Source organism: Staurois parvus, unplaced genomic scaffold, assembly GCF_062004578.1.
Source record: "Staurois parvus isolate SC_StPar_1 unplaced genomic scaffold, SC_StPar_1.0 ptg000748l, whole genome shotgun sequence".
Lineage (NCBI taxonomy): Eukaryota > Metazoa > Chordata > Amphibia > Anura > Ranidae > Staurois > Staurois parvus.
Genome location: NW_028318544.1, coordinates 160,334 through 448,691, shown reverse-complemented (window position 1 = coordinate 448,691; position 288,358 = coordinate 160,334). Strand labels below are relative to the sequence as shown.

At 41.0% G+C, this 288,358-nt stretch overlaps 2 protein-coding genes and 1 pseudogene across 4 annotated transcripts; 1 reads left to right on the top strand and 2 right to left on the bottom strand.

Annotated features, from left to right (window-relative positions):
- Window positions 1–48,360: 48,360 nt before the first annotated feature.
- Window positions 48,361–48,970, bottom strand: LOC149445034 (ATP synthase F(1) complex subunit gamma, mitochondrial pseudogene; annotated as a pseudogene).
- Window positions 48,971–70,810: 21,840 nt separating this feature from the next.
- On the top strand, window positions 70,811–74,590 carry CRH (corticotropin releasing hormone). Of its 2 annotated transcripts, none has more exons than XM_089654261.1 (2): window positions 70,811–71,096; window positions 73,411–74,590. In XM_089654261.1, the coding sequence occupies exon 2, from the start codon at window positions 73,482–73,484 to the stop codon at window positions 73,983–73,985; it is 504 nt and encodes a 167-aa protein (XP_089510387.1). In that variant the 5' UTR covers window positions 70,811–71,096; window positions 73,411–73,481; the 3' UTR covers window positions 73,986–74,590. The 2 variants fall into 2 exon arrangements, with proteins under 2 accessions (XP_089510387.1, XP_089510386.1); XM_089654260.1 differs by having other exon boundaries at window positions 70,812–71,096; window positions 73,446–74,590.
- Window positions 74,460–258,162, bottom strand: TRIM55 (tripartite motif containing 55). Of its 2 annotated transcripts, XM_089654258.1 has the most exons (10): window positions 257,737–258,162; window positions 253,068–253,249; window positions 204,901–205,066; window positions 183,310–183,405; window positions 136,071–136,304; window positions 135,423–135,445; window positions 135,207–135,331; window positions 131,295–131,503; window positions 125,825–126,103; window positions 74,460–80,670 (listed from the first exon to the last, which is right to left on the bottom strand). In XM_089654258.1, the coding sequence occupies exons 1-10, from the start codon at window positions 257,902–257,904 to the stop codon at window positions 80,545–80,547; spliced, it is 1,608 nt and encodes a 535-aa protein (XP_089510384.1). In that variant the 5' UTR covers window positions 257,905–258,162; the 3' UTR covers window positions 74,460–80,544. The 2 variants fall into 2 exon arrangements, with proteins under 2 accessions (XP_089510384.1, XP_089510385.1); XM_089654259.1 differs by lacking the exon at window positions 125,825–126,103 and having other exon boundaries at window positions 257,737–258,154.
- Between the last annotated feature and the right edge of the window lie 30,196 nt (window positions 258,163–288,358).

Sequence of the window (288,358 nt, the reverse complement as noted above, 5' to 3'; positions counted from 1 at the left end):
TTTATATAAATAAATACAGTTTTATTTTGTGTGTATGATTATTATGCACAAAATTATATTCTGCATATGACATATAGTATAAATATTAATACTACACATATATTGTAGGGGGGCAAGTTCAACTGGTATTGGCAGTGGTAATCCTTGCACAAGACAAGGACACGCCCAGGAACAGTCTAAGCATGTTGGTCCTGCACTTTTATTGAGCAAAGCTGCAAACAATCACATTTTAAATGCAGGAGGTTTTTATAGAGCAAGTCCATAGTATGAAACAAACAAAACATCTGCTCATCCAAACAACTAACTAAACCCAGCCAGTTCCTGACTAACATGGCGCATGTAATAGGTTCCCCAAAACAAACAGCACATGTACTCTGCCCTCGAGCCCCAAGTATCAGTCACCTCACATACTGTACAAAGGTCTATGCACAGCTGAGGATAATAACAGCTGGCTGACAGGTAGGATGAGAATTTAGGAATGGAGATATTTGCATCCAATGCTGGACATAAGACTTTGAGCTCCAGGACCCAGAACAGGACTCTCTTCGCACTATAGAATAGTTCCTCTCTGCAAGGGTTAGTTCGGGCTCAGGTAAAGTATGCACTGGATGTTCGTCCAGAATAATTTCCTAGGACAAGACTGCTCCGAGGCCAACATCAGAGTCATCTGGGTGCAGCACAGGCTGGCACTCTCTCTGCGTGGGACGTCACCACATCCAGAATGATCCTTTAGCTGAGGGGAGGGGTGGCAGAGGGGGAGGAAGAAAGAACAGAGTAAGATGCTGGGTGTCTGGGGCAAGTGTAGCAGCTGAGCTGCCCCTCCTTCCAGTGTTCCTCTCAGACTCAGTGCCTTACTGCAAGCCGGCTGGCAGCTGCTGATTACTGTGGCGTTCCAGCCCTTCTCTTCCCATTCATCAGTGGAAGCAGAGCTGCGGAAGGTAATGTCTGACTCTGATGTCTCGTGTCTGTGTGAGTGTGACCCGGCTGGTCAGCCAGTCATCAGATGTGCAATGTGTCAGTGAGTGATGACATCCTCAGAATCCCACAGCCTGCTCTTCTAGTGCCTGCTGGGCCTGCTGATCTGTGTCAATGTTAGATGGGGTTTATTGTTTTGTGTCGGATCTGTCACTGTGTGGGATCACTCATTTCAGGTGTTCTCTGTGTGCGTGCCAGCTGGCTGCTTGCTGTCACAGCGTTTTATCTCCCCCCATTGCTTGGGGAATTCCAGCCAGGGATCTGTCAGAGCTAACTTATGGCACTTATTTTTGAAAATTAAAAGAAATTTAGCAGTTTCATGTTTTCTTGATTTAATATTTTTTACTGTTTTTAAAATTGGTTATTTTTGTTTGTTATTTTGGGGGGGGGGGGGGGCACAGGTAGCTGGTCTTGCCTAGGGTGCAAAATAGTCTAGCACTGGCCCTGTGCACACGTTATCCTTTCATTAGTCATGCTGGGGAGAAGCAGATCCTGGCGATTTGATGAAGACAGAAAGATATCTCATTGCTTTTAATATAAAATGGCAGAAAGCAAAAAACGAAAGGAAGCTAAGAAAGAAACAACACAGTGTCATCCACCGTTGTATTATGGAAAATTTGATAATTTTTATCCAATTTACAAAAAGTATTTTGTTATTCATGAATCTTGCTTTTTAACATTTTTAAAGTGCCTTTGGAATTAAGGGTTAAATCTTACTTGAAACAACATAGAAGCATAATAGTCACAAAGACCAAGCACAAGATGATGACTCAAAGTTCTAGGTGTGATTACAGAATTGGGAGGCACGTATTTCTATTACCTTATGTCAGTTATGAATATATTATCGGCTTGGAGGTTTAGTGACGGGTGAAGTGCTCTGTGGGAATCGCATCTTCAGACTATAGCAATGAGTCTAGCGTGGTGCAGCTGTCATGCTAGGCTGAGGGCAAATGAATCATTTCACAAACGGGACATGATAAAATATATATAAATGCGATAAGCCGTTTAAATCCAACTCCAGCCAAATTTATTTTTGAAAAGAGTAAGAGGGGTTAGAACTTCTACTTATTTCTATGACTTCCTAGCACTTTTTTCCTTGTAGCATCAAGATAAGTAATGGGGGGATGGGTTTAATAATGTGTTTATAGGCTTTATGTAACCTGTATACTAGCCATAATTCCCCCATAAAAAACTTCTGACATGTTAAAAATGGACATAATTATGGACGTCATCATTTGTCTATGTTCCCTGAAATAACAGATAGTAGACAATACACTGTCTTTTGTATCATTTGTTATAATAGTATCATTTGTTATAATACTTCAGCACGTTTATATAAGTAAGTAATTTATATTGAAGACTGGTAATTATTTTGTATTTTTTTTTGCAGGATAATATAATATATTATATTATATATACAGTATAATATAATGCAAAGGGAAATATGCAAAGCGTGACTACCCACAGGGGCCAATCAGAATTCAGTTTGCACTCTCATATTGTTACTACAGTAACCTAAAATACTGATTGCTATAGTTTACTATATACGTACCATCACTATCATGCACAATGCCTAAATAAAGGAAAAGCGTAGGGTGTTTTCAGTGAGGACATAGTTTGATTTGTTATTGTAATATATTGCAATAAAGTCAGCGCTTAAAATGAATATGAAAATGTGCCACATTTTAAACAAATACATTCTAAAATTCATATACTGTACATAAAACCTATACAATATAAAAATGTTTACAGTTCTCATATATAAATACGTTATTACAATACCAAATGTATCCTCCGTTGAAGTGTTGATTATTCCCTAAGCGTGCATTCATAATGGGGGAGATTTACTAAAATTTATGTACTCAGAATCTAGTGTAGCTGTGCATGGTAGCCAGTCAGCTTCTGACTTCAGCTTATTCAATTCAGTTTTGACAATAAAACCTGAAAGCTGATTGGTTTCAATGCAGATCTGCACCAGATTTTGCACCATGCAGTTTTAGTAAATAACCCCCAATGTGTCCACATGCTGCTAGTGCAGCCCTCCAGGGAAAAGCACTCACCAGAAGACTTGACCTTCAATTGTAGGTAGGTCTTATAGAACTTCATAAACCATACAAACAAGTGAATCCTCCAGATTAGTGATGAGCTGAATGTACCTAGATTCAGTTTAGGATATGTTTGGCGAACTTTATGTAGGTTCCGAAGCTGAATTCAAAACGCATTGAAATCAATGGGAGCTGAATCTTGGAAAACAGTAATGGCTATTTTCCAGGCTTATAGGTAAGGGATTGCCAAAAAGGCATGGGGAACAGGGCAGTGTACCAAAGAAAAAAAATCATTTTGACAGGGAGCATTAATTTTATTAATGCTTAAAGTGAAACATGAAAAATGCAAAATCCCTTCAAATAACATACTCGGGGAATGCCTTGTACCTGCGTGCAAAGTGGCACATTTGGTTTATGCAACCTACTATAGAATAACTGACATTAGAAAAACTTAAAAATACAGTTTAAATTGTCAGTAAATGACAGTTCTGGGCAGCTTCATTTCATTGGTACAAATGGCCAGGGATCCCCTTCATCTATACCATATCTCTATACTTAACTCCTTATCCTTGATGAGGGCCTGGTAAAAATGTAAATGCAGACCTCATGCAAAAAAAACAAAAAAAAGAAACAAAAATTACATGGGCCTCTCTTACATTCTAAGCATGAGCGTACGGTTAGGTCCAAGCTTGTGTTCTTAGCTGTTCAGGCATTCAGACAAATATATTTACTCTTTCATCTGGAAAATCTATTACTATCAATGTTATACATGACAGCTTTCTGCCGCCAATGGTTGAAGTGTCACTAAACCCAGAACCCTGCATTCACTATCTGGTTTCCCACAGTACACACAACATGGAAATACAATGTCCCCGAGTGTCCCTGAGGCATTGGTCTCTCAGATTAAATGGGGAACATGGAAAAAGGGGAGGTTTCAGAGAAGACAGAATAAAACATCCTTTTTACACAATGCGGAGGATTAACCCTAAGTTCCACAGTGAGTATAACATGCATGCTTTACTGCATATACAGACTGATTTTACTGTTGTGGGTTTAGTAACACTTTAAGGATGTTGGCAGGTGCAGGCACTGCTCAGTCCTTGACAACCAGTGATGTCACTGGCTGTCAGGGAGCGAGGAGCCAGACACACAAAGAGGTGCAATTAAAGGTAGGTTTATTAATATAAAAATAAGACAAGAGTCTATGCAAGTCCAACAGCAGAAATCGTAGCCAAAGCCGGGGTCAAGAGCCAGGAAGAATCGTCGCCAGAGCCGGGATCAGGAGCCAGGAAGAATCGTCGCCAGAGCCGGGATCAGGAGCCAGGAAGAATGGTCGCCAGAGCCAGGGTCAGAAGCCAGGAGGAGTCTTAGCCAAAGCCGAGTCGGTATCCAGGAAAGCAATGAGTAGCTAAACAGGAGCTTGCTGTTGTGCAACAGACAGGACACGAATGCAATGGACAGCCACAAACAGCAGACATATGTGATAAGCCGCCACCTCCTGGGGGAGGAGCCATAGAGGGCTGAAAGCATACAGGATCCCACAATGCTTTGCAGACACCTAAGATGGATGCCAGTACATGGAGCAGCACAAGGTCTGAGGAAAGGTAGGACCTTGACACTGGCCCCGTTATATGTCTGGGAATCTCTGGCTATGTGCAATAATGAAACATGCCATAGGATCCCCTCAATTAATATTAGAATCTTAATTCCTGGTATGAATTTAAGGGGGGAACACCACACAAAAAATCCCAAAAATAATTATATGAGGTCCCCTCAAATTCTAAGAGTCAGGCTTTCAAATCAAAAATCAAGAAAAAAAGATGAGCTCCCCTGAAAAATCCATTACAGACACTTAGCTTATCCTCAACACAGGCGTGCAGCCCCCGCTCCTTAACCAAAAATATCCCATGATGTACATCCATCATCAATAACATAGTTCAGTGTAAATTATGATGCCCAGTTCCCGCTGATTCATTGAGAAAACAAAAAAAAACACCTGCTGACAAATGTTAGTTTCCACCATGACCATATATGATCAATGATGTCACTATGACTTTCTGGGGGGAACTCATGCTTTTTTTTCTTGTTTTTTTTGTTTAGGGCTTCCCCTTTAAATACATACCAGCCCTGAATGGATGGAAGTATAGTTGATGTGATTTACCACTCAAGTACTAAGCACTGTGCTTTGAGAGGTCAGGGGAGCATGCACGTTCCCCATATTCAGAAGTAATGGGATTTGCAAGGGTAGTGTGGCAAAGATTGGGGCTAAAGATAGGAATGATGGCTGTAATTAAAAGCACCAGAATGCCCACTGTACAGAGAGAAATAGGTACATTGTTATGTGTTATTAATCAGGTGTGCTTTAAATTTAATAAGCTTAAAAGATAAATAAGGGAACACAAAATAGGATGTAAAGGAAAAAAAGAAAAGGAAATGTTGCTTCATTCTGTACAGAACAAAGTATGAGCTCAGGGGTAGTAGGAGTTACACTGGGGACCACGACATCATGGGCACAGGATATTACATAAGTTACATACATTACCTACATTAAAAACACACATTTATTACATGCTGTGAAGTATCACTTGTTGTAAAGCTATACATTCTAACATTGTTATGATGTACACCTTCACTTACGAAATACCTAATAAAGAAAAAGGTCATTGAATTTATTCTTCTCTATGTATAAGTCAAGTGATGTCAACCAGAAATATATGTTACAAAAGTCACACAATGCCTTTCCGGGAACTGTGAAAGGTCATTATATGTGCACATGTTCAGAAATGACATAAAATTTCATGTCCATCTTCTTAATATCAATCTTTTTTTTATAATGTCTATGCTTTCAAAATCATGGCCAATTCAAGAAACAACAAAATAATATCCAATGTTCTTTTAACTCAGTTTATACAGTAGTTCCTACTATTCTTTGGCAAAGATAATTAAAGACAGCTTTTTCCCTTCTTGATGAGTCTAAAACAAATCTTAATGCCTGAACACAGTTTTGCAACTCTGTAAAACTGTACATATCACCGCAACTACTTAGTGTTTCCAGGTGAATTATCCTTAATTGTTTTCAGAAAAAATCAGGCATTCATTTGATGGTTATTAGTAATGGATAGCTGCTGATTTTTTAAATTTATTTACATAGAATAACAAATATGTGAAAATTATGTGTTGTTTGTGCCCATAGTAGGGCCCAGAAACAATAGCGCACATTTTATTTTTTTTTTATCAAACCTGAAACATACTGACACTAGCTAACACTTACAAAATTAATGCTTTTTTTTAATCCCATCTAAAATACACTGATCCAGACCTTTGGCCCCAATGTTTGACCCTGACTTTGACACTGAGCATGACCTTTGTCCCTAACCTTGACCCTAACCCTGACACTGACCTAGATCAAACACTGATCCAGCTATTTTACCTTAATTTTTTAGTTATTAATTTTTTTGAACACACACTTTTTTGTTTACATTTTTCTCCTTTAGCAAGAAGAAAAAGATACAATCTATCTTTTTTCTCCATTCAAGAGGAGAAAAAACCAGGAGCGGGCTCTACAGTGACTAATCACTATGATAGTCAATTATAAACTATCACAATCAGGTTATCCGGAACCTGTCTTAATCAGTAGTATGAGACCTGGAGCTGTCATTAGCTATCCTGTAGATATAATAGTGCATATACTGTATGCCTCAGAGATAAAGACCCGCTTCTGTGATGCCACCAATATGCATAAGCTCATTGGGAAGTGGTTAAAGCTTAAGGTTAGTTAAATTTTTTTTTTTTAAATCGACACCAAGGATGGAACTTACTTTGACTGTAAATTGTGCTGGTAGCTGCAAGGTTTGTTTAATCAATATTCATCTGTTCCACTTTGGAATTTAGTTATCAGAAAATTTCACATTTTGGGTAACATCAAATTATGACACATGACACAAGAAAAATAATAATAAAAGTGTATTTCTTGCAAAAATATATCTTTTTTTTGTTTTGGATAAATATAGGAAAGATTAGAACCCTTGTCAACTTTTGATTGCTATCTGTGTCCCCATTGCAGAGATTCACTCTTCTACTTGTAGTGGTGACTATTGTCACCAAGAAAGTGAGGTTAATTCCAAGATTTTACAGATGTCCCTAACACAAGGTAAGGATAAATCTTCCAAATGGGACAAATTTTCCAGGGACAAGTGTCACAAGTGTGGAAGATTTCCTCTATCTTCATTTGGCTTTTCTGGGACAGGAAGTGGACGGCAAATTCCACAGTGGTACAGAGACAGCAAAAAGTAGCCTGGGAGGAATTTTAACTCCCTACTGTATCCAAAGCTAAAAAAAATGGTATACATACTCTTTAAGAGACATTAAATTGCCAAATCTACAAACAGCTTCAAATGATCTGAATCTAAAATGTAATGTTTTACAATTAGCATGCTCTGATTACTCTGTACCCACAACAAAAATAATTTTAAGGTGTATACATAATATAATTTTTGTGGTTATAGGAAAGATACTTTATTCTAAGCATTACATCATTCACAATTTTGTACGTTCGAAGATGGCATCAAGTTTTACATTTTAATTAGGTCTCAAAAATGAAGTCCATATCCTGACGCATTTAAAGAAGCGGTGGCATTTGTTAAACTAAACGGTAAATTACACCTCATTATAAATCACTTGTACGTTGTATTTTCAGCAACACCTTGAGACGCTGTTTAATACCATCTAAAAATAAAGTGAGCTTTGCGCACAATTCTCTATCAGAATGCTGCATAAGTCTTTTTTTCTTGATTGATGATGGCTAAAATGCTGATCGATCTGATGAACAGTGTCAGCCTAGAAGGAATGGCCTGATAATACTGACATCCTTGAGTAATAGATTCCCCTTTAAATGTCAAGCTGCCATCTTTACATGGTCCATGGAGCAAGGCCCAAAAATATTCATCTTTATTACACTTCAATTATGATAATACTTCAGTTTTGGTGTTACTACTAACACAATATTTTATGGAAAATTTTCAATTGTAATCTAGAGCTCCAAAAATTAAGTAATTAATATAAGACTAATATAATATCTAGTAAATGAAACATCCATTGGTAAAACGAGCAATGATTTTCAGAACTGAAGATGAAAGTGGTGTTGTTGGGGGAGATATTAACACACACAATTGACTTCCTAGTAAAATATAAACTTCACACTAGTTGTGAATGACAAAGGTAACTAGGTTATAGACATTAGGCTGCTTCTCCAACCAGGCAATGCATTACCTGAACTACACTTTGCACAAACTGGGAAAAGTTACAAACAATTAACAGTGTGCACAGCTCACAGTTTAACATACTGCTAAGAAATAGTAGATACATGTAATGGTCATTTAGGTCAAATTACCTAACAAGCAAAACTCTTTTTTTTTAAGCTGGAGTTCTGATTCAAAGTAAATATGTACTGTACATTTCGAAGTAAGCATATGATAAAAAAAGCATGACGAGGTTACTTAAAAAATTTCAAAAATATCAGTAGATCAGGAAATATAGACAGCTGAAGGTATTTTCAAACCCTGGAAAAGCCAAACTTGACATTGAAGTCACAAAGAATAACTGAAAACCAATATGGAAGCCCAAGTAGGGAGAAGGGTTGAAGCCAAGCATTACGGAAAAGGTGAGATTTGCATATAATATTAACTGCCCATACTTCTGGATTTAATGGTCATTTTGAAATGTTTTCACTGTAGGTACCCTTCAAATATTATGTGTCAATATTTTAAGAAGCATGCTTCCTGATTACCTTTGATTTCACATGTCATGACAATTGGGTTAAAACAAGCTTACATGTACATGTGGTTCATTTAAAACAATTCAGCTGGCATTGTAAACATTGTAAGAGTGATTTAGGCAGCTAAAAATCCCATCATTTTAAAGTGGTACCCCTTTGTTGTGTGAATAAAAATAGTTGTAGTATGTTCTTATACAAACAATAGCAATGAGAAATATTTGCACAATGGCAGCAGCAAACTAAAGAATATTATAATTTAATTGTGTAGGTCATTTGATTTAATAAACTATATGATTTGGCCATTTTTTTTTAGTGAATTTCCAATACCAAAATGTGCAATTAGGCTGATGTTACAATTTGTTATGACCTAATCTACCTAACAACCTAATGACCTAAAACCTATGACAATGGCCTATCTTGGCCATTGTCAGTCATAGTTTGAGGTGTAAGTGAGGTGGCATAATCAACTCATACTGATGTTCCTTGTGTGCCCACCACTGAAGCCTTTACAGGGCTTTCAAATTGGTAGGAAGTCTAGAGACATAAGAAAAAAAGCGGTTGTAAAGGTGCAACTTTTTTTTTACCTTTTACTTTTATCCATTGGTTTCCACTGCTGTCAATCATTGACAGTGAGCCAATGAGGAAAGAGAGGGGGTGGGGTAAAGTTGCAGCTCTGTGTGTAAATGGACACAGAGCAATGGCTTGAAAGCAGTGGTGAGGGACCCGAGAAGAGGAGAATCATGGCTGCTCTGTGCAAAACCATTGCACAGAGCAGGTAAGCATGACATGTTTGTTATTTTATTTAAAGAAAAAAAACCCCAAAGCTTTACAATGCTTTAACTTGTATCAGCCACTGTGCGCAGCAAGACAGTGGATTGCCTGGCACTGCTTGGAGAAAAGGACAGCCTGCCATACTTTTTTCACCACACACCGCACCACAGCAACACGATAGAGAGAACCAGATACATAGGAAACAAGGCAGTGGGACTTTGCTGGAATAGCCAACTAACACAACTAGAGATGAGCGAATTTCTCAAAAATTCGATTCGGCTGATTCGGCGAATTCCAGTGTGAAATTCGATTCGATGCGAATTTCTTCGCTACGAAGATGACTTATAAAAAGGGTTTCTAGGCTTCAGAGAGCCTTTAAATTAGTGCAGAACACTGTACCTTTAATTTAAATGCCCTTGGAGATGAGGAAAGAGAAGGAGAAGGAGAAGGATGAGAAGAAGGAGAAGGATGAGAAGAAGGAGAAGGAGAAGGATGAGAAGAAGGAGAAGGAGAAGGATGAGAAGAAGGAGAAGGAGAAGGATGAGAAGAAGGAGAAGGAGAAGGATGAGGAGAAGGAGAAGGATGAGAAGAAGGAGAAGGATGAGAAGAAGGAGAAGGAGAAGGATGAGAAGAAGGAGAAGGATGAGAAGAAGGAGAAGGAGAAGGATGAGAAGATGGAGAAGGAGAAGGATGAGAAGAAGGAGAAGGAGAAGGATGAGAAGAAGGAGAAGGAGAAGCAGAAGGAGAAGGATGAGAAGAAGGAAAAGGAGAAGGATGAGAAGATGGAGAAGGATGAGAAGAAGGAGAAGGAGAAGGATGAGAAGAAGGAGAAGGAGAAGGATGAGAAGATGGAGAAGGAGAAGGATGAGAAGAAGGAGAAGGAGAAGGATGAGAAGAAGGAGAAGGAGAAGGATGAGAAGAAGGAGAAGGATGAGAAGAAGGAGAAGGAGAAGGATGAGAAGAAGGAGAAGGAGAAGGATGAGAAGAAGGAGAAGGATGAGAAGAAGGAGAAGGAGAAGGATGAGAAGAAGGAGAAGGAGAAGGATGAGAAGAAGGAGAAGGATGAGAAGAAGGAGAAGGATGAGAAGAAGGATGAGAAGAAGGATGAGAAGAAGGATGAGAAGAAGGAGAAGGATGAGAAGAAGGACAGTTCTGTGACAGTTTCTGTCTATTTCTGACAGTTCTGGGACATTCACTCCATACAGCTGTTTCAACCGCTGTATGGAGGGAATGTCATGGAACTGTCAGAAATAGACTATTAATGACAGTTCTGGGACTGTCCTTCCATGCAGCGGTTGAAACATTGTATGTATTTGTTTCCATAAATGGATCCATTTATGGAAACAAATACATACAATGTTTCAACCGCTGTATGGAAGGACAGTCCCAGAACTGTCATTAATAGTCTATTTCTGACAGTTCTATGACATTCCCTCCATACAGCGGTTGAAACAGCTGTATGGAGTGAATGTCCCAGAACTGTCAGAAATAGACTATTTATGACAGTTCTGGGACTGTCCTTCCATACAGCGGTTGAAACATTGTATGTATTTGTTTCCATAAATGGATCCATTTATGGAAACAAATACATACAATGTTTCAACCGCTGTATGGAAGGACAGTCCCAGAACTGTCATTAATAGTCTATTTCTGACAGTTCCATGACATTCCCTCCATACAGCGGTTGAAACAGCTGTATGGAGTGATTGTCCCAGAACTGTCAGAAATAGTCTATTTCTGACAGTTCTGGGACATTCACTCCATACAGCTGTTTCAACCGCTGTATGGAGGGAATGTCATGGAACTGTCAGAGTCCCAGAACTGTCATTAATAGTCTATTTCTGACAGTTCCATGACATTCCCTCCATACAGCGGTTGAAACAGCTGTATGGAGTGAATGTCCCAGAACTGTCAGAAATAGACTATTTATGACAGTTCTGGGACATTCACTCCATACAGCGGTTGAAACATTGTATCTATTTTTTTCCATAAATGACATTCTGCAGATACACTTAGAGGAGCGCTGCAGATACACTTTTTGCCGGCTTGGAATTATTCTTATTTTCATCCTACTTCTTCTTTTTCTTCTTATGAGGATGAGGATGAGGATGAAGAAGAAGAAGTAGGATGAAAATAAGATTAATTCCAAGCCGGCAAAAAGTGTATCTGCAGCGCTCCTCTAAGTGTATTTGCAGAATGTCATTTATGGAAAAAAATAGATACAATGTTTCAACCGCTGTATGGAGTGAATGTCCCAGAACTGCCATAAATAGTCTATTTCTGACAGTTCTGGGACATTCACTCCATACAGCTGTTTCAACCGCTGTATGGAGGGAATGTCATAGAACTGTCAGAAATAGACTATTAATGACAGTTCTGGGACTGTCCTTCCATACAGCGGTTGAAACATTGTATCTATTTGTTTCCATAAATGGATCCATTTATGGAAACAAATAGATACAATGTTTCAACCGCTGTATGGAAGGACAGTCCCAGAACTGTCATTAATAGTCTATTTCTGACAGTTCTATGACATTCCCTCCATACAGCGGTTGAAACAGCTGTATGGAGTGAATGTCCCAGAACTGTCAGAAATAGACTATTTCTGACAGTTCTGGGACTGTCCTTCCATACAGCGGTTGAAACATTGTATGTATTTGTTTCCATAAATGGATCCATTTATGGAAACAAATACATACAATGTTTCAACCGCTGTATGGAAGGACAGTCCCAGAACTGTCATTAATAGTCTATTTCTGACAGTTCCATGACATTCCCTCCATACAGCGGTTGAAACAGCTGTATGGAGTGATTGTCCCAGAACTGTCAGAAATAGTCTATTTCTGACAGTTCTGGGACATTCACTCCATACAGCTGTTTCAACCGCTGTATGGAGGGAATGTCATGGAACTGTCAGAAATAGACTATTAATGACAGTTCTGGGACTGTCCTTCCATACAGCGGTTGAAACATTGTATGTATTTGTTTCCATAAATGGATCCATTTATGGAAACAAATACATACAATGTTTCAACCGCTGTATGGAAGGACAGTCCCAGAACTGTCATTAATAGTCTATTTCTGACAGTTCTATGACATTCCCTCCATACAGCGGTTGAAACAGCTGTATGGAGTGAATGTCCCAGAACTGTCAGAAATAGACTATTTATGACAGTTCTGGGACTGTCCTTCCATACAGCGGTTGAAACATTGTATCTATTTTTTTCCATAAATGACATTCTGCAAATACACTTAGAGGAGCGCTGCAGATACACTTTTTGCCGGCTTGGAATTAATCTTATTTTCATCCTACTTCTTCTTCTTCATCCTCATCCTCATAAGAAGAAAAAGAAGAAGTAGGATGAAAATAAGAATAATTCCAAGCCGGCAAAAAGTGTATCTGCAGCGCTCCTCTAAGTGTATCTGCAGAATGTCATTTATAGAAAAAAATAGATACAATGTTTCAACCGCTGTATGGAGTGAATGTCCCAGAACTGTCATAAATAGTCTATTTCTGACAGTTCTGGGACATTCACTCCATACAGCTGTTTCAACCGCTGTATGGAGGGAATGTCATAGAACTGTCAGAAATAGACTATTAATGACAGTTCTGGGACTGTCCTTCCATACAGCGGTTGAAACATTGTATCTATTTGTTTCCATAAATGGATCCATTTATGGAAACAAATAGATACAATGTTTCAACCGCTGTATGGAAGGACAGTCCCAGAACTGTCATTAATAGTCTATTTCTGACAGTTCTATGACATTCCTTCCATACAGCGGTTGAAACAGCTGTATGGAGTGAATGTCCCAGAACTGTCAGAAATAGACTATTTCTGACAGTTCTGGGACATTCCCTCCATACAGCGGTTTCCGGCAAAAAGTGTATGTGCAGAGTTCCTCTATTCTGCAGATACACTTAGAGGAGCTCTGCAGATACACTTAGAGGAGCTCTGCACATACACTTTTTGCCGGCTTGGAATTATTCTTATTTTCATCCTACTTCTTCTTCTTCTTCTTCTTCTTCTTCATCCTCATCCTCATCCTCTTCTTCTTCTGAGGATGAGGATGAAGAAGAAGAAGAAGAAGAAGAAGAAGAAGTAGGATGAAAATAAGATTAATTCCAAGCCGGCAAAAAGTGTATGTGCAGAGCTCCTCTAAGTGTATCTGCAGAATAGAGGAACTCTGCACATACACTTTTTGCCGGCTTGCAATTATTCTTATTTTCATCCTACTTCTTCTTCTTCTTCTTCTTCTTCTTCTTCATCCTCTTCTTCTTCTTCTGAGGATGAGGATAAAGAAGAAGAAGAAGAAGAAGAAGTAGGATGAAAATAAGATTAATTCCAAACAGGCAAAAAGTGTATGTGCAGAGCTCCTCTAAGTGTATCTGCAGAATAGAGGAACTCTGCACATACACTTTTTGCCGGCTTGGAATTATTCTTATTTTCATCCTACTGCTTCTTCTTCTTCTTCATCCTCATCCTCATCCTCAGAAGAAGAGGATGAGGATGAGGATGAAGAAGAAGAAGAAGAAGTAGGATGAAAAGAAGAATAATTCCAAGCCGGCAAAAAGTGTATGTGCAGAGTTCCTCTATTTCTGACAGTTCTCTCACAGCTTCTTCACATGTACAGCGGTTGAAACATCTGTATCCTAAATGGAAACTAATAGATACAAATTGTATCTATTAGTTTCCATTTAGGATACAGATGTTTCAACCGCTGTACATGTGAAGAAGCTGTGAGAGAACTGTCAGAAATAGAGGAACTCTGCACATACACTTTTTGCCGGCTTGGAATTATTCTTCTTTTCATCCTACTTCTTCTTCTTCTTCTTCATCCTCATCCTCATCCTCTTCTTCTGAGGATGAAGATGAAGAAGAAGAAGAAGTAGGATGAAAAGAAGAATAATTCCAAGCCGGCAAAAAGTGTATGTGCAGAGTTCCTCTATTTCTGACAGTTCTCTCACAGCTTCTTCACATGAACAGTGGTTGAAACATCTGTATCCTAAATGTAAACTAATAGATACAATGTTTCAACCGCTAAACATGTGTTCCTTCTGTCAGAGAACTGTCAGAAATAGCGGAGCTCACTGCAGGGGCACTTTTGCCGGCTGATCGGGAAATGTTCGATTCGCGCACCCGAAGTAGGCAAAATTTCGGTTTCGCCGCGAATCGAATATTTCCTGAAATTCGACTCGAATTCCGGTTCGCCTGGTTCGATTCGCTCATCTCTAAACACAACCTATTTTTTTTAATTGCCTTTAATATCACTTTAAAGAGTAACTCCAGACAAAACCTATCTAAGCTTAAATCTACTCCCACCCCCATTCTGAGCCTATTCTATCTACCCTGTAAAAGAAGAGACTTATATATTTACCTATTATGAAGTCACTTCAGTCCAGTCATTTGATTGGGTCCCAGTGCTGGTTTCAGTGTAGAGGAGGGAAAGCTGACAATGACTGCCCCATTGTAAGCCTATGGGTGATGTCATCACCAGGCTCTGCAGCCATTGTCGCTGATCTCAACTCTAAGTTGAAGCCACCACTTTAGAGAACATGTGACCAGACTGGAGCGACTTCAGAATAGGTAAGTATACACATCTTTCCTTTAACCAGGGTAGATAGAATAAGCTTAGAATGAGGGTGGGAGTAGATTTATGCTTAGTTAGGTTTTGACTGGAAATACACTTTAAAGCATATCTGAAACCAAAACCTTTTTTTAGTTTTGAGTAGAATAGGGTAGTTAAAACCCCTAGCATTTTTTTTATTTTTCTCTCTGTGTCTCATTGGGGAGATTTTCCTTTACTTCATGTCTCAAGACACAACAGAATGTAGAAGAAGATTTCCTCTTTGTTTCTGACATATGGAAGGTATGGCTGACCTGCTTAGCTTGATGTCCCAGTACACGCACTAGGAAAAGCAGTCTGTGAATAAATGAAAGAAAATTATATTTCTTTGTGTCACTTGAGCCACTGCATAGAAATGGTTTCAGGCATAAGGGCACTTACATCACTGCCCCAATCCATCAAATTATGATTAGGTTTGTTTTGGACTAAATTGTCCATTCTTTTGTTTTATCTTATTGTTACAACATATGCATGGACAGAAAGGCATTAAGCCTTTGAATTTCCCAGAGGCCTCCTTGTAGACTTGTAGGATTATTGTCATTTGCATCCCTTACAGACCTCAATGAAATTATAAAAACAGGCTGAAAACTTAATAGTAGAAATTATATTGCTAAGAGAACTTCTGCTTTTTGGCAGGAGGAAATACCAGATTGCTAGGAGCAAATGACGTAGATTTTAATTATGTGTTATTAATAAGATGTTCACAACAGCCCGGTATCTCTTGGGGTAGGGGGGAGGGCAGCAAATTAGTGGAAATTTTCAATGTATGTAAAAGACCCGTGAATACTTAAAATGAACACTCAAACATCAATAACATATTAAAATGTAGATCATTCTTGTTTCTTTACAGCTATATTAAAAGTAGTGATTCTACTCGCATACAAAATCACTGTAGCAAAGGAAAGTAAATACTAATTATATTAAGCTGGTGAACTATACTTTTGCATGTTAATGATATAATAAATATACACAAACTATAAAAAACAAATAATTAAGAAAAAAATTGTACATTCACTTTCCATGGAAACTTCAAGTTGATGCAGTTAAAATTGGTTAGATTTGATGGCAATCATCTAATTTTTGGATACTGAATCAACTGCACCTATGGCAGTCATGCAATATGTGGCCTTCAAAATGTAGTCCTTCTTTACACCACTTCAAGTCTGGACACACTCACCCCCTTCCAGTCCAGGCCAATTTTCAGCTTTCAGCGCTGTCACACTTTGAGTGACAATTACTTAGTCGTGCAACTCTGTACCCATATGAAATTGTTATCCTTTCTTTTGATGGTATTGATCACCACTGTGTTTTTAATTTTTTGCTGTATAAATGAAAAAATACTGACATCTTTGAAAAAAAAATTATTTTTCTTAGTTTTTAGCATGAGGTATGGCAGGGATAAGGATGCTGGTATGGCAGAAGTCAGGACACTGATATGGGGTATAAGGGTGAGCAGGATGCTGGTATGGGGTATGGTGGTGATCAGAATGCTGGTATCAGGTGTGGTGATCAGAATGCTGGTATGGGGTATGGTGATGGTGATCAGGACTCTGGTATGGCATATGGAGTGACCAGGGTGCTGGAATGGGGCATGGCGGTGATCAGGATACTGGTATGGGGTATGGTGGTGATCAGGGTGCTGGTATGGCATATGACAGTGATCAGGGTGTTGGTATGGGGTATGGTGGTGATCAGGGTGCTGGTTTGGGGTATAGCAGTGATGAGGACACTGGTGTGGTGGTGATCAGTACATTGGTATGGTGTATGGGGGTGTTTTTCTTCACACTGGGACAGGTGACAGGGGCAGGCTGCATTATTTATTATGAAAAAATACTGGGGCAGTGATCAGAGACATCAGTCTGTGAGTGTACAAGCAGCCTGACAGGCTGTTGTGCACTCACAGGCTCCAGGATCGCTTCTCTCTGCTCTCACACTGAGAGCAGCGATCTTTAGTTTCACTTTCCAGCGTTTACAATGAGAATGCTGTGATTTGTCACATGGTAGAACACCATGTCATCGCCCAGACACAGTGGTAATGTGATCTGGACGACACTCCAGTCTCCGGGCTCCTGGGTGTGCACTCTGTGAGCCGCACAGAAGCCTCCGATGCAGGCTGACATACAGGTACATTAGCCTGCATCAGCAAAGATTTCCAGCCGCTGTCTATATGCAATGTGTGGATGGGAAGAGGTTAACAGAAGGAATACTGTTTTTGTTTTAGGGTCCCCTTTCCACCCTGAGATTTTGTCAAAGATGTAGATGGAAAAAAGTCAGGCTAAATCACTGTAATCAAAGTACTGGAAATGCCTGTGATTTAAGAATGACCATTAGTCAAGTACAAGGTAATACTGAAAAAAGAGCATTTTCTGTATTTTTGATGATACAAGAGATCCATAAAATCTGTTTAAAGGGAAAGAGTATGTTTTTAAATTTTATTAGTAAAGTTGCTTTCTTGGTTTCTGGTGCAATTAAGGACAGGCAGATACAGTATGTCTCTGCCAGTTGGTTTTGAGGAATCATCTACCTGTCGATTATAGATATAAATGAGGTCTTACCTGTTCAATTTTGACTTTTCCCCAGGCTTCTCGATAGCATGAAACTCCACTCATTTTCTGCACATTACTTCCCGATTCCATCCAAATACTGCCGTTTTCACAATAAGCTTGTGATGGAGATGGAGCTGCCTCTCACTTTCTGAGTCTTGTCCTAAAAATTACTATTGGATAAACAAAACCTTAAGCCTAAAAAATTATATTAGCATACAGTAAGCATGGAAATAAATTTTTCAAAATAGACATCTATATCCTCCTCTTCAAAAAAAGATGCACAATTTAGTTTAATGACTGCAAAAAATGATGCACCCCCCCCCCATTCCCAGTAAGCTAGGCTTGCTGGGTTTATAGGTGACGCTACACTAAATTATATCACCTGGCGCCAGGGTTTGGCATGTGGTGGACCGGGTTGATAAATTACTGGAAGGGGCTTGGCATGACCCAGCTGTCTTGGTCCATGTTGGAATCAATGACAGAATACATGAAAGCTGGAGGTTCCTTAAGAATTAATTTAAAGATATAGGCTGCAAGTTGAATGGAAGGACCTCCAAGGTGATATTCTCTGAAATATTACCTGTGCCATGCGCAAATCAGGAAAGACAGGGAAAGATTAGAGAACTCAATGCATGACTTAAGACCTGGTGTAAGAGGGAAGGATTTAGGTTTCTAAAGCCCTGGGCTGACTTTTCATTGGGGTGCAACCTATATGCTAGAGATGGTTTGCTTCTAAATGGAAAGGGGCCAGCTGTGCTGGGGGAGAGGTTTATGGGGAGGCTGGAGGAGTATTTAAACTAGGATTGAGGAGGGAGGGAGAATTAGATTATAATGGGGTAGACAGATCAGACAGGGGTCAGTCCTTATTGATGGGTGGAATAGGGAAAGATGGTGGGAGGGATATGGCAGATGACAAGAAGGTTCCCATGTTACAAACAACCAGTGGAATTGGTACCATTTGTATGAAAATAAAAAATATTCAAAATACGTGTGCAAAACGTGTCAATTAAAAATGACAAAGAATATAACAGAATATGCAAAAAGGAAATAAAGGCCGCAAAAATTTAAAACAAATGACAGATTGCAAAAGGTAGTAGGATAAACCCCTTTTACAAAATAATCTAGAGTGGGTGACTGGGTACAAAGTGAAGGCAAATTTAATAAATACCTTCTTCAGCTCTGTGTATACAAAGGAGCATGGGGGAGCTCTTGTCCATAATGGGCATGGTATTGACACAGCTCCAGATGATCCACATTGGCTCACAATTGATATGATCCAGAAATATTTAGACAGAATAAAGGTGAATAAAGCACCTAAACTAGATGGCATACACCCACAGGTCCTTAAATAATTGAGCACTGTCATTTCAAAGCCATTGTTTCTAATTTTTAGGGACTCTTTAATGACTGGCATAGTACCACTGGATTGGTGTAAGGCCAATGTGGTGCCAATATTTAAAAAGGGGTCACAATCTTTACCAAGCAATTATAGACTTGATAGTTTAACATCTACAGTTGGGAAGATACTGGAGAACTTAATAAAAGACCACATAGATGAGTTCTTGCTGGAAAAAAAGAGTTTAAGCAACAGACAGCATGGATTCATGAAAGACAGAAGTTGTCAAACAAATCTGATTTCTTTTTATGAGGAGGTGAGCAAAACCTTGGACAGAGGGGTGGCAGTGGATGTGGTATACTTGGATTTTGCAAATGCATTTGACACAATTCCCCACACACGGCTAATGTGTAAAGTAAAGTCTACAGGCTTTGAAAAATCTGTATGTAAATGGATAGAAAACTGGCTAAAAGAACGTATTCAGAGAGTAGTGGTTAATGATTCATACTCTGAATGGTCTAGGGTTGTCAATGGTGTACCCCAAGGTTCAGTGTTGGGACCCTTACTTTTTAATATATTTATAAATGATATAGGGTCTGGGATTAAAAATCCCATGTCAGTCTTTGCAGATGACACCAAGCTGTGCAGTGGAATAACTTCCTTATAGGATGTCTCCAACTTACAAGCCGACCTCAATGCACTGTTTAATTGGGCAACTATGTGGCAAATGAGGTTTAATGTTGATAAATGTAAGGTTATGCACTTGGGGGCAAAGAATATGCATGCATCTTACATACTGGGGGGGGGGGGGGACGACAACTGGGGGAATCAATGGTGGAGAAGGATCTGGGGGTTCTGGTAGATCACAAGCTTAATAATGGAATGCAATGCCAAGCTGCGGTTTCTAAAGCGAGCCAAATCCTATCTTGTATTAAAAGAGGTATAGACTCCAGAGAGAGAGATATCATATTACCCCTCTACAAATCATTAGTAAGACCTCATCTGGAACATGCAGTTCAATTTTGGGCACCAATTCACAAAAAGAACATTGGGGAACTGGAGAAAGTACAGAGAAGGGCAACCAAACTGATAAAAGGCATGGAGGAGATCAGCTATGAGGAGAGATTGCAGCATCTGAATGTATTCTGTCTTTAGAAGAGGAGATTAAGGGGGGATATGATCAACATGTATAATTACATCAGTGAACTCGGTGTAGAGTTATTCACCTTGACGTCATCACAGTGGACAAGGGGGCGCTCTTTACGTCTGGAGGAAAATAAATTTAATCTCCAAATATGGAAAGGTTTCTTCACAGTAAGAGCTGTGAAAATGTGGAATAGACTCCCTCAAGAGTTGGTTATGGCCAGCTCAGTAGATTGCTTTAAAAAATGCCTGGATTCTTGCCAGGATACACAGAATATAACTGGTTACTAACATTTATAGGTAAAGTCGATCCACGGAATATCCGATTGCCTCTCGGGGGATCAGGAAGGAATGTTTTCCCCTACAGGAGCTTTGCTGGTTTTTTGTCTTCCTCTGGACCAACTGTAGGTATAGGATTATAACTTTTTTTTTTTGTTATGATTGAACTGGATAGACTTTTGTCTTTTTTCAGCCAAACTAACTATGTAACTTACAGAGCACTTTTTTTCTATACAGTGTTGGTTGATTTCTGTAATACACAAAATACAATGTCTGGTACATAATCAGTCCAAACACTGAAAAGTCTCACACATATGGAAAATCTATCACCATACTTGAGAGGAGTAGCAGAATCTGTTTTGGGGTGAAATTCTAAGTATGCCCATGCTGTGTTTGAGATATACCATAATAAATTGAGAATTTTGTGTAAAAAATTACAGTTGTGCTCAAAAGTTTGCAATTCTGTAGAGAATTGGTAATATAATTGGCAACCATTTTTAAAGAAAAAATGAGTGAACAGCCAAACACATTTCTTATAGTATTTCTTATGGGATTCATATTCAACTGTAGGTCATAACAGAATGACACAAGTATTAAACAAAACATGGCAACAAGTAAACAAATGAAATGACCCCTGTTCAAAAGTCTGCATTTCCTTAGTTCTTAATACTGTGTATTGCCCTCTTTAGCATCAATGTCAACGTGCAGTCTATTGTAATAATTGTCTATGAGGACCCAAGTTATTGCAGATGGTATAGCTGCCCATTCTTCTTGGAAAAATGCCTCCAGGTCATGAAAAGGTTTTGGTTGTCTTGCATGAACCGCATGTTTGAGATCTCCTCAGAGAGGCTCGATGATATTAAGGTCAGGAGACTGTGGTGGCCACTCCAGAACCTTCACCTTTTACTGCTGTAACCACTGGAAGGTCAGCTTGACCTTGTGCTTAAGGTCATTGTCGTGTTGGAAGGTCTAAGAGTGTCCCATGCACAGTTTTCGTACAGAAGAATGCAAGTGTGATATCTTTCTATATCCTTTTCCATCTTTTTAAAGTTCCATGACCTTGTTACGCAGGTATTTTGACAGTCCTTTTCTGCTCCCCATGGCTCAGTATCTAGTAACAAACTAATTAACTCTTTAAACACAGACACTAACTGCAATTTATAAAGCCACAGATGTGTGAAAGTAACCTTTAATGTTCCATTTTAACCCGTGCATGTCACCTTGTGTGTCTGTACCAAGGACAAACATTCCAGGGTATGTCAACTTATTATCAGGGCCATTTGGGTGATTTCTGTTATCATTATGATTTAAAAAGGAGTCAAACAACTATGTGATAATAAATGTCTTCATATTATCACTATCCTTAAATGAAATACAGTTTTGGCATGATCAGTCATATGTTCAATATCAATGCCAAACTTTCACAATTTCTGTCAAGGTTTGCAAAATTTTGAGCACAACTGTTTATTTTCATTTATTTATGCATTTTCCATAAACTAGTGGCAAAAAAATTAATTCTTCAAGAGACTCATTACACCTCTTTAAAAATACCTTGGGGTGTTTGCTTTTGAAAATCTCACACATGTGGTATCTCCATACTCGGGAGGTGTAGCAGAATGTGTTTTGAGGTTTAATTCTAAGTATGCCTATGCTGTGTGTTAGATATATCTTATGAATTGACAACTTTGTGTAAAAAAGTAAGTTTTTTTTTCCTTCCTGCATATTCCAAAAACTTGTGACAAAAAACATTTCCAACAGACTCAAAATGCCCTTTAGAAAATACCTTGGGTTGCTTGCTTTCCAAAATGTCATAATTTTGTGGGTGTTTCCCTCGTTCTGGCAAACAGCATGTCAGTGCAAGAAACTGCAGCTGCTCGGTCAAGCAGGAATTATGATGTTACCGTTAAGCTATGCCTGATGTGTTTCATCACAACAGCCGTCATCTGGGGCACCCATGAATGGCGTCTGTTCTGATGAAATGTGTTGGGCAGAACTCAGTGGTGACGTCATCATGCCTGTTAGTTCAAGCTGCGACCATTTTGTTACAGGTTGTTTTCTTATATTCTTAGGTGGGTATTTTTCTTTTACAGATAAATAGTGCATTTTATATACAACACTATGGAGTTCTTCTGCTCTACTCCCTCTGCTGGTAAACATCTTTTCTGAATCCTACAGAGGTATAACTAGCTGAGACATTGTGCACATTACTCCTGGAGAGCGCTGGGAGGATTAAGCCTCCTGTATCTTGAAGTCTCAGTATCTGGAAGGTGCTATTGTGTGTCTCTGGTGGTGACTACATGGAAGTGTGATATTGAAAATTCACATAGCATTTTGATGATTGAGCACTTATTTATGAATGGGTCCTGTTGATGCTCTGGATTTATACACGCTGGAACATTTCACACAATTGGTGTAGAATGGATATTTTGGATTTGGATTTGATTAACATGTTGTTTATTTATACTAGAATTTGATTATTGTGTTATTCTGTATTTAAAGAGACAGTGCAACATGTTTCCTTTTATTTATTGAGGTATTATTTTCTTCAAATACTAGCGAGTGATGCTACCTATAATTGTTTTGCACATATCATTTGTTCTTTGTTTCATATATTGTTCTTTTCACGTTTGCATCAATGGGCACAGAGCGCAAGTTTTTTAATTTGAATTTTTTAGTATTGTGCACTAATAGACATGGGGAGAGTAAAAGAATAACAGCTGAGCCAAAGAGAAAATGTATGTGTTGGCTAGAGTAGAAGTAAATGCAAACCCCAGGAAGGAAAATTAAGCAAAAGTGTTTTCTCAGTCCAGGGTCTTTTGATATTAATGTAATAGCAGATAGATGATTTTGTATCTTAAGTTTCACAGCATTTTCGTTAATTCAATTTATAGTTTTTTTCAAGCACAAGTGAGATCTTATTGAATAGTTGAATAGTTATAGATGAAATTACTAATTTTTATATACCTGGGTTTGTTCATGACTTTTTGTAATTTTAACCATGTATTTGTAAACTGTACATTAGCCACATGAATAGTTCCTTGATGATAGACTTACACAGCCATTTCAACAATTTCCTTAATATTATTGCTGTAGAGCATTTCTTGTAAATTTGGGGCTCTTTTTGCAATAATGGCTGGTCTGGGTGCATTGATATATATTTTTTTTATCTTTCCAATGGATTGGCCTTCGTTTTTTACACAATTCCATAATGATCACCCCACTGACTGTTGAATGTTGTTATTAAGTATGTCAGTTTGTGTTGTCGTTGAGGTTGAGGTACCAGTAAATGGATTGCCTTTGAACCTTTAGAAGAGAATAAATCCAAACAGGTATGTTTTACCCATAAAAACTTATTGCAATGACTGTTAAACTGTTGATTGTATGCAAGATGTCATATTTGCTTGACCAAAAAATATATATTTTCTTTACAACTCCACTAGTCCTAAGTTGTGATACTTCATTGTTTGTATGCGTGTCTGAGGTATTCGCCTAAGGAAATATATTGGATACGCATGAGCATATACACGCCGATGCTTCTTTGCTTACAAGAATTTGGCCATGTACAACCCTTTACTTGAATGGTAGACTATTAATAGCAAGTGTGGCTCCCAGGGTACAAGAAAGCACTGGAAATTTATGATTGGAATTAAAAAAAAAAAGGGGGGGGCGTGAGGAAGACTGGAAGGGAAAGACTTTGAAGGCCAGTTCACTCTACATGCGTTTTAGTGTGCTTTTTTTCTGCATCCAAAAAGCACAGAAAGTAGGTTATATGCTTGTTAATGTCATAGCTCACATCAGTGCTTGCAGTTCCAGTGCTTTCCTGTTGCAGAAAAAAAAGTAGAACACGCTGCACTTTTCCTGTACAGAACTGTACTGGAATGCGGTAAAACACATCAAAAACACATCGGAATGCACCAAAATCACACTAGACTGCACATGTCCTTATATAAATTGAAGAAAACAAGAGGAGAAAAAATGAACTGGAACACAGCAAAAACTCATCAAAAACACACTGGAACGAGCCAATAATGCATCCAGAACGTATCTGGACTGTGTTTCTATAGTGTGAACTGGCCCTAAAGGTAAATACTGGGTCGAGTCACATCAAAAGCAAGGTTCTGGAATTTAAACCTGGAGTTTCATTTCTCTTTTTTTTTTCCTTTTTGCCTTTTTCCCCTTCCCTCTTGTTTGGTGTTAAAAAGGGAAAAACTCTCTGAAGGCACAGTTAAGGCTGGTACACATGGGACAATTATCGGTCATTATCATCCAGTTCAACAGAAACCAGATGACATTTGGCCAGTGTGTACAGAAGCCTGTCCAACAGGAGCCAGTCTCCCTGTCAGAACACAATAGTTCAATGGGGAAATCGCCGCACTAACAGTCCCCCTGTCAGAACTCAATAGCTCCGTAAATAATACACGATTAGAGAGGATTATTTGGATACCACAAAAGTTTTTTTATTATGGATGAGACTAGTAGTACATTGACACAGGAAGTATTAACAGTATGGGATAGAATGCACAAGCAAATGGATTGGAAGTGCAATTCACTGTTGATTCCCCTGGTGGGTACTGAGTTTTTCCCGCCGGGAAGGATAATATTTTGGGGAAATGGTTTAAAGATGTAGATGCACGTTTGGGGGATATAGTAGTTAAAGGGAAGTTGGGCACTTTTCAAGATTTAAAGAGTAAAAAATAGTTATTTGTGACATTAGATGAACTGAGATATTATAAATTAAGACATTTTGTTGCAAAGTTGCCCCAACCACTGAGGATGACGGAAGACATGCTCCTATTTGAAAAGAGGTTGAGTTCCAATATGGCTCCAAAACATGTTACTTCTGGGATATATAAGATCCTCGTCAAATTGGGGGGGGGCGGGGGTAGGTCCTCCGCTGTCTTTAGAGAAATAGGAAAGGGAACTGGGAACAAAAATGAATGAATCACAGAAAAATAAAATGTTTAAATTAACACATGGGGTGATTAACATTAGCACAGTTGAAATGAATTATAAATGTTTAACGAGGTGGTATTTGACACCGAGTGTTGCACATAAACAAAGAGTAGAAGTCTCACAGTTATGTTGGAGGGAATGTGGAACCAAGGGAACAATGGCAAATATATGGTGGGACTGTCCAAAAATACAGGGACTTTGGCAAGACATAATCCAGTTTATACAAGAGATATTGGGGACAACTATACAGAAGGATCCATGGGTGTGTTTATTTCACAGGACAGAGGTACCAGTGAAGAAGTATAAAAATAGTGTATTATACCATCTAATTAGTGCTGCTAAAGGGCTTATTCCTAAATTTTGTCAGGTACAGGAGCCTCCAACAATGAGGGACTGGTTAGACAGGGTGGAATATATAAATAAGATGGAGGAGTTATAAATTTAGAAAGGAATGGGGAAGATGGTCTGACTTCAAGGCATCTGGAAAATATATGGAAGTAGTAGGAGGCCCAGGGATCTGATTTGAGGTAGGAGACTAAAGGGAATGTTTTGAAAGGCAATAGCAGGAACAGGAGAAAGAAAAAGAAAGGTTGGAGGGAAAGAAAGAATAGTAAGAAAAAGGAAGAGTCGGAAGTGAGGACTGAGGAGAAATGTTGCAGGTATAGATTGGAAAGAGAAGGGAAGAGTTATATGGACTGGGGTAAATTGTAAGAGGGTTTGGGCGAGGGGATGTGTGGGGAGGTTGGATCACAAAAGTTAGGGGGAAATGTTTGTATTTTGGATGAAAATGATATTTTGTTGTGTTTTTGTAATGGGAAAAAAAAAGTTTGATAAAAGGTTTAAATGACAAAAAAATAAAGCAATAGCTCAGCGGGGAAATCATCACACTAACAATGGAAGTTTTCGTTTTTTTTTTTCATTCATTCCGCTGGGTTGAATGGAAAAGAAAAAAAACTTCTCACCCACCATTACCCAGATGGAGACATGATATTTATGTAATGTAATCTGATGTTGATTCATAGTGAGACCAGCGCATCCAGGCTTTAGTATAATTACTTAGCCTATTGTGTGCGAAATGAATAAGTTCCTCCATGTCTGCTACTTTATCTAGCCTTGTAAACTACTTTCTTTAGAGGTGGTGTTAACATTGTTCTCCAATCTTTTGGAATGCACATTCTGACTGCAATAACCATGTGCACAGCCAAAGACTTCATGTAGTACTTTCTAGGTATAGTTACCTAACATAATTAATTTAGGGAAGGGGAAAATGTGTGGTTGAACTTGAAGGTGGTTACCTTTGTCATAATTTGGTGGACTTTTATCCAAGGCACTGCCTCCATACATGGAGAAGGGTTCTGAGTTACAGCTTCAGCAGTGATTTGGTATGGAGGGGTGACATTTGTGAATGAGAGAGGGTATTCTGTACTACTGTATACAGGACTTGTATTTATTTGCTTGGATGGTAACATTTAGGGAGTCCTTATGTATGGTGACTCTTATATGTTCCCAAATGTCTACTGATAAGTGGACCCCTCCATCTTTTTTCATTTTATAATTGTTTTACATATGCTAGACTTTACATTGCGAATGTATCAAAAAGACTCCGTTAGAAACTTGTGTTTGATCACTGGTGAATTACTGAAAAAAAAAACACATAAGTATTAAAATGTCCCAGTTAGACTGCAGTACTATTAACAAATAATTAGATAGCTTGATCCATTTTTTAACATATCATTCCCTGGTAGCTGTTCAGCAAAGAGGACAGGAGAAGCCTAAGTACGGCAGCAGATGGAAAAGCCCATGAGAATACACAGAGACTTAATCTATAGAGCAGACATAACTGATGATCCATTAATGAAGGCTGCATGTGAGAAAGTATACTGAACAGAAATTATACAAATAAATGGTGATCATTTTTATCACCATGGTGCCGGATGTAGCAATTTAAGAGCTTAGCCTAGTGAGATTAAGGAAAGATATATTGTAAAAGGCTGCTGTAAATTACTAATAACTAATGCTTGTTTCATCATTTTTTTTAAAGTAGACCTAATGTAACTTTTATTTTTATGCTAAATTCATGCTTGCCATTTACTTATTATCTCTCAAAGAAATCACAGTACTCCTTTTAAAAATCGCTCATCTGCTTTTCTCTCCAGAAGGACTGCACCTTCTATACTTAGGCATCATCCAGGGCCAACTCCTAGTTCCTGGACTGAGATACACAGAGATGACATATTCATGCAAATCACAATGTTTCTAGTGTTCTTGAATGTGTTTAGACATGTCTGAGACAGATCTGCTACTTATGCAGCCTCTCACATTGTGACATTCTACAAAGCTAAAATTTTACAGTCAAAGTGATCGATGGGAGATAAGTGATTGAGGAAATGCTTCCTCCTGCCTGTAGCAGACTGACAATGTCATTTTTCCAGACTGTACCTCCCACCCTTGGCACAGTCACTTGGCTGGAGCATAAATACCACTTTTTTAACCTCTTCATGATGTAGTTTAAAACAAATCTTGAAAGCCTGAACACAGTTGCAACAGTAATATGTGTTTGTGAAACTGTATATATCATCACAACTACTTATCTGGATAACTGTATCCAGGTGAATATTAATTTGCTTTTTTTAGGACAAATTGGGCTTTCCTTTGGTGATAAATTGTAATGGATATGTCCTGATTTTTTTTTAAAGGAGAGATACAGCCAAAGCTCATTTGGCTGTACTTCTCCTGTGGTTCACAGGAGTGCAATTCATTCTGCAGTCCCATGACCCATTTTCGTCTGACGTCACAGAGCCTGTCCAAGCTGGGGAAAGATAACAGCCATATGGTCGGGATCAATCCAGGAGCCTGGCTAAAACCTCTCAGCAAGCTGTTGAGAGCCTGAGCCAGCAGCTCCCGCCCTCTCCACAGCCCAGTGCTCCAGTGAGCACTGGGGGAGATGCAGAGCAGAGAGCGGTGACTGACAGTCACCACTCTCTACTCAGAGTGGAGAGGGTGGAGAGGAGAACTGCGTGATCAGTGGTGTCTGATCAGTCAGTTCTCACCCTTAGAGTCAGCAGGGGATAGATACAGCATTGAATTGATGCTGTATCCACCTAGGTAAGTATGATTTTAAAATAACAAAACAAAAATTATATATTACTTCTCTATAATAACAATGGAAAACTAACACAGAATAGTGAAAACAAAAAATTAAAATGTAGCTGTATATTTCTTGCTACTACCAAAACCTACTGCCATATAACAACATAAAATAAATTTTCCTGCTCCTATCGATCACATCGATACTACATGTGTGCATGTTATTTATTTTTTATATGCATAAGAGGGGTGTATTTGCTTTTTTATTCTACTTAAAACACACTGACACTTTCTGACACAGATAGTACATTTAAAACATGCATTTTTATCCAACCCAAAATGCCCTGACCTTTGACCCTGACCATGCCCTTTGATTCTAACCTTGACCCTAACTCTATCCCTGATTTGTTACTATTTTTTTACACATACTTTTTTTTTGTTTGTTTACACATTTCTCTTCTAGCAAGGAGAAAAAGATACAATGTATTATATAATGTATCTTGTATATCATGTTACACATGCAATGTTGTTTGTTTTGCTTTTAAATAATTTAGCCCCTTTCTCACTTCATAGCTAGGAAATGCTCTGTATAGGTAGTCCCACCCTCTTTTCATTGTGTCATTAGTATCTGTTGTGAGCACATGTAATTGCTGGAGCTAGACATTCTATGATTATTTGACCTATATGATGTTCATCTGATGTTCATCTGTGAAGATCCACACAAGAATAAAACTCTCTACGATCTGCAAGATGTCATTTGGATTGAGTCACTGTCTGCTAATTCTATTAGGACTGTAAACAGCTATCTTGCCACAACTGGATCAGCTACAGAAATAACACTTTCTGTGCTTAGTGCAGTTTGTTTCATTATGAATTGAAATTCGGATGAAATTTGCATCACAATTAGAGATGAGCGAATCGAACATGACGAAGTGGAATTCGTTTTGAAGATTAGGAAAAATTCGATTCGCGCCGAATCCGAAAATTAGCAAACTTCGGATGCACGAATCGAATTTTCCCAAAAATGGCGGCGACGTGTGGCGACGGAGCGGGGATCTCTGGGAAGGCGCGCAGACAAGGCGCGCTGACCCATAATGCATTCATTCATGACATGTGATCGCATTAGCCAATCAGCAGCCAGCCAGCCAGCACTGTGTAATGGTGGAGCTATAAATCGCGGCCATCTTAGAATTCTCCATTAGCCTCCGGTCATTCAAGAGAGACAGACCTGTCTGTATTAGGGACAGAGTTAGGGCCACAGAGACTTTAGGGCCACAGAATCGTTACTCAGGGACACAGAATCGTTACTCAGGGACACAGAATCGTTACTCAGGGACACAGAATTGTTACTCAGGGACACAGAATCGTTACTCAGGGACAGACACAGAATTGTTACTCAGGGACACAGAATCGTTACTCAGGGACACAGAATCGTTACTCAGGGACACAGAATCGTTACTCAGGGACACAGAATTGTTACTCAGGGACACAGAATCGTTACTGAGGGACACAGAATTGTTACTCAGGGACACAGAATTGTTACTGAGGGACACAGAATCGTTACTGAGGGACACAGAATTGTTACTCAGGGACACAGAATTGTTACTCAGGGACACAGAATCGTTACTCAGGGACACAGAATTGTTACTGAGGGACACAGAATTGTTACTCAGGGACACAGAATCGTTACTCAGGGACACAGAATCGTTACTCAGGGACACAGAATTGTTACTCAGGGACACAGAATCGTTACTCAGGGACACAGAATCGTTACTGAGGGACACAGAATTGTTACTCAGGGACACAGAATCGTTACTCAGGGACACAGAATCGTTACTCAGGGACACAGAATCGTTACTCAGGGACAAAGAATCGTTACTCAGGGACAGACACAGAATTGTTACTCAGGGACACAGAATCGTTACTCAGGGACACAGAATCGTTACTCAGGGACACAGAATCGTTACTCAGGGACACAGAATTGTTACTCAGGGACACAGAATCGTTACTCAGGGACACAGAATTGTTACTCAGGGACACAGAATTGTTACTCAGGGACACAGAATCGTTACTCAGGGACACAGAATTGTTACTCAGGGATACAGAATCGTTACTCAGGGACACAGAATCGTTACTCAGGGACAGAATTGTTACTCAGGGACACAGAATCGTTACTCAGGGACACAGAATTGTTACTCAGGGACACAGAATCATTACTTTCTGCTTCACAACCACTATTGTATGTTCAAAGAGTTAAATCCTGTTTTATGTTTGGGGTGCTTATTGAATTAAAGAGTATGTCAGACAACACGCAGAGGAGTGGCAGAGGAGGCAATGTTTCAGGAGCGAGCAGACGTGGCAGCAGAGGAAGGGGTCGAGGCAGCACTAGTCGCAGCCAGAGGCCAGTGCTCCCGGTGTCATCCAGCGGTCGTGTCTCCACCGACAACCCTGCCGTCATCGATTGGTTGACTCGGTCGTCTTCCTCTTCCCAGGTCACCTCTGACACCTACAGCCAACGGTCGGTGGGTACGTCAGACACAACCGTTAGTTGGCATGGCCCGGGTGCAAGCCCACTGAAATCACGTGTCCTCTACCTGCCCCTGTCCTTTGGTGTTCCCTCACCAAGCGAAGTATCGCATGCTGTGGGCTCAGCCCCACTGTACAGTGAGGAAGAGCTAACAGAGGGCGGTCAGGAACGGGGGGAGACATCCGCCTCTTCAGCAGCCAGGCGAAGAAGTACTGGCGAGGAGAGTGGCTCGGTAGCCGGTCTAGAGACAGGTCTGTCTCCTGACCCACATGCAGCCGAGGGGGCTAGTAGTGACGCGGAGACCCTAATTGATGATGATGAGGCTGATCGCACTTGGCAGCCTCGTCATCATCAGGCTATTGCTTCCGCATCATCAGGAGAAGAGGGTGCCAGCTTGGCAGCGAGCAAAACAGTCGGTGGGTTGCCCAGGAGGCAGCAGGGTCGCAGCAGTGTCAGTGGAGGCAAACGGCCACGGAGTAGAGCACCAGCTCCACTGCAGCCTACCACCACGGCCAGTAGTGGTGCCGGTGTGCACGGAGGAAGTAGCAGTCAGCCAGTGAGGAGTAGCGGGGGCAAAGTTTCCTACTCGGCGGTGTGGCAATTTTTCGTCAAGCCGCCCGAGGAAGTAAACGTAGCCGTATGTCGACTATGTGGCCAGAAAGTCAAGCATGGCCAGGAGGTCCATGTTGGGACTACAGCGTTGCGTCAGCATATGCTGCGTCGCCATTCGGTGGCCTGGGAAAACCGTGATAAAGATACGGCAGTTCTGCCTGCCCCAGCCCCCGTTCCATCACCCGCTCCGTTACTTGCTCCGTCACCCGATGTCAATCGCCCTCTATCAGCCAGTCAAGGCTCCAACACCTCTGCTGAGGGGAGTTGTCGCTCGTTGGCATCTTCCGCTCGTTCAGATGCTCCTTCTCCTGCTACTCCTCTTCACGGATTCCGTCAGCAGTCTTTCTTGGAATCCGTTTCCAAGAGACAACAGTTTGCGAGCACGCACCCAACGGTGCAGAAGCTGAACGTCCTCCTGTCCCATCCCACTGCAAGACATCCTTAAAATGTCACGTAAACTTTGCATGCATTTCAGCCATTCCTACACCGCAAAGCACACCCTCCTTGAGATGCAGCGGCAGAACGGAATTCCACAGCATCGCCTGATCTGCGACGTTGCAACAAGGTGGAATTCAACCCTACATATGTTAGACCGCCTTTACGAACAGCGAAAGGCCATCACCGATTTCCTGATGTTACAAGGGGATAAAGGTACTCCCCTGTGTAACTTCGATGTCAGCCATTGGCAGCTCATGCGTGACACCTGCCGCTTGCTCAGGCCCTTTGAGGAGGCCACGCTATTCGTGAGTCGGCAGGACTATGGGATGAACAACGTCATTCCTCTGTTGCACGTCCTGGAACAAATGCTGTTAACAATGGCTGGTCAGGGTGCGGTAGACGTGGCGCACAGATCTCAACGCCACATGACCCCTGTGGGGGCAGGACAGGAAGAAGAGGAGGAGGTAGAGGAGGTCATTGGTGCTCAGGAATTATTGAGTGAAATGGGTGGTTTTTCCACTCAGCGGACAGGAGTGGAGGAGCAGGAGCATCTGGTAGAGGAGGAGGAGGAGACAGAGGACCCAGACGCACCGTGGCAGTATGCTGTGGAGATGGAGGCAGGGAGTCCCTCGCATTCCTTGGCACAAATGGCCCATAGCATGCTCGGTTGCTTGCGTAGCGACAGCCGAATAATAACCATCAGACAGAGGGATGACTTTTGGCTGTCCACCTTGTTGGACCCTCGCTACCGTTCAAAAATGGTGGCCTTTTTCACACCTGCTGAGAGGGAGGCCAAAATAAAGTACTATAAAAACCACCTATGTAGTCAGTTGGTCTCTGCCTTTCTGCGCCAACGTCCATCCTCAGACACTGTGGGCCCTGTGCGCTCGCGTTCCGCTGCCATGGCAGCAGGGGAGGGGTGGGGTGGTAGGAGCAGTGGCAGCTCCACCAGCAGCGGCTGCCTCAGTCTGCAGTCGATGATGAGTAGCTTTCTTCACCAGCGCAGTGAGGAAACTACTAACCAGCCGCAGCAGCAGCAGCATCAGGTGGACCTGGAGCAGGACCTCAAACAACAGGCTCGGGCCTACTTGGACAGCACCCTGCCAACCGAGGTAGACAATCCCCTTGACTACTGGGCAACGAAACTTGACCTTTGGCCCCAACTAGCTGAATTTGCCCTTGAAAGGCTCTCATGCCCGGCCAGTAGCGTGGCATCGGAGCGCGTGTTTAGTGCGGCAGGAGGTATTGTAACTCTGCGGAGGACACGACTGTCCACCCAAAGTGTGGAGAGACTCACGTTTGTGAAAATGAATCAGGCGTGGATTAGTCTGGATTTCAAACCACCAGTTCCTGACACAACTGACTAAATCCGCCATGAATCATGCCCCAAACATGTTATTATTTTTAACATAGGCCTCTGTATGGCCTTCAATTTAAGCTGCTTACGCTTCGCCACTCTGCCATGGGCCCCTGTACCGCCTCCTCTTGCTGCTGCCAGGTCCAGAGTGTGTCATGGGTCCCTGTATGGCCTCCCATTGCTGCTGACTTCATCGCCAGACTCTGCCATGTGCCACTTTCAGGTCTCCTTACACTGTTGGTGGGTTCCATTTTGTGATAGGGTGCTGTATGGCCTTCCATTGCTGCTGCCTCCACCGCCACCCTGCGCCATGTGCCTCTGTCGTCTGCTCACGCTGCTGACGGCTTCCGCTTTTTAACCGAGGCCTGTGTTTGGCTTCCGAATACTGCTGCATCCACCGCCACCCTGCGCCATGTGTCTCTGTCGTCTGCTCACGCTGCTGACGGCTTCCGCTTTTTAACCTAGGCCTGTGTATGGCTTCAGAATAATGCTGCCTACACCGCCACCCTGCGCCATGTGCCTCTGTCGTCTGCTCACGCTGCTGCCAGGTCCATACTGATTCATGGCCCCCTGTACCGGCTCCTCATGAACGTGGTTCAGCGGGTTTGCATCACTTAACGGCAAATCGTTGACAAACGCTGGGACGTTCAGTGTTGTGCGCATTAAGCCAGACACCAAAGGGCAGCACAGACCTGTTATTACTCGCTCAAGCATGGCTGAACAAAACCAGTCTCTACCACAAATTGGACCCAGACCTGCCCAGGGTCTCGTAAGTAGATTGCACAGAGGAGTAGAGTTCGTTATTGGAATTAACTGTGAGGGACTTTTAAACCTAGGCCTGTGTATGGCCTTCAATTGAAGCTGCTTCTGCTCCGCCACTCTGCCATTGGACTCTTGATAGTCGACGAATTGGTCAGATCATAGTAATAATGGTGACAATAAAATTTGGTTTGTTTACTCTTATATATTGTTCAAAATTTTAAGGCTAATATAAATATTAAATCGCACTTTAGTGCACATACAGATAGTGGTTTGCCTGTTCTTTTATTTTCATCCTGAAAATTAGAGATTAGAATACCTCTAAGTTCAACCATACATGTTAAAATATGATTGTAAATTCAGAGTGATTCTGATTGGGCAGTGTCAGCAAGTTACTGCTTTGACCAGTCGCTCTGAGCCATTCCAAAAGCCATACGGAAAGAAGGGAAGCAAAGTGGGAATTTCAAATCCCCGGACCGCTACACTGGCTGCGTGGGCACTAACAGCTGATCACCCATGAAGGTAAATGAAGCAGGGACTGAAAGAGTGGGGAAAGTGTAGGGTGTTCATTCTCCTTTTAGTTCTTTTGTGAAAAGATTAACCTACACATTAAATTTAAAGCAGATTTTACAGAGGTGGTACAATCAGGTTACATGTTAAGCATAAAATTCAGACTGTTCATTCTGCTTCTATGATCACTTTCTCGGGTTCTTCCAATTTGCTACAAAAACACAATCTAAACAGTTCTAAAATGTGATGTAAACATTAAAGTATTCCATAGGGCCTTTTATATTAATTTTCTACCCAGCTGTTAATTTTTCAGATAAACAAACCAAAGGGTATTGGTGTTTAATATAAAGAAATATAATGCTGGGGGTCCCAGAGCTATAAAACACAATTACTTTCTATTGTCATTCATAATTGCTTTGTATAGAGTAAGTGATGTAATATTTTATGAATCCCAAAGGATATCCCATATTGTCATTCATAAACATATGCTAATGATGTCTTGTATGTCATGCCTTTCAAAAACGAAGACTAGGAATGAGTAAAAGCTGGCTATTGTCTCTCCCATTCAAAATGCTGGTTAGTACAAGTGTTTAAGTACTGTGCACAAGCTCTACATTATTTTGGTGTTCTTATTCTGTGAAATAAATACTGTACACCTTGATGCTGATTTTTTTTTTTAAGATGTATTATTGTTTCTCAAAATGTTCAAAATGTGGCTTACTAAAGATGCTTTAATACTTTGTAGGGAGTCTTTACAATGTATAGCTTTTTTATGTGAAAAAAATACTCAAATGTTGAATCTGTATTAAAGGATGACGTTTATCTCCTGTTCAAAATGTGGCCTTCTAAATGTATTTAAATACTTTCTATGCAGATAGTACAATATTTATTTTTTAATGTAAAATATTTGCACTTAATCATGAATTTCTGGGCTGAAAAATCTACATGTGGCATGTCATGTTTAAAGTATGTCTAACAACAAATTTCAAAATGCTGTTTATATAGTCTGTATGCACTTTATTGTGTATTTTATGTCTAAAAACAATATAAAATATGTGATTTTGCAAATGCAGCCTACTCAGATTGTTAAATAATGTTTACAAAACCTAAACAAAATTCTGGATTTTTCCAGTGAAAAATATATTTCCACTTTATTGTGGATCTAGGGTCTGAAAAGCTGTATGCAGTATGTCATTTTTAAAATGTGGCCTTTGCCAACTTTTGCAATGCTGTCTCTAGTATCTGTACAAAATTCCTTCCTTGTTTCTGTAAAATATATACACATTAATATGGATTTTGGGGGTGAAAAATTGCATGCTATATGTAATTTTTAAAGAACGACTTACCCCAACTGCCTAAAATCTGTTTATTGAATCTATACAATATTCCTTTGTTCTTCTTTTTTTTGGTGAAAATCTTATACTGTAGTGTAGATTGTTGGCCCTAAAACCTGCATGAGGTGTGCAATTTTGCAAATGTGGCTTACAACATATTGTTAAATAATGTTTATGGAGTCTGTATAGAACTCATTTATTTTTCCAGTGAAAAATATACATTATTGCAGATATGTGGTGTGAAAAGCTGTATGCATTTTATTGTGTATTTTTGTTCTAACCAAACTGTTTTAAGTTTGTGATTTTGTAAACACAGTCTACAGCAGATTGGTAAATAATGTTTATGACATCTGTACAAAATTCCTAATTTTTTCAGTGAAAAATATACATTTTATTGTGGATCTATGGTCTGAAAAGTTGCATTCTGTATGTCATTTTTAAAATGTGGCTTTTGGTGTGTTGTCTCTGATGTCTTTACAACATTCCTTCCTTTTTCCTGTGAAATATATATACGCCTTAATGTAAATTTTATTTGACATTTTATTGAATGTTTTAGACAATACACTGCGGTATTGCAAAAAAAGAATCACAAGCTATACAATAAAACTCAGAAGACAGAAGGTGGAAGTGTTACACACTGCAACTCAGCCAGTATACAGAAAGGTGAAGATAAGTCTTCAGCCTAAGTGCGTCCTGACTACACCTCTCTGATATGTTTTGCACCACCCATGGGTCTTCCAATTTGCTTCTGCTAGCTTGGATGAGCTTGTTTGCAATCTGTGCTTTGAACTGCAGATGGAGGCTTTGTTGTGTTTTGAGAGGTGATTCAAGTTCTTTGTATATAGGTAAATTCCACTGGCCAATTGAAACAAAGGTGGGGTGTCACAGACAAAGCCAACTAAACTAACTAAACCATAGAACAACTTTTTTTCAATTGGAAATTCATCAGATTGGGATGTTGCTGTTGAAATTAAGCCAAGCAAAATGTAAATGTAAAAAAAAATGAAATACACATGCAAATATGTGATGCTGAAATTTGTCAGAATATGTTGTAGCTGACTCTTTTCATGGGAATCGTACTGGTCTGTAACACCATATGCAGCTTAAAGGCATCCCAAAAGCATGTATTAGAAAAGAATGCTGAGTGTTATTTTATTTATTTATTTTTTTTGGCATTGGTGCATGTCTCTCAAGGCAGTTCCCCATACCCTTTGCCCTCTAACCATTGTGGTCAGTTAAGGGATCCACACAGAAAAATACAGAACAAATCTCCTTGGCCTCATGAAGCAAGTCAACCATTTATTTGGAAAGTAAAAAATAATACAGACTTTGGTAGATAAAAGCATCTGTAATATCCACACAACAGATCGATTACAGCATGATTTTGTCCCTCAGTACTGTGCTTATCAGTGGTGTCTGATAAGACTGACATTTTTGGGGGTCCCAACTCTCTTACTTACAACCTCAAGGAATATACACAGGAATACTTTTCTAAAATGCACTATTTGGACAGTTTGTTTGAAAATTAGTATTATATAGATTATAAAATATATACCTATATACAGTATTAGTCAATTTTGCGTTAAAGTTTAAAATGTTGTTTTATATTTTTTTTATTATTTGTTAAAAATCTTTATTTTACATATAAACATTTATTATAGTGTGCATGGACATGAATTGGCACTTCTGCCTATATGTTTGACAGATGAGGTTGATTTACTTATAGAGTTGGCTGCATTCAGCTTTTTGTTATATTCGAAGATTCTGTTTTTAAAACAAATGTAAAGGGAGACTTAACAAAACATGGAACTCTTGCATATATCTGCATCTAAAGGCTGCAGATGCAAATTATATGTGTTTTTTTGTAAGCATGAGCTATTGTATAACAATATCCATTAATGATATTCTGCTATTTCTATTTTTTTATATTTTTATTTATAAGGGAATAAAATAAAAGAACTACTTGTCAAATAATTATCCACAAAATGTGAGATAACCATGCATTCAATAATCTGATATGCAACTTTAACAAACCTTTTTATTGAATTGTGACTCATATCACAGTTATTACTTGTAGATTTTTTTTCATTAACAGCTGTAAAGCACTATTTAAAAATAGCAGTAGTTTTACAAATGATGGTTGTTTGTATATCTTAATTATGTTTTGCTTTCTTTTTATCTTGGTCTTTTCTCTTGTGGTATTATTTTAGCATATATTGTACTATATATTTAATTGCACCATTAAATTCTTTCTATGTGGGCTAGAGAATCTTTTTTTTGACCATCATAATAGCTGGTGGACTCACCACAGCAGCTAAAGATGCTTTTAAAGTCTGACAAAGCAGATTCAGCTACAAAAGGGAGAGTGTGTGATAGTTAAAAGAAATAGCATTACTGAGGGTCAGGTAAAGTTATATTTAAGCACTGAAAAAAGTACCATTCAAATATACCATATATTTTAGACATGTCTTAATATTTTCAACAGGCTGCTTATATCCTAAGGACAGGAGAAAAAAAGATTATTTGACTATTGAAATCCCATTACATCTATACAGAGATTTACTTAAAGAACGGTAGATGTGATAGCAGCAATTAAATGTCTACTCAAGTTATACATAACATATGCAGCAAAATACATAAGTCAACAGCCTTATTAGAGTGTTCCTGGGTAGTCTGCAGCCTCTGTCACATGATTCTGGGCAGTGTCCCATTCCTCTTATGCTTCAGTATGTGAGGTTGAGGCTATGGGGTGATCAAAGAGGGGTGGTGCTGGAACCATGGAACTGTAGTTTCATAATCCCTAATTCATGGTCCTTTGTAGTGTGGGGATATTTATCATGTTACACATGCATTGTTGTTTGTTTGCCTTCCTCATTCTGTAGCTCGGAGATGCTTTGTATAGATAGTCTTTTGAGTGTGTCTTTAATTTCTGTCCTGAGCAAATGTAATTGGAGCTACACATACTATGATTTCTGGACCTATCTGATGTTCATCTATAAAGTTCTGCACAAGTAAAGCTTTCTATGATCTGCAAGATGTCATTTGGATTGAGTCTGTTAGGACTGAGTTCACCTGCTGATGGCACTGTGGTTCTCTGGGCTGATAGCTGCAGTTCCGGTGACCACCAGCAGGTGTCTCACAGCAGCCAGCGGGTTCCTGTAATATGTTCCACCTGGCCCCAGCTGCTGGGAGGGTACTTAAAGTGTTACCAAACCCACAACAGTAAAATCAGTCTGTATATGCAGTAAAGCATGCTTGTTATACTCACTGTGGAACCTAAAAGGTTAATCCTCTGCATTGTGTAAAAAGGCTGTTTGATTCTTTATTCTTTGCCCCTCCTCTTGTTGAAATGACCACCTGATACAGACTGAATCTGTAGTCGCATACACATGCTCAGTTTGGTGTGTATTGCTAGAAAGGTTTTTTTTTTTTTTTTCTTGGGAGAGTGCATGTGATCAGCACAGGGTCAATCAGCACTGTCCAGATTAAGGGTCATAGGTTTCACATCCTCCTAGAGCAGAAAGAAAACTCCTCCTACAAGCTTTAACCAGTGCTCTGCTAACGTCACAAGACTGCTCTAACTTCTGATGAGAAAAAGTATTTAGCAGTTTATATTTACTAAAATAATTGAATTTCCATGTTCTGTGTACTGTGGGAGACCGGCTATAGTGAATGCAGGGTCCTGGGTTTAGTATCTCTTTAAGTTCCACCTCTGCAATTGTTCCTTGCATCAGTATTTTGATTGCCTTCCTTGCTGCCAGATCCTGCTCCTGAACTAGGCTTGCATTCTGTACCCTGCTGCATAATTTCTACTCTGATTCCCCTTTCCTTGCATCTCTAGGATTTCCCTGTTACCCATGCTTCCTGTCTTATATATGTTTTTTTTATATATTGTATATAGTTAGTTGGTTTGTTTTCTGTTACTTAGGCATTTCTGGTTGTGGTTCATTTTATGTTTGCAATTTGCTGGTGTGCGGTTATCTTTTTCACTGTGAATAAACCTCACTTTAAAGATATATTTATATGGACAGGTCCCTGTTTTCCTTGTGTAGCACACAGATCTGGTCATCCCAGCTGCTGACTCCTGACACAGGCATTGCCTGCTAATTCTATTAGGACTGTAAGTTACAGCTATCTTGCCACAACTAGATCAGTTATAGAAATCACACTTTTAGTGCTTAAATTGAAGAGGTAAAAATCATTTAGCTCCTCTGAATAAATCTTCTATAGCTCTGGAATATACTGTCAGATGCAAATTGGTCTCTGGATAAACAGCGGCTTAGGACAGTGCAGCCCCTGTTATGCAAACTTGTACCAAAAGATATTGTACTTGTGCAATAAGATATTGATAAGACAGAATGAGTCCAGATGCAAGTATTAAAAATGATGAAAGGTATGAGGGATAAAATATATCAGGAGAGACTTCAGGAACTTAATACGTATGTATAGTCTAGAGCAGGGGTGGGCAACTGTGGCCCTCCAGCTGTTGGTGAACTACAAGTCCCATCATGCCTCTGCCTTTGGGAGTCATGCTTGTAACTGTCAGTTTTGCAATGCCTCATGGGACATGTAGTTCTACAACAGCTGGAGGGCCACAGTTGCCCACCCCTGGTCTAGAGGAAAGAAGGGAAAGGGAGGACATGATTGAAACCTTTAAATACATGAGGGGGTGAATAGGGTTCAAGAGAGCGGTATTTTTCAATTTGAAACCAAGATCAAGTACAAGGGGACATGAACTCAAACTAACAGGAGGATAGTTCAAAACTAATCTTAGACAGTATTATTTTACTGAAACGGTAGTTGAGGGTTGGAATAGACTCCCAGCAGAGGTAGTGAGTCAGTCGACAGTAAGTGCCTCCAAACATGCTTGGGACAAACATAGATCTATCCAAAAACGTAAGAAAAAAACAAACAAACAAAAAAATGTATATAAAAAAAGGGCAAACTCAATGGACCACTTGGTCTTTTTTCTGCTGTCACTGTTACAGTCCCTAATGGGACTGTTGCACACGTCAGTAGTGCATTATACACGTACTGTGTATATAGTAGAAGCTGCCTGTATTACTATCATTCTCAATTCTGCTTATAATACCTGCTCAAACAAGGGAGACAGAAGGCCGCATGTGTTTAACAAAATCCTCCAGACACAGAGCTAAGCAAGGTAAATGCGTAGTTAAACCATCTTGGAATGTTCAACAGAATTATGAGGCTGATAAAGAAGAATTGTCGGTTAATGATAAACATTTAAAACAGCTGACTGCGTGGACTCCCTTTCTCAACCTTTTATATGAAGTACTGAACCAGAAGACCCTTTCAAACAATCCATTGCTATCTATGAAAGTTATCAAAGACTGTGCCTTAAATATACCAACCTCTTAAATTAGTACACGACGAAGAGTCACAGGGAGAATAAAAGGGATTTAATGGGCTTAATCTAGAGAGACAGTTTGGAACCACAAACAAAAACAAAGGCAGAAGTAAGAATCGCACAACTTCATGAACCTAAATCCCTTCACTCTACATCCTCGGGACACGCCTCAATATTTGACAAGTCTCTACAATCAAGATCTTCCACCTCCAGGCAACAATTTATTAAGGCCTGTGTCGACGCTGAAGCTTCTGGAATTCAGGCAGCCTTTGCCCAAAAGAAAGCAGAGATGTTAGCAGAAGCTGCATAAACTGCACACAAGAAAGTGCTGATGGAAGCAGAGATGGAAGCAGAAGCTGCACGCAAGAAAGCACAGATGGAAGCAGAGGTGAAAAAAGAAGCTGCACACAAGATAGCAGAGATAGAAGCTTTGAAGAAACATTGGGAGAAAACCACAACCATGGAAATGATAAACATTTTAAAGCAAGCTGTTAGTGAAAGTGAAGAATGTAACGGCAGCAGACACTCAGTTGAATCGTATGCACCATATTCCTCACACTTTCTTCAAAAGCTTCAGCTTCCAGACACAGCAGCTGTACCCAGGGGTGGACTGACAACTCATGGGGCCCCCGGGCAATAGGGGATCATGGGGCCCCTGTGTCCTTGCCCAAACTCAAAAAAGCCTATGAAAAAGGTACCAGGGGCATCTCATGGGGCCCCCTACTGACCCCTCAGCCAAGGTCAGTACACTGCACTTTCTACCTCTCAAGACAATCTGCCTACTCATCCCCGGGTACACCATGCTTTTGCACTGCAGCACTCTGTAGACACTGCTATGCAGATAACAGACAATCTTACCATGAGGTTAGCCAGATACTTCCTACCAAGTACACAGCTCCACAGCTACAACCTAACATGGCAATCAGCTTTGAGACAGTGTCAGGTATGAATGCCTTTGCACCACCATACCCCCCAAAGCTGTTCAATCTTAGCACACCAACTGTCAGGGATCCAGAGTTGCGCCGCGGTGCACAGGGCTGCGCATGTGCAGAATTCCAATGCGGACAAGTGTGCGGGCACTAGGACATAGGCGCCCGCGGCAACAACTGCAGCCGCGCATGCACACTTGCGCACGTGGACACGCACCTGGCACAAATGACAGCGCAGGGCGCACTATTTAAACCGGCTCTTGCAATGCTCAAATTGCCGTATGGTCTTGTTCCTTGTTGTTCCTGTGAGAGTATCCTGTTGTTGCCGAACCCTGCTTGATCCTGATTACCGCTGACCTTCTCCTGCCCTGACCTCTGGCTTGTTTGACCATTCTTCTGCCTGTTCCCGATTATCTGATCTCCTGCTGCTGAACCTGGTCTGTGACCCGATGACTCTGCGTGCTGCTCTGTACCGCTCTGCCTCCACTGTTACCGACCCGGCCTGTCTGACTTCGCTATTGTTCCAGTGTGTTCCATCCATCCATCCTGCTTGGATCCATCCATTGCAGTCTGGGCCTATTCTGCCTCTTCACATCACACTCTCATCCTGCTACGTGCCACTGGCGGTTCCCTCTACCACAGCTGGGTGTACCCAGAGGCCGCAACCGGGTCTCAGTCTGCTCCAAGTCCATCCCCACCATCAGGGGCTCTGGTGAACAAGCAGATTGCGGCTTAGACTCCACGCCCTGGGGAAATCCAGTCTGTGGAGCGCTAGAGCTACCGTTGGTAGGTACCTGACACCAACTAATGCAACTGACTTTGTTCCATGTGCAGTTTTGCTTCCAACATCTGAAAATTCAAACATGTCACAGTTTGCCAAATACTGTACATGCTTCACAATGAGCGTTCCGAGACAGGTATCACTAAGTTTGGTGAGAAATCTGAAAACTACAGAAGCTGGAAATCCACCTTCAAAGCCATGATCAGTGAACTAGCTATTACAACCACAGAAGAACTAGATCCGCTTCTCAGGTGGCTAGCTCCTCAATCTGCTAAAAGTATCAAAAGACTCACTTGTTCACATTGATAACTCTGCTGCAGGCTCTAATGTCGCTTGGGACAGACTTGAGCGTAGCTTCAGCAACCCAGATGCCATTGAGGATACTTTATTTAAAAGGTTTCAAAGCTTCCAAAAAATATCTGGCAGGGACAATCTAAAGTTTCAAAAGCTAATTGACCTTCCCTTGGAGCTTCAACCTGACAAAGTTGAAACCCACCTACCTGGCCTCAGTTACCTTGGTACCACTCATGTGGTTAACCCAATAGACTCCAAGTTACCTTATGGAATACAGAAAAAAATGGGCATCTTTTGGATCAAGGTATAAGGAAGAAAGTAAAGTTTCCTTTTCTTTCCTTTTCATACTTCTGTGAGTTCATTAGGATAATTACAGATACTAAGAATGAACCATGTTTCTCCTTTGGGGAGTCCAACCCTCTCAGTCTACCTTCGCCAAGGCTTGTGTTTGCAAGAATTCATGCTGAGCCTGCACCACATCTCAAGGAAGGAGAGGAATATTGGTATCTCCCATGCTTTGGCGTGTACCATCCTTGCAAGCCAGATCACATCAGGATGGTCTTCAACTCAAGTGCTTGATATGAAGGCATTTCCCCCAAAGCTGTCCTTCTCATAGGGTATGGTCAGGACAACAACCTTATAGTTTTGCTTTGCTTCAGACAAGAACCAGTTGCTTTGATGGCCAACATTCAGTAAGTGATGATAAATAGTAGAAACAAATGCACTGAATGCATGAAAAAGTGGTGAATACCACTATTGAACAAATAATACTGTAACTGTGTATAAACACATAAACAAAATGCTAGCACTCTGAAAATAAATGAATAAAACACATAAAAGAACACTTAACAAGTGATCAAGTAGCGCATAACCTCTTATCCGTGTGGAAAATGACAAATATATATGTAAACAGAAAAATGAATAAAATAAAAAATAAACAATAAATCAAAAATAGATGAAAAATAAATTAAATGTATCGTCCCCAAAAAAGTACAAATAATCTTAATTTATCCACCAAAAAGTTATTCAAAAACTTCTTAAAAGATGACCACCACGTGGAAAAATATATTGTAGAAAAGTATGGTGTTCCCCCCTCTCAGGTGTACACTCACCAGCAAGTGTTGCTTTCCACTCTCATGGTTGGCAAAACTGGCTTAATAGCCCTTCTTCAATGGAGAAAGGAGATTAACCATACCATTATATTCCAATCTCCTTCCCTTTCAAAACTACCAAGAACATGTATCAGGTGCTCATGAATTCCAATATTTCAACACTAGAAGTAATGGTCAGGGAATCCTCTTTCCTCCCAGTACTCCACACTCAAATAATGGCCATGTAAGAGAAAAGAAGAGAATACCCCAATGGTGCAGTACAAAACAAAGCTCCTTTATTGCCGCACAGCCACGCCCTGATGCGTTTGATCATATCCGACTTAGTCATAGGGATCATGCGCTACGTGATTACTTGTTAAGTGTTCTTTTATGTGTAACATTCAGTAAGTGTTCCACTGCTTTGTCATTTGAGAAGACAACAGACACTTCCTTAGATTCCAGTGGTATTACAACGACGTCAGTGGCAAAGTCATAGACTACTGAATGAAAGTACATGTTTTAAGTAGCCGTCCTTCTCCTGCTGTAGCAATTTATAAACTTAGAAGAACAATGCAAGAAGTTGGATCGTCATCTGGACGAGGGTGACCTGATGAAGGGGCATGTCCTGAAACATGTAGTCATAGCAATGAGCAATCCAGACTTAATTGTTTCACAGGCCGCTCCAGCAGCTCTTCAGTGACTCCCCTTTCCCTGACTGTGGAACCCCTTGAGGTTCTTCCGCCAGCACCATGAAATCATTTTTGGGTCTTCGAAGTGAGTCACTTTTGACCTGCAGGTACGCTGTCTCTGGGACCCTGGTGGCTGCTGGATACTCTGAATCTGTCCCTCTCCTTGGTGTCACCAGCCATACTACACCTTACGTTTCCGGGTGTGGGAGTTTGTGTCATCTACTGGTGCATGTTGATGGAACCTGTTGGCTTCGAGCAGACTATATGTAAGCTGCTTCCTATAATGCAAGGTTTTCAATGTTTCAAATAAACTGTGGTATGATTTTATTCCTTTACTACTGTGCTCTAACAGTGTAATTCCCCACCCAACACTGATAGAGCTTTTTTTGCTGGATTTGCAGCTGGTTCTCATATAGTTTATATGAATTGTTGGAGCAGCCATTACTGTGGTGTCTTTTTATCAAGTACTCCTTTTGATACCTCTCTGAGTGCCTGGCTTTTTGATTGTTTACACATTTTGGATTAAAGCTTTCTACAATCTTCAAGATGTCATTTGGATTGAGTCACTGTCTGCTAATTCTATCTGCACTGTAAATTACAGCTGTCTTGCTACTATTGGATCAGTTGTAGAGATCACACTTTCAGTGCTTAGATTGGAGAGGTAAAACAATTTTGGCAACCACAGAAATTTAGCAAGTAGTACATCCAGAGGCAGTAGTGCAGCCATAGGCCGAGGAGTGCTAAGATGGTAATTATAATTATTCTGTAGGCAACCTTAACAAGTAACTTCTCCTATTTGCTCCCTTTTGGTCTATGAGAAATTATTATTAAAATAATTTTGATATATCTGCCTCATAGTTGGAAAAAACCTGGTGATCCTGCCAGACATCTGGTGAGCTGATAACTTCTTGTGTGTGCCTCTGCTCCACTGTGCTCAACTCGCATTGTTACTTGGTGGACTACAGAATACCTCCCTTCATGTTTTAAGGATGAAAAAAAGGGGATATGTTCAGTAGCATCAAAGCACTGAAACCCAAACAAGCATAGAGTGCCGTTCAAAGCTCCACTGAATTTAATCTGGTGATTGACTCCCTGCTGGATGCAAGAGGGACGTGGCTTGGGAGGAGGCAAAGCTTAAGCATATTTAAAACTGGGTAGCTTTCCAGTCTGCGCTTTTATCCTTTTTCTTTCAGCTCCTTCTGAAATACAGTACACTGAGTCGTCAGTGTTGCCACCCTTGGACAGAAAGTGTATTACTGTCAGGATCACCAGTAAAAAATAACAATACAACAATTACATTTTTCTTCTTGGGTTTGGATACAATTTAGGTGCCATTCTGAGAAGATTGTACTTTTAAAACATGTCATAATAAATAGAGCTATAGGCAGTATTAGATTTCAGAAATTATTATTTTATGTGACAGATATTAACCTATAAAACTAAATTCAAGATAGTAATAACAAAACCAATATGTTAATCATCTTGTTTATTATGCTGTATACATTTTTTTTTAAACTCTAACTAAACTGCTGACTTAATCAAAAATACTTTTAGGGAGTATTATTCCACATACCACTATCACTCTTGCTTTTCTTTTTCCCTTTGTCCTTGGAAAACTTGTTAAACGTTCAGAACCATTTGATGGACAGGCCTTTAAATAATACAAGGTACAATGTTTGTACAAAATAGCAATGGCCAAGGGTGAAATAGAAACATGAGGTCTCAGCTACTATGACAACCTGAAGACCTTTTGACCAGTGATTGAAAGAAAACATATTGTACACCTGAACTTATGGCCATGGTATTTTTCTCTGCCCTTTGTGAATCAGAAGGACCAATTACCAGGGTGGCAGCCATGCTGAGACATTGTGCTCTGCTATGGTGGTTTTCAGTATGTCTCTTACAATAACCATGGTCTAGTGGCTTTATTGGTAGCTTAAGCTTACCTAAATGCCATATTTGTTAAATGTGCTTTTCAGTGTTTCCAAGATACTTATTCTGGCATTTATTTAATAAACATAGGTAAAGACAACAATCAAGAAAGCTATTCAAGTATACAAAAACAAATTAAACAATTAACCTAAATCTAAACCTACCCTAAAACCTTGTAAACAAATATCCTAAGTCTACAATGATTGATTGCTATTACTTTCATGTAGTACATGATCATATTATACCCCTGCTATACAGGCAGCACAAGCATATTGGCATTGGTGTTTGTCACCAGCGCAAGAGGCTGGTCTTGTATATAGAAGACTCTGAGGTAAGTTAAACTGTGCTTCTTGTGCTTAAAGTAGATGGATGCCATTTGCCATGCTGGATCACATTCCATCATAAAAAATGCCTTTTTTTCCTTTTACAAACTATTTTTTTTTTACTTTTTTTCATGCTTTTGTTGTTGCTGTTCTTCTGCAAGCACTTCTACCACTCCTGTCATCGCTCAAAACTGACATCTTGATAAAGACAACAGCATGCCTGCATAACAAGTGCCAGCACAACCAACTGCTTATGGTCTTTACTACTGTAGATGCACAGATTACAGGTTGACATGCAAGAAAACAATTAGGAACAGAGCTGCGTCACTCTATGACAGAAAGTGCCTGAACAAGGACCTACCTGCTAGGATCACCAGATGTTATTTTATTGAAAGCTGCAGATTCAAAAAGATAGAATGTACTTTTTAAACTGCAGTAACAAGGTAAACGTGGGTTTGATTTACTAAAACTGGAGAGTGCAAATTCTGGTGTAGCTGTGCCTGGTAGCCAATCAGCTTTTAACTTTAGCTTGTTCAATTAAGCTTTTTCAAAAATCCTGGAAACTGATTGGTTTCTATGCAGATCAACAGCAGATTTTGCACTCTCTAGTTTTAGTAAATCAACCCCTTTATGTTTGATTTTAGTGACACACACATTTAACCAACACAGATGTGATGTTTTAGGCAGAGCTATTCTGTAAACATGACAGGTTACAATTATTTTCCTTAATATCTACGTTAGTTGATTATTGCTGTATAATTTACAAATATTGGACTTCATTAAAAAATAAATCAACTCTTTTTCATATGTAAAGATCAACTAATATCTAGGTAAGCCTGATTACATTATCTGTTGGCAGCGATTCTTATTTTTGGTTGTTTCACCCCAGGACAGCAGCTCCAGAGATGACGTCAATAAGCTCCTTGGTTATGAAAGCTTGACGAGTTGAAAGTCAATGTCAATTTGTCAGTCATTTCAGAAGCAGGTTTGCTACCATTGTCCATACTGGTCATCCTAGCACTATGCTCTGTTGTAGAGAGCTCTTTCAGTGTGCAATAGATGATATTTCCCAAAGTAAACTTCTGGTGTATTTTTAGCATCTCCGCATCAAAGTTATCGTAAATACTAATACTTTCAGAGCTGGCAATCATGTATAGAGAAGAAAATGGCCTTTCTTCAGTCCTGTATAGGATTACAGACCTGAATCAACTGAACACCACAGATCCTTTCTCAAATTCATAACTAGAGTTTAGCTGTTCAGATGCAATAATTGAGGCATCACCAAAAGTAAGCGGTTTTCTAATCAATTTTTTTAAAGGCATCAAATGGTCAAATGGTCCTTTGCAGCAACCTCTCAACTTGTCCCCAGTAGCAACCATAACTTATTTTCCACTATGAGAAAGCACAGACTTGGCAATCTCTGGATGTTCTTGATGGAATTCAAAGACTTGTAATGTCTCAAAATTGCCATGTTCCTTTCTTGACCCCATTCTGGGTAAAATATGGGGATGCTGCTCCGGCACAACCAGGTGAATGCAGGTAAGCTCAGTGAGTGCATGAACACACACACGGCAACTTTTAATGATGTCTTTTTTAAGATTTTGATGAGATGACCTAGTTTACAATTGATAGGCCTATTTGTCCCAAAAGGTGTTCAGTAAGGTTGAGGTCAGGGTACTCTGCAAGATAATTGAATTTCTCCACACCAAACTTTTAAAACCATGTCTTCATGGACCTGGCTTTGTACACAGGGACAGAGACATGCTGGAACTAAAAGGGACTTTCCCCAAACTTTTCCACAAGGCTGGAAGCACAGTATTGCCCAAAATGTATATGTTTGCTGTAGAATTAACAATACCTTTCACTGGAAACACCTAGCTCACTGATTGGGAGGGATGTCCATATAGTTTCTAAAGTTTCAGAAAGACAGTAACCTTTTACAGATTTGCTTTAACCATGGACATTTTTTTTACTGGGGTATACCATTAGCTTCTTTAAGTAAGAAGATACGCCCTGGACCCAGAGTGGTTATCCATTCAAAACCCATGTAGGAATAACTCACAAACTCATACACAGAAAATTTGTTGTTTCATTGAGTCTAACCTGTTTTAGAATATAGTGACCAAGTTAGATAATATAAGATGCCTGTATTTCTACCAATGATAGACAACTATACAGGGGAATCATATAGTGTGAAAATACTGTGTGGAACTTTATAGGTATTCAAGATGTATATATACACAGAAATATAACAGCAAATATTTAACATATAAAGAACACCAAAAAATGATATGGGACTTTTCTGGTACAGTGTAGGACAGACACACGTCATACACTGGAAACTGGTGGTCACGTAGCGGCTAGCTGTATGTGGTGGGGAATGGCTGAATTAAAAAATATAGAGGTAGATTTGGAGGATTTAGACCACTTTGTTGGTGATATTTAAGCGCAATTTACATGTGTGTTTTCATAAATTTTTCAGGGAGATATATATTGGGGATTGTTTGGTCTTTTTCCTTTCCATCTTCTTATGTGGTTGATTATAAGGTGGAATAGGAGCTAATATAGATATGTAATTGGAAGCATTTCAGGAATGGGTTTAAAGTAGTATCCATAACCATTGAAGATGGTATCTGGCCAGGACAGAACTCTCCCTTTTTTCTTGTGGAATACCAGGTGTGCATTTAGGATGTCCTAATCGGTATAGAGATATTCTGTATCAGGTTGATTATATTAAAAAAACTTTTTGTTTTTTGTTCATCTGTGTGTAGATATGAACCTGGAATACTTTATGGAAGGACCTATGTGACATTTTTTTTAATGGACTGATTATTTATGAGTCTCCTGGCTTGGACCAAGTGAGTTTTTGAAGATATGCAGTAGGATTTGATATGTCCTTTAATTAGGCTCTGAGGATAATATGGGATATATTTGATTCCATTTTATTTTATATTTATCCTTATCTTTTCCTTTCTTGTTTCTTGGGTAGGATAAATTTACATTATCCTGAATATTGTGCTCAATAATAACTTATTGATGCCCACCCATAATTGGTTTGCTGAGCCCCTTTACTAGCTATTGACCTGCATCTAAGCGACATGTAAGTTTGCAGAAGGTAGTTTGTATGATTTAAATACATTGCCATATATGTGTCAAGATGTTTATACTTTGATTTTTTCTCTTGTCAGACTTTATTGTCCTCTGTCCCCAAGACTCAAGGTCCTGAACAAGCTGAGAATGTGGAACTCGTTGACCTCTTGGTCAAGCATGGATAATGTATAGAATGATGCTGTACAAGGGCTGTTTAGCCACCATATTGTTTTTAAAGAATATAAAATAATTTTTATGTATGATTTAATAACATTTGTAATTTTTTAGAGACGTGTGTCTGTCCTATACTGTACCAGAAAAGTCCCATATCATTTATTTGGTCTTCTTTATTTGTGTCTGTCTAGGGATGAGGTACACGAAGGGTTTAATTTTAATATATATAGCAAAATATTTTATTGGGTAGATAATTAAAAGATATCTTTTGTAGAGCTGACAAAATATACACTTAAAAATTGTTGCTATCCAATGTGTCTCTACAATCCCGACACATTTCAAAATGCTTCCATGAGATACTCTGTTTACACTATAAAAAGTACATGCCATATTAGAACCCACAATAAATAAAATACAATATAACAACATTATGTGAATAACACATTATAACTTACAACTTAGGAGCAACCGTATATATATTATAAAAAAACAAATTAGCATCCCAGGAAATTCAGCGCAATGCCATCAGTGGGCACCCCAGCCAGCACTGTTACAGGAACCTACAGCCACCAGACAAGCATGACATATGTATGCATATTAAAGGGACATGGAAAGTAAATTATAGAGTGTAATTCCCTAAAAGAAATTAAATGTATAACAACTCCTTCCACAATACGCACTCCAGCCTATGGCCAAAGGAAATCAAAGCATCATAAAGCAAGGTGTTAATAGACACTTACTACTGTGGTGGTGGGAACCTAATAGGTTTTCCATAGTACCTGCATTTCATGAAGCTGATTGTGCTATGTATTGATGCATGTCAGATATTGGGCTTCATGACTACACATTTGTTCTAAGAAAACAAAAAAAATAGAAGGCTATAAACATAACTGTAGCTAATTTCTACTGGGGATGAGATTATACTTTACTTTCCATGTCCCTTTACTATACATATGTATGTCATACTTGTTTGGTGCCCCTAGGTTCCTGTGACACTACTGGCTGGGGTGCTCACCAAGGAACTGCACCAAATGTCCTGGGATGCCACTTTGTTTTTATGGCTCACATAAGATATGGTTACTCCTAAGTTGTAAGTTAAAATGTGTTGTTCACATTATTTTGTTGTATTGTATTATATTTATTGTGGATTCTATGTGCCATGTACTTTTTGTAGTGTGAATAGAGTCTCTTCTTAAGAAGAATTTTGAAACACATTGGGATTGCAGAGATGCATAAGACAGTGACATTTTTGGTTATATATTGTCATCCTCTTAGTTTTATTTTATATGTACAAAGGACTTCTTTTAATTATTTACACAATAAAAATATTTACTTGTATATAGATTGTGTATATACAGTATACTGTGTATATATATATACAGTCAGGTCCATAAATATTGGGACATCGACACAATTCTAACATTTTTGGCTCTATACACCACCACAATGGATTTGAAATTAAACGAACAAGATGTGCTTTAACTGCAGACTGTCAGCTTTAATTTGAGGGTATTTACATCCAAATCAGGTGAACGGTGTAGGAATTACAACAGTTTGCATATGTGCCTCCCACTTGTTAGGGGACCAAAAGTAATGGGACAATTGGCTTCTCAGCTGTTCCATGGCCAGGTGTGTGTTATTCCCTCATTATCCCAATTGCAATGAGCAGATAAAAGGTCCAGAGTTCATTTCAAGTGTGCTATTTGCATTTGGAATCTGTTGCTGTCAACTCTCAAGATGAGATCCAAAGAGCTGTCACTATCAGTGAAGCAAGCCATCACTAGGCTGAAAAAACAAAACAAACCCATCAGAGAGATAGCAAAAACTTTAGTCGTGGCCAAAACAACTGTTTGGAACATTCTTAAAAAGAAGGAACGCAACGGTGAGCTCAGAAACACCAAAAGAATCGGAAGACCACGAAAAACAACTATGGTGGATGACTGAAGAATTCTTTCCCTGGTGAAGAAAACACCCTTCACAACAGTTGGTCAGATCAAGAACACTCTCCAGGAGGTAGGTGTATGTGTGTCAAAGTCAACAATCAAGAGAAGACTTAACCAGAGTGAATACAGAGGGTTCACCACAAGATGTAAACCATTGGTGAGCCTCAAAAACAGGAAGGCCAGCTTAGAGTTTGCCAAACGACATCTAAAAAAGCCTTCACAGTTCTGGAACAACATCCTATGGATAGATGAGACCAAGATCAACTTGTACCAGAGTGATGGGAAGAGAAGAGTATGGAGAAGGAAAGGAACTGCTCATGATCCTAAGCATACCACCTCATCAGTGAAGCATGGTGGTGGTAGTGTCATGGCGTGGGCATGTATGGCTGCCAATGGAACTGGTTCTCTTGTATTTATTGATGATGTGACTGCTGACAAAAGCAGCAGGATGAATTATGAAGTGTTTCGGGCAATATTATCTGCTCATATTCAGCCAAATGCTTCAGAACTCATTGGACGCCGCTTCACAGTGCAGATGGACAGTGACCCAAAGCATACTGCAAAAGCAACCAAAGAGTTTTTTTAAGGGAAAGAAGTGGAATGTTATGCAATGGCCAAGTCAATCACCTGACCTGAATCCGATTGAGCATGCATTTCACTTGCTGAAGACAAAACTGAAGGGAAAATGCCCCAAGAACAAGCAGGAACTGAAGACAGTTGCAGTAGAGGCCTGGCAGAGCATCACCAGGGATGAAACCCAGCGTCTGGTGATGTCTATGCATTCCAGACTTAAGGCTGTAATTGACTGCAAAGGATTTGCAACCAAGTATTAAAAAGTGAAAGTTTGATTTATGATTATTATTCTGTCCCATTACTTTTGGTTCCTTAACAAGTGGGAAGCACATATGCAAACTGTTGTAATTCCTACACCGTTCACCTGATTTGGATGTAAATACCCTCAAATTAAAGCTGACAGTCTGCAGTTAAAGCACATCTTGTTCGTTTAATTTCAAATCCATTGTGGTGGTGTATAGAGCCAAAAATGTTAGAATTGTGTCGATGTCCCAATATTTATGGACCTGACTGTATATATATATAGTATTTCCACAATATTTGGTTGCTGATTTGAGGGATGTTGGCATTCTCCTTTGGGTAAAATCACTTTCATGCAATTTCTGTTCAACTATACAGGGGAAGTCTCTTTCATCTATGAGACTATTGGGCCTTATGGTAAATCTAGCCCTACCTCAGCTGTAGTACACATATTTTACTGATGGCAGGTTCCCTTTTAGAATTATTGTATTTGTGCTAAAGGCTTAAAATAAATGTTGAATACAATCATAAAGTAATACTTAATTAAATAATATTATTAATTATAATAACTGTCACGTGGCATAATGTGAAATATATGGATTTTCACAACAATAAATGGTAATCAGGATGCAATATTGAGCAAGATTTATAAGTTTACCATTACTTCTTTTAACAGCTTTTATTGAATTATCAGATAAAGGCATACATTAAACTTATATATGATAAAGGCATACATTAAACTTATATATGATGCCTGTCACATCCCTTTTATTGTTGCTGATTTTAATTTTTTTTTCCTTATTTTAATGGAAGTTGTTCACAAGCATTAAGATGAGACTGTCTATATAAGACTGCCCAGTGTTTTACTAAGAATTCTGCTTTATAGAAGAAAAGTGAGGTGATCAAGGTCAATTTTAATTACTTTTGTTTAGGTTTAGGATTTTGTTTAGTTTTAAATTTTAAGGACTATACAAAGGTTCATTCAACGAACATTTCACAGGGGCACCACACTTTCACAAGGTGTCTGGATGCATGGAAAAAGCGTGGTGCTAATGCAAAAAGAATAAACTCTTCAGTCTACTACACCAATATCTACAGAACAGTAGCGGGCAATAATCAGAAAACATCAAAAACTAATGAGGCAATGTACAACCCAGTTTTACTTATTGCATTATTGTTTCTATTAGTGAGTAATCAATGATGGAAAATCAATAATGAAGGGGCTGTAATTTGATTTGCAACTCCAGAAGAGACAGCTGTTTGGATCAAGAAACTCTTCACACTGTAGAAATTATTGAAACTCCCAAATGACTCCTGGGGCTGAACTTTAATGAAAGGATCAGATTGGTTTCTGGGGGTAAACAGAAACTGGAAATCTAGCAACAGAAACTGGAAATCTGAATAACCTGTCCAACGAACATGCGTTTGTTTGCTAGTATTATGTAAAAATATTTTTTCATAAAACTTTTTATTTAACTCCTTATTTATTGTTTGGCAGCCCTAATTAATTTTTAACTGCTTCCTCTCTTTTCTCCCTTTAACTAATCTTAAAATGTTAACTTTAGGGCTGTTGCTAACTTTAGTGTCTTTATTTCTATGTTCTTCCTCAATAACCAAGTGAATACAAAAAGCTAATAAATAACAGATTTCTGTATCTATACAAGCCATAGTTTTAAAATAAACATTTTCTTATGAAAAGATAACTGAATTTAGGGCCAGTTAACACCATTAATCGCACAGGAATGAGCTGTGTGTTCCTGTGCGATTCAAATGCAATCAAGGTGCAGTGCAATTGCGCCAAACTGCACCATGAGTAGTGCATGCACTACTTTGCAAAATGCACAGCAACCTGCTCAAATTGTACTACCATGGCACTCGATCTGGTGCAGGCAGATGCACTCTGTATATGACCTGCATCTAGGATGTTGAATAGTTAACACTTACAAGTGTTACTGACAGCAAATACGGTACGTTTTAAATGCGGAGTGGGAAATGTGCACAGTACATGTTTTTTCTGCACCATGTTATTGTGTGAATTGTAAATAGCAGGGTGTAGCGCTAGAATAACTAGATCAAATGATACAAAGAAAACAGTGGAACTTTGAAGACAACAAAATCCAATAAATAAAAAAATGGCATGGATAGCATAAAACACATATGAAAATTACATGTAAAAAACTCCAAATAGATCAGTTATAGGATGGATAAAATTTAATCCTGCACATCAACATAAAAGGTGATGAAACAGTGCTCTTAACGTGTCACTAATCATTGACTACTGATGTGCAAAGTGTAAAATAAAAGTCCAACATTAAGGTGCATAAGAGATCATAATGATCTTCAGGATCCAGTGATCTGATCCAGATAGGGTAGTGATATATCCTGGGGTATAAAGATTGCGCACTCACCAGATACGCAATCAATATGCGCATTTAGAGATATCAATCTCAGAGAACTGGGGGTCCCTTCAAGGTCTGGTCAGGCCAGGTATCCTCACCCTCCGACATCAGCTATCAACATTGGTGTTTCCCCTCTGTGGATGGTAAAGCTCCCAGGGAGCCCCAAAAAGAGGAGGCCAATGGCGTGATATCATTTGAAAAGGGGTAATTTATTCAACCAACCCAAAATACAGTAAATCACACTGACCAGTGGTGGAATTCCAAGATGGCCGCCGAGACCAATGTGGTGCCAGCGGCATGGCGTCCAGATGCTGTAGCTCCTCCCTGACGCGTTTCATGCAATAGCACGTATTCATAGGGGGTGTGCGTGCAGCAATGGACGCTTCACAATGCTTATATAAGGTAAATGGCGCATGTGTATTCCGCGTGCGCCAATTCTCAATTGTTCAATGACCATGCGCCAGCGCCATTTTGGCGTAGTCAACATAATGGCGCATGCGCTTTCCGCACGCCAATTAACAATAGTGCATTGTCTATTCGCCAGCGCAATCTTGGCGTAGTCGGCATGACCGCGCATGCACGAGCGCCATGTCAGTGAAGAAGCGAACCATGTTTATTACACTAGGATCACCAGGGAACAAAGGAATGTGCTATAACTTGCCATACTAATGGCATAGAAACAGATTATGTTCTCTGACACATATTTTGTGAACTAGTGTTAGTATAGTGAATGATACGTATAAGCACAATCGCGCATATATTAATGCGTCCGAGAACAATAGCGGTAATACACAACCAGTATTCTCCGTTTCAGTATCAAAACTTGCACTAAACATAAGGTGCATAATAATATTCTAATGTGACAATTTTATGCCGATAAACATCACAGCTATTTGGTGATTGAAGTGATAAAAATAAGACATATGTACATATATGTAAAACAAATACCCAAAAATATAGAAGTATATAACAGTATAATCTGGTCAGTGAGATAAAAATGTTAAAATATACATAAATCATATATGTCTATATAAATACATAAAAAACTACACAAATACATTTTAATAAATACAATATAGAATAGAATGAATAGGAAATAGAATAAGATACACATAAAACTTAAAATTGTTGTTTTAAAATTCGCAATGACCATAAAATTCAGATAAAATCACGGATAAAAAAGGGCAGTGATTGCCCAGAAGATGTAAAAAGAGACGGTCGCTGAAATAACAACATATAATCAAATGAATCAAACTCAAAAAGAATCATTCATATAAAAATATAAAATTAGCCGTATTTGGTTATTTAAAATTGGTAATATAAAATGGGGAATTAACTATTGTCGATAAAACAATTAATGTTCATATCAATATTCAGCCCCCTAGGGTGCATGGACCCCATTTCGAAAATCCATTTGGATTCCATTTGTGCTACCGCCCTTCTTTTGTTGGTGCCTCTCCAATGAGCCTGCACTACATCAATTCAAATAAAAATTAAGGAGGATGGATCTCTGTTATGGTGCTGTCGATAATGTTTCGAGAGTGAATGCTCCTTATAGCCCCTCTTCACGTTATAAACATGCTCTCGTAAGCGATCTCATAATCTCCTTGTGGTACGACCATTATTGTATTGTTTCTTGCAAGGACATTGGAAAAGGTAGACTACATACCTACTGGTGTAAGATATAAAGTTCTTGATGTCATAAACTTTTCCAGTAGTGGAAGAGGTGAATTTCTCAACTTTTTTTTTTCTATGACCATTACAAGTGCAAATTACACATTTATTACACGGATAGAATCCTAGCATGTTGTTATAAAATGTTACATTACTAGGTGGATCAATGATATTAGGGGCTATTTTGTTCCTAAGAGGTCCAGCTCTGCTAAATGTAGCTTCTGGTTTATCAGGAAGGATTTTGGCCAAAACTGGGTTAGCCTTGAGAATCTTCCAATTATCATTAATAATCCTCGTAATGACCTTATGCTGCGTGGAAAAAGTAGTAACGAATGGGCAGACTCTGGATTGTTTTGCTCTCACGTTGTTATCTAACAATTGATTTCTGTCCATGTTTGCTACTGCTTGCATGGTACGTGTGAGGATGGACTAATTATAACCCTTCTCTATGAACCTGTCCTTCAGCACAGTGGCCTGTGAGAGATAGGTATCAAGAGAGGTGCAATTCCTCCTGATCCGTAGGAACTGTCCCTTCAGTATATTTGAAAGCCAACCTGGATGGTGACAACTGGTGACAAGGATATAACTGTTGCGATCCGTCTCCTTAAAAAAGGACGAAGTGACGATCGCTCCATCTGATTTTGTTAGTGTAAGGTCTAAAAATATTAACGCTAATTGTGCTATATTCATATGTGAGCTTGATATTCAAAGAATTATTATTCAGTGTCCCAAAAAAATTAATTAACGCCTGTTCTTCTCCTTTCCAGATTAGCAAAATGTCATCTATGTATCGTCTGTAAAAAATAATTCAGGCCAGTCTCGCGCATAAATAATATCTTACTCCCACCTGGCCATGAATAAGTTGGCCAGGCTTGGAGCAAACTTCGCTCCCATCGTAACTCCCTTGGTTTGTAGGTTATATTTACCGTCAAACCAAAATTAGTTATTGGTCATTGCGAAATCTTCACGTTATAAACATGCTCTCGTAAACGATCTTGTAATCTCCTTGTGGGTACGACTAATGTATTGTTTCTTGCAAGGACATGGCAAAAGGTAGACTACATACCTACTGGTGCAAGATATAAAGTTCTTGATGTCATAAACATTTCCAGTAGTGGAAGAGGTGAATTTCTCAACTTTCTTTTTTCTATGACCATTACAAGTGCAAATTACACATATATTACACGGATAGAATCCTAGCATGTTGTTAAAAAATGTTACATTACTAGGTGGATCAATGATATTAGGGGCTATTTTGTTCCTAAGAGGTCCAGCTCTCCTAAATGTAACTTCTGGTTTATCAGGAAGGATTTTGGCCAAAACTGGGTCAGCCTTGAGAATCTTCCAATTATTGTTAATAATCCTCGTAATGACCTTATGCTGCGTGGAAAAAGTAGTAACGAATGGGCAGACTCTGGATTGTTTTGGTCTCACGTTGTTATCTAACAATTGATTTCTGTCCATGTTTGCTACTGCTTGCATATTCAAAGAATTATTATTCAGTGTCCCAAAAAAATTAATTAACACCTGTTCTTCTCCTTTCCAGATTAGCAAAATGTCATCTATATATCTTCTGTAAAAAAATAATTCAGGCCAGTCTCGCACATAAATAATATCTTCCTCCCACCTGGCCATGAATAAGTTGGCCAGGCTGGGAGCAAACTTTGCTCCCATCGCAACTCCCTTGGTTTGTAGGTAAAATTTACCGTCAAACCAAAAGTAGTTATTGGTCATTGCGAAATCTAAAAGGGTTAAAATAAATGTTTTTTGTAAAATAGGCATGGTTGACTAAATTACCCCTTTTCAAACGATATCACAGCATTGGCCTCCTCTTTTTGGGGCTCCCTGGGAGCTTTACCATCCACAGAGCTGGAACACCAATGTTGACAGCTGATGTCGGAGGGTGAGGATACCTGGCCTGACCAGACCTTGAAGGGACCCCCGGTTCTCTGAGATTGATATTTCTAAATGCGCATATTGATTGCGTATCTGGTGAGTCTTTATACCCCGGGATATATCACTACCCTATCTGGATCAGATCACTGGATCCTGAAGATCATTATGATCTCTTACGCACCTTAATTTTGGACTTTTATTTTACGCTTTGCACATCAGTAGTCACTGATTAGTGACACATTAAGAGCACTGTTTCATCACCTTTTATGTTGATGTGCAGGATTAAATTATATCCATCCTATAATTGATCTATTTGGAGTTTTTTACATGTAATTATCATGTGTTTTATGCTATCCATGCCATTTTTTTATTTATTGGATTTGTTGTCTTCAAAGTTCCACTGTTTTCTTTGTATCATTTGATCTAGTTATTCTAGCGCTACACCCTGCTATTTATTATTGTTGTTTAGAGGTTATTGGTGCCTTTGGTGTTTAGCAGCTGACAGGCGTTTTTAGCGCTCGCTTATCCTTTTTCTTTTTATTATTGTGTGAATTGGCCCTCAAAGGAAATATATAACAGTTTTGCACAAATATTCCTTATTTATTAGGTTCAAGGCTGAAAACACAGTACAGGTCTTTACTTTCCTTACTTACTTACCTGTAAAAGTACAGGTATTTTTTCTTTTTCTTTTATTATGCATCTGAATATTGTGTAGTCTTTTATCTTACCAGCAGGTGAAAGTCTAGGCTCTCTTTCACATGCTGTACATTTACTTGGAGAATTAGTGTTGTAAAAACAAACTATACATTAACTGAGGTCTATAGCTCAAGCTAAAGTGAATCAACTCTATCATGTAGCTCAGTCCAAGGATTCAATCAGATGGGTCAAGCTTGAAAGCAGATAACTACCGCTGTTTTGTTTCTCTAGATAACCCATAATGCTCTGGCAATCCATTATGATGTAATAAATGTTTATTTGAAAAGTAAACAAAAAAAGAAGAAAGAGCAATAGCTGATGTGGAGGAATAAGAAGCTGATTTTGGGCAGTTGGGTAGAAAGAAGAGTGGCAACTTATTTTGGAAAAAGAGATAAAAAAGGGAAAAGGAACCTATTAAAGTGGAAATTCACTCTCTCAATTAACATTGCCTATTTGTAATCCTTTTGCTGCTAGCATTAGCAAATATATGTTATATAGGTATATCATATTTACTTGTTTTCAACTTCTTTTTTACATTTCTTCAGTTACTTCCTGATTTCTGACTTAGGCAAATGATACCATACATCCCAGGAGTCTTCAGGAGGGGAGAAGAGGCTTTCTCAACTAAGCACCCCATCCTGCCTGCATGCCTGAGCTAAGTGCAGATGGATTCCAGGAAGTAACTGTTACATGAATAATTTGCCCTTACTCAGGATGGCCATAGCCAGAAGTGCTAGGCAGCATTTTTCAAAGTGATTGCTCAGCAAAAAAAAAAAAGTTTGAAGACTTACATGGGTGTTGGAGTTTGCTTTGAATATTAAAAAATTAATTGAATAACGTTTTTGGTTTGTGGTGCTCAGATACAGTGTTCCGCTTTAAGGACAGGGAGTCTAAAGAGCAGAGTGGGAGGTGTTGATGGAATTTATAGAAGAGAGAGAAGGCAGAGATGGAGCAGATCATGGACCTAAAGGGAAGAGAGGATGCAGAGTGGGACCTGGTCATGAACCTGGGAAATGAAAAGGGAGACAGAGCGAGAGCTGATCATGGACAGGGTATAGCTTAGGTTAAGCAGGACATGATTAGGGACCTTTGAGACAATAAGCAGTATGGGGACTGATCAAGGCTAGAAGAGGCAGTGGGGAAGATGATCATGGCTGACGGGAGCAAGTTAGCAGCTAGAGAGGGGTCCAAATGTTGAGAAACTGTACAATGCTGCAGTTTGCATTTTATGGCGATAAAGGTTATAAGTTTGAAATTGGACTAGATTTCAGCAAGTATGCCCTCTCACAGTTCCTGCAATCAACATTTAGAAATCATAACTAATCATAAGCAATATACAGTATTAGCACCATTTGTTTTTATCTTCTCTCTTATTATTTAAAGTACTTTATGTATGTTATTTGCCTGTGTAGACATTGAAAAAGCCTGAGATTGCTGCTAGGCATCATCTTGGATGTGATGTTAGCAGCCCCAGAATACTCAAAGCTGCCACTCAAGTGACATCTACAGTAGGGATAGACAACCTTGGAGAACTGGAGAGCTACCTGAACAGCATTTAAAAAAATCAAAGGGCAACGGGATTACCTAGCAAGACCTCAATAAAAAGTAAGGAACGTCTGAAGAGTTCAGAGGTTAGCAGTAAGTAACACAGAGTTCAGGGGTTAGTAATAAGCAATAAGTGAGTTCAGGAGCCAATAGTATCGTAGAGCTTAGGAATCAGTGGTGAGTGAAGAAGAGTTCAGAAGTCATTACTAATGCAGAGTTTAGGAGTCAGTGGTAGGTAAAGCAGAGTTCAGAGGTCATTAGTACGTACTTCAGAGTTCAGGGGTCAGTATTGATACAGAGTTCATATCTCTGAAGTAAGTAACAGAGAGTTCAGGGATTAGTGGTAAATAATGCAAAGTTCAGGGGTCAGTAGCAATTACCGTAGATTTCAGAGGTCAGTAGTAAATAGCACAGATTCTAGAGGTCAGTGGCAAGAAATGCAGAGTTCAGGTGTCAGTAATTACCGAGTTCAGAGATCAGTAGTAAGTAATGCAGAGATCAGCGATCAATAGTAATACAGAGTTCAGGGGTCAGTAATAAGTAATACAGAGTTTAGGGATCAATGGTAAGTAATGTAAAGTTCAGGGGTCAGTATTAAGTAATACAAAGTTCAGAGGTCAGTAGTAAGTAAATCAGAGTTCAGAGATCAGTAGTAAATGATGCAGATCTGGGGCCATAAGTAATAATATAGAGTTCAGGGGTCATAAACGATTAATAAGAGATTCAGAGATCAGTAGTACATAATGCAGAGATCAATAGTAATACAGAGTTCAAAGGTCAGTATTAGGAAATACAGAGTTCAGAAGTCATTATTAAGTAACCCAAAATTCAGGGATCTGTAGTACGTAATGCAGAGTTCATTAATCAGGAGGAAGTAATGCAAAGGTCAGGAGTATGTAATACACAGTGCCACACAAATCATCCATGTGGAAGCAACATCATTAGACTGATGTCTGTGGTTAATCTGCATGCTACACAGGGCTCATTGGACTGTTTTTGGAGATTCAAAACCTTAAACAGGCTATCTCTGAATATTGCCCTGAGCGTCTCTCTTCCAGCTCTGGCCAGGTTAACAGCAGCGGCTCCTAATCAAGAGTCCTGTAAATGGGTGGAGGAGATACTATCATTCAACTCCTTCTCCTTTCACAGAACACAATGCATCATGGGAGTGTAGTAAGATGAGTTTTATGAATCGTGGAGGAGGCAGCGAGGGGCAGGCAAGTGGTAAAACAATCCTGATTTTGGAGCCGCTGCTGTTAACCTTCACAGTGCTAGAAGAAAGTCACTCAGGCAGCATCCAGCAGTTGTAAAGGGGACAGAGGACATTGGATTTTGAGAAAAAGAAGATGTCTGCAGGTAATGGTATACACACACCTACCTAATGTGTATGCTGTGTTTTCCTAAATATATGTTTTTAAAACAAAACTTCAGCTTAAATGAGAATTTAACCCTTGCTGTGTGGGGAGGAGGCACTGCAAGAGAAGATTTTGTCTAATTTCTGGAGTGGAGTTGGGGCTTAAAGTGGTTGTAACCCTCAGACATGAAATATGAACAAAGCATATCCATCTATAGTGTGTACTTGTCTCAATCCAGAGCACTAAGTGTCATTTCTGTCTGCTGCCTGTTTCCTCTGCTATCAGCATGAATCACTTCTAACATGTTTTCCTAACACCAAGAGAAAAATGGTGAAAGGGGAGGATCTCCAGCAGATTGAGAGCCTCCACTGTGTGCTGTGTGAAAGGGGGTGTGTCTCTTCCCTCCAATCAGCAATCAGAGCTCTCTTCACTGAGCTCTGCAGTGTGTAATTTCAGCTCTCCTCCACGTTTTTTCTGAGCTCTCAGGCATGCTTTATGAATTCTGGACTTTGAATGTCTGTAGAGAAGAGAAGATTGCAGAGGCTACAATTTATGTACAAGGATTTGATTAATCTCTGTGTATCAGCTAAGGCTAGTCACTTCATTGGGTATTTGTAAGAGTTTACAACTACTTTAATTTAGTAGGGTAGAACAACCTAATGTAAGTGAGTAGAACAGCAGACTATTGTTCCAAGTCATCCATGCTTCTAACAGTCAGGCTCATGTGTATGACCTCTCCTCCTCAATAGCAAAGAGCTATTTCTGGTCGGCAGGGGTTTGTCAAACTTCAAAAATGTTTTGATGCCGAACCCGCAGCCCACTGAAATCAATGACAGCTAAGTCTGTCAAATAAAAATGTCCATTTTCTGGACTAATATGCAAGGGTCAAAGGGTCTGCTGTGTATTTTGGGGGACATTTGAAGGGGGTCTGTGTGCTAAATGTCATCTGCTGGCAATTTAAACTTATTCTTTTTTGGCTTCGTAAATGTCCCCCAGAAATGCATACCAGGCCCTTTGAGTCTGGTATGGATTTTAAGGGGGTTTCCTGATTCAAAAAAGTCCCCCAGGAAATCCATACCTGATCCTTCCGGTCTGGTGTAGGTTTTAGGGGGACTCCAAGCCACAAAAAGTACTTATAAAAAAAAATGCATGAGGTCCCCATAAAAATCTATACCAGACGCTTAATCTGAATGTGCGGTCTGGCTGACCTGGAAAGGGGGGGATAAGCAGGTACCCTTCCAAACCATACCAGGTTACATGCCCTCAACATGGGGTGGTGACTTTTGCCAGGTGCCTCCCTGGCAAAGCATTTTGTCCACGTGTTTATGAGGACATAGGCCTCTTTTCCAAAACCCTTGACTGATGGTTGTAGGGTTCAGCAGACAGAGGGTGCTTATCGGAATCTGGAATCCCCTTTTAATAATATGGTGCCCTCAGATACCGGCCTCCCCCCTACCTGAATAAACATGGGGTACATGGCACCCCTACTCATTCACAAAAATAGGTGTAGCCTTGAATTAAAGACACCCAAACATTTGACCTTTATTTATTATTTATTATTACAAGTCCTTTATTTAAAAATTAAAAATCCCCCCAAAAGTCCCTTGCTGTAAATCCATTGTCAATCACGATGATCGCTGCTGCTTTCTTGGCCAAAAAAGAAAGCAATGCATATGACCAATGCCCAATGGTTACACTAGCTGAATGACAGCTCTCTGAATTGTCATCGGTTATATAAAGGAAGGGGCGGGGATAGTGGTGGCATCATTGCCCAAATATGGCCATGTGATCATATTTAGGAATTGCTGTAAGGCTCCTTTCCCCGCCCATTTTCTTACGTGGCCAGGAATTTCCCACCATGTAAGTGAATGGGCCAGGTTATGACAGTGGTTGGTAAGGATGCAGTGGTTGCCATCAGCCACTGCTTCCTTAACAACCATTGACAGCATATCCCAAATATGGATGTGTGACCAAATTTAGGGAATTATGTGATGCATACTGTCACATTATGCTGTTAACTTGCAGGGAGAAGAATTTTTTTTTTTTGCAGTTTACTACCGCTTTAATAGGGACACAGAAAGCAATAAAACCTGACAGATGTTCTAATCTCTCTCCATTCTGTCCAAAACGAAAAAAAAAAGGTTTTGCCTTTAGTTATACTTTACTTGGTTGTATTCAAAACAATATTCTTTTCTCTTTAACCTTATATTCATTTAACTGCAAATGTCCCTAATACGGTTCAGTATTGACTCAAATAATGGCCAGATAAATGAGAATCAGATATTGTGCAATGTAACAGTTAATTGCAGCATGCTATTAAGCAAATGCATTCAATAAAAAAAAGCCATTATCTGACTTATATTGCCACTTTTCCCATAAAAATGGGATTCCCTTTAGAATTCAAATCATTTATAGTGAATACTTGTGAGCTATTATGAATCGAGGTGTTCAATAAACAACATAGAATAAAATCTTAAAGTGTATGGGGTGCGCTGGCACTTACACTGACTCACTTGCTAGTGTGTATGAATGGTAAAGCATGGATTGCGCCGCGCTCCTATATATTTATATATTCAATTTATACTTCTAAAGAAAAGCTTTAGCAGAGAGGAGACATTGTTGGAAGTGGCAGCAGAGGAGCTGGCATAAGGAGGAGTGAACGAGGAAACAACTCCAGGAGGGCAATTGGGAGATCCCAAGAGAGCTGGTCGGTGTACTCATTGATACACAGGGAGACAAAGGAAATAACAGGAGGATCCATCTTTATGCATGTCCACCTTCTGGGACGGCTAGAGCAAGGGCATCATCCCATTTCATCTATCCTGGAAGGATAAAAAGCGTATTTGCCTGGATCTATTCAGGCAAATATAGAGGTGAGCATATAGGGAGACCATCTAGCACTCGGAAAGAAGGAACAGAAAATTCACTTGCACATTTATTTTGAAAGACTTTAATTTATATTTATTTGTTTACTATAAGCACGTGCACATCTGTATATGTCTTTGCACTATAAATATAGAGTGCACACAGCAATATAGAGGTGCATTATGGGTTTACACCATGGCACCTATTAAGGCACTATCACTTTAGGATTATCCACTATGCATGTCATCTATATGTATTTTTATATATGTGTAGTGTTATAATCACAATTCATTATTGTTGACATTGAAATTGATATTGATATTTTCTTTAGAAGTATAAATTGAATATATAAATATATAGGAGCGCGGCGCAATCCATCCTTTAGAATTCAAATCATACTCTCCCTAATTGTTAATTTTTGACACTATACTATTTCACACCTCAAAATATGCAGATGATGTGCATTTTCTAACTTTTTTATTCCATAAGTATTCCACTAGGTACTGACTAAATATGTAACATGTAATGAGTAATAAGAAATTAAACATTCAAGTTGGTTTATAAAAGTAGATGAAAGTAGATGCCTGTTTTGACCATAGCAGCCAATCAAATCCTAGCTGCTGTTTTTTCTTGTCAGAAAATAAAAGAAGATATCCTATTGGCTGCTATACTAAATGAATATAATGTATGTCTCCTTCCTTCATGTTTATATCATCCCTATTGAAGTTTCTGCTAATGCAAACTGATAGAAGTCTTTTTCAAGTTTTGTAACACTATTAAGAGCAATAATGCTTACTATCCAACAGCAACTGATTCAGAAAGGTTCCAGTAATCTGATTTCACTAAACTGCTAATAGCTGAAATCTGATTATTTCTTAAGAGTACACTAACTGCAACATCATAATGCTTATGATATAAAAATAGGATATGAAAAGGCAGTAGTCTATTAACAACATTTTAATTGTTTAATGAGTGTTGGTTTCTTGCTAGATGGATGGGCAGCACAGTGGCTCAGTGGTTAGCACTTCTGCCTTGCAGCAATGCGGTCATCAGTTTAAGGGCCCATTCACACTAAAATGCCATGCAGGAAACCTGCAGTCCGTACTAGTTGCTTGTAATACATTCAAATTACACTGCCCTTGTGATGTGCAATGGGGGGCAGTGCAATGTTACTGACACCCAAATGTAGATTGCAAATGCAGTGTGTTTGCCCACACTGGATTCCATAGTACAAAAGTACAATGCATTTCCAAAAGTAGTGTGTGCAATACTTTTTTCTGCAGTGCAGTTTCAGCATATTCAAAATGAATGGGTTGAAATCGCACCGGCCAGAACTGTGGTTCATATGCAGTTCCTAATGTGAATGAGCCCTAAATCCAAACCATGACTATGCAAATACAAACCATGCATGTTCTCCCTTCCATGTGTTTCCTCCTACACTCCAAGGGCATGCTGGTTGGTTAATTGGCCCTAGTATGTGTATGCATGTGAGCAAGAGACTTTAGATTGTAAGCTCTTTGAGGGCAGGGACTGATCTGAATGTACAATATATATGTAAAGCACAAATTTTGGCATACAATGTTTTTGCTTTATAAATACCTGTAATAAATAAATTTAACTAGGCGTATCTGGCAGTGATCCCTTCCCCACACATTGTACAGAGATCCATATTTGGATGGCCAATTCAAATGTATGGATTTATTGCCAGCCAGAAAGTCAGAGGGTCTATTCACATCAGGTGCAGTTGGGTGGTGTTGGATGGCTATTCCAGCAAAGTCCCATCACCTTGTTTCCTATGCCCCTGGTTCTCACCATCGGGTTGCTGTGGTGTGCAGACAGTGTGTGGTGAAAAACGTATGGCAGGCTGTACTTTTTTTCAATGAAGCAGAGTGCCAGGCAATCCACTGCCTTGTAGTGTGTGGTGGCTGACAAAACTTTAAGTGGCTGTAAAGCTTTATTTTTTAATTAAAATAATAAACATGTCATTCACTTGCCTACTGAGCACTTGTACCCCCTTTCTGCCCAGGCCAATTTTCAGCTTTCAGTGCTGTCGCACTTTGACAATTGCGTGGTCATGCAACACTGCACCCATATGACATTTTTATAAATTTTTCACACTAATAGAGCTTTCTTTTGATGGTACTTAATTGCCACTGGGTTTTTTTGCACTATAAATGGAAAAAAACCGAACATTTTGAAAAAAAGTTTTTCTTTGTTTCTATTATAATATTTTGCAAACAGGTAATTTTTCTCCTTCACTGATGTGCATTAATCATACCTGCACTGATAGGCAGCACTGATGGTCACTGATAGGCAGCACCAATGGGCACTCATGAGGTGGCACTGATAGGCAGTACTGATGGGCACTGATAGACTGCATTGATGAGGCAGCACTGATGAGGTGGCACTGGTGGGCATTGATGAGGAGGCACTGCTGAGGCTGCACTGATATGCAGCACTGATAGATGGCAATGATGGGTACTGATAGGCGGCACTGATGGGCACTAATAGGTAGTGCGACAGACCCAACCTGGACAGGGGCTTTTGGAGGGGACTAGGGGCTAGCCATCTGCCCACTGATTATGGCCCATGGAGAGAGCAGATCATTCTCTAATGATGGACAACAATGTGATGAACGCTGTGAGCGAGGCTTGGATTATTTCTCTGCATAAAAACAATAAATCTTCCCTTCTGGAGTGGATGGAAAGATATAATATTAATCTTGTACAGGTTAATGGTCAGAGGAAATATGGTAGCCGTCATGTGGACTGGGTTGGAAAAAATTCTCTATTTGGGACAGAAATATTTGTCAACAATCTCCCTCAAGAAATCTATGAAGATAAACTAATTCCACTTTTCAGACTGTTGGAATATTGTGTGAGTATTGTCTTATTATGAACAGATTATACAGGTGAAAGCAAACTCCGAAAAGGCAGCATGTGTAATGTATTTTGTGTATTCAGGGGTGGGTTTGTTGCCAGGCGGTCTGCGGTGAGCTCCCTGATTATTAAAAGCATTGTCTGAGTGCCTGGCTGTTGATTATTTTACTGTTAATTAGCTCACTGTTAGCTGTTGGCTGTACTGTTGTGATCAAGCTCTTACCTAATCAGTGTGGGATGTTTTATCTCAATGTGTAATATTTGATTTATTGGTCATGTGGGGGCGCTGTCCCTATTTCTGGATTGCAAAAACCTGTCTTTTCTGTTCAATAAAGAGTTCCAATTTGGCATTTAAGCTAGTCTCGTCCATTCTTGGGTGCAATGCCCAGCTATCCAACTTTGTCCTGTGTCCCAGTGCAAGGAAGCAGTTCTCTGATGGAATCACCCAATATAGGTGACAGGCGTTCCGTCACAGGCAGCACTGTAGGGCACTGATTGGTGGCACTGACTGATGGCACTGACTGGCAGCACTGATGAGCGCAGGTTGGGAGCACTGCTGGGCACAGATTGGCAGCATTGCTGGGCAGCACTGTTGGGCACTTATGGGCAGCACTGTTTGACACTGATGGGCAGCACTGTTGGGCAATTTTGGGGCTGCACTGATAATCAGAGCACTGATAATCAGTGCTCTGATTATCAGTGTAGATCTCTCCTTTCACAGTTGCCAGTTATCGAAAAGTACTTTCCTCACATGGTAAAAGGCTGCTGTGATTGGCCCTTTACCGTGTCATGTGATCAGCTGTGTCCAAAGGACACAGCAATCACAGAGAGCACCGGGTGTGTGCCACTGGCGGTGTGCGGGGGGGACGTGTTCTGGGAGGATGTCATATGACACCCTCCCAGAACTGGACAACTGCGCTGTAGCTGCCATTCGGCTATAGCACTGTCAGGAAGAAGTTAGCTGCTCTGGGCAATGATTTTGCACTGAGCAGCCCCAATCATCGTCTTCCAGAGTCCCCCGTAGGTGCTCCTGGCCCCTCCCCCTTGTTGAGTGCCCCCAGAGCAAGCTGCTGGCTCTGGAGGCACTTGTGTGTGCTTCCTCCCGAGCCAGCCCTGTATGCCCATAAGACATACAGAATGCGATTTGGCCCTACCCCAGATTCCTCCTCACTGGCTGTGATTGACAGCAGTAGGAGCCAATGGCTTCTGCTGCTGTGTTTCAGCCAATGAGGAGAGAGAGAGACCTGCAACCAGGCTGAGGTAAGTATTAGGTGTCTGACGGGGCTGCACACAGCTGCATAGTATGCATGAAGGTAAAAACAGCTTCAGCTTTTAGAACCACTTTAATGAAATGTATCTGATGATTTTTGGCACTGCAGATCATACTTGCAAGTTTGCACACCTTCCAATATCTATGGCCAACCTAAAAGGGTGGAAAACGCCATATGAAAGGTAACCTGCCCAAATCATTCTTTTGTTTATACCACTACAGTAAGCAAAAATCAAAATGGGTTATTGCAATGTCATCATCAGTGTTTCTGTACTGCCTTAGTTCAGTGCAGGGCACAGCCATGTTATCTCTGATATCCACCTTTCATTGTCTTGCTCTTTCACTGGATAGCTGCTTGGCTACATATAGTTTCTCTTTATCCAGTTATACATAAAACCTTAAATGCAAAAAAAAAAAAATTCACCTGCATAGTAAATCAGTGTTGAAATCCAACACTATAGTGACTGTGTGATTGATTATTTATGCTATTTGCAGATGTACTATGAGTAGATAGCATCAGCTGGGCTCATGGTAACTGATATCATAGGGGCGACTTTGCCCTCACTGGCTGTTGCTTAGCCCACTTGCAAAATTTCATTCAAGTTTTTTTGTCAATGGGAACCTCGTGAATATCACTCTAGGTGTCACTGACGTCACTAAAGAGGCGATAAATATCTGAGAAGATAATTGGATAAGAGATTCATTGTTGTGTTAGCAAAACTCTGCCCATTGCTCCAAGGAGCCATTATTTATTCAGTAGAGGATCAGCACGCAATAGTTGTCAAGAGAGCGTCAGCTTATTAGGCAAGAGCTGCGTGATTGTGGAAGAGAGTCTACCTATAAAATCCAGCATCCAGGCTTCCCTGTGTGAGAGAGCCCTGCTCCAACTTCCAGTTATGTCATCATAGGAGAGACACAGGGACACAGCTGCACACAGGGACATACAGATCACTCACCTTTCATGCTGTGATACTGTCTCTCTGGCACCATCCAGACAAGAGGACCCTCAGCCAGCAGGTAAGTGTTAACCGTGCAATGGAGGGTAGGAAACTCACTGTTAGAGTCAGGTAGAATGAAGTAAGCCTGCTATTATTGGGGGGTTGCCCTTTTCAGGCTTATTGAAAGAGGGAATCCCTTCTCTGCTGTAGGTGACAATTACTGATATGCCCTTATACCTACCCTAATATATACCCTAATCTGCCATCATCACACACACATATATAGATATATATAAATATATTCACTATTAATTACTATTAGAATAGAAGAGGTATGTGGTGTGTGTGTCATTATTGGAAAAGTATATGTATAACATATATATATATATATATATATGTAATCACCACCATCATATAAGTATAGTATTAGTTTACATTTACTTAGCAATGTTTGATTGATCAGCGCTGTCAGTATTGATAATATTATAGGTGGTGTACTACATGTAGGCATTTTGGTAATATAAATCAGCTATGGCCAGGTAAATTATATACTGCATTGTAGTTAAAGGACCGATGTCGATTGAAATATTGCCCCCAAATCTGTTGAATCGGCTCAGGCAGTTGCTGTGATGTCAGTTTAGATTCAGTTTGATAAAGTCGGAGAAGTTCTGAATGTATTAGCGGAGTTATTTTATTGGAATATATAATGTGATCTTCTGAGTCAGTGCTGACGAAGGCTGGATTCAGTGTTAACAGTGGATATATATAAATATCTGATATAGCTATATCACTGGTACCATTACACATTGAATTGCAGCATTTCCTATTAGCATAGGTTATTAGCATCCTGTAAATTGCAGTGGCTGATAGGATTAGTGTTTGCTTTAATATTAACTTATTAATATATGAAGACATACAATTGTTGGTAAATGGCAGTAACTTGCCAGCCATCCATGTATTACAAGTGATCAGGTAGGTATTGAGAGTAGGAGATGGAATCTTATGTGATCTGATCTGTAGATATAGCATGGATGTGAATGCATTTATTATAGCAGGTGACAAGACCTGTACATTCAATCAATAAATGACAGCAACATGCCAGCCGTCCATGTAGTACAAGTGATAAGGTAGGCATTGGCAGTAGAGTTGAGCTTATCTGATATGATGTTTAGATAAGGCAGAGAGATTTTTTTATAGCAGGTGACAAGACAAGCACATTTAATCAGTAAATGACAGTAACATGACAGACGTCTATGTAGTAGTGATTACGTAGGTATTGATAGTAGGAGATGTGATCGTATGTGATATGATCTTTAGATAAGGCATAGAGGAGATTTTGTTTATAGCAGGTGACAAGACAAGCGCATTAAATCAGTAAATGACAGTGACATGCCACCCATTCATGCTGTACAAGTGATTATGTAGGTAGGGATGGTAGGAGATGTGATTTTATGTGATATAACCTTTAGAGAAGGCAGGGATGTGAATTTTTTTTTTATTATAGCAGATGACAAGACCAATACATTAAATCAGTAAATTACAGTAACATGCCAGACATCCATGTAGTAATGATTAGGTAGGTAGGTATTGACAGCAAGATATGATCTTTAGATAAGGCAGGGATGTGAATGTATGTAGTGATTATGTAGGTAGGTACTGACAGTAGGATATGATCTTTAAATAAGGCAGGGATGTGAATGTAGCAGTGATTGGGTAGGTAGGTATTGACAGCAGGATATAATCTTTAGATAAGGCAGGGAGGAGATTTTTTCATAGCAGGTGATAAGACTACAAATCAGTAAATGACAGTAACATGTCAGATGTCCCTGTAGTACTGATTAGGTAGGTAGGTATTGTTAGCAGGATATGATCTTTGGATAAGGCAGGGAGGAGAATTGTTTTTATAGTAGGTGACAAGACTAGGATTCTGTAAATGACAGTAACAAGCCAGACATCCATGTAGTACACGTGATTAAGTAGGTATTGGTATTAGGACATTTGATCTTATGTGATATGATCTTCAGATAAAGCAGGGATGTGACAGTATCTTTAATAGGTGACAAGACTAGTACATTTTCCTGAGACGATATTTTGCAGCCATGTACAGATCAGTTCTAGTACTCTAAATCCCTCCAGTGTTCTGATCAGCAGCTAGAAGTCAATAGAAGGAGTGTGTAGAGTAGCGGATCGCTCCATGTCACGGTACAAGCAGATGTCAGGATAAAGTGTGTGCAGTATGACAGGTGATGATGTACGATGTGATGATTCGGTGTGAATGCTGATGGCCAGCTCGCAGTTGAGGTATTTCAGCACCAAGGAGAGCAGAGCCGACACCAACCAGTCTCTGTTTTCTCCCCTGATCCCTCGTCCCGTGTCCCTTGCGTCCCCTGCAGTCTCCCTGACTGTCCCCTTGTTCTTCCCCCTCCAGGTCTCCCCGTGTGTTCTGTTCTAGATCTCCTCCAGCATGAAGTTCCAAGTCTTAGTGTGTATGGGGATCCTCCTGGTGGCTCTCCTCCCCAGCCATGAGTGCAGAGCTTTCAGCAAATCTTCAGCCGCTTCTAATGGGGCTCCCCCGCCTCTGCTGGCCGAATACCATCCCTTTCTACTCCGTATGGGAGAAGAGTACTTCCTCCGCCTGGGGAACCTGCACAGCAAGTCCCCCCTGGGAGCCGGCCGGGTCGGGGACGCCTTGTCCAGTAACTTTGTGCGGGCGGTGCAGCAGCTGCAACCTCAGCAGTGGGGCGGCCAGCAGGAGCTCAGGGCTGGCAGCATCGTAGACGGAGCAGACTCCCCCCCATTCAGCGCTCAGGAGGAGCCCACGGAAAGAGGAAAACGTTCGGAGGAGCCCCCGATTTCCCTGGATCTCACTTTCCATCTGCTCCGGGAAGTCTTGGAAATGGCCAGAGCCGAGCAGATAGCCCAGCAAGCCCACAGCAATAGGAAACTGATGGACATCATTGGGAAATAAGAGCCCAGCTGTCATCTACCAAAGAGTTTCCTCCATCTAGCACAAACTATACAGTATGATGTACCATTGTGCTGCCCTGATACCATTTGTTTATTTTTCTATAGCTTCAGACATAGAGGATGCACTCAGCAACCCCTTGGGTGCCTATGGGGCCAGCATCACATTGCCAAGCAATGCCCTGCTGCTGGTCCCTGGGTCAGAGCCTATATCTGTTATTCAGCATGCACAGGGTGTATTTGACTGCAGTAAAAAACAAAACAAAAAAAAGGCAACAGATGTAATTTGTAACTTATTTTTCTTTTACACTCTCTGGGAGGGAGGGGTTACTTTTGTAATATATCTAACTATCCATAGGAATACCAGTTTAAGATTGAACCTGGACCAACTAGCTGAAAGAAATCCATTGGACCTGATGGGTTTCCTCTGAGAGGTGGAGAAAGAAAAAAAAACAAACAAAAAAAACCATAGCTGTAATTTATTTTGCATCAAAAGTTTATTGTATACATTTCCATAATAAAAAACATCTTTTCAGAGCTGGCACAACATTGGTGTGTAAACATAACGTTTAATATCTATCTATATTTTTAATAAAATCTGCAAAGCTACATCTGTCCATGTCCATTTGTTTTGGGCAAAAAAAAAAAAGCATGGTCTTGTATTTTCGTGCAAATGAAAAATACAGCAATTAGCTTTCACTGTACACCCACTTACATCCAACAGAAAGGAATGAGATTAACAGTCTGGGGTGGTTGGAACAAAATCATAAAACAAGACCCCCCTAGAGAGATAACAAGTGATAACTTACTCGGTGAAAATAATAATTATATAAAAAATGTTGTTGCAGTGGAATTGCTGCATGGCTGAGTCACAGAACCCTTATTAATTCAACTTTACGCTGCTCTGGATTGTCAGTAAAGACTCCCTTATGCAGAATGTAGTCTCAGATCTACACAGGCTTTCTGATGACAAGTTTCAGTCTCATCCACAAGCTACCAGATTTTCAAACACTATACACTAAAGCTGGCCACACATGAAACAATTTTATTGTACAATATTTCTTTAGATTTACCAAAACCAATATGAGGTCAAACCTAAACACTTTCAATTTGTATGCAATCAGTCAAGCCCTTGCACTACATAGCTGAAGGTAAATCCAAAGGAAATCGAATAAGAAGATTGTATAATGTATGGCCAGCTTGAGGAAGGTATAATGCAATAACCTATATGAATCTCTATCACAGGTCTGCTGATCGGAATTGTGATTTGATGACTGCAGGTTTAGGTCTTGAATCATGCAAGTAAACTGAATCTGTCTCAAAAAGGGCTAAGAATTCATGTTATTTATTTTGGCTCTTTGCACTTGAATTTTTTAAAAATATTTTTTTATTACAGAATTTGTATACCTTTATTGATAACATTACAAGATCAAGAAATACACAGACTCCCATTTCTGACCTACTTTTGAAAATGCTAGCTATCTGGCTGTCCTTGGTTTTAATACTATCTCAGTCTGTGACCTAGAACAAGCATGCAGTAAGTGAAAATAGAGAAAAGTAAGGATTTGCCTGAGTGTTCTGGATCAAAGAATCAAAAGGGTTGTTTTGTTAAAGGCAAATAGGCTGCTCATTTTACAAGGGAATTTTCAATTTTCAAGACAATTTTCCTTTAGCTAAGTGGATGTGGTGAAAATTCGCTTTACCCTAGGTTCACACCTAAGCACTTTCTGCCACATTTTGCATTTTACAGAAAAGCAATACAGGCCAGTTAACATGATTCTCTATGGGACAGGTTCACATCTCTGTGTTTTCACCTGGTGTGTTTTTTGGAAAGGGTCAGGGACTTTTTTGAATGCAAAACAGTGCATTTTTGGTACTATAGACTTCAATGGGAATGCTGTAGAGAAGCATGTATTGGATTTTCGCCGTGTTCTTGATGCATTTTTGCAGCGTTTTGCGTTTAAAATCTGCCTAACAACAAAAAAAAGAAAAAAAAACACAGCAAAACGCATCAAAAACGCAGCAAAACAGTGTAAAAAATGCAAGTGCAAAAACACAAAACGCAACGCAATGCAGAAACACCTCAAACACAGCCTGCATAGGTGTGAACCTAGACTTAAGTAAAGGATACCAAATCATGTGCAAGGAAAAAAAAACATTTCGCTTGTATAGGATTGTATCATGAAAGTCAAAAGAGCCTTGCCTCATTCACTAAGCTAATGGGAAATTCCTTTGCAAAGTGAAAAGTCTCTTTGCCTTTTCGTAAATCAAGCCCAAAGTATTGGGACCATTGGATCAGCATGACAGCCAGACATCTAGCACTTCCATAGGAAGAGATCAGTATGGGCACCATCCATAATACTCTCAGAACAGGTGTCCTTTGATCAGTTAATGCAATCTAAGAAGAATTTCCATTGGGTTTCTATTTACAGACATCACTATGGAAAATTAGAATCTTATTGATTGCTTTGTGTTGATACGGCTTGCCCTTTATCACGGCACATTGCATTGTTTTATTTAATAAGCCTGAGTGTGGTGCTGTATGCACTACAAGTCTCAGCACGGCCTAATAAAAGTGCTATAAAAGTACTTGTTGCTGGGCTGCTACTTGTGGTGTAAGTCTGAAGGAGGGATGAATATTCACATTTTTGGTTAACTATAAATGCTGTATAATAATAATATATCAGGAATATATATAGAATAGATGGATATATGTATTTTAATGTAGCAAGTTTGGGGTTTGTTCACACTAGTCATGCATTTCCCAGCACAGGTAAAATGAATGGACATAAGAACACCCATTGTTTTATAGGGTGCTTTCACACCAGTCCATTGGGTTGAGCTGCATTGCGTATTTTAGTGACTTGCGTATTCTATGACCAAACAGAATCATCCATCCTGCACAAAATACCATGGACTGATTGGAGTATGAAAGGATGCAACTGCAAATGGTGGCACAGTGGTCAAAATATAAAAATAGGCTACAGCACTGCGATAATGCAGGGTGAAACAGGACTCAGTATATACAACGTGCATACAATTAGCAATTTGAGGCCACAGAAGATATCTGAGAAGAGGTATAAGTGTACCTGCAGCTTTACAAAGGGCTCCTTAAGGGCCTCAAACCATGGTCAAGGCTAATTTACACTTTATTATTGGGGTGCTGGCACTATATTTATATGACAACACATGGCATGTGTTAATGCATGTATGGTACAGCCCATCTGGTGTGAACTAGCCCTATAGCTGGCTGCACATTGGAAGACCTCTTATCTGTTATAATGCTTGATGAGATGTCTCCTTTCTAAACTACTGGTCTTCCAAAACTGATTTTGCTTTTCCAACTTTGTTTTTTGCGCACAGGAAATGTAACAATAGTTCATTTTTTCTGCAAGGAAAAGAAAGATTACCTTTCATCAATGCCTGTAGATTTATTCTATTCATTTTTGAAACTCTTGATGATTAATAGCTCTACATCTGGCGGGTTTGATGAATTTTAGGCCGCTGCTCACTGTACTTTAGAACCCCCCTTGTGGTTACATGGTTCCTGCCTGTTGATAGCTGAGCAGGTGGCTCAGGCTGCAAATTATTTCTTCATACCCTTGGTTCACATCTGTAGTGCCGCTGTGGGTCCAGCACAAATGCCTGCAGCCGCACCACCCACATAGAGGAATGCAGGACCCGCGGACAGGTGCCATTAATTCTAAGCCACACTGGAAATCATTACCATTGTGGTAACCTCGGTTCCCGTGTGGGCTGCGATTTCCAAAGTAGTGCAGGGACTTCTTCCCTGAGTATCCCAGGGCATGGGAGTCCATTCAAAAGAATGGGCTCTCGTGTCCCTGCAAATCGCGGCCTGCACAACCGCATAGATGTGAACCAGGGCTTACTAATTTTCTGCCATCTTAGCAACAGACACATCTCACTGATCAAGATGGTATCTCTCATACACAGTCACTTGTGCTTCATTTCTATTACATCTCCTCAAAACTCCTTTATTCATTATAAAGTGTTAGCTTTTTATCTTTGGGATTGTTTGAAACAAGATTGGATAAGTGAAAACTCATCTTATCTGTCAAGTTATTTAAATGTACTTGAATTGATAAAACAGTTACGACATCTCTGCATCTCTGCACTATTTATTCCCCACATTACCCACTTATCATCCTACTTGGACTTGTTGAATTGCTAGCCAGAATTAGATAAATAATGATCAAAACCCTACAGGTTCCAAAATGGGGGACCACACTCTAAGAAAAGTAGAGCAGTTAATGAGTGGAGGGGAGGAGAACTATCACTCAATGGATGGATTTTAAATTTAAAACTGAAATTTTAAAACTGAAATACTTATTCTATGGCATTAGAGAAAATGTGTTATCATGCTAAGTACCTGTCCGAGAAGCCTCTGGTTGAAGCAGCTATCCTCTGATTCCCATAGCCCTCACATAATGTTGAGTGGATTTGAGCAGGTGTCTCATTGCCCTGAACTACCATCCTGCAACACACACAGCTCTCAGAGTGTTCTGTTTATTTGGTACATTTTTCTTAAGAATTCAGCTTGATGCATCTTTGGTATGGTTTCCAGCAATTAAATCTTCATATAAAATTATTATAAAACATACAGTAGCATTTTACATGTCTTGCATACAGAATGTGAAAGCCACATACAGAAAACACATGTAAAATGGTATTGAAATGCACTTAAAGCAGTTCTTCAGTCATATTTGAAAAAGTAAAAGTCAGCAGCTACAAAAACTGTACCTTCTGACTTTTAATAATAGGACACTCACCTGTACCAGGATCCAGAGCTGTCCCCATCTGGCCAGTTTCTTTACCAGGCTTCGGCCCCCAGCGATGGCATACTAACTGTGGGCAGCCACCTGTGACTGCTTGCAGCTTCATAGCCAGATGCTCACTGCACATGCTCAACCTGCACTATGCTATCTGAATGGTCCCACAGCTTTCTAGGACCTGTAATGTGTACCAAAAGGCATTGGGGAAGGAGGAGGGGTGAAATTTCACTAGGATCGCTATAGCGATCCGACCAGAAGTGAGGAGCTTGTACCTGTCAAAAGCTGGTACCTGTCTCCCCCCCCCTCCCCAGAAAAAAAGTGACAAATGTGAGGAGGAAGAGCAGAACATCCCTTTTGGGTGAGGTTCTGCTTTAAGGTAAAACTCTAGTTCCAACCCTTCTCCTTGAAGCACCTTTGTATGTTTCCTTTCTCACTAAATCCTTATATATACCTTTCTTCCCTGCATTTTGCAGGCTGGTCTGATGATGTAACTGGCCCTTTTTCTTCTTCTTCTGCAGTGGTGGTGGGTGGTCCTTCTACCTGGACTCACACAATGGTGTGTGAGCCCAAGTTGCATGTTGGTATTCCAGCAGGGGGTAGGTCTATGACAACCTAGTCTTGTAGGAATGAGTTGATTGAGGCTGGCTGCCATTCAACTCAGAAGACTGTGGACATCTAGAGGAGAAAAAGAAGTACTACCAAGGATAGCTGTGGTATGAAGGTTAGTAGTGCAGCAGAAACTGTTTCTTGTTGTAAAAGGTGAGGTGCAGCAAATTCAAAACAAACAAAAAAGTTGCTTTAAAAATGCATGTTAAAAATACATTTTTTTTTTTGCAACATGAGTGGGCCTCCCATCAAAGGCCTCTAAGACAAACTTTCAGCTTATAGCTCAACTCCGGGAATAGTAAAAGTCCTCCCTTGCAGTGGAGCTGCAACCACACTTCAAGTGTTAAATGCTTGTTTTACCATCCAGGGGACAATAAAAACACTTTTAATTATGTAGTCCTTTGCTTCCCTGAAAATGGCATTTCCTTGTGATTTGACAATGGACTTTCCTGTGGCGTCCTCATGTCCATTGCAGCGCTATGGTCCCTGAATCAGCCTTGATGATGTCAGGGGCAACTCACCTCCAAGGAGAAGAGGCTGCAGGACCCTATCTTACAGAGTGGAGGAGCCTGCGGGTGCAGAGGTTCAAGTAAGTAAAACTGCTTTTCCCGATCCCCTAGACATAAACGAGCAGTTAACCCATGCAGTGCAGGCATAGTCCTATTAGAAGGGAGAGCTATTGCTTTTTCAGGAAAGCAGCTTGTTTGACAGATTCACTTTAAAATGCTGTTTTGTTGTTTTTTTAAAGTGAACCTGTGAGGACAGAAATGTAGGGATTCCAAAGGCTTGCTTGCTTTTTAAAAGTGTGGAAATGAGGGCTGTCATCCTGACCACTAGCATGCAGCCAGTGAAGTCTGCACAAGATCAGAAACCCTGAAAACTGTACCTGGCAGCTGCCCTATTTCTGAGATCTCAGGTTCACTCTAATACCTTGCCTGGTTTACATTGTAAGCATTGTCAGTATTACCAATCACACCGTACAATGTTTCCCATCACTAAAAGGGGTGACATATAAAGTGTACAATAGCAGAGAGACATATAAAAGAATAAACAGTGGCGTTATTAAGAGATACAGTACTGTAGTAGCACTGTTGATGGTGGGTGTGGGGGCTGTATACTGACACAGTGGACAAGAGCAGTTTCTCAAAAAAAAAAAAAGGAATATTATTGTGGTAATGAATTGAGCCAGGAGAAGGAGAAGACGTGATGTGAAGAGTCTGTGTTTTCAGGCTGATTAGTTTCTGGAGTCCTCTGTGTATCTCCCAGGGCTGCTGCTGCCTCAGATCCAATCTGCAAGAAAAGCAGCTTTATGTGAGATACAAGACATTCACAGATTGGATGGAAACTGAAGGAGAGATCTACACAAATACAGTGTATGTGCCTATTGTGCATACTGTGACTCAGCAGAGCATTAAAGGATATCAATCACGAGCTGTCTCTGATCTCAATAATCACTGAATGGGTGCAAGCATGCAGCAAATGAAGTCAGAGAAAAATAAAAACTGACATCCATCATTGTTAAAAGAGCAGGTTGGCAAACTACACATCAGGGTTGATTTAATAAAGTAATAGAGCATGTTTACTTTGCAAGATAAATGTTCACTTAGCTAAGGCTGGCCATACACTATACAATTTTCTGTCCAAGTACCTTTAGATTTACCTTCAATTATGTAGTGCAAGGGCCTGCCTAATTGGATACAACTGAAACTGTTGTTTAGGTTTGACCTCATATTATATGGTTTTTGGTAAATCTAAAGCAAAATTCTCAAGAAATTGGTATAATGTATGGCCAGCCTTAGGCTTTCCCGGTTGGAATTCTGTTTTTTCAAAAGTTTTTTATGCACTACAAACAGCTGAACCTCATAGATCTTCATAGGTGTACATCACTCAACAAAGCATTATTCATTTTCCAGATGAAAAATAAATATCCCATTAAATAAAAAAGGTTATCTCAGCCCTTTAAATGACAGCAAACAACTGACTGTATTTCTCAGCAGACAGACTATCCAGATATAATAGTGGTTACATGGACATAGGATGTTTGTATGTCTAAACTGACATGCTTCAATGCTAGATTTACCTTGGGCAGAATATATAACTTCAATGGTCATAAAAACTCTGGGTGATACTGTATAATCATCTTTGATGTAGATATTCTAGGGAGTCACTTATCTTTATAAAGCACAGTTGCTAGTCAGATTTGCTTGTCCATTCTGGGTTAAATAGCATAAGTCCGCATTTAGTAACATGTATTATTCAAAAGGAAACACTGCTTACTTTACTAGCTACGCAATTGTTTATACGAAATATTCAATGTACATTCCCTGGATGCATTCATTTACACATGAGAAAGGCTGAACTAAGAAATTACAGACATTTTACAATTAAAATGAAGTGATTTTTCCATGGAAACTCACTCAAGTGACTGTGCAACTTGTCTCCATAAAGTCAGGCCACTTGTCCTTCAACAATAGGGGTGTGCATTGACATCGATCCCTTCCCAAGGTACCAGTACTTGGTGCAGATGGGCACTCTGCTCTTTAGCACCCAAAGCTGCACAGGAAGGGTTGTCATTATGGGGGAGAGGGATATGTGTAAGCTATCCCTGTATACTGTATATAGACAAAAGGGGCAGTTGTCCCAGAATCACTGATCTAGAAGACCCACCAAACCCAGGGCCATTTCTAGACCTCGACATGCTGCTACTAATGTAAGTGCACTAGGTTTGGAGGGTCAGTAAAACAATTTCTTTTATATATTGGTAGTCCATTGGTTTTAGAAGAATGTGTAACGATCTATCTAATCACCAGACCTCACACCTTGGTGACTGAGTCATACATACATAGTTCCTGTGTTCAGAATGACAAGTAAAGTAATTTACTTCTTCTTAGAGTAGCTGCCAGAGCTCCTTCATGTAAGTGTGTCTAATGTCATATTCAAGTCTGTATACCAGGTTACTGAGCTATGTCTCTGTACTGGATGTTGTCATACTTTTGAAACTGGGCATCACGCAAAAGTGTACTGTACTACTGTCTACTGTATGCCCACCAGTGTCTAAAACTGGCCCCGGACTCACTCTTTTTGTCTAAATTTGCATCAAACAGTAAAACATCACCTATACAACAGATATCATAACAATTACAGTTATCAGGGTATACAGTACATTATTTTTTATATAGCCACATGGCACAGCTGTGTTAGTTCATTCTCTGTTAGTGAAAGTTGCATGTTAATGTACAGAAACAAATATCGATGACTGAAGTATGAAACAGAAATCGTAACATTGTTAATAAAGCATGACTTATTGATTCATTCAAGGAAACAATATAGATACCAATACGTAAACAAACAGTAACTAATCTACAAATGATACAAAAGTCCAAAAGTTTCTAATAAACCTGTGTTGGCCAACACCTAAATATTTGTTTTTCCTCTGTACAGTTGGATATGGGATGATAATGCAGAATTAAGATCATCAAGAGTGATAAAGACTTGTTTAGTGTTGATAGAGTGGGTAAATTCCAACAAGGAAGTTTTACAGAAATCAGTTGATAGATCAACTTATGTACAACCTCCTGGCCCATACATGGATCAAAATTCGTCTGGTTCCTGCTGAACTGGCCAGATTTTGAATCATGCATTGCCAACTTTAGTCCTAGAGTAGACTACAGGGAGCATATAATTATTACAGGGAACCTAGTGCACATATGATAGTTAGAATTATATTTATTACCTCAGTAACTAATAATATTTTAGGTACCATTGGGTTGATTTACTAAAGGTAAATAGGCTGTTCACTTTTCAGGTAATTTGTTTCAGAGCTTGTGAATGAGATAATGTTCTGCTGAATTCCATCGTCCGGTCATGTACAAACAAAAATACTGTTTCCTTATTTTTCTTGTATGCGATCGAATATTCTTTGCAAAGTAAAACTTCTCATTTACTAATCCCTGGGTCAAATTACCTTGTAAAGCACAACTTCCTTTGCAAAGTGAAGTCTATTTGCCTTTAGTAAATCAACTTCTATATGTTCACACCTCAGTGTGTAGAAATTTGTTGTTTAGTCTGGTGGCTATACAGAGGGCTAGAGATGTCCTCTGCTGACTCCTTAAACTCCAACTTATCAACAGGAAGATGACACAATTCAATTAAATTTTTTATAACCTTCTACAATATCTTCCAGGTTTACATACAGTTGTGTACTACATAAAGTCTGTGATTAAATGGAAATTGTAGCATCATGCAGGTTTAGGCAATGGAGGGGGATGGAGATTTCCTCTGCTGACTCCTCCATCTTTATCTTATCAGTGGGAAGACTACATGGCTAAAACGTTTAGGCTCTTTCTAACCTTCTACATCATCAGGCAGCTTCATATAGGTGTGTACTTCATAAAGTCTGTGCTCAAATCGAAATAAACAGTACCCCATTATCAGTCATGTGGATTTTTTGTATTCAACACAATTCAATTGCTGCAGGAGATAGCCTTGTGGAAGGGTCTTCCAGTTATTGCAAAGGGTGGACCATTGACTGTTGACCTTCACTGTGGCAAGATACAACGATCTATACTCATAATGTGCCATGCAGTGCTAACTTTGTAGATGAAAATGTTTTTGCCATTGTTTTCGTCAGCTGCATGTTTTCAGTGACAAAAATGAAGTGAAAATAAAATTTAGTTTCAAATCAGATAACTAAAATACGGCAAGTACTAAAATGGCATTTTAGTCAAAAGACTATGACTAAAACTAAATTGAAATTTGATATCAAAATGAACATTGGTCAAAAAACAATATTCTTGTTTGTTTACAAAACTTGGTTTTAATTATAAAGATGTTACTTGATACTTGTTGTCATTATTAACAGAGAGCTGTTAAAGTTTTTAAATTCTGGCAATATGTACAATGGCATTGCAGCCAACAGAATTTACATTTTTTTTTTATAGTTCAAAGTTGCACTTCTGTTTGTCAAAAAGCAATGTTTTTTTGTTAGTTTATGATACTGGAGATTTTAGTTGACTAAAATGTACTGGAGATTTTTGTCAACTAAAAGACTATGTCTAAAACTACATCAAATTTTGATGTAAACATTAACACTGGTGCCGTGCAGCTCATATGTCTTTTCTAAGACCAGGAATCTGTTGCATTAATGTAAATATGCAAGGATGAGACTTCTGAAAAGCTAAGCTTAATAAATATTTTAGTCCCTAGTTCCATTACCTGAGTTGTTGCAAAGTTTTACAATTCATATCTTCCCAAGCTGTATGTACTGATTCATTTAAATGCCCGGAGGCTTCTAACTGGGTTGGGGATGACCTCTGAAACAGTCCAAGGCACTTACAGACAACTAAATTCAGGTCCCACCATTGCTGGCAGTATTCCTGTCCTCATTTGCCCTGTAATGTTTCCTGCACTGCATATTTTGTCAAAGCCAATGACAGATGCTGTAAAACATCTTTCTGATAATGTATTTTTCCTGTTTACAAAGGCAATGAAGTCTTTGCAAATGCAAGTTCAATAAATACCTATAGTATACTGTATATGAACTTTAATGGCATCCCAGTCTTAGTCCATAGGGTTCAGTATTGAGTTGGCCCACCCTTTGCATCTATAAAGGCTGTCCACAAGGTTTAGGAGTGTCTCTATGGGAATGTTTGACCATTCTTCCATTTTTGAGGTCAGGCACTGATATTGGACAAGAAAGCCTGGCTTGCAGTCTCCACTCTAATTCATCCCAAACTCGCTCATCCAAGTCTTTACGGACCTTGCTTTTTGCTCTGGTGTGCAGTCATGTTGGAACAGGAAAGGGCCATCCCCAAACTGTTCCCCTAAAGTTGGGAGCATGAAATTGTCCAAAATGTCTTGGTATGCGGACACCATAAGAGTTTCCTTCACTGCAACTAAGGGGCCAAGCCCAACCCCTGAAAAACAACCTCACACCTTAATCCCCCCTCCACCAAACTTTACATTTTGCACAATGCAGACAGTCAAGCACCATTCTCCTGGCAAGCGCCAAACCCAGTCACGTCCATCGGATTGCCAGACAGAGAAACATGATTCGTCACTCCAGAGAACACATCTCCACTACTCTAGAGTCCAATGTTGGCATGCTTTACACCACTGAATTCGATGCTTTGCATTGCACTTTGTAATGTAAGGCTTGGATGCAGCTGTTCAGCCATGGAAACCCATTCCATGAAGCTCTCTATGCACTGTTGTGCTAATCTTAAGGTCACCCGAAGTTTGGAGGTGTTTAGCTATTAATTCTGCAGACAGTTGCTGACTTCTGTGCACTGTGCGCTTCAGCATGCGCTGACTCCTCTCTCTTTTATGTGGTCTACCAATTTGTGGCTGAGTTGCTGTTGATCCCAGTTGCTTCAACTTTGTTATAATACCACTAACAGTTGACCGTGGAATATGGTACCATGCTTGAATTCACTGAGCTCCTGAGAGCGACCCATTCTTTTACAAATGTTTATAGAAGCAGTCTGCATGGATAGGTGTTTGATTTTATACACCTGTGACTATGGAGGGGATTGGAACACCTGAATCCAATACTTTTGGCAATATAGTATATAACTTTTTCTTTGTATAAATTGAATTAATGAAAGTTTGCCCTGCCTTTCACCCAAACTTTTCATTGTCAAAAAACATTTTAAAGGCATCGTTTTATCACTTTAGTTCAGTATTGTCACCTTTCACTAATGATTTCTTTGTAGAAACTGTAAAGTCGCATGTGGAGTCCAGAATGTAGATGGTGATTATCAGTTCATCATTCTTATTTTGAGTGGTTGAAGACAGTAAACCACAGCATTAGCAGGAGGTGACAATGGCAGATAGATTCAATAGAATTATACCTGGTAAATATAATTATTTATCATGTATATTGTATATGAAGATGACTGAGTCAAGTACTTTACAATATATTGTGGACGAAAGGATCTCTTGTTATATTTTGGTAACAATGGCATTTCTTCTATTGCAGCCACCTTCAACAATCCACTCTTTTGGTGACATCTTGAGTAGTGTATGAAAAAGCTGAAATATCCCATCTTTAACAAGTATGCTACTAAGGGAAAACATGGCAAGATTTGCTCCTCAAATTTACTGAGTAGTTGTATCCCTAATTGCAAATAAAGTACCAGTTCTTGAAAAAGGTGTTGAAGGAAAAAACCTTCAAATGTAACTAAAGGCAAAACTTTTTCTTTTGTTTTGGATAAAGTGAAGAGGGATTAGTGCACTTATTACATTGTTATTGCTGTCTGTGCCCCGTAAGGGAGATTCACCCTCTCTATATGTCCTGTTTACCATTATCATAAAAAGCGAAAATAAAAGAAAATCCCAAATTCTGGGTTGACAGCAGAACAGTAATAGAGGGAACATTTTCCATTAGGGACAATAGTTTGGGTGGCCCTGGTGACAGACTGGGACTCCCTCACTTTGGAGAGCTTTCTTCTCACTTCCTGTTTGGTCTATAGGACAAGAAGTGAAGGGAAATCTCCCCTATGGGACACAGATGGAAAATAAAACCCGACAGAGGTTACAACCCTCCCTTACTTTGTCCAAAATGTAAAAAAAAAAGTTTTGCATCTAGTGAAACATTAAAAAATGCAGCATTTGGTAATCTGGTCATTCAATAATTGTAAGCAATTCAAAAAAATGAATGCAAAGTATTTTACCAAAACGATTTGCCGCCTGCCTGCCTAACACACAGATACCTACTCCCTTCCCACAAAACACATAAAATGACATATCAGATTGGGCCTTTGCATAGAGGAACTTCTCATGCACTCCATGCCTGCTAGTTGTCTGCTCCAGAAGCAAGCAAACTGTTTCTTGAGTCAGAAAGAATTCTAAGGATTATGCATATTTGTGTATCCCTTGTTATAAACCAGTTGTTCTGGATGGATGATTAAGGGGGAAGAAAATCATTATTGCATAGCTTTACCCACCTTTTGCCTCTCAGGCTTGTTGGATGGGGAGGGTTGTTGTTGAAGCAGGTGTCTGGGGCCTGAAAGGCTCACACTGCCTTGCTTGAAGGTTTATACAGGAGGAATGAAGCAGAGCCTTGATGGAGCACCAAGAGAATGTTTCTTGCTAAAGAACATTATTTTTTTATGAAGTTGTTATGGGCAAATTTACACTTTAACACAACATTGGAAGCTACTGCTATGATCTGTATCTAATATGAATAGTTAACTGTCTCCTATCAGAATAAACTGCATGTTCCCCACATATTCTTTTTATATGGCCTCTCACTGACCCTTGGCACATGTCTAACAATGCTGATTTAAATGTTTCTGTAATAATATAATCATCGAATGTTATTGTTGTTAAAATGCTTCCCCAACCAGTATTCTCATAATGAATGTTATTGTCAAGTTACATTTTTTTTGCAATGTGAGTGATGTCCAATGCCAGTGCTTGATACCGGCCTTCGGGAAATACTCTGCTTATCAAGTTAGTGTGTAATTGGCTTTCCAAGACATAAATGAAAACGTTATGTCCCTATGTCAACCCTCACTGCTTGTGGAAGCTAAAGAGCAGTAGGAGAATAGATAGATTTAACTAACATGGGACTGGTTATATCATTAGGCATTTTCTTTCCAGGCTTTACCTTTGATAACTATTTTAAAGAGGCCATAAAGTTGAAACACAGTACCAGAATGCTGCCAAGTAAAACATATGCAGATAATTTCTATTCCATACTATGTTAAAACTAAAGGCCATTGTATGCAATGTGCACCTTTTTTGTATCAACATACAGTTGCTGGTAAGTCTCTGTAATGTATGCTTTGAAGCTTTTCTGTGGCTTGCAATGAATTTATTTCTGAAAAACAAGTGAACATGCTATCATTTTCTTCTTTAGTTCTTTTTACAGAATTCTCTTTATGAAGCTAAAAACGTTGAGACAGAGTGGATTTTTCCATTACATATTTTTATTGGATTGGTGTAGCTAGGTACCAGCTACATTAAAGTGTTACTAAACCCACAACAGTAAAATCAGTCTGTGTATGCAGTAAAACATGCTTGTTGTACTCACTGTGGAACCTAAGGGGTTAATCCTCTACATTGTGTAAAAAGGCTGTTTGATCCTGTCTTCTCTGATATTCCCCTTCTTCTGCTGTCCCCAATCCATCTACTGATGGTGCAGAGCTCTAGGAATCACTCTGCACATGCTCAGTTTAATGTGTATTGCTAGAGAGATTTTTTTTGTTGGGAAGGGTACATGTGATCAGGACAGGGCCAATCAGCACTGTCCAGACAGAGGGTCAGGGGTTATGCAGCCTCAAAGGACAGTCAGAGCAGAATGAAAACTCCTACAAGCTTTAACCAGTGCTCACCTGGACACTGATAGAAGTCACAAGAATGGTATTTAGCAGTTTATATTTACTAAAATAATTGCATTTCCATGTTCTGTGTACTGTGGGAGACAAGATTTAGTGAATGCAGGGTCCTGGGTTTTGTAACACATTAAAAAAAGAACAGTTGACCAGAGGTTAAGAACAGCCGGAGCCCTGTCATGCTGAGAGTGAGCCAGACCCCAACACCATATATTGGTTTGTAATTCTCTGACTCTCCATCTCCATCCCCCTTTCATGCCTGATGCTGCCCACATTGTGGGATTGATTATGCTAATGGTAAATGGCCTTTCCTTTGGAATAAATGCAGATTCAGAGCCCACCTAAGACACTTCTGCAGTAATGACTTTACAAAGGACCATAGATAGGTAAGTGTAACATTGGTGGTGGTGGAGGGGTGGGGGGTGCAGGTGGGAGGGTAGTGTGGGTCATTTAAAGAATAATTGTAGTAAAAGTGCCCATATCCTTTAATTAGCAGGGATGCCTGGTTTCTTCACTGAAATCACATTGTCCCATTACTTATATAATCACTGAGGTATGATTAAGTGCTGATGTTGAGTAAAACATGCTAAATATTTTATTCTCCCTAATTTACTGTCATCCCACCTATTAAAGTGTATCTTGGACATTCTTTGCCAAAGTGTAACTCAGCAGGGGGAATTTACTAAAACTGGTTCACTCATAGTCCAATCAGCTGCTAACTTCAGCTTGTTCAATTAAACTTTGGAAAACAACCTGGAAGCTGATTGGTTTCTATGCAGAGCTACAACCTCCAGCTTTAGAAAATAACCCCCAGTGTGTGCAACAATTTGTTATACTTAGTGAGCAAATTTATTGGCTCAGCGCTAGATGTTATAATAAGGCTTTTGCCTCCAAAAGTACAGTCCTGATGAAAAAAAATCGGCAGTACCATCTTGTATTTTACTTTATCGGGAACTGGATTCTTCCTCCTGTATCCTCTAACTGGCCCACTGATCATGCACCATGACAGATCACTCAGACAAAGAGCTATGGCAAGGTGTAGTACATGCTGCCATACAAGCTATAATAAAAGATCAGGTTTTGCTGCAATGTCTGCTTTAAATTATGAGCTATTCCACTGAATTGCATGTTTTCTTGATATAATCCACAGTTTGGAGGGAAAAATTGGCCATGCAAGCACTCTTAGATTTACAAGGTGCATATTATATTGCAAAGCACTGTGCAAACTGTTGGCTCTATATAAATACTGTATAATAATAATAATAATACTACTACTAATAATAATATTAATAATATTGTAATCATTTGGGGTGAAATAAAAAAATATACATATTGGTTTTTCCAGTTTACTTAAAGTGTTACTAAACCCACAATAGTAAAATCAGTCTGTATATGCAGTAAAGCATGCTTGTAATACTCACTGTGGAACCTAAGGGGTTAATCCTCTGCATTGTGTAAATAGGCCATTTGTTCCTGATTGCTCTGTTTCTCCCCTTGTTTAAGCGACCACCTCCTATCTCCTGATAAGACAGACTGAACGGTAGGCATTTTGCACATGCTCAGTTTGGTGTGTATTGCTAGAGAGGTGTTTCTTTTCTTGGGAGAGTGCATGTGATCAGCACAGGGAAATAAGCACTGGTCAGACAGAGGTAAGGGGTTTTTCATCCTCCTAGAGCAGAAAGAAGACTCCTCCTACAAGCTTTAGCTAGTGCTTGGCTGAAAACTGATAGAAGCCCAAGAGACTAATTGCTGTTGAGAAAAGGTATTTACCAGTTTATATTTATTAAAATAGTTGCACTTCCGTATTCTGTGTACTGTGGGAGACCAGATATAGTGAATTCAGGGTCCTGGATTTAGTGACACTTTAAGCTGGCCACAAATATTATAATGTAATGCGATCTTCTTTTGTTTTCTCAAAATCAACACAGTGTGATTATCAACATAGTAATCCCTGTAGTTTATTGAAAAGCTAAAGTAGATTGAACACACATGGCAGGCTTTAGAATTCTTGTTTAAAATGTATAATGTAAGGTGTATGTATAGCCAAAACATTTTTTCCCTATTTTGAATAGAATTAAAACCCCTGTTGGTTTATTTTTTACTGTCTGTAATACCTTGCGCAGATTTCCTTTTACTTGCTCTCCCGTAGAAATAACAGGTAGTGAGAAGAAATCACTCCAAAGTAATTTGAATTCTTCTCATAGACAGTTGTTGCTGGACGACATGTACCCTTTAGAAGATTTCCCTTTACCTTATGTTCTGATGAAAACTCTAACATTTTAGATTTCTTACCACTTTATGTCTCAGTGACAATGGTCATCTGGACAAATGTTGAGGTCTACCCACTGAGGACACAGACAGAAAAAACAAACTAACAGAGGTTCCAATGCTTTCCAATCCTACCCAATGCTAAAAATAAAGTTTTAGATATATCCTAAAATGTACCTTAAGGCAAATTCGCTTTGTTTTTAGTTCTGGGGAGACCCTTCGTCAAGTTTTTATTGCTATAAAATGGGGAAAATGCCTCTGTAGGAACTTTAAGAAATAGTTAATACTAATAGCCTGCAAACATATATAATTGATGACCCAAATAGTTCCTAAATCTAACCAGGGATAGAGAAAAAGGGCCTTAAACACAGTTAATAATGGGACACCAACAGGAAAAGAAAAACTACTAAGTCATCAACATATTGTGGCAGCCATGATGTAAATTCCAAGAAAAAACACAAGTCCTTCCAGCAATGCTATTTCTTAAGTCACTAGAATTAATACGCGTGCCCGGGATGAATTAGAGATATGGCACTATGCTTGAGCCAAGCATGCATAGATTGTGTATGTGTTCTAGAGACTTGAATGTATATCCATCAGGAGGCAGTATAGATCTATATTCACCACAAAGCAGAAAAGCCCATTTAGTTAGAATGAAATGGTATATGTAATGCAATCCATCATATTAATGAGATCGTCCATATGTCTATAAGTAACTATTCAAATAGGAATTTGTCAACATGTGAATAATAGGACAGTCATTTAAATGTGAAGCTGAAATAGTGTGATATTCATTGACTGGGTCCAGCAGATGAAAACTGCAATTGCATATGACAGAGCAGATATTCAAATGGATCAGATGCAGTAGATCCAGTTCTGAGCTATCCATACAATCAGATTAGTTTGCCTTAAAGAAGTGCAAAATGCAAACTTGTGTTTTTGAATATACCACCTAGAGAGGCGTCTATAGAATGTTATCAGTGAGTTTAACAGGAATCAATGCAGAAAAGCTACTGAGTTTCATGCTGAATACAGATCTATTTTGTCTACTGACAAACACTGGGTGTTTTGATAACGCTGGTAACGTTAGCTGTGTAAAGTCACGTTAAAAACGTGAATTTTTCAGCTTTTTTTTAGCATTTTTGCATTAGTGTTTAGCTGTGTTTTTATCTGCGTTTAGTGGCGTTTTCCCGCATTTGCGTTTTTTACCGTTCTTTAGCATTTTTTTTACCAAAAAAAAGAATTTTTTGGTCAAAAGAGTCCAAAAAAGCCGGTTTGCGGCATTGTACCGTGTTTTGCCATGTTTTTCAGCGTTAAAGCATTTTTACAGCTAAAAAAATCTATACCTGGGTTTTTTTCCAGCCAAAAAAAACGTTGATTACAGTCTAGCTGCAGAAAAAAATGTCAAAAGCCAAAAACAGCAGCTGTAAAAACGTCCAGTGTGCATGAGGTCTACAAAATATACACATGCTTGGTTCAAGCATAGTGCAATATCTCTTTTGTACCCTGGGCAAGCATGATAATTATAATGATCTGGAACCAACATTGCTGGAGTCCTAATAAGCTGTTTTTAATCCCTTGGAATTTACATTGTGGCTGCCACATTAAGCTGTTGTTATAAAGGTTTTTCATTTTCTGATGGGCCCCCACTACCACCCGCTATCTGTTTTGGGGTATTTGTTTGTGTATTGTGTTTCGATTTGATGAAATATATTTCTGCATTTATTACATTATATTCTTATTTATAATTATGGAAATATTTTATTTAACTGTGTTTAAGGCCCCTTTTCTCTATCCCTGGTTATATGTTTTTAATGCTGTCTGTGTCCCCAATGGAAATATTTACTCCGTTATTTGGACTGATGACCAAATAAGTAAGGGAAAGTTTAATATTTTATAGTTGTTCCCAAAATAGGAGGTAAGGGGAAATCTTTAAATGGGGACACATGTTTGGGGGACTGCTGTCTAAGAGAGAACTTTTCCTTCCTTTGGGTGATTTCCTCTCACTTCCTGCTGTGTCTCTGGGAGAGCCAGCAAAGGGAAATTTCTCCAAGGGTACACAGACATAGAAAAAAAACAGCAGGAATTTTAATCCACCCTTACTTTATCCAAAACTAAAAAAAACAACTTTTGACTACACTTTAAATTTACAGCCGACTTCCTGATTTATAAGATGGTTTTACATGCTGACATTTCTACTGGTTTACACTATATATACCATGTATAGTTTACATGTTTTAGTACTCCCTGTGCAATCTTGACTTATTTAATGACAAGATAATATTTACTTTTTTAGGTTGCCTTTTCATGCATATGGAGCACCATATTTCATTTTCTCCAAAGCCAATAAGCCTAATATTATTGGTACGTTTTAGAAGTGCTGAGTTAACGGAGAATGCAGCTTAGCTTCAGTTAAGCCATGAAAGATTAGATTGGTCTTAACCAGTCCTCTAGGAACACAGGTCATATTATTTTTATAATTAACTTGCAATCAATTAGCATCACTCGTATAGAAACCTATATTTCCATGAAAACGTGATTTGTCAATAATTATTGAACTTAGAGACCTGGCAAACCATGCTTGCATACAGTAGGTTTGACTATGCATGTGTATATTAGGACTTAGGTCTTAGGAGCTTAGTTTCTCACAATTATAATATTTCCAGGATCTGGTGTATGAATATATGTATTTTAATAAATATATTTTCAAAAAGTAACTTAAATGGAATAAGGGTGTAAAGGGAATAAAACACATGTATAAAAATGAAGGTGCAGCGTATTGAAAAAGTCCTGTTTGTTGCATCCTTGATGCAAACTCCAGAAAAATGTGTGAGTTTAATAGCAATGCATGCAAAAAAGCACTTAAAATACACATTGTGCCTACAATGCACTGTACCTGCAACACAACCATAACACAGAGATATGACCAGAGCTTTATGGAGGTTGAGACACATAAGAAAAGCAATTGGTTCTTGCATTTTGATACCTTGCAGCAGTCAAAATTACGGTTATTGTTAAATATACCAAAAGCCTGGGCTTTCTTTCCAGTGTGTGATGCTAATCAGTGGTGTATTTAGGTTTCATGCTGCCCTAGGCAACACAAAAATTGCCCCCCCCTTCCTTGGAGAGACCCTGACACTGACAAACACCCCCCTCCCCCCCACAATAAGATCCTGACATTGACCAACAACCCCCCCCCTCCACCCAAGAGAGCCTTCCACTACCACCACCCCCCATACACTGGCAACCCCCCACCCAAGCGAGACAGAAGACATACATCTTCACAGCTCCGGACATTACTGGGAACAAGAGTCAGACTCTGCATAGACAATCAAGCAGCCCACAGCCTCTCTCAGGTCCCATCTGGTCCCCATGGTGCTTGTGTCCTTTCCTCCATCCCTTCTTTTGGGGGGCAGAGCTGCCCCCCTGAAAAATGCTGCTACCCCCCCTTAAAAAATGCCGCCCTAGGCAAATGCCTTGTTTGCCTTGTGGTAAATATGCCCCTGATGCTAATACTTTTAAAGCAAAACTCTGGACAGATATACTAAACTGCTACTGTAGTTAGTAAATGTATTTTTATATAGAACAGCCCTAAGTACCTTAACCTGATGTTGATACCAGCCTGCTTTGATCTCCCCCATCCCCAGCAGTATATAAACTTCTTTCCTTTGGCTCCTTTCACTCTGCATAGACAACCATAGGAAATACCTAGCACTTTGGGGTATATTACTCCATGTGACAGCACTTTGCCAATCAGTGCTGTCACAGGGGATATTCATAGTCCTGTGTAAGCTCCAGCGACTCACAAATTTGCAGAACTTTCCTTTCACTCCTGGCATCTGAACATTGTGGCAATGAGGCAAAAGGGTGAAGTAAAAGCTGCTGAGAAGGATTAAAATGGAATTTTACCAATAACAAATTTAATAAATAACACTAATAAAAATAATCTTCTTTTGCAAGAAACATAAATTCCACATTAATAATTACGCTACCAGAATTAGCGTGTGCTGTAAATTGCCTTCAGCTTTTCTCATGTTTCTTCTTGCTGGAGGCTGCCATTTTGCTGAAGCCCAGAGCCCTGAGCAGCAATAAATCTTTACACTGTCAGCTGAATTCTGCACAGTGCCAAAAATTAGAGAGCAACTGAGCACGGCATAGCAGGGTGAGACAGCGTATTACTGGGTTTTAAATAGTTTAGGGACTTATCTTTAATGCTTTACATAGCTATACTTGCAAAAGGGGCCAGCCTGAAGCGGTCCAGTAGGACTTAATTTTCTGCCTAAGGTTGCACTTTATATTAAAGTGAACATCTTGCTTTGCTCTGCACTGGCAAAGCACTTAAACCATATACTGAGACATTAAAGGAGGGGTGCTCAGTCTTTTGACGAGTGAGGGCCACTTAGGTGATTTGGTACCTGGTTAGGGGCTACAATGAAATTAAATGGGTCGAGTTTCACTTTTTTTTTTAATAACATAATAAACATTTTTCTCCTGCAGATGCTGAATGCTGATGGGAAGGAGAGGAGGAGAAGCTTTCAGTGGTTGCAGGAGGAAACTAGAGAGGATTGGTTCCTTTTTAATGCTGCCCCACCTGCTCCTATCCAAGTGTAACATGGAATGTGACAGGGAGGCCGCATGATCCCCCTGGAGGGCAGGAAGGAGGTAAAAGTGCACGGTAATGAAGTTGTTAAAAAAAGGTCTCACTGGTAACCCAGCCACGGCGGGGTGGCCAGTGAGAGCCCTGATGCTACACCAGTGGAGGTAAAAACACATCTCAGCTATGTTTATGTTCCCCCAAATCGCAAATGTAAATAAGCCCTTACTGTTCTAAGCCCCCTATAAGGCTTCCTTCACTCTGAAGCAGTGCGCTAAAGCTGAGAAAATAAAGTTGCTAAATAACTCATTTGCGGCCTTTTTTTAACCACTTCAATGCTGGGCACTTTTACCCCCTTCCTACTCAGGCCAATTTTCAGGTTTCAGCACTCTCACATTTTGAATGACAATTGCACAGTCATGCAATGCTGTACCCAAACTAAATTTTTATCGTTTTGTTCACACAACTAGAGCTTTCTTTTGGTGGTATTTAATCAGTACTGGGCTTCTTATTTTTTGCTAAAATAATGAAAAAAGACCGTAAATTTTGAAAGAAAAACACATTTTTCTTTGTTTCTGTTATAAAATGTTGCAAATAAATAATTGTTCTTCATAAATTTAGGCCAAGATATATTCTGCTACATTTCTTTGGTGAAAATAACCCAAATCATTATTTATTATTTAGTCTGTAGGAAAGTTATGGAGTCCACAAACTATGAGATATATCTGAAAATGTATCAGTCCTTACATACTGACAGCCAATCTAATTTCTTGAGGCCCCAAAATGTCAGGACAGTACAGATATCCCCCAAATGACCCCTTTTTGCAAAGTAGGCAGTCTGAGGTATTTAGTAAGATTCATGGCGAGTTTTTTGAAGTAGTTTTTTTTAATAATTTTATGTAAAATGACGAAATTATAAAAAAAAGTTTTCACAAATTTTTTTTTCTTACATACTGTCACCAGTGCAGTACAGCGTCATCATATAACTGGTGTGGTGGTGATCAGGGACACTGTCTGGTGACAGTATGAAAAAAAAAAAAAATTTTGTATTACTTTTTTCTTTTTTAAGCTTTTTTTTCATAATACACTGTAACCAGAGTAGTATAATACTACCATAGTAACATTGTGCTACTTTGTAGAAGTGATCAGTTTTTTTTTTTACACATTATGATTGCTGAAAGCAAAGAATTTATTTTCTATAAGCAAGCATTTAACTAAATTAAATCAATTCATTCAGATTTTTTTTGTGATTAGCTGTGATTGGCCACGGCTAATCACATGACACAGGTGGGCAGTGATTGGCCCAGTCTGTACATGTGATCACTGTGACCAATCACAGCTAGTGACACAATTGCATACAATGGATGGCATGCAAGTAAGCTATCCATTGTTTACAATTGTCATGTGACCTGCTGTGACATGTGACATAGTACTTGCAACGGCCAGTACACAGATCTGCCATTGGCTGTGCCCAAGGTACACAGTCGGTGACAAATCTCACCACAGCATGGCCCCACGGGCATGAACAAAGAGCAATCAGGAAAGGACGTCATATGACGCCCACCCGGATCGACGAGAGTCCCTGCCCTCATTCTGCTAGTGGCCGGGTGGGAACTGGTTAAACAATTGCTGCAAAATGACAGGTGTGCTTTAACATGTACCATAATTGTAACTTATGAGAATAGGATGGGAAGGAAAAGCATAAATCCTAAATTCTATTGTGTCAGCTATCTTCAGGTGTGTGTCATATGTATCTATAGCTATATCATAAATAGCCAAACTTCTTTTATACTGTCAACGTATGTGCTGAAAATCTTCTTGCTGTCTCCCTTATCCATATTAACATGAACGATATTACAAGAAAATGTATACAGAAAAAACTGGTCTAATCTATTGTTGAATGGGAAAAGTATATGGGCTGCTCATCTCTGTTTCCCAAGAGACTTTGTCTTTAAACAAACATGAATACAAATGTAGAGGATAATCTTGTATTGCTGCATACAACCCTTTTCATGAATCTTGATATATGCTAAGCATTCATATTCCTGATGACATAAATACATATCAAAGTGTAAACACATATTTTAGAAGGAAACAAATTAATAACGTGATTTGTTTCTCAAATACAAATATCTAGCAAGTTGGAAGTCTATAATTCTAACTAATAATAGAAATCTGTCACTGAGCATAATATTCGTATGAGAGGAGTCAGCTGGGAGCTGCCAGTCTTGCGTCTGATGACGTAACCCGGGAACTAGAAAGCAGGCTAGATGTTATAGAATTGTAGCTGCTATGTGATTCCTTTGACATTGGTGATTTACTTTGTAGGTCATTAGGGAACAGAAATGTATCATAAAAAGTAAAACGTAATGCTATATACAGTAATTTGGAAACTAAATTATTTCTGAAGAATTTACACCAACACTGAGCAAGATTAGAAAAGTTTGGTATTCATATAATTATTTTGAGAGGCACTTACTGGAAATGTACAGCTAATTTGTTCACTTTCCAGCCTCCCATCCACACTGCTCCTGTTGTGTCTGTCAATGAGTCAGAAAGTTCTCACTTTAGGCCAAATAAATATTTAAGGTAGATATTTCTGGCAGGGAGAAGCAGTAAGAGTAGAATTGGTTGGAGGGGAAAATCACAGCTGCAGATCACAGTATGGTTCTGCAGCTAAATTTACCCTCAGGGATGCCTACGCATATCTCTCCAAGAAATGTACCAATCCTTTACATGGCCTTTGTTTTTTAATAAATAAATTGATTCGCCATATTTTGATGCACCTATCATTCGGCCATCCATGTTGTAGAAGATATGCTACCTTGATCCAGCACAGTACATTAGAAGGTATTGCTGGCATTGTTCTAAGTTATTCAAAACTCCAGTCCATCAGAATGGTGAGAATGGCAGATCTAGCAGTCACAAACCTTTAAAGAGGCAGCTCTGGTCCCCTTTGCAGGCTTGCTGCAGCACATTGTGGATAGAGCAGGAGGTGGTGTGCATGGGGATCCAACTAAAAAAAATCTCTTCTAAAATCCTTTCTAACAAATGTCTTGTATTGAGGATTGAAGTAACAATTAATGGAACTACAAATGTGAACATCCAGGTCATTATTGATGTGAGACTACAAAGCCTCATTAATACATTAATAAATTACTTCTTAGGCAGTATTCCGCCCTTGGTCATTGTACTTTAGAGATTGCTCAATCAGAAAGGTGGCCCTCCTTCCCCCTAAAAGTTAATATCTTTACTTATAATTGAAGCAGAATAGCTGATTATTAAAAGAAGACTGTAATAGAAATATGAGTCATTGAACTAAAATTAAGCATTACCTCCACAACTGTTCCTCACTATTAAATCTTTGTGATCTTTATTACAAACATTCAGTGTATTTGATTTAACAGTTCAATTTAAACATATAAACTTAATTTTAACATCTACGGTATAAAAAGTGAATACGTATTACTGTTCTATACAAGCTGCTTACATTCAAATATTCAAGTTAGCATTATTTGACAGTGGAATAAAGAGAAGGTATATTGTTATACATTTAGCAGGTCATTGGTTTTGTAAAATTTGTGGAGCGGAGATACATTTCTTTAAAAATATATTAAAATGGCTGCCCCCAACACTCTGCATTTTAATCATTGACCTGGAACAAGCAAATATAGATAACTGACTTTTCTCTGACTTTCCTAACTTAGATACTTGTTTAGGGTCAGTGACTGATAACTTATGCGGGACGGGGCAGACAACTAGCCAGCAAAAGGTCGACAGTGACATCTTTGTTATTTTTCTCTCATGACAGATTTACCTTAACACATGTATGTACATGTATGCATGTAATGCATGTACAAGCAAAACTTTTAAGTTTTGGATAAAGTGGGGAAGTGTCAGGCAATCTTCTAAGTATTTACTGTAATCTCTACTTCTAATGAGGAGTTTATTGGTCCTGGTGACTCTTGTTACCAAGAAAGAAAATGAATGAGTTGTCATGAGAGTAAGCGGCCAGTGGAAGTTTTCTAATAGGGATAGCTATCTAAGATGTAATTTCACCTTTCTTTGGCATGTTTTTCCTGTTGTGTCTCCAAAACAGGAAGTGAAGTAAAATTTTCATTGCAGGACACAAACATCAAAAAATATGCCCTGCTAGCGGTTTTGCCTCTTTCCTGCTCTATCCCAAACCAATAAACACATTTAAGCTTTACACAGACTTTAACTTTATCCTAATCTAAACATTTAAATTAATCTTGAAAATTAATAAATGACCTGAACCCTGATAGGTAGCATGGGGATTTTGTACAAGCTATACATTTATGGATATTTGCAAGGCTTTCTACCTTCAATAGAATATTTTTTCTAACCTAAATGATCGTAACATATTTTTTTATCTTTTCATCTGCTATACAATTGACTTTATAGTTTATATAAACTTCATTTGATGTGCTTGTAATGTCATTATCTGGTCATAAGTTAATTCATATCTTCTGCTTAACCACTTGGCAACCATGCTATAGCCGATTGACGGCTACAGTGCGGTTGTCCAGTTCTGGGAGGGCATCATATGACGTCCTCCCAGAACGCGCCCTCCTGCGCGCTCCCACTGGCGTGCACCCGGCAATCTCCATGATCGCTGTGTCCTATGGATGTGGTAAAAGGCCAATCACAGCGGCCTTTTACCACGTGATCAGCTGTCCAATGACACAGCAGATCATCGGGGAAATGCAGTTGCCGGTTATCGGCTGTCACAGCGTGAGGAAAGTACTGCAGATAACCGACAATTGTCAGAAAACAGATCAACACTGATCATCAGGGCATTGATGATCAGTGCCCAGCAGTGCCACCCACCAGTGCCCAGCAGTGCCACTTGTCAGTGCCCAGCAGTGCCGCCAGTCAGTGGCGTCAGTCAGTGCTACACATCAGTGCCGCCTATCAGTGCCCTTCATTGCTGCTTATCAGTGCAGCATCATCAGTGCCAGCTCAGCAGTGCAGCCTATCAGTGCTGCCTATCAGTGCCCATCAGTGCTGCCTATCCATGCCACCTCATCAGTGCCTCCTATCAGTGCCCATTACTGCCCATCAGTGCTGCCTATCAGTGCCCATCAGTGCTGCCTATTAGTGCAGCTGCATCAATGAAGGAGAAAAATTACCTGTTTGCAAAATTTTTTAATAGAAACAAAGAAAAACTTTTTTTTTTCAAATCTTTTGCTCTTTTTTTGTTTATAGCGCAAAAAATAAAACATCCAGTGGCTATTAAATAGCACCAAAAGAAAGCTCTATTTGTTTGAAATAAAGGATAAAAATTTCATATGGGTACAGTGTTGCATGACCGCGCAATTGTCATTCAAAATGTGACACCGCTGAAAGCTGAAAATTGGCCTGGGCAGGAAGGGGGTATAAGTGCCCAGTAGGCAAGTGGTTTAATCAGAACATTTGTCTAATCTGGCCTCCAACTGGTCATAAATTAGTGTATATCTATTGGTAGATAATAACAGTTGTGATATGTAACCTCCAGCCAGAAGGTAACAGGGGATTTGAACTTAAAAGAAAAAATTAAGTTAAAATATGTATATTTCACTGGCTCTGTAATATGTTACGTAATATCAGCTCATGTCTTTGTGAAGTAATCAATACATAAAAGCAGCAGTACAGCTGCCCCAGAATCATAACAATAACCTACTAGCCTACTGCTTTTATTGTTCTCCCACATGTGGTAAATAAACCTTCGCTTTGCATAGCAAGAAGTTTTCGTTCTTTAACAAGTGACAAGTCCAGCTCAGACAGTTCTTGGTGCCCTGTGTGAGAAGGACATACAGTCAGGGGCGGACTGACAACTCATGGGGCCCCCGGGCAATAGGGGATCATGGGGCCCGTGTCCTTGCCCAAACTCAAAAAAGCCTATGATAAAGGTACTAGGGGCATCTCATGGGGCCCCCTACTGACCCCGGGCTCTCGGGCAGTGCCCGAGTTTCAAAATGGTCAGTCCACCCCTGCATACAGTATATGTCAGATGACTGTAACTGGAAAAGGTCACGAGACTGGAGATTGGGTCAAATACAGCGTGTCCTGGTAAACATTTTTGTCTTATTTTCTTTTTCCTGTCGGCTGTGCTCTCTTGACCTCTTCACTCAGGCTGAGTCAGTAAGTCCTTACTCGAATGCACTTCTTGCTATTTACTAACCTTTTTGTATGTGTGATGAGACTGAAAGAGTTAATACACTTTTGCAGTTCAAGAGCACGCTTTATGTGAGTAAATATTTGCTGCAGTTTCTGGATCGATCTGACTATCTGGGATTGTCTTTTTCCTCTCAATCTTCTTCCAATCAGCACAAAGGCAACAGGCGACATAAATGTCGCTAACATGGTGATGGGTCAAATAATTTTCCCATTCTGGAATATTCTTCCTCTACACACTCAGGTAACCTGTGTATGGGATTGGAGCCCAGAGTAATGCATGTGGTGATATGGTAATTTCTCACAATCCTAGACCTGCAGATGAGGGCTCTTGTAACATAACCATATCTAACACTAAATTTGTGGTTATACACCCTTCCTCTCATGTACAAGCAGCCACGTTTTTTAGGACGGATGCGTGTCAATACAACAAAACATCAAGGAAACATGAAAATGTTTGCCAATAAGATGACAAAATACACGAACAAGCCTCATTGAATATTATTAATCTTTCTTCCCACATATTATCCCAAAATGAAATAAGTGTATTATCCAAGGGCCTCAAATTTTGCCCAGACCATCGCCTGGACAGGTTTGAGGTCACCAAAGATCTGCACTTGTTTGCTCGGTACTTGCTTCTTAAAAGTCTATATGCCACAAAGTGTTCCTCCCATGATTCTTACATTCTAGCAATGATCTTCAAACGTTGGATCATTTGATCTCACTGCTTGAGGAAAATGAACCATTCAATTTGATTGACACAATTGATATTGAAAAATTAATGGAAACACTGGACAGGCAATTGGGAGTCTATGCATTCAATATGACAACTGGTGCTCTCAAGAGTAAGTCCAATCTATTTCCCCCTCCTAGTTCCAGTCATAATGGGGTTTATTTACTAAAGCTGGAGAGTCCAAAATCAGACTCCCTTCTGCATAGAAACCAATCAGCTTCCAGGTTTCATTGCCAAAGCTTCATTGAACAAGCTGAGTGTCAGGGAATGGGAAGATCGCCTCGGCGATCGAATCTGCACATGCGTAGAATCCTGACAAGACATACAGGCAGGCAGGCAGTAGGACCCAGGGGCGCCTGTCACCAATGACGGCGCCGGGCAGGCACTAGAACCCAGGAGCGCCTGTCAGGAGTTGGGCAGCCTATTTAAACCCAGCTCGTGCAATGCTCAAGTGCCGTATGGTCTTACCTGTTTCCTGAAGTTCCTGTGAGTAGATTGTTTGTTGCCGACCCTGCCTGACCCTGATTTGCTGTCTGTCTCCTGTTCTGATCCCTGGCTTGTCTGACCATTCTCCTGCTTAACCCTGCATGTTCTGATCTCCTGTTAACGAACCCGGCTTGTGACCTGTTTATTCCTCTGCCTGCTGATTTTGTACCACGCTGCCACCACTGTTACCGACCCGGCCTGCCTGACGCTGCTCTTGTGACCTCCTCACATCAGACCCTCACCTGCTATACACCTCCAACGGTGCTTCTACCACAGCTGGGTGAACTCAGGAGCCGCGACCTGGTCTCGGCCTGCTCCAAGTCCATCCCCACCATCAGGGGCCCTGGTGAACAAGCAGGTAGGGACTTAGATTCCACGCCTTGGGGGAATCCGGTCTGTGGAGTGCTAGAGGCTACCGTTGTAGGATCCCTGACAGAACCATATGGCCATGACAGAGTCTGGAGGAGGACCTTCACCCTGGGAAGAGATGTGCTAACATCTGGCAGCACTCACACGAGTGGTGAAAACCCTGGAAGAGGGATACAAGCACATGGAGGGACAGGTTCAGAGCCTGGCCGCACCAACACCCACAACATTGGGCTCAGTGGGAACACCTCCCGCCATGGGTTCAGCAGGGCCTTCCACTGGAGCAGCATTTACAATTTCTCCGCCAGAACTAAGAGTACCGACCCCTGAGCGGTTCAGCGGGGATCGAGGGAAGTTCAGGGCCTTCCAGAACTCCTGCCAGCTGTACTTTGACCTGCAACCCCGGACCTTCTCTTCAGAATCGGTGAAGGTGGGATTTGTTATATCCCTGTTGCAGGGCGAACCTCAGGGATGGGCCCATCGCCTGATGGAGGTCCACCACCCACATTTGAACACTGTGGCCACCTTCTTTAAGGCAATGGCACAGCTGTACGACGACCCGCATCGAGCTGCCTCGGCTGAGGCAGCCCTCTATTCTCTACAACAGGGACGCCGGGCTGCAGAGGATTATGCTGCGGAGTTTAGGCGCTGGAGTGGAGATACACAATGGAACGACGCAGCCTTGCGCCCCCAATTCCGGTTGGGACTGTCGGAACCACTGAAGGACGAGTTGGCAAGAATAGGGGTTCCAGACTCCTTGGAAGGTCTAATAGATCGTGCGATCCAAATCGATCGCAGACTGCGGGAGAGGACACAGGAGAGGTCCAGCCAGGGGCAAAGAACCTCATGGATGCTGCCAAGAGTACTAGTCATGCCAAGGGTCAGTGTCGGCAATCGGAGCCCAGAGCCGTCAGAGGGAGCCAAACCTATGCAACTCGGCTTGATGCGGCCTTCCCTTTCTACTGAGGAATGACAGAGGCGTCGGGCAAACAACCTGTGTCTGTACTGCGGAGCAGCGGGTCATATGGTGTGCTCCTGTCCGGAGAAATACTGTAAGTCCTCTATTTTCTCTAATATATCTACTGTGTGCACAGGCAACCCCACTCACTTGGCTGTACCCGTGTCTTTTCAGCTCCCAGGAGGAAGCATACAGGTGACAGCTATTATTGACTCCGGGGCATGTAGCTGCTTTGTTGATCTCAGTTTTGCTACCCAGCATCAGATACCGTTACTCACCAAAGAACATGGGTTGAATATTTTCTTGGCAGATGGGTCTCAAATAAAATCGGGGACGGTAGATTGGGAGACCCCTCCCATACACACCACAGTGGCGGGACATCACCAGGAGTTCCTCCGTTTGGACGCCATCGCGTCCCCCCTATTTCCAGTTATTCTGGGGCTCCCCTGGCTACGAGCTCACGACCCCCAGATTGACTGGAAGACCGGGTCAGTCCAGTTTCCCTCACAATACTGTCAGGAACATTGTTTATCTAAGTTATCATTAAATACACAGGCCCTACTGGCTGTAAGCCCTGATGCCGAGTTAGCCCAAATTGTGCCTGCGGCCTACCACCAATTCTTGGATGTGTTTAGTCCACGGGGGGCAGAAGTTCTTCCCCCACATCGAGGATATGATTGCCCCATTGATCTGCTCCCAGGTTCAGAAATCCCTTTTGGCCGCATTTTTCCACTATCTGAACGAGGGGCACTAAAAGAATACATTGATGAGAGCCTCCGTAAGGGATTTATCCACCCTTCCACATCACCGGCCGGGGCAGGGATTTTCTTTGTCGAGAAAAAGGACGGATCCCTGAGACCTTGTGTTGACTACAGGGACCTCAACAAGATTACGGTCAAAAAACGCTACCCCCTTCCTTTGGTTCCAGAGTTGTTTCAGAGGTTAAAATCAGCATCCATTTTTTCTAAACTGGATCTCAGGGGTGCCTATAACTTGGTAAGGATACGTGAGGGGGATGAGTGGAAAATGGCGTTTTGCACTCGGTTCGGGCATTTTGAATGTCTAGTCATGCCTTTCGGGTTATGTAATGCACCAGCCACCTTCCAGCACTTTGTCAACGACATTTTCAGGGACTTCCTTGACATTTTTGTAATCGTCTACTTGGACGATATCTTGATATTCTCCTCGTCTTTGGAAGCACATCGGGGACATGTTAGGAGTGTGCTAGAACGTCTCCGTCAGCATGGACTCTACGCCAAAGCTGAGAAATGCTGTTTTGAGCAGAAAAGCATCTCATTTCTTGGTCTAATTATCTCCACCACGGGGATCGCTATGGACCCTCAAAAGATCTCGGCCATCCTGGAATGGCCTGCCCCCACGGATAAGAAGGGCTTCCAGAGGTTTATTGGGTTTGCCAATTTTTATAGAAAATTTATAAAGAACTTTTCAGGCCTGATAGCACCCATTACTCAGCTCACCAAAATAGGAGTACGTTTCCAATGGACCCCAGCAGCACAGGCAGCTTTTGAGGCATTGAAAAAGCTATTCACAACGGCTCCCATTCTGAACCATCCTGATGCATCATTGCCCTACATACTAGAGGTAGATGCATCGGAAGTGGCTGTAGGAGCAGTGTTATCACAGAGGGTAGGGGCCAAGGAGCTGATGCACCCAGTGGCTTTCTTTTCTAGGAAGCTCTCCCCTTCGGAAAGGAATTACGATATTGGGGATCGGGAATTACTGGCCATTAAGACCGCTCTGGAGGAATGGCGATATCTGCTAGAGGGGGCCCCACATCCCATTCTGGTCTATACCGACCACAAAAACCTCGAGTACTTGAAAACCGCTAAACGCCTCCGTCCACGCCAGGCCAGATGGGCATTGTTTTTTGCAAGGTTTAATCTCCACATAACATATCGTCCTGGGTCAAAAAACACTAAGCCAGATGCTCTTTCCCGGATGTTTGAGGACCCTGGAGAGACCCCCCAGCCAGACACCATCCTGCCAGCAGGTAGCTTCCTACTGCTTCAATCTGAGCTGTTGTCTAAATTGCAGGCTGCTTCCACCCAGGTCTCTGACCTGCCTGGAGTCTCCCTACTGAATAAGTAAGGGCTCTTTTGGAAGGGGGAACAGATCATGGTACCCAAGGAGGTCCAGTCCCTGGTGTTAGGTTACTGCCATGACCATCCCCTAGCGGGGCACTTTGGGATACATAAGACTATAGATCTGGCACGACGCACATTTTGGTGGCCAAACATGGCCAAGGATTGTGAAGCGTACGTGAGATCTTGCCCCATCTGCAACCGGAATAAACCTACCAGAGACAAGGCCTGGGGCCTATTGAGACCTTTACCAATACCTGACTGTCCCTGGAGTATGATCTCCTTAGATTTTATTGTAGAATTGCCACCCTCGCAAGATCACACCGTGATCTTTGTGGTAGTGGATCGCCTTTCTAAAATGGCCCATTTCCTTCCACTAGCCAAGACACCATCTGCCTCCGAAACAGCCCAAGTGTTCATTAGAGAGATTGTGAGGCTTCACAGAGTGCCAAGAGAGATTGTCTCAGACCAGGGGGTGCAATTTACATCCAAATTCTGGAAAGCGCTATGTGAGGGGCTGGAGATTAAGTTATCTTTCTCGTCAGCATATCACCCCCAGACAAACGGGCAGACAGAACGAACCAATCAGACGCTCGAGCAATATCTGAGATGCTACACATCATTCCTGCAGAATGACTGGCTGACACTTCTACCAATGGCAGAATTCGCATATAATAATGCGAATCATTCCGCCACCAACCAATCCCCATTCTTTGCCAATTATGGGTTCCATCCTACCTTCCTGCCAGACCTGGTTCCTGAGAACCCGACAGCCCAGGACACCTTAGAATTCTTTACTACCAATAACAAGGTATTACAGGAAACAATGGCTAAGGCCCAAGAAGACAGTAAGAGGTTCTGTGACAGGAGGAGGAAGGGAGAATTGGTCATACACCCTGGGGATCGGGTTTGGTTGTCAACAGCCAACCTAAAACTGACATGCCCATCCAGAAAATTGGCACCCAAATTTGTGGGACCTTTCCCAGTAGAACGCAAGGTTAATGAAGTGGCATTTAAACTGAATCTCCCCGAGTCCCTCAAAATACATCCAGTCTTCCACGTATCATTATTAAAACCTGCAGTTCCAGACCCCTTTTTAGACTGCAGGTCTAGACCTCCAGAAGCTATAGATATCAACGGGGAGGAGGAATTCGAGGTGGAGGCAATTTTGGATTGTAGGAAGAGGGGTGGTCAGGTACAATACCTGATGAAGTGGAAAGGCTTTGGGCCGGAGGAGAATTCGTGGGAACCAGCCCAGAATGTCCATGCCCCCAGATTAGTACGAGAAGTCCGTCATAGCCAGCCGCAAAGGAGGAATCGGGTGGGCATCCGGAGGCTGCCCGTAAGGGGGGGACAATGTCAGGGAATGGGAAGATCGCCTCGGCGATCGAATCTGCACATGCGTAGAATCCTGACAAGACACACAGGCAGGCAGGCACTAGGACCCAGGCGCCCCTGTCACCAATGACGGCGCCGGGCAGGCACTAGGACCCAGGAGCGCCTGTCAGGAGTTGGGCGGCCTATTTAAACCCAGCTCTTGCAATGCTCAAGTGCCGTATGGTCTTACCTGTTTCCTGAAGTTCCTGTGAGTAGATTGTTTGTTACCGACCCTGCCTGACCCTGATTTGCTGTCTGTCTCCTGTTCTGATCCCTGGCTTGTCTGACCATTCTCCTGCTTAACCCTGCATGTTCTTATCTCCTGTTAACGAACCCGGCTTGTGACCTGTTTATTCCTCTGCCTGCTGATTTTGTACCACGCTGCCACCACTGTTACCGACCCGGCCTGCCTGACGCTGCTCTTGTGACCTCCTCACATCAGACCCTCACCTGCTATACACCTCCAACGGTGCTTCTACCACAGCTGGGTGAACTCAGGAGCCGCGACCTGGTCTCGGCCTGCTCCAAGTCCATCCCCACCATCAGGGGCCCTGGTGAACAAGCAGGTAGGGACTTAGATTCCGCGCCTTGGGGGAATCCGGTCTGTGGAGTGCTAGAGGCTACCGCTGTAGGATCCCTGATACTGAGGTTAGAAGCTGATTGGTTTCTATGCAGAAGGGAGTCTGATTTTGGACGCTCCAGCTTTAGTAAATAAACCCCAATGTGTCAACTTTCTCAAACTGACTTAAAATTTGAGATCTTAGGATCCCTAAAACCCACACACAGTAATTTGTGCAAGGGAGAAGTCAGGACTAGAATCTCTGTCCACAAATCATACTATAATAATTAAGCCTTCAGACAAAGGGGGCAACGCTGTCATTATGGACAATGATAAATACGTCCACATGTGCAACAGGATCTTGGCCAATGATAACTTGTATCACCCGCTACCAAAATCATCAGTGGATACCTGGAATTGTATCTCGTGGTGGATCGAGCATACTACAATACGATCATTTCCAAAACCAATTTTCCAAAGGTTTCTACCTTCTATGCTCTCCCCAAAGTACATAAAAATACCTTGAACCCCCCAGGAAGACCCATAATATCAGGTAGAGGAACCCTCACTGAAAATATCAATCAGATTGTGGACAACCATCTTAGACCCTTTGTGACCAGTTTACCCTCTTTTGTTTATGACACCATTCACCTTTTGCAAGTCTTAGTTGGGATCCACGTAACTGATGACTCACTTCTTGTCACTATTGACGTGGAAGCCCTATATACAGTTCTATACCACATGAAAAGGGCTGATACAGAGATACATAGACATATATATATAGAGACCATATATAAGGTGCAGCGCTATAATAACATATAAATATACAGTATAAAAACACAAAAGTGCCAATATCAAATCACACTGCGGTGAAGTTAGATGAGATGAATAATAGTCTCAAAATTAATCAGAAGTGGGGATCCAAACGATCCTAGTAGGTGCGTGGGATAAGATTCTGTGCAGCACACGGTGAATCTGAGGTAAGAATTACGCACTCACCAGAAGTGTGTCAAAAAAAACGCATGAAGGTTTTATCCTGTAATATCAGAAAACGATCATCCGTTGCCAAGATAGGGATAGAATCCTACACCTTCCAGATCGCCCCTTGGGTATGTGCTTCAAGTTTCATAAGCGCATCTCAGGCATATCACCATCCGGGGTCCCCTTTTAAGGCAGATTCTGCAAGTGGGGACTGCTTTACCTCTCTATTGTCTGGGCTGAGGGCGTGAGCTGAGGACATCTTGATAGCTCCAACCAAAAAAAATTAAAAAATCACATCACATGTGAAATCCAGAATCCTCCGCACCCTAAATAAATAATTAGGTGCGAAGGATTCTGGATTTCACATGTGATGTGATTTTTTTATTTTTTTTGGTTGGAGCTATCAAGATGTCCTCAGCTCACGCCCTCAGCCCAGACAAAAGAGAGGTAAAGCAGTCCCCACTTGCAGAATCTGCCTTAAAAGGGGACCCCAGATGGTGATATGCCTGAGATGCGCTTATGAAACTTGAAGCACATACCCAAGGGGCGATCTGGAAGGTGTAGGATTCTACCCCTATCTTGGCAACGGATGATCGTTTTCTGATATTACAGGATAAAACCTACATGCGTTTTTTTTTGACGCACTTCTGGTGAGTGCGTAATTCTTACCTCAGATTCACCGTGTGCTGCACAGAATCTTATCCCACGCACCTACTAGGATCGTTTGGATCCCCACTTCTGATTAATTTTGAGACTATTATTCATCTCATCTAACTTCACCGCAGTGTGATTTGATATTGGCACTTTTGTGTTTTTATATATTTATATGTTATTATAGCGCTGCACCTTATATATGGTCTCTATATATATATATGTCTATGTACTTTATTTGAAGGTTTTCTCTTGGTTACCTTTTGGTGTTCTAGCCGCTTTCAGATTTCCGGATAGCGCTCGCTTTTTATTTATTTTGATACAGAGATACGTAATGTCTTGTCACAGAGAAGCCAACTTGAACAGCAGTTCAATGAGTTCATTTTTCTTTCTTTGGATTTCATCTTGAGGCATAATGTTTTCACATTTCATGGCTCCCATTTCCTCCAGGTACAGGGGGTAGCTATGGAGACTAGTTGCGCCCCCTGATATGCCAACCTGTACCTGGGGGAATGGGAGGGCATATTGCTAATGAATGATAACTTCTCGATATTTGCAGACCATATTTTGGCTTTGCACCGTTATATCGATGACGTTTTCATACTGTCGGATGGGTTGGAAGATCTATTGAGGGAGTGCTTAATATACATGAACAGGAATGACTTCAATCTTAAATTTACCATGTCCTTCAGCAAATCTGACATTACTCTCTTGGATGTCAATATCCAAAAAAGTATGGACAGCCAACTGTTTAGCAAACTTTTTCACAAACCCACAGCTGTCAATCCTATTTTGTATGCCTCTAGCTTTCATCCCAAGCCCCTTCTGGCCTCCATTCCCTATGGTATTTGACGGCCAGACAAAACTGTTCTAATGATGCACTTTTACAAAAAGAGGAGGATAAGCTTGGGGCACGCCTTTTAGAATGAGGGTTTACCAACACCTCCCCCAAAAAGGCATTCAGACCGGCCAGCAAAATATCATTCCATGACCTTCTGTTCACCCATAGACAGGTTAAAAAGGATGACACCCCCAGGATTATTACCAAATACTCTACACAAATTAAGCAAGTGAAGTGTATTATAAATAAGTGTTGGCATTGTTAACCATGGATCCCTTGATGGGCCCCTTTGTGATGGATTAGCCAACTATTACGTACAGAAGGGTTTCATCGGTAGGCAACAGGCTGTTTCATAGTGAGTTTCAGGAAATTAGGAAATTACATGCAAAAGATTTGATACTTTTGCATGTGGAGTGCGTGAATACTGAAAATATATGGAGATGCAATCCCATGTCAAATTACCCAATGGACACATTTTCTACCCTAAAATTTCTGTTAATTGCAAGACTCCTGGAATTATTTATTTACTTACCTGTGAATGTGTTTTTATGTTGGGAAAAGAAAACTTGAATTTTGGAGGCGTTTCTTGGCATGTTGTCAGCACACGTAAAAGAGATCCAAGATTACCAATGGGTCGACATATGGCCCTGATACATGGTGAATACATTCTCAATGTGCATTTTCTGGTGTTGGATCAGATCCACCCCAGCCCCAGAGGAGGGGATTTCAATAAAACCCTCCTGCAGCGTGAGCTGAGGTGGATCTTTGAACTCAACCCTACTCCTGCAGGGGTTCATGTTAGGGGGTTGTGAACTAGATATGTGATGTGTTTCATATTTTGGGGTTTTTCCCTTTTTTATTTTCTTGTCTTTTCCCCATTTCCTCTTTTTTCCTTTCTCCTTTTGCATTTGCAATATCTTGGAATTTTGTGTTATAATTATACTGTATATGCATACATGTGATGTAAAGATGGAACTTCCACTGGGGGGGGCGGTGGGCTTCACTTTGGGCCCACCAGTCACCTCCCGACATACAAGGGCCTCGCTTGCCCTTGTGCTGGTCGCAATCGTGGGCACGTCATGCGGGACCTTCCTTTGGGAGGGACCTGAAGGGCTAACATCCTTTGTCCATCCTTGCATCCATTCCCTTGGATGCAGCAACCTCCTCTTGCAGGTCGGTGGCATTGTGATGCGTGACGTCATCCCGCTGATGGATGGTGACACTCGAGGTCATTCTACGGGATGAGAGGGTGGCGGTGCATGCCGCATGCATCAGAGGACGTCCCCATGAGTGCATAAGGCTGCCATGAGGTGCTCGGCAGACCAGTCCACACTATTACCCAGCACTCTGAGCTGATTGGCCACATTTGGGGTGCTCCCTTTCAGGATACTATATTTATGTTACCCACCATACTAGCTCAGTCTTTCTGCTGGATCAAGCTAGCCTGACCATGATGTCTTTCCCACATCCAAGTTATTGGTGAGATTTGTTTGTTTTGTTTCTTAGCTAATTGGCTTTTATTATGGTCATTTTTAAACTGACCTTTATATATATCTACTACTTTTTGGAATTCCTATAGACCCACACCTGCCCATCCAGTGATCCTTTGAGAGGTCTTTGTGACTGCCTGCTGGGTTTGTGGGTGCCCCCTGGCCAACCCTTGTGGATGGCGGTGAACATCAGCTCCATTTAACTTATTGATGCTTTTAATGTAAAACTTCATACACATACCCAAATGTAAGTTTAAATGTATAACAGCCTATTTTGTCTTTGTACATACACATTCATATTTGATATATTACTGTCTTTTTTTAATTGTTATTAATTGTGATATATTGCATTGTAGAAATATCTATACCAGGGGTATTGAATTAAAATTCAAGGAGGTCCGGTCACAAAAATTTTCTTCTGGCTGAGGTCTGAATAGAGTGTGCCTATCAATGTGCCCCCTTACATTAGGTGTCCCGATCAGAGTGCTACTTTACATCATGTATTCCCATCACATCAGGTGTGCCCATCAGAGTGCTTCTTTACATTAGTTGTCTCCATCACAGTGCCACCTTACATCAGGTATTCCCATCAGAGTACCCCTTATATTCAAAGTACCCCTTTCCATCATATTTCCCCATCAGAGTGCCCCTTTCCATCACATGTGCCAATCATCAGGTCAGAGTGCCCCTTAACATGAAATAAGGGGCACTCTGATGGGCACATTTATATTAAGGGGCACTCTGATGAGCACATTTATATTAAGGGGCACTCTGATGGGTACATTTTATGTTAAGGGGCACTCGGAAGGGCACATTCTATGTTGTGCCCATGAGAGTGCACCTTAACATTAAATGTGCCCAACAGCATGATCCTATAACATTAGATATGCCTATCAGAGTGCCCCTGTAAGACTACACCCTACCTTGAGGGCAGACGGGAGCTGTGCTGGGATCCTTGCAGAAGGATGCTTGTGTACAGGCAGGGTGCGGGAGCTGGAAAGACAGTGAGCTGCAAGGGGCTGGGCGCACACATGATGTCATGTTACCATGACAACCGCCCTGCGCAGTGGCAGATCTGTCATTGCAGGCTGGCGGTCTAGAAGGGAGCATTACCGGGGCAGGTCTCGGATCTGCGGTCTGCCATTTAGTAACCGCCGATCTATACCCATATTCTCCTTCCGAAACATGTTGGGATCAGTCTGAGGTTTCAACCCAAGCTGACCTTGAGATACTATTGTAGACAGCTTTTGGGTGTAGCTCTGTATGACGGGGTATATATATTACTGTATGACATTGCGTTACATGTGTATGTTATCATCTTGAAAAGCAGTGACACTTTTTTTTTCACAAGACAATGAGGTCCTCTATTTTTATGTCTTATCTCCAAAATAAATATTGGCAATTTGCCATTTAGACAAATTATATGTGTGGTTCTGCCTTTAAAGTCCCGGGAAGGGGTCATTGTTGTATTCTGTATCATGTATATTTGGGATGTTGGCAGTGTTATGACCACTTTACTTGATTCTTTCCTATATGACTATCTGGGATAAGACGTTGTATCAGACGCTATCGCTAGGTCGATGTCTTTGAGATGGTCTGTTCTGATAAAGAGACTGTTTTCCATCAGTAGCATTCTCCCCTATGTGAAGTTTGGGTAGTCTCTCAGAAGGGCGGCTTTACATACAGAACGGCAAACTGTAGACGTGATTGACAGGGATCCGACTGCAAGCATCAGTCGACCCTTGAAAACTGATTCGGTCAAAACGCATCTGTACACACCTGCTGTGTGTTGAAAGCCAGTGTGCAGTGCTGCAATGAGTGAACTTGTTGCAAATGATCTATCTTTCTTTGTAATTCATAATGGGGGAATTGTATTTTTTATTTATGAGTAGTAACCACACAGCAAGTTGTTTGAGGATACCAGATTGTCAAGGGGGGGAACACTTGGGGTCCATTTCGACTACCCACAAGAGCTCCTGGTAGAGGGCAAGGTTTTCTCTTCAACAGGAGGTCCAAAGTTGGTGCTCTGACCCCCTCGAGAAGGGATAATATATAAATACGAGGTTTCTTCTTCAACAGGAGGTCTGAGGTTGGTGCCCTGACCCCTTTGAGTAGCTATGATATAGAAGCTGAGGAGCGGGTAGTTAGGTTTTTGAGTGACAGGGACCAGTGCATCTGTAGGAGGCATCTCAAATAAGATCTTTCAAGCCTGAGGTTTGGGAGACACATTGGAGGGAGTGGCAAGATAATGACTCACCTATATGGAATCAGAGTATTGAGCAGATGGATGAAACTCATACACAAATCAGATAGTGATCACATATTCACTTTAAACACTCATACGATGAGAACCAGGCTTAAAGCAAAAACTACAATGAAAAAGCAAAAAGACTGAAAAGAATAACAAGGATAATTGCTTAAAAGAAAACTGAGATTAGAAATGAGGATAGCCCTTTGGCTGTAAAACCTAAATATAAACCTCATCCCACAGCGAGTTCTGAATCACTCTCTTCTGACCTGAGAGAATTTAACCATCTCTCTACTGATCTGGAAAAGTCACAGGCAGATACAAAAAGCATACAGTCCATAAAACAGATTCAGGAAGTTGCAGAATTAGCTCAACAAGTGTTGAAGGAACAAATGTGCCTAAAAGAAAAACTGAAAGATACAGTACAATAATGAAAGAGATAGGGGAATCATTTGCCCGTTGTGCAGGATACTTTAACATATTAGAAGCCCTCACAACTACAAGTACTTATAAAAGTACCCCCTGTTTATACACCCATGACCCCAGGAATAGGGAGCTTTTTAGCCCCTTCACCAAATTTAGATAGCTGTGAGTCAGAGAATACTGTGTATGTCCTGTTTCATCCAAGAATGCCAGAAGCTGTTCCAAGAAACAGGCCATTTTATCCTACTTCAAATAGGATGTTGACCACAAATGTTAGTGTTCCTAAATATTACGGAACAATAAGTGCCACGCACCAAGGTTCTATGTTTCTTGATAGAGTGACCTATCCTGAAGGAAGTGGGCTTCTACGAGTTCCCCACAATGTAATGGATTGGGATTGCTCACATGTAGAGAAATATATAGATATCTGTCCATTACAGGACCAAGTAATACCGAACAACACATGGAGAAATACAGGGAGGGTGATGCACCATGATTGCTGGATTCCCTCAGAGATGAAGAAATTTCTACGTACTGTCCCCATCCAACAGGTGATTTAGTGAAAATGAATAAAGAGCCCCTGGATATTCAAGCACATTGCTACAGTTCCCTGGCTGAGGTTGGTTAAATTGCTAGAAGAAAAAAAAAGAAAAAAAGAACAGCTGGTGATATATTGGGAATCAGTTTTTTATTTTTGTTGCCATGAAGTACTTGCTGTCTAATACATCTCAGCGATAATACTAACTAAATATGAATTGGCACTCCTAACACTTGAGAATATTATATTGAAAAGATGTAGCAACTTACATCCAGCTAATCTTTTGATAAAAAAAAATAAATAAAAAAAATAAATAAATGGAAGTTGGGAAATAAAAAGTCATGATTATAGTGGGGAAATATGAGGTCAATATGAGGGACCTAACTTTTTATCTAGACGAGTCCCACTATCATCTTGAGGAGGGACACCCAGTTTAGGGTATGCTGTTGTTACTAAAGGTTAAATTTTGCTTCAAGGCAAGTTGCCTAGAAACCAATCAGCCCAAGTGGCAGATCTGATGGTTCTAATGCAGGCTTGCATAATAGGGAAAGGAATGAAAATCAATGTGTACACAGACTCATAGTATGCTTTTAGCATATTATATGATTTTGGCCAATTGTGGAAACTGGGAGGCTTCCTAACAACTAGTGGAAAAATAAATAAGTGGTGCTGGGAAAGTATATACATCAGGAGACACTCATGTAAGAGTGATCAATGTCATTAGGAAGTGTTGGAAGACTATGTAGGTAAGGGAATGACAAATGTCCATAGTCCTAACAAGACTGTAGGAAAAAAACACTCAGAATGATGCAGCCAGTCTTCAGAGCAGAAACTCCTCTGTAGTAAATACAAGAAGTGGAAAAAAACAGCGACGCTATCTGAGTGTACTGAATAAAGAGTAGTTGGTGCTGCGCTAATTCTAAGTATGTAAAAATACTTTTAAGAAATATTCTTCACAATATATCTTTCATAGTGAAAACATATAAACCAAATAAGAAATAAATTGTTGAATAGAATACACATGAAAACATCCAAAATGGTGGATAACAGTGAAGAACACCCAAACATACAAAAGGTGTAACCTAGGTACACCACTATTAATAAATAGGTGACTATGGGTGAAAATAATGCTACTTATTAACCATAAATAGTGACAACATAAACTGTGATATGATCTGTAAATAGGATCCCAAAAGGACAGTGCTTAATAAGCACTAAATAGTGCTGTGATGTGAAAAATATGCCGCAAAACTGCTGTGTTGCAACGAAACCGTTGCTATAGGACAGTGGTTCTCAACCTGTGGGTCGCGACCCCTTTGGGGGTCGAATGACCCTTTCACAGGGGTCGCCTAAGACCATCAGAAAACACATATTTCTGATGTGTAAAGAGCAGCTACTGTGTAGAAAGCAGCTGCTGTGTTGAAAGCAGCAGTGTTGGAGGTAAAACGACACTCATGAATTATAATTATTGGGTAAATAATTTTATGGTTGGGGGTCACCACAACATGAGGAACTGTATTAAAGGGTCACGACATTAGGAAGGTTGAGAACCACTGCTATAGGAGATAAAAATACATATGCATTCACAGTACACATAGTGAGAATCAATGAAAGTGAAAAACCAAAATACAGTATGAAACTGTATATGGTAAAAATAAGCCACAAGGCTTATGTAGCGCAACTCTGTTGCTAAAGAAAATGATCACACAGAACATACGGATAAAATGAAAATAGCGAAGAATAAATAAAAGTGAACCATATAACAGTGACCCCTAAATAGGGGATAAATGGATGAATAATTAAATAAGTAACACAAATAATATGGACCAAAAATAGTCCCAAAAAAAAAATATGAATGACCCAACATATAATGAATCACATAAACTCCATGTGATCCAACCAAAACCATAAAGTCCAAAGCTCCTCTAATTAGTGAAGGTGTTCTATAGTCCTTAAATTGTGCTGGTGTTTTGCACAAAAGGAGGAGATCCGACACTAAGCAAAATGCTCCCTCACCTCCATGGAGTGACCCTACAGGGCCAAAAAGCCTTTCTCAAAACATATTGCACCAACCAGGAACAAGGACCCATTTCAGAAGGTATAAGGTACGGCGATGGATCAATCCCCCTCACTGGTGCACAGGCAAAGCAGGAAACCTCTCCAGAGCAATAAATTTTGGATCAGCCAATCCTCATGCAGCCAGAAAAAATAGAAAAGAAGATGCTCCCATAGTGTGATAACGTCTTAATATAATTAAAATAAGTAAAAACGAATGCCCACTCACATGTATATAGCTTTTACATAAGCAATTGAGAACCACATGCTGTGGGTGTACTTGCATAGATGTGTATTGGAATACCAATATGGCTTCCACGTCCGGAAATTGCGTCACCACGTCCCACGTGTTACGTCACGCTAACACGTGACTTCCTCAGGGTAACGTGATTGATGACATCTACTGCAATTTATAGGGAGTCAATCTGTCACTCAAAAGGGGAAAAGCGGATTCCCGGTGGCCATTTTACTGAAGTACATACTAAAGGACATGTAGGGCACCATTCCTCTCATCATAAGGAGGAACTAAATTTTACATATATTAATAACATGCCCTGGATCCTGGAACATTACGATATACCAAAAGAGGGGGATGTTTGTAAATAGGTATACTCAGGATGATAAATCTATAAGTATCGTAGAGACTCAGCTTATGTTAATTTCTTACAGTGTAAACTATAAATATTCTTCAGTAACATGATATAATTAAAAAGACCTTTATTAAAATGGGTTTTAAAACTCAATTAATATTAAATATTTATTTGCATGTAAAAAACTAAATTAGTTAAAAAACAAATAAATATAAATATAAAAAAGATATAATCTAATGTATTAACTGTTCAGCTAATCCAAAATTAAAAATTACAAATTTCTATTTTAAGTAAATTAGGGGAATGGGGGTGGTAAAATTAAGTCAAATTATTCCATAGGTGCCTAAAATAAAATAAATAAAATATCTCATATGTCCAATTAAATTTGGAACTAGTGCCATTCATGCAAAAACACCCACACCTTGGGTTTACAAAATAAATCATAAATACATATTCAAAGTAAACATCCATATTACACATCCTATTCTATGTCTAAAATTAAATAAATGGACACTAGGTACACCCTAAAATAATTTGGACAGACATGCTAGACTTACATCATCAAGTTTACATTTATCCAGGGTACTAAAGCCAAGAGGAAATACCAGGACCTTAAACCTAAAAATCACTTATGAAACAATTTAAGTCAAATTCGACATTTAGGCCTTTTGGGACCTGCGTTTGCATGGAGAATATCCACTTTGCTTCAGCTTGACTCAAGACTTTGACTTTATTACTCCCTCTCCAATGTTTTCTGTACTTGTCTATACCTCAAAACTGGAGGGAAGATGGATCTTTATCATGAAATATGGAAAAGTGTTTGGACACACTATGCTTAGGGTAACCCTTACAGGTATTTTGAATGTGTTCTCGTACCCTTATCCATAATGGTATTTTTGTTCTCCCTACATATTGTAGGCCACAGGAGCACTGGAGAGCATATACGACTCCCTCTGTCCTACATGATATAAAGTCTTTAATTGGGAATTCTGTTCCATTACTATGGGATATGAACGAATTCCGTTTTTAAATATGACCTTTCGTGGTCTTACATGCACAACAAGTTTTATACCGAAGAAAAACCTTTAGCATCTAAAAAGGTGACTAGTTTATTTTTTCTTTGTGGATCAAGGACATTCTTCACTAGTTTTAATCATAAAGTGGGAGCTCGTCTGTAAACAAATTTCGGATAGGCAGGTAACAGATCTGTTAACACTCTATCTGCTTTAAGGAGGGGCCAATATTTTTTTAAAAATGCTCTCAACTTTCTTATAATGAACATTAAAATCTAAAATAATAGACAATTCCTCTTTAGATTTAACCTTTTTGCTCTTGTCATTTATTAGTGTGGAACGGTCCATATTGGCTACCTCCTGTATAGCTTCATTGATAGTCCTGTGGATACCCTTTGCTGATAAAACATTCTCCTGTTGTTTTAACTTGATCCCTATAATCATTTTCAGAGGTACGATTCCTTCTTAGGTGAACACATTGCCCCTTGGGGATATTCAGTAACCAGGGAGCATAGTGGCAACTATCTATAGGTATAAAACCATTCCTATCCACCCCCTTGAAAAAAGTTTTGGTCACTATTTCCTCCCCTTTGAGTATCAATACTAGATCCAAGAAGTTACTTTGTACATTGCTATGTTCCCAAGAAAATTTGATATTTTTAATGTTATTGTTAAGCTGATTTAAGAAGGCAAGAAGGTCACCCTTCCCCCTTCCCAAACTATGATCCAAGTGGGAGGAATAGTACCCTATCATTGGTGTCAGTGGGAGCAATAGTTCCCCTTCATTGGTATCAGTGGGAGGAATAGTGTCCCATCATTAGTGTCAGTGGGAGGAATAGTGCCCCATCATTGATGTCATTGTGGGAGGAATAGTGCCCCATCATTGGTGTCAGTGGAAGGAATAATGATGGGGCAATATTACTCCTACTGACACCAATGATGGGGCACTATTCCTCCCACTGACACCAATGATGGGGCACTATTCCTCCCACTGACACCAATGATGGGACACTATTCCTCCCACTGACACCAATGATGGGGCACTATTCCTCCCACACTGACACCAATGATGGGGCACTATCACTCCCACTGACACCAATGATGCTTACATTGCTGACCCCTGCTCCAGCCCAGGCTCCCTCCCTCTCCCGTTCCATCCAAAGCTAGCATACCTGGCTGCAGCAGCACCATCTGCTCTGCCCAGATCCCAGCCACACGGCACAGACACTTACCTTAGTAATCAGCAGTCTTCCTTCTCCGGCCGCTCTCCTCCTTTTTCCCGACCTCGGCCGCTCCCTCACTCCAATCAGCTTCCTCAATCCTTGTGCTGCCACTCGGTTCCTCCTCCCTGCCTGTGTGCTTTCCCTGAGCTACAGGTCTGGTGGCCAATCAGTGGCGAGGAGGCAGAGCTTGCAGAAGGAGGGACAGGCTGCCATAGGCCACCCTGTGATCCCGGGGGTGTGGCCAGATGAGGGGGCGGCATGTCATTCCACCTATATCGTGATCCAGGATCATCCACCAGGGAAATGAAGACACTGGACACCCTCTCTACATCTCCTTTGTGGACCAGATCAAAGTGCCTTTGTGGACCGGATCGAAGAGGGACACGGACACAGGTAAGACACATAACAGCAGCCCCCGTCCTAAGAGTCACTTTCGTAGGAAAGGGAGGGGGGCTGAGCCGTCACGCCGCCCCCCCCTGAAAAGTGCCGCCCTATACAAACGCCTTGTTTGCCTCGCGGAAAATACGCCCCTGCTCCTTATTCGAAAAGTGGAGGGGAGCAGTCTGGGGAAAGGCGAAAGAATAAACAAGATGAGGACAAAACTCAACTGACACACTTTAAAGAGCCTTTCTATAAAAGTGCTATCATGGCTATCACTTCACAAGTAGAACACAGAAAAAGGAATAGTTTTTCAAGTCTGCAGTATGTAGGTAAGATTTCAGCTAGGTAAGTGTATTCAGAGAACTGTGTAACATCTGCTTAATCTTTTACTATGAATAAAGCAATCTTAGTATTCTTGGGTAGAGAAACTATATCTAGGAGATTTATAGACTGAGTAACGCTAGTTAGTGCTATTTCAACAGTAGTGTCCACAATGACCTCCTGTGTTCTTCAGGCTAATGCCATTCCTCACAAAGATATCACAAACATGATAATATTTTACTCTACAAAATAAAATTAATAAATGGTAATGAATAAAGTCCCAGGTGGGCTCAATCGTCTTTTTTGAATATATACTGTATTTTGGGAATTTAAATGGAAAGGTATAACCACATAAGCTCACGTATCTGTACTCCACCACAGTTTCACTTATGCTACTGAATTTACTCTATAAAGGTACAAACAAAAAATCCAAAACAGACACTGAAGGTTTATAACAGAGAGCAGATACCACTATTTGCTCTTCCCAGGACATTTTAACAATTACTTCACATGATGCCTGCATTTAACATTTTAGTCATAAAATTCAGAGTGCTGTGTGAAGCCTGCAGTGTCCTTTGAGGCGTTCTCTGCTTTTAACAGTGAACACTCCAGAATATGAGTGTATTTAAAAAGAATATAAAAAAAAAGCAGTTGTATAGCTGCAATTAGGCCATACTGCTGATTTTTAAATTAAACCTATTACCCTCATAATAGTTATGGCAGGTAGTTGAGATTAGGAACTCAAGTGCAAAGATCTCTCTGACACACTCTTTGAGAGATATAAATCAGTGGCTAATTTCGTGGGTTAACTGACCCTTTAAAGACCAATTTATACATTCAGAATACTCCAACTACTTTTGACAAAAAAATGCATTAGCTTGCGTAATGTTTCATAAATATAAAAGTAGCTTTGAAATGTTGTAGTTAGAGGGATGATGATAATGATGATGATGATCATGTGTTAGTACTCAAAAAATAGAAATTTGTTCCTACCCATAATTGAAAAAACCATGTACTGAATTTGGTTCCAGAGGTGGTGAAGTATCATAAATAATGTCAGAATTGATAAGCAGAGAACTAAGCCCTGTGAGAAAATAAGAAAACACTCTTGAGCAAAGTTATACTATATAGGGCTGTAAATACTGGTATACTGTGCTTGGGTTCAAGATAATGAACAATTTAATGGATCAGCTCACCCAAAACGGAGAGTGAAATTGTGTGAGGATCAAAGTGGGTTCATTCACTAGCTTCCTATATATCTCTTGGTCTCATATATCTCAGCTCCTCCCAATATGGTGCCTGGTTGTGTCTGATGCAGCAAGACGAGTTTATTGCCTCCCACTGTGCTCTCCATAAGGGCATATTAATGTGCACTTCTGAGCAAGGGCCTGTGTCAATGGGTTTTGGACTTGTGTTGATGGCATCAGTTTAAAAACAGTTTGAGATGCTTCTGAGTCCATACAGAACTAATTTGCAGGTGCATCTGACTTTCAGCTGGCCTCCTTCTGAGTATTGTATAGACTTGTATGGGGATCAGGGGCGGACTGACAACTCATGGGGCCCCCAGGCAATAGGGGATCATGGGGCCCCTGTGTCCTCTCCCACACTCAAAGCACATCCAAAGAGCCTAAAAAAAAGGTGCCAGGGGCATTTCATGGGGTCCCCTACTGACCCCGGGCCCTCGGGCGGTGCCCGAGTGCTCGAATGGTCAGTCCGCCCCTGATGGGGATGCAAATTCATGATCTAAACAAAAGCCTGTCAACACAGATTCTAACTCCTTGTCATGGTTTTGGCACTTGAGTGAAGCTAGGGATCTGATTGCACATATATTCACAAGAATCTACAGAAGAAGAACAAAATTAGTAGCAGAATTTCAGTAATAGCCCTTTCAGAAACCTTTAATAAAGGTCCATTATCTTAAAGGGAAAACCAATAGATAATGTACAGACTGGTGCAATACCAGAAAATTATTGACTGGGTATCTGGGTATATCTGTAGTTTTCAATCACATTCATGTTAGCTTCCATAAAGTAACCTTAATCTATAGTAATAGAGTATTCTATCAAATACAAATGTGTAAATGACTCCTCCAAACATATAAGATATAGGATGTTACAAAGAAATCCATTAAAACCAGTGAACATTACGTATTTCTTACATTTAAAGAGTCAATCCACTCTTGTCAAGAAAAAAACAATCCTTTCTGGGTGATCTATGCACACTGCAAGGATTTCAACAAACTTTGTAGCAGATTTCTACCTTTTTGAAGAGATAGCTGTTTGTTTCACCAGACTGATTGATTACTGATTCTGAACAGGAGTGCCTGATTCAATATAATCAGCTGTTTTGTGTTCTAATGAGGACAGCTGCAGTGTCTGCATCCCTTTAGAAGTATTTAAGTCTTGTACAGCATCTCACCAAAACTTAAATTGCTTTTATGGAGGGAGCCTTAAATTCAACTTCTATTAGATTTCTGAGACAAGTAGTTAGTCAATCACAAAAGCAGAAAATTACATTTCTGGGGACATTCTCTACACCAGCAGTTTACAGAATGCCTCCAGGTTGCTATAGTGCTTTGGATTTTACAGAAAATGACAGGGCTGTAGACTGAAAAGGTGAGGTAAATTTTAATAACATTAAAGTGATTGTAAATTTTTTTAATAACAAAAATGTAATACTTACCTGCTCGTGCAATGATTTTGCACAAAGTAGCCCCAATCCTCCTCTTCTAGGGTCCTCCACTGGTGTTCTGGGCTTCTTCTCCTGCCAAGTGCCCCCATAGCAAGCATCTTGCTATAGGGGCACTTGTGTAGGCTTGGCCCTACCTCCCACTGTCTGCTCACTGGCTGTGACTGACAGCAACAGGAGATAATAGTTCCCACTGCTGCCTTCATGTCCAGTGAGGAGAGAGAGACAGGGAGAAAGCTACTGTTCTCTGGCACAATGCTGGAGCAACATTGGGCTCAGGTAAGTATAAGGTGAGGCTGGGAGGGAAGTTGCACACAGATGGTTTTTTACCTTGAGAATGTATTGAAGTAAAATACCTACTTTTAAAACCACTTTAAATTACAAAAATGATAATCTAGCAATTGATACAGTATTTGCTGTTTTATGTCTTTTTATTTTTTTATATTTTTTCCACAAGAATAGAGTTATCCCTTAAGTCACTCAAGGTAATATGAAGAGCAAAGATGCTTTGAATAGAATGGATGCTGACTACTAGCGGATTTATATGTGCGTCTTATATCTGATTACTTTCATATCTAAAGACATTTTTCTACCCATAATCTTTATATATTTTTAAAGATGTCTTTCAGTAATTATTTTCCTTTGGTTTGCAAACTTCATTTTTTTGCATTACTACTGCTGATATAATTTCCCTACTGAACAAAATTGAGTTTATATCAGTTGTTTTTGTAGTGCAAAGTTGTTTTATTTAACGTTGGTGATTGTTTAAAAAACATTTCTATCTAGCCATAAAGTGCTGGTAATAAATGTATCCATGTGGGAGTATATTAAGATAGTATAACATATACCAGGGAGTACTTGGAACTCTGGTTTATATAAAGCTATATATAATGGTAAATGTCTGCTGTACAGTGTTTGGAATATTGTTTACAATATTGTTTACTCTGTTGGTAGTGCTCCTAGCTGATCTATAGACAGACATGCTTTACCTATTATTGTAGAAAACCATTATATTGAATAAAGAGAAAATGAAAGGGTTAGATTAACTTTTAAAAAAAAATAAAGGTGAACTAACGCCCTACAGCCTCCCCCCCCCCCCAGTCTGCATATACCTCCGTGGGTGATGCAGTTTCACTGTCTATGCAGCCTGGCACAGTGATCCTGGGGTTTCAAGGGACTGCAGGACAGATCAGAGTGGTTCTGATTGGCCATGCGCTCATGCTGGCTAATCAGAACTGCTCTTATCTATCCCAGCGTCCCTAGTGAAAGAAATGGAAGAATAGCTTGGTGTTCGAACCCTCGGGTCTGCACCAGGCTGCGTAGACAGTGAAACTGTATCACGCATGAAGGTAAGTGCAGCGGGGACCAGGTGCATGGGGAAGGTGTAGGGTGTTTTCATCCTTTCATTTTTTTCTGTAAAGATGAACTAAGCCTGGCCATACATTATACAATTTTCTTGTACAATTTTCCTTTAGATTTACCAAAACCATATAATATGAGGTCAAACATAAAGTAACAAATAATTGAAGGTAAATCTAAATAAATTGAATAAGAAAATGTTATAATGTATGGCCAGCTTAACCCCTTAAGAACTGAAAGGGGAACATTTATGAAAGAAGGGTAAATATTTTACCTTTGGTATGTGCAGGTTGTTTGCTCTTCTATTTTGCTATTTGGAGAGATAAACAATTACTGGAATAGTTTGTTATTCCATAGAGCAATTTTTAGCCTTCATTTTATTAAAACTACCGATTGCTGGATAATAAATTTTAGTGCTAGTTGATTCTTTTTAAAAATAATTTAAATATTTTAGCAAATGTATATTCATTTCAGCTGATAACATAAGAATGCAAAAATGTAAAGAAATTTACAAAAAATAATAATAAAAATATTTTTAGAATGCAGCTTACAATATTTGGCTTCATTTCTTCACTTGGACATACGTAGTGATGAAGCAGCACAGATATAGCAAGGCATTCCTTATGGTTTTGCAAGCCTAGCAAGCTCATTGCTCACATATACAACATGGAGGGGTTCACTAACCTGTGGCATATTTGCAGATGAACTGGTGTCCTTACCAGCCCCTGCTATGCTCTCCTTAAAAGTTGTTGCTGATGGATCTACTTTCTTTACAGTCATTTCCTTTGGAATGGGAGAATTTACTGGACCCACAGCCTCAGTCACTGGGGCCTTGTTAAGGCTGGATTGTTGCCATGTCTGGTTCTTATACCAGCTAGGGTATAACAAGCGGTCTGAAGTTTCTGTTGCTGAGAGCACTTGAGCATTAGGCGTCTGTTGAATACCACTTGGCTCAACACTACCCTTTATCAGGACAGATAAAATAAAAAGAGACATTATCTTTTGGAATGCAGCTCAAACTGCTGTATATGGTGCATCTGAAATTCAGCTTATAAGGCAAAGCAATAACAGCACTAGAACCTCCCAAGATGAGAAAAAAAAAGTAATCAAGATTTTAATGTTCATTGCATGTGTTATTCCACAAAGGAAAGCCACAGATTATAGTGTTATTTTTCAAACCCTGGGTTAGTTGTAATGAAGAGATTCGAGTTCTAAACATTGCCATAAAAAAAGTCTGTGTTAGTACCAAATTGATGTTATAACACTCAATAATGAGAAAATATTTTGCATATATAGATAGATAGATAGATAGATAGATAGATAGATAGTAAATTGCTACAATTTTATGTGTAAATGTAATTTTCACTCAAATTTTTTTTTTAAATTCTGTATTTTCTATCCTTGCATATGCATTTGTCTATCCCAAATAATGGTGAAAGGAAGAGTACATCTTGCAAATCATTTTGTGATCTTTTGTTTAATTAGACTCAGTCATGGATGTGGTTACCGTGGAACAATCAATTTTTTAAATCTGAATATATTGGAGAAAATGCAGACCCAAAATGTAGATGCTTGCCAAATTTTATTTGGCAAGAGATATATTGCTGGAATATGTAATATTCACACAACAATGAAGGTAAATTTTAGACCTTTAAGTGGTATGCAGTTATTTTAATGTGTGATGTATTACAGTATAAGGCAGGGGTTTCCAACCCTATGACTTTCCTGGGCCACATTAGAAGAAGAGAAATTGTCATGGGCCACAGATAAAATACACTAACAATAAGGATAGCTGATGAGCAGAAAAAGTAAGGCAGATCACAAATGAATGATCAGTGATATAGATAATGTACCTATCTGAGTAATAAAACATAATTGTTTTTTGTAATATTTGTTATTATAAAAGTAACAGAGGGCAACATAAAACTAGTGCAAATTTTTACAGTTTTTGATAAACTATTGCATCAGTATCTGGTTGGATGGATGTAGTAGCAGTTCTCAATGAATTCTCAAGATGCTCATCAGATACTATGGTTCTAATTTTGCCCTTCGTATGCTTCATTCTTGAAAATAGTTGCTCACAAATAAAGACACCCACGAATTCGGATGATATGAATAAGATGTCATTGTGAAGAGTGGTAAATTTTCTTTGGGATAAAGATGTAACTTATAAAAGTCCAGTAAAGAGTCTGTCAAATTTTTCTTCGGCTGCATGTTTTCACCAAGTTTAAACGTATTTTTACAAAAAATAGTAACTTTACAATTTTGTGTTTGGCCACACTCATGGCCATCTTGGGTTGCATGGTTGGACACAAAACATAATTTACCTAATTTTTTCTAAATAAAATGTTGTGTTTAGTAATATGAAGAGGTAAATTTATGATATAGGGATGATTACTCTAACTTTTAAAGCTATGTTTGTATACTAGGGGATTACACACAGCTAAATTCATAACCAATAATCCCACAGATTTATAATAAAGTGGAACTGCACTGCATCTGAGCACCACAAACCAAAAACGCTATTTAATTTATTTTTAATATTCAAAGCAAACTCACCCATCCATCCATGTCTCCATGCTTTATTTTGCTGAGAAATCAATTTGAAAAACACCCCCCTAGTATTTCTGGCCATGGCCATCTTAATTGAGGGCAGAGGATTCATGGAGCATTTAATTCCTGGAATCCATTTGCCCTTAGCTCTGGCACGCAGGCATGAAGGATGTACTTAGCTGAGAAAACCCCTCCTCCCCTCCTGAAGACTCATGGGATGTCATCTGCCTAGTCAAAGAAAGTAGGAAGTAACTGAAGAAATGTAAAAAAAGTTTTAAAACAAGAAAATATAAAATGCTCTCCTATCTATTTACTAATGTTAGCAACTTAAGGATTAAAAATAGTCAATGTTGATTGACAGAGTGAAATTCCACTTTAACAACTGCATGTGATACCAGTTTTGTGGTGTGAACAGGGCACACAGAGAACAATTGATTTTGTTGTACCCTTGCAGAACACTTGCAGAAAAACTGACATCTCTGCACCATGGTGTGAAAAAGCTCTAATGGAAGGCTAATAACAAGACATATTTGAGTGCTTATGTTACTTATATGTAAAACTACAATAAATTATTTTTAAACATTAATACGTGATTAAGTTATATTTTGAAAAATCTGTTTGGAATTCAATTTTAACAAGGCTTCTGATTCACAAAGTTGTGCAAATGTCAGAAATGCCAATCTCTAGCACAGGTTTATTTACAAGCACTACTGTGAGGATTATTAACAGCCCAAATGCCTAAAGTAAATTTTTGTGTTATGTTATGCTATGTTATGTTATCTTATGTTATGTTATGTGTTTAGTAATCCTAAAATAAATTTAGAGGGATCACAGGACCTCAGTTGTTCATAAGAAAAGTGTTTGCCTTCATGTTGTATATATTTCACATTAAAAAAAGGCTAATATGAAGCTCTTATCCACAGATATTCTAAAGGGGTCTTTCAATGAAAGGATGGAGATGAAAGCTTTTCACAATAAATGATTATTTGCAAACTGAAAAAAGAGTCCAGAATAAACATGATTTAAATTATTCACAAATGATAATGATTCCTAATTAATACCAATTCAGTGTTTTTTCTTCTATAATTAATGTCATTCACACCATCAGCTATGAGCAGATGTTAATAATGTCTGTGTAGGAGAGAAGAGGAAAGTGAAAGAGGTAACAAATTGAATGACAATTTATAGACACACATGACAAAGAGTAAATTTGAAACTGACAAACTGAACCTACATAATCTTCATTCCTCTGTATCTTTACATGAATCTGACACCTACATAAAGGTGAGCTTATTTACACGTTTCTTACAAACTGGAACATTTCGGCATGATTCATTAAAATGTTATAGAATTTTAGTTTTACTTAAGCTGTGGGGATTCCTATGTCAAATTCAGTGCAAATCAATTTTTTTCCTGTACTTGTTAAAATGATTAGTGTGTTGAAAACAACACCTGCTCAGTGTTATACTTTGCAAATTTTGCTAACTTTTGCAAATGTTTATAATATATGTATATGTACTCCTTACCCATGCATTAACACACTTGGCTTTATTACTAAGTTTAGTTTTTTAGGTTATGCTAAACATCATGAGGCATTACAAACTCAGTAAATATAATTACTTAAACAGAACTAAATAATTTTACACAACAATGGATTTTTAATTCTGCACAATTTGTTTTGTGATTTACAATCATCTTCTCCACCTCACAGTCAGAAGTAGGCACTTTTTATTTCCTAATTCAGCAAATCAGCTGTCTGTATCACCATCCCATCTCTAGACTGCTTACTGAACAATCAGCATCATCACCTCTGTCCAATAAGCAGGAAGGTGATTTAGGACGCTGTAGAGCTGAACCTGAGAGTATTAAGGTGGTTTTCTTGGCAGACGTGTGCACAAAGCATGAATGGTTGGAAACAAATACACATGTTTTGGCAGGTAAAACAGTAAATATATGTACAGTATTATAGGGAACGTATGGCCAAAGCTATTTCCCTCTATCAGCTGATGAGGCAGAGCCACTCCAGTCTCTGGAAAGATGCTAACAATATTGTCGGGATCCATCCAGCTGCCTGATTGACATCTGGTTTCAGCTCTCAGCATGTGGCTGGGATCTGGACACAGCTGCGCTCAGCCCATCCTCTGTCTGGTAATCCAGTAAGCCCTGGAGGAACAGAGAGTGTTGACTGACGGTCACTGCTGTCTACTCTGAGCAGACCAAGAACTAAGTGATGGTAGCCGGGTGATCACTTCGTTCTCAGACTTAGAGCCAATGTGGGACAGCTGCAGCATTACACTGATGCTGCAGCATAGAGGTGAGTATGTAGGTTTGTTTTACAACAAACCCATACTTCATTAAGTTGTGCACTTGTCCCAATTGTAGATCTCTTAAAATAGTTTTTAAAATACCTATATGTGTTTTGCTTATGGTCAGCATGTGAGATCCTTTATGCTGATAATTTAATAATAGGTTAGTTCAGCTGATCTTGTGATCCACTCAACTTTGCCAGACGGCACTAGCAAACTACTACTGATCTGTTCTAGTGATCACTATAAGACACTTCATTACATGAGTCATAGATACCAGATAAAATAGAGATAAAAAACAGAAACTAAAGCTAAGGTTTATGTATGGCAATTTTTACATAGATATATTGGTCCAGCTTGGACCAATGTATGCATGTATGTACCATACCTATGGGATCCCCGTGGAAGCTGAAAATCACTGTTGCAGCCACCACCACTACAGTGATTGTCACTGGCTTCTGGGTCCTGTGCCGAGCAGCTGCCCTGCTGCCTACTGAACATAGGAGCATGCCCACTCGGCACAGGTGTCATTCAGAGAACAATTTGATTTTCCCTCAGTGAATGCAAAGTGTTATCTGATTGGATGAGGTGGAGACCATGACATTACTGCCTCTCCACCTCATGCATTCAAAGAATGCTTTGCATTCATTGAGAAAATGCAAAGTGTTCCCTGAATGCCATTCATGCTGAGTGAGCAACTTCCTTGGCTAGAAGCTGGAAGCTAGCGGAGATCACTAAAATAGTAGGGTCTACTTCAGTGATTTCCAACTTCCACAGGGATCCCATAGAAATGGCATATACATACTTACATTGGTCCAAGCTGAACCACTATAACTATGTAAAAACTTCCATGCCTAAACTTCAGCTTTAAAGATAAAAAAAACAGAAATTAATATTTGTAGATTTTGTAGATAATCAATACAATGTAATCATAAGAATGGTAAATATTTGATATTCTTTTTGATCTTGGCAACAAATTCCAAAATGCAAAGACTGCAAAGGCCGTTGTCAAATAGTTTAATGTCTGCACTTCACCTATGGCTTCTTCGTAAATACATTAATTCATATTTCCTTTATCTATTAAACCAATACATTTAATTGCTAATCAGTGTTAATGCACATCGCATACATCTTCTAAAAATAGCAGATTCTACTAGTAGGTTTTCATTAATCTGTAACAATCTGTAAAAGTGGTTCTATGTGTTTCAGTTACGTTAAACAAACGTTTAGAGAATTTGTGGGTTTAATCATGTAAACATTATTAATGTTAGTGTGAGTTATGATGTTCAAATTACTTGTGGGGCAGGGGGACTTGGATTCTGTTGATCTGTCTCCTGAGGGGAAGTCTGTTCTTGGCTGGTACTTGTGGAAGTGATGGTGGATTCTGGTGTGGGCTGAGAGCTCTGAGTCACTTGCTCTGCTGTTTCCTCTTCACCAGAAGATTCTGTGTGGACTTCTTCAGAATCTCCAGCTTCTCCTGCATCCTCTTCCTCCTCTTCATCTTCTATATCATTTGGAAGTAGAATATGGTAAGGCACAAGGAAGCACATTAGCACTGTCTTATATTGACTACTGAAGTCAGGTACGAATTTGAATACAGTGGGGCAAAAAAGTATTTAGTCAGCCACCAATTGTGCAAGGTCTCCCACTTAAAAAGATGAGAGACGCCTGTAATTGGCATCATAGGTAGACCTCAACTATGAGAGACAAAATGAGAAAAAAAATCCAGACAATCACATTGGCTGATTTGGAAAGAATTTATTTGCAAATTATGGTGGAAAATAAGTATTTGGTCAATATCAAAAGTTCATCTCAATACCTTGTTATATATCCTTTGTTGGCAATGACAGAGGTCAAACGTTTCCTGTAAGTCTTCACAAGGTTGGCACACACTGTTGCTGGTATGTTGTCCCATTCCTCCATGCAGATCTCCTCTAGAGCAGTGATGTTTTGGGGCTGTCGCTGGGCAACATGGACTTTCAACTCCCTCCAAAGGTTTTCTATGGGGTTGAGATCTGGAGACTGGCTAGGCCACTCCAGGACCTTGAAATGCTTCTTACGAAGCCACTCCTTCGTTGCCCGGGCGGTATGTTTGGGATCATTGTCATGTTGGAAGACCCAGCCACGTTTCATCTTCAATGCCCTTGCTGATGGAAGGAGGTTTGCACTCAAAATCTCACGATACATGGCCCCATTCATTCTGTCCTGTACATGGATCAGTCTTCCTGGTCCCTTTGTGGAGAAACAGCCCCAAAGCATGATGTTGCCACCCCCATGCTTCACAGTAGGTATGGTGTTCTTTGTATGCAACTCAGCATTCTCTCTCCTCCAAACATGACAAGTTGTGTTTCTACCAAACAGTTTTATTTTGGTTTCATCTGACCATATGACATTCTCCCAATCCTCTTCTGGATCATCCAAATGCTCTCTAGCAAACTTCAGACGGGCCCGGACATGTACTGGCTTAAGCAGGGGGACACGTCTGGCACTGCAGGATCTGAGTCCCTGGCGGCGTAGTGTGTTACTGATGGTAGCCTTTCTTACGTTGGTCCCAGCTCTCTGCAGGTCATTCACTAGGTCCCCCCGTGTGGTCCTGGGACTTTTGCTCACTGTTCTTGTGATCATTTTGACCCCACGGGGTGAGATCTTGCGTGGAGCCCCAGATCGAGGGAGATAATCAGTGGTCTTGTATGTCTTCCATTTTCTAATTATTGCTCCCACAGTTGATTTGTTCACACCAAGCTGCAGATTCAGTCTTCCCAGCCTGGTGCAGGTCTACAATTTTGTTTCTGGTGTCCTTCGACAGCTCTTTGCTCTTCACCATAGTGGAGTTTGGAGTGTGACTGTTTAAGGTTGTGGACAGGTGTCTTTTATACTGATAACAAGTTCAAACAGGTGCCATTGACCTGTAATGAGTGCAGGACAGAGGAGCCTCTTAAAGAAGAAGGTACAGCTCTGTGAGAGCCAGAAATCTTGCTTGTTTGTAGGTGACCAAATACTTATTTTCCACCATAATTTGCAAATAAATTCTTTCCAGATCAGCCAATGTGATTGTCTGGATTTTTTTTTCTCAGTTTGTCTCTCATAGTTGAGGTCTACCTATGATGTCAATTACAGGCCTCTCTCATCTTTTTAAGTGGGAGAACTTGCACAATTGGTGGCTGACTAAATACTTTTTCGCCCCACTGTATATATTAACATATAGAGCACTAGTGATATTTTTTTCAAACTCCTTGTTCCAAATCATACTAGTATGTACATTTTCTTCTTGTTTCTTTGAATTATCTCTTGTGTTTACATGAGGTTGTGAAAAGGAGAAGTATTATATTGTACGTTTCTTCAGAGGGAGAAACATTGATCAGACAGGTTACAAAATCTGGGTGACCACTATTGTTATCCCTTTAATAAATGCCAGTGTCATAATTTCCCTATTCTTCTTCTCTTTCCAATCACTTAATCAGGAATGTTCGGCAGAGTTACATAGTTATATAGTTACATAGTTAATCTGGTTGAAAAAATAAACAAGTCCATCCAGTTTAACCTCCCTAACGGTATTCCCGAGTGTAGCTCGGGGTAAAATGTCTGTACCAAAAGCGGTAACCCCGAGCTACACTCGGGCTTACCATGCAGCGCTGTATAGGGAGTCCCTGCAGCACTTACCTTGTCCTTCGCTCCAGCGATGTGTCCCCTGCAGCGTCCCCGGCCATCTACTCCGGCAGATGCCGGCATCCGGCTCCTGTGTTTCGGTCCCTGTGACGTCGGGACGTACGGGCGCCGCCACCGGCGGCGGGAAATTTGAAAATGTAAGAAAAGTCATTTTTTTTTCAAAACGATTTTACATAGTAAAACATTGCTGTTTCAACCCGTTTCACATACATTTTGTCCCTAGTGCTCTGTCCTGTCCCCTGTCTGCATTTTGAATGTTCTTTCTGCCTGGAAACTTAGAAAAGTCCACGGCGTCCAAAAAGTGTCCCTTTAGGTCAAAAGCGGGTTTAGATCAGCTAGAGAACAGCGATAGTAAATCAGAACCACTTGCAGAATTGAGTGATAATGATTCGTGGAGAAATTCGTCATCAGACACTGAAAACGATTTTGCGACTTTGCTCAGTGATGTGCGAACTTGGCGCTATATTTCAAATTTCAGTGTTTTTGGTTTTATTATATTATTGAATTAAATGTAATATTATTATTTTTTATGATTATTTATTAAATTATAATTTATGATTTTGTGTTTCAAATTTTATCATACCCGGGATGTTTAATAGATTCTTGTTCGGGCAGATTTCAGTGAGTTATTCCTAAATATTACAGCCTACAATAAAAAAACTACATATTTCCATGCAGAATAATGGTACCGCTTTCAGCACCAATAATCATACTGCTAGGGAGGTTAACCAACAGAGGATAAGAAAAAAGAAAACCTACACGCACAAAGTGAAAATATCCATATACACTATCCAATACCCACAGTTGATCCAAAGGAAGGCAAAAAACCCAAAAAGCATGATCCAATTTGCTCCACTGGGGAAAAATAAAATCCTTCCTGAACCCCCAAGAGGCAATCTGATATTTCCTGGATCAACTTTACCTATCAATATTAGTACCCAGTTATATTATGTTAATTTAGGAAAGAATTCAGGCCTTTCTTAAAACAATCTACTGAGCTGGCCAGAATCAGCTCTTGAGGGAGACTATTTCACATTTTCACAGCTCTTACTGTGAAGATGCCTTTCAGTATTTGGGAATTAAATCTCTTTTCTTCTAGATGTAAAGAGTGACCCCATGTTGATGGCTCCAATTTATGGAGCACTCTTACAGCAGAAGTACTGAAAAGCATTACTACACAACAAATACTTTCTCTGTATTTGGGCATCTTTCAACTGCTTCTGATCATGATTGTTTTGGTTGCTATTCTTTTGACCCTGCAACTGGCAAATTACCACCATCGATAGGAACACTAGTCTAACATGGACCATAGGGTTGATTATATGTGCCAAAGGTCACTAGCTCACCCACTAGATCATATCAATGCAGGTAAGGTTCTCAGACAGGTATGGTGGATTATATAAAATGACTACCTATGTGTTAAACTTTTTGATTTTGAATGTATTCAGACTACTTTAACCTGCATAAATAATTTCATTTATTTTGATGGCAAATATTATTTATACCTAATATGCAGTATAATTGCAGATCATGCTGCATACCTCTATAAAAATCTATCTCACGTAGTATTCTCTCTTCTCTGTTTAGGTCCACTGTAAAGTGATTCATGGTTTCATATCCTGGTTCAATTTTTTCCATTTGAAATCCTCTGGATGCTTCTGTTATTCTTAAATATTAAAGAGAATAAGATCAAATTTATAGTCCCAAGCTGAGCAATACAAGTTTACATATTAGTTTTAGTATAAAATGGCACTCACTTTTGTAGCAAAGCCTTGGAATTCTGTGAAGCATACAAACAAAATTAAAATTCAAGATACACATGTTAAACAAAATATCTGCATAGTGTTCCTTTTCATTTTCTCTTTTGTGGTGGTATTGTATCTCTGATATAGTATAACAACTATCTAGTAGCCTTCCCCTGAAAAATACATAGGTAAGCAAACGTTCCCAAATCAAACTTGAATTACCAAGCATTGTATCCCTATATTTATCAGAAGAGTTACAGGGGCTCACTAAACATTAGTTAAAAAAAATCTATAACAAATGCATCAGGATTGCAGTGTTAAGATTATGGTATCAGAAACTGTTAAATACATTCATGCTGCTACTGCCACAAAGTAATCAGCAGAAGGCATTTAGCAAGTTTAGTGCCTTCTGTTTAAATCCCCTAGTTAGTAGTAGAAATTTGTATTTGGTTGAGAGTGTCCATCACTGCATTGTGCCTGGACACTGCAGAACATCATTTACTTCAAAACCACATAACCACATTACTTCTAGACCACATAAATTATCAATGGTTGATAAAGCTTAAAACACTTCATATACTGTCCTAAATACACCCTAATCTCACATGCACAGCTGAGAATAAATACATACAACCTATAGATTATTCTTCGTGGATTTACCTGAAGGAACATTGCCATTTCTGGCTCATCCATGAACTGAATTCCTGATTCCACCAGTTTTGAAACGGTTTCCGTATGATCTGCATATTTCTTCATTAAAGACTTAACATGTTCAAGTTTTTCTTCTTGGTCTCTTGTGATTACTTGGGTTAGTTCACCTTTTCTTTCTTCAAGTATAGCATATAAATAATCAAACCTCTCAGACAGCTGGTCTTTTTGTCGTTTACAGTTTTCCTGAAAGACAAAAATTTTGACTAAGGGGTTTGTTTTATAAAGGTTCGAATCTCAGGTTTGCTGAGATTTACCATGATTCATAGGCATTTGCCTATGAATCATTCACCTAATATATAGCAAGAGTTCAGCTTTGTAATGCCCTAAAACATTCATCTATTCTCCAAAACATTCACCAAAAAGTTTAACCAACCTTAACCAACACTTGTTTTAGTTTCTTCAATGGAAAATGCTACTAGATGTAATGTCCCCTTTATTTGTAAAGCAGCAGCTGTTAACAATGCAGACATAGTAACATTTGCCACTCTGACCTTGATAAATCTACTGATTCCCTTTGGAGACAACCCACTGCTGCTCATCTGTCATCTTTTACCAGCATTATGGCATTTTTCCTCCCCATGACTACTGACAACAGAGCCTTTTCCCTCTCATTGACACTCAGGCATTTATTACTCCTACTGACCAGCAATGTAAGGGGCACAATGTTACATAATCCTACCTGCTGCACTTTGAAAATTGTTCTGTGCATTACGTACTCCTGACCCCTACACTTTAGCCCCATGTGGTAAGTTCACCTTTGAATTAAAATGTACTATGCAATTATTTGCATAGTGTTTAAAAAAGCATTAATCAGCCAAGCAGATTAAGTATATTTGAAATAATTGCACCTCAAGCATCTATGGGATGAGCTTTCTCCCTCTGTCTCAAAATTGTGCATGTGCAGTACAGTGTGATCTCCATCCACCGTCACAACAGCTCAGCTACTACTGACAGGGGGAGGAGGGAAAGCACACTGCGCATGCATCTTTGTGAGAAAGAGCCAGAGAGAGCAAGAGCGAGAGAGCGAGAAAGCAAGAGAGAGAGAGCATTCATTCTTGAGATGCTTATGGTGTGCCTAACAAATCTTGCATTCTAGATTTTGTGCAGGGTACAGCAGATCACACTAAATAGAAGTTTTTTTTAATAATTATTCTCTGTTTTGTTTCTTAAATCAACATTGATTTTTAACAGTGATTACAAGTCTGTTTCCTGCCTCTATTTGTTCCATCTTTACAAGTAATTTTGGAAAAGAAAAAGAAAAATGGCTGCGCCTACCAAATCTGTGCATAAGATCCATGCTTGGTGCTGGAAACTGATGCCAAAGCACTGTGAGTGATATCAGTGTGCAATATCTGTTGTTTTGGTTTTTTTTTTAATACACTCCAGGGAGCAGACAAACCAAGCTTTGCTCATATGCATAACTGAAATTGAGGACATTTCATGAATATAATGCACATGGCACAACAACTGAGAAAAGCACAACATTTTTTCCAGGTTCCTACAACATTAACAATAATGCTTACCTTAGGTTGAAAGTACCCTATAGACAATAATGTCTTCATTATTATGATAATGTTTTCATTACAAGGGTGGGAGAGAATACATTTTAATCAGTGTGAGAGTTCAGAATAGGCCTTTGCACTTCTGCTCAGCCATCTTTGGGTACTTCACTAGTCACTACGTTCAACAAATAAATTGTATAAGTACAGCCTCTCATTCTATATCTAACATTACATGTTGAGTAGACATAAAGATTTTATTTCACATACAGTGGATATAAAAAGTTTACACACCCCTGTTAAAATATCAGGTTTCTTTGATGTAAAGAATGAGACAAAGATAAATCATTTCAGAACGTTTTCCACTTTGTAATGTAACATATAAACTGTACAACTCAGTTGAACCTTTTAATTTTATCACAGCACTCAGTCTTTTTTGGTATGAGTCTATCAGCATGGCATGTCTTGACTTGGCAATATTTGCCCACTCTTCCTTGCAAAAACACTCCAAATCTGTCAGATTGTGAGGGCATCTCCCGTACACAACCCTCTTCAGATCACCCCAAAGATTTTTGATCGGATTCAGGTCTGGGCTGTGGCTGGGCCATTCTAAAACCTTAATCTTCTTCTGGAGAAGCCATTCCTTTGTTGATTTGGATGTATGCTTTAGATTGTTGTCATGCTGAAAGATGATGTTCCTCTTCATGTTCAGCTTTCTAGCAGAAGCCTGAAGGTTTTGTGCCAATATTGACTGGTATTTGGAACTGTTCATAATTCCCTCTACCTTGACTAGGACCCCAGTTCCAACTGAAGAAGAACAGCCCCAAAGCATGATACTGCCACCACCATGCTTCACCGTGGGTATGGTGTTCTTTTGGTGATGTGCAGTGTTGTTTTTGCACCAAACATATCTTTTGGAATGATGGCCAAAAAGTTAAGCTTTGGTTTCATCAGACCATAACACGTGTTCCCACGTGCTTTTGGGAGACTTCAGATGTGTTTTTGCAAAATGTAGCCAGGCTTGGATGTTTTTCTTCGCAAGAAAAGGCTTCCGTCTTGCCACTCTACCCCATAGCCCAGACATATGAAGAATACGGGAGATTGTTGTCACATGTACCACACAGCCAGTTCTTGCCAGATATTCCTGCAGCTCCTTTAATGTTGTTGTAGGCCTCTTGGCAGCCTCCCAGACCAGTTTTCTTCTCGTCTTTTCATCAATTTTGGAGGGACGTCCAGTTCTTGGTAATGTCACTCTTGCGCCATATTTTCTCCACTTGATGATGGCTGTCTTCACTGTGTTCCATGGTATATCTAATGCCTTGGAAATTCTTTTGTACCCTTCTCCTGACTGATACCCTTTAATAATGAGATCCCTCTGATGCTTTGGAAGCTCTCTGCGGACCATGGCTTTTGCTGTAGGATGCAACTAGGATGTCAGGAAAGACCTACTGGAACAGGCAAACTTTATTTGGGGTTAATCAGAGGCACTTTAAATTATGGCAGGTGTGTACTGACTCCTATGTAACATGATTTTGAATGTGATTGCTTAATTCTGAACACAGCTACATCCCCAGTTAAAAGAGGGTTGCACACTTATGCAACCACATTATTTTAGTTTTTTATGTTTACTTTTCCCCTTAAAAGATTTCAGTTTGTTTTTCAATTGAGTTGTATAGTTTATAGGTCACATTAAAAGTGGAAAAAGTTCTGAAATGATTTATCTTTGTTTCATTTTTTTACACCACAGAAACCTGACATCTTAACAAGGGTGTGTAGACTTTTTATATCCACTGTAGATTTAGGGAACATATTCTACTTCCTGAGTGGCTATAACATTCACCCTTTGCACCATTTGTGTTCAATAAATCCCTATTATTGCCAATATAATTCTGAATATTTTTACTACATCCAAGCAAGCAAGGTTGTTTTTCCCACCCTGACATTGAGCCCACTGTAGCATCAAAAACTCGCAGTAAAGCGTAAGGTTGTCTGGCAGAAATAAATAGCTTAGAGGCCTTTGCAAGAAGCCTGTTGAAACTAATTGGAAGGGATAATCAGAAGCCCAGACTAAAATATACAGAATGGGCTTGGCTTAGTGAAGTTAAAATGCTTTCCAAAGCTGGCCATACATGGATCGAATTTTGGCTGATACCTGATTAATTGTTTGAAATTCTTTCTATGGGTGGCACTTGTCCACACCACCCAGTTCTACAAAAGAATCCAAAAATGGACTTTTGATGTAGAAGCCTGGTGGAAAATTGTTGGTCTGATTGCATGCTGGCCGTGCTTTGGTATTCTGACAACTGTGGATGGTGGCTGTCAGAATACAATAGCTGGCACCATAGATTTGTCTATCCATGCTGTTTAGTTTGGATAGGGGAATCAAGCGATTTCTCTCTTTCAGCCTGCAGGGCTTAATAGGAAAAATCTTAATATGCATGACCAGCTTTGGTCTCCAAGTTTCAAATCAGCAGGGTGCTTGACTGATTTTACTTGTCATCCAATGTTGCTCTTTAACATAATCATGGGTGATTATCATATGATCCCCTTATGCATTTATTACATATGATAAAAATGTCTGTTTTAGGCATTCTTCTAAATAATGATTATTTTAGTATAGTTATCTCTGTGATAATAGCATCATTTTCTTACTACAACAGATGAGCTCATTGTGGACGTCGGTGGAATTAAAAGCCACAACCATTTACTATCACTGTTTGGAGATGCTGAAGGCATAAAAGTAATTTTGATCTTCATTTCTCTTTTTTTCTTGCATTGAAATTCTTCTTTGACCCTATCTCAAACCAATAAGCCTTCACATTTAAATCCAATAAACATTCACCTAGCTTTCATTACATCAAATAAAGCCAGCTCATGAGACAGTGAACCAGACTGAAATGTGACCAAGTCACTAACACCTTTCATTCTTAACCAGGATACACGTAGAAAGGTAAAATAAGGCACACGTGGAAGATGATTGTTCTTACGGCATAGTGCAATTAGAATGCTCTTTTCAAAGGACAATGCAGATATAATCAGTCACCCGAAGGGTCATTTACAATATTTCATCTGCAAATGTTATGACGCCACATTCTTACTGGGCACTGTCTGTGCTATTGAAACCTACAGTAAAAATGAGTAATTAAATAAAGTCTAAGTAAAAAAGATGCAACTTAAAGTGGAACTATGAGCAAAAAAACATTCAAATATGACAGCAGTTTATCTTAGCTCCTGTAACATAGTTTTATTACTTGTTGATTATAAAGATATATCTGTTATGGTTCTCCTTCACTCAAAGTGTATTTAAGCCCAACAACTAATTTCTTTATTGTCCATTAAGGGACATAGAAATGTAAACATTCTTGGATATTTGAATTATATGATGCTGACTACAGGTGGTTTGGACACTAGCAAACAGAAAAACCCTTAACTGCCAGTCCCTATATAACCCTCACCTAACTATCATGATTCAGTTTTTTTGCTAGGGTCTTAGGAGTTTGACTGCCTTTTCCTCAGAACCTTAGGATATTGTTCAAGCTGCACGGAAGCTATCTGGCTCAAGGTATCATCAGCATCAGCTTTGGGGGTTGTACCTGGACCCTGCTGAACTGGAAAATTGCAGGACCAGCCTAGAATGTGACCTTTGGGAACTGGGTTCTGCTTCTAATGCTTCAGAGGCCTTTGTGTACTGTGTTAAAGGATATGTTCACCTTTGGTAACATGTTACACCCATATTTAGAGGCCTTTACCTTTGTAACATGTTACCAAAGAGCACCTGCCTGTGCCCCTTTGATCCCATGCTGTAACAGCAGGCGAGGGATCTTCTTCCCACACCCACTGTTGTATTGTAGTTTAACCACTTGCCCTCCAGAGGATTTACCCCCCTTCCTGACCAGGTAATTTTTTGCAATATGGCAAATATTATCAAAAGAAAGCTCTATTTATGGGAAAAAAAAGACGTAAATTTCATTTTGGTGCAGCGTTGAATGAAGATGCAATTGTCAGTTAAAGTGACACATACTTTAACTAACAATTGCATCTTCATGCAACGCTGCACCAAAATGAAATTTATGTCCTTTTTTTTCCATAAATAGAGCTTTCTTTTGATGATATTTGATCACCTGTGCATTTTTAATTTTTTGTGCTATAAACCAAAAAGCCCGAAAATTTAGAAAAAAACCCCTATATTTTTGATTTTTTTGCTATTAAACATGTCCAGTAAAAAAACTGAAAAAATCTAATTTCATCATAAATTTAGGCCAAAATGTATTCTGCTAAATGTCTTTGCTAAAAAAAATTCCCAATATGTGTAAATTAATTGGTTTACATGAAAGTTATAGCATTTACAAATGGCGGTATATATCATATTTTTCGCTCCATAAGACGCACCTGACCATAAGACGCGCCAAGGTTTTAGAGGAGAAAAACAAGAAAAAAAATATTCTGAACCAATGGACTGCAGACACAGTACAGGAGATGACCAGAGACTGTAGACATAGTACAGGAGATGACCAGAGACTGCGGACACAGTACAGGGAATGACCAGAGACCACGGACACAGTACAGGGAATGAACAGAGACTGCAGACAGTACAGGAGATGACCAGAGACTGCGGACACAGTACAGGGGATGACCAGAGACTGCGGACACAGTACAGGGAATGACCAGAGACTGCGGACATAGTACAGATGACCAGAGACTGCAGACAGTAAAGGAGATTACCAGAGACTGCGGACCTTTGGAGAGGGAGGGGGAGCGGGTACCTGAATTTGACAGGTACCCACTCCCACTTCCGCGGAGTTGTCCTTCCTTCTTCCTGCGGCAGCTTCTGTGACAGCCGGGTTTCCACTGCGCATGCATGAGATGTGCTGCGCTTTGTGAATGGCCTGGAGCCTTCTGGGACCTGTCAGGTGTCCCAGAAGACGCAGGACCATTTACAAAGCGCAGCGCTTCTCGCACATGCGCAGTGGGCACCCGGCTGTCACAGAAGCCGCCGCGGGAAGACTGCAGCGCTGGAGCGAGGAACAGGTAAGGTCCTGCAGGAGAAAAGAGCTGAGTGGCCGGCCCGATATTCTGACATAGTGGCGGTGGAAATACCGGACCGGCCGCTTTATATTCGCTCCATTAGACGCACTGACATTTCCCCCCCTTTTTTTGGGGAAAAAAGTACGTCTTATGGAGCGCAAAATATGGTATACTGGAATTTAGAAAACATTTTTTTTTATTAGTAATGGCCATGATCAGCAACTTATAGAAGGACTGTGGGACTGTGATGGGCATTCTGACACTGGGGGGCACTGGCTTGGTGTCAGTGACATTCCCAGTTACACCAATACAGTGATCAGTGCTAATAAAAAGCTGATACTAATGGCACAGGAAGTGGTTAACGTGGGGTGAGCAATGGGTTAACTGTGTGCTGTGTTACTATGGGGGCAGTGTGTGTGTTTCACTGTAAGCACACTGCTTTGTATGGCTCAGCAGAGCCATACAAAGCCGTGTGCAGGAGCTGACAGGGGAGAGATCTGTATTGTTTACATACAGGTCTCTCTCCCATCGGAAATCCACTGAGATCACCAGGTTCCGGCAGGGAATCTCCAGCTGAGACCCAGTGACTGACAGCCAAGACAGTGAATGGCGGCGCAGGTAGGGCATGCTCATGCCCCCTACCCAACACTGCAAAATCACATATACTGTATATACCTGATTTTGTGCACCCGTGCCACCCTGTAGCAGTATTTCTTTTAAAGGGCAGTGTGGAAGCAGTTAAAAAGAGAGCAGTGGTGCATGGCTCCGCCTACACGGCAGTGTTATTCATTCACATCAGTTTGTGAATACATAAACTACAACTGCTGTCTGCCACCGCAGCAGACGGCTTGTAGTTCTCAATGAACTGTGAGGGAACTGGTGAGCACTTTTGTAGTTCATTGATTTTCCTGCTTTCCAGTAACTGTCTGCCTCTACAGGAGGTAGGGTTGACAGTTATAATGAAATGCTGCAGGAGACTGACATTCCATTGCTCCTGCGATCTGCTGATCATTAGTGCAAAACTCTGCAAGCACAAGAAAAAAATTAATAAATGCAATTTTTTTACCTGCAAAAATAGTTGCATACATTATTTTTTTTTAAAAAAAACTTAACTTAGCTTTTATGTAACTGCAGAGTGCTCTTATGGACCAGGCTGACCTAATCCTTTAAGACTCACTCTTTGGGTAGACCTCTGCACATTGTGAGGCTAGGCTGGAGTGTGACCTTTAGGCTCCATGTACACGAGACACTTCTGAATGATGGAAACTGACTGCTGAAAAACGTAGGTTAAAAAACGCTTGTTTAGCCGAGCTTGCATACAGCGTTTATGTGCGTTTGCGTTTAGAAGCGTTTTTTAAAGATAACCTCAGGAGACCTTCCAAAATGCCCCAAAACAGTAATTAACTATCTCAGACATTTTGAGAGAAATAAAGAGAGCAGAAGCAGAGAGAACAGTATTTGTTGAGATTAGCTGTCTTTTTTGTTGTTGTTGTTGTGTTCCAGCTCATTTCTGTGCAGAAATTATAGCAGCAGTGTCTAACATATTTTCTTTCATGCGAAACCTCAAAGTATGGTGTACGAGGTCCATTTTAGTACTGGGAAAAACGCTTTGAATGCATGATGAAAAAAGGCTCTGGACAGCATCTGGAAATGGAAGAGTTAAAAAAATGTTCTAAACGCAAACGCTTATAAATGCGGTTACCCACATTTACAAGTGTTTGGCATTTGAAACGTTGATAAAATCTACTCCTAAAGGCAAGTGTGGTGTGTTAAAAAAAACAACTGTAAACTCAACTGCCTGTAAACGACTGTAAATGACATAGTGTACATGGACACATAGGAAAACATCAGGGGCTGCTGAAAAAAAATGCAGAAAATCTCCTGAATGTTAGTTTATCAGCTGCAGTATACATGAGCCTTAGGCACAGGGCAATGCACTATGGTGCTTTCCAGATGTTTGTGTACTGTGAGTCACCATGCTAAGGATTACGGCTGATAGACTGACCTCTGTACCATCCACTAGGCTCTCTGCTCTCTTTTCCACCATTCAGCCTACAGCAAGCACTTTCCTTCTGCTGCTCCTGAAGCACCAAGTGGATCTCCTGTCTCCAGTTCTATTCCACTTTGCGCCTACCATGACCCAGTCACTTCTGGCTGCCTATAACCCCCATCAGCATCAGCTGCCTAGGTTTGTGAGTACTTGAGACCATGTCTCACTTTGGGTCTGGTTGCTTATTCTGGTGCAATATGTCTTATTAACCTCCCTGGCGGTCTTATTATTTCAGATTTTTGGTGCTGAAAGCGGTACCATTATTTTGCATGGAAATATGTAGTTTTTTTTATTGTAGGCTGTAATTTTTAGGAATAACTCACTGAAATCTGCCCGAACAAGAGTCTATTAAACATCCCGGGTATGATAAAATTTGAAACACGAAATCATAAATTATAATTTAATAAATAATCATAAAAAATAATAATATAATAATAATAAATTTAATTCAATAATATAATCAAACCAAAAACACTGAAATTTGAAATAGAGTGCCAAGTTCGCACATTGCTGAGCAAAGTCGCAAAATCGTTTTCAGTGTCTGATGACGAATTTCCCCACAAATCATTATCACTCAATTCTGCAAGTGGTTCTGATTTACTATCGCTGTTCTCTAGCTGATCTAAACCAGCTTTTGACCTAAAGGGACACTTTTTGGACGCCATGGACTTTTCTCAGTTTCCAGGCAGAAAGAACAGACAAAATGCAGGCAGAGCACAGGACAAAGCACTAGGGACAAAATGTATGTGAAATGGGTTGAAACAGCAATGTTTTGCTATGTAAAATTTGTTTTGAAATAAATGACATTTTTAAAAAATTTTCAAATTTCCCGCCGCCAGCGGCGCCCGTACGTCCCGACGTCACAGGGACCAGAACACAGAAGCCGGATGCTGGCATCGGCCGGAGGAGATGGCCGGGGACGCTGCAGAGGACACAACGCGGGAGCGAAGGACAAGGTAAGTGCTGCAGGGACTCCCTATGCAGCTCTGCATGGTAAGCCCGAATGTAGCTTGGGGTTACCGCTTTTGGCACTGACATTTTACCCCGAGCTGCACTCGGGAATACCGCTAGGGAGGTTAAAGACACACAGAGACAGTCCCTTTGCTATGGATCACCTCAGCCCATACTCCTCTATTGATCCAATATGCTGAAAATAAAGATAGGCGCTTGCTAGATTCCTAATATTACATCAAAAATACATACATACAAATTTGTGCAGAGTAGAAAACGAAAAAAATTAATGCTAAAAGTCTCCACACTATTGAAGTTTTGGGGAATAGACAGTTTCAAAACACTGGAGGGGCACGGACATGTGGCAAAAGGTTACCTAAATGGAAACTAAATGGATACATCAGTTACATACTTTGGACCACATGGAGTTAAATCTGGACATAGATTTAAATTGTTTCCTTATGGATTATTAGGGGTCTTGGGTAAGCAGATAGACATGTATTAGTTTTTTTATCTCAGTTTTAATATTAATATGTAATTGGATTAACCCCAAGAGGTTAACACCCTATGGTAGACTTCATCCCCTTTTAAAAATATTTTAAGAATGGAAAATGGTTTTACATACTTTATATATTTTTGCTAAGTGTTTATATGTCTATAAGTAGTACTATTGTGTAGACCCACCCCTCAGATGGGTATTTTGTATACCTATATGGTTGGTAGATTTTGTGAAGTTTAAATAGGGGGTGGTTATAAATGGGCCAAATCTCCTTTAGTTTCCTAATATTGGGTGTTGATTTTCTCAATACCACTAGAGGGAGCCATGGATGCATTATGGAAGTTATTTGAAAGGTTAGGTATATTAGGAGACATAGATTCCTAACAGGAATACTCACCTCCTTTAACGCGCATTGGCTCTTTTATAGTGACATAGGGATTCATTTATACATTTCCTAGGAATATTGTGTTTTTATGTTTTTTTAGTGCTTTATAATGTAAACCGCAGCAGAATATACAGTCAGTATAATCAGTCTATCACATTGCCTTCCTTATTAGTACGGATGGCTATTTTGTTGTGGCCATCCAATTAGAACATTTTTGCTCCAATATAATATGTCCGGAACTGGTGGCTCAGTACTTCCTGAAGGCATTGCTCTGGTGAAACGTACATAGAAACGCTGGGACCGCCACTTCCGGGTCCCGTATGATGTCACATCTAGCCCACGGAACAGAGGCTTGGATCGCACATCGGCCAATGGCGGCGGTGCAGTGACTAATATCCAATATAGGCTGTATACACTGGCTTGTGCTGCCAGTATATTACTACCAGTAATATGGGCACCTTGCAATGTGAGTGCATTTTTTTTACTCTTTTATGTGCTATACCTTAAATAAATACTACACTTACATGCTTTTAATGGATGTTCCCTGCTTCATTATTGAGTATGCCATATTAAGCTGATCATTTGAAGAAGCACATGGAATCCACTCCTTGACCTAAAGCACCCTTGGGAGATCATATGCTGTTTGACCTACCTGTAAAAAGGGGTCAAAACCCAATTGTGAGAGCATTTTTTTGGACACAATTGGTGAAGAGTTGGGGAGATTGGGTTGATCCCACATCCATTGAAGGACTTACATCATTGTGTGGTGTTGGGTTATACACTCTGGCAGACTTTTACTTTTATTTTATTTCTCACTTTTTGTTTTCTACTCTGCACACATTTGTATTTACGTATATTTGATGTGTTAGGAATCTAGCAAGCACCTATCTTTATTTCAGCATATTGTATCACTAGTGTTTCACACTTAAAGGGGCAGCTGCATAATTTGGAATCTGCATTTATTTTGTTTTCACTTGAATATCTGTTGTTTTTGCATTGGATAGGCACGACTGTATTGGTAACATAGCTTTCATACTCTATTGGTTTTGGGATAGTGTACCTTGTATCCCCAGATGGAACTAACACTTGGCATAGTGAATCTAGCTGTTGTTATAGGATTTCCATCTACAGAGCATCTATTTCAGCTCCATTGGGTGGGGTTCTGGCCTCCCCTATGTCCACAGGAACCTCTATGTTGATTAGACACTTGCTGGTTGTTTGTGCCCAGTTACAGGACCATTCCTTCCATAGGGGTTTGATGTATTACTATCAGCGCATGCAGTGAAATGACATGAAGTGAGGCTTCCCACCTGTTAGCTAGGTGTCTCATCACACAGGGGAAGCAAAAGAATGTTACATCACTTCTGCTTTCAACATGAAATGTCATCACTTTCACACCTGCAAATCAGGTAGTGTTTCCTTTTTTGTCTAAACAAAAACAGCCACTGCACATGTTAGTGAAGCAAAAAGTTTTTTTTTTACCAGCTTGGTCCAAATAAACTATTTAAAGCTCACCAGAACATTGAGTTAGACTTTAAGTATTAGGGATGAGTGAATCTGCTGGGATTTGATATTGGTGATATGGTGTTATTCAACTCTGGCTATTTGTGGTGATAATGAGCAAACTATTGTCAAACAAAGGACATGGGAAGCCAGCTCTAGACTTGGGATATGTACCAATGTTAAAAAAAAAAAATCAAAACGGCATCTCTCACTATACAGAACTGGCAGCTCTTCCTAAGGGTTCCAAACCACACTGACAATATGGCTGAGCCTACCTTTTTTTTTTGGACAAAAGTTTGCAATTCATGAACTTCACAGATCAAGTGAAGTGAACCTGAATTTAATCCCTATTTAGTATAGTGCACTCGCATGTTGTATGATATGTGTGTCAGGAATCCCCTTGACTTTGTTCACTTAAAAAGGCAGTAAATCGCAAAAAAAAAAAAAGAACCCCCCCCTGTAAGGCAAAAGCATAATGTGCTAGTATGCATTGGATACTAGCACATTATGAAGGACTTACCTTGAAATGAAGCTGTCCAGCAGAGCGCTGTCATGGCTCACCCAGTCTTCCATCTTCACCTGGTCTTCCTTCGGGGTTCGCGAGCTCTGGCTGGCTGACTGGCCGAGCCGCGATGACGTCACATGCGAGCGCCATGGGCCACGGCACAGTGCTCTGAAGAGTGCATGCACCAGCTATCAGAAAGGGCTAATATCTCCTAAATGCCTGGCTCCGAACCTGGGGCTTCTGCGGTGTGTGGCAATGTTTCTTCTTGCTGACCCACCTGGAATGCTGGACAGTTCCTTTGACAATTATTTGAATGATCCTGACATGATCTTGTTTGTCACAAAACCTCAAACCCTTTGCTTCTCCCATGAAATTCCGGATTTAAGCCATGTCTCTGCACTTTCTGTTTGCCAGATTATTGTGCTCTCTTCAGCCAGTATCTCGCTCCCTGCCTTCTCTGCTGTTATCCATATTTTGCTACCACTTGTTATTGACCCCTGGCTTGTTCCTTGACTACACTTCTGCCTGATCCCAACCTGCGATTGCTCATTACAGACCTTTGGCTTATTTACTGACTATGCTTCTGTTTGGTCCTTATCTGCTTTATACGCTACTGGACCTCCGCTTGCTCACCTCCTGGTGGGGTGATCCTGAGGACTGTGACCTGGTGCAAACATGCAGCAAAATCCATCTCCACCATCAGGAGCTCTGGTGAACACCGGTTAGTACTTAGACTCCGCACCTCAAGGGTGACCTGCCTGTGTACCTATCCTGCTGGTTACGGTGTGTGAGCCTTTCCACTGCTATAGCAACTGGTCTTCGAGCCTGGCCCCTGATCATGACAGCCAGTAAAGTTTCAGATTTTAACATGTACGTTTTTGTTAGCCATGAACCAACATACACCACTGCTCAGACTAGTGCCTAATAAAGGAATAAATAAAATGAATATATAGCATGTGAACTATAACTGATTTTAACCTTGTTTACTGCATGATCATTGTTTCAAGGTCAGGCCATGTGAGTGGGTAATGGCAACGCTTGACAAGGTCAGTGTTCTTATTCTTAGTTGGGATGGCCATCTGCTCTCATCCATGGACTGATTAAAGAGCATGCCAGAGGTTTAAGCAAGAACCAACAACACAGGAAAACCAAATTCTTTAAATATAGTCTGCATTCAAATGCTAATCCTTTCTGGGCAAAGTTCATGGGCATAAGTGGCATTTAATGTTACTGTTATGTTACCTAATGCTATATACTTAAAGTGTGTTTCCACTTTTGCAGCCAAGACTGGCATAACACCTTTATATAAATATACTATAATTTATTTATATTTTTTTCATATAAATATACTATGAATATAAACATACTTTATATTCATTATATGTTCCTGTATTCACATAGCATCATTTTAAAAAATATTTTAAAAATGCTACTTAACTTTTAAATGCTCTTTTCTAAAAAATCCAGACCTAAATATAACCCTACTTAGTTCTCTCTTGATAGGTAAGGTTTATGAGGGGGTAGGGAAGTTGCTCTTGACATAATTAACCCTGTTTATACTGTACTGGCAGATTTCATTATATAGCTGTGCAAGACTGCCTGTACTAATAATGGGTTAAGATTCTCAAAGCATTTTACAATGGTGCCCTGCCTCTCAGTCTTGTCTCTTTAATCTTTCACTTATCTCTACATTGACATATTTTCAAAGCAATAGAAGCTGTTCATAGAGTCTATATTGAACAGCACTGAACAAACTTTTTGGCGCTATAGAAAACACTGTATAATAATAATAGAGTCCTATGTATAATCCTGCTCCAGGAAACAACTGAAAAGATGAGAAAAAAAAGTGTAAATGATTTTTAGATATATTACATGAATGGGAACACATAACAAACATATAGTGGTGGTTCTCACATTTGTCTGCTAAGGTGGAAATACACTTTAAACACATCAAGAAAAGAGAACAATTCCTCATCAATACCAGTTTCAAAACACAGTATAATTGCTCTTTAATAACAGGTTTACAAATGAAAGAGTAAAAATCTGGCCTCACAAATCTGATAAGATTTGTTCTTGCAGAATTTCACAATTTTTTTTACCAGTTTTAATTATGCAAATAGTTCTAAAATACATTCAGACTATCTGTAGAAATAATTTCTAAATATAAAGCAAGTACAAAATAAAGTTGCGAAAATGCTCAAGTGAACATGTGAGAATTATCCGTAAGGTCCAAATTCCCCTGGAAAAGTTACAAAAGGACAAATTTTTTGCTTTGTTTTTGTTTTCCCTTACATTTTATTATTTTTATGCAGAATTTATGTAGCACTAACAGAGTTGATAGTAGCATTATTTTAAGTATATTAAAGATAAAATAGGTAATTCTAAGCTGGTAGATCACAAGGTTAATAATGGCATGCAATGCCAAGCTGCGGTTTCTAAAGCAAGCAAAATCCTCTCTTGTATTAAAAGAGGTATAGACTCCAGAGAGAGAGAGAGATATATCATATTACCCCTTTACAAATCATTAGTAAGACCTCATCTGGGATATGCAGTTCAGTTTTGGGCACCAAATCACAAAAAGAATATTGGGGAACTGGAGAAAGTACAGAGAAGGGCAACCAAGCTGATACGAGGCATGGAGGAGATCAGCTATGAGGAAAGATTAGAGGAACTAAATTTATTCTCTCTTGAGAAGAGGAGATTAAGGGGGGATATGATCAACATGTATAAATACATCAGTGGTTCATATAGTGAACTCGGTGTAGAGTTTTTCACCCTGAGGTCATCACAGAGGACAAGGGGGCACTCTTTACATCTGGAGAAAATTAAATTTAATCTTCAAACATGGAAAGGTTTCTTCACAGTGAGAGCTATGAAAATGTGGAATAGACTCCCTCAAGAGTTGGTTCTGGCCAACTCAGTGGATTGCTTCAAAAAAGGCCTGGATTCTTTCTTGGATACACAGAATATGACTGAATACTAACATTTCTAGATAAAGTTGATCCAGGGAATATCCGATTGCCTCGTTTGGATCAGGAAGGAATTTTTTTCCCCTGCAGGAGCAAATTGGATCATGCTTTGCTGGGGTTTTTGCCTTCCTCTGGATCAACTGTGGGTGTAGGTTTATAACTTTTTTTTTTTTAATGGTTGAACTGGATGGACTTTTGTCTTTTTTCAACCAGACTAACTATGTAACTATGTACTGTAACACTAATCCCTTCTGCATTCAAAGATATTGAAGCTGAAGTCCTGACACCAGAAACTCCTGTTTCACATTTTCACTATAAGGTCATATTTAAAAACCTTCATAGTTTCTTAATGTATACCTGAGTGACTGTATGTTTATAATTGTAAAGAGTATTCTTGCTGATTTATAAGAGAATGGACCAGTCATCATTCTTTATGGTTTGGTTATTTTACTTTCTTTGTTTTAAAGATCTTTTTGTTTGACAAAGTACGTATTGTCAATGTATAATTAAAGTGTAAGTGTGTTTGCAACAGCTAAATTCAATTCAACAAGAAAATGAAACATTAGAAAACAGTAAGAAGTCAGGAAAAAACAGATGGTGAGGCAGTTGCAGACAAAGTACATGACTGTTCCATTACAAAATTAACAGCCTATATGACTTTATTAAATCAATCCTTAAAAGTCAATTTTTCACGCCTTCTTGTGTTAAGCTCATGCTAAAACACATTTTAATCATTTAACATGTGTGGGAAATACACACTGGTCAAACCACTGCAAAACGGCATCACATTTAGTTTTCTCTTTTACAAAACATGATAGCTGAAACCAAAGACACATACAGCATCCCCTATGAAATTATGGGAAAGAACTGGCTCTGTGAAATACAGGGGGTTATTCTGTAGTTTAAAGGACCAAAGTTCTAAAAATGCAGAACAAGCCCTTAGCATGAAACTAGATGTAATTCAAGGATCCCACATCAAATTCATAAAAAAAAATAAATAACAAAAACGCTATTTTTTGTTCACCTTGTGGTTTTAGGAGTTTTAATTTGAAACAGCTTTGTGCTGTTTCTCCCATCTCTGCTGTATTACTGTACAAAATAAATTTGTTTAGTATTTTTTAATTATTGATTCACCCCATTCACTAAGCTCTTGGGAAAATTCCCTTGCAAAGTGCAACTTCTCTTGCACAGTGAACACCCTATTTAGCTTTAGTAAATCAACCTCATTGTTTTGGGGGCTGCTTGGCAGGAGTCAATTAAAAGTTATTATGTGCCCAAGTTTGCTGAAGCCTAAACAAGACTGTACAGCTACATGTATCTTTATTTTATATTTATAGAATTATATTATACACTGTATATTTATAGAATTTATAGAATATTGCATTAGCTGTATTTATATGTGAGGTTAATACAACAAAAGAGGGCATGGAACAAAGTATTACATAGGTTAAGACAAGATCATTCCTTTTAACAGACGTCAGTATTGCGCTATATAAGTCCTATATATAATAATAATAATAATCTGCAGGTCATTAATCAACACAGCAGATTAGGTCTCAGCAGAACACACCTGCTCTAACCAGAAGTGTATAAGAGAATGCTGGACCGTCAACTTGTGCCTAACTGCCTTAACCACTTGCTGAATGTCCACAGTACATTTACTGTGGATGGGCAGCACATACAGGCAAAATCACGTATTTGTATGTCATTTTGTCTACCCAGACACAGGGGGGCACTGCACATTTTCTGGGGCATGCAAAGTGCCCCTTGTGACCACTGTGTCCACAGCACAATGCAGAATACCGATCCCAATACTCGGGGCCCGGTGATCATGTGATCGCTACGTGATCACATTATCACAATGTTAACAACAGCTGTTATAAATCAATGTGATTCATAAGAGCTTTGCTTCATTTACTAGTGAGCTGTGATTGGCGGCCACAACTATCACATGGTAGTTGGACTAATCACAGCACATTGTACCATGTGATCAGCTTTAGCCAATCACAGATCACTAGTATTCAGAGCTGTCATGAACTTAACCTATTCATGACAGTTCAAAGCATTGCTGGTACAATGATCTTTATTGTACCAGCAATCAAACACGTACTATAGTAACATTGACTACTCTTTTAAAAGTATTTAAAAAAATAGTAAAAAAAAAAAGTTAAAAAAATATTTAAAATATTAAATAAAAGATTATTTACATTTTTTTCATGTTGTTTTACATACTGTCACTCGTCAGTGTCCCTGACCGCCACCGCACCAGTCATATCATGATCTAAAAAATAATTAAATTTGCGCTATCATATCATGATGCTGTACTGCGCTGGTGACAGTATGTAAAAAAAAAATATTTAATTTAAATTCTTAATTTCTCAAAAAAATTGTGACATAAATTATAACTTCAATAAACTCACTTTGCCTCTTACTAAATACCTCAGACTGTCTACTTTCCAAAAAGGGGTAATTTGAATAGTGTATGTACTGTCCTGAGATTTTAAGGGACTCAAGAAATGAGATTGTCCATCGGTATTGATCAGTTTTCAAATTATATATCCTATAGTTTGTGAACTCTACAACTTTCCTACAGACTAAATAATATACACTTATTGGAATTTCTTTTTTTTACCAAAGACATGTAGCAGAATACATTTTGGCTTCAATTTATGAAGAAATTAGATTTTTTTATTTTTTTTATTGGATATGTTTTAGAACAGAAAATAGAAAATATTGTTTTCTTTTTCAAAATGTTCAGTATTGTTTATTCACATAATTAAAAATATATTAAAAAAAACAGTGGTGATCAAATACCTCTAAATGAAAGCTCTATCTGCATGAAAAAAAATTATATAAATTTTGTTTGGGTACAGCATTCCTAGACCGCACAATTACCAGTTAAAGTGGCACAGTGCCGTTTAGCAAAAAATGGCCTGGTCATGAAGGGAGTAAAACCTTCCAGAGCTGAAGTGGTTAATTAAGGTTAATCTGTCTGCTACTGCACTGCATTTACTGTAGGTATGTCTGACCTATCTTGATTCCTTGCATTAATTCTGCAAATTGTTTGGAGTACATTTGTATTCAGTTTGTCTGTGCTTATGGTGACACTCAGCCTGCTATTGTCAATCATTGTGCTGTCTATGATCTGGAAACTGAACTCTTTTTAGGGCTCATGTACACTGCAGCTAATAAACTGACATTCAGGAGCTTTTCTGCGTTTGTTTCGGCAGCCCCTGAACTCTCCCTAATGTTTTCCTATATGTCCATGTACACATCGTCGTTTACAGGCAGTTGAGTTTACAGTCTTTTTTTTGAACGCACCAAATTTGCTTCAGGAGTACATTTTATCAGCATTTCAAACGCCAAATGCTTGTAAACGCAGCTAACCGTGTTTATAAGCGTTTGCGTTTAGAAGCGTTTAACTGTTCCATATCCAAATACTGGTCAGAGCCTTTTTTCATCATCAGAAATGCATTCAAAGCGTTTTTCATGTAATCCAATGGACCTAGCACACCAGCGCAGTCAGTGCCAGGTTTTGCCTGAAGGAAAAAATGGTAGAACGTGCTGCATTATCCTCATGCTGGGATCCATAGTGAACACAACCAGAAAAGATAGGTAATCTCAACACACACTGCTCTCTCTATTTCTCTCAAAATGTCTGAAATAGTTAATTTTTACTGTTTTTCAGCACATTCTTGGCATTTTGGAAGGTCTCCTGATGTTATCTTTAAAAAAATAAATGCAAACACACATAAACGCACATAAACGCGGTATGTAAATGCTAAACAGTCTTTGTTTAACCTATGTTTTCCAGCAGTCAGTTTCCATCATTCAGAAGTGTTTTCCAAATGTCCCGTGTACATGGAGCCTTACAGTTGTTTTATCAGAGCCCGATCTTCATATCACTCTGCTGACTTTGCTACTTTGTGCTGTTTGCGTTTCTAAGCTGTCCAAAGACAACTGTCACTCCGAGTGACACAGTAAGTCCATAAGTCCAATGAACTGAGTGATGATTAACTTCTATGTGGAAAAAGTGGTTGTTAGAGATCCAGTATGGATCATGCATGTGCATGAATCAATAAAATAGAAGAATCCACCCAATTTGTTGAGTTTTCATAAAGCAATTTTCATTCACCCTAAAAGGCCTATGATATGAAAACAACCACGTGTAGAGATGTGTTGGTTGCTTTAAATCTTAAACAGCAGTTGCAAAGTTTTTTTTCTTTTCCCTCTTTGTGAGTGACAGACAGGAAAAGCAGGACTGTGCTCTAATTGGTTGTTGCTACAGCTGAGAAGGATCCACCCAGAGCAGCACTGTTGCAGCTGAACTTATGATTGGCTGTGGAGGGGAGGAGAGAGGAAAAAGGAAGAAGAAGCACATGTGGGGAAGGAGACATTTTCAGGGGACCACATGGAGCAAGGGCTCCTGGTGTGAAATCACAGAAGTCTCACTCTCTGTGCAGCTAGAACCCATAAACTGGGCTGGGAGTGTGTAGCAGAGGAATTGTTGCAGGAGGACAGTGTGCAAATCAAGGATTGTCCTGCCTGACACTCAGGATTACAGTCACTCAAGTACATGTGTCTCTCAGAGTTTGGAGCTGCTGTAAGAGAGAGGATTTCTACTACTGTCTAATGCTATCTAGAGGACAATCCAGAAACAGTGAGTACTCTGTGATGAAAGGGGATTTTGATATTGCTGCATTTGCTGTTCATCTCTGGAGAATGGTCATGAAAAAGCTGCTCTCTAATTCTCAGAGTGGCACAGATCTTGGAAAGCCCAAGCTGCTCAGAATTAGCTATTCCTGTTGCTGATTGATGAGAGAACTCTGTCACTGTATATTACTGGTTATTGTCTCCTCAAGACTTGTGCTGTGGCTGAAGAGTGTGTTTAGTTCCAAATCCCCACAGAAGCTTGCTGCTCTAAATATATTGAGCAAGGGTCAGTACATCAGGATTTCACCTGTATGGTAAAGATTTGTTGAAGTGTTGTTTTTTCCTATTGCAATGTTCACTGGAAGATTCTGCTTAAAGGAGACTGTGCTATCCTGCTACCCTTGGATTACAAATACTCTCCCATGCAGAGAGTGAGCGCTCTTCCATTAATTAAAAGGCCCCAACGTTGAGAGACTTTAAGTTTCATCCCACTGGCCAGTGGTTAGGTAGGACATTTCTGCTCTAGATAGTACTGCTATAGCAAATGTCAATAAGCTTCAGTTATTGTTTCATGTGTCAATGTCACTCTCATATGTCACCCTAGTCAGTGTGATACTAGTCAGTTTTTGGAGTCTTTGGCGAGTGAATTGTGACTTCTTACTAACTGTGTTATGCAAAGTGGTATCTGTGTTTTATGTACATTACATGTGTTAAATCAGCTAGTTCTTTTTCAGGGTTTGTCTTCTTCTTCAATAAAACCCATAAACATTATTCTCAGAGTGTCGAAGTGTTCTGGGTATAATCGGAGGTGTCACCAGATTCAGGTGGGAGCTGAACCTATATATCTAGCCAAGTTCCACCCAAGGGTGTGCTACACATGTATGACTGTATTTTACATAGTCAGCCACTATGTAATTCATTCTGAACACAAATCCCTGGGTTGGTTCCAGTACACAATGACTGTGTGTGGTCATGACACTTCATAATACAAAATAGGACATTAAAAAAATCAGTTTGGTATTTTTAAGTCATTACAAATAGAGTTGTGGCAGATGTCCTTATAATGCAGTCAAGTAAAAACAAGATCTTGCAATTGTTACATTGAGTTCTTATATTTATCCATCTATATTAATTTGAAGAATGATTTTATTTCTATAGCAGAGCTCTAATTGCCTCTAAAATGGATGAATTAGGGATGGTAAAGCTATTTTCATCCATACTCATGCACCAGGATGGCCCACATGCAACAGTAAAGCACTCTGCCTTATGTTAATCCCACACAGTAAGAAGGAGCTGAGCATTTTATGGAGAATGTCATTAAGCAGATGGGAGAATAGATTTGATTTGCTTGAAAGAAAACAGACTGTCTGACTCATCCAGAGGTTCCCTGTTTTTTGTTTTATTTGAGGAATTCTTTACCTGGAAGCATAAAACCTAGATATAGATTTGCTCAAAAGTGTGCACACCTTTCAGAAATTGTGAAATTTTGTCATTTATATTGAAACTTTTATTTAAGGATAGTGATCATATGAAGCCATTTATTATCACATAGTTTTTTGGTTCCTTTTTTAAATCATAATGATAACAGAAATCACCCTAATGACCCGGATCAAAAGTTTACATACCCTGGAATGTTTGGCCTTGGTGCAGACACACAAGGAGACACAAATGTGTTAAAATGGCCATAAAATGTTAAGACCAGCTAGAGAACAGCGATAGTAAATTAGAACCACTTGCAGAATTGAGTGATAATGATTCGTGGGGAAATTCATCATCAGACACCGAAAACGATTTTGCGACTAAGCCCAGTGATGTGTCAACTTGGCGCTCTGTTTCAAATTTCACTGTTTTTGGTTTGATTATATTATTGAATTAAATTTATTATTATATTATTATGATTATTTATTGTATTATAATTTATGATTTTGTGTTTCAAATTTTATCATACCCAGGGTGTTTACTAGACTCTTGTTCGGACAGATTTCAGTGAGTTATTTTTAAGAATTACAGGCCTACAATTAAAAAACTACATATTTCCATGCAAACAAATGTACTGCTTTGAGCACAGAAATACTGACATAATCAGACCGCTAGAGAGGTTAGGAGCACTAAGTGTCATTCCTGTCTGCAGATTGACAGCCTCAGCTCTGTTCCTGTGTACTGTGAGAAGGGGGGGGGGGTGTTCCTTCCCTCCAATCAGCTGTCAGAGCTCCCCTCACTGAGTGTAATTTCGACTCCCTGCCCCCTGATGTTCAGAGCCGAGAATCCGATGTAAATTCTGCACTTTGAATGTTGGATGTAGGAGACAGAAAAGCAACAGAGCAAGGATAGAGGGATGTCTCTCAGCGGTAAAGCAGAGGTAAGCAAGTGAATATAGATCCATACCATGGGAGTTGCTTGGACAACTGAGTGGTAATAGAGGTCTATCTGGTTATATTTTAGATGGAATTTGCTGATACCAACTAAAAACAGCTATATACTGAGCAAACATTAATGGCGCATCACCTTTTTGAAGTGGAATGATCCCTGTGGAAGTCGGGGAGTACTCTAATATCAATCCTTAAGAAGTGGACCACAATATTTATATAGATGGTGAATGAGTGGTTTATTTAACCCTTGATCCCCTGTTACTTTGGGATAGGGGAAACACTAATAATAAACTACAAATGGTCTCCTTTATCCGTTGCAGTGTTGGATAAATTTAGCAGTTATTTTATGTTTAATACACTATCTTACAAATTCTGATGACTATATACTGCTGGAAGTAAGTGGCCACATTTGTTTATATAGAGATTCAGGTGTTGTTTTTAGAAATGTAGATACCCTTATAAATTTTCATCGTTTCTTACACTCGCCTACTTCCCCATAGGTGTGCCCCTGCATCATTGACCAAGAGCACTGTTGACCCTTCGTCCCCCCTCCATGCTAACCGTACATCCTGAGAAATTGTAAGTGCAGTACGAACCAAAATGACTGTGACATATTTGCCTAATTATGTAATATATGCTAAATCTCTTTATTCTCTACTTATAGATTGATTTAGAACTCCTGAAGAAGCAGTAATATGTGAAGCAAGTCGAGCAGGAAAGATTGTACAGGTGGTGACTTTCTGAAAATCTGTGAAATGTTAATATGACCATTAAAGTCTCAATATTGTTATGATCAGAGAGCAGCACACCAGGGATGGATACCATTGTGTTCAAATGTATGATGTCATCATGATTTGGTGTATATTTGATCAAATTTGGGTTTGATTGATGCCTAGAAAGTCCATACTCTTTTTTTTTTTTCCTCTTATCCAATGCTTGTGAAATCATCGGACGAGGCATTGCTGAATTTTATAGCTGTCCGCAGTAGCACCCTGAGGAGACATCCAGCGTTTATGATTGGATGTAGGAGACAGACGGCTGTAGAGAAACAAGTACAACTTATGTAGGAGGATTGGTTTAATCTCTGTGTATCACCTGAGGCCAGTCACAACTCAGTATATGTAAGGGTTTACAACTACTTTAACAGACAAAAACAGAGCAAATAAAAGAAAATTATTGTCATTGTTTGCATACAATTTAATCTTCTGGTATTTGCTCTTTATTATGGCCCTTTATTCTATTTTTTTCCATGTAATAGTTCCTTAGTGTGTTTTTCTGCCTCTTGGTTATGTCCTCCATGAGCTTCCAAACCTCTCCTTTACCTACTCCTCAGTTCCATTTGTTTGGAATGCGCAGTTGCAATTGTTTGCACTGCTCTATGCATGCTACAAATGCCATAGTCCATAGTCTATCTTGGGAGTGAGCAAAAGAGGGTGGATACATTCCTCCATTCAGTGGGACCATGGAGAACGAACATAGCCGCCCTCTACTAGGAAGTCTTACAAGAGATCTGGAGCAGGCAGAGGGTAACAGAAGGTTAAGATTACAGACTTAAATAAGGGTTTTTAACCAGAGTTTAGTGTCACTTCGGTGATGGTAAATTTAGCCTGGATTTCTGCTTTTAAATGTGCCATGTAGATACATATTCCTCATAGCAGAGAGCATCTTTAAAACATAAATATTTCTACAGACTACACTATTTATCACTACCAGCCACTGTGATCAGTAATATGAATTGCTTTTCATTTTAAATCAAGAATACTGAAATATAAAGTGACCCTGAAAAGCGTATTATAGTTTCAGCCAAATCTGGCAGATTGCTGAAGAATAATTAATGGCTTAGGTGGCCCTCTAATTGGAATCATAGATTTCATCGTGACTTAACTTGTGACTGATTGGCCTTAAGCAAGTTGAAAGAACAAACCTGTGAGGGGGACAGACAGAAAAATAAATGATTCTCTCCAGTAGCTTGAGTGTGTAAATGTCACATAGTAATCTCTTATTTCCAAACTTGTTTATTTGTTTCCAAGAGTCCATACAATGGCACAGCACATATTTCTACCATTACTGTCCAGTAAAACCTGCAATAACTATCTCATGTTCAGAGCAGTTCTATATTTAGAAGAATATTAAATGGATTAAAGTTTGATCAGTGGGGTTTATTTTGATTAAAAATGCATTTATAATGCTACATTATTATTAAAATAAAAACTACTTCAAGCAAATATGTCTGCAATTTTAAAGTATTACTTCAGACAAAACTTTTTTCTAGTTTGAGGGAGTAGAGAAGGTTTATATTACGGTTTGTGTTCCTAAAGGGGGACTCAAACCTCACTGTTTGCTGTAGGGACCACTGACATAAAGCGGGAGACATCTAATAGTTTATGATTGTCACTGAAACAGGAGCATAGGGATATTTTCCAATAGAGGTCTGTTGTTCTCCTGACAGCTTATTTCGGGGATATAAAACATAATAGGGGATCCTGTCCTTCCTTTTCTAGCCAAAATCAAAAAGAATGTAGGCTGGAGAGGCACCTTAAAGTTGATCCTTGGGCTGGAGACAAAAGTTAACCTAGCAGTGGATCCCTCTCTGCACTGCAGGGGCTAACTGGCCATTTTGTCTAATGGATGACGAATAAGGTGAAATACCATCTATCTTGTTCCCCTGTTCCCCCAACAGCTGGTGCTATACCTCTGCTATACAATGTGGGCGAGAGTTCCCACATACAACACAGAACCACTGGTCCTGCATTGTATGTTATGATATATTATAACTTTGCCCGAAGCTTTGGACATCTTGAGGACTTGGTGTGCAATGCAGAGGAAGCCTATGTAAACGAGCAATAAGGCAAGTATTTTACCTTTTTCCAATCTCCTAACTAAAGGAGCAGTTGGCATTTTATCCAGCTGGGGCTTCACCTTCAAATAAGAGCAGCTGGTTGTCAGGAGAACTTCTTCTATAAGTCCTTCTTAAAGCTGGTTCCACTTTATTACTATGGTTCTACTTTCTGAACTTTGGGTGAACCTCACCTCAGATATAAAGTCCAGTGGGAACTAAACCTCAGTGCACAATACAGGCATTAGACAACAGCATGTTCAGTAGAATGTAACCTGAAGTTGGAGTAAAGTCCCTGGTATCAAATGAGCATAATATCAGAGGAATGCACAGAAAGAGGCTTTTATGGATAACAATGATGACAGCTAGCACCCTGTAGTTCTTACTGTTGGTTGAACATGACTTTTACTTCACCAATCATCCATTGCCCTACTAAAAGGGCTACAAATCCTTCCTTTGTCAGAGCATTACAACCCCATGTCAATAAACCTACAAGGGGTTTATACCAGGACTTAAAATTTCAAGTCCTGAGCTACTAGCCAGGCCTTAAGAGTTACTCGCCACCAGTTGCCCCACCCAACCCCTACCCTGCTACACCCATAATTCTGCCCCTAAACACGTCCTCGTAAATTATTTCATGAAATGACACTGTTAAATGTTACCCACATTACATCAGGGTCCCCAGAGTCCCCCCACATTACATCAGGGCCTCCAATGTCCCCCTAAACACTCCATCATACTTAGACCATGTACTGCATACAACCATAACCCCCCATAGTCTTTTACTCACAAAACCATAACTCTACCAAGCATATCCTACCAACTATCCAGCCCAGCAGTACCTCAAATGCCCCATACTCTACCACCTATAATAACCATATAATCCTGAACCTGACCAAACCACCCATACATGTAGGTTTACATACAGGACACATGTACATACACACACAGAGAGACAGCTGTATACACACACAGAAACATGTACGCACACGCACAGAGACACATGTACACACACACTCACATACAGACACATGTATACACATAGACACATGTACAGACACACATACATGTACATACACACAGACACATATACATACACATAAATACACATGCACAGACACATGTACATACACACAGACACATGTACTTACACACAGACACATGTACATACACACAGACACATGTACATACATACACAGACACGTACACACAGACACATGTACGTACATAAACACACACACACATGTACATGCACACACACATGTACATGCACACAGACAAGTACACACACAGACACATGTACATGCACAGAAACACACATGTACAAACACACAGACATGTACATGAATACACAGACACACACACATACATGTACATATATACATACACACATACAAACACACACACAGATACATGTACATACACACACACACATACAAATACACACACACAAATACAAATACACACACACGTACACACACACACACACACACACACACACACACACCCTATAAAAGGTTGCAGTAGTTTGTTGCCTTCACTCACAGAGCCGGGTACTGCATTCTAGGGGGAAGCAGAGAGCACAGCACACACTCCTTGCTTTGCTTTCACTTTGCGCAACTATTGAGCAGTCTGATGGCTCCCAGTGCGAGTGACAGATCTGGCCTCGAGTTCCGAGCTCAGCAAGAAGGCCCTGAGGACACACTCACCCCCACCATAATTTCCACTTGCCAATGCGAGCTGGCGAGTGGAAATTTCAAGGCCTGGTTTATACTGTAAACTTTAGCATTACAAGTATTAACTTAGACCCTTTCACACATGCGGACCACTTGTCCAATTTTCATCCATCCATTGACAGATGAAAAACAGACATCAACGCATTTCTATGGAAAAATGGACGTAAATGGATGATCATCCGCTTACATCCACATCCATTCTTTTTACAATATATTAGATGAAAAATGAATGTAAAGGGACAAACGGTCCGTTTTTGCATGCAGTGGTGGCACTCAGGGGGCCTGGGCAGCAGAGGGAAACGTGTGGTGCACAGGGAGGTGATGGCTGCAATTACTGGAAAAGATCCCCTTTATGGCTCTTTCAGCAGCAGCCAAAAGCCAGTGGAAGGGAGAGGAGAAGAAGCTAACTCCCACCCCCCCCCCCACTATACATAGACATGAAATGATACATGCAATTATACATTTATTACATCTAACCCTGTAACATACATCAATGTCGCCCACCTCCTAAACGACATATCAGACTGGATGTTGCTCCATTTCCTCAAACTTAACCTATCCTAAACCAAGCTCCTGGTCTTCCCCCCATCCCGTGCTCCCCCCATCTTCTCCATCACTACTAACAACGCCACCATCTCTCCCATCTCTCCCACCCCATTCGCCAAAGTCCTGGGTGTCACCCTGGACTCCCACCTCTCCTTCCTACCCCACATCCAACTGCTATCTAGATCTTGCAGGCTCCACCTCCGCAACATCTCCAAGATACGCACATTCCTCACCCCAGACACCACCAAAGAACTCGTACACTCCCTCATCATCTCACGCCTGGACTATTGAAATTCCCTTCTCACTGGCCTACCCAAATGAATGCTATCCCCACTCCAGTCGATCCTAAACTCAGCAGCTAGAATCATCCACCTCACCAACCGCTCCGCATCTGCCTCCCCCCTCTGCCAATCCCTTCATTGGCTCCTGATTGCCCAACGCATCAAATTCAAACTGCTAACTCTGACCTACAAAGCCATTCACAATGTCGCCCCAAACTACATAACTGACCTGATACCCAAATACTACCCTACCCGTGCCCTCCGCTCCTCACAGGACCTCCTACTCTCTAGCTCCCTGGTCTCCTCCTCCCACGTCCGATTGCAGGACTTCTCCAGGACTTCCCCCATCCTCTGGAACTCCCTACCCCAATCCATCAGACTGTCGCCTACCCTCCTCACCTTCAGGCGCACCCTGAAAACCCTCCTCTTCAGGGATGCCTACCCCAACCTCACCTAACACACAACCTCACCTAACAACTAACCTCCTCCACTCCTCCCGCCACTTCATCCCCCACAGCCATCTCCTCCTGCGCCACCTTCCCCTCCCTCCTAGATTGTAAGCTCGAAAGAGCAGGGCCCTAAAACCCCTCGTGTATTGTATTGTTACTGTCTTGTCTCATGTTCTGCCCCCCTTGCTATTGTACAGGGCTGAGCATACCCTTTGGTGCTATATAAATACTGTATAATAATAATAATAATGTATAATCAGTACAGATATATGTACTGCTAGTAAATCCCACAGTAAGTACTCTGATAGTAGTGAATGTGATAGTTCAACAGTTTTCGCGATAATATCACTTCTTCAGAAGCTGTGGGAAGACTTCTTAAAATACATGCATCTGCACGAAGGCAGCAGAAAGGTGCATCTGGCCACACCATGAGGGGCCAAACGATGAGGGGATCCCCACGAGGCTGGAAGGGAAAGTCAAATCCCCCGCAACAATACCTCCACACTTATTGAAATGTAGTAGGGTCAGTAATTCTGGTCAGAATACGACACATATATATAGGTTAATAAAAAGCCAGTGTTGTGTATGAGGGGGTCTATATAATAGATCAGTGACTGTAGGTGAGCTCCCTAAAAATGGCAATAAAATAATATTCTTATAGGGATAGCCTGTTGATTTAGATTGTTCTTCCGGGCAGCAAACCTTTCCCAGCCAATAAATGTCAATCTATTTAGAGATGCAACAGTACTTTGACTGCAGGAGAAATTAAGACCACCCAGGAGTCTGAAACACCACCACCATAGCTATGGTGGCAGTGCTGTGCAGTTCTTGGCAACTTTGGGACCCTTTGTAATATACGTATAGTGGTGGCGTTTCAGACTATACGTGATTTTGCATTTCCAGGTAATGGGCACATGTGATCTACCCTCACCACTATTCGCGACCTCAGCTGTCAATCACTGGGTCCCGGACAGTGAATACACCTGGTGATTGAGAATTACCGACAAAGGGAGAGACCTGTAAGTAAGCAAGTCGCTGATTGATCGTTGCCATTACTAGTAACAAAAATGTTTAGCAAAGACATGTCGCAGAATACATGTTGGCCTAAATTTATGACAAAATTAGATTTTTTAAATGTTTTTATTGGACATGTTTAATAGCAAAATGTCAAAAATCCAATTTTGTTCTTAAAATTCTTGGCCTGCTTTTGTTTATAGCGCAAAAAATGAAAAATGCACAGGCGATCAAATACCACTGAAAGAAAGCTCTATTCATGGGAAAATTACGCAAATTTTATTTGGGTGCAACGTCACATGACCGCACAATTTTCAGTTAAAGTAACGCAGCGCTGTAACGCAAAAAATAGCCTGGTCAGGAAGGGGAATAAATCCTCTGGAGGGCAAGTGGTTAAAACAGGTGGGGAGGAGGAGATACAACATCTCCTTGCTGCCTACCAAATGCTCTCTGAAGAGTGATCTGAACACAGATTGCTCTTCAGAGATCAAAGCTAATGTGAAGGAGGTCTTAAAGAGATTCTGGACAGGAAGGGATTAAAAAGAAGCATGGCAAGCTTGTGAGTTAAAAATCTATCACTTTAGCCAACTAGTAGTTGGCCAGCCATCCTCAATAGTACTTCAGGTGTCCCTGGACATGAAATCACAATCAAAGTTTGTGAAACCTTCTAGAACAAGGAGGAAGTGAGAAGGGAGGAAGATGGGGACAGGTCAGTTATAGAGCAGGGCTCAGGGCTTACTCACCCAAAGCTGGGATCTGAAGACTCAGGCAGCGTCATTAATCATGCAGAGATGATGGAGCTTCCAGATGCTGGATTCCTTATCTCTCCCTGCAGGGCAGACAGGGGCAGAGGAGCGGGATCAGCTGGAGCAGATCAAGTCCTGTCTCCTCTCCTGTCTATGCAGAGGGGAGGAGAGCTCTTTATCTGGAGTCTGTGACACAGAGACTTGGCAGATGCAGCCAGCCGCCCCTACACACTGCTTCCCTGACCAACAGTTTGGCAACCCTGCCTGGGCACAGTATCCATGGTGGGTTGCCTGGGTGAGCGCAGCTGCAATCTGTGGGGGCATAGCCCACCCCAGCACCACCCTAGATCTGGCAATGTTAAAAAATAAAAATGACTAAGTAATAAAATCATGCCACAGATAACCTCTGCAGACCTTTTTCTCTTTTTACAAATGGCATGTTAAAGCGGAGTTCCACCCAAAAGGGGATGTTCCGCTTTAAGCCTTTGTCCCCTGCTCCCCATTAAGGATTGGCACCTTTAGGGAGTGGGTACCTGAATTTGACAGTTACCCTCTCCCACTTACGCTACCATCGCCTAGGGTGATCAGAAGCGGAAGTTGCCCCCCCCCGTAGTCTTCTGGGACACGTGACAGGTCCTGGAAGACTACGGGGTCATTCACAAAGCGCAGCGCCTCTCACTCATGTGCAGTGGGCACCCGGCTGTGAGATTGTAAACTGTCACAGCCAGGTGCCCACACTGAAGATGCTGGTGCGGGAAGAGAAGACTGCCAGTGAAACCAGCTGTGGTGAGGACACTGCTGGAACGAGGGACAGGTAAGTGTCTGTATTTTAAAAGTCAACAGCTACAGTTCTTGTAGCTGCTGACTTTTATTTTTTTTTTCAACTGGAACTCCGCTTTAATTGATGGATGTTTTGCAATCCTTGGTCACAAAAACTACTAATTTTATGCATGTACCTGGCAGCATGAGGTATATGAGTACCATTAATAAATAAATAAATGTTAAAAATAATGGTCAGATTTTCAAATATATAGGGACACACAAATTCTCCATAAGGCTACTATACCAAATAATACATTTGACTAATGATATCAACTCTCATTATAAGTTAAAGGGGTTGATTACTAAAACTGGAGAGTGCTAAATCTTTGCATGGTAGCCAATCAGCTTCTAACTTCAGCTTGTTCAATTAACCTAGAAGCTGATTAGTTTCTATGCAAAGCTGCACCAGATTTTGTACTCTCTAGTTTTAGTAAATCAACCCCGAAGTATTATACTACGCTTAATAAATAGCTGATAACAGATTTACAGTATTGTTATTATCATTGTTATGCATGATTTCTATAGTGCTGACCATTTGCTCAGTGCTCTAAAAAATGGAGGGAGATACAGTACAGTTACAGTACATTTCAATACATGAGGAAACACAGGAAACTGCTTGTTAGAGCTTTGAATCTAAAAGGGATGGTCAAGTAATACAAAAAATAATAACTGTGGATGATAAGCTGATGGAGAGAGTATAAATGCAATTTATTAGCAAGAGCCAGGATTAGCCTATCTGAATAGATGGGTTTTTAGGGGCAGATAGAGTAGGAGATTATTTGACATATTGGGGTAAGGAGTTCCAAAGGATAGCAGAGGCTTTGGAGAAGTCTTGGAGGTGAGAGTGGGAGGAGGTGACAAGGGAGCTAGACAGCAGGAGATTTTGAGTGAAGAGAATGGTTTGGTTGGTATTTTGAGATAAGGTTGGTATTGGAGCTGGGGACAGGATTTTAGATGGCTTTGTAGGTTGTTGTTAGTATTTGAATTGTATTCGCTGGGTGAGTGGAAACCAATGAAGGGATTGGCACAAAAGAGTAGTAGACACTGAACAGCTGGTATGCTGGATGAGTTTGGCAGCAGAATTCATGATGGACTATAGGGGGGGATAAGCTATTCAAAGGTAGGTCTACGTTTAAGCAGGTACACTTAGCTGGCTTGGCACTAGGTGGCTCTGTTGCCATCATGGCATGAAAAAGGAAAGATTATAAGCAGGTGATATCTTCTTGTTTTATAGAAACTGCTCTTGTAGTGATGCAGTGGGTGGAGATAGTGTCCTATAAATGCTAGCTGTGTGTGGGGCCCAGGGCACTTGGAGTATGGTAACAGGATACCACAAATCTTCAATGATGTAGTGATTTGCTGAACTGAACTAAAGAGCCCTGTGCAGGGCTGAATTCTCAGGAGAGCTGACAAAGATAATGGGAGGACTAGCTGGAGTTACCTTGACTACCCCTGACCTTCTACTGCAGGTCCTGTAGCATTGTACATATAGCCTTGGGGGCCTTCTATGGGAGTGGCAATGAAAACCTGGGAATAGGTAACATCAGGGATCATTTCCAGTTGGGCAAAGCTATGGAAGGGACATTGGGAAGAGAATAGCAGTATTCTAAAGGAGGACCTTGTCACCCCTGACCCTCAGCTGAGGTTCCTGTGGTTCAGTGGTGGATAGCCTAAGGATAGAGACTTAATATACACAAGGAAGTTTTCCCAATTCTGTGGTGCTCCCTAGGAGAGGAATGTAGGGAAGATGTCTAAAATATGTGAGTTGTGCTCTGCACTGAAAAGACTGCTGCAAGATGTATATCTATTCTAGTAGCGTTCTTCGCTTACATCCTGTCAGTATGTCAATTGTGGTATGCTATTTCATGTATTAGTCTTCAGGCTGGGGAATGTGTGAGTGGACCTCTAGCTGGGAGAAATGTGTCCATTGTGGTGGCTACAAAGACAGGTATGTGGGTGCTCTAGCCAAGAAAAAGTGGGGTGGGACCAGGGGCGGACAGACCATTTACGCACTCGGGCGCTGCCCGAGGGCCCGGGGTCAGTAAGGGGCCCCATGAGATGCCTCTGGTACTTTTCATAGGCTTTTTTGGGTGTGGTTTGAGTGTGGGTGAGAACTAAGGGGCCCAATGATTTCCTATTGCCCGAGGGCCCCATGAGTTGTCAGTCCGCCCCTGGGTGGGATTTTTACAGTTTGGTGCCAACATCTGCCCAATCCACATCCCCTACAAACAAGGTTGAAGTTGCAATGGTCGAGGTGAGAGATAACCAGGGAGTAAATTAGTAGCTTTGTGGAGTTGATTAAAGCAGAACTCAACTGTATCTGAGCACCACAAACTGAAAGTGCTATTTAATTCATTTTTAATATTCAAAGCTAACTACCACTTAACTAACCATATTTGCATGCTTTATTTTGTTGAGAAAGCAGTTTGAAAAACACCCCCCTTAACATTTCTAGTTGCGGCCATATTGAGTAAGGGCAGATGAGCCATGTAGTATTTACTTCCTGGAATCCATGTGCCCTTAGCTCAGGCATGCAGGCTGCAGATGCTTATAAAGACTCCTGAATTGTATAACAATTGAAAAAATTAAAAAAAAAAAATAAAACAGCTAAATATAATATATATTCCTATCTACTTACTAATGCTAGCAGCATAATGATCAAAATAGTTAATATTGATTGAAAGCATACCTCGCAACCTTCTGCATTGGGAATGAGGAACACCTATTAGCAAAATTCTTAGATTGTAAGCTCTAACGAGCAGGGTCCTTTGTTTCCTCTTGTACCAAATTGTATTGTAACTGTAATGTCTACCTTCATTTTGTAAAGCGCTGCGCAAACTGTTGGCGCTATATACATCCTGTAGAATAATAATAGTATTAAGTATGTAGGCATAGAACACACCCCTGCCATGCCCCCCTTAAAGGACAATTGTACAAATAATGATTAGTTAAATCCACAAATGCTTTTTTACCACTACTATTCCTTTGTACTGGCTTTTGGAATTTACAAATACGGCAATTTAGGATGAAAGGTTTAACACTGTAAAACACTTTTTGATAGATAAGTAGTGCATTTTATATACAACTATATAGATCAAGCCAAAATGAGAGACAAATAAGGAGAAGATGGGGACAGAGGGACTTTGCTCTAAATGAGGGACAGTCCCTCAAAATCAGGGACAATTGGGAGCTATGGGAAAGAATTTAGTTCTGATTTAAGAAGGGGCATATTTCGAAGATGTTATTGAGGTGGATTTCGATGGAAAGGACAAGGGAGGGGGGCACAGGAGGGGGGGGGGATATTATAAACTAATAAAATATTCTCTGTCACTGTACTGGGTTGCAAGCATGCATTTTCTTAAAATTGGTTACCTGATATCTAATGCCCAATCTAACTAAGCCTTTATCTCTGACTTAATAATTTTTTCTGCCCACCCCACCACCCTTTTATCTAGTAAGAATGCATTTTTTTTTGAGAGGGTGGAATGTAGTTAGAAGAACTTCCATTCTGAGGTGTAGTTAAAGCCTTGGATATTGTGCACCTGGGGGAATCCCCAAGTGCACTAAAGAGTATTTATTATTTTAATTGTGAATATTTGTAAAGTGATGCTTTATATGTATATTTGTTAAAAATATATATAGATACACACATGTACAGTCAGGCAAAATCTCTCAGAATCTATTCTTGGAGTAATACCAAATGAGAGGAGGAAGGGGTGTCCTTTATGTGTGTACATTTCAACCTGAGCTATTGAGCTCTCTAAACAACACATATCACATTTTTCATCAGGAAACAAGGAAATTTGGGAAAAGACATGAAAAAGAGCTCTACCTTTTAAATATATAAATATTCATTTACATCATGTGTATGTTTCTGCTAAAAAATTTGCAAAACTGGCTTTTTATCATCAATGTACTATCAGGATACTCTCATTGCCTGTTTTTATACTACACTAACATGATGCAACAGGAACGTCTTCTATTCTGCAGTATCTAAGTTGTTCTGTTCAATCAGCTTGATCTGGTGAGTCCTAGCATTTTCCAGCATTGGGTACTGAACTGTTTATTAGATGCTCTTCTATTATTATTATTATTATTATTATACAGGATTTATATAGCTTCAACAGTTTGCAAAGTGCTTTACAATATAAGAATATACTCTTCTATTATACAAAAAAACATGAAAGTGCTATTGTTTCCATATTTACTGATTTCATCTGCATCTCATTTTAAACTTGTGTGTCTTGATTTCCTGAAACCAACATTCTCGTGTTCAGTAGTTTAAAATTATTTTTTTTATTTTGTTTTGACATTTTAGAAATAGAGGCAAATAGGATTTAGTTATATAATTTTGACACGTTTCCACTGTGTACAAGTAACCACACGCAGCTAGCATTAGAGTTTGCTGCGTGATAATAAATTTAAAAAATCATAAATAATTTACATGGTGTTGGCTAGTGTAGCAGGGTTCACTGGCCAGTGGCTGCCCTTGCAGATATGTCCCATCTGTGTTTGGGCTTTCTGTACTGTACACACAACATGTTCTGGAAGATAAGGTGTAAAAATATGTATATTACACAATATCGTCCTATTTGAAATAACTACTATCACTATTACCATTAATATGCAATGTGGAAAAAGATGTTTAGTTCTATGAAATTCTCATGTAAGCGCATATACTTTTCCTTCCTAGCTAATTTAGGTATGCACTATTTATGTTAACTGAAATAATAGGTATCCAAAAATAAAAAAACAAAATCATTATTTTAGAGTGATTAAAGGGGAACGTATTGTAGAAAAGATAGACTATCCTCATTTCTTGGTATAGTTTGTAAATACTATATATGAATATGGGAGTGGCCATATTTGCTAAATATATATGCACACCTTGATTATTGCTTTGTAATTCTCTACAATTACTTTGTTTTACTCTTCTTGCTTCTCACAGGTCAGATTTGAGTACCTTGAAATACAGGACTTTGTATGGCTGATTTTAGCAGTACTTAAAGTGGAACTTTACCCATAGCAACTTGATAAAAATAATGTTCTTTAGCAAGAAACATACATTCCACATTAATAATTATGCTACCAACATTACTGTGTGCTGTAAATAGCCTCCAGCATTATTCCTGTTTTTTCTTGCTGGAGGCTGCCATTTTGCTGAAGCCCAGAGTCCTGAACAGCATTATATTTTTAAGTTATCAGCAGATCAGCCTCTACAAAAAGCCTATAGTTCTACTTTAATATGTATGTGTAAATTTATTTACAAGGCTTGCCACAGATGGATTGAAATTCAGGCGCTTCAGCAGGAACCAAATGTTAATCCATCTACGGCCAGGCTGGTTGCACTGAAGTCAAAATATTTTTTTGAGAGCAACCACTGCCTGTGACTATAGCTGCCAGCAGTGATCATTGCATTTTGACAGTGAGGAGACCTCTCACTGTCAGAATACAATAGTGCAGTGGTAGGGATTCCCCCATCAACACTAACTGTGTTGATAAGGGAATCAAGTTATTTTCTTTCCTTCTACCTGTGGTAGAAGAAGAGAGAATAGTATAACCTATGAGCTGCTTAAGAGTGTGTGTTTCTGTGTATGTATATGTAATGTATGTGTGTATGTATTATGGGGTTCAGCTTTAAGTGGAGCTTGCAGAGAGGTCAACCAAGCTGCTATAGGGTTAAGGGCGTCCTGCCCACATTAAGCATGTACAGCAAAAAATACAAAAATCACAGTCCAAAACAAAGATTCAGCAAACAGCTGTTAAGCCTCCTGGCTAGTAAATAGACCTTGCTGGGTCTACTTCAGATCTGCAAACATGTTACCTCAAAGCCTGCTTGTCTCCTTTCTCTGCACCAACACTGATTAACCCAGGGAGATACAAATTATACCCCAGGTGGGGAGCAAGATGTGGCCAGTGTTTAACCCCTGCATCCTGCTCCAAGTCTCTTTACTTTATGAACGGTAAAATCTTATGCGGCAGATACACTCCATCCACAAGTAACAGGAGCCATTTGTCACATACCCATCCTCTGTTTGAACCCGTGGGTTCAAAAATCAGCCATCAAACAGCAGGTTCTGGATAGAGCATCTGCAGTCTCTGGTTATGACCAGCCCTGTGCTCCACTTTAAAATAAAAATCTTGGAAAGCCAGAAACCAATGTGTAACCCTTACAGTTGGGGTTAAGCATTATGGTCCTTAGTCTGGGCCATCTATTTTAATGGAGCATGGTCTGTTAGAAGTCTGAAATGGAGCCCCAGCAAGTAGTACTGTATACCCTCTAAGACCCACTTAATGGCCAAATACTCCCGCTCCATAATAATATAATTTCTTTCTGCTGGGATCAGCTTCTGACTCAAATAGACCTCCGGGTGTTCTTCTCCGCCTACCACCTAGCATAAGACAGCCCTCAGGCATATATTTGCTGAAGTCTGGGGTCACCAACACAGGTTGTTTACACAGGACTTCCTTCAGACTTTGGAAAGCTGCTTCAGCCTTAGGATTCCACTTAATCGTTGCAGAGGAGCTTTTGCCCTTGGTGAAGTCCATTAAGGGCGATGCCATTGTGGCAAAGTTTGGAATGTACCTCTGATAATACCCAACCATGCCTAGGAAGGTTTTCACTTGTTTCTTGGTGGCAGGAGCAGGCCAGTCTCTAATGGCTTCTACCTTATGCACTTGATTAGTCCCCACCCAATGGTATACTCCAGATACTGGGCCTCTTCTAACTCTATGGCACACTTCTTTAAGTTTGCTCTTCAGCCAGCGTTTCTATTGGAATTTATGACAGCCTGCACTTTGGGTAGGTGACTTTCCCCATCTGTGCTCCAAATAACCACATCATCTAGGCTGCTAAATAGCGTTGATATTGGCTAAGAATCTCATCCACCATCCACAGAAATGTAGCAGGAGCTCTATTTAACCCAAAGGGTATCTGGACATATAGCCACAAACCCTCTGGAGTTGCAAAAGCTGTTTTTTCTTTTGCTTCCTCTGTCAGGGGAGCCTGCCAATACCCTCTAGTGAGATCACAGATGGTTATGTACCTAGTGGGGCCCAACGTCTCCACTAGTTCATCAACTCGGGGCATGGGGTAGGTGTCAAACTTCAGTTACCAGAAGTTGTTACAAAAACTTCAAGCAGTAGTAAAGTCTCTATGAGAAAGTGAAATAATGGGCCCCCCCTCTGCAGGTTTAGGCCATAATGTACTAGTATACATTGCATACTAGTATATTATGACAGACTTGCCTACAAACAGAGACCTCTAACTCTGTGCTGTTATGGCTCCCAAAGAGTCCTGGGTGCCTCTATGTTAACCTGGTCTTACTTCCTTATTCCGAATCTTCGACCGGTTGATTGACCAGGTTGCGGAGACATCACGCATATGCACATGGGAGTCACTCCGCAGCGGCACACAGAGTGGGTCGTAAATGTGGTCTGAGCTGCGCATGCATTGACAGGCAGGCAGGGGAGCATTTATGATAGAAGAGACCATTTGCAATATCCAGCAGCCCTTGGGGATGCACACTTATACAAAAGTTCAACTGGTGAGAACCCAGTGGAAGACTGTGGGACCTCTCTAATTGCAAACAACAAATATGGCAGAAGACAATCCCGGTCTCTCTCATCTTTATCCACCACCTTTTTGAGCATACTCTTGAAGGTTTTGTTAAACCGTTCTCCTAAACCATCAGTCTTAGGGTGGTAAACAAATCTTTCATTACTTTCAACATAAAGGGAGTCATTTGGTCAGTTAGAATTTCTTTTGGGGTCTTTTGATGTGTAAACATGTAAAACAACTCTCTGACATCCATCTTAGAGGAAGTGTTTCCAAAATGAACACTGGGTTGCATAGTCCATGACCATTAGGATATACTGATGCCCTCTAGCAAACTTAATGACTGGCCTTATCAGATTCATGGCAATTCAGTCAAAAGGGACCTCAATCACCGGCAAAGGCACCAGTGGGCTATGATAATAAGGCACAGGGACTGACTCACAATAGTTTTTCACATCGGCAAGTATCCCAGGCCAAAAGAAATGCTGTAAAATATATTCCTTGTTCTTTTCATATTCTAGGTGACACCCCAGGGAATGTTTATGGGCCAATTTCAACACTGTCTTTCTATAAGGGTCAGGCACCATGAATTGTTTCACAACCCCACCCCAAATTTTGTCAACATGATACAACAAGAGGAAACACATTCTCCAGCCTTGGAGCTACCGAGATCCCATTGGTTGGCTTGCTCAAGAGTAGGGTCTTGTAACTGGGCGGTCTCGAAGTGGTCTCAGGAGACATCGATCTCCAGCACACCAGGCAGCTCTAGGGCCTCCAGGGTCACCTCCGAATCACCCTCAAAGAATGCTAGGGAAAAATACCCATTCTCATCAGGGTTCACCCCTACAGCATTTTCATCAACCTCTGGTTCAAAGGGGTTGAGGTTTCCCCTATGGTCCCACCAGGAAGTCCAGACTCAAGACTCCTATCCTTTCTTCTGCAGAGTTGTGGAATAGTGGAAAGTCTGTCCCTAATATCACAAGATAGGGGACACAGCCACTTCATGGCAAACAGATCCTAAGCTTGTTTCAAAGGTCACCAGCACTGTGGGATACTTTTCCCAGTCACCGTGCACACATAGCACTCCTACCTGTTGCTGGGTCAGCTGTTTAGGGTCCACAAGCTGGGTATGGACCAAAGTAACCAGGCTTCCAGAGTCCAGGAGGGCATCTACACTTTTCCCCCTTATTTCTCCCTTGAGGACATGCATTGGACTATGTCACACTCCATGACTCTGAATAAGGGACACTTGGCAGCAACTTACCCCCCTCATTGCACCTGCAATACTGGGGATGCCCACAGGTTCCACCGGGGCTTCCCAGACAGGGTCTTTCAACAGGGGCTGATCCTCCTGTCACTCTCAGTAGCTTCTCAGGACTTCCCCCATTTGAGCTTAACCAGTTGTGCTGCTGGGTTTTACCTGCTGGTTACTGGAGGGGGTCTTTTGGCAGTAAGGTACCTTGACCCGGTAGACCCTGAAACAAGTTTCTGCAGTAAAGTAGCATTCCACCAGCTCAACCAGATATTTTTTTTAATTTGGATCAGCTTGCCTCACCCACGTCTGCAACTCAGGAGGTAAAGCTCTCAGAAACTGGTCCATCACAACTCTCCACTATTTGGGGCCCTGAGAGAACTTAAGGATGCAGCCACTATTTGACCAGGATGATTAGGTCATACATTTGGGAGCGGGGCAATCCTTCTGACTTAAAGCTCAAGCTATGTACTCACAGCGCCCTCAGGTTGTACCACCCAGACGCCGCAAGATCTCCGCTTTCAGTTGATTATAATCTTGAGCATTCTCAGTGGACAATTCAAAGAATGCCTTTTGGAAGCCCCTGTTAACAATGGTGCAACAAGTAAAATCAAGGAAGCACAGCACTCAGGAACATTGAAGAAATAATATCCCAATTAAAATCCTTGTGAAACTATGGGGAAGTCACATAGTCATATACCCATAGGTTACAATGAAGTCAATTTAAAAAATGTATAGAAGCAGATAAAAGCAGAAAATATGTAAGTGGATCCACCTTCGTGGCTGGTGGTGAAAGACGTATCAAGCCTTGCTGGACCGTTAGGCTAAGATGTCTCAATAGTCTTTGTGGAGAGAGGAACACTCCCACTGGTGTGGAGATTCTATGTGTTGGACAGGCACCATGGTGCACCTGAAGTGACGTCACCAAGGTACCAGGAAGAGGCCAGAAGTGAACCACAAGATGCCGGGTTGGCCCGCAAACAGTCAGGTTGCACGCATGCGCTTTATCAAGGACACATCCTATCCAGCAAAATTGCCTTTCAGCAAGGATCAGTAAAGGGATTACCCACATCCAAAATACCAATTGTGGGGTTTAGCTTCAAGTGGAGCTTGCAGAGAGGACAACCAAGCCACATGAAGGGTTAAGGTCATCCTGCCCACATTTATTATCCAGCATGTACAACAACAAAAAAATACAATAGGTTTCCAATGCAGAGGGTAAAAATCACAAAGATTCAGCAAACAACTGTTAAGCCTCCTAGTGTCAGGAGGGGGTTCACCTGCTGGTGGCACTGGCGCTGTGTTCCCAGACTTATAGGCTGCAGATCCAGTGTCCACCAGCGGGTGTCTCTCAGCAGCCAGAAGCCCATGGTAATTAGGCATCACCTGATGCTTCTTGCAGGAAGTGTATTTAAACCTTGCCTGTGTTTGTCCTCTTTGCCTTGGTGTTTGTCCATGTGCCCCTAACCTGTGTACCTGCTTCCCATTCCCAACCGTGCAACCTGATACTTTACTTGCCTGTTTGTTCCTACGCCTGGTTACCCTCTCCCTGTCCTGGTTTACTTCCTGCTCCTTCTGCTTGATCTCCCATATATGACCCTGGCTCTGACACCAACTACACTTCTAATATCCTGCTATTTGTATATATTCAGTTTGAGCAGGTATTTATTGTTTGTTCACTCACTTATTAGATTTGCTGGTTTTATTTATGCAGTTCTGATATATTGGAGGTGCGTTTATATTTTTGTTAGTCACTTATTCTTAATAATTCACATTATATTTGTGCCTGGTGTTCTCTGTTCGAGTCCACACATTTCTGGTCATACGTGTTTCATAGGATACCAACATTCGGTATCCCTGACATAACACCAAGGCCAGGAAAGACCAGGAGTGGCTGCACAAGGAAGTCAACTTGGCTCTGCTGTTGTGTGCTACAAGATATATCCTGAGGAGGTTGTATACTATGCTTTTGCTAGCGACAGATAAAAGGGAATATTGCCGCCAAATTCTGAAGGAGTGGGCCAAAGAATAGGCTATTAGAATGCATTTGTCTGGCTCATTCCGTAGTTAATCAAGGTAAGATGTTGTTTTGTGATGTTCAGCCTTTGTGCAAGAGTTGGCTTTGTCCAAGGGTACAAGCCTGGGTTCACACAGGAGTGGTGAGGAAACCACATGCAATTTATAAAGGAATCACACTGCATTCCTGTTCATGCTATTCTTTGCAGTGCGATTTGAGCCCATTAATTTTGTATGGATGCAAATCGTACCGCAAAGTATTGGTACTTGGTATCGGGGAGTACTTGACCGAAAGTATCAGTACGGATAAAACAAAGTCTATCGGTGCATCCCTAGTTGGGAACATTTAAAGTATAAGTAAACCTTTATTATTAAAACAAGTTCTCATTTAATTACATTTACTATTTACAATGGTACCATTATTTTTCTTGTACTCCATTTCTAAAGGTTTGAAATACCTTTCCTACAACAACACAACCCTTCATTTCGGGCATAGTGCTTTCCCATAACATCTGGTGAATGAATATGCACCCTCTCTTTCCTGTATGTATGCCAGCAAGATTACATCTCCCATGAGCACTCATACAGTATGTGCATTGGCAATCATAGAAGGTGAGTGGGGAGGTGGGCTTATTGCAGGTCCTATTGAGCTCTAGCCTCTTTGTGTCACCTGTGCATGTTGATGCACAGGGCAGCTGGACAGTGTAGACCATAGGGGGGGACAAGCGTGCACACAACAGTGGCTTAATTGAGACAGTACAAATAGTAGGAGCCACAACAAACATGGATGTGTTGTGGAGAAAAAAACGATTCTGGGTTGAATTAATGGAAATTAAACAAGCATGGATTATCAAACAAGCTGAGATGTAAGCGTTGCTATGTGATGTTAGTTTTTAACATTAGGGTTCAATAATATATTAACAACATCTAAAGAAAATTGTAAGCAACTTATAGAATAGTACTCATTGACTGGCATATTTATGGCTGTGTTCTTTTTGTTTTCTTATTTTCAATGTATTTATGCATCCTGCAATAACTGTTTTTGATTACATCATTAGCTGGATGTTTATCCACCCCACAACCTTGGGCAATTGGCTGTAAGAATGAGAGGAAATGAAGGAAAGGAATGTGTTTTTGTAATAGGCCATGCACCTGGGTTAAATTTGCCACTTTCACTTTTTCTCTTCGTAAATTTTTCCAGACTGACATCTTGGTAGTTGGCAAACTGCTCTTAAAGTGAAATTGTACAGCAAGCAGATGGAGAAGGATTGACTTGCATAGTGTTCCTGTGAAGTGAGTACAAAGGACTTGAAAGAATAAAGATCAGGTTTTTAGATAAGTTGGATTAATAGTAACCATTCTGGTTTGGATGGTGCTTTGGTTTTTACCCTTAACATGAGATTGTTCAGTTAAAATAACTCAGGTTTGCCAATTTCCCAACCCGGACATTCAGTTTATGAGACTGCTGCAGAAGTGGTACAACACTCTATTCTTGTCACTGCAACTGTAGAACTCATTTAAGGCAGTCCATGGTTATAGCAGTGCTATCCACTCTGGAGCACAAACACAATATTGGTTGATAGTAATTTGTTAGAATGGTGATAACATGAAGCTCGCCCTTCCTACAGTTTATGCAAAGAGATGAACCACTACTACACATATCAGAAGAAAGTAACTTAACCATCAGTCCTTTAAACAGAAGTGAGGGACAATGGTGCATGCATGTGTCGGGGATATGAGTATGGAACCCCTCAATAAGGCTAGTCTACGAACAGAGGATGAATTAGAATCCTGACTCATTAGAATCATTCTGTATGGCTCTACCTGAATGACTCAGTGAGCTGATCCACTGCCAAGTTTATTATTCACTTCTGACACGTAAAAATTGCAAGATTTCTCAGATTGGGTTATTTCGGGTACTGTGTGTCTATGTGACCTTTAAGTGCTGCATATACAAGTCAAAATAAAATAAAGACAAAGAATCGGAGGACTTAAATTTAAAACAGGTATATGGATATATTTAGTGCTTGTAGAGTTAACTTGATTGCATTGAAAAGGAAAAAACTATTTTCAAGCAGTAATACTGATCACTGTTTATCCAAAAAATAGTTCTATTTCTCTTCAACCAGACCTATAATGAGTTGCTGTGGACAGATATAAAGGGTTTTTGGGTGCAGGCCAGATCTGTGTATACAGACAGGGCACATTAGAAAATATACCCCAGCAAGGCATTTAAAAAACCTCAAGCAACGTTTGTTAAAGTAAATGTAAACCAACAACTAAAATATCATATAACCTTTAATCCCATGCCTACAAATCCTCACCACATGGTTTCCAAAAACAAAAATAAGCTTCTCTTCTGATGCACATTGCCCAGGAATGTTACGCTGTTTTTTTTTTTAAAAGGCCTTTTAAAAATTGCAGCAACATTTAGGAATTATGCCCTGGACAAAGTGCTTGCAGTGGGTTGGAAGTAAAATGGGATAAGGACAAGCTGTGAACAAATAAACTGCATCCAGCAAAAAATATATACCCATTTAAAAACACACTTTCAGCCTGTTATGACTATAGATAATACATGTGGAAAGGCTGTAAAGTGGCTGCAGGACATATGTTAACAGCATTAAAATGCAAACATTCTTTCCTGCCCAGAGGTGTCCCTAGGGTTGGTGTTGGATCCATCCTGCGGGGATCGTCGGCTTGCTTCACAACTTATCTTTTTGCGGAGCGGGTCCGGTGTCACTCCATGCAGTCGGTGTCACCCGATGCGGACCGCATCCGCCACACCTGCCTCGGGATGCCACTGTTCCTGCCCACACCCAGAAACTCACCAAATTCCCCAAGATACACAGCATTTTCCTATGAATGAGCAAATCCACACAATCGAGGTGGATGGAGGAATCTCCCCTGCTGGAAATAATACACTGATCATTGTCTGCAGTTGATTGGCTGTAGTCACTGATCACAAGAATATTCCAACATGTCCCTTCAACAGAAGTTGAGCACCTTCTGTGTCTTAAATTTTCTTTAGATTCTGCAAAATCAACCAGTGGCCATGCTGGTCTACACAGACTGGGTCAAAAATATATGTAATTGCATAGGACATACAGCTTTTGAAACAGAACATGCACTCTACTCCCACTTTTTGTCTGACAAGGATAAGAGGTGCGGGAAAATCTCATAATGGACAGAAATAAAAACCTGACAGAAATGTTAGTTCTTCTCTGTCATAGGGAAACTAAATGAAATGGCTGGAGTTCAGCTTTAATTTTTATTTAAGGTATAGTTTTAAGTTTTTGCTGGTTCTAAACCCCATCAATACTGAGCTTTAAGGAACAGAACATAGCAGAAGCACTGTCCTTTGCCAGGCACAAATCAAAATCATGTAGACCACATTTCTCATGTAATCCAGTAGCTCTTACATACTTATCGGGCTGAGTGTTTCCATAGTGTAATGCATTTACCTTGCCAAATTATTTGACAAGCAGAGTGTATTACATGCTTCCGCATTTCCCAGTGGTTCTAACAGTTGTAAAGGAGCATGCCAGGCTTGTAACATGTTGTAATATGCAAATTCCATATGTAAGATATATTTATTCCTGTGAGAATAGGTTTTTGGTTGTCAAGGCCCTACCTTTTCCCAGAGGTTATGTTACTCCATGTGCTGGCATCCATCTTGGATTTCTGCTGAGCATGATGAGAATCTTTTATGCCTTCAGGTCTCTGAGGTCCATCCCCCAGAGGGGTGTGGCTGAGTACATATAAGCCTGGGATCTGCACATGCTCTTTGCACTTGTGTCTTTGTCTTGCTACAGTTCTGTGTATATGCTTGTGACTCTTCTGGTATTCTGACTCGGCTTGTGACTAAGACCATTCTCTGTGTTTCCCTTCGATCTGACCTTCCGTTGCTGAACCCGGCCCGTGACCTGTGATTCTCTGTCTACTGTTCTGTACTGTTTTGTCCCGTTGTTGTTGACCCGGCTTGCCTGACTACGCTATTGTCATTCTCACCAGCTACACGCCATTGGCGGCGGCCATTACCGCAGCCGGGGTGTCTCGGGGGCCGCGACCTGGTTCCTGGCTGCGTCAAGTCCATCCCCACCATCAGGGGCCCTGGTGAAGGGCAGCCTGGGACTTAGACTCCGCGCCCTGAGGGACTTCGGTCTGTTGGTGGTGGTTGTCATCAGCCAGTGCGTTACCCTGCCACTAGGCCTACCTGTCCGTTCCACAGCCCTGCCCTGACATTGGTGTGGCCTTAAAGTGGATATATAGGAATTTTTTTTAGCTTTGGAAAGAGCAAGTGTTATTGCTGTTTAAGGCTGGCCGTAGATGGATTCCCCCATCCACACAATCGAGGTTTATAGAGGATTCTTCCCTCTGAGACACTGTATTTACACAGTGGGGGCTCTCCGCTGTCAGAATACACTGATTAGTGGCTACTGGTTAATCAGGAAAAATGTTCCCACAGCCAATTTGACGGAAGTTGATAGTTTTTAAGCCCCCACTAGGGAGATTCACCCTCACTATTTGTCCAGGTGACTTTCATCACAGGGTCAGATAGTGGTGGGAAAGCAAACCATTACAACTGTCATCAGAACAGGTGGTGAGGTAAATCTCCCAATGGGTACCTTTTCTGGTGATAATTACCTAAAGGGAAAACTCCTCAGTTATCAAAGATAAAAAAAAAAACCTAATGGGTGATTTAACCCTTTTGTATCCAAAAGTTTAAATATATTTTGTCTATATACACTTTAATGCATGTTACACCAATCAAATGCAGGCACCAGGGAACTCTCCACACAAAACACATTTCAGCTTTAGGAAGACAAAGGTAGGTTGGATCATTGACTGGATAATTTGTAAAAAAATAAAATAAATAATAATAAACATTTACTGCAATAGTGTGTGTGTGTCCCATATCCGTAAGTCAGACTTTAGAAATTCCCCTCTGGGGTCTCCAAGATAAGGAAGACATGATTTCAAATTAACTAAACACTCTGCAAGAAAAGTATATCTGCACCACTTTATGGAGTCAGAAAGTATATATCAATTTTCTTCAGAAATCTAAAGACAACAGAGTAGCATTTGATAGACTTTAACAGAACTGAATTAAAAAAATAAAAATAAAAGCTAGACCTGACCTATCAAAGTGACATGACTGGCTCTGCAGCCACGAGGCACAGATAGCAAAATGTACCCTGTGTTATAAATGAGCCCCTACATATAAAACATTACACAAAATAAAGAAAATGAAATTTTGGTACCTCCCTGTTTGACCCTTTGACAAAACATTTTATATTTAAAGTTACAACAACATAATGACACGTTATTATACTCCCTTGAACTCTACTGTATTTCCAAATGAACTCAATCTGTATGTCAGTCCTTCTATATGTAAATCTTTACAACTTAATTTTAGAAAGCACATAAACAATGTTTGAATTAATGAAATTAAATTGAAATAAACTTAAAAAATAATAATAAAAATGTAATTGTTCTAAACCTCACATTAAGCACTTCTTACCTCCACAGTTTTACATGTTTCCTCTAGCTGCAAAATCACTGCTTGAATCCGGTCATTACATCCAACCAGGACCGCAATACCCTCCGACAGTTCAGACTAGGCAAAGAAACACAGTCAATTACAAAACAAGGTAAATATATGATATTAAATTAGCAATTTTTAATATAAGGTTTTTTATTGTGTACTATTTATTGTGTATTTATATTTGTATTATTCATGAAAGTAAAGGTTTTGATCTGAAAGATGTGATATTTAGAACTTGGATATGATAACAAAAAAGGAGTGGACTCCTGGCATGTTTTTTTTTTAAAGCATTTGGTTACACAATCACAACAAACTCCAATGGGAACTCTCCCAATCTGCTTCACTAGGTTCTAATGTGGTATTTTGTCACCAGGTATTTTGCTTTTTTTTACCCTTTTGTAATTTTTTTGCCTCCCCTCCCCTAAACAATACCACACACACACACACACACACACACACACACACACACACACATTCACACAAGTAGCACACTTTAGACATATTACACATAGTTAGGCAAACATTTAACCCTTTGATCGCTCTAGATGTAAACCCTTTCCCAACTAGTGTCGTTAGTACAGTGACCGCATATATACACTGGTCACTGTATTAATGTAACTGGTGATGTCAGTGGCAGTTAGTCTGTTCCCTCCAACGTCAGTTAATGTCAGAATGCCCACCGCACTATCGCAGTCCCATTATAAGTCGCTGATCACTGCCATTAGTAGTATATACAAAAATTCCAGTATATACAGTATACCAGTTTGTGGAACTGTAACTTTGACACAAACCTATCAAAATACACTTAGTGAGTCTTTTTGTTTTTATCAAAGACATGTAGCGGAATACATTTTAGTCAAAATTTATGAAGAAATTAAATTTTTTTAAGACTTTGTAATTGGCTATATTTTGTAGCAGAAAGTAAAAAATATAGTTTTTTTTTTTTCAAAATTTGTGGACTTTTTTGTTTATATCCCAAAAAACAAAACTCAGTGGTGATCAAATACTGCCAAAAGAAAGCACTATTAGTGTGAAAAAAATTATATAAATTTTGTTTGTGTACAGCAATTACTAGTTAAAATAGCGCAGTGCCAAACAGCAAAAAAAGACCTGATCATGAAGAGGGTAAAACCTTCCGGAGCTCAAGTGGTTTAATAAAAGATTAAAAATAATCTTTAAAATCGTCTTTTTTTGCTTCTTTGGTTATACTTTCCTGCTCTGTGCAATGGTTTTGCACACAGCAGCCCTGATCCTCCTCTTCTCAGGCTGCTTGCTATGTGGGCACTTGCGTGTGCTCACCCTCGAGTCGGTTCTGTGTGTCCGTTGACACTCAGAGCATAGCTCAGCCCCCACTCCTTCCTAAATGGGTGTGATTGACAGCAGCAGGAGCCAATGGCTCCTGCTGCTGTGTCTGAGCCAATGAGGAGAGAGAGCCTCTGCTCTTGTGTGCTGAAACGAGCTTGGGCTCAAGTAAATATAAAGGGGGGGCTGCATTCAGAAGGTTTTTTTTTACCTTAATGCATAAAAAATAGTAAGGTTAAAACCTTCTGCCTTTAGAACCACTTTAAGTAGATGACATTTAGCCATCAACATATCATAAACTAGCATGCCATAGCTATTCTTTCAAAATAAGGTTTTTACTTTTTCATCCTTTTTGTATCTTAGCGCTGTCAATCTCTTCCAGCCACTTTCAGCCACTTCCTTTCCACCTGAGCTCTCTTTCCAGTCTGACAAGCATAGAGCACTGGAGTGTCAAAAGCAGAAAGCAGTATGTAAATCATTCAGGGGCGGACTGACAACTCATGGGGCCCCTGGGCAATAGGGGATCATGGGGCCCCTGTGTCCTTGCCCAAACTCAAAAAAGCCTATGAAAAAGGTACCAGGGGCATCTCATGGGGCCCCTTACTGAACCCGGGCCCTCGGGCAGTGCCCGAGTTTCCAAATGATCAGTCCGCCCCTGAAATCATTCCATTGCATGTGATGGTTTTGGACTATAAACAGGGCTGGGGACTAGACTATTTTGTGCCCTTTGCAAGACCAGCTACTTGCACTCCCCCCAAAAAAAAATAAAAAATAAAACAGCCTGTGTTTTATCCGGTTTACCTCTGCCACCTACTAGTCACTGAGCTCCCTACACCAGCTCTATAGGCTGGGAAGAGAGGGGGGAAGGGGAGTGGAGTGGACCAGGGAAGCACATAGGGGCTGGGGGCAGCAGAAGGAAGAGAAAGCTGGACAGGAGGAGCGGCATTTACTAGAACTGTTCACCTGTATTATCCTCCTGCAGGGGCTGAATGCGGACAGGAGGCAGAGGAAGAGAAGATGACATTCAGCTACTGCAGGAGGAAAATACAAGTGAACAGTTCCAGCAAATGCTACCTCTCTTGTCCAGGTGTGACAGGGAAGCTGCATCGCCCCCTGAAGCTATGCCTCAGGTCTGATCTGAACAATGTGTGCAGGTTTCAGGCAGGCTGAAACTTGGGCACATGATTCAAAACCTGGATTGCCCAGGTGAATGCCAGACAGGTCTCCTGTGGAAGCAGAAATCCAGTCAAATCTCTCAGGGCATGTTGGGAGTTCTGGTTCCACAACAGCTGGTGGGTGACAGGCCCACTTTGCAGATCAAAGCTAGCCCCCACCTCCACTCACCACATTCAGGACTCTGGCACTGAAGAGCCCCCGGGGCCAGGTCTTCATCAGCACATCTGCCTCTGTCATCTTCACACTGGCCCCGGATAGCAGAGTGATATCCTTGTACAGAGCACAAATATGTCCCTTGGGAGCGAGGCACGGGGAACAGGGGGAGGGAATGCAGGTCACCAGGGAGAGCAGCACTGGTCAGAACATGATAATGAGACACCTGGGGAACTTCCATCACGGGGACCCCCACAACTCCACAGTCCAGGCTGAATAATGTGGCAACCCTAGGTGTGGCAGGGGGAGCAATCACAGGAATGATGCCCTATGTCTGTGTCTCTCCCTGCAGCAGCTGAAAGTCGGCAGAGAGGAGACACAAGAGTGTTGCCAACCGTTCGTAAATATACAGTTTGTAAATTTCAACTGATTTACAGACTGTCCGTAAATGCCTGTTATGGACAGCGGCCACCATAAAAAATATGTCTGGGGACGGCTTTGGAACTGCTCATGCGCAGTTCCAAAGCCAAATGGGCTTGGTAGCACTCGGACGGACTCAAATGGGAAGGGAGGGCCAGGCCCAGTGCACATGCACAGTGATTTTGGCGCCTTTTACAATTGACTGATATTTCCCTACTGTTCGGGTCACTGTGTGCCAGGCAGGAGAACCAGTGCTACCCTCACTATAGGCTGCCCTGAGCAGCAGCAATCAAGATACCAGCACACCCTCCCCTCTCTCCAGCCGGGGCGATGAGCTGAGAGGCAAGGGTCGGCTGCACCCTAGGTGGCTGCCTAGTTTGTCTAGTGGTAGCACCGGCCCTGACTATATGAAGATAAAAAGGTGTAAAAACTCAATAGGACTGTAACCCTCTTATTAGTATATGAGAGGTAAGATTTGTGTTCATTTTATACAGATTTTCCTTTTTTTAATGTTCTGTTTTTTTTAAAGTCACAAATTGCATGACAGAGTAAGGGGTACAATTATCCCATGATCAGCTTATTTAGCAGGGGTGGAAATAAACTTCCATTGATTCTAGCCAGACATCCATGGAACCATTTGATCAAAATTTCTAGTGCCAATTATTACTGAACTGGTGTGTTGAGAGGGGGCCCAAATAACGAGGAAATATAATGTATATGCATTGAAACCACTATAGCAGGAGACCTGCTCATTTACAGCCCTCTTTATGTGTGTATATTAGCCCATTTACATAGTGTGTCAGGTTATATTTGTTTAAGGGTGTGGGGACCATTTTTTTCTTATTATAAAAAAACCATAAGTAGACAATGAAAAAAAAGATTAGATCAGGCAGGTGGATCTGTGAATATTCTTGGTTATGCTAACCAGACCTGTTAGATACATTTTTTTTATCTCTAACAATTAAAATAAAACAAAAATAACAATTGTAGTTAGTCCAGTAAAGTATTAAATTCTTACTAGTCCTATACTTTTTATAGAAGTTTTTTATTGTTTGGAGAGTTATTTATGGGTTAGAGAGGGTGTGTTTTTTTGTAATCTCCTAATTTCCTTCCCTATACAGTCTATTGGATCTTTGTGTCATCATTTATAGAGTGAATTATCTGTATATTTATTTATTTCAGGTACTTATATAGTGCTGTCAATTTACGCAGCGCTTTACATATATATTGTACATTCACATCAGTCCCTAACCCTCAAGGGGTGTACAATCTAAAGTCCCTAACTCACATTCATACATACACATACTAGGGCAATTTACAGTAGACAGGATCCAATTAACCTACCAGCATGTCTTTGGAGTGTGGGAGGAAACCAGAGTACCCGGAGGAAACCCACTCAGGCACAGGGAGAAAATGCAAACACCAGGCAGGAGGTGCCGGAGCTGGGGTTGGAACCAACGACCCTAGTACTGCCAGGCGGAAGTGCTAACCATTTAGCCACTGTGCTGCTCATTGTGGAACAAAATAAGATTTTAAGGTACCCCATATATGGCAATTCTACTCTATTTGAAGTCACACACCCAGATACATGAACATGAAAGAAATATATTTAGTTTTTCCTTCTACTATTAATGGGATTCAATGGGATTGTCCCGGCACTCATGATGTCCAAACATTACATCTGCCAACAGTTGTCTTCTAAAAACTAGGCTCCTTATGTGGATGTAAAAGAAAATACAGAACGCCTTTTGGCTTCCTTTTAAGGTGCTACAGTAATAGGCTGAGTGATCAAAGCTGTTATCTTATCTCGTATCTCATTTTATGTATGGTATGCTTGCCTTATTCACTGCTCAAAAAAATTATAGGAACACTTTGAAAACACATCAGATCTCAATGGGGAAACATATCATGCTGGATATCTATACTGATAGGGACTGGGTAATGTGTTAGGAACGTAAGGATGCCCCATTGTTTGATGGAAATGAAAATTATCAATCTACAGAGGACTGAATTCAGATCTTGACCAGGGCATCACTGAGCTCCAGGACAGTCTGAGGTGCAACCTGGCAGCGACGGATGGACCAAAACATGATATTTCAGAGGAGTTCTATTGGATTTAAGTCAGGCAAGTGTGGGGGCCATTCAATGGTATCAATTCCTTCAACCTCCAGGAACTTCCTGCATACTCTCGCCACATGAGGCCGGGCATTGTCGTGCACCAGGAGGAACCCAGGATCCATTGCACCAGCGTAGGGTCTGACAATGGATCCAAGGATTCCATCCAAATACCTAATGGCAGTCAGGGTGCCATTGTCTAGCCCGGGTGTCGGCAACCCGCGGCTCCAGAGCCACATGCGGCTCTTTTTCACCTTTGCTGCTGCTCTTCTGTGTGCCGGGCGCCCGCTCCCCTCCCTCCTCTCGGGCGGCCGCCCCAAAGTCAGGACTCTGCAGCTAGCCCAGCAATGATCAAACTACGGCCCGGCGGACCTTTTAATCCGGCCCGTGGAGCGTGGCAAACATTGGCTGTCAGGATGTAGGCGGGGCAGCGTGACGAACTCCTCTCCTCTCACAGTCCGCCCTGAAGACCGGAACGGCGCGGGAACACGGCGAGAGGAACGCGCGGAGCAAAGGTAAGTGAATTGACACAATATGGGGAATGAATTACTATAGGGGGGATGAATTACTATATGGGGGATGAATTACTATGGGGGATGAATTACTATATAGGGGATGAATTACTATGGGGGATGAATTACTATATGGGGGATGAATTACTATGGGGGATGAATTACTATGTGGGGATGAATTACTATGGGGGATGAATTACTATATGGGGGATGAATTACTATGGGGGATGAATTACTATATGGGGGATGAATTACTATGGGGGATGAATTACTATATGGGGGATGAATTACTATGGGGGATGAATTACTATATGGGGGATTAATTACTATGGGGGATGAATTACTATGTGGGGATGAATTACTATGGGGGATGAATTACTATATGGGGGATGAATTACTATGGGGGATGAATTACTATATGGGGGATGAATTACTATATGGGGGATGAATTACTATGGGGGATGAATTACTATATGGGGGATGAATTACTATGGGGGATGAATTACTATGGGGGATGAATTACTATATGGGGGATGAATTACTATGGGGGATGAATTACTATATGGGGGATGTATTTTCAGTTTTAAAAATGTGGCTCTCAAAATAAACTTCAATCGTGGTTTTGGCGAGATTTGGCTCAGTTGAAAAAAAAGGTTGCCCACCACTGACCTAAGGCTATGATTGTGATTATGACAATACACTGTGGCCCTGATTAACCCTTTGCTTACTGGGCCCTTAAACCCCCTTCATGACCAGAGCACTTTTTGCGATATATGCAGTGTCGGAGTTGTTTTAAATGTTGCAATGGTTTTGCGGCTCCCAGTCTTTTTTTCCCTCTCGGAAACGGGTCCAAGTGGCTCTTTATGTCTTAAAGGTTGCAGACCCCTGGTCTAGCCTGTAGAGGTCTGTGCGTCCCTCCATAGATATGCCTTCCCAGACCATCACTGACCCACCACCAAAATGATCACAGGCAGCATAACATTCTCCACGACTTCTCCAGACCCTTTCACATCTGTCACATGTGCTCAGGGTGAACCTGCTCTCATCTGTGGAAGCACAGGGCACCAGTGGTGGACCTACCAATTTTGGTGTTTAATGGCAAATGCTGGGCAGTGAGCACAGGGCCCACTGTAGAATGTCAGGCCCTCAGGTCACCCTCATGAAGTCTATTTCTGATTGTTTGGTCAGAGACATTCATACCAGTGGCCTGCTGGAGGTCATTTTGTAGGGCTCCGGCAGTGCTCATCCTGTTCCTCCTTGCACAAAGGAGCAGATACCGGTCCTACTGATGGATTAAGGACCTTCTATGGCCCTGTTCAGCTCTCCTAGAGTAACTGCCTGTCTCCTCTAATCTCTTCCATGCTCTTGAGACTGTGCTGGGAGACACAGCAAACCTTCTGTCAATGGCACGTATTGATGTGCCATCCTGGAGGAGTTGGACTACTGGTGCAACCTCTGTAGAGCCCAGGTATCGCTTCATGCTACCAGTAGCGACACTGACCCTAACCAAATGCAAAACCAGTGAAAAACAGTCAGAAAAGATGAGTAGGGAAGAAATGTCAGTGGCCTCCACCTGTAAAACCATTCCTGTTTTGGGGGTTGTGTCATTGTTGCCCATCTAGTGCACCTGTTGTTAATTTCATTAATACCAAAGCAGCTGAAACTGATTAACAGGTTCCCGCCCAGCCTACAGCCAAATGGCGGCCTGCAAAACCCCTCGTCCCTCTGGGTGGACACCATATGGCGTCCTTTCGGGGCATGCGCAGTTTGTATGCCCGCAGAGCCGTGCAGCGGCGCGATTTGTCACCGGCCATGTACCTCGGACACGGCCGATGACAGATCTGAGTACCGACCCCGTTTCTGGTACCATGTGATCTGCTGTGACCAATCACAGCAGGTCACATGACAGTTGTATACAATGGATGGCTTCATTCATTGTATACTAGTGTGTCTAGCTGTGAATGGTCACAGCGATCACATGCACAAGCTGGGCCAATCACAGCCCAGCTGTGTCATGTGATTAGCCGTGGCCAAATCACAGCTAAGCACAGAAAAACAAAACAAAAAAAAAAAAAACCTGAATGAATCGATGTCATTCAGGTAAATGTTTGCTTATAGCAAAGTAATTCTTTGCTATGAGCAAATTGTGTAAAAAAAAAAAAATACTGATCACTTCCCCAAAGTAGTACAGTGTTACTATGGTAACATTGTACTACTTTGGTCATAGTGAAATATGAAAAAAATCTTAAAAAAAAGAAAAAAAATGTAATAAAAAATTAAAAATAAAAAAAATTAAAAATTATAATTTTTTTTCATACTGTCACCAGTCAGTGCCCCTGATCACCACCATGCCAGTTATATGATGACACTGTAATTTTTTTCATTTTCCAAAAAATTATGACAATTCAATACAACTTCAAGAAACTTGCTATGCCTCTTATAAAATACGTTGGACTATCTACTTTGCAAAAAGTGGTCATTTGGGGGATATCTGTACTGTTCTGACATTCTTGGACCTCAATAAATTAGATTGGCCGTCAGTACTTCAGTATTGATCAATATTCAGATATATACCATAGTTTGTGAACTCTATAACTTTCCTACAAACTAAAAAATACATCCTAATTTGGGTTATTTTCACCAAAGACATGTAGCAGAATACATCTTGGCTTAAATTTATGAAGAACAATTATTTATTTGCAAACTTTTATAACAGAAACAAAGAAAAACTTGTTTTTATTTATTAGAGTTTGCCAAACAACATCTAACACAGTTCTGGAACAACATCCTATGGACAGATGAGACCAAGATCAACTTGTACCAGAGTAATGGGAAGAGAAGAGTATGGAGAAGGAAAGGAACTGCTCATGATCCTAAGCATACCACCTCATCAGTGAAGCATGGTGGTAGTAGTGTCATGGCGTGGGCATGTATGGCTGCCAATGGAACTGGTTCTCTTGTATTTATTGATGATGTGACTGCTGACAAAAGCAGCAGGATGAATTCTGAAGTGTTTCGGGCAATATTATCTGCTCATATTCAGCCAAATGCTTCAGAACTCATTGGACGCCGCTTCACAGTGCAGATGGACAATGACCTAAAGCATACTGCAAAAGCAACCAAAGAGTTTTGTAAGGGAAAGAAGTGGAATGTTATGCAATGGCCAAGTCAATCACCTGACCTGAATCCGATTGAGCATGCATTTCACTTGCTGAAGACAAAACTGAAGGGAAAATGCCCCAAGAACAAGCAGGAACTGAAGACAGTTGCAGTAGAGGCCTCGCAGAGCATCACCAGGGATGAAACCCAGCATCTGGTGATATCTATACATTCCAGACTTCAGGCTGTAATTGACAGCAAAGGATTTGCAACCAAGTATTAAAAAATGAAAGTTTGATTTATGATTATTATTCTGTCCCATTACTTTTGGTCCCTTAACAAGTGGGAGGCACATATGCAAACTGTTGTAATTCCTACACCGTTCACCTGATTTGGATGTAAATACCCTCAAATTAAAGCTGACAGTCTGCAGTTAAAGCACATCTTGTTTGTTTCATTTCAAATACATTGTGGTGGTGTATAGAGCCAAAAATGTTAGAATTGTGTCAATGTCCCAATATTTATGGACCTGACTGTGTATATATATATATATATATATATATATACATACATACATATAATACACTCACACGAGGGGCGTTCCACTTAAACCAGGACTTCTAATTTTCCAGGTACAAAAAGGGATGCTAGCGTGGCAGTACTACACGCAGTAGTAAGTGACAAGTGTCACTGATAGGCGACGCACATGTCGCGGGCCAGTCCAGAGACCGTTAATCAAGATGGCAGACAACAGTGTTAGTGTGTGAATGGAACAACGTGCAGTACGGTTTCTTGTGAACGAAGGTGTAAAACCCGCAGATACTGTATCTACAGAAGACTTCAAGCACAGTATGGTGATGAGACGCTGAGCCTCAGTATGGCAATTGAATGGTGTAAACCTTTCAAAGATGGCCAAACGTCCGTCAGTGATGATCCCGGCCGTGGTGGTTCCTAACTCACAGCAGTCATTCCTGTGAACATTCAGCATGTTTAACTCCTGATCCTGAATAATCTACGAAATTGCAAGCTGTCCTGGAATGGTTCAGGTGTATTGATAAATCTTTCTATGCCGAAGCTTTCCAGGCATTACTTAAATGCTGGGATAAATGTTCAAATGCAGCAGGGGAGTATGTCGGGAAAAAAATGCAGTTTCCCCTCCTTGAAAGTTGTTCTTTTATTATATAAACTCAAATATGACACACACTATATTACCAAAAGTATGGGGACACCCCTCCAAATCATTGGATTCAGGTGTTCCAATCACCTCCATGGCCACAGGTGAATAAGATCAAGCACCTAGGCATGCAGACTGCTTCTACAAACATTTGTGAAAGAATGGGTCACTCTCAGGAGCTCAGTGAGTTCAAGTGTGGTAACGCGAAATGTCCTTACTACTAAATATTCCATGGTCACCTTTTAGTGGTATTATAACAAAGTGGAAGCAACTCGGAACAACAGCAACTCAGCCGTGAAGTGGTAGGGGACATAAAATGACAGAGCGGGGTCAGTGCATGCTGAATCGCACAGTGCGCAGAAGTTGCCAACTGTCTGCAGAGTCAATAACTAAAGATCTCCAAACTTTGTGTGGCCTTCAGATTAGCACAAAAACAATGTATAGAGAACTTCATGGAATGGGTTTCTATGGCCAAGCTGCTGCATGCAAGCCTTCCATCACCAAGTGCAATGCAAAGCATCGGATGCAGTGGTGTAAAGCACGCCGCCACTGGACTCAGTGGAGAGCAGTGGAGACGTGTTTTCTGGAGTGATGAATCACGCCTCTGTCTGGCAATCCGATGGATGTGTCTGGGTTTGGCAGTAGCCAGGATAATGGTGCTTGCCTGACTGCATTGTGACAAGCAAAAAGTTTGGTGGAGGGGGGATTACGGTGTGGGGTTGTTTTTCAGGGGTTGGGTTCGGCCCCTTAGTTCCAGGGAAGGGAACTTTTAAGGTGTCAGCAAACCAAGACATTTTGGACAATTTCGTGCTCCCAACTTTATGGGAACAGTTTGGGGATGGTCCCTTCCTGTTCCAACATGACTGCACACCAGTGCACAAGGCAAGGTCCATAAAGGCATAGATGAGCGAGTTTGGGGTGGAGGAATTTGACTGGCCTGCACAGAGTCCTGACCTCAACCTGATATAACACCTTTGGGATAAATTACAATGGAGACTGCGAGCCAGGCCAGTCCTTAGAAAAAGCATGCAGGGAATCCAGGAAGTTGAAATAAATGGCCAGCAGAGAGGCAGCACTCACAACATGAAAGGACATTTTTCAAGTGAGCCTACATTAGATTATCAAACATAACTATTATTTGTATTGTTATTACAATGCTGATATTATAAAATCAAAGTGTATGCTGTGACCATAGATCACCTTTAAATTGAAAAAAAAATCATTCCCCTCTTGCTAATCTATGTACATTACAAGGATTTTAATAAACTTTTTTTTGCAGATTCCTACCTTTTGTTATTCTGAAGAAATAGCTGTTTGTTTGTCTGTGTCCATTTGCAAAGTGAATCTAATGGAAGTATTTTCATAATGATCAATCAGCTTTTGCACCTGCAGGGCTCTAATGAAGAAAATTGCAGGGTCTGCATCCCTTTAGACGTGATTTCCAATTGGGAATATCTCACGAAAAAAAATAATTTTTGTTGCAGGTGATGCCAAAAGTCTGACTTGTATCTTAGTGCAGATTTCTGGAAAAATCAGAGAGCTACTCACACAAGCAGGAAATTATGTTTCTGGGGAGGACACATTCTGTGTACAGAACACCTCCATGTAGCCATAATGCATTGCATTTTACAGAAAATTACAGCTCTGCATGTTGAAAATGTAATGGTATTTTTTTTTATTCGCTATTTTATTCCCATGAAAGTGGAGTTACCTTTTAAATATCTATTTATGTTTTTTTTTTTTTTATTAAATGCTGCACTTTTACAGCTCTGTATATGGATGTCTACATTGTATCACATTATTACTGTTTTATAGAACACAAGAAACAAAAAACTTGAATGTCTGCAGACATTATTTTATGGAGGGAGTGCTCCTTGAACTGTCTATCTCAACATCCTAGATGAATAGAGACAGGACATCTTTTTTTGTGAAACAACTTTACGAGTTCATTCTCAAATAGCTCTATGGTTATTGTTAGGTATATACTGTATATACAATGATACAAAGAGTAATTACAAAGCCTTCAGCTTTCATCTCTTCTGAAGAAACGAGTTGAATCCACCAGAGATTAACATAAAAGGAATGAAGATATCGCACATTAAAAAGGGGTAATCATCTCTTCAGAAGGTGCTGTATTTTGTTCCCACTCATCCTTATGGTCTGAACGAAATTACCAAAGGATCATTGCTAAATGTACCAATTATATATAATTATATCATTATATACAGTTATATGGTAACATCCCTGCAATAACATATTAATTGAAATGAATGTGTTATCATTGAAAAAGGGCATCTGAGGCATAATACACGCAAGTACATTTATGGCACATACAAATGACAACATAAAGCATTATGTAGTAAATGCCATGGTTCTAATATGGTCCAAGTCCTTATAAACAGAAAAGGAATTTAAAGGCTAAGTTCACATTTACAGTAAAGTGAACTAAGCAGTCAAAAGGCCCCAGTAGGTTAAAATACACTGTGCAGTTTAGAAAAATATTGCATAATTTAACTGCCGTACCTCCAGGCCATTTGCAGCACCCCAAAGCCTGGCAGAAAAACTTTAATAATGTTTGCATTCTCAATCCTAGCTAGTTGCTAAGACCTGGCATGAGTTGAGCGTTTGCCCCTAGCATCAAAGGAGCAAGCTGTCTACCCAGTTGTAGATGTGCAGTATGATCTCTTTCTCCATGTCACAGTGACATTGAGTTTAGCCTCTGCTGTTACAGGGGAGAGACAACACACTGTGCTCGCACAGGTTTCCAATTAGGGAGAACATGCCCGCTGATGCATTTTACCCCTATTGGGGTTTGTAGACTTTTATTCTACTGTAGTCAGCTGAGTGGGGAGGAACCAGGGGCGGACTGACCATTTGGAAACTCGGGCACTGCCCGAGGGCCCGGGGTCAGTAGGGGGCCCCATGAGATGCCCCTGGTACCTTGATCCCCTATTGCCCGGGGGCCCCATGAGTTGTCAGTCCACCCCTGAAACCAGAACTTGGCCTGAGATGGGACTAAAATATTAGGGCTTTGAAGGATGCTAGTCCTGGGATTTCAACAATAGGGAGAGAACTCAACTTGGGAGCATGTGTTCAACATCTGCCGTGTACGAGCAACTAAATAGATAGAGGAATGCAAACAATATGGGAGTTTTTTGAGGCAGATTTTTGGCATGTTGCAAATGGCTAGAGGTATTGCAATTACTTTAAAGTATATGTGAACCTAACCCTGTAAAACAACCATTCAGTTTAAAATAGAAATAAACAGCAAAACAGTTGTATGAACATTAAAAAAAGTATGAATGCCCTTTTTCCCTTTTTGTAAGTGATCACATACCCTTTATTCTCAGTTGCATAAGGAGCTCAGAGAACTAGGGAAGGAGAAACAGCAGCACATTGATCTTCACAGTGAATGATGGGTGGGTGCTAGCAGAAGTCTGATTATTGGAGGAGAACAGGCTGAGTTCCCAACACAGCCAGAAAACTGACCATGCTGTGCTCTCATGTCTAGTGTGGTCAGTTTAAATAGGAAAGCAGAGGGACTGGCAGGAACACCAGGGATTTCACACAGAGGAAGCAATACAAAGAGAACAGGATACTTTTTTGTACAGGTACATGGTACAGCAGGCACATATCAGGAATATGAAATGTTGGGATAGCATACTCTTTAAGCAATATGTTTCTAAACTGTACAGTGTGTTTTAAGATACTAGGAACCCTTGAGTGCACCATCCATATTATTGAAAAGGTGAACTTAGCCTTTAATAACACTTTTCAGTTTCTAAAAGGAGTTATTTCGAATGTGGAATCTAGAATACCAGTCAAATTGAAGAAGGCAAATGCATCTTTTTTTGTTCTTTTTTCATTATCTTTCGGATAGAGTAGAGAGGAATTAGAACTTTTGTCAGGATTTTATAGCAACCTTCATCTGCATTGGAGATACTGTATATCTCCTCACCTCCTTTCATTACGATAGGAAATTAGAAGAAATTTGCTCAAAGTGAGGGGAAATCCTTCCAATCCTTCCAGTTGTTACTGAAACAGATCTCTCCATAAAGAGATTTTCCCTCTTCTCCTGTAACAGTGGCAACACTGGCTGTAGATCATCTATTTTTTCGTTAAATCAGCGGGCTGAACAAAAAAAAATGTTGACAGATTCTTCCATCCACACTAACAAGATGAATGTAGGAATTCCCTCTGCTGGGGCAAGGTAATTTGACAGCGGGACTGATTGAAAAGTTACTAGCATGTCTGGTTGACAGACGTTGATCTAACAATTGATTTCTGTCACACAGGATGACCACACACAGATCAAAATTCAGCCTGTTCCTGATGAACCAGTTAAACTTCAATTGTCTATGGTCAGCTTAATATTTTAGATATACATTTCCTTTCAGTCTTAGGGAAAGAAGTCTTCCAGCCTCAACAGGGCCTGGGGATACAGACAGCAATTGGAAACTCAGAGAGGTTCCAACATTTACAGTAATAACTAGAGATGAGCGAATCGAACCAGGCGAAGTGGAATTCGATTCGAATTTCAGGAAAATTTCGATTCGCGTCGAATCCGAATATTTGCCTACTTCGGGTGCGCGAATCGGATTTTTCCCGATCAGCCGGCAAAAGTGTCCCTGCAGAGAGCTCCGCTATTTCTGACAGTTCTCTGACAGTTCCTTCACATGTACAGCGGTTGAAACATTGTATCTATTTGTTTCCATTTAGGATACAGATGTTTTTATTCGGAAACAGATACAATGTTTCAACCGCTGTAAATGTGAAAGTCAGAGAACTGTCAGAAATAGAGGAACTTTGCAGATACACTTTTTGCCGGTTTGGAATTATTCTTATTTTCATCCTACTTCTTCTTCTTCTTCTTCATCCTCATCCTCAGAAGAAGAAGAAGAGGATGAGGATGAAGAAGAAGAAGAAGAAGAAGTAGGATGAAAATAAGAAGAATTCCAAGCCGGCAAAAAGTGTATCTGCAGAGCTCCTCTAAGTGTATCTGCAGAATAGAGGAGCTCTGCAGATACACTTTTTGCCGTCTTGGAATTCTTCTTATTTTCATCCTACTTCTTCTTCTTCTTCCTCTTCATCCTCATCCTCATCCTCTTCTTCTTCTTCTGAGGATGAGGATGAAGAAGAAGAAGAAGAAGTAGGATGAAAATAAGAAGAATTCCAAGCCGGCAAAAAGTGTATCTGCAGAGCTCCTCTAAGTGTATCTGCAGAATAGAGGAGCTCTGCAGATACACTTTTTGCCGGCTTGGAATTCTTCTTATTTTCATCCTACTTCTTCTTCTTCTTCCTCTTCATCCTCATCCTCATCCTCTTCTTCTTCTGAGGATGAGGATGAAGAAGAAGAAGAAGTAGGATGAAAATAAGCAGAATTCCAAGCCGGCAAAAAGTGTATCTGCAGAGCTCCTCTAAGTGTATCTGCAGAATAGAGGAGCTCTGCAGATACACTTTTTGCCGGCTTGGAATTCTTCTTATTTTCATCCTACTTCTTTCTCTTCTTCCTCTTCATCCTCATCCTCTTCTTCTTCTTCTGAGGATGAGGATGAAGAAGAAGAAGAAGAAGAAGTAGGATGAAAATAAGAAGAATTCCAAGCCGGCAAAAAGTGTATCTGCAGAGCTCCTCTATTCTGCAGATACACTTAGAGGAGCTCTGCAGATACACTTTTTGCCGGCTTGGAATTCTTCTTATTTTCATCCTACTTCTTCTTCTTCTTCTTCATCCTCATCCTCAGAAGAAGAAGAGGATGAGGATGAGGATGAAGAGGAAGAAGAAGAAGAAGAAGAAGTAGGATGAAAATAAGAAGAATTCCAAGCCGGCAAAAAGTGTATCTGCAGAGCTCCTCTAAGTGTATCTGCAGAATAGAGGAGCTCTGCAGATACACTTTTTGCCGGCTTGGAATTCTTCTTATTTTCATCCTACTTCTTCTTCTTCTTCTTCTTCCTCTTCATCCTCATCCTCTTCTTCTTCTTCTGAGGATGAGGATGAAGAAGAAGAAGAAGAAGAAGTAGGATGAAAATAAGAAGAATTCCAAGCCGGCAAAAAGTGTATCTGCAGAGCTCCTCTATTCTGCAGATACACTTAGAGGAGCTCTGCAGATACACTTTTTGCCGGCTTGGAATTCTTCTTATTTTCATCCTACTTCTTCTTCTTCATCCTCATCCTCATCCTCAGAAGAAGAAGAAGAGGATGAGGATGAAGAAGAAGAAGAAGAAGAAGTAGGATGAAAATAAGAAGAATTCCAAGCCGGCAAAAATTGTATCTGCAGAGCTCCGCTAAGTGTATCTGCAGAGCTCCGCTATTTCTGACAGTTCTGTGACATTCCCTCCATACAGCGGTTGAAACATTGTATCTATTTGTTTCCATTTATGGAAACAAATAGATACAATGTTTCAACCGCTGTATGGAGGGAATGTCACAGAACTGTCAGAAATAGCCTATTTCTGACAGTTCTGTGACATTCACTCCATACAGCGGTTTCAACCGCTGTATGGAGGGAATGTCACAGAACTGTCAGAAATAGCCTATTTCTGACAGTTCTGTGACATTCACTCCATACAGCGGTTTCAACCGCTGTATGGAGGGAATGTCACAGAACTGTCAGAAATAGCCTATTTCTGACAGTTCTCCATACAATGTTTCAACCGCTGTATGGAGGGAATGTCACAGAACTGTCAGAAATAGCGGAGCTCTGCAGATACACTTAGCGGAGCTCTGCAGATAGATACAGCGGTTGAAACATAGGCTATGTTTCAACCGCTGTATGGAGTGAATGTCAGAGAACTGTCAGAAATAGGCTATTTCTGACAGTTCTCTGACATTCACTCCATACAGCCGTTGAAACATAGCCTATGTTTCAACCGCTGTATCTATCTGCAGAGCTCCGCTAAGTGTATCTGCAGAGCTCCGCTATTTCTGACAGTTCTGTGACATTCCCTCCATACAGCGGTTGAAACATTGTATCTATTTGTTTCCATTTATGGAAAAAAATAGATACAATGTTTCAACCGCTGTATGGAGGGAATGTCACAGAACTGTCAGAAATAGGCTATTTCTGACAGTTCTGTGACATTCCCTCCATACAGCGGTTGAAACCGCTGTATGGAGTGAATGTCACAGAACTGTCAGAAATAGCCTATTTCTGACAGTTCTGTGACATTCCCTCCATACAGCGGTTACAATGTTTCAACCGCTGTATGGAGGGAATGTCACAGAACTGTCAGAAATAGGCTATTTCTGACAGTTCTGTGACATTCCCTCCATACAGCGGTTGAAACATTGTATCTATTTGTTTCCTTCTCCTTCTTCTCATCCTTCTCCTTCTTCTCATCCTTCTCCTTCTTCTCATCCTTTTCCTTCTTCTCATCCTTCTCCTTCTCCTTCTTCTCATCCTTCTCCTTCTTCTCATCCTTCTCCTTCTCCTTCTTCTCATCCTTCTCCTTCTTCTCATCCTTCTCCTTCTCCTTCTTCTCATCCTTCTCCTTCTCCTTCTTCTCATCCTTCTCCTTCTTCTCATCCTTCTCCTTCTCCTTCTTCTCATCCTTCTCCATCTTCTCATCCTTCTCCTTCTCCTTCTTCTCATCTTCTCCTTCTCCTTCTTCTCATCCTTCTCCTTCTCCATCTTCTCATTCTTCTCCTTCTCCTTCTTCTCATCCTTCTCCTTCTCCTTCTCGTTCTCCTTCTTCTCATCCTTCTCCTTCTTCTCATCCTTCTCCTTCTTCTCATCCTTCTCCTTCTCCTTCTTCTCATCCTTCTCCTTCTCCTTCTCCTTCCTCATCTCCAAGGGCATTTAAATTAAAGGTACAGTGTTCTGCACTAATTTAAAGGCTCTCTGAAGCCTAGAAACCCTTTTAATAAGTTAAATTCGTAGCGAATTAATTCGCATCGAATCGAATTTCTTCCTCAAATTCGGCGAATCAGCCGAATCGAATTTTTGAATAATTCGCTCATCTCTAGTAATAACCAAACTCTTTTTCTATTACATTTTTATTGATTTTCAAAAGTTATCACAAAATAACAAAAGAAAATAATAAAAGAAAAGTCATGGTATACCATTAAAATAGTGTATAGTAGAAAACTCACAATGCAAGAGACTGTAGTACAAAAAAAAAAACAATACTGAGAATTATCTCCAATAGTTGAATGAAATACACATAGTCTACAACAAGTTCAACAATTCAATGGATGAAGGAAATTCCCGAGTAGAGCGTAGGCATATTTAGAGTAGTGAATCATGAGTACAATAGCACACGCATTAATATACATGTAAGGAGAATAATACAAAAAAATATAAATCAACAAAGAAACTTTCAAAAAGGCTGTGCTATTATCTAACAGCTATACTCTTCAGAAAACTAGTCATAGTGCTCATGGGGGAAACCAATTTATTGGAGTTTCAATCTGCCCAGGGAATTGGTGTCATAAGTTGTGTTATTTCAGAATCAGACAGTGTGCTCCATGAAAAGTTGCCATCTGGCAAAGAAACCTTTATTGGGACCAAAAGCCTGAATTTGGAGATATTAGATTTGCAAGATGTTGAAGATGAGTCAATTTTGTCAACGTAACCAAATAGAGAGCATGGGGTTCTTGGCAAAGTGTACAAATGTAATTCCAAAAATGAAATTAAGCACTTGGTCCCAGAAATGATGAAACGATGTCGGACGAAGTGTACTGCACCAAAAGAAAGTGGATATGGATGGGTTGGCCTTGTTTTAGATTATAGTTTTAACCAGAGTTTCACATCAATTGTTCTCTGCAATATTTAAACCCATATGCAAGCCTTGCATCTAGAGTTTGCTGGACACCAACCCACTTAAACATAACTCCATCTTTGAGACACTGGGACTAAAAGTAAGGAAAATTTCAAAATGTTCAGCCGTTACCAGAAAAGGAATAGAGGGGTTCTTGATAACACTGTTCAACAAATTTTTATTTTTTGCCAGTTTTGGAAACAAAAGGATCCATTTCTTAATGAATTTCACATTCTGAGTTCAAATATAACAATGAAATTTGTCAATTGGCTCTAGTTTTTCTGTAAACGGAAAGTTTTCTACTATAGGCGTAATGACTACATAATGCACAATAATTATATAGATAGATGTCTTTCCACAAATATAAAGCAAGTGATATTGACTACATAACAAAGCCTAAATGGCATAATATATTGCATAGGATTACCAAGAAAAATTATAGCCATAAGCTAAGTTGAATCATTTTAATACTTAGGATTCTCACTAGTTTTGTCTTCAGTTTGTGTCGGTTTTGCTTCTCTTGGCTTTTCTCTTGTATTCGAGGAAAGGGCTATCTCTTACAACTGCACGTGACTACACGCTTCAGGTTCTTCCTCACTTGACTCAACCACAAAGGATTCTGGTGCTTTAGGAATTGGTAGCCCCTCTCCATGAGGAACTGGACGTATTGCCGATGGAATATTTGGATAGTGCACAGATAACTTTTTCTTCTTATTTAGCCCTTTTGTTGGAGGCACCATACAAAAGTAACAATTACTAACATGATCTGTTGGCTCTCTCCAAATCATTGGCACAGCGAAAGGCATAGATGCCTTTTTTCCATTCAACCATTGCTCCAGTGCCGTCCCACAAGAATTGCAGCATATATGTGGTGCCCAGCTCTTGTCCTGGTCTCCTATCTTGCAGCCAAAATACAAGTTGTAGGCTTTCTTAATCATTCCTGTTATCCTCCTTTTTTGTGAGATAAAAGTTATTTCACCGCAGATATAGCAGAAATTATCTGCTTTATTCACACAAGTTCGAGGCATTACTGAGTAGCCTATATAAGCATAAAACGAAATGTAAAGACGCTGTCGAACTACAATCAGCTACAGATACTGCAGCTTTTATGCAGTGAAGTGATGCAATTAAAGGCTAATATTGCATCATCTCAGTATACATGCAATTTTCTATTGGTCACCAGTATCAATTGCGCAATATGCAGCTGAAGTTGCATCATAATTTTGAATGGCTTACGTCATTAGATGGGTGAATATATCATGGAAACTAGAGCCAATCAACATTTTTTAGGGTCATTTTCGTTTTCAGCACCCCAAAATTATGTAAGATTAGCTAATTTTATGCCCAAAACTTTTTACCTGTTGAACAGTGTAATTGCCTTCTCTAACCAAAATAAAATAAAAATGGCTTTAGATATTTTTAAAGATTTGTTTTTTAACTGGAAAAGGTCTTACATTATGAGTGCCATTTGGTGATAATGTATTACAACACTGCATTTGAACCCAGTTAAAGTGTTATTTCAGTTAGTAAAGTGACCCTTTAGTCACTTAAAAACAACTTGCCACAATAATGGAAAAAATCATCTAAATGTGCCTGCAGGTACTGTCATGTTATTTCATACACCCCCTCCCCCATCTCACATGTCACTGTTGATTGCCAATCATAGCTATAAACCAGTAGTGAAGGGCAGAGGGAGAGACGCCTTTGCTTAACCTCATGAAGTGAAGTTGATATTTTTACTACAAAACACATTATAGGACTCCAGGAGTGAGTTACAAAGTGTATGTCTGTACTGCAGATGCTTCTAGGTACCCACTTTACAGGTTTCTGACAGTTTATGACATTATAAATGACCACAGATTTATTTAAAATGGTATGCAATTTCCTCTGCATTTTGCCAAAACAAGCAACATCATAGACACAGTCTACAGTTAAAATGTAGTTGAGTAAAAATGCATTTTTCTTATATTGGATGAGTTTTTATCACATAGTTTTACAAACATAAAGTCATCAAATAGGTGTTTGTACCACTTGTGCTTTGCATAGAATAGTTCACAGGTACTAGTACTTACAGTATATATTGAAACATATATTTAAAGACTGTCAAATTAATGTAATTTAGTCCTATCGGCTAAAAAAAATGCCCTTGTCTATTATCAGGATGAATGCAACCAAAGATAGCTGCATCACATTTAAAATAGTAGTAAACCCAGATAAAAAATAAAAAAAAAATCCCCTGCAAGGTAACAGCGTAATATGCTAGTATGTATCGTATACTAGCACATTATGAAAGACTTGCCTTAAAACGAATCCCTTCAGCGGTGCGTTGTCTACGCTGACAGCTTTTATCTTCACCGGTCTTCCTTTCCGGGTTTGCAAGCTTTGGCCGTTTGACTGGCTGAGCCGCGATGACATCACTCATGCGCATGCGCACGGAAGTCTCGGTACACGGCACAGTGCTCTGAATGAATGGCACAAGTATGCAGTTCCTTCAGAGCATATGCGCTGGCTGTAAAAAATAGCGAATATCTCATAAACGGTGCACATTCAGGAGATATTAATTTTACCTACAGGTAAGCTTTATTATTAGCTTACCTGTAGGTAAAAGATACAAAAGTAGGTTTAGTTCTAGTTTAAGATTCTTGTGTCTGAATAATATGCCTTTTAGAATTTTAATTTATCAAAATAGGTAATCAGCTGAATGACGAGACAGGGAGTAACTGTTACTTGCAGTTTACTAAACAGGGTGAAAGTTAGAAACAATAATGCAAAACCAGTTCAGGATGGCAAGAAATATGCATACAAAGCAGAATAATGAAAAGCAGATTTTAATAGAAATCAGAAAAATAGAAAACTTACCTTTTGGCCCTGAAACACCTGAGCAAGTGGGGCAACTTCACAATTTTTATGAGCTCCAAATACTTTGCACATGGAGCACGTGGGTACTTCACAGTTCAGACAGTATATGTTAATTTTTTCATCTTCATGCTCTTCACACATTGGTTGATTGGACTTCCTTTCAGGTCTGTGAGAAAACATATGTCAGTGAATTACAGCATATGACGTATTTATAGATTTTAAAAATTTTGAATTCCTCTTAAAGATATGTGTACACCCTATCAATCTGCATGAAAATCTAGACAGATGAAGAAATTTGATTTGGGTTAGGGTTGTACCGATGCCAAAATGCGTTTTGGTGCCAGTACTGAGCATCTGCACAAATATTTGTACCAATACCAAAGTGATTGGGCTCAAATCCTACTGCAAATAAATTGAATTTGATTTGAACAGGAATGCGGTGCAATTCCTGTTCGAATCATATGTCGTTTTCCTGCGGGTGTGGTGCAATTTGAGCCATACAAAATAAATGGCTCAAACACAATGCAAATCACACCACACCTCAGGAAAACTGCATGTGATTCAGACAGGAATCGCACTGCATTTCTGTTCATGCAGTTCTTTTGCAGTGCAATTTGAGCGCATTCATTTTTGGCTCAAATCACACTGCAAAGGTATCGGTAATTGGTATCTGCGAGTACTTGAGTACAAGTATTGGTACTCATACTCGCCAATACAAAAGTTAAGATTTTAGGTGACTCTTGTTATTCCCCAATCAATGCTGAAAATAAAATATTGGCAGGCATGAAGCAAGCACAGCCTACCTGCTTAGCACTTCAGTTTTTCAAGGTATTGCTGTGTACACCATGTCCACCCATGTCCCTTTGGTCAGTAGTCTGGTGATCTGAGAACAGCTGCTAGTGATGCAGGTGAGCTATTCCCAAGCATACCTACTGAAGGCTCCCTGTTGTCTCTCACATATACAGTTGTGGCCAAAATTATTCAACCCCCACTGAAATTGAGTGTTTTGGCCAGTTTGACATTGCTTTTGATCATTCAGTCATCTTGCTTACATTTACATTAAAGAGGCACTTGTAGGTCAGACAAATATAACATAACAGTTATAATGAAATAACCACAAATGTCTTTTCTGTGCTCACAGCATTATCAGTTTTATTCAACCCCCAAGTGACATTCAATCTTAGTACTTAGTACAGCATCCTTTTACAGTTATAACAGCTTTTAAACGTGAAGCATAGCTTGACACAAGTGTCTTGCAGCGATCTACGGGTATCTTCGCCCATTCTTCATGGGCAAAGGCCTCCAGTTCAGTCACATTCTTAGGCTTGCGCACTGCAACTGCTTTCTTTAAGTCCCACCAGAGGTTCTCAATCGGATTTAAGTCTGGTGACTGCGATGGCCACTCCAAAATGTTCCAGCCTTTCCTCTGCAACCATGCTCTAGTGGACTTGGAGGTATGCTTGGGATCATTGTCCTGTTGAAAGGTCCAACGTCTCCCAAGCCTCAGGTGTGTGACGGACTGCATCACGTTTCCATCCAATATCTCCTGGTACTGAAGAGAATTCATGGTACCTTGCACACGCTGAAGCTTCCCTGTACCTGCAGAAGCAAAACAGCCCCAAAGCATGATTGACCCTCCACCATGCTTCACAGTAGGCAAGGTGTTCTTTTCATCATAGGCCTTGTTCTTCCTCCTCCAAACATAGCGTTGATCCATGGGCCCAAACAGTTCTAATTTTGTTTCATCAGTCCACAGAACACTATCCCACAACTTTTGTGGTTTGTCCACATGGCTTTTGGCATACTGCAGTCGACTCTTCTTATTCTTTGGAGACAGCAAGGGGGTACGCCTGGGAGTTCTGGCACGGAGGCCTTCATTACGCAGTGTGCGTCTTATTGTCTGGGCTGAAACTTCTGTACCCACATCTGACAAATCTTTTCTCAGTTCCTCAGCAGTCACACGGGGACTTCTCTCCACTCTACGCTTCAGGTAGCGCACAGCAGTCGAAGTCAGCATCTTCTTTCTGCCACGACCAGGTAGCGTTTCAACAGTGCCCTTTGCCTTGAATTTGCGAATGATGCTTCCTAAGGTGTCTCTTGGTATGTTTAACATCTTTGCAATCTTCTTATAGCCATTGCCCTTCCTGTGAAGAGAAATCACCTCTTCTCTTGTCTTCCTGGACCATTCTCTTGCCTTCACCATGTTTGTAACCACACCAGTAAATGTCTAGAAGGAGCTGAGTATCACAGTCATTTTAAAGCTGCCTAATTGGTGCTTATTATGCTTGATTGCTGCTCGGTGACATCCACAGGTGTTTTCAATACCTGATGGAAAGCACCTGTATGAACCTCTGTTCTTCAGAGTGGTAGTCTTTAAGGGGTTGAATAATTGTGGCAATGAAGAAACCACATAAGAACCATTTACTACTGTATTACATAAACAATTGATGTCATTTTAGTTGCATTTGGGTAGTTACAACGTCCTTGTAGGATTTGATTCTGAATACAATTCCAAATGTACACTATAGTCCCTAAACCCCTTTACAGCATTGGGGGTTGAATAATTTTGGCCACAACTGTAGAAAGTCTAATATAAATGTAGGCATGTGCTGCCGCCAGTTGTGCACCACTCTCTCGTTCACTACCCCACCGCTTGGCTCTGTGTAAACAGATTGGATGCAGGATGCAGAACTGAGTCACCAGGTCATTGTTACCTGAGAACAGTAGATTGCCAAGTGATCTGGACAGGATTCCTGTACCAGGAGTGGTGAGCTAAATCATCCATGCTTATCTCAGCACTGATACAGTTAATGCAATACAGACTGCTCCTTACTTAGCAGCCCATCATCCATGCATTGCACACTCTTAAAAGGACAGCTTCATGTGCACCAACCTACAGAAGGGCACCAACAATAGCCGCCTAATACTGACAATTAGACGCCAAATACTTTATAGCCACCTCCAGGGATACCCTCTTTGTCAGGAAAGCTTACATCCACCCACTATTGGGAATGTATGCATAGCATGCACATGAGTGTCTTTATGTTTGGGTTAGTTAATGCTGATATTCAACTATGTTTTCATCTGTTTAAACTGGGTTTAGCATTACTGCAGTTCTCTTGGTTGCCATCTAATTGGGTAAGTTCACATTATCTAGTACTACATCTTTGAATGTGTTCAGTTGCCTGTTTGCTGATTCATGCATTGTTTAATTGCCTTTCCGTAATACATCTAACTTACCATGTTATGGTATGTTTTTTATGCTTGTGGCCTATTATCTATGCAATATTATATAGTGATAGCATACTAACTTTTAAGTTACACAGGTGTATCAGTGAGGTCCAAGCAGCTTAAAGTGCCATGGCAGAACAGAGAAGCCATCATATCCAGCAGCTCATGTGGGGGTAAGCACTACATAAAAAATGTCAGTGGTAAGTCATTTGTCACAGCAACTAATCAGATTCAGAACTGCCTAGGATGTATTTGAAAGTATCAGAAGCAGTAATTAGGAAAGGTATACAGCACAGGAAGTATACTGATAGTGATTCTGTGAGGATTTTAGAAGTAGTGCATTACAAAAAGTTTGGTTTTTTTTTCGTCAAAATGAGTACTGTTCCTCTGAAATGTATGTCTCAGACAATGTCTACTAAAGCCTAGTACGCACAATGATTAAATTGGATGAAAATACAGTTTTTGAAGTGATTGTCAAATAAACTAATCTTAGTACACAGCTTTCGAGAGCCGATCACAACAGTTCATGCAAACTTATCTGAAGGGACAAGCACAACATTTTTTTCTTATACGATAACAGAACAAATGATTTTCGTTTAATAGGTACTACATTTGTCCATAAAAAATTGAGTTACCAAGACCACGCATGCTGGGAAATGAAAGAATGCTTTACAAAACAATACAATACATTAGGTCAATTCTGAAGTTGAATTCTGTCTTGTGAGAATTTTCCTAACTTTAGTAACCTATTCAATTTCTATATGAGACTAGCAAAAAAAACAATCGATCATTGGTCTGATATTCTCACTGTATGTAACTAGTTTGCCTAACTTCCTATCCCTGTGACCAATTACAAGTAAAAGGAAGGTGGGGGTTTCACCTGTACACAAAAGCATGAATAGCAATAAAGATATTGCAAAACGTTCTAATCTTTCATCACCCTACTAAAAATATGTTAAATGTGTTTGGTTTTCCTTGTTTTCCCACTGGAGAGATTTGTGTCATATCCTGTTCTACACTTTTAAAAACATTATTTGATAATATTTGTGCTAATATCTTGGCATGATAGTGCTTTAGATTTTCATGGTGTCTAATTGCTTAGCATCCTTTTTGAAAATTATGCTTTTTAAGTCTCCAATTACAGTGACTGAAACTCAAAGATATACTTTTTAGCAGCACTGAATAATATAAAGTCATAAAGAGAGTCTTCAACAACAGCTAGTGTTTCCTCTAAATTAATGTACTTGACAGGGTCCCTCTTGGCCGCTGCAGCAGCCAGACAGCATCTGAGGAGTGTTGTAGCTGGGTGGGTGCAGCCTGATAGGGTTTGAGAGACAATAATTCCCCATCAGGTCTACTTTCCTTGTGACTGACAGCAGGCAGTGGGTGTATAGCCAATATACAGCCTGTTAATGGCTATGGAATCCACCCACTGCCTGCTGCCAATCACAAGGAGAGAGCAGGCCTGATGGCAAACTAGTCCCTCAGTTAGGCATCCTTTGGCAGGCTATAGATGGTGAGATTTTCTGCCCTAAAACCACGGTCAGACATCCCTGATGGGAGAGCACAGTGAATATTGTTAGCGGCTATAGCTGCTGGAAATAATCGCATGAAAAATCCAACACGCTGGTTGTACCCAAGTTGTACAACAATCAAATTGGGTACAATCTGCTTGTCCAGAGATGGTGAATAGAGATGAGCGAATTATTCAAAAATTCGGTTTGGCTGATTCGCCGAATTCGCTGAATAAATTCGCTTTGAGCCGAATATATTCGCTGCGAATTTAACTTATAAAAAGGGTGTTTCTAGGCTTCAGAGAGCCTTTATATTAGTGCAGAACACTGTACCTTTAATTTAAATGCCCTTGGAGTCTGCTGGGGAAGAGAAATAATACTGTCAGTCAGTATGACATGCAGATGAGTGCCGTCGATCTTAGAATCACCGCACACTTCACTCATTTGGGCAGTCACGGGGCCAAAACCAGAGTGTGGAGCCACAGTGTGGCGGTGGAGGCAGCAGCAATGGGAGGCCATACAGCACCCTATGACAAAATGGAACCCACCAGCAGTGTGAGGAGACCTGAAAGTGGCACATGGCAGAGTGTGGCGATGGAGACAGCAGCAATGGGAGGCCGTACAGGGACCCATGACACACTCTGGACCTGGCAGCAGCATGAGGAGGCGGTACAGGGGCCCATGACAGATTACGGGCCTGGCAGCAGCATGAGGAGTCGGTACGGGGGCCCATGGCAGATTACGGGCCTGGCAGCAGCATGAGGAGGCGGTACAGGGGCCCATGGCAGAGTGGCAGAGCGTAAGCAGCTAAAATTGAAGGCCATACAGAGGCCTATGTTAAAAAGTCCCCCCAGCAGCAGCGTGGGGAGACGACTATCAAGAGTCCAATGGCAGAGTGGCGGAGCAGAAGCAGCTTCAATTGAAGGCCATACACAGGCCTAGGTTTAAAAGTCCCTCACAGTTAATTCCAATAACGAACTCTACTCCTCCGTGCAATCTACTTACGAGACCCTGGGCAGGTCTGGGTCCAATTTGTGGTAGAGACTGGTTTTGTTCAGCCATGCTTGAGTGAGTAATAACAGGTCTGTGCTGCCCTTTGGTGTCTGGCTTAATGCGCACAACACTGAACGTCCCAGCGTTTGTCAACGATTTGCCGTTAAGTGATGCAAACCCGCTGAACCACGTTCATGAGGAGCCGGTACAGGGGGCCATGAATCAGTATGGACCTGGCAGCAGCGTGAGCAGACGACAGAGGCACATGGCGCAGGGTGGCAGTGTAGGCAGCATTATTCTGAAGCCATACACAGGCCTAGGTTAAAAAGCGGAAGCCGTCAGCAGCGTGAGCAGACGACAGAGACACATGGCGCAGGGTGGCGGTGGATGCAGCAGTATTCGGAAGCCAAACACAGGCCTAGGTTAAAAAGCGGAAGCCGTCAGCAGCGTGAGCAGACGACAGAGGCACATGGCGCAGGGTGTCGGTGGAGGCAGCAGCAATGGAAGGCCATACAGCACCCTATCACAAAATGGAACCCACCAACAGTGTAAGGAGACCTGAAAGTGGCACATGGCAGAGTCTGGCGATGAAGTCAGCAGCAATGGGAGGCCGTACAGGGACCCATGACACATTCTGGACCTGGCAGCAGCAAGAGGAGGCGGTACAGGGGCCCATGGCAGAGTGGCGAAGCGTAAGCAGCTTAAATTGAAGGCCATACAGAGGCCTATGTTAAAAAGTCCCCCCAGCAGCAGTGTGGGGAGACGACTATCAAGAGTCCAATGGCAGAGTGGCGGAGCAGAAGCAGCTTCAATTGAAGGCCATACACAGGCCTAGGTTAAAAAGTCCCCCCAGCAGCAGCGTGGGGAGACGACTATCAAGAGTCCAATGGCAGAGTGGCGGAGCGGAAGCAGCTTCAATTGAAGGCCATACACAGGCCTAGGTTAAAAAGTCCCCCCAGCAGCAGTGTGGGGAGACGACTATCAAGAGTCCAATGGCTGAGTGGCGATCCGGGAAGTTAGCGTTGTGATTGCAGATGCAATGCAGAGATTCTATGAGGTGATGCCGTGGGTGCGAAGAAGATCATATACCGTCGTACTTCCATCCATAAGACGGAACAACCTGCGAACCGGGAGCTTTATTGCCCTGACCCGCTGAGCAGCTTCTGGGATACCCAAGAGGCCCATGGCAGAGTGGCGGAGCGTAAGCAGCTTCAATTAAAGGCCATACAGAGGCCTATGTTACAAAGTCCCCCCAGCAGCAGCGTGGGGAGACGACTATCAAGAGTCCAATGGCAGAGTGGCGGAGCGGAAGCAGCTTCAATTAAAGGCCATACAGAGGCCTAGGTTAAAAAGTCCCCCCAGCAGCAGTGTGGGGAGACGACTATCAAGAGTCCAATGGCTGAGTGGCGATCCGGGAAGTCAGCGTTGTGATTGCAGATGCAATGCAGAGATTCTATGAGGTGATGCCGTGGGTGCGAAGAAGATCATATACCGTCGTACTTCCATCCATAAGACGGAACAACCTGCGAACCGGGAGCTTTATTGCCCTGACCCGCTGAGCAGCTTCTGGGATACCCAAGAGTTTGGCTTCTGTGGGGAATATGGTTGAAAACTGAAACTTAAAGGCATGTTGACGGAAGGGCACCAGTGTCAGTGCTCCGGAGGGAATATAGCTTCAAAGCTGACACTTAAAGGTATATCGACGGTCAGAGACCACAGGAAGTGGAGCTTGCGTCTTAAATCGACTGAATGTGGCAGACATGAAACGTCTACGGGCCGTATATGAAACGGGTTGTTCCTCTTTCTGGAATAAGTGTTGGAAATGGCCACTCTTTTTGGTGTGGCGTTTTGTCTATTTAATTCCGATAACGGACTCTACTCCTCCGTGCAATCTAGTTACGAGACCCTGGGCAGGTCTGGGTCCAATTTGTGGTAGAGACTGGTTTTGTTCAGCCATGCTTGAGCGAGTAATAACAGGTCTGTGCTGCCCTTTGGTGTCTGGCTTAATGCGCACAACACTGAACGTCCCAGCATTTGTCAACGATTTGCCGTTAAGTGATGCAAACCCGCTGAACCACGTTCATGAGGAGCCGGTACAGGGGGCCATGAATCAGTATGGACCTGGCAGCAGTGTGAGAAGACCCGAAAGTGGCACATGGCGCAGGGTGGCGGTGGAGGCAGCAGTATTCGGAAGACATACACAGGACTAGTTTAAAAAGCGGAAGCCGTCAGCAGCGTGAGCAGACGACAGAGGCACATGGCGCAGGGTGGCGGTGGAGGCAGCAGTATTCGGAAGCCATACACAGGCCTAGGTTAAAAAGCGGAAGCCGTCAGCAGCGTGAGCAGACGACAGAGGCACATGGTGCAGGGTGGCGGTGGAGGCAGCAGTATTCGGAAGCCATACACAGGCCTAGGTTGAAAACTGGAACCCAGCAGCGTGAGCAGACGACAAAGACGCACATGGCAGAGGATGGATCTGGCAGCAGTATGAGAAGGCGGTACAGGGGCCCGTGGCACAGTGTGGTGATGGGGGCTACAGCAACTGGATGCCAGAAAGTGGCCGATAGGGCTATATACTGCATGGAATTATAAAGTTGTAAAGACAGCGGCCTATAAGGCTATACACACTATAACAATCATGACTTGATTGACCATTGGCCTATAAGGCTATACACAGCATGAATATCATGACTTATTCTGAGAGTGGTTTGGAAGGCTATATACAAAAAGTAATTCATGAGCTGTCCGGACAGCGGACAATAAGTACATATATACAAATCAATTCATCAGCTGTCCAGCCAGAGGCCTCAAAGGCGACACATATAGAAAGCAATTCATGAGCTGTTCAGACAGCGGCCTCTAAGGCGACAGATATACAAAGCAATTCCCGAGGTGTTCAGGGAGCGGCCTGAACGGCTAGGTTATTACTAAATATATTTTTGTGGCCAAACATCGGCCTATAAATAGATGTCTACACAGTGACAAAAAATTATGTCGCCAGACAGCGGCCCCTAAGGCGACAGATATACAAAGCAATTCCCGAGGTGTTCAGTGAGCGGCTTGAACGGCTAGGTTATTACTAAATATATCTTTCTGGCCAAACATCAGCCTATAAATAGATGTCTACACAGTGACAAAAAAGTAGGTCGCCTTACAGCGGCGTATCCTACAAATTGACATTATAAGAAATGGTTTAGACCAAAAAAAAAAAAAAAAAAACTTTGATGCGATGCTATACCTTAGTAGATTGTGGAAAGTCGACAAGTCAAGCGTAACTGTGTACATTACAGAAAATCTTAACAAGACAACCAAACATGTGGCCAAACCGTGACCGATACAACAAGTTAACAATGTAAGAAACAGGAGGGGGCCAAACCGTGGCCAATAAATAAACAGTCCACCTAATTGATGAGATGGACAACACGTGTCAAATAAATATTTTAAAAAATTGCTATTCCATCGGTCTGGAACTGGTCGACTATAAATAATTAAAAAGTTTAAATTCATGTGACAGTCGTCCAGCGACGTATAAATAATTTAAAAACACCAATTCATGAGGGGCCCGACCAGCAGAGTATAAGTCATTAAAAAGGTTCAATTCATGTGACGGTCGTCCAGCAAAGTATAAATAATTTAAAAACCCCAATTCATGAGGGGCCCGACCTGCAGAGTATAAGTCATTAAAAATGTGCAAAACATGAGTCGGCCGACCAGCAGCCTCTCAATAAAATATATATACAAATGTACGGATCAGGTGGAGGTCTTCCATTTGTCCCTAATAACATGTTTGGGGCATGATTCATGGCGGATTTAGTCAGTTGTGTCAGGAACTGGTGGTTTGAAATCCAGACTAATCCACGCCTGATTCATTTTCACAAACGTGAGTCTCTCCACACTTTGGGTGGACAGTCGTGTCCTCCGCGGAGTTACAATACCTCCTGCCGCACTAAACACGCGCTCCGATGCCACGCTACTGGCCGGGCATGACAGCCTTTCAAGGGCAAATTCAGCTAGTTGGGGCCAAAGGTCAAGTTTCGTTGCCCAGTAGTCAAGGGGATTGTCTACCTCGGTTGGCAGGGTGCTGTCCAAGTAGGCCCAAGCCTGTTGTTTGAGGTCCTGCTCCAGGTCCACCTGATGCTGCTGCTGCTGCGGCTGGTTAGTAGTTTCCTCACTGCGCTGGTGAAGAAAGCTACTCATCATCGACTGCAGACTGAGGCAGCCGCTGCTGGTGGAGCTGCCACTGCTCCTACCACCCCACCCCTCCCCTGCTGCCATGGCAGCGGAACGCGAGCGCACAGGGCCCACAGTGTCTGAGGATGGACGTTGGCGCAGAAAGGCAGAGACCAACTGACTACATAGGTGGTTTTTATAGTACTTTATTTTGGCCTCCCTCTCAGCAGGTGTGAAAAAGGCCACCATTTTTGAACTGTAGCTAGGGTCCAACAAGGTGGACAGCCAAAAGTCATCCCTCTGTCTGATGGTTATTATTCGGCTGTCGCTACGCAAGCAACCGAGCATGCTATGGGCCATTTGTGCCAAGGAATGCGAGGGACTCCCTGCCTCCATCTCCACAGCATACTGCCACGGTGCGTCTGGGTCCTCTGTCTCCTCCTCCTCCTCCTCTACCAGATGCTCCTGCTCCTCCACTCCTGTCCGCTGAGTGGAAAAACCACCCATTTCACTCAATAATTCCTGAGCACCAATGTCCTCCTCTACCTCCTCCTCTTCTTCCTGTCCTGCCCCCACAGGGGTCATGTGGCGTTGAGATCTGTGCGCCACGTCTACCGCACCCTGACCAGCCATTGTTAACAGCATTTGTTCCAGGACGTGCAACAGAGGAATGACGTCGTTCATCCCATAGTCCTGCCGACTCACGAATAGCGTGGCCTCCTCAAAGGGCCTGAGCAAGCGGCAGGTGTCACGCATGAGCTGCCAATGGCTGACATCTAAGTTACACAGGGGAGTACCTTTATCCGCTTGTAACATCAGGAAATCGGTGATGGCCTTTCGCTGTTCGTAAAGGCGGTCTAACATATGTAGGGTTGAATTCCACCTTGTTGCAACGTCGCAGATCAGGCGATGCTGTGGAATTCCGTTCTGCCGCTGCAGCTCAAGGAGGGTGTGCTTTGCGGTGTAGGAATGGCTGAAATGCATGCAAAGTTTACGTGACATTTTAAGGATGTCTTGCAGTGGGATGGTGGATTTTAGGAACCGCTTGACAACCAGATTGAACACGTGAGCCATGGCACAACCTTCCTTGACGCAGAGCAGACACCATGTTCTTTCCGTTGTCGGTCAACATGGTTCCGATTTTCAGTTTGCGCGGAGACAGCCATCTGTCGATTTCTCTGTTCATTACACTCAGAAGTTCCTCCCCTGTGTGACTACGTTCGCCAAGGCATACCAGGTGCAGCACAGCGTGACACCGTTGCGCCCTGCACATGTGATATGCCGGTCGGGTAATGGGACTTGGCACGGGGGTGGCGGCTGAGGACACGGCGGAAGAAGAGGTGGTAGAGGCGGACATCTTTGCTGGACCAAGGACGTGCAAACGTGGAGGCAAAAGCGGCGTGACCTGTCCAAGTTGCTGGTGCGGCTGTGCCGGCACCACGTTCACCCAGTGGGCCGTAAATGACATGTACTGTCCCTGACCGTAGTTACAGCTCCACACGTCGGCGCTGCCGTGCACTTTGGCAGAGACCGACATGCTCAAAGACTGGCCCACCATCTCTTCTACATGTGAATGCAGGGCTGGCACTGCCTTTTTGGCGAAGAAATGCCGGCTTGGCACTCTCCACCGCGGCTCGGCACAAGCCATCATTTCTCGGAAAGGTGCTGAGTCCACCACTTGGAAAGGGAGGGACTGCAGCACCAGCAACTTGGACAGGAGGACGTTCACCTTCTGCACCGTCGGGTGCGTGCTCGCAAACTGTTGTCTCTTGGAAACGGATTCCAAGAAAGACTGCTGACGGAATCCGTGAAGAGGAGTAGCAGGAGAAGGAGCATCTGAACGAGCGGAAGATGCCAACGAGCGACAACTCCCCTCAGCAGAGGTGTTGGAGCCTTGACTGGCTGATAGAGGGCGATTGACGCCGGGTGACGGAGCAAGTAACGGAGCGGGTGATGGAGCGGGGGCTGGGGCAGGCAGAACCGCCGTATCTTTATCACGGTTTTCCCAGGCCACCGAATGGCGACGCTGCATATGCTGATGCAACGCTGTAGTCCCAACATTGGCCCCCTGGCCACGCTTGACTTTCTGGCCACATAGTCGACATACGGCTACGTTTACTTCCTCGGGCGGCTTGACGAAAAATTGCCACACCGCCGAGTAGGAAACTTTGCCCCCGCTACTCCTCACTGGCTGACTGCTACTTCCTCCGTGCACACCGGCACCACTACTGGCCGTGGTGGTAGGCTGCAGTGGAGCTGGTGCTCTACTCCGTGGCCGTTTGCCTCCACTGACACTGCTGCGACCCTGCTGCCTCCTGGGCAACCCACCGACTGTTTTGCTCGCTGGCAAGCTGGCACCCTCTTCTCCTGATGATGCGGAAGCAATAGCCTGATGACGACGAGGCTGCCAAGTGCGATCAGCCTCATCATCATCAATTAGGGTCTCCGCGTCACTACTAGCCCCCTCGGCTGCGTGTGGGTCAGGAGACAGACCTGTCTCTAGACCGGCTACCGAGCCACTCTCCTCGCCAGTACTTCTTCGCCTGGCTGCTGAAGAGGCGGATGTCTCCCCCCGTTCCTGACCGCCCTCTGTTAGCGCTTCCTCACTGTACAGTGGGGCTGAGCCCACAGCATGCGATACTTCGCTTGGTGAGGGAACACCAAAGGACAGGGGCAGGTCGAGGACACGTGATTTCAGTGGGCTTGCTCCCGGGCCATGCCAACTAATGGTTGTGTCTGACGTACCCACCGACCGTTGGCTGTAGGTGTCAGAGGTGACCTGGGAAGAGGAAGACGACCGAGTTAACCAATCGATGACGGCAGGGTTGTCGGTGGAGACACGACCGCTGGATGACACCGGGAGCACTGGCCTCTGGCTACGACTAGTGCTGCCTCGACCCCTTCCTCTGCTGCCACGTCTGCTCGCTCCTGAAACATTGCCTCCTCTGCCACTCCTCTGCGTGTTGTCTGACATACTCTTTAATTCAATAAGCACCCCAAAAATAAAACCGGATTTAACTCTTTGACGTACAATAGTGGTTGTGAAGCAGAAAGTCAGTTTATTTAGCACAATCGGTCAATTGCAGCTTGCCGTTGGCTGGAAACTGTACGTTTATGTCACTGGAATGCACTAATCACCCAAAAAATATTACCGCCAGCCGGCGTGTAAATGGATTTAACTATTTGAACGTACAATAGTGGTTGTGAAGCAGAAAGTCAGTTTATTTAGCACAATCGGTCAATTGCAGCTTGCCGTTGGCTGGAAACTGTACGTTTATGTCACTGGAATGCACTAATCACCCAAAAAATATTACCGCCAGCCGGCGTGTAAATGGATTTAACTCTTTGAACGTACAATAGTGGTTGTGAAGCAGAAAGTCAGTTTATTTAGCACAATCGGTCAATTGCAGCTTGCCGTTGGCTGGAAACTGTACGTTTATGTCACTGGAATGCACTAATCACCCAAAAAATATTACCGCCACCCGGCGTGTAAATGGATCTAACTCTTTGAACGTACAATAGTGGTTGTGAAGCAGAAAGTCAGTTTATTTAGCACAATCGGTCAATTGCAGCTTGCCGTTGGCTGGAAACTGTACGTTTATGTCACTGGAATGCACTAATCACCCAAAAAATATTACCGCCAGCCGGCGTGTAAATGGATTTAACTCTTTGAACGTACAATAGTGGTTGTGAAGCAGAAAGTCAGTTTATTTTGCACAATCGGCAAACTGCAGCACCAACTGTGCACGACAGCCACCAAAAAAAAAGGGTGTATGTCACTTTAAATTTTCGATTCTTTGATAGCTGTGGCCCTAAGTAACGATTCTGTGTCCCTGAGTAACGATTCTGTGTCCCTGAGTAACAATTCTGTGTCCCTGAGTAACAATTCTGTGTCCCTGAGTAACGATTCTGTGTCCCTGAGTAACGATTCTGTGTCCCTGAGTAACGATTCTGTGTCCCTGAGTAACGATTCTGTGGCCCTAAAGTCTCTGTGGCCCTAACTCTGTCCCTTAATACACACAGGTCTGTCTCTCTTGAATGACCGGAGGCTAATGGAGAATTCTAAGATGGCCGCGATTTATAGCTCCACCATTACACAGTGCTGGCTGGCTGCTGATTGGCTAATGCGATCACATGTCATGAATGCATTATGGTTCAGCGCGCCTTGTCTGCGCGCCTTCCCAGAGATCCCCGCCCCATCTTCTCTGTCCATTTTCTCCGTCGCCACACATGTCGCCGCCATTTTTGGGAAAATTCGATTCGTGCATCCGAAGTTTGCTAATCTTCGGATTCGTCGCGAATAGAATTTTTCCAAATCTTCGGAACGAGTTCCACTTCGTCATGTTCGATTCGCTCATCTCTAATGGTGAATCTTGGCTGGACCCTGCTTAACCAGCCAAGATTTGAACCATCTATGGCTGGCTTTAGTGTCTCCAGTGATATAATTAGGTAGTCATTCATTACTGAGATTGCTGGGTGGGTCCTTGTATTACCTTTGTTAGAATAATCTCTTGGGGCTACTCTTGTAACAGCCATCTAACAAGCCTTTGCATTCTTATACACAAGCTAATATTAGTCCCAGCACAAGTCAATAACTTGCAATGCTAATGTTATGTTGCTTTTTGTAAACATTAGCATGCTCGTGTTAATACACAAGAAAAGTCATTGTAGTCAAATGAAGATGCTTAATATTGTTTTCCTTCCTAATTTAATATGAAAAGAAATAACAAGCTTTGCGTTATTGGAATATTATACTTTGTATAAAAAAGAGAAGAGTCCTGTGACATTTATAGGCATTCTACGGGAACATAATCAATTTTTAAATATCACATTATTTATTGAGCGGAATTAAGAAACGGTTTGCCAAGCTCTAATTAATCACTTGCTTTCAAGAGGTATCCAATGAGCAAATGTCATATTATCAACACCTCCACTTGCTAGCCAGCAGGGAAATAAACTTGTGAATGTTCGGCTGCAAGGTGTGTACTCATTAGACCTGCTGACTCACTGGAACTCGCAAAAGAGCTGTAAATATAAAAGTACAAATTGGGTGGATCAATAAAACGACTGCACTGCAGTAGGTCTTATGGCTTTAAGAGGGGTTTCCAGGCTAAATGGGACCACAGATGAAGACCACTTATTTTAGAAATACAGAAATCCATTACATAATTTTGTTTGGCTTAGTGCAACTGATTTCAGCAATTTCAGCATTGGTGTGCACACAAAACCAGATATTATGGACAGACTATTAATGTGTAATGAGCCTTTTTAGCTGGCCATGGATGGTATGGCTTTTGTAGGAAGTGACAAATATTCTTTGAATAATTAGACTATTCAGTTAATATTTTTTATCAAGATTATCAAACATCAGGAAAACATTTTGGGATCTTTTTTATGATTCAAACTGTTCTAGGTAGATAAATTATTTCTTTTCATATGGATTTGGAAAAGAATTGGCCAAGAAGCTAGCCTCGGTAGAAAGTTCGGAGCTTAAATGATACCCTTTATTGGCTGACTTAAGTTATTAAAGATTAAAGCAATATCCAACTTATTATAAGTCAGTAAAGTACATCTAAAACTTAAACTTAAAAAAAAAAATTATAGAATGTTCCATTGGAGTATATTTTACTTACTATCCTGTAGACACAACAGGAGGTGAGGAAATATATCTCTCCTGAGTGAGGGAAATCCCCTGTTGGACAGTTGTCGCCAGAATAGGTTTTCCCATTCAAAGAGTTCCCTTCTATTTCTGTTTTGCTGGCAACTCAAAATGTAGAAACAAAATAGAATTGTGCACTGCCAAAGTGCAAAATAAAAATATGTAAATTGGCATAGTCGTGGGTGCGAAGTTTGCGCCAAGAAAACCTGTTCATGGCCCAGTGGGAGGAGGAAGTTATGTATAAAAATCAACCACAAGAATTATTAACTACTTGCACTCCTGAGGATTTACCCCCCTTAATGACCAGGCCTCTTTTTGCTACTTGGTACTGCACGAATTCAACTGATAATTGTGCGGTCATGCAATGCTGCACCCAAACGAAATTTACGGCCTTTTTTTTCACACAAATAGAGATTTCTTTCGGTGGTATTTGATCACCTGTGCGCTTTTTATTTTTCATGCTATAAACAAAAAAAGGCTGAAAATTTTTAAGAAAAATTATATTTTTTACTTTCAGCTATAAAAAATATATAGTAAACTCAAAGTTAGTTATAAATTTAGGCCAAAATGTATTCTGCTACATGTTTTTGGTAAAAAAATCCCATTAAGTGTATATTGATTGCTTTGTGTGAAAGTTATAGCGTCTACAAACTATGGTATAGATACTGCAATTTACGCCAATTTTTTGCTATACAGCGCTGCGCTAGTTTAATGGACAGTTGCGCGGTCATGCAATATGGTACATAAATGAAATTTATGTCCTTTTTTCAAACAAATAGAACTTTCTTTTGGTGGTATTTGATCACCTGTGCACTTTTTATTTTTGGCGCTATAAACAAAAAATGTTTGAAGAAAAAACATTTTTTTTTAAAAAAACAGTATTTTCTCATTTCGGTCATAAAAAATATGAAAAAAAAATAAAATTTTGTCATAAATTTAGACCAAAATGTATTCTGCTACATGTTTTTGGTTAAAAAAATCCCAGTAAGTGTATATTTATTGCTGTGTGTGAAAGTTATAGCGTCTACAAAATATGGTATATATAATGGAATTTACACAGCTTTTACTTTCTGACTGCTCATCACATTTCTTGAGGTGCTAAAATACCAGGATAGTACAAACACCCTCAAATGACCCCTTTTTGGAAAGTAAACACCCTAAGCTATCTGCTAAAAGGCATATTGAGTCCATGTAAGATTTATTTTTTTCCACAAGTTTCTGGAAAATGACAAAAACTTTTTTTTTTTTACACAAAGTTGTCATTTAAATGATTTATTTCTTGCACAAGGCATGGGTATATGTAGAATTACACCCCAAAATACATTCTGCTACTTCTACCAAGTATGTGGATACCACATGTGTGAGACTTTTTGGGAGCCTAGCCACATACAGGAGCCTGAAATCCAATGACCACTTTGAAAGCCTGAAGGTGCGTAACTTGCTCATTTCACTTCCTCAATACCTACAATTACAGTTTCGAAGGCCCTGACATGCCAGGATAGCACCAAACACCCCCCCCCCAAATGACCCCTTTCTGGAAAGTAGACACCCCAAGGAATTTAAAAAGAGGCATGTTGAGTATTTTGCAGATCTCATTTTTTCTCACAAGGTTTTGAAATATAAAAAAAAGAATAGAACAAGGCCCTCAGGCAACTACATATCCAATTACAGCTTCTACAATTACATGACACCTGGCGTACACTTTACCCCACTGTTAAAGATTATACTTTTTTTTCCCCACCACACAATAAGTATTCTAGGATAGACTATTTTTTTTTGACGCAACCAGATCTCCCTCTCCTCCATGCTGCTACCATAGAACCGATGGTCCTTTCCGATCATCATCCTATCACCATGACGCTTCGGTTTCCCATCTCGCACCCGCGCTCCAAATACTGGCGTTTGGATGCTTCCCTTCTTGCAGATGCCGCTATTGTTCAAGAACTCCGCTCTAGCTTGGTTGAATATTTTTCCTTGAATAGCTCGTCAGACACCTCACCCATCACACGATGGGAGGCCCACAAGTGTGTCATTCGGGGCAGCCTCATGGCCATTGCGACGAGACGTAAGAAAGCCAAACAGGAGCGTCTGAAGCTCCTCTCAGATAGGATCCGCTCTTTGGAAAGAGTACACAAACAGACTCTGGCTGCGTCGACCCTTTTGGAACTCACGAGTACACGCACACAGCTTCTCACGGAACTGGGTAAGGTGGTTAGAAAAAGATTCATTCTTTCACATAAGCTGTATTACGAGTTCGCAAACAAGAGCGGGAAATTTCTAGCCAGAGCTCTTCGTGAAAAACGGGCTAGTATGACGGTGCATAAAATCAGAGGCTCTGATGGCATTGAGGTTACATCCAACCCCGATATTGCCGCCCATTTTGAACGCTACTATAAATCTCTGTACAACCTCCCTCAGGAACGACCCCCTATCCATTCGGACAAATCTAGAACTGCCTTGATCTCTGAATTTCTCCATCTCTACGGTTCACCCGCCCTCTCAGAGGATCTGGTGCACGCTTTGGAAAATGATCTCACCTTCCTTGAACTGCAATCCGCAGTAAAACAGATGAAACCGGGGAAGAGCCCGGGCCCTGATGGTTTTTCAGCAGCCTATTATAAATCTTTTTTAGATATACTGGGTATTCCATTTCTCGCTGCTTTTAACACTCTCGCTCAACCTTCAGGGTCGCCTAACCACCTGTTGGAGGCTCACATTACAGTTATCCCCAAAGACGGGAAGGACACCACCCAGGTCTCCAATTATAGACCCATTTCCTTGCTGAACGTGGACGTCAAACTATTCGCTAAGATCATTGCTAATCGTCTTCTTCCCTTGCTTCCCTCCATGGTCGATTTGGACCAAGTGGGATTTATCCCTGGTAGAGAAGCAAGGGACAATACTATCAAGGCCCTTAATCTCCACCACTGGCTTCGCAGGTCTAACACTCCGGGTTTTTTCCTCTCCTTGGATGCAGAAAAGGCCTTTGACAGGATTGCCTGGGATTACCTGAACGCATCTTTAGTGGCACTGGGTCTGGGTGAGAAGATGCTTAACTTTATTATGGCCCTCTATTCTGCACCTACTGCCCGGGTCCGGGTGAACTGTCAAACTCCTTTCATCTACGGAACGGTACACGTCAGGGATGCCCCCTCTCCCCGCTTTTGTTTGTCCTATCCCTTGAGCCCCTGTTGCGGAAAATTCGTTTAAACCCTGATGTTAAAGGAATCACGGTGGCAGACAAGGAATATAAGCTTGCAGCTTATGCGGATGATATTCTCTTGTTCCTGGCGGACCCTCACATCACCCTCCCAAACCTACTGAAAGACTTTGCCTTTTTTAGATATTTGTCGAATTTTAAAATTAATTTTTCCAAATCTGCCGCCCTTAACATTACTTTGTCTGCTGAGCTAGTCTCTGCTTGTGAGGCCCAATTCCCATTTGATTGGGAAAAGGATTCCCTAACTTATCTCGGTATCCAGCTCACCAGTAACCTTGATGACCTTTATGTGAAAAACTATCTTACCGCTCTTCGCTCTATGCAAGAAGACCTCAATAAATGGCACCGTCCCTGTTTCTCGTGGTTTGGAAGGGCAGCGATCATTAAAATGAATATACTTCCCCGTCTCCTGTATCTCTTCCAAACGTTACCAATTCACTTACCTCTTGCTTTCTTTGCATCTTGCAAAAGACTGTGTTCACTGTTCCTTTGGAGCCACAAACGTCCACGTATTGCCTACTCCCAATTAACCCTCTCTAAACTTAAAGGGGGCATAGGATTTCCTGATCTTTACCGCTACTATTGGGCTTGTCATCTTTCCCGGATAGTTGATTGGCACGTTCATACTGCCTCCAAAGACTGGATATCTATAGAGAATGCTTGCTCGCCCTTCCCCCTGGCATCGATTCCTTGGCTCTCACCGAAACACACGCCACAAGCTCTTCTCACCCATCCCTTGGTGGGACCTACGTTAAAAATTTTCCGATCGGCTTGTAGATCTGCAGCCATTTCTGACACACCCAACCCCCTGACCCCTATACGCTTCAACCCTGACTTCCCCCCTGGGATGCATAAAGATTTTTTAATGAAACACTGGCCGCACAAACAGATCTTAGTGAAACATTTTCTCCACAAAGGCAAGGTGAAAACGCTCAGTGAACTGCAGGAAAGCCTGGGTATTCGCGAATTCCCTTTCTGGGTATATTTCCAGATCAAACATTATCTGCTCTCTCATAAACCCCCTCATAACTGGCATCGCTCTCTTACCCCATTTGAATCTGCATGCGCGAAGGCTGAACCACGGAAACATCTGATCTCGGAGATCTACCCACTTCTAGTGGAGAGCCGGTCTTATGACTCCCTCCCCGCATGTCGGGCTTGGAAGAGAGATCTTAATGCTGAGTTGTCGGACTCAGACTGGGACCTGGTTTTCCAATACTCTCATAAATGTTCCCTCAATGTCTCGGCACAAGAAAACAGCTACAAAATAGCCTCTAGATGGTACCGAACTCCCTCAAGAATTCATCATTTTAACCCCGCCTTCCCCAACAGCTGCTGGTGATGCGGGACCCCGGATGGGTCCTTTCTTCACATTTGGTGGTCTTGCCCGATTCTTCAACCATTTTGGCAGGAGGTCCATAGGTTAGTAGTGTCTATAACTACCTTACCCTTAGCTCTCTCTCCTGCCCAATTCCTCCTCCATCACTCTTCCCTTCCCAGGGCTCAGTATTTTAAATCATTAGCCATGCACATGATCAACGCAGCCAGACTCTGTATTCCGGTTCTATGGGGCTCCACACGCTCTCCCTCTATCCGTGAATGGCTCACTCGAGTGGGTAAAACGGCGGACATGGAAGAACTGGTTGCGACTGCCCTCGATACTCCTACGAAATACTCTCATGTCTGGGCCTGCTGGACCCATTTTCTGACTACCCCGGAATATCGATCCCTCATGGACCAATCTGTCTAAAACCTAATTTGGACTTCCTGATAGTGTTATTTAGTGGTACTTGACCTGAGGGTGTCTTCATACTCCCCCCTGTGTTACACACGCTTTCCTTTGACGCCGATGATAGCTTAGGTTCCACCCACTCCTGCTACTGTTTGTCTGGAGGATAAGATCTTTTTGACGGTTGTTCCTTCTCTTTTTGACGGTTGTCCCTTATTTTGCCCTCCCCACTTGCTTCCCTTCCTCCCCTTTTTTTTTTTTTTTCTTTCTTTCTTTCTCTCGCCTTCTCTTTTCTTTTCTTTCATATGCTTTTACACGTTTTGGACACTTTTTCCGATAGCACACTGAGTATGCGGTCAGCATCACCTCCCGCAATTCGTTCGCGGTTCCCACGACAATTACTCCTACATTCGCACAATTCCACCATCGTATTCTGTAGTATTGACTCTCGCATAGGCATTGTACTTGCTCTTCTCCCCCCTACAGATTTTTATCGCTAGACGTTATGGTGGAAGGCCAGACGTCTCTTTATTTTTAGCACTTGACAAGCATAACTAAATATTGCAGGCACAACCCTGTCGTGGCCTAGTTCATCCACACTGTTTGGTCTTGCGTTGGACCTCATTTGCCTTTGTATGATTTATGTTTTGCTGTTTGTCCTATGTGCATTTCCTCTGTACATTTTTGTGTGATAATTTGTATCTTGTTTTCAATAAACTTTGTTTTTTGGAAAAAAAAAAAAAAAAAAAAAAGAATAGAAAAAATATGTTTTTGTTTTTTTTCTTCATTTTACAAAAACTTGCGGCCAATTATTTGGTAAGATATAAAAGATAATGGTATGCCGAGTAAATAGATACCGAACATGACATGCTTTAAAACTGCGCATGCCCCGTGCAATGGCGACAAACTGCATACATTTTTAATATCCATAGGCAACATTTTAAAAGCCTTTAAAAGCTACCATTTTAGATTTACAGAGGAGGTCTAGTGTTAGAATTACTGCCCTTGATCTGATGTTCATGGCGATACCTCACATGTATGGTGCAACCCCTGTTTACATACTGGCACAGGGTCAACGCTTGTGCACACAGGTGTGCATGCATGGGAGCGGCGAGTTTTTTTTTCAAGTTATTTTGATTTTTTAAATTATTTTTACACTGTACCTTTCATTCTTTTTTATCACTTTTAATGCTATCACAGGGAATGCAAATATCCCCTATAACTTGGGCATTGTTATATATTCTTTTTTGAGAAATCTGGGGTCTATCAGGCTCTAGATATCTCCTCTGCCCTTACATTATCTAATCAAACCAAAAACGGTGTGATCATGCTTTCCCAATTTACAAATGGAGCTATTTATATCCTGTGAAACTGAAGTTATGAAATGCTCATAGCTTCCGAATTCTTAGACTATAGAGATGATTGGCACCACTCTGGTCTCCAATCAGCGCGATTTTCAGCTGGCAGAAACACCGGCTGCATTCTCAGGTTCTCCCGATGGCACGGGACTGCCCGAGAAGGCCGTGGAAGGCAGCGGGGACATCATATCCCGATGCTTGTAAAAGCAATCCTGCAGCTAATTAGCCACTAGGATTACTTTTACATGAAAGATGATCGCCTGCTGAAAAAACGATACCAGGATGATGCCTGCAGCTGTAGGCATCATCCTGGTATAACCATTCAAAGTCCAGTGATGTACCAGTACATTGCTGGTGCTTGTTGGGTGTATATGCTATGTTGTTTTTTTTTTTTTTGTATGCAGCCTGTGGACTGAATGAAAAAAAAAAGAAGAAATCTCTGCCAGAAAAAGTGTGTGGTATGCCCACCATTAGAATATACCACCCTGCATCCACCCACTTCTAATGGTGGGCACACATTAAGTCACACTTTGCCACATGCGCCAGATCCAAGATTGTACAAATGTCTAAATAGTGGCACGCTTGAATAAAAATTGTCCATGTATAAGTGGTACCCCATATGGAAAAAGGATGACACCAAGTCCCAAACTATCTTGCCACTACTCCCCATGTAGTCTGGGTATCCAGGGGGCACCACGTGACTATCAATTCCCTCGTAAATCCGAAACTTATAAGTATAGCCTGTTGCCCTCTCACAGGTCTTCTACATCTTGACCCCATATCTGGCACACTTGCTGGGGAGAAATAGTTTGAATGCAAGGCGGCCAGAAAAATTAATCAGGGACTTATCAACGCAGATGTCTTGCTGTGGAGTATAGACATCTGAAAATTTTTGGTTAAGGTGATTTGCGAGGGGCTGAATTTTGTGGAGCCGGTCAAATTCAGGGTCACCCCGAGGATGACAGAGTGTATTGTCGTTGAAATGCATAAAACACATTATACTCTCATATCTATGCCTGGCCATGGCAGCAGAGAACACGGTATATGATGAATCGGGTCTGTGGACCAATACAACCGCAATTCATTTTTTTTAGTAATGCCCATGTTGAGGGTTAGGCCCAAAAAAAATGTAAATTCGGAAACCGCAATGAGTTTCCATGCGACTGGTCTGGCAAGGTTTGAATCAAGCAATCAAGGGGCTAAATATGATGTCTGGTGTACTGATGGTCAATCTTACGCTATCTGGGAGGGGCGTGAAAACCACGGGAGCTCAAATCATGTATATATATGTGATTTTGTGCACCCATGCCGCCCTGTAGCAGTATTTCTGCTATAGGGCGGTCAGAAAGCGGTTACAGAAGCGGTTTGTGTTACGACAATGCGTTACTTTAACTGACAAATGCGCGGTCATGCAACACCGTACCCAAATTAAATTTACATCCTTTTTTCCCACAAATTGAGCTTTCTTTCGGTGGTATTTGATTGCCTGTGCGTTTTTTATTATTTGTGCTATAAAAAAAAAGCTGACAATTTTGAGAAAAAAAACTATATTTTGGACCTTTTGCTATAAAACATCTCCAGTAAAAAAATGTAAAAATCAAATTTCGTCATAAATTTCGGCCAAAATGTATTCTGTGACAAAAAAATCCCAATATGTATAAATTAATTGGTTTACGTGAAAGTTATAGCGTCTACAAATGGCGGGAAAGATACTGGTATTTTTTTTTATACTAACAATGGCGGCGATCAGCGACTTATGGCGGTGATCAGCGATTTATGACAGTGATCAGCGACTTATGGCGGGACTGGGGGGGAACTGACTTGGGGTCACTGACATCCCCAGTGACACCAGTACAGTGATCAGTGCAAAAAAAACCATGACACTGTACTAATGGCACTGAGGAGGAAGGGGGTTAACTGGTTTTAGGCAATGAAAGGGTTAACTGTGTGAGGGGAGTTTTATTACTAGGGGGCGGGGGGGGTGTACTTCACAAGAACACGCTGATACCGAGAGATAAACTCCTCTCTCAGGATCAGCATGGTAGGAGCTGACAGGGAGCAGAGCTGCATTGTAAACAATGCAGCTGTGCTCTGTGTCACTGTTTGCCTGCAATCGCCAGGATCCAGTGGGTAATGACCGTCCGGGACCCGGTGATTGACACCTGCTGCCGCAATCAGCAGGACAGGTAGGGCGGGCGCGCGCCTTGTGTGCACCCCCTACCTGTTTTGCAAAATGACGTTTTAAAATGTGATTTTGCCCAGCGGTGCCACCTTGTGGCCGTTTTTCTACAGTGGCTGGACGGCAAGCAGTTAATATACTGACACTATCTTGATGATGTGATAATGATATGGCAGGGGGATCTGGAGAAATTAGAACATTTCCTTTCTCATCTCAATAACAATAAGAAAAATATTCAATTGTCTTGGGAAGTGGATGCAAAAAGGATTTATTTTTTGGATTTGGAAATTAATGTTATTAACAACACATTAGAGACTAAAACCTATTTTAAAGAAGTGGACCACGATAGTTATATCCCAACACATAGCTGTCATTTTGATCCCTGGCTTATTAATATACCTAAAGGACAGTTCATCAGGTTAAGAAGGAACTGCACTAGCATGGAATGCTATACATCACAGACACTACAAATGGAAAATAGGTTCATTGAGAAAGAATATGAGAAATCATTTGTAGGAGAGAAAATTGAAGAAGTGGGACTAATGAGTAGGGACACTCTACTAATAGATAAAAAGAAGACACACACTCAAGGGAAAATACTACCTTTTATCCTGGATTATAATGCTCAATATAGGAAGGTAGAAAGTATATTTAACTAACATTGGCCCATTCTGAAAGCTGATAAACATTTGAGAGAAGTATTGCCTGAGAAGCCACATTTTATATATAGATGAGCGCCCACCATCAAGGATAGATTAGTAAAAGGGGTGTTAGACCCACCAAGTAAGAGAGGATAGGCCTTTTTTGAGGCAAAATGTTTTTTTCCCTGTAGAAAATGCTATGCATGTAATAAAACCAATAAAAAAACAACTAAGAAGGGATACATTTATTGCTACATCCACTGGAAGAGAGTATTCCATTAAGGATTTTATCTTCTAGAACACTGAGGGGGTTGTTTACATACTCCAGTGCCCATGTTACAAACAATATGTAGGGAGAACTAAGAGATCATTAAAAATAAGAATTCAGGAACACATCCAGAATATCATCAAAGGATTCACCAAGCATCATTTATTCAAACATTTCCTTAGATACCACAATAAAGACCCCACAGGGCTCCAATTCTGGGGAGTAGAAGTGTATAATAGACACTGGCGAGGTAGCCACAAAATAAGGGTTCTTAGCCAGAAGGAGTCCCGTTAGATTTATGAGCCCCAGACTTTTGGACCTAAAAGATTAAATGTTGATTTTGATTCTGTTTTATCAGTAATTATTAATATAATTGTTCCCAGTTGCTTTTTTTCTAGTTTTTTTTCCCCGTAGTCATTTTAATTTTATATTTACATATTTTCTCTTTAGTATTCCCTCCCTTACCATCCTATCTATATTATGATGTTTTTATATTTATTTATTTTTATTGTTTCCTGGATGTGGGGGGGATTTTTTTCCATAATATATATTTATTTTTGTTCCTTCGGATTCTTTTTATATTTACCTTTTTATATTTACCTTGGTATATATTATTTTATATATTTATTTTTCTATTTGTATGTTTTTATTTATATATGTTTGTTTATTTTTTTCTGTTTAGCTACCATGCTCCTCCATTTTTCATCCATAGGGGGATTTATATTTTATTTGTCTTATGGTCATTCCCGTTTTTTTCAGTTTCCCCCTTTCTGGTTTTATGTAGGAGTCAGTGCACTTTAATGTACCACCACTAGATGTCATTTTGTTGCGATGTAGGTCCTTTTTTCCCCAGCTGTAGTGATGTCAGTTGAATGTAGGAAAATGTTGGCCATATTTACCACCCGTGCATATCACCTAAATAATCCTGATGAAGTCATGTGGTGCGTGACAATACGTGTGGGGAGGAGCCGGGAGATGTCAGCACTGGAATGACATTGTCAGGCAGGATACCACTCTCTGTTGACTGTTTTGTTTTTCTTTTACTGCGATTTATCTTGGTTACCATGTGAGTGTATATATGTTTTAATAAACTACATGTTATCTTAAGAAGCGTGCTGAACTATGGTCATCTTTGTGGTTGTTGAGCTTTACTCACAGAGCCAGCTACATTGATATCAGGTGCTATTGGAAGATCAGCAGTGGCTTATAACGGGAAGATTGCCCACAGAGGAGTAAGCTATGTGTTACCCCCACTAAAAGGGGAGATGCCTATCTGACCTGTCTTCATATACAGGTCCATGTGAGAAGGTGAGGGTCCACCTGGATCTCTATGTTCACTGTGGTGATGCACTTGTATTGTGGATTTACAACACTGGGATTTTGGGTGCAGTCACTAGTAGGAAGATGCTCTTCTCCATCTGGATTTCTTGAAGAGTTTTTTTCATTATTATTCGTGTGGTTTTATTTAGGAGTCAGTGCACTTTGATGTACCACCACTAGATGTCATTTTGTTGGTCCTTTTTTCCCCAGCTGTAGTGATGTCAGTTGAACGTAGGAATCTGTTGGCCATATTTACCACCCGCGCATATCACCTAACTAACCCTCGTTTGAATTGTCTTTTGATTTTTTCATTGTTCATTTCACATCATTATTGATTTTGAGCAGCGCAACACTCTTATTCACTTGTAACTCAAAACATAGGATTTTCTCTCACTCTCCAATGACTACCAGGACAAATAGAGAGAGAGAATCTTCACATAGGAGACAGCTATAAAAACCTGACAGTGGTATTTATCACACTGTTCAAAACTAGCAGTAGTTGGCTATATTCAGCTGAACTTGTTCTGTAATGTTGAAGATGTTTATCTACTAACCAAAATTGATTCCTCAGCTTCTGTATTACAGACCAAGTCCATTTGAATATGATGAACTACTAGCTATAACATGACATGAGAACCTTTAGAGACATCCAAAAAAATACTCACTGTATTTTTCTAAAACTAACCCATGACCAGTCTATGGGTATCACTACTATAAACAATTTTAGTTTGAGAGCGACATAAAATAATTATAAGGTGCTACTGCAGAAAAGTTTTGGATAACTGCTGAGAGATGAATTTTTTAAGATTATTCTTGTTATACTTATTACTGAGTATTAGCCAACTCAGTGTTGGTGTACACTCAGCTTGTGAGTAAAGTAACATTGAACAATTTAGATTTGCAAAACATGAATTTTTATTACTGTTTATATGTTTGCAGTTGCTATAATTTTCATCTAGATTTAATAAACACTTCTCCTCTTAGGAGTTTCTTTTTTTTTTTTTTCTTTCGTTCCTTATTACAGTCTCTGTGATGATTAAGTGGAGTTAAGACACAGTTGCCCAAATGTAGTTAAAGGGCTCATACTGGAGCTAGAGTGTTCCAGTGTCAAGCAAATTATCTTAGTCAATATGCCTAACACTGCCAAGTTTTAGGATTTTCCTTAAAGCGGAGTTCCACCCAAAAGGGGAAGTTCTACTTTAAAGATTGATCCCACGCTCCCCATTAAGGATTGGCAGCTTTGGGGAGCGGGGGGGAGTGGGTACCCGAAATTGACAGGCACCTGCTCCCACTTCTGCTTCGATTGCCTAGACGATCGGAAGTGGAAGTTGTCCTCCTACCCTCCCTCCCCATGGGACGTGACACGTGACAGGTCCCAGAAGACGACGGGGCCATTTAGGAAACGCAGTGCTACTCGCGCATGCACAGTGGGCAGCCAACTGTGAAGCCGCAAGCTGTCGCAGCCAGGTGCCCACAATGAAGATGCCGATGCCTGGAATACAGGACGGCCGGTGAAATGGGCTGTGACGGGGGCATCGCGGGATCATGGAACAGGTGAGTGGCTGTTTTTTAAAAGCTACAGTTTTTGTAGCTGCTGACTTTTATTTTTTTACAGAGTGAGTGGAACTTCCCTTTAATTTTAAGTCCAACTAATAGTTGTCACCAAAACTAAAAGAGCCAGCCATGTTCTACCACCCAACAACTACAAAAGGAAAAAGAGAACCCTACAGGAAAAAGTGAACCCTGCAGAAAGGTTTCTTTACTGCAGTGTTTCTCAACTCCAGTCCTCATGGACCCCCAACAGGTCATGTTTTCAGGATTTCCCTCAGATGAAACAGCTGTGGTAATTACTAAGGCAGTGAAACTGATCAAATCACCTGTGCAAAATAATGGAAATCCTGAAAACATGACCTGTTGGGGGTCCATGAGGACTGGAATTGAGAAACACTGCTTTACTGTAAAATACAGACTGCCTGTTTTCAGGAACTCTGGCACACTCAGTAGCTTGTTGCAAAAAGGATTGGATGAATTTTTAAAAACACAAAACATCCAATTTCTATTGTTCTTATATTTTTTTCAAGCTGAGAAAGCATGTGTGTTTAGCATGGGGTCAAGCAGTTGAGAGGGGGAGCAACTACCAGACTTCAGATGACCTCCCACCAACCGCTTAGCTGAAAGTCATGCACAGACAAAGTAAATAAAGTTAAATAAGAGCGAAATATAAATAAAAGAGCAATGTTAGGCAGGCCATAGATGATGTGATTTTCTTTCCTGCAACCGCAGTCAGTGTTGATGGGGGAATCTTTCCCGTGAAGCTGCTGTGTTCTGCCGGGAGAACACTGTGATTATTGCTAGCTGCTATAGCTGCTGGCAATGATCACATGAAAAATATGATAGGCTGGTTCTACCTAAGTTGTACAACAATCAATTTGGGTACAATCAGCCTGCCCATAGATGGTTTGAATCTCAGCCAGTCCCTGTTGAACCATCTATGGTTGGATTTATTCTTTCATAGATAAGCATGTGCAATGTTAATAACTTGACAGATTTGCCTGATTTAGGAATGAATTGGGTCTTCTCCACTCAAAAGTTTTCTTATTGTTTGTAAGGATTTATTTGTCCCACAATGTGCATTACAGTAATACATAGCAATGTACTGTCTATGTGTGTTGAAATGCGGTGCCATTTATTGTTTATTGCACTCCAATGCACATAAATATTCTGCTGCAGAACACCTGGGCTATAGTGTGCCATAACATACGCATGCAAATTCTTTGTGCACTGCATTACAACTGTGTTTTGAGTAGAATGTGACCCATATTTTTTGCATTGGCAGCAGATTTAAAATTAATTGGCCACTTACATTGTAAAGTGCTGCATAAACTGTTGGCGCTATAAAAATCCTGTATATTAATAATGATAATACTTAATGAAATGTACCTCAATGCATTGAAACGTATGATAAAACACAACATGTGCTGTGAACAAACCATATCAGGCCTTGTATGATGGAGGTTAGCCTGATAAGCAAATCCAAACAGTAGGGAAATTCAAGCTAAACTGCTGATTCGGAAGAGCGCAGGAAGCCATATGCTTCATGTGAACAGATAGAGAGTTCCAATTTTTTAGCCTTGAAAAGTCTACAGACTTTAATATTTTTTCTTAGGGTGAAAGAAGTCCAATCGTAGAACATACTAAATAAAAGAGCCATATTAACATGCAGTAGGGGCCACTTCTGCTGTAAACTGTACTGTCAATCTACATCCTGTCTTTAAGCCCCCAGACACAAATTTGCAGACTGTTAAGGTGTCAGACCTTATCATGTATAATAGCTGGTTTTCCATTGCAACAAAAATAGGCACTGATCAAACAATTTGAATATACTTTCAAAAGTTTGACTAGATTTACCAACATGTAGCAGTATATATAGAAATGAGTTGGTTAAAAATTCAGACAAATCATGAATATTTACAATTGTATTAATGATTTCATATGTAACAGGCCCTCTATGGTTCCACTTAAAAATATTTGGTATATTAGCACACTGCTCATAGTCTGACTAAAATGACCAAGATATAAAACATCTGCTACAAAATGGTGTAACAAAAAGTGCATTGATTTATTCAAGCCTCTACAAGTGTAGCATATAAACTGTATTGATTCCCCTGTAGAAGCATCTGTAACATTTCTTCCAAGGGAAGGTGTTTGTTTCTGGATAGTGAACTGTGTTTCCAGGAAGGAAGGAAAGTACATGCTTTCTTGACAACCGTTTTACACACTGGTTGCAGTACCATGACTGCAGGTGGCATAATTTGTTCTCATACCATTAAAAAAATAACTAACATAAGAACAAACACAGGGATAGATGTATACATAGCAATCCTCAAAGGAAAGAATGTGATAAACTATAAAAGCAAAATCCAATTATAAATATTTTCCACCATATTTAAAGGAGAGCTATCCATCTAAAACTGAAATTCACTTTTGAGAACCTCGATCAGATATGTTAAAGAGAATATATCACCTACAAAAATATTTGTGCTGCAGTTATCATGTGATAAAATAACATTTCTGTTGGGTCTGTCAGAATCCAGATTCCTTTTAATATTAAGATTCTAACAGTACTGTGATGACTGTAGTCATGTCAAGTAATTTCCTGTGGTATCCAGGTACAAAGCAGGAATGAACAATCTGAATATGTATTTCTCAACTCCTCAACTCACCCCCTTAATCTCCTTACATATCACAAATTTACTGAGCGACATATCCATATGGATGTCACACAAACTCCTCAAACTCAATCTTTCTAAAACTGAGCTTGTAATATTTCTTCCTCCCCGATCCCCTCCCCATGTCTTTACCATTGAGATCAACGGCACAACCATTGGTTCCTCCACACATGTCATGGTGCTAGGTGTAATCCTAGAATCTGACCTCTCCTTCAGCCCCCACATCCAATCACTAGCTAAATCTTGCCACCTCAACCTCCGCAACATTTCCATAATTCGCCCCTTCCTGACTATGACAGCACAAAAAGACTTATTCACTCCTTGGTTATTTTCCTCCTTGACTACTACAACTTCCTCATCACTGGTCTACCCCTACACAGGCTTCAGTCTGTTATGAATGCTGCTGCTAGACTAATACACCTTACTAACCGATCTGTGACTGCTGCCCCTCTCTGCCAGTCTCTTCACTGGCTTCCACTAGCCCAACATCTAAAATTCAGAATACTAATCACAACATACAAGGCCATCCACAGCATCGACCCCAGCTACATCACCAACCTCACCTGCAGATTTCGCTCAAACCGTCTTCTCCGCTTCTCCCAAGACCTCCTGCTCTCCAGTTCCCTTGTTACCTCCTCCCATGCTCACCTCCAGGACTTCTCCAGAGCCTCTCCAATCCTCTGAAACTCCCTGCCCCAGTATATCTGGTTGGCTCCTACCCTGTCTGCCTTTAGATGATCCTTGAAAACTCATTTATTCAGGGAAGCCTACCCCGCCTCCACCTAAGAACTGTACTTGAGTCATCTCCATCAGATTATCCCCTGCAGCTATTACCTTTTGTAACACCTCCCCCTCCCTTTAGATTGTAGGCTTCATGAGCAGGGCCCTCCAATTACTTCTGTATTGAACTATATTGTAATTGTACTGTCCCCCTTATATTGTAAAGCACTGCGTAAAACTGTTGGCGCTATATAATCTGGTGGACCCTGCTAAACCTGGCTCACACACTGAATGAGGGTACTCTGTATACAAGGTGATTCTAAAGACTATCCTACTGCAGTGCTCACAGTGAAGATGCCTAGTTGAAATGTAAAGCATGTCATAGGTGTGTTTAAGAACTTGCTACATAGCTGTGGTTTTTCTTTGTTTTGGCAGAAGCAAGGGGAAAAAACAGGTAGCCAGTTTAGAAAATGCATCTGAAGTAAATGAACCTACTATTTTTCCTGATCTTGAGGGTATGTTGGTAACCCTACATCAGAGGTATCTGACAACTTCCCACCAGCAGTTATGGCTGGGGAGGAAACAGCCTCAGTACCATAATGCATATATCAGAAGGCAGGGAAGAGTTTGTGATTGTGTAGTAGAAGAATCGCAATTCAGCAAATGCATGGCAAAATATGAAGGTACACCAAGAATCAAAAGTAAGCCTAACATACCCCAGTATGCCATGACTTACTGTATCAAGTAAAAAAGAACAGGGGAAAATTGTAGAGCAGCTGGAGGTACCCAGTCTCACATGAGAATTGTGTTGGGTATGACCCCGTGTGTTGGTCATCTAGAGGTAGAAATAGCAAAAAAGCAGATTAAGCAGCATCTTTTTTCTGGCACAATATTTACAAAACAATTGATGAGTATTTTAAATCTTGCCTTGAGTGCCAAATTAATGCACCCCAACCACAGTTTCACTGTGAATTGTTTGAGACTCTTTGCAAAGGTACCTTCTACTCCTGTAGATGACAAATACACACTCTGTGGCAAATTTTCCGATTGGCCAGTGCTTTGTTAGGGTGTGTAGATATTCTATACTCAGCACACCATGTTGGGAGGTTCCTTTGCCCACAACCTATGTTAGCAACAGTTACTTAGTTCAGAATACATGCTAAGTTAAGGTAAATTAATTTGTGATTAAAAATTATAATTTTTTGGGAACCAAACTCTTTCATTGGGTGGGATGTGTAGGCCTGACTGATTGCCCACTCTTATACACTGAGAGTCACTTCTTGCCTTTGAAAATCCCCCCTAAGTGACTCCTGAAAAGCCAAATGCTGAGTCTTCAATTAAGCAAGAGACAGAGTGATCTTCCATCACCCAGAACATTAGCAAGCAGGGGATTTGCCTCCATCTAGAATGTAGGAGCGGCCATTAGAGAACAGATTGCATCCTGGTGGTAAGGTGGAGAACCAAGAAGCCATCTAGTCATATTGATGTGTGCTGAACTTTGATTACACTTGTTTGGGGACACTACTGCCTATTGGAAATCTTTCTTAAAGGACCCCGCTAAGGGTTCCATTGTTGATTTTAAAGTGCCCCACCACTAGCAGACTCTGTGATAGACAGGTCTCAGTAATTAGTTGCATCTCTCTTACTCTTACTCTAAAGCATTTGTTGCATTGACTGCAGATAATAGCTGCTTGCAGTATCATTCTCTGCTTACCTAGTGTATTAGAGCAACGCCTCTCACAGGTGCTAAAGAGAATGAACACCAACCCTATCTACTCCAATATGTTGATGTTTTTTTAATCACTGTCACTGAATTGTTGCAATTACCATTCACCAGGCTATTTAGTCTTTATTCATAGAGCTTATTTCTGTCATAATAGTCCTACATTGCTGTGTCTGTGCATTGTTGGGTCCAATTGTAGGATGGGTCCTCACTGAAATTGCTAGAGCCTATTATTTACAAGCAGCTGCTATGAGGGTAATCCTATACTTCTAAAACTCTGGAAGATTTGACAGACTCTCTCAGCTGAGAGCATCCCGAAAGTATCACCAGCAAAAGGAATGCCCAAAGTTGGGATCTCAGAAACTTTGCCTAATACTCAGATTCATGAGAGAGTTCTTGCAAAAAAAAAAAATTAGAAGTATTTCAGAATTACTTGGTCAAACTAATTTGCTCTGAGAAATTCCACTTCAGAAGAGGTACAGAAAATGTCAGCCCTTTGGGTTACAGAGTAATCCAGCAGTGAGTGGACAAGTACTGTTCTGTATATAATGATTGTATTGAGTAGGGAGCCATCTATTGGGTGTTCACTTCATATGCACCTGTTTTTATTACTCCTTTCAACAAGAATAGGGAGTGTCTTCTCAATAAAGATTACCCATCTACCACTGTTAAGCCATTTTAGCTTACTGAAGAACACCAGTGAAGGTATTATCCATTCTTCCTTTGATACACATATTCCTGTAAGTTCACTCATTGTGTTTGTTAAAGTCACATATATCTCTAGATCGCATTTCAATTTATTTAATGTGAATTGTTTGCAAGAAATGTGTTCACTGTAGGTATTTGTGGGGGATATTTCTACACGCATACTTTAACTTCAGCTTATGTGATTGTATTGCAGATTTACAGAACTATTCACAGAAGTAAGTTCAGTTTTGGAATAAAACACAACATTGCTTCTGTCAGTTTTGTTAGCTAGCTATCGGCTAACTGTTAGTAAGACAGAACAAGTATCGTTGTGCTCATTGCTAAGCCAGATGGCAGGATGAAGTTCTGCAATGTCTTCAGAAAACTAAATTAAATAATCAAACTCAATGCTTACTTCATGCTCCTGGTGGACAAATTGATAAAAAGGTTGGGTCCCCCCAGGTATATTACCACCCTTGATCTTACTATAAAGTATTTTCAGGTTCCCTTAAAGTGGTTGTAAACCTCAGACATGAAATATGAACAAACCATATCCATCCATAGTGTGTACTTATCCCAATTAAGATCACTAAGTTTAATTTCTGTCTGCTGCTTCATTCCTCTGCTATCAGCATGAATAATTTCTGACACATTTTTCTGACACCAGGAGAAACAAGGTGACAGGGGAGAGACCTCCTGCAGATTGGCAGCCTCCGCTCTCAGAGCTCTCCTCACTGAGCTCTGCAGAGTGTAACTTCAGCTCTCCAACCCCTGTTGTTGACAGCTCAGATAAGCTTTACAGTTTCTGCACTTTGAACAGCTGTAGAGAAGTGATTACAGCAGATAAACAGGTACAACCTATGTAGGAGGTTTTGTTTAACCTCTATGTATGATGTGAGGCTAATCGTTTCACTGGGTATAAGGGTATATGTAAGGGTTCTAACCACTTCAACAAATCCCTTTTTATCAGGTTGAGATGATTGGTGTGTCTCAGCACCACACCCCAATAACAACTGGCACAAACCACAAGAAAACATCTTAAGGTGGCAGTAATAATAAAAACGCAGATAAAAAAAAAATATTTTTTTAGTCATATAACTAATGCAAGAATCACATGTAATAATATGTGTATACATTAAAAATCACCTATTTTGAGTGGGTGGTTTTCATGGTTATATTCCCCTTCTAGTCCCTCATAACAACTTGACCCTACCATATGCCAATACTAGCAACGACTAGTAAGATTACATATTAAACGGTGATACAATATTGTAGTGGTGGATGGGGGAAACGATGTTGACACATTTTGCAACTCTGCTTCTTAAGGAGAATGAAATAGAACAGATCTAAAAATTCATAAAACATATAAATTAATCATATATACCAAATAAATGCTCAATTGTGAACAAAACATAGGGGGGTGCTAGGGTGGGCTGCGCCCAGGGGCGGACTGACTATTTGGAGACTCGGGCACTGCCCGAGGGCCCGGAGTCAGTAGGGGGCCCCATGAGATGCCCCTGGTACCTTTTTCATAGGCTTTTTTGAGTTTGGGCAAGGACACAGGGGCCCCATGATCCCCTATTGCATGGGGGCCCCATGAGTTGTCAGTCCGCCCCTGGCTGCGCCCCACCAGATTTCAGTTGCGCCCCCCCCAAGCCTTCAGCTCCCCCACTTCCATCTTCAGAGCTGCTGATAAGTGGATAGTCGGACACGGGCCCCATGAAGTCTGCGAGTGGCGGGGGGGTGGCGAGGCGGCAGGGAGGCTGTACAAAGAGCTGCCACTATCTCCTGTATTATAATACATGTCCTCTCGGGGCTGCTTGCATAGTAAGCTTTCCGGCTGGGACTCGGGACATCCCAAGTACAAGTGACGTCAAGGGGGAGGGGCTTAAAAGAGGAATTCACCTACCCATTGGTTGAAGAGGCAGCAGGAGGTGGGCAGCACTGCCTCTCCAGCCAATGGGTACACAGGGTGCACTGTCCATCACTACAATCAAGTCTTCATCCCACGGGCTTCTTGTATTGGTGGGAGATGGATCAGCTCTGCCATGAAGATCTTGCAGTGATTAAGATGAGGAAGTACTGGAGTGTAAGGAGGGGGACTATGGGGACCTTGATGTAAGGAGGGGGACTAAGGGGACCCTAATGTAAGGAGGGGGACATGGGGACCCTGTATTAAGAAGGGAGGCTATGGGGACCCTGATGTAAGGAGGGGGGATAAGGGGACCCTGATGTAAGGAGGGGGGATAAGGGGACCCTGATGTAAGAAGGGAGGCTATGGGGACCCTGATGTAAGAAGGGAGGCTAAGGGGACCCTGATGTAAGGAGGGGGGATAAGGGGACCCTGATGTAAGGAGGGGGACTATGGGGACCCTGATGTAAGAAGGGTGGCTAAGGGGACCCTGATGTAAGGATGAGGACTAAGGGAACCATGATGTAAGGAGGGGGACTAAGGGGACCCTAAAGTAAGGAGGGGGACTACGGGGACCCTGATGTAAGGAGGGGAACTACGGGGACCCTGATGTAAGGAGGGGGACTATGGGCACCCTGATGTAAGGTGAGGGACTATGGGGACTCTGACTGATGTGAGGAGGGGGACTGTGGGGACCCTGATCTAAGGAGGGAGACTATGGAGACCCTGATTTTTTGTTTTTGTGACACTTTACTACGGCTTTAATACAAGGGGGGACTCTGGGGACCCTGATGTTAGGGGAAGTGACTCTGGTTACCCTGATGTAAGGGTGGTGGCTCTGTGGACTCTTATGTAGGGGGGACTTTTGGGATCCTGATGTAAAGGGGAGGACTTGATGTAGAGAGGGGACTCTGAGGGGGAACTCTTATGGGGATTCTTGATGTAAGAGGCAATTCTGATATGAACAGGTAGGCTTGCCCTGATGCTGCACTCTAAATGTTGTTTTGAATGTTACTTACTCCTGACCTCTGCACTCTATACACTATGTTGTACATGTCATAGTCCTGACCAAAGTGCTCATTGTCCCAACAGTTGCTGGTTTAAATGAAGTTTTTCTTTAGGGCTGATTCAGACAGACAAAATTATCACTTTTTTGTACAGAAAAGCATATGTGATGGAAATGTTTAAATATTTAGAAATTATTCTTCATTCTGAGGTTTGTGTATCTGTGAGAGTGTCACTTGTGACATATTAAATAGGAGTATTTTGTGGGTACAAGGACTGGGATATATGTGTGCAAAGTATACAGTGACTAGGCACAGATTTTGTTTAATCATTCCCTTGAAGCTTCTCCCACTCTTTGGCAAAATCTGTCCTCTGCGTCACTTATTACTGGCTCCTGAACAAACTTACCTGTGAAGTCTGCCTCATCTACTCCTTACCCCTGTCCTCTGCCCTACTGATCCCTGTATGCTGCCCTACAAACTAATGACCTCTGTAAACTGCAATACAAACTAATGACCCTATCCTCTGCCCTGCTTACCCCCTATAAACTGCCCTGCTGACCTCCAGTCTTCTTCCCCCCTGACTTTTTTTTACTGCACCCCCACATCAGACAGGCTAGATCCGGCCCTGTATGGAAGCCCCATGTGAGTGGGGAAAGAAAGAAAGAAAACTGCTTGAAATATCAAGCAAGAACCCAGGAACCTAATACATCACCACATGATGTATATATCCTCTAAAGATAGAAATAGTACCCATATCAAAAATGGCATTATCTCATAATTAAAGCATCACACTCTGGGTTTCCACCATTTCCCATTATTACTTGGACTGTTCTTGAGTGTCCCCGTCCAGTGCAAGGTTTCCCACTACCAATACCAATTGTCCCCCTACCATACAATTACCATATCAGTTTGCCCTTTTACTATAGATGTTTATTTTTGTTTTTTCAATTTTGACGGTATTCACAGCATATTTGCAGCAAAATACCAAAAGTCTGAGAAGCCTGGAATAGATAAGATTTTCTAAATATCCCTTGAAATTATTCTAAAATAGGGTAAACTGCATAATTAGACTGCAATCATCCATTTCTATTTGCTGAGTATCCACACTTGTACAAAAGGTTACTTTTTCCTCATGGCGTATGAAAGCCTTCATATGAGCACTGAGGTCAAAGATTCGAGTTCAGCAATGTTAAGTGAATGCCCAGGATGAGATATCCTGACAATAAACTCAGTAGGTGGAAAAACATCACTTGACAGCTGGTATAGTAGACATCTGCTATGTGTAAGAGGCTTGTCATACAGCGGTCATGTTGCTATCATTATGACTCATGATAACATTTTTGTAATGGAAAAGTACATGTAACAAGCCAATTACCACCTCAGTGGTGTTTCTTCATCATTTCCATCTTTTTTTTCTCTGGATGGTGACACTTGCTGTTTTTGTATTACTTTCTTGTCTACTTTCTTCTGAGATGAAATACTGCAAGTTTCTGTTCTGACATACACAATATAAAATGTGGTATAAAGAAGCAGACAGGGGCTGAACAATCAGTCTTACAAAATTCTGTCAGATTTCAAAAGTGCTGGTTTCTCTGGGCTGCCCATGCTCAGACAGCATTGTTTAATGAATAGGATTACTTGCAGCCTTTAATGAATAACACATTTTCACATCAGTGCAAAATGCACAATTGAATTAGTTGTAAACTCTAACAGGATGACATTTTATTTTCTAAAGTATTGTACTTACATCAATCAAATGAAAAAGTTTAAATGAGCGTTAAGTAAAAGTGGTAAGCAGCTAGCATGAAGGTAAAACCTCAAATCCTTCCAAAAAACCAATAATTGCAAAATGCAGCGCTATATAAATGATGAGTAAATAAATAAATATATCAACATATATGTATGATGTAACTAACATAAACACATGCGCTGTGCAGCGCTATAGCCAATCGTGAAAGTAATGTCTTGGTATTGACTTTTAAGGTGCGGAAGTGACAGAAATATAATAAATAAATTCAAAGTCCAATAAACATCATAAAGTGAATTCTGTGACTCCAGTGGCTGGAAAAACGAATGTATATTGCACTAACCAGAAAGCGCAATATATCGCGCATTTGAGTAAATCAAACTACTCCTGGTCATCTGGATCTGCAAAGGTAACTCAGGGGATCATCTGGCACACATCAGCATGATAGGTAATCGGCAGACTGTTACTCTCCAGGCTCCAGGAAAACATCCATCCTGTAGTAGGGACCAGTCATAGGTATAGGTTGGGAAAAGTAGGAATCCACCTTAAGGGGCTCGCAATAAACGAGCCAGTGAAGAAATCTCTAATAGTGCAGTAATTTGTTAAAGTATGGAAAGAAATCGACATGTAAAAGAATGCACTCACATCTGGCATGTGTGAACAGAAACAAAGATGGCCGCCGGCCTTCCTCGTGGCCTGTGCGGCAAGACATCACTAGCTGGGCTCCTCCCTAACGCTTTTTGTGCTCATGCACATTTTCAAAAGGGCACGTTTTACGTTTTACATCAGATTGACATTCTTTTATTTTTACATAGTTGTTTTTTTTTGGGGGGGGGTTTCTTTAAATTCAGGCACATTCTTATTGGCTGGATGGCCTGGAGTGCTTTCCACTGTAGAAGGGACTGCGTGTGTGCTCTGGGGACCCACATGGTGGGATAAGTTTCCTGGAGGCTGCAGACCCAACTAAAGGAGCATTCCCCCCCCCCTTCTGATTTTGTAGCACTGTATGTATATCTGGGGCTAAGTGTACCCAAAACACCCACAGGCATGTGTTACATAAATTAATGGTGAGAGGACCCCAGGCATATGCTGCAGCAAGAGGGATAGATCTGTGACTGCTGTGTGTACTAGAGTGCCTGCTGTCCAGGGAGACCTGCAAGCTCTATATTGCCCAGTTGTCTCAGAGTGTGACCAGAGAGCCCACGGTAAAAGCTGGAGAGGAGGAAGTGTACAGAGCTAAGATGGCAGATGTGCTAGAGAGAGCCAAGATGGTGGGTGTGCACTTGAGGCCATGAACTCGGCGATGCTCAAAAACTAAAGGGGACTCATTTGCCATTGGTGGCTAGTAGCCTGAGTAGAGGGTTAAAGTGTTCACCTTGCTAGTAGTGGGGTGCTGAAAATACCCAAAGACCATGTGGGCTATTCCTGTCCTTTGCTGCAAAGTGCTGCTGCTAATAATATGTCCCACAGCCTGTGGGACTCCATGGAAAAGCTGGCTTAGGAGGTGAACCCCAATGGGAGGAGCAAGACTCTTTTGCTATCTGTCATAGGACCTCTGGAGTTCTGGGACCAACTGCTATTCTTTAAATCTTTAGCCACTTGCTTCTGTCTGAGCGCACCAATGCTATAAAACATGGGCCCTATTGTCAGCAGAACTTTGTTACTGAAGCTTACTTGCCAGTAGTATGCAGGTCTTTGTCTTTAGATAAATCATGGAGTTGAGAACATGTCTTCCCATATTTAAAATGACATTGTTTTTACTCTCTTTCTGTTTAACCTCTTTTCTTCTTATAGAGCTTTGCAGTCCAACCATGTCCATTGGAACATAAACAAATGTGCTCTGGTACCATTAGGGCACTGGTAAGGGCGGGCCATCACTGGTACATAGAAGAGGGACCCAAAAACATCAGCAGCTTCTTCAGGGATAAATGCTACACATTTTTCATTCTTTGTTGCATTGCAGTGCTGCTTAACTCATGCTGCTTCTTTGCAACCACTTCCTATCTAATATTTCCTTTAGCAATGGTTGCATGGAATTTTTCAGAGCAGGCTTTCTGAAGATATGAACATTGGACTATGGTTGTGCAATGTATGTTGAAACTGCCACTTGTAGTCCCCTTCGGAAGCTGTGGGACAGAGTGATAAAGCAGGAACACAAGTGGGAGACAGGGTTAGAGTTTTGTAACAGGAAGTATTTGAAAATGACCTTAAACCTTAGCTTCTTCTAATGCATTCTGGGAGCATAGAAATTGGGGCACTTAACTATAAAAATGGGCACATTTGGAAGAAAGCTGAAACTACATGCAGATATTTATCCAGATGGCAATTTACTGATGCTAAAGTAACATTAGATGTACTTCAATCCAACCTGTGCATGAATGTGTGAATGTGTAGGATTACCATTTTTTCCTCTTTGTCATAACACTGTGTAGTTTAAGATGGGTCGCACCTTTACACAAAGATGATGTTCGTCAAGATCAATGCATGTAAATACAGCATTACTTTCATTATTCACATGTTTTAATTGCACTCTTTCCCCCCATATGCAGTCTAAGCAGCAGTACCATTACTATTATGAAAATTCAGATTTTTACCAAAAGTCAAAAGTCAAGTTTTGTCATTTTGAACTGTAGCCACTTCCTCTGGCTGCTAGTCTATGCAGAAAGCAGTGACAAATGCCTGCCAAAGGAAGGGCAAAGGTACAGTCAGGGGAATGGCAGCCAGAATGGTGGATGGCAATCAAACCAACTTTTATTTTTCATTTCTAAACTTAACTGAACAAGATAAAGATAGTATCTGATTGACTGCCATGCACAGCTGTTCGAGATTCTATCTGCTCCATCTTTGATAAATTCTCCCCAGTATCTTTAATACCTTCACATTCCCTGTACCATATAAAGGTAAATGACAGCACTAAACATGAATAACTCAGTCTCAGGGAAGGGGGGAGGGGGAGTGAGAAGGAGAGGAGCAGAGTTGTTTATAAGCTGAACTGTTCATATTAGGCAGGAGTTTTGCAAATTCAAAAGGTTGCTTTATCAACTGACCAAGTTATGGCCAAGAAGGTGAATGAGAAAAAAAATGTACAATGGTTGTCTCAAAGTACAGGTATATTTAGTTTCAGTTGCTCAAGGATAACACTGAAGGGTGTGGATACAGCCCAAGAGTGATTCTGACATAGCCCATCCATTTCTGCACCACCCAACTTCAAAGCTTTTACCCACCAATACATTGCAGATTCCATTGAAGGGAAGTCATGCATTATGTTCTTTGCCATAGAATCCATTATCATCAAAATGAATCTAGACTGCACCCATAAAACAAATACTGCCCTGCACTGGTTGTCTAGATTATACAATGACATTTGTCAGTATGAAGCAGAAATAGCATTTCAGGGAGAGGAGTTAAGGGCTTATGTCAGGTATTACTTGTTGTGTGAAATGTTAAGGTCTTGCTTTAGCAGTTAGGTTAGTTTTAAGCTTAGTTTTTAGGGCTTAACATGTGTGTAAACCCAAAACTTTTTTTTATATAGTTTTGGATAGAGTAGGAAACAGTTAAAACAGCTGTAAGCTTTTTATTGCTGTCTGTATCCCATTTGGACATATTTCTCTGTCCTAAGACACAACAGGAAGTGAAAGGAAATCTATTCAAGGTGATAGGAATTACCCCCATAGACAGTTGTCATCTGAACAGGTGTACCCATTTGAAGATTTACCCTCAACCCTTCTTTTGGTGACTAAAATGATGGAATTTCTATCACAACCACAATTGTTACCAGGACAAACAGAGAGATCTAATCTCCCCAGTGGAGACAGAGACAGCATTAAAATCTTCACATAGGGGTTCTAACCATTCTCTATTATATTCAAAAGGAAAAAATTCAAAAGTTTGGGCTATAGTACACTTAGCCCTAGTTAACACTGTGTGCGCTGGTTACGAGTGAGGGAATCGCATCTGTTACTGCACTCGCAACCACCCGCTGTGTAAGAGCCTGGGATTGAACCTGGTCCTTCTGCAGTGGGAGGCAATGTCTCTTCTCACTGAGCTATCTGGAATGCTGGACAGCTCCCTTGACAATTCTTGGATAATCCTGCCTTGTGCCTTGATTTCTCTTGAACCTTGAACTCCTTGCTCCTCCCATGAACTTCCTTATAAAAGCCATGTCCATGCACTTCCTCCTTGCCAGATTATTGTGCCTTACCAGCCAATATCCCGCTACTGTTCCTGCTGCTGTCTTCATCTACGTTACCGACCTTTGGCTTGCTACTGACTACGATTCTGCCTCATCCTATCTACTACCATTGGTGACCGACCCTTGGCTTGTGACTGACTCCGCTTGTGTTTGATCCCTGAACTGTTTGATCCGCTTTTGGTTTCCAGCCTACTCATTCCCTGGTGGGGTGATCCTGAGATCTGCGACCTGGCATTCACACGCAGCCAAATCCATCTCCGCCATTAGGAGCTCTGGGGAAGACCGGTGGAAGCTTAGACCCCGCACCTCAGGTGAGCCTGCGTCATTCCCAGGGGGATCCGCTGGTGTACCAATCCTGCTGGTTTCAGGTAAGCCTTACAACTGCTGTAGCAACTGGTCTCTGAACCTGACCTTATATCGTGACACGCTGTCAAAATGTGCTGCTCAAAAAAGACCATGGGATTTCCTACTGGCCTCGTTTTTAAAAAGGTGCATGCACCTTTTTTTTGTGGAAAATGCAGGCACCACAGCCCATTCAAATGGCTGCACAGCTTGCACAAGTGTGAACCTAGCCTTAAAGCTCTTTCACACAGGCCACCTCCGCTCTATCAGCATAACTAAAGCTGTAATTCCTCTGTTCAGGCAGCCAAAAAACATGAATGGCTGTACGCTGCTATACTTGCGTATGCAACAGTGCCATCGTAAACATCAGTACAGTGTATGAATATTTGCATACAACAGAAAATTGTTATATAGAAATTATTAACCACTTTAGGACCGTCCTAGAGCAGTTTTGTCGGTGCAATTGTCAGTTAAAGTAACACAGCGCCGTATCGCAAAAAATGGCCTGGCCAGGAAGGGGGGTGAATCTTCCACAGGTCAAGTGGTTAAAGCAGAACTCCAGACATACTTATTTAAAATGATCTGTTTTTAAGCAATAGTTACCTCATCTGAGGAATATCCTATGTCCAGATTGATGCACTTCTTCTGATATACTTATTTTTCGTTACACAGGGTAGTACACCTCTTGCTATATTTCTGGGTGTTGCATGTATGAAAGCTGCAGCTCTTACATATGGAAGGAACATCATCATTTGTATGCCTTCCTTCTGTGAATGGCCAAGGGGAGAGGGGGCATACAAATAACACTGCCCCTTCCATGTATGAGAGCTGCAGCTCTTATACACAAAGTGGCCAGAAGTACAGCAAACCTGGCAAAAATAAAAATAATTATATCAAAGTGTTGATCTTGCCATAGATGCCTCAGGAGAGGTATCTATTATTTAAAAGCACAAATTTAAAATGATTTAAAAAATAACAAAAAGGTTTATGCTTACCTGCTCTGTGCAATGAAATTGCACAAAGTGGCCCTGAACCTCCACTTCTTGGTTCTCCATCAGTGTTCCTGGCTCCTCCTCTCTTGGTGTCCAACCATACGAAGCCACTTCCTACCTTGGCACACCAACAGGATTGATTCAGAGCTGCACTGCCTGTGTCCATAGACCCCATCTGCCCTGCTCCCTGCTCCTTCGGTACAGGATTTGACTGACAGCAGTGGGAGCCAATTCAGCCAAGCCTGTGAGAGCCTGGAGAAGGGAGAGAACTGCTACAGATGGGTACAGTGCTGGATCGAGTGAGGGCTCAGGTAAGTATAAGGGGGTAGGGGACATATTGCTTACCTAAACATTTTTTACCTTAAAGCAAGGAATTAAGGTAAAAAATGTTTAGGCTTTAGAAACACTTTAAAATGTAAAATATGCCTGGAGTTCATTTTAAATCAAAGGTCCATAAACTATTCAGCTGCATTTCTATTAACCTCCATTTTGTTCACTACACCATTTTGACTGTATGCTTAGATTATGTCATCCCATAATAGTTCTTTACTGAGAATGATACTGCTGACTTTATGATTAGTTTGTTGATTTTTAGCTATTGATACACCTGCAACCTCTGGACTTTGATCCCCTTATCACTTCTCAAGAAACTGTACCTTGCTTTGCAAGACACTTGTAGCTGTTAATAACTGATTATTGTATAACATAAGAGTAAGATGTATTTCTGTCTAGCTGTTATACTGCGATTGGCTGAACTATGATCGTATGGACTTGTACTGTGAACAAGAATATATGCAATCTTCTGATTCAATACACTTCGAGTGATGGGCAACCCTTGCTTTGGTGTGGTCGTTACTCCCAGAGGCATCTGATGGGATTCTGGTAACACAGTGATTTAACTAACTTCAATTACCTAAGAGATTTACTATCCAAATACATTGGTGATCTTCCAAACCCGCTCATGAAGATTGTTCATATACCCCCAAACATGTAATAATTAAAAAATGAAGTTTATATTAAAGATTTCATGACATTACTAAAAGTATTTTTGACATAGTAGGCACATAGGCACGTTTCATTGGTAAATGAGCTATTAATTTAAATTTTTTATATTTTTGTGAATACTGTTGACGCTTCCTTTTGGTATATGCAGCTTACCTTATGGTTGTTACAATCCTGAATTTTTAGTTAATAAAAAGAAATCAGTTCTTTGGCACCATGTCTATCACTATGGGTATACTTACTGGCTCTCCAACAGAGTTTAAGTTGAAGTACACTCAGTAAGGAAAATGAACACCTACAGTACATATACTGTATCTCTGCCATAAGAAGGAGAGCGAAAGGTCAAACCAGGGGCGGACTGGCCATTTGAGCACTCGGGCACTGCCCGAGGAACCGGGGTCAGTAGGGGGCCCCATGAAATGCCCCTGGTACCTTTTTTATAGGCTTTTTTGGGTGTGCTTTGAGTGTGGGCAAGGACACAGGGGCCCCATGATTCCCTATTGCCCGGGGGCCCCATGAGTTGTCATTCCGCCCCTGGGTAAAACACAAACAAAAGAAAGCACACTGGTAAAGGAGGCCAGTAACAAGCTAACACAGCTAAGGCTACTTGTACACTAGAGAGTGTACGTCCACTCCTAGAACTTTAGGCACAGATGGAGAGACCAGCTCCACTGCAGCCTTCAAAAGTTTAAAGCAGGCTAAAATCTGCTGTGGATGGACATGATTGAACGCTGAAACAAGTAACACTTATGTTTAACACCATTTGTGTTCAGGGATGTATGCCCAGAATGCAGGTATGTTGCATACCAGGAACACATGCCTGAACACACACCTGCATTTTGGGCATATGTCGCTGAACACATAGGGCCCTAAATGCGGAAAGAATCCTGCCATTGATTTTGAGACTACAGACTGCATCTGGTCCTCCCGGGTGCACTAACATGCTGGAATTGAATGCACACAGGCTAAACATCTAATGTGCAAGTAGCCTAATAAAGACAACTCAAAGCTGTAATAATTGACATCCAAGCCTGGGTAACACTTTCTCACCATTAGACACCTCATCTTTAGGACTAGTGAGTAGTGCGTAGCTCTACAGTGACCTCAACAAATTGATTGACCCCAATCAACCTTTCTTCATTTATCTACCACCTATTGACGGCCAGAAATTTGCTGACCTTCCTTTGACCCCCCCAGCCATTTTATCAAGAAATTATTAGAAGATGGTTGGAATTGGCAACCTTGTTTCTAACAAGGAAAGGCTAAACAATGACTCTGTAATGAATGGAGATAGAAATACAACATCAGAGCTAATGTTAGCCATGTTTTCATCCCAGACAGATACTTTGTAGATGCGGTAATTATGTCACAGGGACTGTCCTGTACTGACCTGCACGGAGTCATCATGTATCATGTGTAAAGTATTTGTCAAATCAATTGGGTGTATATTCACCATGGCCATCAAGCATATTATATAACTCGAATGTTTTCCTATCAGATTTCCTGTTATAAGCAGGTTGTGGACCACAGAAACCCACAGCCTTCAGCATCACCTGTTATGTTTCAGGCTTTGCAGCATGTCCTGTTTTCTGCAGACTCTGCTCAATGCCTGTGAATTCTGTTAATTAATCTAAAATCCAAATGTATCAGCAAAAAGGTTAGGACAACACATAGAGGCTATATAACTGTCTCTTCGCTATGTAAAGATACATTGCCCTGTGCAAGGGTAATAAAGTACGTATTTATCCATTTTTGTATGTTGGACTCTCTGCGATTCTATGGGCCAGCTATCTGAGCACCATGTCAGATATACACTAAAGTCTTTCACCATAGGTCACCAGGTCTTTCCCCAGCCATACCCAATTGCTCAGCTTGAGGCTGGCATGCAGAATGTGATTGCACATGTTCATAACCAATTTGTACCCACATACTAGGGCCAGTCAACCTTCAACTGTTTTTCTTTGGAGTATTGTAGGAATTCAGAGTACCCAGAAGAACCCCACACAAACTCCATGCAGATAGTGATCTGACCAAGATTTAAAAAATGACTTAGTGCTGCAATGTTTGAGTGGTAACTACTAAACCACTGTGCTGTCTACTAGATAAAGTAAGCTGTTTCACAAAGACAAAAACTACAGATGTACCATAATACAAAATACAAGCACAGAAAAACTTGGTGGGAAATAAATATTTCCATTATCATCACTGCTAGATGTGCCTGCTGTGTGTGCTGTATAAACTGTATGTAGCCTCAACTTCATACAGTATGCAGTGCTGAGTTGGAATGGATGGGATGGAAACATCCTGTCTTGCTCCTGGAACAAAATATAGTTAGGCCTCATTCACACCAGTGTGCAGAGACGTCAGTATTTCTACATGCATTCTGCAAGGGCACAACAAAATCAATTGTTTGCTATGTGCCCTGTTCACACCACAGTACTAATATTTTGTGCAAATTTTTTCTGCGCAGGAATCTGCAATGTGTATAAACTCATTGAAGAGTCATGAAAACTGATGTCTCTGCAAGTGAAATCTGTGCGTCAGTTTTCAATCAGTTTTTCTGCACGTATGGTGTGAACAAGGCCTTGGGTTGAGCACTACTCAGTCATTCACAGGGAGCTTTGTATTCTATGAATGAAGAGATTGTGACATTATTGGCCCACCACTTTACCTCATCTAGTCAGAGGAACATTTGTATTCAGTCATAGAATGCAAAGCTTCCCGTGAATGGCTGAGCAGCACTCAGCCTGACTCTGTTTTGTTCTGGGAGTGGTATGGAAAGCTCCCATCTTACTGCCAGAACACAGCACTGTATATTGTACAGTATGTAGCTGAGTTCATACAGTGCCTACAGCAGCCAAATCCAGTAGTGAAGGTCATAGTTCATTTATACCAGCTTTATCTAAACAAACTATTTACAATTCACTAAAAATGCAGACTGGCATTAAAAAGCATCAATATAGCATGATAACAGTGTAAAGTTCAAAGTATAAAATGCAGTAACCTATAGCAACCAATTATAAATAATATTTCAGTGGTTTTAGATAAAAGAATTCTAGTTGGTTGGTTGGTGGTTTACCCCACTTTATACTTTGCTATGCACTGATTTGATGGAAAAAATCTACACAATGCATTGAAAGGCATACCATGACTACAGTATCTTTGTCCAGACACCAGTGATGCAAAAACTATCAAATACACTGGCTTGGACACTTATTGGTCACTATTTGGTTTACCAATTCAAACACAAACCACAAAAAAATAAAAATGTATAATAACAATTTTTTCTTTTATATAAAAAACAACTATTTAACTACAATAAATGCAGGTACCTCGTAGATTTAGTTGATTCCTGTTTGTAAATATCAATGATATTTTCAACCAGCAAGTTTCTTTGCAATCCATAAACTCCATGTCGGTCCAGAACTACTTCATGTCTGCAGGATGGGCAACGGAAACGACCCCCTGTGGCCACAGTGTTTCCTCCTCTGGTTGGTAAATATGGGTTGGATGCCTATTTACATGAGAGTAAAACACCTTAATAAAATGTCCTTCTTACAGAATGTAAGAATTATACTTCCACAGCGCTTAGCTGTCTAAATATTGCAGAAAAATTTCAATAACAGAAGAACCAAAGTGGCAATGCTGAGCTGAGATATTGATGTAGTTTTATTGCTCTTGCATGAGTGTAGTAGGAGTGGGAAAAGCCATCAAAAGGTCCCAAAATGAGATCTGGGGATATATATAGGGGATCTACCCTACTGACGCCTTTGCTATTGAGGATCCACTAGCCACCAGGGAACTGCCTTACCAGACCTGGATGAGTATATCTGCATTACCCATACATTATATGACTATGTACTTATGATACCACTAGCCACCAGGGTTTAATTTATTGGACCTGGATCTGTATGCAGTGCATGTTGTATTAACCACTAACCACCAGGGAGCCTAACCATTTGGGCCTGGATGTATAGTTTGTCGATGTAAGTTCTGGTCGTTCTGCTTACATCTTGTGTTTTTAATAAACGTACTTCACTATAAGCGCTTTCTTGCCTCCCGGCTCGTTTTTTTAATGAGCTTATGTAAGGTGACGTTTTGGATTGGAAAGCCAGAGGGAGCTTGGTTAGCGGTGTACCTGTGTCCTGGATGTTCGGATATGACCAGAGGGTGCCCAGGCTATTGACCAGACCATGATGCCCGGTTGCTGCTGAATTGCATACAATGCTCATATTGTGTGTACTTGTGGTAAGCGCACAACCTCACTATCTTCCTATATCTCACCGAATGTGATCTGGAGCAGCATTGGATCATCTCTGTTTTGCTTCTGACTGATATATATGAGTCATTATATGAACTTCTATGTGATTACTTCATATTATAATAGTCCCTGTGCTTGTCATCTGTTCTCTAGCGCTATATACCCCATTTATAAGTCTTATTCCTAGGTTTTGAGGTTTATCCTGTATGTTAGCTGCTCACCTGATCTGTTTGCGCTCACTTACCCACCTTTATATCTGTACTAATTAAGACAGGGACCATTTAACCTATCAGCATGTCTTTGGAGTGTGGGAGGAAACAGGAGTACCTAACTAACTTCACCTCCTTCTGCTCTACTAATGCAGCTTGTTGGATTTTTCCAATTTTCAAGTTTTGCTGACAACTGTATACGTCTGTAGACCTGGAAACTTATGTTGGGTGAGTATTTGCTATATCAGTCATAATTTAATATGCATTGTCCTTAAAGAAGTTATGAGGAAAGGGAGTTGAGGTTTAAGCTGGCCCATTAGTTCTCAAATCAAAAAACAGGAACAAAGGAAAAATGAAAGTGTACCTGTAATAGCCAATCAGATGTTTGCTTTTATTTATTAAGTTGAAAAAGAAAATTCATCCATAAGAACTGGTTACTCTCCCAAGACCCACTAGGGGTCTGGAGCCAGAACAGGGGCGGACTGACCATTTGGAAACGTTGGCACTGCCCGAGGGCCCGGGGTCAGTAGGGGGCCCCATGAGATGCCCCTGGTACCTTTTTCATAGGCTTTTTTGAGTTTGGGCAAGGACACAGGGGCCCCATGATCCCCTATTGCCCGGGGGCCCCATGAGTTGTCAGTCCGCCCCTGAGCTAGAATGAGACATTAGAGGGGTAAATAAGGGTCAAATGATTCTCAGCACTGACTGAAGAATAATGTGACATACAGTACATAATCATAACATAAACTGAGAAACTTTATTACCACTCTACTTTCAGAGCAAACACCTTACAGACTATACAGTGCAGGTGCAAAAACTCATTTAGCCAATGGTTAATTTTTGCTTATACAGATATGCCTACTGAAGGTTTTGGGACCCTGGTTCCAACACTTTGAGGATGCCTCTAACATAAAATTTACTAATAGTTGATAAGGGCACACAATTTGAACTGTATACAGGTACATTGAATATGGGGAGTAAGGGAATTACAAATGTTTCTCTTTTCTGTGAGACTAGGCTACAAAAGTGGAACATGCATGGTATACAATAGGCAACATAGACAGTTTTTTTTCAGTGTACTTAGGATCCATACACACTGGCTTAGAAAAATGCCAGTGCTCTTAGCAGGAAAAATACAATTTTTAAACATTTTTTGTACTAGCGTTTAGGAGCATTTAGAGTTTTTGTCTGTCAGAAAACTTCTCTCAACAACAGAAGAATTCTTCTTTCTGCCTCTAAACCCTGAGCTTAAAGAACATCTCTAGACTACCTAATGTGCATGGACACATAGGATAAAATTAGCTGCTTCTACAGGCAAAACGCTAAACTCATCTAGGAGCAACGCTTTTTAATCCATTGTGCATGGAGCCTTAGTAATGCTGCATTCACACTTGAGTGTTTTGCAGCTTGAAGCTCGAAGCTCCAAAAAAGCTCAAACTTAAAAAAATCTATTGTTCTCTATGGTGCCTGTTTACACTTGATTGCGCGAACAGCCTTCATAGAGAACAATTGATTTTTTAAGTTCTAGCGTTTTTGGAGCTTCAAGGTACAAAACGCTCAAGTGTGAATGCAACCCAAGGGTAGAGAGCAATATATTCAGTAATAGAATCTAGAAATCAAATTTAGTAGGAGATATGCAAAAAATATAAACATAATTCTCATGAATAATGCAATGCACCAGAAATCATTTTTATAAATACTTTATTTCTGATCATCTGCCCAAAGTTGCCTCTTTGTATCACCTGTTTGCAAATTTTTTGTTTTACAGACTTGTAGCAGTGTATATTTAAAAAAGAACTCCAGACAAATGTTAGAAATCAGAGATCACTGTTTCAGGAAGTGTTAAAACCTATGTCAGGATTTTATTGTAGTCGACACCTCCACTGGTAACATTCCCCCTCACTTTCTATTCCAGCGGTAGCAGTAAAACAGCAGTGTAAAGGCTTCAAAACTTCTGGTTTTTATCCCTAATACATTTTATCTATTGCGGCATTTTAAGTGTCAGTGTCGTTATATATCTTTCTATTTCTGACAAACATGCTATAATGTAAAGTTTGACATCCTATCTGCTGGTATGCTGCTTCTGTTTAGCATCAGTGTAGCAATTATCACACATCATTTGCATGGTCTATCGGGTGGGCAACTGTGGCCCTCCAGCTGTTGTAGAACTACAAGTCCCATGAGGCATTGCAAAACTGACAGTTACAAGCATGACTCCCAAAGGCAGAGGCATGATTCCACTGGCTTCCGACTGCCCAACGGATCAAATTCAAAATCCTAACACTGACGTACAAAGCTGTCCATCATACTGCCCCAAACTACATCACTGGCCTAATATCCAAATACCACCCAAAACGCACTCTCCTCTCCTCACAAGACCTCCTTCTCTCTAGTTCCCTGGTCTCCTCCTCCAATGCCCTCCTCCAGGACTTCTCCATGGCATCACCTATCCTCTGGAACTCCCTACCCCAATCCATCAGACTATCACCTACTCTCCTCTCCTTTAGGCGCACCCTGAAAACCCACCTCTTCAGGGAAGCCTACCCCACCCCCTGGTAATTGCCGACCTCCTCCACTCTTCCTAACACTCCATCCCCCACAGCTTTTCCTCCTGTACCACTATCCCCTCCCTCCTAGATTGTAAGCTCCGAGGAGCAGGGCCCTCGAACCCCTCGTGTATCGCATTGTATTGTTATTGTACTGTCGTATGTATTGTCTCCCATTGTAATGTACAGCGCTGAGCAAACTGTTGGCGCTTTATAAATACTGTATAATAATAATAGTTCACCAACAGCTGAAGGGCCACAGTTGATCACCCCTGGTCTATGTGATTTTTTTTTTCAAATTTAAATGTTTATTCCCGCACATTTTAGGAATTGTTCCACGATTTAATTGCATAAGTATATAGGTTTTTTTTTTTTTTTAAATATTAGCTTTCTTTTCTTTTATTAGCATTATAAATAATAATGCAGATGGATACGTTAAAAAAAATTGTCAAGAGCACTGCTGATGCCATGATCAGATGTCCCTTACCAGCCTAGAGGACACAGAACAAAGATGACTCCTGACAGATCACACTTGATGTTACTGTACTTAGCACATCATACGTGACATTACTGTACTTAGCACATTGCTCTATACATTAATAAACAAGCACAATTGTCTTTCAAACAACCAACAGATGTAAAGTAGCACAAATGAAAAAGTAGTGCAAAGTACGTAAATCATAACAACCAATCATATTTCACTTTATGGATGTCAGCTTACTAAAAGATGAATTCTAAGGATTGCTTTGGGGTACTAAACCTTTCACATTGCTTTTTATCTTACTGAATGAGACACAAAATACACAGTGGTTCATATCCATATAATGTTTTTGGCCAATTCGTAAAAATGTATGCATTTCAGGCATGAATAATTGAATCCTCAGCATTTTTATAATAGTTGCAATAACTATTTTCAGCTTGTTATGTAACCTAATTAATATTACCCTCTGTGATGGTACATGCTTTGGTTTTGAAAACATCTTACCTGAAAAATGTCGCTGGCACATTTCCTACACAGATTATGTTGGCAAGGAAGGATTACCACTGGCTTGGAAAACATTTCCAGACATATTGGACATATAAGTTGCTTCTCCAAGTTATCCATAGTTTGCTGCTCTTTACTCAAGGACTGGTAAGTCAGAGAGGTGCTCATCTCCTAGCTATTTCGAGGAGAGTAATTTCAGGAGAAATACGCTGTGGTGATGAGTTTCCGGGTCTGTTCCCTTCAAATAATTCCTGGACTCGTGTGATCAAATGTCCTATGCGTTTCCTCAGCTGGGTGACATTGTTTAAAGGATCATTTGAAAAGTGCTTATGCTGTTTTTAGCAGCACTCTGTCACATGTTGCTATACTGCTCTGTCCATATATGAAAGTGACACATGGATAGATTTAGACAGCTGACAGATCCCAGGGATGTCTGCTCCACATTCCTCTCTGTGGGAATAGAGAGGGTCAGAGCAAGTGGGCAGAAGGACATCTGGAGCCCAATGACAGCTGCCACTAAATGTGTCACTAAATTCTTGCTCTCTACACCAGAGAGGTGTGGCAAAAAAAGTTTCTGAAAGCAGAACTGTTTCTTCAGAACATTTTTTACAAATTCCATGTTAAAGACTGTTTAACCAAAATGCTGGTTCATTTAAATGGTACTCATGAACATATTCCATAATTGTGAAGAAGCTGAATATTGACCTGTATGTTTATACAGCTTGTATATATCCATATCAGCATGATCAACTATAAATAATTTTAATGTTAAATAGTATTACCTTTATATTTTATCTTGATTTTATCAATTGATACCTTATTAACACCATTAGGTTGTCAAGAATGTAAAAAAAAAAATCATCAAAAATAACAGGAATGGTAAAAATGTATATAAAAAATCACATTCTTAAAAAACATAAAATTAAATATCCCTAAATTTTAAAACCAAAATATGGTTTTGCCCCACATACATACACAATATACTGTATACTAACATTTTCAACTGTTTATCACACACAAAATTATTTTAAATATTAGAACATACTATTAGGCAAATAGCCCTCATATAAATATCACAATTTAGTATATACTGTATATGTTTCTACATTGTGATGATCATAGTAGGACTGTTTGCCTTATGATATACAGTATTCTAATATTTAATATCATTTTGTATGCAAAATACAGTTGCAAATGTTGGTATACAGTATACTGTATATTCCTGATAAGCAGCCAATATAATGGTGTTGATATCTTTAAACATTACTTGGTTGTAAGTGCCAATTATGGACTAATTCCTGAACGTCAATCTCATAAAAGATCCAAAGGACACTTTAAGGAGTCGATAAGGATTTACAAAGTCCATAGTGAGTAAATGGTATCCACATAGAAGCAGCAATCATAAATAGTGCTTGTCAGTAACATCAATTTAGGGCCCTCTTCCTGCATATAATGACATACAGTTCAAAGTACTTTGGAAACACTGCGACACAAATAGCTAGATGTGTGAGGCAGAATTCAACTTCTTTATTATTGATTAGGCCCAGGGTGGACTGACAACTCATGGGGCCCCCGGGCAATAGGGAATCATGGGGCCCCTGTGTCTTTGCCCAAACTCCAAAAAGCCTATGAAAAAGGTACCAGGGGCATCTCATGGGGCCCCCTACTGACCCCGGGCCCTCGGGCAGTGCCCGAGTTTCCAAATGGTCAGTCCGCCCCTGAAATTTATGCCTTAAGTAATAAATGATAACACTGCATATTTCAGGCGGTTTCCATAAAGCACCAATCAGAATACAGTAAAAAGATCTCAGTAAACTACTATATGGCTAGTCATAACAAAATGCAACAGAATAGTAACTTCTGCAGTTTCTCAGGGGAAAAATGTGTGCATAGATAACAGCATTTCAATCCCAAGGGAACATCTTGAATAAAATAAACCAGTTAGTAGGCACAAAGCTAAAGTTAGTTAACTATTAACCCTTTCAGTGCTTACACTGGTTTCTGCCGTGTGTAGTGGATGAAAAGCATTTCTAAACCATAGTGGGAATCTTATCTGAGGCGCACTCTCCCAAACAACCGGACCATCAGGTATAAGATGGGCACTACAGTGGCTAAATGGTTAGCTCTTCTGCCTGGCAGTACTAGGGTCATTGGTTCAGATCCCAACCATGGCACCACCTGCCTGGAGTTTGCATGTTCTCCCTGTGCCTGCGTGGGTTTCCTGTGGGTACTCCGATTTTCTCCCACACTTCAAAGACATGCTGGTAGGTTAATTGGCTCCTGTCTAAATTGTCCCTAGTATGTTAAAATATATAAACATGTAGCGCTAGTTAAAAACTGTAAGCATAAAAGGTATCAAACTCATATGATAAGTGACCATGCAGCTACAATGCTGTATAGATATACGTTATATAAAATGACGCTCAGTGGCGTTACAAATAGTGACACGTGCAAACGTCCAAAGTTGGCGTAATAAAGTGCATATAGTGATGGTAACAACAGAATGCAAGGCAAGCTAACAATATTAGTAGATGGTGACAATCTGTGTCTGTGTTCTTTAAAAGGTGATGAGTGTAGATTGCACTAACCAGAAAGCGCAATTTAGTGCGCATTTGAGTGATTCAAGACCAACTCCTGGTCATCAACATCTGGGAACTGGAACACAGTGGGGGTCATCTGGCCAGCGTCAGCTAAGCAGGTAGCACACCATCAGGGTCTCTAGGTACCAGGGATACACTCTCTCACCAGCAAGGGGAGCCAGCCTAACAAATACTACAGAAGTCACCAGGGTTTGCCTTGGGGGGGGCTCATGAAAAACGAGCCAAGCACAGAAAATCCCAATAGTGTAGTACTTTATTCAAACATCTAAAGGGAGGTGCCCTTACCCTGTGACGTCACTCTGCACAGCCCACATGGATGGCCGGCGGCCATTTTTGACTCCCCTGTCATTTCCAGGCCACAACATGTGAGGGTATTTTAATTGTATACACCCCCCTCTGTTTGAATAAAATACTACACTATTGGGGTTTTCTGTGTTTGGCTCGTTTTTCACGAGCCCCCCCCTACACTATACTCATCACCTTTTAACGGACACGGACACGGATTGTCACCATCTACTAATATTATTTAGCTTGCCTTGCATTCTGTTGTTACCATCACTTTATGCACTTTATTACGCCAACTTTGGACGTTTGCACGTGTCACTATTTGTAACGGCACTAAGCGTCATTTTATATAACGTATATCTATACGGCATTGTAGCTGCATGGTCACTTATCATATGAGTTTGATGATTGATACCTTTTATGCTTACAGTTTTTAACTAGCGCTGCATGTTTATATATTTTATGATTTTAGAGGGTTTTGGAGGTTTTACCTTTCATGCTAGCTGCTTTGTATACAAGTCCATCCAGCGCTCGTTCATATATTCATTTTTATTATCTATTTATACTATGTCCCTAGTATGTGTATGTATGAATGTAAGTTAGGGACCTTAGATTGTATACTCCTTGAGGGTTAGGGACTGATGTGATTGTACAGTATATGTGTAAAGAGTTGCGTAAATTGACGGTGCTATATAAGTACCTGAAATAAATAATAAGATCCGTGCTCCCTGGAAGGTAAGAATGGTAGAAGCTGCAACAGTCACGCCAGTGGGGATACTAGAGCTGCTCTGTCCAACTGGCAGTGCATCACCGCTAACAGGAAGTCCTCAGGTGGCCATATTACCAGAGTACCTAGTGCCAGTAAGCAGACAGCTAAAAGGTTAGTTACTATAAATTTAAGAAGGAGACTGAGTATCTTAAGCAGGCCATAGAGGGATCAAAATTTGTTTGGTTCAGCAGGAACCAGACAAATTTTGATCCATCTATGGACAGGCTGGTTTAACTGAAGTTGATCTATCTGTAGCTGCTAGCAGTGATCATTGTATTCTGCAGGTGGGGAAGGCTCCACACCGGCAGAACTTGATATTGCATAGTGCTCCTAAATAATCTGCAATTCTAGTCCTTCTCCTATAAGCACGTCTCTTGTTAGCACATGGGCACTGCAGCACAACTGACTTGTGCTTCCCTCTTTCTCTTATGTTTGAATTTTGCTGTACAAGGGTTGTAAGTGGCAGATATATATATTTTAATACATTTAATGATGCAATAATGAATAAAAGGCTGTAATGTCTACCTTTTATATCTGCCTATAGACTGTTAGTGCCGTTTGCGGCAAATAACTTGCTTAGGGGTCTTATTCATATCAGGAGCTTTGTTCTGTGTTTTTTTCAAATGATATGCTCACACCAACCTTTTGGTTTCAAGTACATTTTCTTTGCATTGTCTTGCGGATAAAGAGGTGAGGGGAAATCTTGATGGGGATACCTACTGTGGTGACAACTGTCTAAGAGGAAAATTCCCTCCACATTTGATAAATGTTGTGTAGCGATACCCCCGAAGGGGCTGCTTAAGTTTGTTCACTCCGCCACTCTGCCTCTCAACCCCAAGAACTGTCTCAGCCCACACTGGCACACCTGGCAATAGTGTAAGTGCAAGGACCAATGAAAAGCACACACTTTATAATAAAACACAGAGATCAGCTTTACTGTAGACCTCTATGGGAAGTAATAAACATTAACAACAGGTATATGTTAGGAGAATCAAGAGAACAGCAAATACTGTGACGGAAAGCAATATAACTCACTTTTACACTCAGGCTGCTTTCAGGGGATTCCAACCATGAATAACCCCAAGAGCAGAGGAAACACTTACATGGCGCCCTCAAAGTGGATTGAACTCCTCTTCATAAAATGGGCCCCATGATGTCCAAGCAGAAGGAGAGCAGAAGAATGACTCTCTGTTGTGTCAGACTTCTCCCTTCTAATCCCCGACACCATGATCCCAATAGGAAAACACTGTACCCAAATGATGCTTAATAGCTACTTTCAAGGTAAAGCTAATCCCTCACACACCATGCAATATAGAGGCCTGACTACGCATGCGCGTGCCCGTATGGCATCAGTAACTTTAGTCTCTTTGTAACTGGATGAATGTTGGGATCTTCAGCTAGCCACTTTCGTTGGTGCACTTAAACTCCTTAAACACTTAAACTGTAATTGTAATCCTGTGGCAGTATTTGTATAGTAAAGTGAACACGGTGTCTGTTCAGCAGGGCCATCTACACAACCCAGTGCCTGGTGAATATGAGCAAGGTATGATGTCTCTGTATGTGTGCAATGTTCCTGTCATCTGACAGTGGGAGAAATCCCTCTCACCAGATCCTGTGACAAAGGCCCAAACGATCGTCCTGAAAATGACAGGTTCCTCTGGTCACCTCACGATGAGCACTTCACACTGTCAGTGTAGGCACTGTACTGTAGACCACTTCTCTCAGTTTGGATGTTCCTTTGTCTGATGCAGATCACCAAGCATCCAGTGCACTGCCCAAAAGCACTTCTTTTCCAGGTCCAATCTCTCTCCTGCCACATGCAGTCCCCCTCTCCTTCAGGAGAAACCCATGATGGCCCCCTTCATTCTCCTCTCCCTAAGCATGATGGCTTTCGTAGTTCTTTATTTTTATTCTATCTCCATATCAGCCTATACGACCGTTTCTGTTCAAAACTCCATCGTCCACAATGCTTTGCAGCTGCACTTCCTGCTTGAAAGAGTCCTTGTCATTGGCTCCTTTAATGGCTCTTATAATTGGCTCTCTCTCTCTTACAGTCTGAGAGGAGAAAGGGGGGGGCTGAAATCCCTCACTGCTTTGTCTGTGTCAGGGCAAGTGTCAGGTTACACAGGAGAGGCCAGTCAGCAGATCACAGCCATGAGACAGGATTAATATCTCCTGCTACACACTCCCCCCACCAAAGAACCTTTGGTCCTCCAAAGGCAGTAACAATCCTTGACCTGGTACATGCTTGATATATACACGCGGAGAAAACAAATTAGTACACACAGGAAATCAAACAATTTACATTCTCATAAAATCTTGGCAGAGGAACCTCCCACCAGTTAACATAGGATGGAAGGTTGTCCCGCCTACAAGCCACCTTAATTGGAATGGCCCAGCCAGATGTGTCAGGGGGTGAGTCAGTATTGTCAACCACCAAATCTGCGGTGGAAGGATCAGGTGCTTCAAGAGTCCTTTTTGCAGTGAGAATGACCTCTTCAGAGCTCTCACCCAAAGTATCATATGTTAGTCTCTTTGGTGGGTGAATAACTTTACGCTCTCGCTGTTCTTTAGGCTCTGGGGTTGCAAGCACATGGGTCTCTTCTTCATCAACCTTCTCCTCTTCCTGCATTTTAGCTTTATCTCTAACTTCCTCTTCAATAAAGGATGGAAAGTCTGCAGGTTCTGCTGTCATCAAAGAGGATTGAGAGTCTGTCAGCTCTTCAATTAGTGGACTCCGAGGCACAAACACAGGAGCATCGGGCCTGAGTATCCCGGTGTCAATCACTGTGGAAGGAGAAGGAGGGATAGCAGATTCAGGCATCTGAGACAACCACAGCCAATCCATTCCCATCTCTTCATCTTCGCTGTCTCCATCTTCTGCAGGCTGAAGCAAAGACTGAAACCGAGTCACTGGCCGAGATCTCTGGGGGGCCCTGGATGATGACTGTGGATCTGGCTGTAGTGGAACACGAACTGCTTCAGATAGAGGCAACAAATGATTACGATGCCAAGTTTTCAGCGGGCCTGTGCTTCCCTCTGGCCGGATCTGGTACACTGGGAGTCCTGGCAGCTGTTTGCAGATGACATAGGGCTGCGATTTCCACCGGTCAGCCAATTTGTGTCTTCCAGGGACACCCAGGTTTCTCAGCAGCACCTTGTCACCCGGCTGTAAGTCCTGCACTCGCACCCGAAGGTCAAAGTTTCTTTTATTTCTCTGTCCTCGGGCATCTGAGGCAGCTTGGGCCTTGTCATAGGCAGCCTTCAGACTTTTCCGCAGGCGGTCCACATATCCTCTGTGTGAGGTTGCAGAGGTACGGTCTATGGACGTGCCAAAAGCCAAATCTACTGGCAGCCGGGCCTTGCGCCCGAACATCAGACGATAGGGAGAGTATCCTGTGGCATCGTTTGTGGTGCTATTATAAGCATGCACGATAGCTGCTATGTGCTTGCTCCAGTGCTGCTTTTTCTCAGAAGTCAGAGTCCCAAGCATATCCAAGAGGGTTCTGTTGAATCTCTCTGGTTGGGGATCTCCCTGAGGATGGTATGGGGTGGTTCTAGACTTCCTGATGCCCAAAAGATCTAACAGTTTGTTGATGAGACTGCTTTCAAAGTCTCGCCCTTGATCAGAATGGATGCGTTGAGGTAGACCATAGTGCACAAAGAATTTTTCCACCAAGATCTTGGCCACCGTGGGTGCTTGTTGGTCTCTCGTGGGAAAAGCCTGGGCATACCTAGTGAAGTGATCAGTTACTACTAGGATATTTCCCTGTCCACTCAAATCAGGCTCCAAGCTTAGAAAATCAATGCATACCAGCTCCATGGGTCCCTGACTCTGAAGGTGGCCCATTGGGGCAGCTCGGTGAGGCAAAGTCTTCCTTTGGATGCACCTAATGCAGGAGTGACAGTAACCCTCAACTTCAGCTCGCATGCAGGGCCAGTAGAATCTGTCCCTCACCAGGTGGAAGGTCCTGTCGGGTCCTAAGTGACCATGACTATCGTGCAAAGCAGTTAATACTGTCTCTCTGTGTTTTTCTGGCAGGAACAACTGCCATCTTTCTCCAGGATCTCCAGAGGGGCCCCTTCGGTAGACCACCCCTTGGTGCAACTGCAACCGATCCCACTCTCGGTGTAGTAGACGGGCTTCCTTAAGGGAGTCAGTGAGGAGCAAGTCAGGGCATTGGCTCTCCAAGGCTTTCAATGCCAAGCTACAGAGAGGGTCTTCCAACTGATCCCTTCGCAAGTCTTTCTTGGAGAGTTTTGGCAGGCCTTCATCCCCGACTTGGGTGACGTTGCAGTAACATCTGGGAACACCAGCGGCTGACACTCCAAGGTCTTTGGCCCTGGATCCTCCTCCAGCTTGGTGTTCTGCTCCTTGACATAAGGCTTGTACCCCTTCGGGAGTCAGCTGAGTCCATTCTTCAGTATAGTCCCTGGAACAATGAGGCCTTCTTGACAATGCATCCGCATCTTTGTTTCCAACTCCTGGTCGATATTTCAGACTGAAAGTGAATTCAGATAAGGCAGCCAGCCATCTGTGACCTGTGGCATCTAACTGCGCCGTAGTGAGGATATAGGTGAGAGGGTTATTGTCGGTCTTGATCACAAATTCAGCACCGTACAAGTAATCTCTCAGCTTATCCACTACTGCCCACTTTAGAGCCAGAAATTCGAGCTTGTGTGTGGGATAGTTCTTTTCAGTGGGTGCCAAGCTCCGACTCACATAGGCAACAGGCCGAAGGTGCCCGTCATGCTCTTGATACAGCACCCCGCCCAACCCATCTCTGCTAGCATCAACATGCAGCTCGTATGGCTTGGTTGGGTCTGCATAGGCTAGAACTGGAGCAGTGGTTAGATTCCACTTCAGCTGTCTGAAAGCCTCTTCACACTGAGCAGTCCACTGTTCTTGAATGGACTCTCTGGGTTTCCTAGGACCTCCAGCTGATCGAACAGGTTTTGGCAGATCAGGGTCATCGTTTTCCTCTCCACTCTTCAGTAGTTCGTTGAGTGGGCGAGTTGTTTTAGCGAATCCCTCAACAAATCTTCTGTAGTAGGAACAGAATCCTAGAAATGACCTAAGTTCGGTCACATTAGTAGGCCTTGGCCAGGAAGTGACGGCCTCTAGCTTCTGGGGGTCGGTGGCCACTCCATCAGCAGACACAATATGGCCAAGGTAGTTAACCGAGGGTTGATAGAACTGGCACTTCTCCAGGGATAACTTCAACCCCTCATCATGGAGTCTCTTCAGTACCTTCTCTAGACGCTCTTCGTGCTCCTCCAGAGTCTTGCCAAAGACAATGATATCATCTAGGTACACCAATACCTCTATCAGGTTCATGTCTCCAACCGTCTTCTCCATTAACCTCTGGAAAGTGGCTGGGGCACCGGACAGGCCTTGTGGCATGCGGTCGAATTCAAAGAACCCCACCGGGGTAATAAAAGCGGTCTTCTCTCGGTCTTCAGGGTGCATGGGAATTTGATAGTATCCGCTCTTCAAATCCAACACGCTAAACCACTTGGCCCCTGATAGACTCTGCAAAGCGTCTTCTATTCTTGGGGTGGTGTATTGGTCAGGAATGGTCCTCCTGTTCAGCGTCCGATAATCAATACACAGCCTCAATGCACCATTCTTCTTCCGTACCACCACTATTGGAGAAGCATATGGACTCCGGGACTCTCGGATTATACCTGCCCCTTTCAACTCTGCCAGTTGCTCACGCAGGTCTTCCAAGTCCCCTAAAGGAATCCGTCGAACTCTCTCCCTGAATGGCTTATCCTCTTTAAGACATATTTGGTGTTTGGCACTTTTTGCACATCCCACATCGAATTCACTCTTGGAGAATGCAACCTTCCATCCCTGAAGCTGAGCCTTGTCCCTTTCCTTCCATTCAGGTGGAAGGGGAGAATTTTCCAGATAAAATTCCTTGGCAGGGATCCCATCTTTCTCTTCCCCCACCAAATCAGATAGTGAGACTGGGGTGGCTGGGTTAACTTGTCCCAACAACATCCGTGCTGGCATCTTCACAGGTAAGGCCGTTATGTTGCAGACACTAACTGAGATTTTTCCATGACTTCTTTGTAACGCTTTAGTTGAAACAACTTCAGGAATTATCTCTACTCCCGAACCTTTCCTCTGGCCATCTGCCTCGACGACAATGAAAGGGCCTGGTTGCTTCCAGTTCAACTTGACGGACGCTTGTAAACAAGCCACTTCACCAGGCTGTAACACCTTCTCCCTTCGGTCCAAACGCCAGATCTTCCCCACTCCTTCAGCTGGAGCCTTCTGTTCTTGCACCAGGCGCTGATAGGCCTGTCTCAACATGGGGTGCACACTTGTAGTTGAAGTGTCTGACTCCAGAACAACAGGCGTCAACAGTCTTCTGACCAGATCAGTATTGGTTCCTATGATGAGGGAACCCTTACTGACCCCTACTGGGCGAGGACAGACCACTGCTAACGTGTCAAAAGTCTCAGTTTTTCCAGCCACCGAGGGATCAAAAGTCAGCCTGACTGGTAAATAACCGTCATAGGGGAAGTTTTGAGTGCCAATGCCCCATATCTCTAGCTCTTCCAACTTCTGCAAGGGCAGGTGCTTGAGGTGCTTGTCATAGAAGTCTCGGTAAAGAAGGGTCACTTGTGCTCCAGTATCCAAAAGGGCCTTAGTGTAGATTCCCTCTACTTGGATGGAAACAACAGGAGCAGGTCCCACTAGCCTGTCTGGAAGCTTGGGGGTGGTGGGGATCTGAGTCTGTTTGGTGGCCTGAATCCGCACTACTTTCTTGTGAAAATTCTGATCTGGTTTGAGTCTCCTTTGAGTGCTGGACATCTGGTGTGCATTGATTTTCCGCTGCTGGGCCGTATGTGCCAAAGTAAATGGGGCACTGGGTCGCTCAGAGGCAACAACAGGAGCCTTCTGCAAAGGGTTGGACTTCCGCTGCTGTCTCCTCTTGTCTTTTTTTATGAAGCTCACTACTTCAGATGGGCACCCAGTTTGCTCCTTCTCCGGGGCCTTCTGAAGGTTTTTCTGCGACTTTCCAAGAGACAGCTTCTTTAATGCTCTCACCAACTCTGCTGTAAGGTCTGTCAGGTTCTCTTCATTTGAGCAATTAGCGATTAAATGGCCTACCTCTCCACAGTGATAACACTTCTTATCGTTAGAGGAGACAACACCCCTTCCTCCCTTGATCAGAGTGGACACCGTCTGCTTCACTTCCTCAAGTGATTGTTGCATATCGGCATGGGCTTCCATCACTTGTCCTACTGTTTTCTGAATTCCACAGAATGTTTGCTGTAGAGTAGTTTGCGCCTGTGCCAACTGAACTATAGCTTGTGTCAAAGTGTCAATAGAGCTGACGGGCCCTCCATCTGAGCTGGTCTCCGATGCAGACCCAGACTGTATGATGTAAGCTGTAGCGCCATGTTTAAGACCCTTGGCAGACTCAGGTATCTGTGCCTTGGCTGCAATGAGAGCTTCTTCCTCTCTAATAGCCTTTATGAATTTGGAGTAAGTGAGGAGGTCAGTTGGACTCCTGGATCGAAGTTGTAGCACAATGGGATCCAGTGGCTGGGCTCCCCTTTGCACCTGTAGCATTAAGGCTTTATTGGCCTCTTCAGCTTTCATCCCACCTTTCATTAAAACTTGTTGAAGGGTTTTATCCAACCGTGTGACATAGTTTATTAACTTCTCACCCTCCATTTGATAAGTGTGATGAAAGAGATAGATTAATTCTGTGCAATCTTCAACTCTCCCATAAACTTCACAGAGTGCTTCTAGACACTCAGAAACTGAGCAGGTGGGTTTATCCCGTTTCAGGTTTCGAACTACATCAGAAGCTGGTGCCCGCAGGCTCTCTACCACCCTCTGTCTCTTTACCGTGTCAATCACATCCCACTCTTCCACAGCTTGGATGGCTTGATCCATCCAAGTATCAAAGTCATCTTCTCCTGAAGGTGTGGGAACTTTCCCCGAGAAGAACTGTAGTTTGCGATACCTGTAATTGATGGACCCTACTGAGTTCTCGAGAAGCCCTGTAACTAGTTTGCCAAACTCAGCCACTAGCAGAGAAAGGGATTCTTCTGAAGATGTCACTGGCTTTGAGGTGCTGACTTCTGGGTCCAGCATGGTGCTATCTTTAAGAGTTGATTGCAGAGTATTGGAAATTATCCCGGACGAGCCCCCACATGTAGCGATAGCCCCGAAGGGGCTGCTTAAGTTTGTTCACTCCGCCACTCTGCCTCTCAACCCCAAGAACTGTCTCAGCCCACACTGGCACACCTGGCAATAGTGTAAGTGCAAGGACCAATGAAAAGCACACACTTTATAATAAAACACAGAGATCAGCTTTACTGTAGACCTCTATGGGAAGTAATAAACATTAACAACAGGTATATGTTAGGAGAATCAAGAGAACAGCAAATACTGTGACGGAAAGCAATATAACTCACTTTTACACTCAGGCTGCTTTCAGGGGATTCCAACCATGAATAACCCCAAGAGCAGAGGAAACACTTACATGGCGCCCTCAAAGTGGATTGAACTCCTCTTCATAAAATGGGCCCCATGATGTCCAAGCAGAAGGAGAGCAGAAGAATGACTCTCTGTTGTGTCAGACTTCTCCCTTCTAATCCCCGACACCATGATCCCAATAGGAAAACACTGTACCCAAATGATGCTTAATAGCTACTTTCAAGGTAAAGCTAATCCCTCACACACCATGCAATATAGAGGCCTGACTACGCATGCGCGTGCCCGTATGGCACCAGTAACTTTAGTCTCTTTGTAACTGGATGAATGTTGGGATCTTCAGCTAGCCACTTTCGTTGGTGCACTTAAACTCCTTAAACACTTAAACTGTAATTGTAATCCTGTGGCAGTATTTGTATAGTAAAGTGAACACGGTGTCTGTTCAGCAGGGCCATCTACACAACCCAGTGCCTGGTGAATATGAGCAAGGTATGATGTCTCTGTATGTGTGCAATGTTCCTGTCATCTGACAGTGGGAGAAATCCCTCTCACCAGATCCTGTGACAAAGGCCCAAATGATCGTCCTGAAAATGACAGGTTCCTCTGGTCACCTCACGATGAGCACTTCACACTGTCAGTGTAGGCACTGTACTGTAGACCACTTCTCTCAGTTTGGATGTTCCTTTGTCTGATGCAGATCACCAAGCATCCAGTGCACTGCCCAAAAGCACTTCTTTTCCAGGTCCAATCTCTCTCCTGCCACATGCAGTCCCCCTCTCCTTCAGGAGAAACCCATGATGGCCCCCTTCATTCTCCTCTCCCTAAGCATGATGGCTTTCGTAGTTCTTTATTTTTATTCTATCTCCATATCAGCCTATACGACCGTTTCTGTTCAAAACTCCATCGTCCACAATGCTTTGCAGCTGCACTTCCTGCTTGAAAGAGTCCTTGTCATTGGCTCCTTTAATGGCTCTTATAATTGGCTCTCTCTCTCTTACAGTCTGAGAGGAGAAAGGGGGGGGCTGAAATCCCTCACTGCTTTGTCTGTGTCAGGGCAAGTGTCAGGTTACACAGGAGAGGCCAGTCAGCAGATCACAGCCATGAGACAGGATTAATATCTCCTGCTACAGTTGTATCTCTGAAACAGCAAGGAAAGGAAAATATCTCCAATTATATGTAAACAGCAAAAAATAAACTGGCAGGGTATTTTCCATTCCCTGTTCTATCCAGAACTAACAAAAAGCTGTGGATATACAGTTGTGTTCAAAATAATAGCAGTCAGACATCGCTAACCTGATCAATCACTGTTTTTGGTAGAAATGATATTTCTACATGGCAAATAATTTACTAGCAGGTGTAGTACAGTAATAGAAATCCAACAGACCAAACAGTCATGACATGCATGCTGCTGATTCTGTGTAATTGAAAGGGGCATGTTCAAAATAATAGCAGTGTGGAGTTCTATTAGTGAGGTCATTCATTCTTTGAAAAACAGGTGGCAATTATTGCCCTTCTTTAAGGTAGGAAGGCAGCAAATGTTGTACATGCTGGTTACAGTGCATTTCTCTCTGAAATTCTGAGGAAAATGGGTCGTTCCAGACCTTGTTCAGAAGAACAGCGTACCTTGATTAAAAAGTTGATTGGAGAGGGGAAAACATATAAAGAAGTGCAGAAAATGATAGGCTGCTCAGCTAAAATGATTGCAAATGCTTTAAAATGGCAACCAACACCTGAAAGACGTGGAAGAAAGCAAAAAAATTACATTCGAATGGATAGAAGAATAGCCACAATGGCAAGGACTCAGCCAACAATCAGCTCCAGGAAGATCAAAGAAGGTGTAAAGTTACCTGTGAGTACTGTTACAATTACAAGACGCCTATGTGAAGCCAAGCTATCTGCAAGAAGCCCCCGCAAAGTCCCAATGTTGAAAAAAAGACGTGCTGCAGAGGTTACAATTTGCCAAAGAGCACATTGACTGGCCTAAAGAGAAATGGTGCAACATTTTGTGGACTGATGAAAGTTTGTTCTTTTTGGGTCCAGTGGCCGGAGACAGTTTGTCAGACGACCCCCAAACACTGAATTCAAGCCACAGTACACTGTGAAGACAGTGAAGCATGGTTGTGCAAGCATCATGATATGGGGATGTTTCTCATACTACGGTGTTGGGCCTATTTATCGCATACCAGGGATCATGGATCAGTTTGAATACATCAGAATACTTGAAGAGGTCATGCTGCCTTATGCTGAAGAGGAAATGCCCTTGAAATGGGTGTTCCAACAAGACAACAACCCCAAACACACCAGTAAACGTGCAACATCTTGGTTCCAGACCGAAAAGATTGACGTTATGGAGGGGTCAGCCCAATTCCCGGATCTTAATCCAATAGAAAACGTGTGGGGTGACATCAAAAATGCAGTTTCTGAGGCAAAACCAAGAAATAGAGAACTGTGGAATGTAGTCATATCATCCCGGGCTGGAATACCTGTTCACAGGTGCCAGAAGTTGGTTGACTCCATGCAACACAGATGTACAGCAGTTCTCAGAAACAGTGCTTATACAACTAAATATTCATTAAGTGATTCAAAGGAAAGCAAAATCTTCAAACATTTTTCAGTTTATATAGTGAATGTTTGTAAAGAAGAATACAAACACTGCTATTTTTTTGAACAGTCTAATATTCACTTTTCTTCAATTGTTTTTAGAGGAACAACACAAATTTGATCTATATTTCTTCATGTTTTGATTTGGAATAGAATGTGTAGTGTTCCCAATGCATTTGTGTGTATGGAAATAAAAAGCTATTAGAAGGATTTTGAGCTTTATTCACTTTTTTCAACACACTGCTATTATTTTAAACACAACTGTACTTACATTTTAAGATAGTAAAAATTTTAGAAACTGATTGTCTCAACAAGCCTGAAAAAAATGCAGAGTTGCCAAATTGGATGGTAAAGAAAGAAAAGGTGACTCGATAAGTCACTGGCCTGTCCTGGGATTATTGTAAAATCAGAACATTTCTGGGAAAAATCAATTGAACAAGCAGGTAGGCTATAAATGTGTACAGGCTGCCTGCACACAGCCAGGAACATGAGCAGGAGCAAAAACAAAGGACAAGTCTCCCTGGCCTGTTTAACCACCTCTCGCCCACCATATAGTCCAATGATGGGCGCAAGGTGGTTCTCTCGTTCTGGGAGAACGTCATATGACATCCTCCCATTCTCACCACGCATGCGCAGCTCAGGGAGCGCGCAGCGCGGCGATCGGCGGTGCGCTGTGTCCCTCGGACACAGCGGATCACCGATCTACGGAAAGAGTCGAAGATGTTGGCTCAGTCATGTGATCAGCTGTGTCCAAACACAGCTGATCACATGTAAACAGGGAAATGCTGGTTTTTGGCATTTCTCTCCTCACGAGCTGTCATGCTGACAGCTCGTGAGGAGAGGAGAGCCGGTAATCGGCATTCCGTGGAGGGGACATGTAGACTAATCATCACTGATGATCGGTGTGCCCTGATGATCAGTGTGGCTCCAGAAGTGCCACCTGTCAGTGTCCATCAGTGCCAGCTGTCAGTGCTGAACAGTGCCACATGCCAGTGCCCATCAGTGCCACATCAATGCCACATATCAGTGCCTACCAGTGCGCATTAATGCCACATATCAGTGCCCATATGAGCTGCCTTTCAGTGTCACCTATCGGTGCCAGTCAGTGCCACCTATCATTGCCAATCAGTGCCACCTATCAGTGCTGCCAATCAGTGCCATCTATCAGTGCCGCCTATCAGTGCCAGTCAGTGCCGCCTATCAGTGCCGCCTATCAGTGCCAGTCAGTGCCACCTATCAGTTCCAGTCAGTCCTGCCTATCAGTGACACCTATCAGTGCTGCTTTTCAGTGCCCATCAGTGATGTCTGTCAATGCTCATCAGTGCCACCTACCAGTGCCTCCTCATCAGTGCCCATCAGTGCCACCTATCAGTGTTCATCAGTGAAGCCTATCAGTGCCCATCACTGCAGCCTCATTAGTGCACATCAGTGAAGGAGAAAAATCACTTATTTACAAAATTTTACAACAAAAACTAAGAAAAAACTTTTTTTTTCAAATTTTTCAGCAGTTTTTGGTTTGTTTAAGAAAAAAATAAAAAAACCCAGAGGTGATTAAATACCACCAAAAGAAAGCTCTCTCTGTCACAAAAAAATTATAAAAATGTCATATGGGTACAGTGTTGCATAACCGTGCAATTGTCATTCAAAGTGTGACAGCGCTGAGAGCTGGAAATTGGCCTGGGCAGGAAGGGGGTATAAGTGCCCTGTAGGCAAGCGGTTAAGGAAGCCAAAGTTGCAACAATGATGTTGGATGATCGGAAGGTAATTTAAATATTTAGTAATCACATAACTGTGAAACAAACTTGATAATTTGTGTCCTCATCAACACAACTTAATGTTATTTCAATGTTCTACTAACCATTCAGAGAAACCATTTTTTCCCCACATGCATCACAATGTAGCATCAAAAGGGAACAAAGTTTTTCTAAAGTAAAACGCATACATTTACTTTGAGCTTTATTATTATTCTACTTTACAAACTAATGATATATAATTTTGTTCTCATCTTTTTTTATTTAAAGGAAAAAAAGATTTTCAAAATACAGGAAAACAAGAATATGGGAAATGGCAACAAAAAATTCCATTAAATAACATAGTGGTGAAATATGAATCATCCCATGGGTAATACGTGTAAGGGTAATAGTATAAAAGAGCACGACTCAAGAAAATATAATGCAGAATATCGCCCTTATTCACTGAAGTGCAGGATCCATAGAATATGACTCGGTAGACTCCTATTGCCAAAATATAATAACAAAAAATCTTTAAAAGGCTATAATAAAAACAATAAAAAGAAAAATAAGTAAAAAAAATACATATAAAAAGGAAGAAGTTAAAGTAGGAGAAGGAAACATGAAGAAAGAAGGAAGGGATTGAGGGAGACTAGAAAGGGCAGCAAAACAGAGAGGAAGAAAAGAGAAGAAGGGGAAGAAACACAGGAGAGGGAGGAGAGTTAGGGGATGACCTTCCGGGGTCCCACCATTAAGAGGTAGACCAAATATATCAGGTTCCTACCAAAATATAAGATCTTTGAGTTTCTCTAAATACTTTCCAGGAAATCCAGGTTCTATGACAACATTTATAGGTTCCCATTTCTTGAGCGAACAGTGACTCTGTGGGGGTTATTTACTAAAACTGGAGAGTGCAAAATCCGGTGAAGCTCTGCATAGAAACCAATCAGCTTCCAAGTTTTAATGCCAAAGCTTAATTGAACAAGCTAAAGTTAGAAACTGATTGGCTACTATGCACATCTACACCAGATTCTCAGTGCACCAGTTTTGGTAAGTATACCGCCATATGTTCCATATAATCGATTTCAGTGATGCAATATCATTTTAACTAGCGAACTTTATTGATTACAATTTAGGCCAAATTTATAAGGGTCTGCAAATTAGGTAAACGTTACATTGGGAAACTGCAGAAAAATTATTATTTTTTTATTTTGTTACTATTTATCCTCAATACATGTTCTACCAAATTAAAGCCTATTTGTCTTTAAAAAAAGTGATATATAACTCTTTATGATGCAGCACCAGTGAATATAACAAAAACATACAAATTATTATTATTATTATACAGGATTTATATAGCGCCAACAGTTTACTCAGCGCTTTACAATATAACGGGAGACAATACAGCAACAATACAGTTCAATACAAGAGGGATTTGAGGGCCCTGCTCCTTGGAGTTTATCTAGCAATCTAGGAGGGAGGGACTAGTGGTACAAAAGGTAGTAACTGTGGGGGATGGACTGGTTGGAAGAGTAGAAGATTCCAGTATTAGCTGAGGGCAGGATAGGCTTCCCTGAAGAGATAGGTTTTCAGAGATCGCCTAAAAGTGAGCAGAGTAGGCGATAGTCTGATAAATTGGGATAGAGAGTTCCAGAGGATGGGGGGAGCTCTGGAGAAGTCCTGGAGACGAGCATGGGAGGAGAAGACAAGGGAGCTAGAGAGTAGGAGGTCTTGTGAGGAGCAGAGAGTACAGTTTGGGTTATATTTAGAGACAAGATCCGTGATGTAATTTGGGGCAGAGTTATAAATGGCTTTATACGTTATTGTTAGTGTTTTGAAGTTTATCCGTTGGGCAACGGGAAGCCAGTGGAGGGATTGGCAGAGGGGGTGGCAGATACAGAACGGTTAGTAAGGTGGATGATTCTGGCAGCAGCATTCATGATAGACTAAAGAGGGGATAGCCGGCGTTGAGGTAGGCCAATGAGGAGGGAGTTACAATAGTCAAGGCGAGATATAACAAGGGAGTGGATAAGTTGCTTAGTGGTTTCTGAGGTTAGAAACGGGTGTATCTTGGAGATGTTGGACAGTGATTGATTTTGGGGCTGAAAGGACAGATGGGAGTCTAGGATTACACCTAGTACCCTGGCGTGAGGGGAGGGACTGATGATTGTGTTAATGATCTTGATGGAGAAGTCAGGGGAGGGGGCACGGGCTGGAGGGAATACTAAGAGCTCAGTTATGGAAAGATTGAGTTTGAGGAAGTGGAGTGACATCCATGCCGATATGTCACTTAGTAGATTAGTGATGCGAGAGGAGACTGAAGGGGTGAGGTGAGGGGTAGAAAGATAGATTTGTGTGTCATCAGCATAGAGATGGAACTTAAAGCCATGGGAGTTTATCAAGTGACCAAGGGAGGAGGTGTAGATGGAGAAGGGAAGGGGTCCAAGGACAGAACCTTGAGGGACCCCTACAGAAAGAGGGAGTGAAGAGGAGGAGGCAGCGTTATTGGTAACACTGAAGGAGTGCTGCGAAAGGTAGGAGGAGAACCAGGAGAGAGCAGAGTCTCTGAGGACAAGAGAGTGGAGTTTTTTGAGGAGGAGGGGATGGTCAACCGTATCAAAAGCTGCAGAAAGGTCAAGTAGTAAGAGTACAGAGTAGTGGCCATTGGTTTTAGCAGTTATTAGATCATTAGTGAGTTTTAGTAGGGCAGTTTCAGTGGAGTGTAGTGAGCGAAAGCCAGACTGTAAAAGGTCAAGAAGGTTGTTGTCGGTGAGGTGGGAGCTCAGGCGACTGTAGACTAGGCATTCTAGGAGTTTAGAGGTAAATGGCAGCAGGGAGATGGGTCTTAAGTTGTTCAGGTTGGTGGGGTCCAGGGAGAGCTTTTTAAGTATGGGAGTGATGTGCGCATGCTTTAGAGCAGTGGTGGGCAACCTTTTTTTTCAACTGAGCCAAATCTCGCCAAAACCATGATTGAAATTTATTTTGAGAGCCACATTTTTAAAACTGAAAATACATCTCCCATATAGTAATTCATCCCCCATAGTAATTCATCCCCCATATAGTAATTCACCCCCCATAGTGTAATTCATCCCCCATAGTAATTCATCCCCCATATAGTAATTCATCCCCCATCGTAATTCATCCCCCATAGTAATTCATCCCCCATATAGTAATTCATCCTCCATATAGTAATTCATCCCCCATAGTAATTCATCCCCCATATAGTAATTCATCCCCCATAGTAATTCATCCCCCATATAGTAATTCATCCCCCATAGTAATTCATCCCCCATATAGTAATTCATCCCCCATAGCAATTCATCCCCCGTATAGTATTTCATCCCTCGTATAGTATTTCATCCCCCGTATAGTATTTCATCCCTCATATAGTATTTCATCCCTCATATAGTATTTCATCCCCCATATAGTAATTCATCCCCCATATAGTATTTCATCCCTCATATAGTATTTCATCCCTCATATAGTATTTCATCCCCCCATATAGTATTTCATCCCCCCATATAGTATTTCATCCCCCCATATAGTATTTCATCCCTCATATAGTATTTCATCCCTCATATAGTATTTCATCCCCCTATATAGTATTTCATCCCTCATATAGTATTTCATCCCTCATATAGTAATTCATCCCTCATATAGTATTTCATCCCTCATATAGTAATTCATCCCTCATATAGTATTTCATCCCTCATATAGTATTTCATCCCTCATATAGTAATTCATCCCTCATATAGTATTTCATCCCTCATATAGTATTTCATCCCTCATATAGTATTTCATCCCTCATATAGTAATTCATCCCTCATATAGTATTTCATCCCTCATATAGTATTTCATCCCCCCATATAGTATTTCATCCCTCATATAGTAATTCATCCCCCATATAGTAATTCATCCCTCATATAGTAATTCATCCCTCATATAGTATTTCATCCCCCCATATAGTATTTCATCCCCCCATATAGTATTTCATCCCCCATATAGTAATTCATCCCTCATAAAGTAATTCATCCCTCATATAGTATTTCATCCCCCCATATAGTATTTCATCCCTCATATAGTATTTCATCCCTCATATAGTATTTCATCCCCCCATATAGTAATTCATCCCTCATAAAGTAATTCATCCCTCATATAGTATTTCACCCCCCACAGTACTATCCCCCCCCCCCTTCTAGTAAGCCAAGTCCCCCGTGTCAATTCACTTACCTTTTGCGTTCCTCTCGCTGTCTTCCCGCGCCGTTCGGGTCTTCAGGGCGGACTGTGAGAGGAGCCTAGCTCCCCTCCCCTCACGTTCGGCACGCTGCCCCGCCTACACACATCCTGACAGCCACATCCGCGGGCCGGATTAAAAGGTCCGCGCGGACTTTTGGGGCTGCCAACCGAGAGGAGGCAGGGGAGCGGCCGACCGAGAGGAGGGAGGGGAGCGGCCGACCGAGAGGAGGGAGGGGAGCAGGCGCCCGGCACACAGAAGAGCCGCATTAGAGTGGGTAAAGAGCCGCATGTGGCTCGCGAGCCGCGGCTTGCCGACCACTGCTTTAGAGGGGAGGGGAAGGCACCAGTAGAGAGGGAAAGATTGAAGATGTGAGTGAGGGAGCATAGGATGGAAGAAGAGGGTGACTGTAGTAGTTGTCAGGGGACAGGATCCAGGGGGCAGGTAGTGAGACGGGCTTCTGAGAAAACCTTAGTGACCTCTTCGGTAGTGGCAAGGTCAAAAGAGGAAAGTGTCCCCCCTCTTTTTTTTTTTTTTTTTTTTCTTTCTCGTGTGGCTGTAATAGAGTCCGAGCACTACTTTATCTCACAAACTACACAATGGCCTCTAGACACATTTCTATACAAACCCATCATACGCTCTCGTTGGCATCTCTGAATGCACGAGGCTTAAATATGCCTGAGAAACGCTCCCAACGTCTGACTTACATGAAAAGCCTCCGAGCAGATGTGATCTTCGTGCAGGAAACTCATTTTCGTGCTGATCAAATTCCAAAATTTGCCAATGCTAACTTCCCAAAAGCCTTTCACTCCGTCAACACGGAGGTAAAAGCAAAAGGGGTGTCTATTCTAATCCCCAAAACACTCCCGCTCATAATCACTGAATCTCTCGAGGATCCGGAAGGGCAGTTCCTCTTTCTTAAAGGTACCCTTTACAACAAACCACTTACTCTAGCAAACATCTACAGCCCCAATACAGCGCAAGTACGTTTCTTCCATAAAATCTCCCAAGTACTGGTTACTTTCCAATCGGGCATCTTGATTCTTGGGGGCGATTTTAATGTAGCATTGAACCGATTAGTAGACACGTCAACAGGTTTCTCATCAAAACCCTTCAGAGCACTTAAACAAATCAAAACAGAACTGAACGATCTTCTTCTCCATGATACATGGCGTACCCTTTACCCTTCTGACAGAGACTACACTTTTTTCTCGGCACCCCATAAACGCCACTCCAGAATTGATTATCTTTTTCTATCACAAAAAGACCTACACACCTTAAAATCAGCCTCCATTGAACCAATGATCCTATCTGACCATCATCCGATTATGATGACCTTAAATCTTCCAGACGCCCCATTCCCATCCAAAACTTGGAGACTAGACCCCTTTCTCCTTACTGATTCTTCCGTTATTCGCCAAATTCGTGAATCTCTGACCAACTACTTCAAGGAAAATTCATCTTCGGATACGACTCCTCTAATACAATGGGAAGCACACAAATGTGTGATACGTGGGCTGCTGTTATCCATCACTGCCTCACGAAAGCGTCTAGCACAGGCATCTCTTACATCATTACTTCAAAAAATACGCAAACTTGAAGCCTCACATAAACGCTCTGGGGCCATACACACCACGACCGAACTTGAACAGGCATGTAAACAACTCAGAGATATGGTGGAAAAGAAAACCATACGCAATTTTATCTTATCTCAAAAACTTTTTTATGACCACGGAAATAAGAGCGGTAAGTTTTTAGCCAAAGCCTTGCAATCCAAAAAAGCAGCGCATACCATTCATCAACCTAATTCCAAACAGGGCCACTTGCTCAGAACTTCTGCGGACATCGCTGCAGAATTTGAGAGGTACTATTCTACTCTTTACAATCTGCCCCGACCACCAAAACCGACAGGGGACGCAAGACCTTGTCAGACCATTATCCAGACTTTTCTCACCCAATACCACCCTAAACCCATGCCCCAATCACAAGCTAAAGAATTAGATGGAGCTTTAACATTGACGGAACTACAACAGGCCATTTTACAATTGAAACCAGGCAAAAGCCCGGGCCCAGATATAACCACATATTACAAATCCTTCCTTGATGTTCTAGCACATCCATTCCTAAAAGCCTTTAATTCGCTAGATACCCCAGGGCAGTCCATGCGGCATCTCTCTGAAGCACAAATCACGCTTATACCGAAAGAAAACAAAGATCTGACATCTCCAGAAAATTACCGTCCGATCTCCTTACTGAATGTTGATCTAAAGATCTTTGCGAAAATATTGGCCAACCGCCTATTACGCATTATAGACCCCGTTATCTCCACTGACCAAGTGGGGTTCGTACCTGGTAGAGAGGCCAGAGACAATACAATCAGGGCCATAAATATACATCATTGGTTGACACAAAAAAAGAAACCTGGCTTCTTCTTATCCTTAGACGCGGAGAAGGCCTTCGACAAACTGGCCTGGGACTACATGGAGGGTGTCCTGACAGGTCTTGGGCTTCCTCCACGTCTTTTGACCTTTATTATGTCTTTGTATGCAATACCAATGGCCAGAGTGAGAGTAAATGGCCTCCTTTCAGATGCTTTCTCGATCAGCAATGGGACCAGACAGGGTTCTCCATTATCCCCCCTACTATTCATTCTCACATTGGAACCTTTTTTTTTTTTTAACTGCATTAAACAGAATGAAAGTATTAAAGGGATTTTGATCAATGATAAAGTTCACAAAGTAGCAGCCTTTGCTGACGACATCTTGCTTTTCTTGACAGAACCACATATTACGTTACCTAATCTACTACACGTTTTCAAATTATTTCAATACTTGGCCAACTTTAAACTAAACTTAACTAAATCTCAGGCCCTAAATGTTTCCCTGAAACAGGATGCGATCAAACAAGCAACAACTAATTTTCCCTTTGTATGGCAATCCGAGGCCATCTCTTACTTAGGAATTCAATTGCCGACCCAACTTACAGAGCTCTATACTAAAAACTTCTTACCCCTGCTACGTAACATCACCAAAGATCTTCAGACATGGGACAAACCGTTTTTCTCTTGGTTTGGTAGAGCTGCTATCCTTAAGATGAATGTACTCCCTAGACTACTATACCTACTGCAAACAATCCCAATTAAATTACCCAATTCCTTTTTTAAGTCTTACAAAACACTGTGTACCTCATTTCTATGGGGTACCAAACGCCCCAGAATTAGTTTCAACCAACTCACTATGCCAAAGAAGAGCGGAGGTATTGGACTACCTGACATCACACGATACTACAAAGTTTGTCACTTGGCAAGAATAGTTGATTGGTCGACAAATGGCAACCGTAAGGCTTGGGTTACCTTAGAAACGGCCTTTTCACAGATCCTGCTAGCAGCTGCTCCTTGGCTGAAAAACACCCCACCTGAGTTCAGGGCACATCTTCTCATAGGCCCAACTCTATCATGTTACTATCAGATGACTCAGAAAAATGGTTTCTCTTCCACCCCTGGCCCACTCACTCCAATTAAAATGAACCCAGACTTTCCACCGGGTATGTCGAGTCCCTTCCTAACCGGATATAGCTCCACAGACAATTTGAGGGTACATTACCTTTTTAAAGATAAGACACTCTTATCCAGAGACCTCATTTTAAACAAATGGCCATCTCTGACCCTGACGCCGTGGATGTACAGACAACTCCACCACTTTATACATAACTCGTCACATCTAAAAGACTACACCAGACCACTTACCCCTTTTGAAAAACTATGCATTACAGATTCTCCCCAGAGGCATATTGTATCCCAGCTATACACATGCCTCGAAAACACGATTGATCTCCAGTCCCGGAAAGCTTGCAGGGCCTGGAGCTTCGACCTGCAACTCCAACTATCACTAGAAGACTGGAATCACATTTATGGCGCTCCACACATGTCCCTACTATTCGAGAATGGCTTACCAGGATCAACAAAATTGAGGAAATAGAGGAACTGATTTCTGTGGCGCAGGAACGCCCCGAGAGATTCAGGAAAACATGGGGATCTTGGAGTCACTTCAAAACCACCACTACCTACCACACAACACTACATGACCAATCCAGACCCCCAGACTGAATTATTACATAATGATACATTATGTTATGTTATACATTATACAATATGTTATACATAATGATGTTTCAGAGAATGCCCAGGTCATTAAGGAGATTTTAGATTTACAATTAGATGGGTTGAAAACTTGTTGCATAACGGGCGTCTGAGTTTTTGACCCTTATCTTGCCCTACTGATTGTCCACATGCATATTATCTGCTAAACTAAATGATGACTTTACTGGCTCGGCTCCTACATAAGAATATGATCCATTTAACCGCCCTTGTCTGTCCTTCCATTGCTTCTTCTCCTTCCCCCAAATTCATATTTGGGGGAGGGAGGGGGAGAGGGGAAAGGGGAGGAGGGAGAAGTAAAGGAAGAATTTATTATTATTATTGTTTTTTTTTTTTTTTTTCCCCTCCAATTACACCACTTTACATTCCTTTCTCTACCTGTTCTATTTTCTCAGGCTTATCTTTATTCTTCCTTTAGTAAATACTCACATCATCCACATTTCCTCAACAGAATATAGCAGTTACTTCCTTACAGACGCAAGTACTTCTAGGTAACACACATTTTCTAATCCGGATACACAACACAGAACATGCAACCTCTTCAAAGCTACTCTTACCCGACACTTCGTACCCCCTCATCATAAAAACTCATTATTACATGGGTCAGTTTCCTTTACTATCTACATTACCTCGTCTAGTAAACTCTTCATATCTGCAGATATGTAATATACACCTGTCTTACTGCATTGTTACGCTATGATTGCATTGTAATCTACATGTCTGACCCGTCTGCGATACGGGACGCCGTTTATTGTGTCTATTCTCGGACTGCGATCCGTAGTTGTATTTGCTTTGCTATGCCTTATTCTTAAATTAAATATTTTTGGAGAAAAAAGAGGAAAGTGTTGAGAAAGGTTTAGTATAAGGTATGCTAAATGGGATGGCTGTCTGTGCAGTGGCGATGCCCCTACGAATTGCGTCAATCTTGTTTTTGAAATAATTTGCAATCTCGTGAGCAGTGAGTGAGGTACTGGGTGGGGGTGGAGGTGGAGAAAGTAGAGAGTTAAAGTAGAGAAGAGACGACGAGGACTGGATGAGAAGGTATTAATAAGAGTGACAAAGTAGGCTTGTTTGGCAGCATGAAGGGAGGACTTGTATGTTAAGAGAGCAGATTTATATAGGATGAATGCTTGTTGAGATTTTGTTTTACGCCACAATCACTTCAGCGCATGACTATGTCGTTTAAGATTTCTGGTGTCATCAGTCTGCCAAGGTTGTAATGGTCGGGGCCTGATGCTTCGTGTTGTTAGAGGAGCAAGTGAGTCTAATGTGGATGAAAGCGAACTGTTATAGACAGCAGTGGCCAGGTCAGTGCAGGACAGGGGAAAGATTCTTTCATAGAGTTGGTCAGTTGCAGAGTGGAAAGGAGCAGAGTTCAAGTTGTGAAGGTTTCTGCAGGTAATTGTTTGCTGCTTGGAGGAATAGGTGTTTGAAGACAAGGACACTGTGAAGGTGATGAGATTGTGATCAGAGAGAGGAAAAGGGGTGTTTGTGAGGTTGTAAGGAGGGCAAAGACGGGAGAAAACAAGGTCTAATGTATTCCCATCAGAGTGAGTGGAGGACTGTATACATTGTGCTAATGCAAAAGATGAGGTTATGTTGAAGAGTTGGGATGTAGCCGGGTTGTTGACATTAATAGGGATGTTAAAATCTCTGAGAATGATAGTGGATATTTCAGAGGAGAGAAAGTAGGGTAGCCAGGCGGAGAAATCATCAAGAAAGCGGGATACCGGTCCAGGAGGTTGATAGATCACTGCAATCCTCAGAGAAATGGGAGAAAACAGCCGGATGCAGTGAGTCTTGAAAGAAGAGAAGGATAGAGAGGGAGGGTTATGGAGGACTTGAAAGGTGCTGAGTGGGGATAGAAGCAAACCAACTCCACCACCTTTCCAACCACTGGGTCTGGGTGAGTGGGTCCAGAGGAGGCCTCCATAGGAAAGTGCTGCGGGAGAAGCAGAATCTGCTGCTTGAAGCCAGAATAAATAAATACACAGTGTTCAATGTGCCAAATGTGAAGCCTCGTTTAAATCAAACTCTATATATACTTAGATAAAAAAGATATTCCACCAGCCAGTAGATCCTTGCAGTGTAAAAAAACATTTAGTGCCACCACCTTTATCAAATGCATGCTCACCAGACCATAAGCTGTAATAAGTACAGCACACACAGCGTGTTTCTCAGGTACAGGTGTATGCACTTCCACTCTGGAATCACTCCTCTTAGGCAAAAGCCAACTCCCACTGGAACAGATAGAGCTCACCAAGGAGCCAACAGAAAGCCAATGATGGTGTAATAGTTTAAATAAAGTTCAGTGTAGAATAGAACCAGTCATCCAGTTAAAACAATGTGACAGCAAAAAACACACTTAGAGACCTGCTGATGACCTGGAATCGTGCAGTGGCATGACATCAGCACTGAAACTCTGTCCTAACTAGTTTGTCCAAACGGACATTCTCCAGTCCAGTTGGACGAAACTAGTCAGGACAGAGTTACATTACAAGGATCTGCTGAAGTATAGGAGATCTTTATTATCTGAGTATATATGGACTTTGATTTAAGACTTAACATTTGGCACATTGAACACTGTTTATTTATTTGTATGTTTTTGGTATATTCACTGACGCTACATCATTCCACAATATTGTAAGTTTAGGTTTGCGTATATCAAACTTTGTTTGCCAGTGGCTGCACATGCTATCATGGCGTAGATGCACTATGTTGCCAAAAAACTGACATGGTGGTTTTCAACCATTGACAGAAAAAATGCACTCACCTCTAGGTCCTACAATATTCCCACCAAATGACTAGGGCATACTTATATGGCATCCTTGTATTCAGAAAAGCTAGTTGAACATGTATTTACCATGCCATCACTGTGTTTGCAAACTCATCACTGAATTTATGCTTTTGTTGAAAATGTTGTATTTAACTGTGTTTCCTAATTATGTTGACAATGACATACTGAAAAATTGGGGCTCAAAGTCCAAGTCTACCCCTTGAAAACCTTGAGGGGTCTACTTTTCTAAATATAGTTGTTTTGGGGTAGTTTCTAGGGTCCTGCTACTCCTGATCAAATGTAAATACAGTTTGGTGTCAAAAAACAGACATGTCAGTTTTCAACCATTGACAGCAAAAAAGCCATCTCTTGTTTCCAGGCCTTTCAATGTTCACACCATGTGACTAAGACATACTTACTGTATGTGGATATGTGTATATAGGAGTAGTAGTATAAAGTATTTTATAGCATAATTACCTACTTAAATACATAGAAAAAAAACTAAAAACAGCACATTTTCATGTATATCTTCATGTTTTTGCTTTAATTTCAAGTAACCATAATATAAAAAAATATAAATACATTTAATTTCAGAACATTCACACTCTAACTCTTCAGACTGTTTATTGATTAAAATGGTGCAATTTGTGCGCTCTTTCAATTTGAAAAAATAAGGCCTGTGTTGTCATGTCATTGTGAGTGATAAAAGCTTCAGAAATAAAATCTAATATATACACCAATGTTTCTACACCATATATTTCCCCCATAGCTTGGAAAAAAAACTAACAAATTTGGTATAGTTTAATTCCTGACAAATTAGAAAATGTATTTCACAGAAAAAAACACTCCCCTTTTTCATATTTTTTTTTACAAATTTTTCTCTGATTTCTAATAAAAAAAAATAAAGTATATAATTTCAAGTATGGTATCAAAAGAAAGTACTGTCACTTGGTTGGTCACAAAAAAAAAGCAGCCATTTTAAGACAATCAGTCACATGTCCAATACCTGAGAAAAGCCCTGGGTCTCAAGGGGGTTTAGATAGGCCAAGGTGCTGGAAGTCAAGTGGTTGATGATTTTAGCTGGTGATCTTGCAGATAACACATTGATGTCCCGGAGTGGCAATACTTATACACTGTACTATATCCAAGGAGGAAGAACATTGTTACCCTAGGACAGGAAGCATGTTAAGACCAGGGGCGGACTGACCATTTGGAAACTCGGGCACTGCCCGAAGGCCCGGGGTCAGTAGGGGGCCCCATGAGATGCCCCTGGTACCTTTTTCATAGACTTTTTTGAGTTTGGGCAAGGACACAGGGGCCCCATGATCCCCTATTGCCCGGGGGCCCTATGAGTTGTCAGTCCGCCCCTGGTTAAGACTATAGAGCACCTCCCCCTCTAATCATCTCCACAACATTAGAGTAGTATTCTGTAGTTCTAACACTTTTACTGATAACATTACAGTATTTGTCATAACCCTACAGAGTGCAAAGGTGACAGGACAGCACTGGACTTGTGGAATGCTTTTGATTTAACAAACAAAAGACAGCAACTGAGAGAAATTATAACTCACAAAGTGCAGCGCTATTATAAACCAATGATCAATACAACAAAGATATAAAAATGGAAATAACAGTGAAAATCAGTCTTTACAAATTATTTGTGGACTTACTAAAGTCCACAAAAATTGCAGAAAGTGCTTCCAGAAATAAAAAGAAGACACCTGCTGCTCCAATAGGGCTAACTTCAAGGGAATCACCCCAGAAATCCAGTGCAGGAGAAAGAGAGTTTGTATGCTTACTGAAACTTTTTGGCTTTCAAACACATAAAAAGCCAACAGCGCTTTATGAAGCCAAAAAATTTCAACTGCACTGGATTTCTGGGGTGTTTCCCTTGAAGTTAGCCCTACTGGAGCAGCGGGTGTCTTATTGTTTGATTTCTGGAAGCACTTTCTACACTTTTGTGAACTTTGATTATTCAACACTTGAGCATGAATAATTTGTAAAAGACTGATTTTAATTTTTCACTGTTATTTTCATTTTTCTGTCTTTATTGTATTGATCTTTGGTTTATGATAGCGCTTTGTGAGTTATAATTTGTGGCAGGTTTTTGTGTCTGTTAACCTGTGCTAGTAGCTATTTTTTTCAGTTGTAACTTAATTCTTTTGATCCGAGCGGGGAATCATATGTTTACATTGGCTTACAATTGAGAGAAATGAATTGATAGATTTTAATTACATAACAATGAGATCTGATTATGTGTTCAGAAATTCTTATTTCTGCCTTTCATACTTTGTAAGGCAGTAAAAAGAACAAAGATGATGAGTATTTTACATTTTACATTAGTCTAAATGAATTGGTCATTATCAGTTTAAAGCGGTATTAAAATAAAAATAAAAAAATTTATATATTGCAGCTTACCAATCATCAGATGTGGTGGCTTCATTGGTTTTCTTTTGTTAGGTTTTTAGGTAAAGTGTTGCAAAGAGCGATCTATATTGAGGTTGCTAGTATAATTAACCATGGAGACCATATTTTCATATTTAAAGAAAAAATGAGAGTGGTTGTCAATTAGAGTGGAGGTTACTTTTTCATTAATCATGATACCAGGATTCTCTGAAAACTATCATAACAGTGGAAACTAAAAATTGGCCTGATAATGAAGGGCACCACAGGATGGTACTCAAGGGGTAAATACACATATGTATTAAGCTTGGCTAGAGATAAGAGATCCACACAAATCTACTTTTGGCCTGACTTGTTCTCAAATGCAAAGCATGGGGGAAGATTTATTCATATTCACTCACATTTAACTAGGGTTAAAATGCACACTAGGATTGATTTATCAGAGGCAAATATGCTGTTAATGTTGCAAGGTAAATTGAATGTGAAGGTCCACTTTGAAAATAATACTTAATCATGTTCAAGGAAAATAAAACAAGTAGCATTTTTGCTTGACCATGCTTGGATTATGGAAATCATCAGAATTTCACCTCATTCACTAAGCTCT

Bases quoted from the DNA above. Each gene is read 5' to 3' on its own strand.
- CRH (XM_089654261.1), top strand. From the start codon at position 73,482: ATGAAGTTCCAAGTCTTAGTGTGTATGGGGATCCTCCTGGTGGCTCTC.
- TRIM55 (XM_089654258.1), bottom strand. From the start codon at position 257,904: ATGAGCACCTCTCTGACTTACCAGTCCTTGAGTAAAGAGCAGCAAACT. The intron at 135,332-135,422 runs GTGAGTGCCATT...TTAATATTTAAG, and splicing joins TCCAAGGCTTTGCTACAAAA to AATAACAGAAGCATCCAGAG. The intron at 80,671-125,824 runs GTTAGTGAACCC...CTTTTCTTGCAG, and splicing joins CATCTGCAAATATGCCACAG to ATTGGATCTGAGGCAGCAGC.